This window comes from Emydura macquarii, unplaced genomic scaffold (genome assembly GCF_026122565.2).
Source record: "Emydura macquarii macquarii isolate MOO-44397 ecotype Brisbane River unplaced genomic scaffold, CSIRO-AGI_Emac_v2 contig_374, whole genome shotgun sequence".
NCBI lineage: Eukaryota > Metazoa > Chordata > Testudines > Chelidae > Emydura > Emydura macquarii.
In genome coordinates, this window is record NW_027130511.1 from 9,244,687 (window position 1) to 9,533,044 (window position 288,358).

Below are 288,358 nucleotides of genomic sequence, written 5' to 3' on the forward strand. Positions count from 1 at the left end.
TCTTTTTGGAGAATAATTTCTCTTTGTCAAACGACAAAGTTGAATCTCAACTTTTGTTTGCAGGTCCCTTGGAATCCCTGACGATTACAGCCAGGTTGTGCATTGCGTGACTATGACTGTTGCTGTTGTTCGGGCTGCCATATCAGTGACATTGAGGGATGCCTGCAGAGATGTTTAGGTGATTAGTTGGCCCTCGTTCACCAGGGATTTTAGTTGTTCCCGTTTATCCTTTGATAAGTAATGTGTCAGTTTGTTGAGCTTACCATAGTTGTCATGATCATATTTGGCCAGTAGGGTGTGGTAGTTAGCCACTCTGAATTGCAAGGTTGCTGACGAGTATATATTGCAACCAAATAGATTAGTCTCCTGCTATCTTTGTCCTGTGGTGTAGTCTTTTGTTGTTTCTGTTTATTTTTCTGCTGTACCGCATCAACCACTACAGGAGACGCATCTTTTGATTCATGATGATCTAGGCATTTTAGATTTTTAGCAAAGGAAACTTTTTTTTTAAACTAGATCTATGCCTTATCTTAAACTAATTTATCTATGAATAAATCTATGGCTAAAACTCTCTCTAAATCTAACTATTTGTGTTTTTGTTCCCTGTCGGAGAGTGCTACGGAGCTCCGTCTCAGGCTGGGGATGGTTGAGGACCTGAGGCGCCAAGGCATCATGAGACACCTGCTGTGCACGCACTGGCCAGACTGGCACTGCTGCAAAAATCTCCAATCAACAGTGCCTGGATGCACTGACACCTGAAGTGGAGCACCCACAGAGACAGCACTTGAAGAAGAAGAGTTAGATATGGATGCATGCATCCGCTGACATTTGGAGAGTGCTGGGAAACTAGAATTACCTGGGCTATCTGGGAGCAACAGAGATCGTCAACAATGCTGCCTCTTGTTTGATCTTCCTCAGAAACCGAGGTAACAGTGGAATGAGTGGGAAGGTGTTTGATAGCTATCCCAACCATGAAACTATAAATGCATCCATCCTGGGCCATGACCTTGAGCCTTCCTGGAGCAGTAGATTACATCACAAGAAATGAGCAGATGGGGACCATGACTGCTGAAATATGTTCTGTATCACCGAATCATGCAGTTCCCATAAATGGTCCTTAGGGAAGTGCCTGCTGAGTTTGTCTGCTAACATGTTGTGGATCCATGGGAGGTATATAGGCAAGTTGGGGATCCGATGGTGAATACACTGGTTCCCTCATGTCTGTTGATGTAATACACTGCTGCCATGTTGCTCAACTTTACTTGAACAAGCATGCATAACGCACGCATGCAACAAATGAATGATAGGAATCGTTTGCAGGACTCATGCACTGCCTGTAGTTCTAGTGTGTAACTGGGATTCTTGGAAGGTCCATTTACATTGTGCCAAGTGTTTGTCCAGATGGGCTCCGCCACCTTAGTAAAGAAGTGTCTTTGATTAGTCTTTTTGTGGGTGTGGGGAGGGACAAAAGGGACCCACCCACATTGTCTCCCTGTTCTCCCATCAAGAGAAAGAAGCCAGAGCTCTGTGAGAGAGTGAGACTAGTTTGTCCAGACTGTGCTTTCTTGTCATGTAGACTGTCCATAGCCAAGTCTGCAGCTGTCGAAGGCAAAGCCTTGTGAAGAAAGCCACATAAGTACATGAAGCTATATCACCTAAATGAATGAGACGCCCAAAAGTCCTTGCCAGTTTGTCTTTTCTGATTTAGACTAAGGAACTGTCCCATAATCTAAGAATCTGAGGCTATAGCTAGTGCAATATGATATGCTACAGGAGGCAATAAGAGCTTCCAACTGATTTCTTAAAGAGGGACAGGGGATGTCTGGGCATGGCCAAGAAAATGGAATGCTGCCATTAGCAAACCCACTGAAAAGGAAGTAGCATGCCTTGCAGATCTGGTGAGATAAGATCATATTTCTTATTTTTGCTTCTAGGGAGCCAAGATGTGTCACATTGTCTGTGTTTGCATTATGTTAATTCTGGTTACAGTATGCCAAATTGTTCTGTTCTCCACATTAAAGATCTAATTAAAAATATAAAAGGTTCCTCAATCAAAAAATAATGACATAAAAATCCAAATTCAGCTTGAAAGGAAATGAGACAATCACTGTCCATGTTATTCAAATAACCCTGAAACTTACTTTCCCATATATATGGGTAAATATTGCAGAAATTGTCATGAGCATTGGTTTAAATACAAAGCATAAACTTGCTTTGATGGCATTCATGACTGTTCTTAGTCACTTCAAAGACATTCATGATATTGAAGATTTGTTCACAAGATTATTTTCAGAAGGAAAAAATACTGCGAACACACATGCAAATGTCTATTTGCATAAATATTCACTTGTAAGTGTTCAGCAGCTAATTTGACAGCTTTGTGTTTAGGAGGCATCCCATCATGGACCAAAACCATTACCAATACCATTTGCCTTTACTGACCAATCACATAGTGTGAACAATGAATTACAAACAGTGAATATTTGAAACAATAGTGAATATTTTGTGAAAAGAGTATCAGTAAAATATATCTACATAAACCATTCTAATAATTTTCAGTATTTAACAAATTCCTAAAAATCCAAGTCCATTCATGGATTCTTTTCAAACTGTAAAAGAAGCTCAATTCTTCAGAAAAATCCTTCACTGCAAGTAGTTCATGTAGTTTTACTTTCAGCCTTTAAATAGTTTACCTTTGATTTTAAGAATGAGTAATTCTAGTCATTTGAGGGGAATAAAGATGTTAGTTATTTTGTTTTATTTGTGATGATCATCACCTTTAGGCAGAGCTAATTTGTCACATTTAAACTAATGTACAGTAAATGGCATGGGATGTGTCGCTGGAAAGTTCAGGTGGGAGAAAGATGGCCCACAGAGGGTGGTTCTCTTATGAGATAACCTATACCGTTATGCCACACTAGATAACCTTCTTTAGGGCTTGTCTACACTAGAAAGTTTTGCTTCTTTAACAATAACTGATATGCTTGAAGCAGCAAATACCTGTGTAAACACAGCTATACTGGTATCATTTTTCATCTCACCATCATCAGTGGTCATCTTTGTGGCATCTCCCCAGGCACACAGGTCAGGATACAGCTTTTGTAATGTGTTATACTCATGCCACTATGCCTAATGCCTACTCAGTAGTGGTTTCAGCTTATTTTCTGTATTTGTAGTTCCTCACCCTACTAATGTTGGGGTGCCTTTCTCTGATAGGTTATTAGTCCTTTTACCTCATGTTCATTAAAAATATGTCCATGAGTTACCATGGCATTCTTATGGCTGGACATCTGCTGATGTCCCTAGCTAAAATATCCCAAGCTGGTATGAACTAGCCTCTGGTGGTTTGCCTGTCAGCAGTTTAGTCATTACAACATTCTGTCTTGTGAGATCTTATGATCTAGGGTTACTCATGGTTAGCTACTTATGCTTGAAGCTTTTGGAGCCTTATGCCTTAATTAGTTTAGTTAAGCTTTTGTCTTATAGGCTTTGAGGCTCAATGTGTTTTTGCCTTAATTTTATGCCTCACCTAGCAAATACCTATAGGCAACACTTTATACCAATATCACTGCATCCACATTGGAGCATACAGTGGTATAACTATAATCAGTAAAATAAAGTCACCCCCTAATCGACTTAGTTATTCTGGTATAGCTTTTCTAATGTAGAACAGCCCTTACAAGATAGGGGCAGTACGTACAGCAGTATGGTGTTTCCTCTCCAGGAATTGTCTCCTACTATGGTTCTGTGGCGGAGCTCGATAAGGCAGCAGGGACACAAAGCAAAGCCCTTTAGCTTTTGGGCCTCCATGAGGCTCCTCACTGCAGACCTTTCATTGGGGAAGTGGACAGATGCATTATCTGGGTCAAACTCAAAGCAATCTGTAATAGTAGGTACATGTTCTGCTGCACAGAGAACATTTGAGAGGCATGTGGCCTTCTCAGGAGAGGCATGGCACAGTTTGCAATGGAGAGACCAATCTCTTCCATGCTGTCAATCTAGGTTGGGATCCAGTAAAACACATATCACTGAAGGGAAGATACAGGCCACATTGTGCTCCTACTTACACTATGGTTACTTATTGTAACTCTGTTGACTTCTGAGGAGTTACTCCTGATTTATGTTGGTGGGAGAGTAGATTCATATTCATTCTCCCTGTACCATAGGGACCTCTGAAAACTTTAGCTTGCATGTGAAAAATTAGCTCTATCCAACTGGTGTAGATTTAAAGGGTTAGGTGATCATCCAAAGTGAAAGATAATGAGGCTTTATTTACCAATGTTGCCTAACTGAGCCAAAGGCATTTTAGTTTCAATGTCATGTCTTGCATTTTTTAAAGGGCAGCAAATTGCTAACCACATTTTCAAGGACCCTAGAAAACTGAAACCCTCACCTACTAAAATATACATCTTAACTCACTGAACATGTAATTCTATTTCTATCTCATAGCACATAACAAAGGAACAAATGGTGTTGGGCAGGGATGCCCTGTAAGAAATTCAAGATGCACAATTGAAAAACTGTCAAAATTATTAATGGGTGATGCTGTAGCTCTAAGGCTAAAAATAAATGCTAATAAATATGGAAAAAAGCATCTGCATGCCAAACAACTCTTATGCGATCTGAAATGGCTCAAATTTCTAAAAAGTCTATTCCATGTTAAGTGCCATTTAGAAAGCATTTCAATTCAACTGCAGTGACAGATACATTTTGTAGAAATTCAGTAAAGTTAATTTTATGTTCAGAATTAACATTTTTACCAAAGAAGCTATTCATTTTATAAAGTATTTAAACAAGACTGTCAGCATATGCCAAGCCAACAATAATTCAGCTACCTGTAAAACGGGAAGCAACTGCTAACAAACTTTCCAGACTCAGTCACAGGAGACTGATGTAGACTTATTTCTTTCTGAGCTGCAATAGCCATCTACCCTATCTCAGTAGTGTTAATTACTTGACCTACAAAAACACGCCACAGTCCAGACCATTGAGTAATACTTAGCAGCTTCAGTCATTCAGCTCAAGATTCTGCTGCTCCTCAAAGTTTTAACTCTTTTTGGTTCACCTACAGATACTTAATAGGGAAAAAACATCCACATTTTATTTGGGGAAGCCACATATTGAGAACTGCTTTAAATGACCAGCTAGTATAACGTTGCCCAGAATTTCAATGGGGTGCATGCCAAAGTTTCATGACTTGATTGGCAATGAGCACAAAGACTCCCCTTGGGTGGACAGCTGGGTTTGAAGCCAGGAACTTCAGCGCTAAAAGTAGAACCTTTTCCAGGAGTTGCAGAAGATGAACAAATCCAGAGGGAAGGGATGGTCTTGTTGTTAAGTCTCTACCCTGTGGCTTAAGCACGCTGAGTTCAATTTCTGACTCTACCTCAGACTTCCTCTGTGGCCTTAGAAGAATCATTCAAGGCAGGATTTTCAGAAGCACCTAAGTAGAAAGAAGCAAACGTTGGCATTTCTACAGCAAATTTCACCATTTGTTTTCATCACAAATGAAGACAAAAAGTTGAAATTCCAAAATTTTGGTGGGACAGGAATTCTGAAAGATTTTGAGTCAGAGATGCCAAAAATGTTCCATTTCAACATTTGGAATCTAAATAAAAAATTTCAGCATTCCTAAAATCAATTCATTTTGTTTCAGTTTATTTCAGAAGTGACCTGAAGTGCTTTGTTTTGAGTCAGTTAAATGTTAAATTGCATTTTCCCCATAAAGGCACATTGCCTCATCAGAGCTGTAGTTCGGGAGCGTGATGTCTCCATTCTCCCCTGTTTGGTCAGACTCCCTGGCCAGACTACATCTCCCATAGAGCACCATGGAACTCAGTCAGAGGAAAATTTACACTGCAGTTTGGGAAGATATAGGCCTCCAAAGAAGCGCAGTCTGTAGGAGAGAATGAGGGCCAAAAAAACCTACTCTCATAAGCCAATGCACAGAGAGGGGGAATTTAAAAAAAATATATTTTCCATCAGGAAAACTGAAATTGGATATTTAATTTCAGGTTGGTTTGACCAAATTAGGAATATTTCTTTTTTTTAAAAGAAAACTGACCTAAAATGTTTAATTTCAAATAAGTTCAGTAGACCATCACACTGCATTACCTTATGCAAATTGTTATGGGGCCTCCATTCTCTCCTACAAGCTGGGCAGGAACTATATGTATTCATACATCAGCTAATACAAGCAGATTTTGCTTGAGCCCTCTAGGCAGTACTGGAATATCAATAATAAATTAGCTGGTGTTTATTTAAGGTCATTATTGCACCTTCTCTTTCATTAGCTTAAAATGGGAGTGTTGTGTCTCTTAGAACAAGATTCCAATTTGTGTGGGGAAGCTATGGTCAGGCAGGTGTGTGGGCATTCAGAGTGATCCCCATTATTGTCAATATTTGTCAGCAAATACTACAAAACAGAGGAAGTCTGTAGATATAGGGAAAACTGTGGCAATATCAGATACCTTCTGTGTAGTAACTGTTGGGCAGGTACAGTGGTTGCCATTAAAAGGTTAGTACTTGCCAACACACAGATAGCTGAATATTCATTCTGGCAATTGTTTTCTAACTTTTGTAGCTCAGCTTTGTTCTGTTGCAGTTTCTTTGTCATGGAAACCCTGAATAATGCCTCAGATTGGAGAAAGATTGAATTCTGACAACTGAAAACATATAACAGTTCATCATTGACTTAGTTAAGCAAACCAGTCTGCTTGAATTTTTTCCCTCCTACAGTGGTGAGCATATTTGTGGATGCATGATTTCATTTTCTAAGAAAAAGGTGTTAGAATAATATTATTGCAACTGAAAAACATCAAGGGCATATTTATTTAGCTAGTTGAAATTTTGTTTATCAAAAGTGAGTATCATATGCTCACCCCTTAGAGCCAATTGTATGATTTGCTACCTATGTGGAACCCAGACTACCTCTTCTAAGAAAGAAACATGATCCTCTTTAGTGCTCAAAGCATAGAACCAAAGCATAACCACTGTGAAGGTGACTCCAATAATTCAAACAAATTAATATAAGCTAGTACAACCTGCATGCTGGCAGGTTTCCATCTCCATAATGAAGTTCACTAGTCAAGGACTTGTGAGCGTCTCATTTTGAACTATACATATGGGTTGGCTTCATTCCACTGTTAAGAAAGAAAGAACCGCTCAGTGAAGGACAATTCAAAAATACTTTTCACTGCAGATGGATGAGGCTTCTTGGTTTTTTCTCTTCAACACATGAGATAAAAGTGCAGAATGATTTTTTTAAAAACCTTTATATTACAAGAAGCCAAAGTACTTTTGTGGGATTTATGAGGATGGTGCAAGAATGTGCTTCAACAAACTATGGGAAACCTTGCCTTAGGGTGTCACTTGTAGACTTATACATAATGCAATACTGAATGAAAAAATTCTGAGAACATGATCCCCTATACCTCTGGGAAAGTTTGGATCTGAACTTTATGTTTGGTATTGCAGTAGTGTGTAGAGGACCCAATCATAGGCAAGGCCGCTTTCTGATAGGCATCTCTCTCACACTCTCTTCCCTCCTCCCCCCCAGAGAACTTTACAGCTTACTCTAAATTCTGTAACAGGCTGAACCAAACCTTAGGACCTGAACCACCACTCCCAGTTTGGAGGAGTCTGTACTGAACTTCACAGTTCATTGATTTCTAATATCAATAGCCATTAAGTATAAAGGTTGCCATTAAGAAGTCATTATTACTGTTTGCCTATGTTGTTATCTGGGATACTGGAGTTGTAGGCTGGTGGCACGGTACAGCCGGGGCGTCGCGATCCTTCTTCGGGCCTAGGCTCCAAGAAAGGCCACAGAGCCTTAGTCTAGGGCAGCGGTTCTCAACCGGTGGTACGCGTATCACCGGTGGTACGCGGAAGACGGCTGGGTGGTACACGATCCAAACCTTGCCGCCGAATCCGCCACCGAAATCCCCCCCGCTGCCACCACCGCGAAACCTTTTTGCCGCCGATTCCCCCCCCCCGCTGCCGCGAAACCTTTTTGCCGCCGATTTCCCCCCCCCCCCCCCGCTGCCGCGAAACCTTTTTGCCGCCGATTCCCCCCCCCCCCCGCTGCCGCGAAACCTTTTTGCCGCCGATTTCCCCCCCCCCCCGCTGCCGCGAAACCTTTTTGCCGCCGATTTCCCCCCCCCCCCCCCCCGCTGCCGCGAAACCTTTTTGCCGCCGAAATCCCCCCCCCTGCCGCCGCCGCGAAACCTTTTTGCCGCCGAAATCCCCCCTTCCGGCCGCAAGTCCCACCCACCCCCGTGAAACCCTGCCGCCGTTCCCCCATTGCCGCCGAAATTGTTCACCCCCCCCTTTTATTCCCAGTACTAGTCGGGTCAGGTACAGTTAGGTCAAGTGGTACCTGACCTGACTGGTACTCGGGAAAAAAAGGTTGAGAACCGCTAGTCTAGGGGAATAAGCGGTGCCGATTACAAGTCTTTAGCCCCGGCCCCCAGCGGGGCAGGCTTCTTTCACAGTCTGTAGCCCTCTGGCCCTCATGTAGGGCAGGGCTGATAAGGAATCTATAGCCCCGGCCTTCCAATAGGTGGGGCTGTTCAGCAGTCTATAGCCCCCAGCCTTCCAACAGGCAGGGCAAGCAAACAGTCTGGTGCCCCCGGCCCTCAGGCAGATGGTTTACAGCCCCCGACCCTCAAGCCGGGCACAGCTGGTGAGGTAGTCAATAGCCCCCAGCCCTCAAGCGGGCGGGGCAGGCAAGATAGTCTAAAGGCCTCAGCCTTTCAGGCAGGCGGGGCTGATAAAGCTCAGTACCCTCTGGCGGCACTCAGAGGAAGCCAAGCACTCCTGGGGGTGTTAGGGAAGAGGGGAGGGGGAATGCAGGCCCACCCAACTCCACTGCATCCCAGCCCAGGGCCCTATCAATGGCAAAGTAGTTTGCCACTGAGTCAGCAGGGATCCAGCCGCAACACGCTGACTGGTTTCGCCACAGACTCAGCCACTCTCTAGTTGACTGTCCCTGGGCTACTTCCTCCCACCCAGTCCCTGGGTACCTGCATCCAGTCATCTCCCTCTGGGTTGCTGGGGTAGATGGCAAACGGGAGTCCCACCAGTCCCTCACCGTTGACTGGCGGCAGGTCTGGAAACTTCTCAGGGTCATCAGCAGAAGGCTGCTCCTCCAGGTCACAGGCTCCCAGGGAATCTTCTGGTATACCATGCTCAGGCAGCTCCAGGTGGTCCCCAACATTAGGCTGCTCCTCCAGGTCAGGGCCTGCCTCAGGGGGTTTTTCCCACCCAGCAGTCTCAGGTGGCTTTTCCCAGTCACTCGGGCCCAGCAGCCCTCCCCAGTCACTCGGGCCCGGCAGCCCTCCCCAGTCACTCGGGCCCGGCAGTCTGGGCAGGCTTGGGAGGCTCCGGTCGGTGGGGTGGTTGCTTCGAATAGCCCCAGGGCCTGGGTCAGGCCTAGACCGCAGCCTCTGGGAAGACATGTCTGTCTCCAGTAGCAACTTCCCCCTGACTGAGCTGCTAGGCCAGCCTTTTATACTGTCCTGGCTCCACCCCTTTTCTCCCAGGTTGTTTGGCCTGTAGGGCCTTGTTCTGTCCAGCAGGGGCATCATGACCCTTCCTCGGGCTCAGGCTCCAAGGAAGATCACAGCGCCTTGCAATATGAGTTTTCTCTCATACTCAGAGCAGGAAATAACTGCAATTTCTAAAATACCATGGTGTCGTAATTGCTGGTAAATGCTGAGTCTCTTATACAAAATTCTGTAGCTGATGTCTAAGACTTGAACCCCATCCTTACTATGAAGCAGATATTACTGTAGCTCCATAGGTTAAGGTGTCAGTTTATGAGAATTAAGGGCCAATCATCTTCTCCCAAAAGATAAAAAACAAAACAAAACAAAAGCCATAGCCAACCACCTCTGAATTTCTAAAATAATTATACTATTGGCTAACTAACTAGCTGTGGAGGATTTAAAAACTGTTACAGTTAAAAGGGAGTAAATATGAAGCTCATCCAAGTACATAATATATGATTTTAAATGTACTTAACACACTACAAAAATCTGAAAAGGGCAGAAATGTTTCTTAATCAAAATTGAGCTATTGCTTTTGAATTATGAAAATACCTGCTGAGTAGAGCTATGTCAATGAATTAAAGTATTTTACTCTAGAACAGGAATTCTCTTAACTCCAGTCACAATGTCAGCCTTCTTTCCCCTCCCAAGCAAGCCCCAGACATATTCCTGAAGCATTTTAGCAGATAGGAACTCTCCCTAGCACTCTAGAATTGGCAACAAGCATCATCCAGCTTCTGTACCAGACCATGCACTGTGGCCACCAGAAGCCAGTTCTGTGAGCCAGGAATATAGACAGCCCAGACACTGTCCAGCTCAACTGGTGAGGGGTGACCCAAGAGTGTGGGTTGCAGCTACTTGTTCAGGGTTGCAAAATCCTTAGGTCTAAGACCCAAAGGAAACCAAGGTGAGGGTTTGGGGGGGAGGAACAGCTCCTTCCCTTCGCCTTCCTCTTGCTGACACCACACCAATCTAAGAAACACTCCTCATTTACCCTCCCCCCCATGCATACAGGACTCAGGTCAGAGGCAAGAGAAGCTGCACGTCAAGGGGCTGTGCAGTCTGCTTGTGGGATAGGCCATCTTGTGAGTCATAGACTAAATAAAGCTGAGAATTAGTGGTTAGTGACAACTAACATACTAACACACCTGTCCCTGCTGTTGCCTTTCCTCCGCTTATTTCTCTGTTTATTCATCTGTTGTGCGTGGTGTAAATCCTCAACTCTGAGCACTCTACAGCATGGAAAATGTGTGATTTATTTGTACAGTACGTAGCACAATAAGCCCTAGTCTTCATTTGGAATCATTACCTGCTAACGCAATGAAAATAGTAAGTCTAGCATATACACTTCAGTGAGCAGCATACACTATTTGGGGCCTCACATTGCATCTTGTCAAAGATTCAGCAAAGGGCTTCTCACTGCATGTCCTTTCTATGTATCCTATTGTCCTATGATAAGTAGAGAGACAGAGCTGATGGTATATAGTGCTTCAGTGGTCAGTGTCCTGAACTGTGGGACTGAAACCTGGCCTCTCACTGTCAGAAGTGAAAAGAAGTTGCTCACCATCCACCCGAAGCACATCCAAGTGACTGAAAACATCAAACATTATGAATTCAAGTTGGGTTAGAGATCCATTTTCTAACTAATCAGGGCCTTCTCTCCCAAAATATCACCCAACTTTATCTAAGGCGGTATGCTCATCTGCTCTGAATGCTTACCAATTTACCTGTGAGAATCATCCTCGAGTTTTCCATCCTGCCTTCACTGGAGCAAAGACCGTCCCCGGAAGACCTAAAACCTGATGGCTGGTTGGCATCAGATACTTTTCCCTCACAGGCAACCTAATCTGTAACATGCCAGACTTGGTTCAGGACCGAATTTCAAGGTGGTGCATAACACATTCAGTGACCTCTCTGCTATCCAGATAGCAGTGAATACTAATATAACTTAACCTCTTGTCTCATGGAATCCCACCCTCAGTGGATGAATTTGAGGAGAAGATGAAGCACTTACTATTATTCCTGCCCCTTCCACCACCACTTCTGGGCTAATATTTGGCCCCAGAGTTTAGTATTTCAAAGAGTACAGCAAATGTAGAAGGCATGTTGTAGGAACAGACTGTATTGTTCTCAGCATAACTTGTTAAAACTCAGTAGCAATTTAGCTAGCATAGAACAAAGGAAAAAGCAAGAAAGAATATTCCCATCAGGAAGTGCCAGTTGCGGTATGTAATTAAGAGGAAAGCCATTGATGGGTGCCCATTGTATCGGAGGAAAGAAAGGACATTGTTTTAATGGTTTATATAAATAAGTAAAGACAAATTTGTAATTGCCTTAACACAACTGCAGAACAGTAGAAAAACGGTACCACTAGGAAAACATAGGAGCTAGCTCAGAGATTTAAAATGCATTTGAATTTTCTGTTTCTCTTTCAACCAGATTTTGCTTGGTATTTTGGGGAGAACTGGAAGTGGGGGGGAAATTAAGATTTTCACAAAACTAGCTCAGTAATAATAAAATAATACTTTGCACTTCTGTATTACCTTTCATCGAAGAATCTAGCCTGTAGCCTGCTATAATTCCTGCCAGCTGGTAAAAGCCCCTAAAAGACAACCCACCAACTGAGGATAGGCAGAGCACAAAGAACTCAAGCTACTTCCTCCATCCATTACTTCCTCCACACCTTCACATCTCCCTCCAACTCTTGTAAGAAGTGAGCTACACCAGCTCTAGCCCTACTGGGAAGTCTTCCCCTTCTCCGCCCAAAGTCAACTCACATACAAAGGATATAGTAGATCAGAGAATCTGGCCCAGGGCTATGCTCTGTTTCAGATAAGCATCCAGAAATCCAGCTGCTCTGCCAAATATCTTGAGTTTAAACTCTGAGTTGCAAATCTCACATAAAACAGGTTCTCCTGAAATTTCCCGATTACTTTCCCAAATACTTCCCGATTCTGGTCCATTTGGAATTTCTGCAGGAACAACCTCTTTTGTGGTATTTGGAAACTTCTTCCATTTCCTTAAAACATCCTGATATTTTTAGGTATACAGAGGGCAAGACTGTTTTGAAAATTTGGCACTTTTGCAATTCATTTCTACCACCCTTATCACAGAGTAGTATCTTGTTCTTCAATGAAAGTAGAGGCAGCTTGGCACTTCTCTTACCCTCTGTTGAGCCAGGGATCAATTCATGTGCCAACAGCTGGGCAGCCAGTGACCATGCCAGTGAAGACCAAAAAATCAGTATCTTTAATACAGAGCTATTGTTTATTGAAAAGCCGATATCACAGACAAAAAGAAAGTACAATACAATGCCTCTCCTTAGTAAGCCTCAATTTCCCAAGCATAAACCCTCAGTAACTATGCTGGCCCCACACAGTATCCTGACTGATAAGCAAAGCATGATAACTATCACTCCTAAGTGACGACTGTTTCTTCATCTTTCAGGTTCCTTTAGGTCCTTGGTCTATTTTCTGAGTCCCTTGTAGTGGGGTCTTGGCTCCCCAATGTCCTCTGATCTATGATCCCTCAGAGCAGAGTCTTGGTTACCCTGAGGCCCTTTTGTCTTAATCCTTCTTCTGTCTGACAGTATCACTGGCCTTCTTGGATATATGAGATATAGATAGAAAAGCTAGATACCATGTGATCTTCCCAATACTTATACCCTTTTCCCAAAGAAGTCATATGTCCCCAAAATATGCAAAATATGCTTTGCCAACGGGATCGATTGAGTGGGCAGTGGAGATCCGCTCAATCGATCCCAGAAGGGTTCTCCATTTGATGCAATAACTCCATCCCCTGGAAAAGAGTAACACTGCATCAACCGGAGGGCATTTCCCGTTGGCGAAGTGCAGTGAAGACGCCATGGTAAGGGAGCGTAAGTAAGTCGATGGGAGATACACATTCTACAGTACGTAGCTTCTGTCTTTCCCATCAACCTAGCATGGCAGTGTAGACCAGGCCTAGGTTATATGGGACTCTCAGAATATCCAAATAAAGGGCAGCATACCCTCCAGAAGACTGCAAACACTCCCGCTGATTATAGCCAGAATCTGATGCTCCAGAGAATTTGGATTGCCCTTGGGCCTATCATCAGTCCAAGGTCTTCTCTTGCCTCCGTGGTCACATAATTGAATACAAAAAATATTTAGGAATTTATAAACCTGGCACAGTGAAAAGTTCCAGAGGGGTAGCCTCTACAATACCCACCTGGGGAGGTGAAGAAACAAATTGACAAAGCCAGACGGGTACCCAGAAGTCACCTACTACAAGACAGACCCAACAAAGAAAACAACGGAACACCACTGGCCATCACCTACAGCCCCCAGCTAAAATCTCTCCAACACATCATTAAGGATCTACAACCTATCCTAGCAGATGATCCCTCACTCGCTCAAGCTGTGGGAGGTAGGCCTATCCTTGCTTACAGACAGCCCCCCAACCTGAAGCAAATACTCACCAGCAACTGTACACCATACAACAAGAACACTAACCCAGGAACCTATCCCTGCAACAAACCCCGTTGCCAACTCTGCCTGCACATCGACTCTAGTGACACCATCACAGGTCCTAACCACATCAGCCACACCATCAGGAGCTCATTCAGCTGCACATTTACTAATGTAATATATGCCATCATGTGCCAGCAATGCCTCTCTGCCATGTACATTGGCCAAACCGGACTGCCACTATGCAAAAGAATAAATGGACACAAATCAGACATAAAAAATGGTAACCTGCATAAACCAGTAGGAGAGCACTTCAATCTCCCAGGACACTCTGTAGCTGACTTGAAAGTTGCCATTCTTCAACAAAAAAACTTCAAAAACAGACTTCAGCAAGAAACTGCAGAGCTGGAACTCATATGCAAACTTGACACAATCAGCCTGGGTCTGAATAGGGACTTGGAATGTTTCTCTCATTACAAGAAGTGATTGTCACTGTTCACACGTTCTCACCTTCTAATCAACGGTTGTAAATAGGCCTCATCTACCCTAACTGAACTGACTTTGTTAGCACTTGCCCTTCCCATTGTTGTTTCTTACCCTTGGATGTATATATATCTCCTATCTGTGATTTCCATTTCATGCATCTGACGAAGTGGGTTGCAGCCCATAAAAACTTATGCCCACAGAAATTTGTTAGTCTTTAAGGTGCTACAAGACTCTCGTTGTTTAAACCTGGCACAAATCTTCAGAAAGTGAAATACACTATTTTGTAAGCTTTTAATTTTAGGACTCTTTGCTCCTTCACAGAAAGAGAATCTCCATCAGAATGAAATTAGGTAGGATACAGTAATCTCATTCTCAATTCTCTTCTGTCGCCTTGCGTCAGCAGACTGGAATTGCTCTGTTCATCGCCAGCCTCAGAGCAGCTTGAATTGTCAGCAAAGGCTTAGCCAGTTCTCAGCAACTTCAGGTTTGCTATTCATCTCCAGCCTCACAGGCAAAGGGAAGTAATTTCATGAGAATTACTAAATACGCCTGGAGGGGGATTAGTCACGAAAATTCAAATCCTGAGGGACAAGATTCCTGCAGCTACACTACTTTAATTTTAGAACCACTTGGAAATGTTCAAATGCTTTTCAGACTACCATATAGGCACAGACTGCTTTCAAAAGCATGGCAGGCAATATTTCCATCACTGACTATGGCAGATCTATTAAAATGCCACTTTCCATTTTGATCAGCCATCACACCTGTTATTACTTGCCCAATTCTGCAATTCTTACTCAGAGTGAAGAGCAAATAATCATGAGTGGGGTTTCAGGATCAGGACCCTCTATTAGATTTCTGCAGTACTCAGTGTAGCACCTATACAGACAATCCCCACAGGTATATTAGTATTTGTCCTATATTTCTAATTAGGTGGACCCTTTTCTTTCATTAATGGAATTCTTTAGCAGCGGTTGTTGCTGGGTCCTGTAAGAGGTAATGCTCAAAGAACCTTCTTCCCACCCTTGTACAAGCAGCAGCCAATTATAGTCCCTGTGCTGGCCTGAGCACTAGACACCAAGGTGGGTGAAAAAGAGGCAGTGCCATGGTTTCCACATTCCCTCTCTGAACCCATCAGCAGAGCCAATGGGTCTCAGAGGGGAATGCATGCTGCACCTTCTCACTGCATACGAGGGAGCTCCTGAAAGAGTCATGTCCATCTTGGGTCCAGATCATATCCCCAATAGCCACATACAGAAGGGACTGCTTGTAGATTTCCCAGGTCTCTCTCACAGTGAGGGGATATGCCACCTCCACGGCACTACTGTCCTTTCCTCTGTAGAGAGTGGGCCTGGGGCAGGACCAGAGCTGGAGAAAGCAGCTCCCAGCTCAACTGTAACTCCACTCCAAAAGACACACAGCCCCAAGCAGCACTATTTTTTTGCAGAGAGCAATTTCCATGCTGGGTTCTCTCCCTAACATAGGAATGCCTAGAAGCACAGCTTCAAAAGTGTCTCATTGTCAGAATGCTGAAAGATGGTCAGGTGCTCCCACACCAGGTGTGGATGACCACTGCCTCCTGTGGGATCCCATAGGATCCAAGCGGATGTCAGGGAAGATGCAGGGTTTGAATGCAGAACCCTTTGTTAATTCAATGATGGGGGCGAACCCTGGCCACCCCCAAAAGGACAACCGTGGGAAGACTGAGTTGAACCTTGCAGAATCTTCCTTTTCTCACAGAAAAGGCATTTATTTGCAGAAGATAGCTTTCTAGTGGCAAGTAAACCCACCTCACTGCCCAATACCTCAGAGACGGGCTAAAAAGCTAATTCATTACACATTAGAACACTTGTCTGCAGCTGTCAGTTTAGAAGCAGCACTCACCCTTGAAAACATTTATTCAGCAGAAAACACTAGGATATGCTCCTTCCTAATTCGATTGTGTGTGCTCCACTACTGCACCACATACTCTTTTCAATAGGGTGAGCCTTGTGCAATGCAGTCCGTAACAGATTTTCTCAGATACAGATGACACTTAGCTTTTCAATATGACAAAAATTCACTTTGAGGGAAAACTAAAGAGCAGGAAGGAAGGTTTTTCTCATGCTTCCCTTTCCAATTGTTTAGAATTTACATTCATAGAGTGCACAGACAAGACAAAAGAACGCATTTCAGTTCTGTGAGTATTTAAAGTTTTAGAGACCAGGCGGGTGAGGTAATACCTTTTACTAAACCAACTTCTGTTGGTGAGAGAGAAACTTTTGAGCTTACAGAAAGATCTTCTTAAATGTTCGTTTGAGACATCCTATTTCAGATGCCCTTAAGATAGTTTGTCAGAATATTAGTGTAAGCATATAAACCCCAAACAGCACTGGCTCCAGTATTGAACCTTGCTTGGACATTGGATCACTGCCACGTACCTTGAAGGCCAAGAAGAGGTAGTTCTCATTGCCATGTGCTTGAAGGAGATTGATTGCAGAGAGATAAAAGAAACTCAGTTCAAGAGACAGCAGTAAAGGAAGCTACACTGGCAGTCTGTGTCAATGATACTTTGTTGCAAAAAAAAAAAAAAAATTCCCAGTACTGTTAAGTATTTTCTGCACTGTGGTCAGAAGGATTAAGCAGTTAAGTTAGCAGAACAGAACACTGCTTTGAGTTCTTCACTATGTTCCACTTCTAATGTCTCATCTGAGATCATTTTCTCTGCAATGAAAGCTGTGAGAAAATGAAGCCAGAATGGCATGCATTAAAAAACCAGAGATGCCTTTTTGACATCTCTCCAGAGATACGCACTTTTTACAGGAAACAAGTACTTGTTATGAATCTTGTGACAAATTGGGGGTTCTGTCTGTGTCACTCCTGACTTGGGGATGATATTATGAAATTGTATTATGAAATTATTGTCATTGAAAGTCTACCCGTATTTGGATTCCTCATGAGTAAGCAGGGCTGTGTCATGTCTCTGCCAGGCCAAACACAGTGGTGAGTGGTCAGCATCCTCTATTCAAAGTAAAATACCCTGGAACTATGGGTTTGCTCTATCTGGGACAAGACACTTGCCCCTCTTGTCTGAAGCAGGGGGGAGGGGTGCTGGCTGGAAATAATGGAAAGTAACCAGGAGGAGAACAAAAGAAGCAGGTGACCCCAGCAGGAGTCTATAAAGGGACTCACAAGGGGAAATTGGGAGCAAGTGCCATCTTGCACCAGAGTAAAGTGACAGAGGCTGCTGCAGGGGCAGGGTAGACAATGAGGTGAAACACCTTGCCTGCCAGAACATAGAGGATCTCCCAAGGGAAAGGTGAGCTAGTGGGGGACTCTGTGTTTAGGATGTTTGATTGGTTTGTGTGATCTGTACTCTGTGGTGCTTTATATGCATAACCCTTCTGCCTGGCAGAGCGGCAGCAGCAAAGGGCTGGATTCTATATCTAGGGGTTCCTATCAATGATACAACACCAAACCGGCTCGAGCCCCCACCCAGTCACCTGGGAAATCACACACTATCCCCTTGGGTACCCCCAAAAGGCAATACTTCCCCTCTCACAAGCAGAGAGTCTGAGTGTAGAAAGAAAACCTTTTAATAAAAGGAAGGAAGTGTAACCGTTCCAAAGTTCCAAAACCAGTGCAAACAGAATTCATGAACTCAATGAGCTGAACCCACCCCACAGTACGGGGACACATCCTTCACCTCTCCCTTTTTGCTTTCCCCTGTACTGACCATCATAGTTGCAGTGTTCACCTCTCGGTTGGGGGCTCAGCCAGTCCTCTTCTGCAGGCTCCTGCCAGGCATGGGCTTGATCAGGCCCTCTCCGCTGCTGCCTCCTGCTACCTCTGGACCTTGCCAAGTCCCTGCTACTGCCTCCCGCCATCCGCAGGTGCCAACCGCTCCTGGCTCCTCTCTGCTGGTTGTCAGTCAAGGTTTCCCAGCTCCTCTAGTGATTTCAGCTTTCAATGAATTTCAGCTCATGGGAAAACCTTCCGCTGACACAGGAGCAACGTCCCTGCTTTTTAACAAGACAAAAGACTCCAAGAGGAATAATTAATTCTACCTTTTAACAGTGGGAGGAGATAGTCAATCCATGCCTGAGGGTGGCAATCTCAACTGGAAAAACAAGGAGAGTCCTGTAGCACTTTAAAGACTAACCAGTTTAATTTCTGCAGGCATAAGCTTTCGTGTGCTGTAACTCACTTCGTCAGATGAAAGAAATAGAAATCAAATGGCAGGTATATATATACATCCAAGTTTAAGGAACAGCAATGGGGAAGTAGTTGAGGCCTATTCACAACCATTGTTTAGGAGGTGAGAATGTGTGAACAGAGAAAATTATTTCTTGTAATGAGAGAGCCATTCCAAGTCCCTGTTTAAACCCAGTTTGATTGGGTCAAGTTTGCAGATCAGTTCAAGCTCTGCAGTTTCTCTTTGAAGTCTGTTTTTGAAGTTTTTTGGTAAAAGTATGGCAACTTTCAAGTCATTTACAGAGTGTCCTGGGAGATTGAAGTGCTCTCCGACCAGTTTATGGATGTTTCTATTTTTTATGTCTGATTTGTGTCCATTTATTCTTTTGCGTAGTGACAGTCCAGTTTGGCCAATGTACATGGCAGAGGGACATTGCTGGCACATGATGGCATATATTACATTAGTAGATGTGCAGCTGAATGAGCTCCTGATCGTGTGGCTGATGTGGTTAGGGCCTGTGATAGTGTCACTAGAATCGATGTGGGGGCAGAGCTGGCAATGGGGTTTGTTGCAGGGGTATGTACCTGAGTTAGTGTTCTTGTTGTATGGTGTACAGTTGCTGGTGAGTATTTGCTTCAGGTTGGGGGGCTGTCTGTAAGCAAGGATAGGTCTGCCTCCCACAGCTTGAGCGAGTGAGGGATCATCTGCTAGGATAGGTTGTAGATCCTTAATGATGTGTTGGAGAGATTTTAGCTGGGGGCTGTAGGTGATGGTCAGTGGTGTTCTGTTGTTTTCTTTGTTGGGTCTGTCCTGTAATAGGTGACTTCTGGGTACCCGTCTGGCTCTGTCAATTTGTTTCTTCACCTCTCCAGGTGGGTATTGTAGTTTTAAGAATGTTTTATGGAGATCCTGTAGGTGTATGTCTCTGTCTGAGGGATCAGAGCAAATCCGGTTGTATCTTAAGGCTTGGTTGTAGACAATGGATCGTGTAGTGTGTCCAGGATGGAAGCTGGAGGCATGAAGATATGTATTGCGGTCAGTAGGTTTTTGGTATAGGGTGGTATTAATGTGACCATTCTTAATTTGTATTGTAGTGTCCAGGAAGTGGATTTCTTGTGTAGACTGGTCCAGGCTGAGGTCGATGGTGTGGTGGAAATTATTGAAATCACAGTGGAATTCTTTGAGGGACTCTTTCCCATGGGTCCAGATGATGAAAGTGTCATCAATGTAGCGTAGGTAAAGGAGAGGTGTTTGGGGACAAGTGTTGAGGAAGCGTTGTTCTAGGTCAGCCATAAAAATGTTAGCATACTGTGGGGCCATGTGGGTGCCCATAGCAGTGCCACTGACTTGAAGGTATAGATTGGTTCCAAATCTGAAGTAGTTGTAGGTCAACACAAAGTCACATAGTTCAACTACCAGGTGTGACATATCATCATCAGGGAAGATGTTCCTGATGGCTTGTAGTCCATCTTTGTGTGGAATGTTGGTGTAGAGAGCTTCTACATCCATAGTAGCTAGGATGGTGTTTTCTCAATTGGAGACTTCTCACCCCCTCCCTGCTGCTTTTACAATGCTGAAACATCTCTCCACCATCCTTGTTGGGCTCTGTTTAGATGAGAGTGAATTTCTTATCAGAACAGGCTACACAGAGATCTGCTGCCATTTGTTCATATAATCAAAGGACAACATTTCATTACCCCTGCAATTAACACAAAAGTGATTTGTAACACAATACCAGACATATTGACCATTTCCCATCATGCTCAGCACCTAGTGTGCTTAGGCAATATGCTGAGTACTTAATTGTACTCATGCAAATACAAAGCTCATGTAAATAAAGTGCCCCCCTTTCAGCTGCTGACCAGGGGAAGTGCCACTGAGACACTCAGACCTTGCTTACATATGATTAAATATAAAGAGCATAAAACGGATAGACTGAACAAAGTGTGTGTGTGTGTGCATATTGACTGCTTCACAAATTGTGTGCCCCTGTGGGAGTTAAACTGTAAACCAAAAGCTTCACTCCTGTTGGGCAGAGTTCTGGGAGAGGGGTGTCTTTAAGTACTGGGAAGTCAGAGGGGTCAGTGCTGTGCACAGAGGGGCTAGGTGGCTGTACAGTGGGATGGGGGGTGCCAGATAGGTCTTCACCCTGAGAGTGTGCCTAGGGACCCCGAGATTGGGGCAGTGGCTGGACTCTGTTCAGGCTCTAGAAGTTTAATACAGCCCAGGGGATTGAGAGCACCCAAAGCTTGGATTCTCCCACACAGCAGTCCTCGTGGGTAGCCAGAAAGGGGCATTCACTAGGATCTGTGACAAACCTTATAGCCACTGTAAATCACAACTACTCTGATAATATAGCTGGACAGTTAATCAATTGGCTGTTAAATCTGACTTTTAAAGAAAGCTATTCAAGTTTGGAACAGTTCTCTACTTTATATACATGTTTTACAAGTTTGAGCCACCGTACATATACACACGTTTTTGTCAAGCCATTGTCATTTTTACATTTGTTTGATGTAACGTGAATTTCCTTTGGTATTTTAAAGCTCTATTGTACCTAAATAAATTTGAGGTGAAGTTTAAAAACAAAAAAGGCAAATACGTTGTGCTGTTCGCAAAATTCCATGGGTCTTCCCCTTCTCCCTCAGCTGTAGAGCAATTCGTGAGGCGTTTAATTGTTCGTTTTCTGTGGCCTTTAATAAAGTTTTGCTTTACTGTGTGCCAAATAGACTGTCTGCAATAATAATTTCCAGTTACACTTCCATCTGAAACATCATATGAGTTATTTACCAGTTGCTTTACTAACAGCTAATTTGCTGGACTGTAATTCTTGTTCAACAGCAATTAACTTTTCTTTAAACAGATGGCTGATAATATATCATGACACCTTGAAGCTTTCTATTATGCCTGTTCTGCCTAAATGAAAGCCTCAGAAATATCATCTCATACCAGTAATATCTTCCAGGTGGTGTATTGCTTCAGTCGTATTGTCCCAGGTATTATAAACTTCTCTCCTTTGCAGACTTTGACTTTTTCTGTGAAATTAATATATAATAGTGGTTTATGAGTGGGGACAATGAGATTGTGAAATAAGACTCTTCTGCATTAACATATTAATTGCTGCTTATGTGAAAAAAAATCAAGGTGATTGCTTAATTTTTGTTCTTGTGCTTGTAAATATGCCGTGCCAAGTTAAATACTTTACTCAGTGTGTGTTTCTAAAGCATCCTTGATGGAATGCCCACAGGGTTCTGAATAAAGTTTATATTAAAATAGAAATAATTAAACAGTTAAATGAAACCAATGGGTTTTCTTTCTAAAATCTGGAGAGCTGTTTTAAAACATTTACACTCAAAAGACCCTATAAAGCTACAGATAAGAGAACACCGGTAAGTTATATCTACAGTACCTGGAAGTGCATTATGCATTTTACTGTATAGATACACATAACATAATCCTTATATAAAATATGAGAAGTGCATTGTTACACTAGCTAGGAGCCTTCGTCACGGACCAGAACTCCATTGTGCTGGTACTGTACAAACACAGGAAAAGGAGGTCCCTACCCCAAAGAGCTTACAATCTAACTAGTTAGAGTAAGAGCACTGGAAGGAAAAGTAAATCCTAAACATTAAAGGGGATGGAAGTGACCAGTTATGGTCATTTATGCAAGTGCTCTATTCTTATCTCCAGGCTTCATAAAGTCAGCAGGAGAGAACATCTAGTGTCACTGCAGCAGATTGCCACGGGCCCCCTGCCTCTCCGGGTCCCCTGGGTGGTCTCACCTCTCCCCAATAACAGGACTCGCAGGCTTCACCCAGTGCAATCACCTGTGCTCGTTTATTTACAATGTATTAGTACAGACTCCACTCCCGAACCAGGCCCACTTGGCCCCGAGGCTTTGGGCTGCTCACTCTCTCTTGGTCAAGTGGCAAACTAAAGTGCAGGGATTCTACCCTTCTCCCTGGCCTCGCCTCCTCCTGGTTTCTCCCTGGCTGGGTTACATGCACCCTGCAGCTAGGGGGACAGCTGCTCCCGCTTGCCTCATAAGGCACATTCCTGTGTGCTTCTTAAGGTGAGTGAGAGTAGCAAGGCATTGCTCTGTTACAGTGCACCCCATACAACATGATTTTCTCTTTACCCACAGATTATCAGGATTCCAAGCAAGTGCACCACCCCTCTCAACCCAACACCAGGTTGTGGGGCTGCTGTACAGCTCCCCCATCGCTGCTGTTTCACTCTATGGGATGGAATACCATCCCCTGCTCCTACTCACTGATCATTCAGAGTACTGGGGCCACCGGATCCATGGGCCACCCCCCAGAACATCCCAACCCATCTGAAGGTAGGCAGGTTACTTCCTTGTCATCAAGTATAGCCACTACCTCAGTTTACCCTTCTTGCTTTACCTTCATTTTCCTCTCAGCTGCTAAAATACAAACACCTCACTCCCCACCCACCCAATGTAAATAAGACTAAACAAAACAGAAGGCTTCAAACAATACTGAACGTCACCCTGTCTGGAGCTTCAGCTTCTCCCTAGGGCCTGTGTGACCTCCACAAGGGTAAACTCCTCTTAAAGTCTGGGGTATTCCCTACCACAAATAGGTGCCATAATAGCAGAGACCATGCCCTCCTATCACTTACACATACCTTCCTCCGTAGTCTTTCCACAGGTCCCTGGGCTGCTTTCTGCAGCTTCTGTTCAGTCCCTGGTCTCGTGCTCCATGTCTCTGCTCCCTTGGAGGGCAGAGAATGTATTTATATATGGCTTTACTCTCATACTACAGTTCCCATCAGTTCTTCTGGGAACTAAAATCCTCCCAGAATGCTTGGTCCTAGGCCAGCAGACTAAAAAGAGTGCTGGGTCTGAGTCCTATCTTTAAAGGGACAGCATACCCTTTTAATAATCATTGAGGGTACCTTGCATAGGCCAGAGCAGAAAATATCTCTTATGGGGATGTTAACTGTGCCATGAAGGGGCCTCAGTCAGCTATGGACACCACTATACCCTGCCATGAAGAGGCAGAGACTTTTCTGCATTAACATATTAACTGTTGCTTATGTGAAAGAAAATCAAGGTGATTGCATAATTTTTGTTCTTGTGCTTGTAAATATGCCGTGCCAAGTTAAATACTTTACTCACTGTGCATTTCTAAAGCATCCAAGGCTCCCCTACTTCCAGGCTATGTAACAGGGATTCTTTTCTTCTGTCAACCTCATGAGTGTAGCAGGAGATAAACTCTTCCTAAGGTATGCAAGGGGGAACCCCTGGAACTGCCAAACTGCAAGAGAGAAGGCCCCTTTCCGCCCATTTTAAGAGGTGTGTGGCTGAAAAGATGTCTGCTCTGCCAGACTCCTTAGCTACTTTTCCTTGTCAAATCAGCTGATGTTTTTATGCCCTGATCCTTCAAACACTTATGCATGCACTTAACATTAATCACACCAGTAGTGCCATTGACAAAGTTGTGACATGAAATTATAGACACTGGCAGTAGATGAAAATATTTTGGAGAATGTTGTTGTTGTTAAGGAGTCATGTTTATAATCTGTATCCTTTTGTCTAGTTACCCTGCATGCAAAGCTGATCTTTTTTCTTTGTGAATTGCCTGAAGGTCAGACAACTTGACTCACAAATTATTAAAATATTTTAAAAACTATATGGATGGCTTTTCCCCCACTCCATTTCTTCTTACTATAGTGCTAAAAGGTCCAAAATATCTCTCTAAAAGATTCATATGTATCAGAAATAGTTTACAAAGACTCACAGCATATATTTAGCTACAAGTACTGCATTAAAGATTTCTTTAAAATTCTGACAAGTTACAGGGCACTGTAACTTGATATAAAATATGCATGAAACTGATATAAAATAGGCCTGAAGCTCCTGACAGGGAAAGGCAGAGCAGGTACAATGGAAGTTATTAGATATGTGGAACTGACACAGGAAATATTCACAACAAACTATAAAATTATATAAAACAAGCTATAAAAACATTTTTCTTTTGATGTCACAAAATTGATTCAGTGTAGATGAAGAAGACCTGTGAAACTGTATGGCGGTATGTTTGCTCAAAAAAAATAAAAAAATATAAGTGAACTTTTAAAATTTCACATCTGCTCATGAAAAATTCGGAGGCTCCAAAATTGGCTGTGAACATTTTTCAATATTTTCTCCTGAAATTTCATAAAAGGACATTGACTGCTTTCATCTTGCCCTACACATGTCATCTTTGTATGAGGAGGAGCTCAAAGCAATTTCTGTAACTCGGAAAATGATTCAATGGGAGCACCATAGCCCTTTCTGTAATTAGTCATCTATGCAGTCTTCTTACCCTATAGTTTGCTGTGTCAGGCCCATTTATTCTAAAACTGGAAATGTCAGTGGGCTGCACACTAAGAAAAAAAATCTCACTCCAGCTCTTGTTTATGTATATTATTGTTATGGTAGTTTTATTCTGTTCTGTTACCACACAAATAATTAGTTAAGTTGAAGTTTAAGGTTTCAGGCCATTATGAGTTAACTGAGTGACTACTATCTTTCAAGGACATTAGCATTAAAAAGAAAAAAAGTTGGATATCCAGGAAATGCAGAGTTGATGTCGCCATCCTGCTGCTAATATTATATTGTACTTCTGGGTCCCCAGTTCAGGATGGAATACCGCATGAGTCTCAAAATAGCAGGGAAGGGGTCAGATCCTCAACAAAGTCAGTGCAATGGGGCAATGATAGTCAGATAGAGGACAAAAATATTGAGAGAACTGAAGGACAGAGCTAAGCCAAAGATGGCACAATGTCTGGCATTTGTTCAGCGAGCAGTAAACCAGATGAAAGGTGGTCCAATACTTACTACCCTGGATAAAGAATGGGAATTGGAGACCAAGATATCCTGGCAACAGTCAGCCAGAGAGCAAGTGAGGATCCCCCCACCTTTCAGTTACTTCCATCACATTGTTCTGACAGGTCCACACTTCAGAAATATCACCTTAGAAGTCTGCTTCTCCATGCCTCACACCTCAAGGGTGCACAATGCTCTTTGTGAAAGACTGCACCACTCCTCAGAAAGCAATCTCACCACCACACATTGGCTACGTTTACACTGACAGCAGCAAAATCGCCGCCGCCAGATTGATCTTTCAGGATCAATTGAGCAGTCAGTGAGACCTGCTCAATCGATCAGGAAGTCAACTGAGTAAGTCCACCCCCTCAAGTAGCGTAGTGCTGAGTCAACGGGAACACTGTTCCCATCAGCTCAGTGCAGTGTAGACAGTGCGCAGAAGGGAAGCTGAGCAGTCGACGTCAGTTACGCAAACTACTCTGTGTACTTTGCATAACTCCCGTCGACTGCCGCTGAATCGCGCGATCAGTGTGAACCAGCCCATTGTCTACTTCTACAACCTTTTGCCTGCATATTGTGGTAGCATTAATACCCAAGTTATGTCACTATTACTTATGGCTGAATTGCTTGTGAGGAGGAGGAAAGTCCATGTCTTTAAACTTGCTTGTGTGTCTTATTTTCACAGCTCCATCTTTCAAGAACGAAGATGGAAAGGCACCTAACTCAAGGCTCCTTTTCTGCTTCTAGAACTCAGGTGTCTAAGAAGGAAAAGAATACTATACTGCTGGTACAGGAACCTGTAAATACACTCACTATCACTAGAGCTATGTGAATAATGGATTTTTGGGTTCACTGGCAATTACAAAAATTTTCATTTGGGTCAAACCAAAAAATTATCAAAATTTTCCATGAATTAAAAAGTAAAATAAATAAATAGGTTTGGGTCAAACAAAATGTTTTGTTTCAACTTTGAGTGGGCTTTTTTTTTAGTGTTTTGAAATTTTTTAAAAATAAAATGGAATGAAATTGAAATGAAAAGTAATTTTGAACAAAAAAATTGAAAGTGTTCATTTAAAAAATGACAAAACAAAATGTTTCTGCTTTTTCAGAATTATTTTCCCCCAATATGAACAATTTGATGAAACAGACACACATTTGCAAAATGTTTTGGTGTTGCTGAATCTGCATCTTTTGGCCAAAAATAGTTTTGTCTGAAATAATTCATCCAGTTCTAGCTATTATCAACAGCCTTGCATCCCAAACAGCAATCCTCAACAAACCACTGAATAAAAGGGTTCCCAGTTCAGCAAAGCATTTAAGCATATGCTTAAGTCCCATTCAAAGTTAAGCACATGCTTAAGTGCTTTGCTGAATAAAGGCCTTTATAAATGCTCCCAGATTCACTCTACCTGTTTCCCAAGCAGAATATCCACCTGTTCCCTAATGGGGATGAGGATGTAGCAGAAGCCAAATCTCCTCTTCAGGCACTCCCAGGACACAATGCTGCTGCACATGCCGCATCTGACATCAAACAAAAAAGCATAAAACAATAGATCTTGGGTAGGTGAGCCCAATAAACTAAGCTTCATTTGTCTCCTGCAGTACTGTGTGTGTGCACATGCTTATATGCACTGCAAAGTGGCAAAAGAAAATCAGAGTATTTTTTAAATCTGATGAACAGTTCAGTTTTAGTGAGTCATAATTTAGGTACCCCTTGTCAATATGTGCTCACAGCTTACTACTAAATGTAGAACTTGCAAAAGATCAATTTAAAGAAAAAAATGCATGGATAGAATGAAGTTATATTCTAATTATTGATCTGAATTAAGGGGACACTGTCAACTTGAATCTACTAATCCCCTGCCAGTTTTACACTTACATTTTCCTATTAAAAATCCTCCCTTGTTGCTGAAGGAAAGAACCACAAAACTTCACAGGAAACTATCTGATTATATAGCTACAGAGCAATTGACTGTATACAGGGTGTTGTCAAAGTAAACAATATGAAAAAAAAACCCAAAAGACCAGGGTATATAGGCTTTTCCTTGAAGATCTCCAATTAAAGTAAAGTAATGATCAGGCTAAGGTCTGCTTAGCCTATGAGATTACAAGCCAAAGGGCTATGGCTATATATATAGAACATATAAGAGTTCTGCTCTTTCTTCTAAGTTTTCCATGTGGTCCCCACAGGATGAAGACAGGAGTCCTGATACTTGCTACAGGCAAAAGATGTGTACTTTATTTCAGATGTTGCTAGCTTCTTAGAGTGACTATACAGCTTTATGTTAGATTTTGTAACATCCGTCTCTGTGGGAAACACTACACTGTAATGCAGACTTTCCTTGACCCCCTGCAGAATTTCACAAGTCCTTCGCTGCAGGGAATTACACATTTCAACTGTCACCTTCATAAATATCTCATTCCCTTACGTTTTAAAACAGCCACATAATATCAAGACATCACAAAGTGTTTCTTTCAACAAACCATTTTCTCATTCTTGCCATTGAAAATCTTGTTTTTTTAAATGTCACATTTCATGGAAAAACCAATAACAGAAAGACCATTAGATTTATTGAAGGGTTATGAGACTCACGGTGTTCTCCTACTCCCCTGAAGAGAGACAATCCCAGCCTGATTACATGAAGCAGGAGGCATTCTCGCAGTAGGAGCACTTTCACAGATCTTTGAAATGGTGTATTTTAATACACTGATATAGAGAACTTAGCACTGAGGTATATACATCTACTGTAAATTGCATCCATAAAATGTGCTTACGTGGATTCAAACAGACAGGGCCCCTCGCTTGGGAGTGGAGGCAGTTTGTCCTGGACCCCATTGAGAGGGCCCCCAAACTGAGTGGTGTTGCAACCTGGCATGCCAGGTCACAACACCCAGAGGGGAAAGATAGGCCTAGCCCTACAGGACAGGAGCCAAGCCACTCCTGTGGGGTAAATTCAGTGCAGGCTGGCTCTCCAGCCCACCCCACCTTCTAGCCACCCCTCAATGGTAATTTTTGGAAGGGTGGGAGCCTTCAGTTTCCAATTTTGCCTCAGTTCCTAAAAATCCTCTATGTGGTCCTGCAAACAAGTAATTGCCTGTGCAAAAGAGCAGCTATATGTATAAAACTTATATGCTGTGCCCAAGCAAATACATTTGGAGGTAAAATTCAAATGCCTATTACTGAAAATTTGCTGCATAGAGGATTCAATTTTGCAAGGTGCTGAGCAAACTGTCCCAGTCCAGCAAAACAGTTAAGTATATTCTTAACTTTATGTATATGAGTAATCTCACTGGGACTCAAATTGACTTCAACTGGAGCTGCAGATGCTCAGCACTTCTAAAAACCAGGCCCCATCTGTCTTAAACAGGCTATCCAAAAACAGAGATCACAAAAATCAATGGCTGTTTTTGAAACTTTAGGCCTTAGCCATTCTGTATGTCAATTTATCCCTATTTTAGAAATTTTCTATTTCTGTTGCTCTCCCACCCCCTGCCAACAGTTGCTCTGTCCAAAGTATCACAGGTCTCTCAGCCTGCTAGAGACACAGTCCTGGGCATGAGCTCCCAGAAGCCTCTGACTCCACTCTGCACTTCAGCTCCTCTTTTCTGAGCCTTCCAGACCCAGACTGGTTGCTCTATGCAACTCCTCCCTCACTGGCTGCACCTCATGCTGCCACTCTGGACCCCGCAGAGGATTCACCTGCACTGCTCCCTGCTGAGGTCCCGTATGGGGCAGACAACCCATCACAGTACCAAAGAAAAAATCCAAACGGCCACCTTCCATCGTGGCCTACAATATCAGCAACCTCCATAAATGTCATTGTATTTGCAGAATGTTTAATCTTAAAATTAATTTAAATGAAATGTGTCATGTTGCCAACACCGAAGGCTAAAGTCATTTGTAAAATAGAGACAGTGAAGGAAGCTGCAATGCAGGATCCATTAAACTGACTGGCATTTGAGCCTTAACTCTTTTTGGCAGAAACTACCTCTAAGAATGCAAACTCAGTCTAGTGCCCATGCTGTTCACTCCTAGACTTTTCTACAGAGACTTCCAAGAGAAAGCCGATTGAGACAACTGTATTTTTGATAGGGGCAACTGCTCACTAGGAATTGGTTGGAGACTTGTCAATTCAGTTTGCTATGCTACCAAACAGTAATCAGTTGGTCCAGATTTGGGTTTCCCCACATAATTGTGCTAGATTCAAATCAGTGACCTAGAAGTGAACTGTATATGTTTTCCCTAAATTTCAGTTCTACAATTTATCCAGTCATTCCTTCACCAGGTAACGTGCCACTCTAGGAATGCTCCCTATCATTAAAATGCCTCACTATGGATGACTTTTTAACAAGCTTTCTTATTTCATTCCATGTTATGAAGTCCTACACAGCAGGTTTTTCAACATTTCACCTTCTGTAAATTAAACTGCGAGGATACAAAAATGTCCATGTTACAAGCGATCCTCTGAATCAAGTCACACTATCTGCCTATGCAGAGATGATGAACTATACTGGTTTTAATCAAATGATGATCCTAGACAGACAAAATTATGGCATGTAACACTTTGTCTAACGGACCGTATTAAAAAGTGGGAGGTGTGGGTGTGTGCACCTCCACGTCCAACTGTCCCCAGAGTTGGAACTTGGAAGCCTTTATATGAAATCAGAAGAGATAGTCAGAAATGTCATTTAATATATGGTTGGTTGACAAACATGTCAGTGGAGTTTTATAAGCTTGTTCATCTCAAATGAAAATGCACTGCTAGATGACAGAGAATTATCTTGACAGACTTGTCTAGATTTTCAAGAGGTCACATTTTTCTGCTATATTTCCTTCTTTGGCTTTTCCCAGTTCTTTTTTCTTGAGAACTTCACCTATTTTTAAAAAATCACAATTATTCTGCAGCAGAATGTTGGCAGAGACTTATACTACAGAGAAGCTGTGAAGTCCTGGAGGTGATGTGTATTACAATGCATTGTCACCAGCACATATTGAGTCCTGCAGTGTGTCTCCACAATTGTGGTCATTCATCTTGAACCCATCAAACCCAAAGGAGTTCTTTTTAATTACAATTATAATTTTCCTCATAACAGCAATTATTTTTGTCCATTGGTTTCCTGCATGGTGTGAAAGAACAGTTTATTACCCATCTTGATTCTTAGCACATTTAGTTAATTATTTTGATATACATCAGTCATGTGTAAAAATCAGATACTTTAAGGAAGGGCATAGCTCCATATCATACTAATATAGTCACCATAATTATATCAATCCCAATGCAAAAAACATCATATATTGTACCTTTCATTGCAGAAAATCAGATATGGCTCCAGTACATGAACGGACCAGAGTTTGGAATATGGAAGGCGTATACTGGATTATATGGTCATATACTTCTTTTTCTTAAATAATATTCCCTTTTGCCCTCATTCAGAATGGTGTTAATCAATAGGCTAATAAAAAACAAAGGATGGTGGGAACATATAAATTAAAGGACAGTTTCTTACTATTCATTTAGGGTCTGTTCCAAAACCCAGAATAGTCAATGAGAAGATTCTCATTATACAAGGCTTAGCACAATAGATCCCTGATTGAGCCCTTTGAGTGCTGCCGCAATACCAATAAGCCAACATCATAATTTTCATGAAGTAGAAGGCTAATTTTCAGACTTTGAACCAGTGAAATATTCTGACTGATGTCATTTATAGCATGAAAAGTTAAGAAAAGCTCATGTGTATCACATATAATTGTAAAGCATTAACAAATGGTCATAGACCATATCCCAAAAACGAGATTACACCGGTAAGCAATGGAGGCTGCATTGTGTCTTTCTGTAGGATTAAGGCATTTCAGGGGCTGTCTATAAAATTAGTCTAAAAAGATTATGCCGGGAAAGTTACTATGTATGACGCTTTCAAATTAACTGTAAAGCCAGCACTTTCATTATTTCTTTTTTTTTTAAAAGCAAGCAAAAGAAACACTGCAAAAGTGAAAATCACAATTAAAGATTAAAATTTCTCTTTCAAATCATTAGCTGCCCCAAAGATGTCAGATGATGCCATTTGTTTTGGGCTGCCAATCAGTGGGAGTCTGCAGGCACACACAAAATTCCAGTTAGCAGATAGCAGCATCAGATCACTTTTAGTTATACATTAAAGTTGGATTAAGGTTGATTTATTCTCTAATCATATGAAAAACATCTATGTAGAATCATAGCAAGGTAATCAATATTTCAACCCCAGATGCCTTTATCCATGTTATGCCTCAGGCTGAAGTGTAATTCTTATAATTCTCCTATTCTGATTATGAAGAGAGAATGAAACTAACTTAACTCAACATTTATGGGTAAGAAATCTTTTTTTTTCCCCTGAATTCATCTAGTGAATTTGTGTGTGTATGCCTAGTCTTAAATGCTTTTAATCCTTTTATACCAACATCTGTTTACTTATTGCTCACTTCATTTTGAATACAATAGTGGCATAAATGATGGGAGTTTTGTCACAGTATATCTGAAGCATCAGGCAACCTTACTCAGTAAATGTACTTAATCAGAGATTTAGTGAGTAATATTTCCTGACTGCTTGTGATACTTCTTGGAATATTATATTGTAATTTGGAAAGCCACTATCCAACACACTACTCTGTATTTCAGGTATTCCATATTAAGTTTATTTTATTATGCTGTGTAGTGTAATTGTAAAAGTACCTCAGCGTTATAGACAGCATAATTGCATCATACTTATAGGCTGGCTTCCTGATTTTGGGGTTGATCCCACTTCCACTAAAATCAATGGCAAAACTCACACTGGGTTTTATGGGAGAAGGGGCCTCTTCAATATCTGTATATTCAAAAAAGACTTAAGGCTCAATCCTCAGGTGCGGCTGAGCACCCCATTGAAGCCAATGGGCTTCCACATGGGTGTGGGGGCTTCAGTAATACAGATCTGATTGCTGTATTCAGGGCTTAAATACAGACCAAGGCCCACTTCAGCAAAACATTTTGTCATGTGCTTAGCTTTAAGCACATGATGACCCACTAGATGCTTAGTGCTTTAGTGAAGGGGGATGGAATTACTCAGGTACTTAAATGTTTTGCTGAATTGGGGCCTTAAAATAGTGATCTACTGGCAGAAAGATCCATATCCTATAAAAAATTGCTTGAGCCATCCAGTTCCCCCTCTTGTGAATGTTGGGAATATATAGTATCCTAAAATAAAAGGAAATTATGATTTTTTTCTCTCATTTTTCTGATGTCTTCTTTCACCAGAGAGTATCTGATACCATCTACAGCAACCTCTTTGTTGTTTCTCCATACTGAAAATTCTTACACATCATCAATCCTTTCAGGGACACAGCTGGTTAAGAATCAGCTCTGGGCTGGAGAACAGACCCAGTGGGCAAACTGAGCATTTGGTCCCACAAGCCTGTATCACACTGCATGTAAAAATCAGTCAGAGCATGAAGGGAAGGAGATGCTCCTGATCCATGACTGAAGAACTGAGGCTGACACAGGGGCTGGGTTTGACATGGCAGTGGCTGACTGAAGTCTTGTTTTGTGCTGGGAGCGGATGGCAGCAGAGAAGGGGACAGCTGAAAGCTCCTGGAGAAAGGTCCTTCAGAAAGCAGCCCAGATCCAGCAGGGAAGTGAAGGCACCTTTGCCTGGGATTGAGACACAGAGAGATACTGGCACTGTTTGTTGCTGATCAAGGCGACTTGCTGATAAAGTTGAGTGTTTGTTACCTACAATGGTGTGGAGTGATTCCTGGGGGAATTCTTTCCTCAAAGGTGTTTGGAGAGGCCTCCACTCCAAAGTGAGGGGTAGGAGTTCAGAACCCACTACTAATAAACACACTCCACCACAAATAACCAGGTGATGAGAACTGGCAAGAGGCAAAAGTAATTTTTAATAACTTATTGTGGTTCACTGGGATATAGATGATACGAAGTACATAACTTGGATGGTCAAAAAATAGTCAGACAAATCACTGAACAGAACCAATTTTTTAATAAATTTTAGGTAATCATTGATCATGTGCCAGCCACAGACTCTGGTGTCTTTGGGCTCTGCCTGGGACAATCAGAATGATGACTTAACAACTATCCATTCTCCACTAATTTGCTTTTTATTTAAAAATAAAGCTTAAGTGGATAAATGTGCAAGTCACAAAAACAGTAAATATCAGAAGTTATTTGTATGTCCTTGTCTCCTGCTAGGCTCAACCCTCACAATAGTCTCACTCTTGTCTTCTGCTCCCACCTATCTGCTTGTGATTGCATCTCTGGGAACGCAGCCAACCAGGAAAGCTTAACAAAGGAGAAATTCTCTTCACTGATAAAAGACTCAGTCTAACTCCCAATTAAGCCCATAAAAAGGCACTCATTGACATCGGTAAGAGTTGGGTTGAGCCCAGAGCTGGTAAACATCCATGCTGGCTCCTCAGCCACATAGCTTTGCCCCTAGCCACTAACCCCTACATTCGCTCATATTTGTCCAGGTTCACTCAAAAGTTGAGTGCTTTTCATTAATCTTTCAACAAACATGATGCATATTTCAAAGCTTGTAGCAAACATGAACCCACATGAGATTCCAGCAGCAAATATTTCAAACAGTGCTAAAACTGTGGGAAAATGCCTAAGAAAATCCTCTTTGCAGGAGAAAAAACAAAAATAAAAACCCCTTCACACAAACAATACAATCAATTCAATGAAACAGCCAAACATTCTCAACACAATTCACTGAAAAGGAAAACTAAAATATCTTGAACGTTGCCCTGAAGCATTATTCAGTTGCACAGAGACAATGATATGCTGTTCTATTTAAACTGGCCATTTGGTCTGGTAACAAACTGGTGCAGATTTAAACTGCTGTATACAGGTAAAGCATTTCTCTCAAAGAGGAAAATACAATGACATCTTTGCACATATTTCTTATTTTGGGCAGTAACTATTGGCCAGTAACAATTGGCTATACCTCATGAAAAATGATCCAATTGTACTTTACATGTGTCATAAAGCCTTATCAGATTTTTGTGTTTTGCTTTAGTTTGGATAGTAGTAGTTTAGTTTAAATAGTAGTGTTATGAAATGTGAACTCCTTTTGCAATTACTATAACCAGCATTGCTGGTTTAAGTTTTTGATTCATCTCCCCAGTGTAAAATTAAAAATCCATCCATTTTTAGAGCCAGGGAGGTATGCTACTGTCACAAATACTTCACTCATGTACCATGTTGACACTTTTTATACACAGCAGGTTCTATAATGAAGTGCCAAAATAGTGATGACATACTTTGGATTAAAGTGTGGATGTTGGTAGCGAGGACTGGTGCTTTAGAGACCTGTAACATATCAAAAGATACTGCAGAACTTCAGAAAACTTTATGGCACAGACAAAAGTCACATTTAATTTTAAATCGAACCAAAACTAGTTTCATCATTAAAACTAGAACCAAAAATGTCTAACATCTTTATAAACAAAACAAACTGAAGTACTCACCGATATAATCAAGTAAAACCAAAATGTGGGAGGATCATAATATGTAACCATTGATCAGCTTGCAAACAGTTATCTGAATCCCTTACTCCCACTGGTGAGCAGTTACTCACATCATTCCCGCTGAAGTCAGTGGAAATATGGGATTCAGGGGCCAAATTCAGATCTAATGTAAGATAGCTTGACTTCACTGATATCAATGGATTTGCACCCACTTACAGCAAGTCTGTGTTTGGGCTATGGTATCACTGGTTCAGTTTTGTAAGGCTTTGCAGTAAGAACAGTGAAAGAAAATTAAACAATTCTAAAATATCAATATAGAAAACACAAAACCTAGTAAATTTGGGCACCTGATAAGGATGCCCCTGGAACTATACCGGGTGCGTCCCACTGGGAGGAGGCCCCAAGTCCGACCCAGGACATGCTGGAGGGATTATATCTCCCAGCTGGCCTGGGAATGCCTCAGAATCCCCCTGGAGGAGCTGGAACCTGTTGTGGAAGAAAGGGAGGTCTGGTCCTCCCTACTCTCCATGCTACCACTGCAACCCTCACCAGGAAAAGCAGCATAAAGAAAGAAGAAGAGGAGTTGTTTTACCACCAGTTTTCTGACCAACTTTTATATTCTGCATTCCACTTGCCTAAATTCTCTCTCTAGATCCAATTGGATAAGGTACCCTTGTTCACTCCTTGACCTAAGCTGTTCATAATTTTGTTGTGTGTTTTTTACATGGCTGCCAAGTTCCTCATCAGAGGTAGATGTGTTTCAATGGTGGACAAATGATTCCTTTGTGTCTTTTGTACAGTGTTTTGGTATCCCTCCAGATGAAAGGTGCTATATAAATCGAAGGAATTATTGTAACTAAGATGCTCCAATTTGAGATCTGTCAACAAAGACTTCCTAAAGATTGAAACCTGTAGCTGGTAAGTAGCACAAATTTTTGCACAACTCAGGGAGATGAAGAACAATTATTTCTGAGAGAAAAGAAATTATCTAAGCAGGATGATGACTAGAAAGCATTTTGTGCCACTTTACACTTTGGGATGAGTACCAGTAAAGTCTATTTTAGGTTGATTTGTTCACAAGTGCACTCTGTTCTTTTAGCAGGTTACATGTTAATTGACATAGAAGTGCTAGCTCCATAGCTTTCTGGTGCCATTATTATTAACATTACCCATCATTTCCACTTCTTAGACATTATCACAATAATCTAACAAAAAACATTCATTAATGGCCTAATTTTCAGAGGTGCTTCCATACAAAAGGAAGGAGTCCGTGTGCTCAGTATCTCTGAAAATCAAGCCCTTAATATTTTTCTTTTATATGACAAAATTTAAGGAGCTAAAATATATAAAAAGATAAATCAAGGTAACACCATTGTCCCTAGTTACAGAAAATGTCTGATACCCCATAGACAAAGCCTCCTAAAGGAGAAGTTAATATCTGAAGCAGAAAAAATTAAAGGAGTGTGAGTGGGAGATGGGCTCACTACCTCCAGTTTGTGTCTTTGAAAATTTCTCCCAAGTGAGGTCACATAGTTCTTAGAGACCAATAAACCAAACAATTTTAACTGTTAATAAGTTTGGAAAAGTTCTCCCAATTTAAAAAAATATTTTTAAAAATCCATGTTTCTAAGCGTCTGATTTAAACCTGTTAAAATCAATGGGAGTCTTTGCCTAGAAGGATGCCCTGAACGTGTGAGCCTAAAAAGAACTTTAATTTATCTATTTAGTCATTCTAAAGATGCTTCATCTGATGTACTGGTCTGATGCACCTACTTGGACAGAGTGGTGGGCTGACCTGAACTTAGCATTTGAATTTAACATTGTTATTAATGATTTGGGAAATGTGTTAAACAGCACATTAATTTAATCCACAGAGTAAACCAAATTGGAATGCATTACAAACTCTAGTGAAGATAAAGAAATAGTACAAAGTGACTGAGAACGATTAGAAAAATACTTCTATGGACAAAAAGTAACAATGAAAATCCGTTTACAAAAAAGTAAGTTGAGACATCTTTTGAAAGGAATCTAATATCCAGCAGAAGCAGATACTTAGATAACTAGGTTCTGTTCTTAATTCAGCTATAAACTTCCTGAATAACCTTGGACAAATCACTTAGGCCAGTTTTTTTAATTTGGTTTAGCTATTAGGCCTGGTCTACATGGCCACATTGGGTCAATGAGAGATACTCAAGCTACATACTGTAGAATGCGTATCTCCCATTGACTTACTTACGCTCCCTTACTGTAGCATCTTCACTGTGCTGCACCGACAGGAAATGCCCCCTGGTGGACGCGGTAATTACAGGGGATTCCTCTTTTCCAGGGGGTGGTGTTACTGCGTCAAACAGAAAGCACTTCCGGGATTGATTGAGCAGGTCTCCACTGGCTGCTCAATCGATCCCGCTGCGTCGATCTGTGGAGCCCAACACAGCAGAATCAGTATAGACATACCCAAAGTTTAATGAGTAGCCTGATTTTTCAGAGGTGCTGAGCAACCACAGCTCCTACTGAAGTCAATATCTCAACATCCCTGAAAATCAGGCCCTGTATTTAAGTGCCTAAAATAAAGATTTAGATACCTAACATTAAGCATGCAAATTTGAAATGAACCCTTAATATGTTTCTCATTATAGAAGTGGGAGACAAAAACTTAGATATTTTACAGGTGTGTTGTGAAACTAATTTCATCAATGTTTATAACTGAAAAATAAAGTGCCCATATACTACTGTGGCTTGCAATAGAAGCACTATATTACAACATTCATATAATAGTAATAATGAAAAGATCTTTGGGTGTGTAACAGGGCACACTACTCCTCACTGGACTGGCATCTCCTGCTGGTCGTCTGGAGATTAGCTCAAAGCTGACACCCACATCCGCAAGCTGCACACTGTCACTTTTTCTCCACAGTTCGCCTGTAGCCTTTCTCGCAGCTGTCAGGAACCGCAGTGTCTTCTTTCTGGCTCAGCCCTCTGGCCATATCACTATCCATGTTCCCCGTGCTGGGGGAGGTTTGGCTCCTCAGTAGTCCTGCTCTTCCACAGTGGCAACTGCAATACCTGGTCCTGCCACTTCCCCAGTGGTGAGTGTGTGGGGGAGAGACCTGGGCCTGCCCACTACTCCAGTTCCTGGCCCAGGGACCCTGTGGATCCTCACCTCTGGCTGTGCCTCAAATTCCTCTCCCTGCGGCTGTCTCCCTGGGCCATTTACCCCCAGCCATAGCACCTTCTTTGCCCATCCTCAAGGTCAGCTACTATCCACTCTTAGCAGCCATCCAGGAGCTCCTCTGGCTCCCCCACTCCCTGCCAGCAGTAGCTCTCTCTCAGGTGCTGTAGGCCTTTCAGCCTGTGAGAGACACAACTTTCCCTCCTTGAGCCGCAGGCAGTGACTGTCCTGTTCTACCTTACCCTGCAGCTGCTTTTATATGGGCCTGCTGGGCCCTGATTGGCTGCTCCTCCCAACCCCCTCCTATTGTCTGCTTCCTATTCAGCCTCCCTAGGCTGCTTTTAACCCCCTCAGTGCCAGTGCAAGGCAGATACCCCATCACAAGGTGATAGGGAACTGCAAATTAGATATGAGCTTGCAATGAGTGAAACAAAGAAAGCCAATGCCATATTGGGCACCATGTCTCAAACCAGGGAGAAGATAATTCCTTTCAATAGAGCACTAATAAGGACACATCTGGAATGGGAATCTAAATTGCACATATATAATATATAGTATTGAAGAATGGATTAATTAACAGGCTATACTTCCAAGAGATGGAGGAAAGAAACAAAGAGAGGTGAAATGTGCTGAAATGAACAAGATACACCTATTCTTATTTAGAAAATAAATGAGAGAAAGAGACCCACAAATGCCGAGATGGACAGCCACACATCTCAGAGTTTTCCAAATGTAATTTATTAGCCCACCTTGCAAATTACCATCACAATAGTCAATCATATTGACATTTACAAAATTGACACGTCTGAGACTTCACAAAATCTCCAGCATTAATACATGCCTATTCTCTGGCCAGTATCAGCTTCATTCACAGCCACTGACACCACTATTCCTCCTCCCTAGGCAGAGTATTCCTGATATGATTATTCCTGTAAGCAGATTATCTACATTGCTTAACAGCTGTGTCCCTTCAATTCTCCAGTCTGGGATGCCTTTTACACTGCTTTGCTGTGAGAACAGCTACCCCTGGCCTGCTCACACACAGCCTCCAGCATGTAAATTATGCCCAGCTGAATGTATGAGTAATTCTAGCCAGCCACTGCTGAATTATGTTCCAGATTGACACCAGCAACTTCCCAGTCCCAGACTTGTCCCCGGAACTGTAATGAAGCATAAAAGTCTGAACTGGTTATGAATAAATAAAAGGTAAAACACAAACTAATACCTAACTTAAACTAAATGAACTTAAATCAAAATGATTTCACCATATATTCACAGCAGTCTGGCTGGATTCCTTCAGGACCACTCCCCCAGTTCACTGAAGCATCCATCTTTCAAACATTGTTGATGTTGCGAGTAAAGATGAGGGGAGGGAGGTGATTTGGGGCCTCTGTTCCTCATTTTTATATATCTTTCCTTCCTCTGAGAATCATCTCCAGCTGTGTTTAAGACAACAGCCAGCCTTTTTACATGGGAATCCCCAACTCTTCTATTGCCAAGGTGTAAACTTCTCTCTCACACCCAACTACCTGCCAAAGAATGGCCGTTTACCCAGGTGATCATTCATTTGATTTTGACTACATCTGGCTGAGGTATCTGGAACTGGTTTGGGCTGCTTCTCCAGATTTGGAATATGCCTTAGTAACCTCATATAGTAGAATCTTGTAACTTTACATACAATGTTGCCACACATATTTTACCTGGACAATAACAATCAACGAACTATGAGTTTTCAAATGATACCTCACAAGGCATAGTTTGTACGAAATTCATCATCGTCTTGAAAAAGTGGTGAACACAGGAGTACAGGCTGTCACATAAATACAGTGAGAAAACTTCACTATAAATAGAAGTCCAGCTAGGAAAATAATTCCCTCCAGGAGTAGTGACAGACTGTCTCTACACCTTTGTAGCTGCAAGGATTTTGGCAGCTGTGTGTGCTGGAATAGAAGGCATCATACTGTAGGAAGGTTATATTTTCATTCCCAGGAGCTATTTTTGCCTAATTTATGGCTCCTTTATCCTGCTGGAGCAGTACAGAGAATCAGGTCCATAATGTTCCAAATTCACTCCAGACTTTCACACCGGTGTTTATTTGAAAAAACATTTCATACTCCTGCCATTGTTCTCTTGCCACTTTATCTTGTTGCAGATACAACTGAAGTCTAGCTAATTAGCCTTCTGCATATGACTGCATCCTAATGAAGGCCAGAGATAGAAACATTAGTAGCAATGATCAATAAAAATAATTGGAGAAAAGTAACAAATGTATTAATGATACACTTAAATATTGTTTTGTTGGGTAACAAATGACTTGGGAAAATAGTAGTTATTGAATGGAATGAATTTGTAACCACTGCTGAGATTCATCAGAAACCTCCACAACCTTTTATCTCTAATGGTATCCAAAACAGAAGGAGGAAATATGTGGGACATGTGTTAAGAATGAAGGTAGATTGCCTCCCATGGCAGGCATGCCATTTGGCAGCTGGAGAAACATGTAAAAGGGCCAACTGAAAGAATTTCTCCATAAAACAGGACTTAGAGTGGGGAAACTTATGGGATTTAACAACACAGAGGACTTGCAGAGAGTGGCCCAGGAGACCAGGGATGACAGAGCCCCGTTTGTGACGTAAGCAATGTCTGGCAATGCAGGAAAGATTCAGGTTTAGTTTAGTGTCTGGAAGTGGGTTTTTAAAAGATGAAACATACAGCAAAAGTGGTGGCCTTTGGCTTATTGACAGATCTGCAAGCTTCAGTACTTCTGATTTCAGTATAAGCGAAGCACCATTTTTGCCCACAACACATAGCTTCTGAAAGTCTTTATAATGAGGGTAAGTGCAAGGTGTACATCATGGAGGATATGTATAAAAGGAATTTTGCCAGCTGGTGCAATAACACAGTGTCATAAATTCCTCACGCATATTCCGTTCTGCTGCAAAATGTTGGTGATGTAAACATCTGCCCTTTCCTTTCCTAGTATATTAGTAATGAGGGCACATGTTAGATGTTAGCAACATGAATTCAATTAGATCAAAGGCATCTTCGGAATGCCGAATAGACAGTGAAGGAGGAATCTGGAAGAAGGCTATAAAAATTGTTCTTTCTACCATGCTCTTTATATTTATAGGGAATCAGATACTTGACTCCTGACTCTTTGTAATGGAAATTGTTATAGCTGGATATAGGAGGCATGTTGGAAGGACAATGCATACATGGTGCTCTGAGTGCTCATAACTGTGAAATGACCCATTGGTGGGTGTGCCGCAAAGTGTTAGTGGCAGATAGGATTTATGTAGCAACACACCATAGTGAAAAGCAAGCTGTGTCCACACTGGTGTGTAGCTACACATAAGTGAAAGACTTTGGCAGTGGGGAAAGGCTTCTGCCGGAGGGGAGCTGTCGGAGCCTTTCTTCACTGTCTCCTGCCTGCCAGAGCCTTTCCCACTGCTGAAGTCTTTCCCTGCGGCAGGAAAAGGCTCTAGCTATGGGAGGCAGTGGGACATTACACTGCTGGGATGCACTGCTTGGGCAAGTAGAGAGCTGTGTAGGGTCTGTACTCGGGTACGTATTGACCAGTTTTAGGGGTGTCTTTACTCACCTAAACAGGGTCTCGCTAGCTAAACTGCCATTTACACCTATGCCCGGGGGTCCACCTGTGTATGTACACTACACATTGTTGAAAGACGTGTGCAGTATAGATGTATCTTAAGAGATGATCTGAGGCAGCTCCAAATTATATCAAAGGTCAAACCAGCCCCTAGAAGCACAACAAATCCCCCACCTTGTCTTCCTCGCAGAACTGTGACAGAGCTGAGAATCGAGGCCCGGATCTTCAGAGAGCACATGAAAGAGTCCACATATCACAAATCAAAGTGATTTTTTTTCTTTATCATCATCCCCATGGAATTCACACAAATAATCAGTAGGAAGAAAGATCATTTGATTATATTCTGATTTGAAAAGTCCATTTTGGGGGCATATTGACAATGCAGAAGAAACCAGTGCTGCTGTATGGGCAATCTGAACATTTTCATGCCATAGGGGATGCAAAATGACATGAACATTTGCATGCCATAGGGGATGCAAAATATCCACCAAATGTGCTTTTGTGTGGGAGCCTATACATGTGGGCATGATTTCTATTTCCAAAGTAAGTAATGTAATAACTGGTTAAAAATGTAACAGCGTTGTAGTGTATAGAGCAACACAGATGTACACTAGCTGGGGATCTGGCACCCTTTTATCCTGTTTTCCTTGAATGTCAGGGAATGGAAGGCAGGATGTATTTGTCTTCCTGGTTCCAACTTTTCTTTGTTTTACTGCTAGTGCACATCCAGAGTTCCTCCAACAATTGTTTTATTTGTTTTCTGTCTGTGTTTACCCCCTCAGCAACACTTGCACTCTGAGCCTCTGCCTGTTTTAACACCTTTTTATTATTTTGTTTGGTAAATTTGTCAATTTGTTCTTGTACCTTCCTGACTACTTTTTCAAACACTTCCCTTTCAGGCTGCAATTGCTTGAAGTCTCTATTCTGCTTTGTAGCAGCATCTTTCAGCTTCTTCAATTGATTCTTCATAGCCTAACTGTTCATGTGCTCATCTCTCGCATGAGCATATTCCAGATAGCGCTGCTGGAATACCTAAAGCTCCCTTTCTCTTACAGTTCTGCTTTCAGAGCACTCCAGTTCTGACAGGCCACATACTCTCCTTTAGTCATTAGATAATATGTTCAGTTTCCTCTGGGTCAGTATCATGATCTCTTTCACCATTTCCAGACCAGCCTGGCGTTCCTGTACCTTGGCTTTACATTTGCCTCATTCATAGCAGATGGTGTCACGCGGGCTGGCTTGAGTGGGGGGGCATTTAGTATATTGTGTGACATCAGTATGGCAGAATCATGATAATGCGTGTGAGATATGTCATGTCAGGTACTGTTAGGAGGGATATATTGTGCTGAGTAAGATAATAATACTCATGTTCATGTATTATATGTGAAATGGAAGTTATGAATGTATTTGATATTTCTGTATGTCAATTTGGGCTGGCTGGGACACACCCCAGACAGAGGCAGCAAGACAATAGCCTACTTAATGGTCCATTAAGACACTCGCAGATGGGAGGGGCCCAGGAAGGAACCAAGGCACACCTGAAGAGTTACCAGGATTGGCCCATGTGACTCTGGACTCCATTTTAGTTCTTGTGACTTTCCACAGGCTGCATGGCCAGGGACAGAGGGTATATAAGATCAAACCACGGTATCCATTTTGTCTATGTTCCTGTCCAGCTGCAGACACACACTTACCTCTGTCAACTTTGGCAACTAAACCGAAGGACTTAGACCCATCCAGGTACTGGATGTGTACCAGAGGGAACTATACAAGCCTGCAACTCCACATTTCTTCCAGAAACCTGATGTATATGGACTTTTAATCATTTGTATGTATGTGATTGCTCTAATCTTTTAACATTTATCTCCTGATTTATTTCTTCCTTTTTACAATCAATCTTTAGTTTTAGTTACTAAAGGATTGGCTGGCAGTGTGACATTTTTGGTAAGATCCAAGCTTATATTGAACTGGTACTGTGGCTGACCCCTTGGGGTCAGAGGGAACCTTTTTAGTAAAGAGCATAGAGTTTAAGTAAATGGTCTCTTTACCGGACCTAGTGCTGATTTGGGAGCCTGGAGCTGAAATGCAGTAAAGGGGGCTGTGGGCATTTGTGGACTGGCTTCTTGATAACCAGTGTGGGGGGAATCAGAAGCAGTTCGTGGCTGGTTGGGAAGCCGGGCTTCAGTGTCACCCACCAGTGCTGGGAGAATCTGCTCTGCTTTTGCAGCCTGCCCTGATCTTGGCATTCTCAGGTGGCTACTCTGGGCACGGATGGGTCCCAGATGGCTTCCCTTTTCCTGACTTGGGTTAGAATCTGTCATCTGGGATAAACATTGTGTCACAGAGTAATTTTACTGGTTAAATTTGACATTCCTTTCCAAATTCTGGGCAAATACTCAGTGTGGGTACAACTTCCCTCACCTTCTCCAAGAGTCTTGAGACCTATAGATTCTCATACAAAGTGGTTGGCCATGGGATATGCAGATTGTTCCTCTGCTAGAAAGGATGAATGTCCTCCTAGATGAAGAGAGGGACCACAATATTTCAGCACATACTTTCTACCCAGCGTTGGAACTTACTGCCCTGTCTTGTACAGCCCGCAGTAGTGAGACTTTTTGTTGTCTCTCAGGTTTGCTGCTTATGTCATATTGATTAAGGGTTGTGGCTTGTTCTTGATGCCAGATGCTTACTGTGCTCATGACATTCCAAAAGTACAGGGAATGTTGAAGAGGTCACTGAGAATCAGAGCTTGTTCTCTTAAAGATCATATTTGTAGCCTTGAAAAGACACAATTTAGGGCTCTCTGAGATATCCTCTCTACGGTCACAGTAACAGAGGTGCACATAGTAGCTAGCTCGGGTAGCCAAAGGTGAAAGGTGTTTAAGCTCTGATGTGGTGGTGGTGTTGTCTTGCACGTGAGAATATGTAGACTTGATAGTGTTCATTTTGGGGTCTGTGAGGTGGGCACACCCTCATTCTAGTAGAGAGGAGACTAAAGAGCTGTTCTGGGCTCATTCAGGACTAGCCAGGAGCACCTGCAAGGATTGCTCTGCCTAGAGCAGAGGGGAGCTTAAAAGGGGAAAACCTGCCATGGGAAGGACTGGTGAACAGGAAGAAGACGGCTGTAACTCAGAGACTGCTGACCACAGCAACAGATCGGCCAAGAGGGAGACAGTCCCAGGTGTCACAGCCCCTGAAACTGCAAGGACCAGCTATAAAGCAGAGAATCCCAAGATGCAGGGCTGGAGGCACCCCTAATAAAACACACTGTACCAGCTGATAAGCAAAGCCCCAAAAGACTAGCTAAGAAGCAGACTACCTTTGCCTTTCTTTTCTTTTACTCTGATTCCTCTCTCTCAAGGGAAAGACAGAGACAAGGACATTTATTTTGTTTGGAGACCCCTCGTGTGCCACGAACAAGGGAAGGACATTATAAACAAGTTGAATCAGGGTCTGGTGGGTACTCAGGGGAGCCCCAACCCCCCACAGGGTCACATTGTTCACAGAATTCCTTAACAGGCATTGCATAGTCATCTAAAGTTCAGGCAGCCAGGGCACAGAGTAGCTCTATCCATCCCCATTTCCCCCAGCCACGACCCATAGATTGGCCACAAGGAGGTGGGGTGATACATCAGACACAATGCTGGCTCCGTAACATTGGAGTATTCCTTAGCCTAAGGTGGTTTTCCTGTGGCTTAGCAGGACAGTTTAAGGGTTACATAGCAGCTCAAAACAATTGCAGCACAGGTGAGAGCAGGGGCCAGATTTTTAAAGATATTTATGCACCTAAATATGCAGACAGGTGCTTAGTGGGATTTGTCACAGTTTTCAGATAGTCCCCTATGGCACAGTGATGGATTTTTATGTCCCCAAAACTCAGAACACGCACCACTTTTGGTACAGAGAGCATTTGGTGACCTACAAGCTCATAAATTCTGCTGTTTCAAAGAATAAGATCTGCTGTTGTAATGCAGTATTTTAAGCTTGTTTCCCATATTATTTTAGCATCCTCACTGCTAATATTGTAAACCACAGGAAAACAATGATTTCTAGAAGGAGCTATCAGGGAATTTGTATGTAGCTATCAGGGAATTTGCTTGTATAATACCCAGCAATTTACTAGAACGTTTATATAAAATATTACAAATGGAATAAGTAAAACATTAGCCTTGAATTCAGTGTTAAAATTCTTATTATGTTTATGTCTAATTCCATCTGGTAAACCTTGTTATGCATACCAGTGAGCTCAAACAAACTCATCATGTAAAACTCTGCTCAGAAAATGTCACTGTGTGGGTACTAGTCATTTCAAGCCAGAATTCATCCCCAAGGATCCTAGTCAAGAACTTAAAGAGAACCTTAAATATCGTGATTCTGAGTTGGTGAAAACAAATTTTTAACATTTGAGCCTTATAAGCCATTGGAATGAAAACTCATGTTCATCATTAGGTTAGTACACTGTGATCTCAGTTTAAAATAAGCTTTTTCCCAAGGCCAAATTAATGACTGCGCCAGAGATAAAAAGATAAGAAAGGTGATGAAGAAGAGTGGGCTGAGTACACATGGGTTGAATTCCAACACAGCACTTAGTGTGAATGTTTACTTTTGTGAAAATTTTAGTTGATGAAAATAGATGTAGACAGCTGGAACGAACAAAAAAGAGTTTCATTTACAAGTCCAAAACAAAGCTCAGGAGATAGAAAGAAACATGTGAAGTGCCACGGGGTTTTAAAGTACAGCTTTAAAGTTTACTTTAACTTTAAAGTAAAGTTTTTGAAGTACAGCCTTGGGTTTTTAAAGTACAACTTTTACATCCTTTGAAAACTATCAAAATAATTACAGGTCCTCTCTCACCAACATCTAGGAAGGGACAAGCTGCAAATGGAGCAATATGTGCCTGCAGACTATACCGTAGCAGGACAATCAATCCCTCTACTTATATGTTCCTTCTCACCACTGTGATACCTGTTTCAGATTCACTAATTAATTTTATCCTCACAATACTCTTGTGAGACAGGGAAGTACTATCCCCATTTTACACCTGGGGAACTGAGGCACAGCATAGATTAAGTGACTTGCTAAAGAGGTCTTGCACTGAGAGTCTGTGCCTGAGTCAGGAATTAAACCCACATCTTCTGAGTACCAGCCAAATGCCATATTTGTTAAACGATTCTTTCCACCCAAGGGAAGGCTGCTATTAGCTAATGACCTACATCTACCCTCTGATGACCATGATCCTTAGGAAGGGCTACAAATCCGATTGTCCAACACTCTTAGAGACTTCTTGACCAGCTCTCTCCTTCCTACTTGACTTCAGTTTTTTTTTTAACAGCTAAGCAATTGTTTTCTTTTCTCAGTTGAATTGAAAACAACAGTTGACATTTAACATGAAGACCTTTGTTGCATTATTTGTGTGCTGTGTGATGAATAAAGTTAATAACCATTTGACTAAGCCTTGACAAAGACTTAGCCCATGAATTATAGCATAATTATTAGCAAACCAGCCAAAGACTTTCTCACTCCTAATAATAGGCTCACTATTTGGGGATGTATTACCAAGTTAAAAATTAGTAATACAAGGATCTGTGTTTTGCCAATCATTTTAAATAACAAAAATTAGAAGCAGAAAAGATCCACCATACCGGGTCATGTAAGTCATACCCCATTAGTGCGCAATTGTTTCCTACAGCATGGTCTCAAACTTTGCAGTTTACTTTTACTTTTAAATGACTACTGGCATAATTTACGTCACTCGGGGATATGAATAAGCCACAGCCACCTGAGCAATCTAAGTTACACTGACATAAGCGCTTGTGTGCACAGTGCTATGTTAGCAGGAGAGCTTCTCCCATCAACATAGCTTTTGCCATTCACAGAGGAGGTTTTATTATGCTGACAGGAGAGTTCACTGCTGCGCCACTGTAGCACAGTATGTGTAGACATGGCCTAAAAGACACTATCGTTAGGATTTTTTTCTGATAGCCTGTCTACATTTTCTTCTGCTCATTTTCAACGGTTATACGTACCAACAAGATTTGAAATAATTTTTTTCCATTCTTCGTGTTTACCTGCTTCAAATCCTAGTATGCAGTGTAGTTGTAGCCACCTCACCCACCTTGTCTCTCAAATCCTAGTAGATGGTTATCACATCTTTCTTAGTGATCTCATACCCAAGATTCATACAACTGATTACATTTTTTTCTTATAAATCAATCCCTCCACACCTTTAATCACTTTATATGATGCTGGTCTCTGAATTTTCTCCACTTTGTCTGTGTAGCACTTATAAGGGAACGTCAGGTTTAGATTTACCTGTGTCCCTGTCTCTTTAAAGATTCAGGTCTCCTGAGGAGGTTAAAGAGGATAGCTCTGGTTGCAGCACCAGAATTGTGTGTGTGCTGAAAGGACAGAGCAGCAATGGGGCATGTGCAAGCTGTGGTGTTTGTTTTTTATTCTTAGTTTAATAAAACTCCATTTTTAAAACTGTCCCTGGCCTGGGAGTGTAACATTTGGCGAGAACAGACATGATCTGCCCTCTTTGAGAGACAGAACTACCTAGAAGTTGCTGTAGACAGTTCCAGGAAAAGCTGCCAGGGAAGATTTAATTATTTGCAAGTAGTATGGCAGAGAGAAAGTTAGAGAACCTGCACATGGAGATAGGAGGACTTTTGTACTAGCTAATGGATGAGTATTTAAAAGAAGTCTGTGACTTTCTGGGCATTTCTGAGTCAAGTCACAGTAAAACTGTAGCAAAAAGCCATTTTGCTTTAATCAGATATATAAGAAGCCATTTATATGAGCAGGAAGAGTTGAAGGATCAGGGATTGTCTACATTGCTGGCAGTGCTGGTGCTAGCCCACTGGAGACCCTAAGGAGGAATATCCCCCCCCCCCCCACACACACACACACACACAACACATACTAATAATTAATAGGTGGCCCCCTTGACTTGCTCGGGGCCCTAAGCAATAGCTTAGTCTTCTTATGCCTAGTACTGGCTCTGTTTGCTGGCATTAAAAAATAAGATTTTACATATCATTGCTACAGCAAAAAAGGAGCAAACTGAAACAAATGAAATAGAGAAAATTCAAAGACAGTATGCTGAAAAATTAAAATTGCTTGTAATACAGTTTCAGGAAAGCATGAAAGAAATTAAAAGCCAAACCACTGTGGAACAATTGTGCCTCACCCCCACCCCCCTCGAAAACAGAACTAATTTTAAAGAAAGACTTTAAAGTAAAAGGACAGATTGGGATCTCCCACCAAAAGGACAAGTTAAACAAAAGGGGGTACACTGAGGCAGAGATAATGGAAGCTGTAATCAGGGCAGTTTGCTCAGAGGTGAGCCTCAGGAGCTACTTGAAAGGAAAAACTAATCTAAGCCTGCCAAAACTGATTTGCAACTTAAGGTCCCTATTATCAGGGGAAAAGGTGCAACTTGATTTTTTACCTGCAGCTCTCAAGACCAGTACAAGAGCCCGAAGAGATACCTCAGGATATCCAACTTCGAGCATTTGATTTGAGACAGTTAGTATTGTATGCTCAACACAGAGCTGACTCTGGCCTAAGATATGACCCTATCTTTGTATAAAATGTGTTCCTCCATTCAGTCCTGACAGCACTGCAGAATGACAATATTCAGAATGTGATGGAACCAGTGATTTCCCTACACACCCTCTGAACCCCCCATCACCCACCAGTGGTCAAACCAACCAAGACGAAGAACATACCAAGAACCAAGAATATAGCAACATATTATCTGAAGGTTCAAGTGGTGTTTCTCCATCCAAACAGCCCAAAGCACAAATACAGTTGCCTATTGAAGAAACGGTGTCTCCACAACCTAAAGGCAGTTCCTGATGTTTATCGGTCAAATTTTTCCTATTTATTGAAGTTACAAAAGATGGCTACTGGCGCACCACTTCCAAAAAAGCATTCAAAGAAGGAAAGCTTCCCACAACTACAACTGGTAAAACTGGAGGAGCTTGGTTTGCCAGATCAATCAGCAAAGCCGGTGCTGACAAACTACGTGAAAAGGCTGCAAAACACCAAGCCTCTGGAATGCATCAACAAGCAGAAAGTCTTATAAGCCAGTCACTGCCAAAGCCAATTTTAGAAGTACTTTATGAGGCTGTTAAGAATGCTGGAAACACAACAGATGTTATGCAAACAAACATGGCTGTTGTATCATATTTTCTATTTAAGCAAGAGATACCACACACTACAAACTGGCCGCCAATGTTAAGTGCATTGACACTTGTTAACACTGAAGTTGGGCACTGGTTCCAAACAAGACCAGCAAATGCTCGCTCTCTTTCTGCAAGAAATTCAACTAACTGGTTAGAAACATGCAATGCAACAGTGAAAGACTCAGAAGTTGAAATAGTGAAGAACTCTCACATATTCAAAAATTTGCATATATGGCTGATGAATGCACCAATGCTAATGGGTGTCAAGTATTAAGTCATTGCGTACATTATCTTGAGGTCAGTGGTAATCCAAAAGATGCATTTCTAGATGTTGAGGTTATAGAAGAAACATCAGCTGCAACGGTGACAACTCACATTTTAGAAGAGTTAAATGTTTGTAAATTGGACCCTAAACAGATGGTTGCTTGTGCATTTGATGGAGCTGCAAACGTCTCTGGAAGACATGGTGGAGTACAAGCTTTGCTCAGAGAAAAGTGTAACCCTAATCTCTCCTATACACAGCAAAGGCCATCTTAACTTTAGTATCCAGAAACATAATGGAGCAAATAATTAGGCAATCAATTTACAAACACCTAAAAGATAATAAGGTGATAAGTAACAGTCAGCATGGATTTTGTCAAGAACAAATCATGTCAAACCAACGTAATAGCTTTCTTTGATAGGGTAACATCTTTGTAGATGGGGGGAAGTCGCAGATGTGGTATATCTTGACTTTAGTAATGCTTTTTATACTGTCTTGCATGATTTCTCATAAACAAAGTAGGGAAATACAACCTTGATGGAATTACTACAGGGTGGGTGCATAAATAGTTGGAAAACTGCTCCCGGAGAGTAGTTATCAGTAGTTCACAGTCAAGCTGGAAGGGCATATCAAGTAGGGTCCCACAGGGATTGGTCCTGGGTCCAGTTCTGTTCAATATCTTCAGCAAAGATTTAGATAATGGCATAGAGAATACACTTATAAAGTTTGCAGATAATACCAAGCTGGGAGAGGTTGAAAGTGCTTTCGAGGATAGGATTAAAATTCAAAATGATTTGGACAAACTGGAGAAATGGTCTGAAGTAAATAGGATTCAATACGGACAAATGCAAAGTATTTGATTTAGGAATGAACAATCAATTGCAAACATACAAAATGGGCAATGACTGCGTAGGAAGGAGTACTGCGGAAAGGGATCTGGGGGTCATAGTGGATCACAAGCTAAATATGAGACAACAGTGTAACACTGTTTCTAAAAAAAGCAAATATCATTCTGGGATGTATTAGCAGGAATGTTGTAAATAAGAGATGAGAAGTAATTCTTCTGCTCTTGTCTGAGCTGATTAGGTCTCAACTGGAGTATTGTGTCCATTTCTGGGTGCCACATTTCAGGAAAGGTGCAGACAAATTGGAGAAAGTCCAGAGTAGAGAAACAAAAATGATTAAAGGTCTAAAACACATGACCTATGAGGAAAGATTGAAAGGATTGAATTTGTTTAGTCTGGAGAAGAGAAGACTGATATAGGATGTGATAATAGTTTTCAAGTACATAAAAGATTGTTACAAGGAGGAGAGAGAAAAATTGTTCTCCTAAACCTCTGAGGATAGGACAAGAAGCAATGGGCTTAAATTGCAGCAAGGGAGGTTTTGGTTGGACTTTAGGAAAAATTCCTAACTATCAGGGTAATTAATCACTGGAATAAATTACCTAGGGAGTTTAAGGAATCTCCATCATTGGAGGTTTTTAAAAGTAGTGTAAGGGTTCTCTGCTGCAGCCCTTCGCTTTGGCCACCCTCTTGGTCATGACTGACTCCCAGACCCTCTGGTTTAGCAACCACCAGTGCAGTTTATTTATAGTGTGCAGTCCCACTGCCTTCTCACAACACATAGTTTGGGCTAGCATCCTCAGGGACTTCTCAACTTCTGCAGTCAGAGCCTCTGTTCCCCTTTCACTCCCTGGCTTCTCCCTCAGCTTCTCCCCCTTTAATTCCTTCACCTGGGCCTGTATATAGCCCCTGGCTAATTAGGTGGATAGCTGCTTCCCCATCACAAATCAGGTATAAGTGTCCCTAGGCAGCTCCAATTTACCTCACTTAATTGGGACTGGCATAACAGAGGGCTGGCTAAGGGATTGCGGCCCAGCACTCTGTCACAAGCAGGTTAGACAAACACCTGCCAGGGATGGTCTAGATCAGTGGTTCTTAACCTTGTTGGAGGTACTGAACCCCGCAAGTTTCATACATGCATTCACCGAACCCTTCATAGTTGGAAAAATAAAATGGTTTTTTTTTTTCAAATTCAAAACATAGATATATATATTTTATTAGTGCACAAAATGAACCATACATCAGTTGCACATAAAATCACAGTGTTCAAAGAACAAAACCAACAAAACATGAATGTCACACAAAAACAAAAACATAACTCAATGAATATTTACTGCAAATCAATGTGACTTTTGCTGTTGCCTTTCAGAGACAAGTTCAGAAATGCGCGGCTTCACCTTGGCAAGTGCCACTCTCATATCATTTTCGCAACAAAGTCTGTTCCTTTTCTTCGTTTTTATGTCTACCATCCTCGAAAAGGATTGCTCGCAAAGATATGTTGTAACAAACGGTATGAGTATCTCAAGGGCTTTCTTAGCAATAAGAGGGTACGGTACGATTTGGTGACACCAAAACGTTGAGAGAGTTGTTGTTCTGAAGAGCTGCTGTTGAACCTGGCTCTGCTGAAGTTCAGTGATTTCATCGAGGTATTCATCATTGACATCTGCTGTCGCAACACTAAACGTGAACGGCTGTCTCACCCATGCTGGATATGACTCTCTGGTGGGGAAGTATCCGTCGAGAGACTTTGCGAGCTCATCTAAGTGCATGGCAATTGCTTGCTTCAGTTCCCCGGGTACAGAAATGTCTCCGATTCCAGACACATCTTCGATCTTACTTACACAGTCGTCCAGCAGGGGAAAGTTTGCGAAGTTATAATTCTCTGTTTGTCGTTTCCATAACGGTAGCTTTTTTGAAAAGCCTTCAGGTTTTCTTCCGCTTCGATGATGTTGACTCCACCTCCCTGCATCTGTTGATTGAGATGATTGAGAGCATCGAAGATATCAGCCATGTACGCCAAAATGAGAATGAACTCAGAATTTTCGAAGCAATCTGCATGACAATGTTGGTGCTCTCGCAAAAACAGGGCTAATTCCACACGCATGGCAAAAACAAGATTCAGCACCTTTCCCTGGGATAACCACCGAATGTTAGAATGGTACAGAAGTACCTCGAATTCAGAGCCCATTTCATTACACAGCTCTTTGAAGATGCGGTGCTTCAGAGCACTATTTCGCACATAGTTCACACATTCCACTACAATTTTTAATACTTCTGCCAGTTTTGGAGGCAAGGTTTTTGTTGCCAACGCATGCCTGTGCAAAACACAGTGCGTAACAATTATGTGTGGAGCATCGACTTTCACCAGCACACCAAAACCAGAGTTTCGTCCCAGCATGGCTGGAGCTCCGTCCGAACAAATTGCAGAAACCATATCCCACGAAAGATCATTGTCTCTGAAGAAGTCATCCACAAGTTTCTTCACGTCGGCTGCCTTAGTTGTTGTTGTAAGAGGCTTACAAAATAAAAAATCTTCCTTTATCATGTCATCTTTCACATAGCGCACAAATACAACAAGCTGGCTTAGACTGGAAACATCGGTGGTCTCGTCGAGTTGGAGGCTGAATTTTGCTGGGCTTGATATCAGATCTGCAACTACTTGAGCCAAGATGTCATTGCTCATGTCATCTATTCTGCTGCTGATGGTGTCATTTGAAAGAGGAATTTGGGACAACTTATTTTCAGCAGCTTTTCCCAGCATGATATTCGCCATCTTCAACGCAGCTAGTTTTACGAGTATTTCACCAATGGTGTGTGGTTTTCCCTGCTTTGCGATCAGGTACGCAACTTCGTATGATGTTGTTAAGATCGGTTTGTCGATGGGTACAAAGCCGAGAACAGGCAGAGTAACCCTTTCATCGAATCTTCACCTTGAATTCAGCAAGCGTTGTGTTCTTGTATTTCCCATCTCCATGCAGCTTTAGGAAGTGTTCCCTTAGTTTTGCCGGTGCTAGACTAGAATTGCTCAACTTGGCATTGCAAATCATGCATTGAGGACGCTGACTCCCATCACATTCCGTTATACACGTGAATCCATATTGTACGTATTCGTTCGACCACTTTCTTTTTTTGCTCGAAATAGTACGAAGGGATTGGAATATTAAAAAGGAAATCACAAATGACATACAATCACAACAGTCACAAGTCGACTACTGAGCAACCAAGTTCTCTGCAGCACAGATATCAAGGCCAAGCCATGATGGCCGTGCGGAGCGTGACGTCACGAATCATACGAGTGGGGTGAATGGCAGGGCTGCCAGGTTGTGCCATATATGGCATTTTTTGCCATAAATTACGCAACAAATTTTAGAATTTGCCATAAATATTCGTCCATATCCTTCAGTTTCTTATGGTGAAACATTGAAAATGCCATACAAGTATTGTGTGAATGCCAAAAGTATATTAATGCACCTGGCAACCCTGGTGAATGGAATGGACACACACACACCTCCGCCGAACCCCTGAGACTGACTCACCGAACCCCTGGGGTTCGATCGAACACAGGTTAAGAACCACTGGTCTAGATAATATTTAGTCCTGCCTTGAGTGCAGCGGACTGGACTAGAAGACTTCTCAAGGTCCCTTCCAGTCCTACAAGTCTATGATTTTATGATTTACTCAACTAGCACTAGTATGAGCTGCAGAACCTTCAAAAGACATTTTAAAAGCCATAAATTTAATGTCTTCATTATACTATTTTTTTTAACAAGAGTTCAAAAAAGACTGAACATCTTGGAAAAAACAGAAGCAGCTCTGGGACTGACGTTCGAATTAGTCCAGCCTATGAATATCCACTGGCTTTTTCGTGAGCGATTCGTGGCTGATGTCTTAAAATTACTGCAACTGTTATTACTAGCTTTGGAAAGTATATATCAAGATGGGATGGATCTAAATAGTGAGGCTGGTGGACTACTTTTGCTACTATGTTGAGAGAAGAAAATCAGCACTCTCTCTCTTGTAAATCTACTGTTAAAACCACTTGGGTCATTAAACAATGCCATCCCATCCAGGCATCTGCTACAATAGTAGTAGATCTTCGTCCAGCAATAGAAGCTATACTTGGATCAATCAGAGATATCCATTGAAACGTATTGAAAGAAGGACTTCAGTCCAGAAACTGAGTATTGAAGGCAGTAATATTGAATCCTTAAGTGAAGAGGACAAAAAGTGTTTGTTAAGCCAGTTGAAAAAAATTACACAGACTTGATTCTTACAAATCTACAACAGCAACTTCTGGATTCTACTCAACCTCTACGTAGCTTTTACAGATGCCTGTCTCATAAAACACCAACAGTTGAGTGGAGTGAGACACTACCAGAAATGGGCTGTCATGTGATTAGGATAAAATAGAGAATTTGAACACAGAGTGGAATGCCATACGACAAATGAATGAAGATAGGACTTCAATTTCTTTTTTCTCCTCACTAGTGACTCGACCTGATCTTTGTGCTATGTTTCCTGTGTTGAAAGTAGTAGGAATTAACCTCCAGTCACAACAGCTACAGTTGAGCGTTCTTTTTCATCATTGAATAAAATTTTGTGTTCTGAAAGAAGTTGCCTTCTGCCTGATTATGTGAATGAACTAATAAGCATATCAAATGAAGGATTGGAAGTACTGGACACAGAAGAAGCCACCAAAGATGTACACACTTCATCTGAGAAGTTCATTAACAGAGTTGTGCAAAATTACAACAAGAAACCGATGTAGTGCTTCAAAGAAAGCTTGAGTAGCCAACTTTTCCCATAGCCCTAACCCCACTGTAAATCTGAATGCCCTGCCTAATTTCAATTCCTGGGGAAAATACTGGATGCAACCTTATTTAAAAGCTGATCAGATTGCAGATGATACTTTGTTTGAGAACCTGCACACTTCTGTAAGTGATGAGGTACAGCAATAGCAGAAGTTGAGGAATGGAGCACATGCTAAGGCAGTAGTTTATAGCTCTGTGCAATTGTCCTATACAGAGCACAGTCAGAGAGGGAAGCAGCACCTTCTCCCAAGGGAAAAGAAGTCACAAAGTGATATATTTTCCATGTTGTAAGCAATGTTGTTGTAGCGTGTCAGTCCCAGGATATTAGAGAGACAAGATGAGTGAGGTAATATCTTTTATTGGACCAACTTCTGTTGGTGAAAGAGACAAGCTTTTGAGATACACAGAGCTCTTCTGCAGGTCTCGGAAACTTCCAATCTGTGACTCTCTGAGTAAGTTTCCTAGACTTGAAAAAGAGCTCTGTGTAATCTCAAAAGCTCGTCTCTCTCACCAACAGATGTTGATCCGATAAAAGATTTTACCTCACCCACGTTGTCTCTCAAAAAAGTGACTCATTGATGAGCAAGATGAGGGGAGTAAAGTAAAGGCCAGTGCTGATGAACTTAAAAGTATGAGAACTGAAATTAACATAATAAAACAAACTGGCCAACTGCATAACAAAAGCACTGATAATGGACTAGCAGACATGCAAGGAAGCAACCCCGGAGAAAGCGTGTGCTGGCTGCAGGCAATTTGGCACAGCCAGGTGGTATTTGTGACTACTGCTTCCTATGTGACTGTAAAGAACTCTATCAGTCAGGATGGCATGCAGGAATATCACAAGAGAGTAAAGACAAAGCTGACACTGTCTCTGATTTTCTAGGAGTGGCCTACATTTGCCATCTAACATAACACCCAAGCAGCAATCCAGGGTAGCTAATTTAGTTGGAAAGAGATGGATGGCATGACATTTCTGCAATTAAATAAAAATTCAAGGCTTGCAGGACACTGGCAGACATGGGCTCGAGTCAGTGGATGGAAGATAATCTCCCAGGGACATGCCTTAGAAAGCTCAAATTACTTGGTTTTAAAATTTTGGTTTCCCCAAAAGGATTCATCATGATCAAGAGGAAGAGTTTGAAAACAACTTATTCAGAAAGATACAGCACAACTACAAAACTGAAACATCTTGCACAACCCCATCTTGTCCCACAACCCAACATCTTGCTGGTTATGTTGAGAACTTTCCTAAAAGAACAAAAGTCAGACTGGAAAGACTCTCCTAATAAGGTAATCTATGCCTATAATTGCACATGAAAGGAGGCGGTAGGGTTCACAGCCTTCTATTTATTATATGAAAGATCATCACATTTGCCCATTGACATAATTTGGTCTATCTATAATGTCTGAATTTGCATCTGGGGACCATAATGATTACATTGAGAAATGGAAACATCAGTTGAAAGAATATATGAGCTGGCATCAAAATGTTCTAAAAAATCTGCTGCTTGTGGAAAGAATCACTATGACCAGAAAGTACATGGTGCTGCCCTCTTACCAGATGATGGAGTACTTGTCTGGAACCTTTCAGAGAATTGGGGTTAGAATTAATATACTACTGGGAACATAAAATTAATGTTGTACTTGAAAGGAAAGGGATAATCCAGTCTATAAAGTAAAAGCAGAAGATGGAAAGGATGTATTAAGAGTGCTTTGACACATTGTCACTGCTTCCCAGTAACTTCTTACCCTTGGATACAAAACTACCCTCTAAACCACCACAGCAGAAGATCCAGAAAACAAGGTGAACTAGCTCAATAAGAGACCAAAATGAGGACAAGAATTCAGACTCCAGTGATTCTGACAGTGAGAGTGAAGATGACCTACATTATGTGATGGTACCAAGTACAGTCCATGTCTCAGAGACTCGGAATCCAGAGGCAGAAACATTTTATCCACATCTGGGAAATGAGGATGTGGTCAATCTTGTAAACTTGGTGACTGCTGATCAGACTGATGTGACGTTCACACCATCCACTGAAAGACATGAATGCCAAAATGAGACCATGGAACCTGAAACCAGTAGTGCACAAGAGGGCAGATCACCAGACCAATCCACAGGCATGTGAGGTCATCCAACTACAGAGAGAATACACCATGGGGTTTTCCTTATGTTTGTCACATGCCATACCAAATACCTACTCCTGTACCTTATCCTGATTTCTATCCAAGACTGATATAATGGTTGCAAATGATGTGATATTGACTTATGGATGTTGTTCTACTGAAATGTTTTATAGTTCTGGATAGTTTGCTATTATGTTAAATTAGTAGATGCTTTTCTTAATAGCTTGCCATATGCCCATTGACTTGGAATTACATAGTTATGTCATTGGTCATATAGGAATTGTTATTTCATAAGGTAGAAATATATTTGGAATTTAAGCTACGCAGAACTGGCTATTCTGTTGAGTAGAAGAACTAAAATTGCTGGAGGAGCTTTATGCTTAATGTGAAAAAAACGGGGGAGAGATGCAGAAGTTTCCACCATCAATACCAGAACTTGTGAAAGAGAAGAAACCTAAAGAATCAGTTGAAAATGACAGTTATCAGCTTGTGTAACTCATGGAATACTGCTAAAAAGTCAAACTATGACACTGACAGACCAGCCAATCTGGGAATGACCCAGACATTCTACTTGTATGTGAATTTCAAAGAGATGTCCTAGACTAGCGATTCTCGACTCATTTATTTGTATAATAGAAATCAAGGGTAGATGCTAAGCGTATTTGTCTGTGTCTACCTATATCTTGTTAGAAGTTTAAAAATAGAACCAGGTTAGTTTGTAGATGCTAATTCCCTTTCATGTCTTAATTACTTTATATCATGCAGGTAGATGGTTCAGTTAATGATAATATTATTAGTTTCTTGGAGCATCTTACATCTTTGATCTTATCTACATTGTCTTCATCTTAACTAGCTATGTTATAATGAAGTCCAGCTAATTGCCTTATGTGAATGAATGCAACTAGTTTACCTGAGTATGCATAGGACATAGAAGATTAGCTTCAAAGCAACAGTCCACAGACAACCTGCACTGCCTATTCTTCCTGGGAGGAGGTCCTGCTGTGAGAAGAGATTTGTCAGCTTGCTAGAGAGCTATTAAGAAAAGCCCCAGGTCTGATCCTGCCTTTATGATTCTATGATTCTCAGGTCTGCTTAAATTTTAACAGGGAAGGTCTGAACCAGAAGACTGAGGTCTCCAGGTTTACCCTGGATTACCCTGACATTCTCATGAACTTGAACAGACACTACATCTGGACTGCCTATTGGATTATAACCTTTTAAATTGATTCCAGAAAGACTTTTACAAATCAGCAGCCTTACCATCTCTGCTATGAAACTGACCTAAGGACTTTACACATGTATGTATATTGATCTTTTAACCATTTGCAACCCTTTTCTTTCTTTTTCCTTTTATTATTAAACCTTCAGTTTTAGTTACTAAAGGATTGGCATCAGCATGATTTCTGGGTAAGATATAAGACTCATTTGACCTGGGGATAAGTGTCTGGTCCTTTGGACCTGGTGAACCTCACATATGATGAGTCAGTTTTTCAGTAACATCTCACTATATTAGACTTGGCTGTCTAGATGGGTGCTAAAGTCTGGATTGCCTAAAGGGGACTGTTTGGCTTCTTGTTAATCAGTGTGTGTGACACACTTTGCCCCATGTACACCATTATGGTGTAATTGTGTATCATTCATGTTCACCCTTATAGTGCAACTGTATATTGCTTAATGCAAAGTATGTCATGTAAAGTTTTTGGAATGCTCATGACACACTGAACATTATTGTCATGGTGGTATGTTTCCTGCAATGTCATGTATGTATAGATACGAAACTCTGCTATGTAATATTCCCAAATGCATGTCTCACATGGCTTGAATAGATCCAGGCAAACACAAAACAGAATGAGGACTCATGCCTTGCAAAGGCATGCATACAGGAACAATGGACTGGCCTGAGCGCCTGATAAGGCGACGCTCATTTGACTCAAGTGGAGGAAAACATGCCCATTGCCAGACATGGCCGATCACTTAACCCCAAAGGGTGATGAGGAAACATATTAAAGGCAGAGGCATCTTTGTCTCTGGAGCTCTCCGATGGAATCCATCTAAGAAGCCATAACAAGCGACTGACAGACTGCACGCAGGGGGGCAGGGGAGGGAGGAGATGGAGGGGGCCTGGCTGAAAGATTGCAGCCAGCCTGTGTGGTAAGATAACATCAGAGACTGTAAAGCTACTGAAATATTAAGTTTAGTTTAGAATGTGATTTTCTTTTAATTAATTGTGATCAAACCTTGATTCATACCTTTCTGGCTTATACTCATTTAAAATCTTGCTGTAATCAATAAACTTATGTTTGTTTTATCTAAAGCAGTGCATGTGGATTGAGTGTATGTAGAGACTTCACTTAGAGTGACAGAGCTGGTGCATATCCATTTCTTTGATAAATTGATGGAATGTAATGAGCTTGCAGCATGCAGTGTACAGAACTGAACACTGTAAGACAGCAGCTCCCGGGGTTGCATCTGGGACTGGGGGTGTTTGCTGGGGGTCAATCCCATGAGTGGAAGGCCAGAGGCGTTTCTTCACTATTCCCTTCTCTGTATTCTGCAACAGCAGCTGTAAACCAGATAAGCACTGGCTATTGCATGCTGGGACCAAGGATTATGTCCTTTTTGTTACAATAGCTTCCCCATAAGAGGCATGATAGTTTCCTTGAGTGTATGATAGTGTTTAACAGCTTAGAGATCTCTACTTTCAGGAAGGGCTTGATAAGAGAGAACAGTATATATGGAAAAGGGAATAAAACCTGAATGCACATGGGCTTGGCTCTCTCTCTCTCTTTTTATGCTTGAACATGGAACACCTCTGCTCTGTACCTTTTTTGTTTTTAATTTCCTGAATGCACTGCCTATTTACTCAGCCTGTGCACTGATTTCCAGGATCTAGCCATATATCCATCATCTTCAGAGATTTAATGAGCTGTTTCCAACTTCCAGATCATTTAAAAATTTGTTAAATGAAACTGGGCCTATTACTGTTCCCTCTGGCATCCTCTGCGCACACTACACTAGTTGAATGTATTGCCGTTTATCATTACTCTTTGTTTCCTTCTCCCAGATAGGGTGCAATGCAATTGACAATGCTTATATCCAAGCCAATTTGAATTAAATTGTCTAGTAGGATTTTGAGAAGACCAGTATAAATCACTGTCAATGCATAGCCTCTAGTTTGCTTTTAAGAAGTTACCAATCGATTAAATATTCCATTCTCATTATTACTAGTTCTGTTTACATATCGGAGATGAAATAGTTATTTACCTCACAGAGCTGTGTTGTAGTTGGATTAATTAATGTTTGTAAAATATTTTGAGATCCTGTTAGACAGAGCAAAGTATAATTATTATTGGCTAATATGATTTTAAAACCTTTAACACATATATTGAAAAGTATTACATACTGCCTTTGTAATCTAAAATATTGTACTACTAATCTATAAAGAAGTTCCTCAGAAGCTATCACGGTTGTGCCCAACACATTCAGTTGACTTTTTAGACAGATCTATTGCATTCGATTTAAAAGTGCATAGTGACTCAGGTGCATTATTGCGTTTTTCAATTTCAATAAGTTGCCACCATGGCTCAGCTCCAGCTAGAGATTTATATCTCAAGTCAAAAGTTTGAATCCAAGTGACCTAATACAACTTTGTTTCTTACCTTTTCAAATTAAAGCACACAGTACATGTAGTAAAAGCCAAGGGCAATTTTCCCCCTTGAGACGACAGAGAAGGAAACACATGTAATAGATTCTAGTCATATTGTTTAATTAATCATTGGAAGGTGATCAGATACCGTAGTATCAACCACAGTAGAAAACCTCTGTAGAGAAGAACAGGAAATCCTGGCATTTATAAGAACTGAGATGTCTCTATTTACTTCATTTTTAATATAGCTACTTATTTTGACTTCTTCATCAAATTGTATTCAGTCTTTCATTTATCCAATCATAATCAACTTTGATAGAATTACATTTATTGAAAGTCGGTTGCTTTGCTGCCACACCATGGCAAACATCTGTTTCGTCAAAATATATATATTTGTATGTTATACCAGTGATATTTCCTGGGAACAATTTTCAAGGCAACCCAGCAACTTTGTCAGACAATGTAAGTAATTAAGAACTTTATCAAGGCTAATTGTATGGCATTACTCCTAATTGTGTTATGGCTGATACTGTGCTGACAGCCACCAAAGGGTAGTAATGGAGTGTCCCACGGAAGCAAATTCTTGTCCCTACTCTGGTGGTATAGAGCAAATGCAAAGCTGTCTTGACCCCAGGCAGCATAGAGCCAGCCTGGCAGCTCTGCACCAACTTTCTTCCTAGCCTCCACACAGAGAGCATGGTTGGAATGTTCATGGCATATAAACAGAGAAGTTAGAACATTTTATGTTTCTATCCTTCTGGACGTTGCAACAGAACAAACACTACCTTATTTCTTAAAATCCAGAACCTGAACACACAAGAACCAAAATCAGAGAAAGAAAAAGCAGGCAGCTTCTTAATGCAGAGAGATGCAACTCACCCCAACTTGCTCTAGGCTGGCTCTTTGTAGACTGACTGTAGAAAGACCCAGATCGCAAGCTTTCCTACAGAATTCCATAGCTTGGAAGCAGGACCAGGGAAGCCCCTGATAGCTTGTAATTTTAATGCAGTTTTCAATACACCCCAGTTTGGACTGCCCTTAAGCTGTTTGAATTTCTACCAGGAACCAGATTAGTCTTTAGCTAGACTCAGGAACAAGAGTTGCCAATGTGGCATAGAGACACCTTTCTATCACTCACCTAACATTAAGTCCTGCATAAAATGCAGCTTGGCCATACCAAAGCACGTGGACTCCTGTGCTCTTTTTTATATGAGTTTCCAGATATCCATTTAGAGTTACCCACAAATGGCACATAATATTACTTTCACATATTGACTGTTTACAACAGTGCATCCATTGTAACCATTACAATAAACTATGTCTTCAAATCAAGAAGGGATACCTGTCTGGAAGATGTGTTGTAGTGAAACACTGCCAATGATCAAGTCCTGGGCTATCTTGCCTAATGGTTGGAGCAAGAATCTGGCCTACCAGGTCGAGCTGAACTCAGAAGGGGCAAGACCTGAAGCAAGAGTTGGAACCAGAAGTCAATGCCAAAGCTTAATCCAAAGTGTAAGTCAGAGAAGCTGTCAGGAAGCATAGCCAAGAATCAGAGCTAGGGGTCAGAAACCAAAGGATTACTGGATTCACAGTCAGGAGGTGTAGCTGAGGGTCAGGGCTGGGAGTCTGAAGCCAGCACAGTGCTGGAGACTGAGGCAGGAACAGGAACAGGTACAGACTGGAACAGAAGCTGGATCAGGAGCAGGGCTAGAGACAGGAGAGGCAGAGACAGGACTAAGTACAGCTGCAGGCAGGAAGCACATTGAGCACATTGTTAGCTAGCTGCTCACAGCAATAATTGTAGTGTGCCCCGGAAGAGTGGAAAATGATAAAGTCTGTGGAGTTGGTGAGCCAAGGATGAGGTGAAGGCCAAGTAGTCGCATACAGGGAGTCTTAGTCTAGGCACAGAGATCACAGGCCCTTATATAAGTCAATATGGAAGTATGTAGGGCTGGACACCAAAAGCTCCTAGATACCAGGTCGTGAGTTTTGAAGCAGCTAAAGTGCCCCACAAGAGGAGCATTGTGATAGTTTTAGGACTTAAAGCCTCAGCGGGCCTTCAGACATGTAGAACTGTCTTTTGGGGTACAGAATCCTGTCTTGGACCATGAATGTAGAGATAGTTGGGTTCTAGTTGGCATTGTCTAAAGTTAGGTGGGTTTGAACAGCAAAGAGATCATTGGATAGCAGAGTATGGAGGGAAGGGATCAGGTCACGGACTGCAGTGCCAAAAATAAAGTTCAAGAGTTTGAGGCGGGTGGACGGGGCCTCATTGAGAGGTTTGCAGTACTCATCGTTTCTAGACAGGGCATCAATCTTCCTTGTCAGGACATTTCCTGACCCATGAGCCCATTGGGCCTTCACCTGGCAGGCCAGAGCAAGGTGTCCAGGACTCCCACAATATAGGCATAGCTCTGAGACTAGGTATTGGTGCTTCTTTGCTTCAGAGAGATGTGGGTAGAACTGGTTAACTTACAAGGGTTTCTGTGAAACTGTGAAAAGCACAGCTGAAGATGCATGGCTTGAAACTAAAGCATGATTTGGAGGGCAGGACCCATGTCTATGGCGCAACTCTGTCAGGCAGTCATCTATCCTAACATATCATTTAATTATATTGTCTGAATTGGGTGGAGGTTCTACATGGGCCAGCTCATCCTTAATATCTTCATTCAACCTCAGTCAAAAATGGTGATGTTGTGCAACCTCATGCCACTCAGTATCCAAGGCCCATCGGCAAACTTCATCAGCATATTTGGCAACATCAGAGCCTCTGCTGGAGCGCCTGAAGTGCTGCCTTGGTGGCTCATGTGTAGTTGAAATCACCAAAGATGGCTGATGTGGCTCAAACAAACTACTCCAGTTGGCCTAGGAGGGGGGTGGATTGTTTCAAGAGGGGAGAAGCCCAAGCCAAGGCCTCAACAGTTAACAAACTAACGATAAGCCTTTCTCAGGCTTGGTCATAGAGAATAAGTGAGGACGTAACTGGAGTAGAAGCCAGCACTGTTTCAGGAATCTTCAGAATCAGCCACAATCACCGTCAAATTTATCCAGAAGCGGGATCTTCAGGGCAGCCAGTGGAACCCACCTGTGCTTACTGGGTCACATTCTGTGCCCATAGGGTGGACACCTGATCCTGCAAGTTCTGTATGACATCCACCAGCTCCATCAAGGAGAAAGTGGCCTTCATGGAATCCATGCCAGCAAGGTGGATTTGTATTTCTATTTGTGGGCTGCTCAAACGGTCATCAACCAAGTTGTGGGCAGTCTGGTCTAATGGTTGGAGCAAGAGTCCGGCCTACCAATTAGAGCTGAACTCAGAAAGGGCAGGTCCTGAAGCAGAGCCAAGGTTTGGAAGTGAGAGACAAAAGCCAAAGCCTAAGCCGAAGGGTAAATTGGAGTTGCAGTCAGGAGACAGAGCCAAGAGGCAGAGCCGGGAGTCAGAAGTCAAAATGTTAACTGGTGTCACAGTCATCGAGGTGTAGATGAAGGTCAGAGCCAGGAGTCAGAAGCCAGCTCAGAGTAGGGGGCTGGGGCAGGAACATGTACAGACTGGAACAGGAGCACAAACCGACTTGGACAGGAGAAGATAGAGACAGCAGAGGAAAGGAGAAGACCAAATGCAGCCGCAGGCAAAGAGCATGTTGAGCAGCCAGAGCTCTGCTGTTGCTGCTGGGCTTATTATAAACCAGGCTGCTGGCTCTGCATCTAATCAGGCAGTGCAGCTTGGCCTATTAATTGCCTAGCCATGAAGTAAGCAAGGAAGCAGACTAGTTGCTAGTCCTAGTTGGCCTGACCCCTGACAGACATGAGGTTTTGGGCTCAATACATGGGGTAACGGGGGAAAAATTCTGTGGCCCGTGTGATACAGGAGTTCAGACAAGATGATCCCTTCTGGCCTTGAAATCTATGGATCTATGTTATATAGCAGATTCAACATGGTCTCCTAAGAAGGGGAAGAAGCAGCTTAAATTGAGAAAGTCAGAGATAGGCTGACAATTTTGGCAATCAATTTCAGTTACACTGATGGCTACCAAAGTGAAATAGTCTGTAATTAAGAAAGCCACAGAATGGACAAATATTAATTTAATATATCAAGTAAAATTGTAATTTTATTTTTATTGTGTAATATAAAACATTTTCCTGAAGAGCTAATGTTTAATTGAGACTAATATTCAGTTATTCTACATGTAATCTAAAATATATTCACCAACTTCTCTACTACTTATTTTGTGTTGTTAATGACTGTACATGTTTTTAGCTTCTGTCAAGTGATAATTATGTATCTGAGTTCAGTAGCTTACACAGCAGCTGATTCTGTGCAAAGCCAGAGAAAGCCAGAAAGGATTTAAACCCAAAGTGGAATAATGTTAATGTAAAGCTGGTCCCTTCCATCTGCCTTTCAAAATCTGGTGACAAATATTCATTGTTAGTGTCACTTTATAGCTCATAACTATCCAGCATAGGGCAAATATAACCGCCCCAAAAACATGATTTTGAAAACAGCAAACAACCATGAACCTATGAGGACACCTAGTGAGCAATTACATATAGAAACCAAATAGCAATAGTTGGGTTGTCGTACTTCTTGTATGCATGTTAAGAATATAAAAGTTTTAACCTTAAATATTTTATTGCAGCCAGTGGTGATTATTTATTTATTTATAACGTTATAGTGGCCCCTAAAAACCTAAGTTCCATAGTGTTAAGCACTGAACAAACATATAACAAAAAGACAATCCGTGCCCTGGGAGTTTACAATTTAAGTAAAATTTAGCTTTATCTTTGGTACTTATGTGACCTCCAAAAACGTAATATCTGAGCATCTCACAATCTTTAATGGGTTTACCCTGACAACTCACCAGAAGTGCTTTCTCCCTATTTTACAGAGATGATAATAAGAGACACTAAGGCCCAGAATTTTAAAGGTATTTAGGTATTGTTGTGCTCAGCATTGCAGTGCCTCATAGGAACTAGGGGTGCTGGGGGTGCTGCACACCCTGGCTTGAAGTGGTTTCCATTATATACAGGGGTTATAGTTTGGTTTAAAGGCTCTCAGCACCCTACTATACAAATTGTTCCAGCATCCCTGCAACACCTAATTGATTTAGAAGCCTGTCTCATTTTCAAATGGGATTTAGGCACTTAGGAGTCTAAACCCATTAGCCAGCAATGGGATTTAGGCTCCTAAATGCCTAAATGCCTTTTGAAAATCTGGACCTAACTTCTTTGCCCATAGTCAGACAGGAAGTCTGTGACACTGCAGGGGATTGAATCTGGGCTTCAGGATGCAGAGTTGTAAAAGGAGATGGCCAGAACTCAAGACAAGTGAGTCTCAGTTTAGAGTGTCAATGTACTAAACACAAACCAGAGTTCCATTTTACACCAGATCCCAAATTTTGGGACAAGGGGGGGGGAGGTGTCTGGATAATTGGTTTTGATTTGGGCCATTCTGTTTCAAACAGAGATGTCCAAAAACAGAAGTGATTTGGATAGGGATTGGGTGAACTAGTTTTGCCTACTTTTGTACCCACTCAAGAATGGCTGCTCTTAGTTAAAATTTTGGGTTGAGCACTGTGACTTACTACATGTACTTACTAACGGTATTTTTGAAAGTGCCCCTCAGGCTTTCTCAAAGTGTTTCTGTTGTGCCTGGCAGACAGTTCAATGATGTCTTTGTGCTGCTGCTTTGGAACCCCTAGAGGAATGCATTTATGTGTAGTACTTAAGGGCACTTTGGAGAAGGTTTCCTCTTCTGACTGTTCACTGTTCTGCTACAGCGTCCAGGAAAAAGTTCTGCTGCTTCTGGTTCTTTAGAGGGCTAGATCCAAAAAGGTGACTTAGATTCAGTGTTGCAATGTTTAAAGGCACCCTGGTCAGGCCCCCAGGCTCCCCCAATCAATGTATGGGAAGAGATAAGCTCCTAGGAATAAGATTCACAGAAGCCAGCAATACAGAGCAGGAAGATGCCTAATTTAGCTAGTTGGAAATGCCAAGGAGAGTCACGTGGCCTAATCCCCCAAGACGGGTGGTATTTAAGCACCTAACTCTGGACTAGAGGAAGGAGCCTATCTCTGCTTGACATTTACAGCATTGCATTGGAGCAAGGAATCATCTCTCAGGTGAGTGCCCTAACCACCAGTTATAGTCATTTTCACACTCTCTCTGGCCCATCATGGATTCTACATCTAGAAGCCCATTCTGTTAAATTAATAGCTGTGAAAGGTTTACAATATACATTTGTTCATCTTTGTTTTCTCATTTTTCTGGACACTGCTACACTGCTACACAGGAACTGGAAGTTTGAAAGTTTTACTCGAATGTGATTGGGTTCCTTGCTCTACATACAAGAGACTGCGAGAAAGTCGTGGAGATATATTCCACTTAAATTTGTGGGTTTTGAAAAATAGTTCTAGGTTTGGCCCAGCTCTAGCTGTGATATGTGAAAGCCCTGTACAAGAAGAGCAGCTGTGATCAATTTTGCTACATTTAATATTCCCCTAATGAGTGATCAAGTATATGGATGTGTTTCAGCAGCAAAACATGCCAGAACGACACTGTCAACATGCTGGAAATTCAAGGAAGATGAAGGAAAAGTAGATTTCAAAGAAAAAATATGGCACTAGATTTAGTTGCAGCATCTGAGACAATTTAAGAATACATTGCACTAAGCTTTGAAATTATAACTGTATGGTGCATAAATAATGTTTTCATTTAATTGTGTCTATGGTTGTACTTTCCTAATGCTCTTTGTGTTTTCTACCCAGATAGTGACTATATCAATGAAATGAGAGGGCATTTGAGACTCCTTTGAATTAGTAATGCCCCAAAGACTGTTTATGGCAGCAGTAATTAAGTGATAGGAACTCCAATTTCCATTTAATTAGAGCGCTAGTTAATTTCCCCAAATCCTCACTAATATTTAGAAAGTTGCCAGATAATGCAATAAGCATAATGACAAAAAGAGAGATTAGCATCAGAAACTTTTTTTCCTGCTACCTCTGATAACATAAGCACTATGATGCTGAAATACCTGGAAATACTGTGAAAAGAACAGCACAAACAGAACAGATGTAATTATGCTTCAGCCAACTCTTTAGCATTGACGTATAAAGGTCTACGTTTCTGCCCTTTTCCCTGAGTCTTTCTGATATATTTGTACCTTAGGGTAACTAATCAGCAGTTCTATTAAGTGGTACATCTGTTACTGCACTAAAATCACCCCCCTAAGACAGTGAAACCTTCAGAGATCAGAAGCTGAGTTAATTTTCATGTGATATAAAAAGATAATTTAGGTTTTTATTGGGGAAATATCTTTCCAAAATATCTATTCCCAAAGCCATTCACAGAAGAAGCACTGACATATAACTATGTGAATAATAAAAGCAGGGCATAAACATGTGTACTGCGATTTTGAAAACATACACTGATTTTTTTACAACAGACAAACTGAATGTTAAATAGCCCTATACATGCTTTTACTCAAACAATTATTCTGTGAATGCACTATACACCATTTTAGAGAACGAGACAGAAACACAGGCACTTGATTTAGGTCAGTGGTTCTCAACCAGGAGTACACATACTTGTAGGTACACAGAGGTCTTTCAGGGGGTACATCAACTCATCTAGATATTTACCTATTTGCACAGGATACATAAAAACCAATAGTAAAGTCAGTACAATTTATATTCCAATTGATTTATTTTATAATTATATAGTAAAAAAGAGAAAGTAAGTGATTTTTCATTAATAGTGTAGTGTGACACTTTTGTATGTTTATGTCTGATTTTGTAAGCAAGTAGCTTTTAAGTGAGGTGAAACTTGGGGATACGCAAGACAAATCAGAGTCCTGAAAGGAGTACAGTAGTCTGGAAAGGTTGAGAGACACTGATTTAGGTAACTGTGAGAAAATATGTGAGTGACCATCACCATACAATTTGTTTTTTGATATTTGTTATTTTGCAATTCGGTCTCTTAAGTTACTTGTGGCTGATTCTCTTCCAGGCCTGATAAAATAAGCCTCAAAAGGCTAGGGGTTTTCTTTGTTTTTTGATTACCTGCAAACATTCACAATTGTTTGAGGAATTGATTGGGGGGGGGGGGGGGGGGAATCTAAACATCTGCAGAAGCACTTTTGGTAGGAATTTTCTGCTTCTAGAATTTGTAAAGCATTTTCTATTGAAGAACATTTTTAAGAATGAACTAGTACAAAGCAGGATGGACAAATCACCACAGAACAAACAAGACAGTTGTATTTGTGAAGACATTCTCAAGGAGGCGTTAATGTTATTTGCCCATCTCTGCCAGCCATTGGCAAACAGCGCAATCAAGATTATCTACAATGGAGTTAAATAAGAAATTCACAGGAACAAGATCATGTAGTCTTTCAGTAATATCACTATATGCAGCATCCAGAAAGCATTTTGTGTCATCATAATCTCAGAGGAGTTTCTCTCTGTCAACAATAACTATTCATTCAGCAGTGGAATATATGTGTACTCCAGCCTAATTTCTCAGACAAAAACAATTGTTAACATATAGCTAAGGTGGTTCCAGTGTTTTTAATGTAAGCCTTAAGTAAATGACATAACAAGAGTTTTACAATAAGAAGAAATCTAAAGCAGAAAAAAGAAAATGATCAGTTAATGTAATTTATATATTTCATCACCTTTAGATTTGTATGTTTACTTTGCAACAGTGTCATGTAAAAATTAATCTTACATGTTTCCCAAACTTAACTCTGATCCATGACACATACAACTCTTTCAACATATCGATCATTAACTCAACATATGCAAAAACAATTAATGTCAATTACCATCTCCACAGAGTAAATCGGGTTTATTACTTCCTACGTAAATACTAATAGCTGTCATGCTGCCTGGCATGGGACATAGCTAAGAGCACCAATCTCAGGTCAGACTGCCAAGAAACAGGTCATGTACCTCAAACTAGTGGTATATTCTATCATAGGATTTTACCAAATCAGTAACAATTGTGTGCTTACAAAAAACATACTAGTTATTATGAAGCCATAGACAGTCCCCTTCAGGCCCTCTATCCCCTCATGTACCTCCCAGAGAAACCAGACTTCTGTGATAAATGATTATTAAAACTAAGAAACACATATTTGGTTCTTCTAGTTCCAAAGAACCAGACACACACCCCAGGTCAAAATATACTTCAGATCTTACCCAAAAATCATGCTGGTAACTAATCCTTTAGTAACTAAAAACTACAGGTTTATTAGTATATAAAAAAGGAAAAGAGTTAAGAGGCTAAAATGAATCAGATACACTACAGCTGATTTCAGAGTTTGTATATCAGATTAATAGCAGTGATGTTAAATCTGCCAGTTTGTAATAAATCTCTCCGGATCATCCCAAATATTGGAGCCTTCAGTCCATTGTTCAAAGCTCTTCTTTGTTAGAAATCATAGTCTGGAGATGTGGAGCAGGAAAGAAATGATGTCAGTCTCCACTTTTATACCCTCAACCCCATGTGCATGGAAAGTTACTGTCTCAAACATGGAGTCGGGGATCATATGTTTTATATGCCCTGCTGACTCACTGGGCCTCCATTGTCCAAATGCTCTCCGAGGCATCCTCGGAAGGAGCCACTGAAAGAGTTGATTCTCCTTAATGGCCAATAACCCATGGCTGGCTAGCCTTAATGTAAATCTGTATTGTGGGAGTAACCCAGGAACTCAACACATTTGAGATACTAACACATAGAAAATATTCAAAACTTCAGATAAAATGATGATGCTTGGATTTAAATAGGATAATAATACTTAGCAGCTCATAACATTTACATTGATACTTTACAAGGCATGCCTTGCATAAGATTTATCACAAGTGTGCAACAGTGATGATACACCAGTGATTTTACCTTAGTGTACACATGGTCATCTTTCTTTCTATACAGCATCACAATAGCATTTAAAATACATGTTTTTAAAGATAGGAAACGGAGCCAATAGCTTTTTAAAATTATAGTTCAGTTTGCTATATACTATTCAAGAAATGATTTCCCATTAAACATATTCTTTAAAAAGTGCACACATTAAAAATTATGGAGATCACAAGCTAAGTTACAGAAACAATTCTGACACAAACCTTAATATTTGGTTCATACACACAGATGATTAAAGAAAAATAATTCTTATTGATCAGCACCCAAACATTGTTAACTCTGACCCTGGAACAAGACATTCACAGTACCTACAGAGTCTAAAGCAAACTTGATGAAGATTTTCATTGCCATCCAGGGGATACAGCCACATATTTTCATTCAAATTAATGTCTCTATCACCATATTAAAAATGAAGGATAGTCTGAATAGATACACTATTACCCAGATGTTTCTCAGCATAAGAAACAAACAACCTAGATGACTTTTAAAAATCTTAGTTCTTTTTAAATAATGTACCAGAATCCTTCTAGCATCCAAAGTATATAACACCAATTCCCCTTTATTAGCATGTGACTTTGGGAAAAATGGTAAATTAAGAGTTTATTTGATGTGAAATTCAGATACTATCTTTGGTAGAAACCTGGAGTCAGGTCTAAGAACCACATAGTCTTTATGAAATACAGTAAAGGGCAGATCCACCGTCAGAGCATGCACATTTCTCACACTTCTGGCTGATGGTTATAGCAATAATAAATTCCATCTTTATAGATAAATAAAATAAGGAACACTCTACCAAGGGTTCAAATGGTGGTTTCATAATGATGGACAAGACCAAATTGAGATCCCATGGTGGGACTAGATCCCGCAAGAGGGGATACAAATTGGACAACTGCTTCATAAACTTTTAACCGTAACATGCACAACAGTGATCTACTATCAAAGCAAGCATAGTAAGCAGAAATAGTTGCCAAAAGAACTCTTAAAAAAGCATTAGATAAGCTGTCAGACTTCAAATACATTAAATGTTCTAAAATAGTGGGAATAGAAGCTGAAACTGGGGAATCAGATTTTCCTGTTATCTAAGAGATCTGGAAAAAATTGGATCAAGAGAAATACTCAGTACTGCACCTCTGGTCTTCAAAGTTGAAACTGAAACTGACCTGGGCTTCAGAAATGGAACCACAGAGGCCATGTCAGAATCAGACAGCTCCAGTAAGTCTGACGCACGGGATCTGTTACCGCTAACAATGGCCCTCTCTTCCCTAGCCTTTCTGGAAAACAATGTACTTGGAGCTGATGATGTGTCAGTCATTCTTTTCCAATCAGTGGGGGCTTCAGAGCCTTGACATCTTTGACAGAAGGATCCAGAGCCAGAATAGATGATGATCCCAATGACTTAGAACCTTTACACAGCTTAATGTTGCTGGAGGAAACTATTAGAGCTGAAACAGGCCTCTTGGACTTCAGATCCAATGACCTTCTTGAACCAGACAGTTTAGCAAGAGCTTCCTTAAGAAGAAGCAACTGCAGTCTGTTCTGCCTCTCCTTGCGATTGCTGGGCATGAAAGTCTGGCAAACAGAACACCCACAAGGAGAGTGGTCTTCATCCAGGCACTTAAGGTACCTCATCTAATGCAAGGAAGACAGCTAGACATGAAACGCATCTCTTAAAACCGGACTTCTTTTTCCTTGGTTCCACCAGCACACAGAACCAACTCCACAAGCTAGACTACACTATCTATACTTAACTCTACTGTATATTAAACAGTAAACTAAAATAACAGCTATAAACAACAGACTATTGAGACAGGATCAATGGAGAAAATCTGAGATCCGAATGGACCACACCAGTTCACTTCCAGCTGGTGCAGAGTCTGGAAGGAACTGAAGCAGTACAAGGTGCAATGTCCCCTTACATAGCCTCATGTTGAAAATGTTGGATGACACTGAAAGGAAAGGTTGGAGGGGTACATGTGTACTCTAACAAACATTATTTGGAGAAGGTTCTACCGTTAGGTGCCACCAGGTGGCAAAAAAACCATAAATGGGAATATACAGAGCCACTTAAAGAAGAACTATAAGCATCACCACAATAATTATGCATGTAAATCTCCAAGATTAATCTTATTCCCCAGAAATGTCAAACACATTTGTAAACTGGTATGGCATATCCTTCTTATGGTTGCACTCTGGATCTCTGCAAACCAAGCACTGTCAGAGCCTTCTCTTTGGCAACTGCCCAGTGACCCACCTTCCCACTGAAAGTGGAGAACGACATATTTTATATTGTGTACATTACTTACTATAACTATGCAAAGGACAAGTAAATGTCTATTAAGGAAGATGCATTTAAGAACTCTGTAAATTTTCAAACAAAGGGAATGACCTATCCCACAAACCTGAAAATCAAGTCCTTCAAATAAATAATTAAAAAGTTATTACTATGCCAAGAAGAAATCAGGCTAAGATGCAAAAATGTGTCCTGTTTCACCTGCCATTGATGTTCAAAATTTCTATTTTCTTAGATGTTTGTAACCAGAATTTTTTAATCGGTTAATATCAATGTGTTATGCAATTTCCTAAAGGTATTTGGTAATCTGATCCTTTATTTCCAATACTTCCTATAATGAAAAACAGAGAAGGGATTTAACAAATCAAAAGGGAAATTATCAGTAATATGTTTGATATCCAGTTTCTTAATATATAAAAAATAGGTTACAGACTAAACTTAGAGCTCATATCTCCAACTTAGCTGCCAGCTGAAAACACCTTTTGTACCTACAGGTTAATTTAGTCTAGATAAGTGACTCCTTTTTTCAGCTAGCACATATATCTAATAATCCTTAATACCAACCGTAAAGGTTAATGTATAAAGCAGAAATTCTTACCTTCTTTATTGCCAGAAGCCGAATGCATTATCTCTACAATAAATATTGTGCTAGCTTCTGACACAAGAAATAGAGCATGCAAACACTGACCTTCACCTGACAATTATGTACAGCATGCAACAGCATTAAGCTACTTTGCAATCTGCATTTATGGCCTTACACTTGCCATTAGACTTTTATTAATTCTAATAAAAATATTCATTAGCAGATTAAATAATCTTGTATTCAAGAAACAACAAAACTACAGACAGCTAAAAATATGTTGTTACATGGATGGCCAGTGAACTTTATCAAATTTGGTTTCTGTCTGTGATTGAAATAAAAGAGATAACATTCAGTTAACACCAAAGATAAATGTGCTAGATCCTAAGGCTTCTTTATTCACTGATGTTTAACAAATCAAAACAAATATTTTCATCATAGTGAGAAATCAGATATACTTATTACAACTATGGTAATTTGTTTAGATCTCCCTATAGATATTACTTCCTGTGTAGGGTGACCAGATATCCTGATTTTATAGGGACAGTCCTGATATTCAGGGCTTTTTCTTATATGAACGCCTATTATCCCCCACCCATTCTGATTTTTCACACTTGTTATATGGTCACCATATTTCTGTGAGGCATGATTCTACATTGATTTGTTTATTCTAGGCAGTATGTCTGTTTCTCCTAGATAATATCATGAAAATATCAACACACTTTTCTGGTACTAATATGTAAATAAGATTTTTTCCCTAAGCCTATCATAGTCAAATTCATTTAATCTTTTTGTATTTTCATCACCCTGTGTACCCTATAATTGTCATTGGAGGCTATCTGTAAATAATAACACTACTACTTTGCATCTCTATGGATGCCTTTCATCTTAGCAAAGTGCTTTCAATTGAGACTATTATTACATTTTACAGAGTGGGAAACTGAGGTGCTAGGAGGTACAGTGACTTGCCCAAAGTCACATAATAAACTTGATTTCTTCCTGATACAGACTCCTCTGTTCTAATAGCTATTCTATGCCAAGTGTGTCCAAATCCACAAAAAAACTATATTGGGAATGGAAATAATAGAATCAATGATACTTTTACACACGTTAAGTATTGTGATATATCAAGGGCAGAGGGTGGCAGGAGAATACACGAAGGGAGGTATATCAGCCCCAGGATGATCAGGGCTTTATTCCCTTGCAGCCTAACTGGAGTAACGAGGGAGCAATTAGGAGCCAGCTGAGGCCAATTGGGGATCAGCCAGGTGCTCCATAAAAGGACTCCACCCCAAACCCACAGGGCACAAGTTGGAGGAAGCAGAGGTGCTGCGCTGCAGATCGGAGAAGTGAAGTGGGGGAGAGCAGAGAACCCCAAAAGGAGGTACTGAGCCCAGGAATGGGCGGCAAGGACGTAGGGCCAGAGAGGCCAGAAAGACTGAGGGGGGGAAAGTAGCCCAGGGGAAGAGACTGCAGCTTCAAAGTACAGAGCCAGCAGTCTATCGCTGCTGATCATAGGGCTCCTGGGCTGGGGCCCGGAGGAGTGACTGGGCCTGGGTCCCTATCTCCCTCCCCCAGGGAAGACAGGGTGACGGGCACCTTCCTGGCCCCCCAACGGGAGCGAAGCATGAGATCCACTAGGGGGAAGCCGGCCATTGGCCACAGTATAGATTATAGCACACTATAAACACATTGTTAACTTTTAAGAAGAAAAGGAATGTATGATATTTAGAATATATAGTAGAGGAGGAAGTTGAACTGGCCAAGACACCAAGAATACTAATGATTTGTCAGCAATGCAGCTGAAGAATTAAAAGTTTAAAAATAAAAATTTCAAAAATGCTTAAGTCTGGATAGCAAACAATTCCATGGGTTTGAAAATATTTGCCCTTCCAGAAAAATGAAAACAGAAGGAAAACAAAAAAAATCCTGTGAAATGAAAATCTGGAAGAAAATAAATCAGTTGAAATATTTCTTATTGATCCAATCAAAATATTTCATTCTAATTGTAACGCTTTTAATGTTTAATTTTTTTAATAATATAAAAAAGTATTTCTAAACAAAAAAATTCAAAATGAAAAATTGAAATGTTCTGTTCTGAAAACGTCAGCGTTATCAAAACATTTTAGGTCATTTTTTTTAAAAAATGAAAGTTTCTCAAAAATCGACACTTCCACAAAATGTTTCACTTCTGATAAATTGGCATTTTCCATTCCAGTGGAAAAACATTCTGTCCAAAAATTCCCAACCAGATCTAGTCTCATTGACTTTCAAAGTTATTTAAGTGTCTAAAGCTTCAGACAGGCGTGTAGGGGTGCAGGGCCATCCCTCCTTGTCAGTCTGTGAAGGAGGTCACGCCCCTGCCGTTACAGAAAAAAGGGGGGAATCCAACCTGTAATATGGTTTTAGTGAAGGACCCTACTATATCTAATCACTGGGCACTTGAAAAGAGAACACATTATACCCTTTATTAGTTAAGATAAATTACAATTTACTATGGGCAACACAAAATAATGGGGTTACTTGGGTTTAAGATTAAATAGGAGCCTGAACTTCCGAGTCCGTACCAACAACACAACCCAACACAACACAATCCAAAGTTAATATGTTACAGTTGTTTCTTCTCTCTTTAGAGTGTTGACCATGACTAGAACATCTTCAGACTGGATCCACAAGATCCCACATTCAGGAACTACAAGGTAAGTTGATCTCAGTTAAAGTGTGGGCGACTGCTCTCTTCTATCTTCTGGAAGGTGATGTTCTCCGCTACTCTTCAGACGGTCCATTGAATGCACAGCTGCCTCCCAGATGGATAGCCCCAATCTGTCCCACTCTCGGGCTTCTATATCTCCTGTTGATAGACAGAGTTTAGTCCTGATTTCCACCGAAACCAAAAAGGGCAGGAATCAGTCCATAAAGAAGGATGTATAATATGGAGTCCTTACTGTTGTTATGCCAAACCAAGATGGCAATCCCAACACTTAACATAACTAATCAACTGAAACCATTATTGAACATTAAATTGAATGGAGATGGAGGGGTGTTATAGCTATATACATTGAAGTCCCTTCTAACACTGTGCTGTTGCACCTGTGCAGACAGGCTCAAAGCAGGGAATTAGCTCTATCTGGTGCCCAGGCCCTCAGACAGGGTGGGGCCACCAAGCAGTCTGTGACCCTGGGCCCTCCGGCAGGGCTCACAGGTAGGGATAAGCACCAAACACAGTCTAGGGCTCACAGGCAGGGGTGAGCACCAAACACAGTCTAGGGGGCCCAAGTAAAGGGTTGAGGGCCAAGCAGTCTTGTGCTCAGGTCTTTGGTGGGGGTACCTGAGGCCTTTAAAATGTTCTTATCTCCAGTTCAGTGGTTTACTTGTTTAGTCAGTACATTTTGTTTGAAGAAATAAACTATTTGGGAGGAATCCTGGCAACTTAGTCTGTAGAATAGAAGGTGGTAAAGATTCACCATCCACATTTGACTGCACAGCCCATTCCCACTTGGCAAAACAGTCTTGTCAATAACTGAACTAATAAATTGCCTGGGAATGATTAGGATATCAATACTATTGGCAGGGAAGTGATATTGGCTTCCCTGTTTGTTTTAACCCAGTAATCCATCTATTATTTTCCAGAAAGTAGAGGAAGAATTAACAAAGATCTAGTGAACTGTGAAGCCTCATACGAGGTTGAGTGGGCTCGTTTACAAGTGAACCTTGTTCTCAATGACTGACAGAAAGCATTGCAGATGTGCCTTGGAAAGCCACTTTTATCCAACTTTTTAGCACTTACGTGGCCCTCATCTTCATAATATTCCACCACCTTCCAAATCATTTCAAAATAGAAATAGCAATAATAATATAGTATTCTACACAAAGCCACTACAATGGCAAATCAGATACCATGGTGATGGGCATGGTATAAAAAGCAAAAGGAAAGACAGAGGGGGAAATTCCATGTTGTGTCTCTTAGCGTATGTCTTCACTGCAGAGTTAGCATGGACTCTTATTCAAATGTTAACTCTAACACCTGTGATAGGGTGTGCACCCCACATCAGCCCTAATAGGGTTAACGAGGGCTTCAGAGGCCAATTAGATCACCTGGCATCACCTGAGAGAAGGAGGGCCAGAGTTAGAGAGTGAAGCCCAGCTGGGTCAGCACTGTAAAGCCCAGGAGCTGAAAGTAAAAGGGAGCTGAAGGGGAAAGAGTCTGCAATTGCTCCCTGGGAGGAAGGAAGCCTCCAGGAATGAGGAAGTGTAGAGGGAGAGTAAACCCTGGGAACCTGCCCTCAGTCTGCATGTGTTCAAAGCGGAGAACACTAGCCAAGCAATATATGCAGACAAAGGGATGTGTGGGGCACATGCAAAAGTGCATATCTCTGTGCTGCAGTGTGTTTTTTCTCACACTGACACTGGTGTTAAAGCATTACCCAAGGCAGCTTAGGTTTTAAGTCCCCTTGCATGACCTATTACTGTATTAAGTCCAGAACACTTTCAAAGTCTTTTGGTACTGCTAGTCCACTCTCTGTTTATCATATTGCATATCAATTGCAAACAGGGAAGGCGAGGTTGCAAAGGTATAGCTCATGTAAGCAAGCTTCTGCATCCTAATTTAGCATCTTGTTTATGTTCTCTGAAGTTTACTCCACTCCTGGGTGCTGATGCAGAAGAACATATTATAAAGGAGAAATTCCAGATGATTCATGAGGTACCTGGGCAAGACAAACTTTCTATGACTTACCTTGTAACTCATTACACAATGCCAGTCATTAAATTGGTTCCCCCCCCCCATCCTCCCATATGTTGTACAATGCACAGCATGCCCCAATAACATGAACAGCACTGGGCACACTGGCATCCATGTAGGCCCCAGTACTGTGATGTAGGCCTGAACCAGAGCAGGCCCAGACCATGTCACCTGTAAGGCAAAGTTAGTCTGTCACCTGTAAGGCAAAGTTTAATCATTGAACCCCAATTCCTGAGTTCCCTAGAAATGTCTCCCTGCAATGTCCTGTCCCTCTCACTGGACACTCACAGAAATTATTAAGTTTGCTACCTCCAAAGAGACAGAGCACACACCAGCCTGAGACGTTAGCTGAAGACTCACACTTCACTTTAATATGCAGCATTAAGATTGTTTTGTAATAAAACAAGAATGAGTTGATTAACAAAGAACAGAGATTTAACTGATATTACGCAAGAGAAAAAGAGATAGGTATTGTTAAAAACAAAACGAAACACTTTCTAGTGACTAAAATGTAATCTTAGCAAGTTTCAATCTTCGCGTAAGTAATTTTCTAATTTACATCAAGTTGCCAGCATCTCTAGCCATCCAGACTAGGGGATCCAACTTTCACAGGCTTGGAGGGTGCTGTACCCTATGTCCCCTCAGTGATGGATAACTAAATGTTTTTTTTTGCTCCCTGTTCCGACAGGTAAATGATCCCCCAGAGTCAATAATGAATCGATTGGAAATAAATGAGTTTAATTATAAACACAGGAGTAATATAGGTTTAACGAGTTATAAAAGGACATAAAAACAATTAAGCACAAAACATAAACTGATATAAGAAAGTATTAAACAGGACTAGTTATAAAAGGACATAAAAACAATTAAGCACAAAACATAAACTGATATAAGAAAGTATTAAACAGGACTAGTTATAAAAGGACATAAAAACAATTAAGCACAAAACAAACTGATATAAGAAAGTATTAAACAGGCAACTAACTATAAAGACCTAAACTAATATTAAGCAGACAGTGGTTCCCTGACCAGGAATCAAACCCTGGTCTCCCACATGGCAGACAGGACACGTACCACTATGCTACATAGACAACTAGTTGCTGGTAAGAAACAGAAAGGGGTTACACTTGGTTGTAGGAAACAGAAAGGGGTTACACAAACTGTTAACTGAAAAGCACCGAGGCAGAAGCAGTTAACTACACGAGGGAATGCTTTCACATAGAGATTTCACAGACAATGAGTTAATCACAGGGCACAGAAAGGGCGGGGGGGGTCACACGGGCAGTTAACTGCAAGGGGCAAACGGGGTTTAAAACAGAGACTAAAAGAGAGAGCGGGTTAGCAATGGGGGGGGGGCGGCTGCTTTTAGAGCAGGTTTAGAGGGTTAGCAATGGGGGGGGGGCGGCTTCTGCTTTCAGAGCAGGTTTAAAACAGAAACTAAAAGAGAGAGAGGGTTAGCAATGGGGGGGGGCGGCTTCTGCTTTCAGAGCAGGTTTAAAACAGAAACTAAAAGAGAGAGAGGGTTAGGATCTCTCCAGTCCCAGCAGGAAGAGTTGCAACATGACACCCTGAAGCAAAAACAGCAACACAGAGCAGGCTTACACATTCAGGCTCAGAGTCCAGAGTGGGAGAGGGAAAAAACAGGGCAGCTGGTGGGTCTAGCAGACGGTGAGTTCTCTCTCTGGAGCCTGGGGCGTGCCCCAGCTTTATACTAATCGCTTCAGGTGGCCAAGGTTACTCCTGATTGGAGGGGAGACATTTGAATCAGGGCAAACCTTTGGCTGGGAGGTGAGCCGACCGTTAGGGTGGCTGTGCTTTCAGTCAGGTAGACAGCTGCTCCCAGTCACCTGGTCAGTTTCAGGAGGAGGGAGGAAATTGCCTAATAAGGTCAGTTTCAGCAGGAGTGAGCTAATGGCCTAATAAGGTCAGGTCGAGGTTTTACTGATGCACCAGGTGGGTAGGTGGGGGCGAGAGGTAGACATATCAGGTACTGCGTTGCAACACTCCCCTTATATTAGCCAAAGTCCACTGTCTCTGCCTCAAGAGCCAGGATGGCTTCCTGGGGTGCAGATTCTGTCCCCTCACATGATTGTTAAAGGTCTTCTCCCCAGCTCATTTAGCTTGATGGCTTTATTTACGTCAATGTACTTTCATTGCCCTCTATCAGTAATCAAGCCAGTCAGACAGGTAAATATACATTCCTTTGTCTAGGACAGGCTGGATTGAAGCTCTACCTCCCAAGCACATTTGAAGAATGTATTTCCAGCACACATCTGTAAGTCTTTGTATACAGCCCATATATACATCACACTTATTTTTTGAGGCCAGTGTGTCACCAGTTTACATATGATACCTTATATGATACCTTTGAGATACATATTATGATAGTGATGTGTTGAGACAATGAGTGTGTCAGGTAGCGTGATCAGACCGCAAATGTGAAAAATCGTGTCACTTTCTTTTTTGGAGGGAAGGAAGGAAATTGCTGTCTCTATAGCTGTTACCACTTAAGAAAGAGATCTTGGAGTCATTGTGGATAGTTCCCTGAAAATATCCACTCAATGCGCAGCAGCAGTCAAAAAAGTTAATCAAATGTTGGGAATCACTATGAAAGGGACAGATAAAACAGAAAATATCATATTGCCTCTTTATAAATCCATGGTACACCCATATCTTGAATAGTGCATGCAGATCTGGTCGCCCCATTCCAAAAAAAAAAATATATATATATATATACTGGAATTGGGAAAGGTACAAAAAAGGGCAACTAAAATGATTAGTGGTATGGAAAAGCTTCCATATAAGGAGAGATTAAGAAGACTGGGACTTTTCAGCTTGGAAAAGAGATGACTAAGGAGGGATATGATATAGATCTATAAAATCAAGACTGGTGTGGAGAAAGTAAATAAGAAGTGTTATTTACCCCTTCTCATAAAACAAAAACTAGGGTCACCAAATGAAATTAATAGGCAGCAGGTTTAAAACAAACAAAAGGAAGTATTTCTTCACACAATGCACAGTGAACTTGTGGAACCCTGGCCAGAGCATGTTGTGAAGGCCAAGACTAAAACAGCGTTCAAAAAAGAACTAGATAAGTTCATGGAGGGTAGGTCCATCAATGTCTATTAGCCAGGATAGGCAGGGATTACTGTTTGCCAGAGGCTGGGAATGGCTGACGGGATTGATCACTTGATGATTACCTGTTCTATTCATTCCTTCTGAAGCACTTGGCATTGGCCACTGTCAGAAGACAGGATATTGAGCTAGATGGACTATTGGTCTGACCTAGTATGGGCATTCTTATGTTCTTATATAAGACAAAGCCCCTAACATCAGGTGGTCCCAATAATATTGAGACTTCTGGTCTCCCTAGTGTCATGCTTTTCTTGAGTTACAGTGTGGTAGGTCCTCAGTTAGTTGGCATTGAGGGTCTCCCAGGGTTACTTCCTGCCACACAACTAAATCTCAGAAAACTTCAACCAGAAGATCGCAAATTAACCTAAACATCTACTTTTTGGTATATGTGATTTTTTTTTTTAAAAGGGACACCATCAACTTGAAATCTAAGCAGTTAAAATATACTGTATCATCTATTATGTATCAATACTTTATCAGGGGTATGAGAGGTTCTTCATGGAGGATCAGTGATTGGACATGAGGGGGCTGCATGGAGTGGCTCTTTCTTCTGTAGCCACCTGGCTCTGGTGAGAGTTAGGGAATGACTGTGCATAGCACAACCGTGTCCCAGCAAACACCCCTTCTTTCCCTTATCTCACCAGTTGGTGGTGCGAGGGTGGCTAGCTGGAGACAGCATACCCACCTCTGCACCACCAGTTTTCTGCAGACTAACAGGTCCCCTACACAAGGTGTTATGTTTATGACAAATGCATAGGGAAGTTAGATAAAAGCCCTTAGTAATCTTGCTGAAAGGTTGCAACAAAACACTACTTTATTTCTTAGAATTCAGAATGATTACACACAAGAACCCAAAAACAGAGAAAAAGAAAATAGGCTGTTCCCCAAGGCAGTGAGGCACAATTCACCCCACCATGCTTTAAGTTAGCTCTTTCCAGAATGACTCTTATCACATGCTTTTCAACACAGACTCTTAGCCTGCAAGCATGGCCAGGAACTTCCCCTCCCACCTTTAAAATGACAACTTGCAATTCCAGCACAATCCTCAATACACCTCACTATGAAAATACTGCACTTGCCATATCCAGCCATTTTAAAGCCACTGAGCTTGTGACTGCAATACATGCATACTCAGCATCCATGGATGACTGCGTCAGAGATTGTAACACTCAGCATGCACAGGGCCACAATCAGTCATGTCAGCATGGGTGGAGGATAGATAACGTTCACATTTTAACTGACAGTTCAATCTGCCTATTCCAGTTTCAAAAGTGTGGGTGGGTATTTGTGTTAATCTGCAGTTTGTGGATCTGATCCAAAGATCAGTGAAGTCAACAAGGGTCTTTCCATTGACTTTAATAGATTTTGGATCAGGTTCTTATGGGTGGTTTGTGTGTGTCGGTTTACAAAAAAGCACAATTAAAAGTGTCTTTCAGCAGGGCCATTAGGTCCGTGAACTTGTCTTGCTACCTGTAGTATTTATAATATCTGCTTTCCCTTTGTTTATTAGGACTGACAGCAACTGTCATGGAAAGTCTCAAACTCTGCTTCCATTCTAGGATTTTCATTTTTACTTAAAAGAGAAACCACTAGCCAGCTTTGATTCTGTAAAGTAAAATAAAGAGGAACCAGCTGCAGTTGGCAGAGTATTACTGCCAATCGTAATATTCATCCCCTTTTAATGATCTCTTTTGTCAGGGGGTGACAGGGAAGGGAAGAAGGACAATCCAGACAGGCAGAATGGCTGCCTCACCGACCAGGAGCCGCCCGTCTTCTTTTTACTGCTTTTCATTTTTTTTCTTTTTTGTTTAGGTTTTCTTTGAGTGCAATGAGCCATTTCTTTTTTTGTGCAAATAAAATATAGCCACTGAGGCAATCAATCAAAAACAACAGGCTGGAAAATATAATTACTGGAGCTGGTTAGAAGATTCTGTAATGTTTTTCTTCCCTTTCTGAATCCCTCTCTTTGGACAGACCAATAAATACAAGCTAGGGAGAGAAATCATAGCAAGAAATGAGTAGTTATGCCAGACCTACTGTGCCTTCATTTCTGTTTTTTGTTTTCTGTTTCAAATAATGTTATACAGCATATCAGATACAGAAAGACAATCATATACTCAATGGACTTGGCAACATTATTCGGTAATATTCTATAGCTACAGTACCAACAATTGATAATTATTACTCCAGTATCTCTGATTATACAGATCATAAGGTTGTACTAGTAGAGATTCCACATTGTCACTATAGTTAGTTACGCTATAATTCACTCTTTGTACAGATGTCACAGAATGTAACTTTCATAGTGTTAAGTTTAATACTGTCCTTTACTCACACTGTATTCTTCAATGCACATTTTCAAAGCTTACTTATTACTGTACATTTTCTTGATACTCCATGGAGAGACTTTTTAGCTATTGAAAGGTAAGCATGAAGACAGTAAAAAATAAAATATACTGTATATAAGAGTGAATTTATCATATTTTGGAACCTTACATTGGGAATAAGTAAAATGAATAAAGTTTCCTTTTTGCTGTTTTAGAACACCATCTTGGAGCAAACAAACACACCACAGTGGAAATTGCTTACTGAAAAAGGCTGTATAATAATACGTGGCATGCGTGACAGTGGATCTACAGGGATGTCACATACTGCTTTCTGATTCCTAGGCAAGACACTTAGAATGTGTTGTGTTCCAAATCAGTAGTAGCATGATACAGGTGTAGGTGATTTACCACAGTCTTCTAGCATATGTGCGAAATATCTCTAGCTCTTTTGAGGTGCATGACACATGAAACAAAATGTTGCAAGCAGTTGGGAATGGATAGAGCACAAGAACTGGGTATAGTGAATTACTAAGTATCTAACTAGTGTTTGGAAGCATCCACAGAATATGAAGTAGAAAACATGCAAGTCCCAATCCTGCATACCCTGTACATGCAAATTTCTCATTAAAATTAAGTGCATTTCAATTAAAGAAATGTGGGATCAGCCCCATAAAGGGCACTATACATTGAAAGCCTTCCTATTTAATACTATTGGGCTTTATTTGTGATATTTCATTTTGCTAAATACTATCATCCTGCAATCATTTGACAAGTGTGAGCTTTTATGCCAAGGAAATGTTCTTGAGATAATATTCCCTGTTATACTTTCAGGTAGATTTACCACGGAGCCTCACAAAAAAAGCCTATGTGCAGCAGACAGAGGCAGTTAACTAGACATATCACATGCATACACCTAAAGAGCACAGGCCAGAACACTGACTCATCCACTCTGAAAACACAGACCTTTACCACTTGACCTGTAGGAAGACTGTAGCTGTAATAAATCCCCTTGCCTCTCTGTGAGACAGCCATTAGAGGGCAACATTTTTCCTTCACTCATACACACAAAGCCAGTAGTACATTACAGCCTGTGTATGTTTTTAGGCCCAAACAAGATAGGCTGAAATAAACAAAAAGCTCAAATCTAGCAGATTAGCTGTATGTCTAACTATTGGTTAAGCACTGACTGTGTTGCTCTGGTGATCCTGTAAAACTCTTCCACTGCCAGATACATATTTTAATAAGGGATTTTTCCCCGGACAGCTTTACCCCACAGGTGTTTGTTTCATGACAAGTCAGTGTGTTTTTAGTTCACTTTCATGTGCTTTTTACTTTTATCGGTTTGGCAATCTTGCAGAGCTGACAACTCAGAACAGCTCTATGTGCCAGCTACCAATTTACGTTGTTAGTTTTGTTAGTTGTTAGGTTTCTTGTTACAGATGTGTGGGTGGGACAAGTCCTGGTTTTTATTCCTCATGTTTCCTATCTTATAGCTTTGCTTTTCATTATTAAAAAAATTCCACATCACCTGAGAGCAACAAATGACCCCATTGAGAGAGCAGTGACTTCTTCTTTTGCTTTTGTTAAGTTTTGTTTGTTGATGTTGGTGGTTTTTGGCTTGTTTCTTTAACTTCCATTTCCCTTTGACAGCTTTATTTCTGTCAGCTATGGACTACTAACTTATCACTCTGTTCAAGCTAAATTGCCATGAACCTGAACTATTTTCATCAAGAGGGATATTTGAAAGGATTTCTGAATGAAATGTTATCCACTTTATTTCACAAAGAAGGGGTTTGGCACTTGGGTAGCAATAGCAATTGTCACTGGGCAGGAAAAACAGCTAATGTTGGTCATTTGTGTACTGTGAAAAAACTAAGAGTAGAACTTGTGAGTCTGGCTGCTATTTGTCATTGGATATAAGTGGTATTCCCTCTGAAACTGGATTTTTTTTTTCCAATGAAAACAAATTTCTTGTTGTGGGTTTTTTTTAATAGCTCTACAGAATAAATTAGAAGTTGGAGTTGGGAAAATCAGTTTATGGAGTTATTAAAATTATGTTCATAAAATGTGACCCTCACTTAACTGATAATGTTGGGAAATGGGATGTTGTTGAAGCTGAAATGTTCTGTGGGAAAAGATCAAATTTGGTGGCTTTTTCCATCAGGAAAATCTAAACAATTCAGGAATTTCTAAATGTTTCATTTCAATCAAAAATGCTGAAACAAAATTCCTTGACATGTCAGAATCAAATTTTTTTCAACTTTTTTGTTCTATAAGAAGTTTACATATTTCAACTTCTTATCTGAATTTGGGATGAAAACAAATTTCAAAATTCCGGAATTTCTCACTCAGTGGAAATTCCATTTTTATCAGCTCTAATTAAAAGCACTTCTGTGGCACTTTGCAGCCAAAGTTTTTAAAATACTTTAAAAATATGAAGACTCACAACTCCCCTCGAGAGTTGGTAAAATATTATCATCCCCAAATTACCGACGGTAAAACTGAGGCAGAACAATTTTAAGTGACTGGACCAAGGTCACACAATAAATATTGGGCAAAGAACCCATATCTATCTCCAAATTCTGTAATTTAACCACAAACTCATCCTGGTTTCATTAGCTGATATCAGCTAACAGATGGCTGGGTAGTCTACTGAACTATAATTAAGGTGTGACTCATACTACAACCATTACTGTTAATACAGCCTTGGTTGTTTATAACAGTCACTATTCTTTCTTTGGTTAACAGTGTTGTACAAAACAATAAATATTGCATCTTACCCTTCAGGATGTTATGAAATACTTGCAAACATCCTTGAGCACTTGTTCACAGCCAGAATGTCAGGCACCCACTAGTTGAACCAAAAGATTAAATTATTTTTAAAATAATTGAGGAGATACAGACTGTGACACTCTGTACCTCAAAATAGTATCCTGGAAACCCCATATTCACCACTGTGACATGATTATGATATGTTTTGTACAATGCATACCTTGTGAGGTATTATTTAAGAAGTCTTGATTTGTTGAATATTACTATCCTGTTGAATTGTATGTACTATCATTGTATGTGAAGTTATGAAGTATTGCTATATGGTTGTTACTGAAATATGTAGTAAGTGGAAAACACCCACAACTAGCCTTTCAGTTGCAACAAAGGAGTAAATAACATTGACAAGGCATATTTACATAAAGAACCAGCCAGACATGTGTAGATGGTCCATCAAGAAGAATCCACATTCCCAGAGATTCCTCAGAGAAGGCATGTACACAATGGGGGTTACTTAACCCTGACATCACAGCAAGGCTCTTTCCAGCAACCTGGAGAAAAAGTACAAATGAGGGCCGATGACATCATCACTTGGCCTCTCTCCTATCCAATCTCATCAATCGCTTGGAAAACAAAGACTTTGAACTAGGGAGATTGGTCCCAGGCTGAGAAGCGAATTCAGCCTGTCTTTTAAGAACTGTAAACTGGAACGTCCAGTGGGGTGAGAAAAGCTATTTGATTCAAATCTTGCGTAGTCTGTTAAAGTTAGAATTTAGACTGAGATTCTATTGTATTTCTTATGTAACCGACTTTGACCTCTGTTCCTAACACTTATAATCACTTAAAATCTCTCTTTCTGTAGTTAAACTTATTTTAATGTTTTATTCTTACCAGTGCATTTGTCTAAAGTGCTTGCGGAATCTGCTCAGATTATAAAGGCTGGTGCATGTCCACTTTCCTTTGATGAAGTGGCAAACTATTTAATGAGCTTGTTCAAGAGAAGGTCTTGAGTAGTGTAAAATGATAAATCATTGGGGTACAAGGCTTGGGGGCTGGAGTCTCCCTGTGTATACTTCATGAGTGGCTTAGAGAGCATTCATGCAACTCAGTTGGGTGTGTGTCTCCACGTGTTGATGGCTGAGTGATCACAGCACCTGGAGGGGTTGGCTCTTTGTCACTAGCATAGCATTGTGATAGACAGCCCAGGCTGAAGAGTTTAAGCGAGTACAGTGGTCCCAGTTCCAGATTGTACCCTGAGGGGTATGTCACACAGATATCCAAATATGTTCATGGGAATTTCCCAAGCACCCATATAGCCACTGACGACATTTCCCTTGTTATGTTGTAATGTAGCTATAAAATATGAATACACAAATGCACATGACAAAAGTGTGTCCAGCATTGATGCGAACTAAGGCATAGCCCATCAGTCACAGGCTAGGGAAGACATTAATACCCAGAATGACCATGGAGTTTGCTTACACTTCTGTAGAATAGAGCAGTAGTTCCTTAATGCTACCTACTGTCATTACGTTTATAATTCTGTAAATAGGCACCCAGGGCTTCAGATCTATTTAGGCTCCTAACTTCCATTGATTTCAAAACCATTGAGGATTGAGGCTTAGCTGCTTCAGCAATAGGCATTCTATAAATCAATACAATAAATTAATGGTGCACCCACCGTACCCTCTACCCCACCTGAGAGCCTTAACCTTACTTTAATCTTCTACTTTACTATGATCTATTGTAGAGCAGAAGACTGATATTTCTATCAAATTAGAATAGCTTCTTCCAAACATTCTATTCTTCCTGAATCAGATCAATGAGATCCTTTTATCACTCAAATTCAGAATAGTGAGGCAGGTATTGATACAGGATTGTAATGACAATGACAATTTGTATTGTTTGGCCAAAATTTAAGAAACAAGTGCAAGTTTCTTCTTTACTCTGCTGCTGACATTCCTTCTTCCCAATACTTCCTAACTTCATTTTCAATCACTCATTAATTCAGAGCAACTGGCTTTCTGCTGATACATCTATTTGTCAGTGTTTTAAAGCAAAACAGGGTTGGGGAGAGACGCTTCAGTCCTTTAAAGACATAGACCTATATTTAGGTGACAAAGATCCTTTTCAGTAATGCCTCCAATCTCCTCTACCCAGTTTGATATAACTTCTTTAATACTTATGAATCTGCATAAGTGAACATGGAATTATTCTATTTGAAACTCTGTTTTTTATAAGGCCTATAAATCCAAAGGCCTGTAAAACCAAAGAAAGCTGAAAACGTTTTTTTCCTGGTATTACAAGGATAATTTTTCTGAAGCAATAGCGTGCAGTACCTCACTCATATCATTTCCTTGAAAAAGCACATTAGATAGGAAAATTGTGTTTGAGTTATTTCCTATGAATAAAAGATTAATCAACTATAAAATGAAATAAAATGACAGCATTATAACCACAAAATGACTAGTACAGTATCTTGGAAAAAAGATAAGGGCAATCCCTCAATGAATAAAGTGCAACAGACAAAAGAGAATGTGATATAGAACCGGAAGGATCTGCTACTACTTATGTTTCTTCACTTTTCTTAAGTTACGTGAGGCAGAATGTTTACAGTGACAGTTTTCCTTCTATCTGAATAAAGGTAAAGCTTCTTAGTAAATCTGACTTTCTAGCTACAGTTTATCAAATAGATTTTTCACTTGGATAAAAAAAAAGGGATGAAGAAGCAGGAAAATAAAATCACAATGAGACTCTCATATTTTAAAGTCAGAAGGGACCATTATGATCATTTCGTGATGATCATTATCTTCTCTTATGCTAAATAAATCTGAAAAGCAAAATAATTTTGATACTTCCAATAAGCAAATTTCTGGGCCTATAATTTATCAACAGGGACAGAAAATACCCTCACATCTTTACCTCAGATGTGAGTTTTGCATCTAAATGTTGAGATAACAGAAAATGGATGACTCGTTTACAGGAGAATGAAAGAAGGTTCCAATTTTTTCTAATTCAGTAAACATCTTGAAGGCGCACAGACACTCATGCAGTTGCTTTTGAGTGGTTTAGTCTAGTCTGCAGAAATCCCTTCATGCAATTGCAAGAAATCAAATCTTGAAGTCCTAACTCATTCAGAATTCTCAGTGAAATCACTGGGATGTATCATGAATGAGAAATTTCTTACCTGATATTTTCTTTCGGTTAGCAGCTGCTCTCCAAATTTAGTATTCATGGGCTAATGCCCACCACCTTTGGAATTCAGTTCTTCCACAGCTGTAGAAACACTCCAGCAACCAATTATTAGCATTAAGACAACCTGATTATTAACTTAACTTAAATTAATTAAGGTATTAAATTACTTTAAGACAATATATGTCTGTCTCTATTTAGAGCAAATTTTCAATTTATAGTCTGGTCATTTACTGGACTACTGGGGGACTGAATTTGCAGAGAAGTTGCTGGCAAACAAAAATTATCAGGTAAGAAATTTCTTATTCTGTTGCACAGCTCCTCTCCTCATTCATTACTCATGGGAAGTAGCCAGCAGTGAATCCAAGAAGTACGGAGGGAAAGGATAAACAGGATTTAATTATGATAGTAGAGTAATAGGCATAAATGGAAGTTCCCCACAGATAAAGCAATGGCTTTATAAACTAAGAGGTTATGTGGGAACCAGTGCTTTAGCATCTTCCTACCAAAAAGATGCCTTTGCAGCGGAATAGAAAATTACTTGCAGATTTTCCTCAGATGACGCTCATACAATTTTCCACCAGTGTTTCTAAAGACTTGAATAGTTTACCAGATGCCTACCATGCCAACTGATGCAGGATTTATATGGCTTGCCTTAAGCACTTGGCATCATGGATAAAATGAGATGAACAGGGTACAAATGGCATATATACTCCAAATGTATGAGATACATCTTTAGAGGTCTAGGAATACCCATTTACACCACAACCTTCCAAAGGCTAAAACAAAATAATGGCAGAACTATTTCCCATGAATTGTGGAAAGAGCTCATCTTGAACAGAAAGGTTTCTGAAGCTATAAGAATAATCTTTCCTTATGACAAGGCAGTGTGTTTTTTGTAAGGTTATGGGAACTCATTCCAAAATTGCCTTTTCAGAGGTAATAGTGACTAGAAAGGCCAGCCACAGCTTGTCCAATTTGTCACTGTGATTGAACTTGGCACCAGCTACTGAAATGAAGAATCCCAGGTGCCTGTCTACAAAATGCCTATGGCTGGTATCTATGTTTCAAAGGTGTAGGACTCTAACAAGTGCTCCTGGAGGAACTCTAGTGTAGCTAAGATCACAAGAACTTTGGGATTATTATTATATTTGTATCACAGTAGCATTTAGAAGTCAGGGCTCCATTGCGCTAAGCACTGCACAAAGAGGCATTCCCTGCCTCAAAGAGCTTTTTGTTTCCCCTTATACCTGAAATGCAAATTTGATCAGGTCAGTTAATAAAATGTCCTGGTTGAGTTCTATCTGAATAGCAAACTGTATCAGAGAATCCATTCCGAGATATTTCTCTTCCGATGCCCAGGCTTTTAATTGAAGGTGTACCCAGTCTGACTGAAGAAGTCCCTGCTTCAGGAGCTCTGGTGTCTTCTGCGAGTACACTGTGGGGTCCCTTGCCTGTCTAGCAAGTCCAAAGTGCTTTCTGAGACAGTGGAGGAGTAGGAGAAGCATAACCCTCCCTTTTCCTCTTTTCTGTATCCTTTGTGTGAGCTCTCTTGAAAGGTAGCAGATCCTTCTCTAACCAGGATGTTATTTACATTGCCAGAGAGGAATGTTGACCTCTGGTTACTCCCTAGTTTTGGAAGGGATTAAATAATCATGCCTCAATCATCAGCCAGCCTAACAGGAAGTAGGAGACTTCCTTTGTGAGTACTAGAATTGCCCACTATGTGGTTTCTTGCACCTTCTACTGATGCAGCTGGTAGCGAGAATGGTCACAGACAGTATACTCAATTACATGGACCACCATCCTGGAAAGATCCTGTAAGGGTTGTGGTTTGGGTTTGTTGTTGGTGGTGGTTGCATGCGATGCATGTGTGGTACTTCTTCCCTTGGCTGTTTACAGATGGAAAGTAGTGCACTATTCATCCTGGCATGGGGACCACACAAAACAGGAGGGGTGCTGATACCCATACCTCCATAGTGGAAGTAGCTTGCTAGGTGTCCCAGAGAACCTGAAAGGCTGCCTGCCTGTTCCTCCAGGCTGGCAAGCATCCAAGTAAGTGCTGTAAGAGGAATCTGGTACCACTTGGGGCTTTATTGAGTAAAGCAGGATTGTTTTGAACACGGAAACAGATTTCTCAGTCACCCACGCTGTCACCATGAAGGTGCAGCTTCAGGAGAGTGCAATCCTCCTTTGCCTCTGTTCTGCTCAAAGGCTGCCTGAACTTCTCCTAAGGCTTTAAGGTGGAATGTGGTGGGGGGAGGGAAGTGGGGGAAGAGAAACCCCTTCCCTGGCAGAGCAAGGTTTTATGGTGATGTTCAGAAGGCACAATTCCCATCCTGCGGCTGTCTGAAATCTGAGCCTCTTTCCCTGGCAGAATGAGGGATCTTGGGCCACAGTTTCCATCAGGCTGCAGCTGGAGGCAGGGCTGCACAGGAGGTATAGGCCTCTCTGCATGTCTAGACATGCTCAGGGTGGGGAAGGGGCAATGAGCATGTGTAGCTGGTCCTGCTCGCTCCTGCCTCTGACTCAAGTCCACAAACACACAGAGACCTTTTTGCGGGTGCAGTTTATTTACAATACTTTCCACCACCCTTTACTCTACAAAGCCTCGCTACTATAGTTCTAGGGAGACCTCAGCTCCCGAGACAAGCAGTAAGAGACAGCAAGAGATATCTCTCTCTCTCTGCTTCCCACATCCTTTCTGTGTCTTTTGTACCATCTGCCTAATGGCCTAATTAGCTTCTTATTTCTCTTCAGTACATCAGTTAAGCACAGCTCTTCTTAATGAGGTCTGCTCTGGTGTAATTAGAACTGCAATGACCAGAGTTCTGGCTCAGTCTGGAAGCTGGTTTGGATGACCAGGTCTGTGGTAGCCACCAAAGGGGCAGATCTCCTCACAGAGCCCCTGTTACATAACCTCCAGTGTGGTGTGTAGGTGGTGGAGTCCCCTTGGTGCACCAGCAGTTAGTCCTGGCAGAAACCATCAGAATTGGAGACCTCCTGGACTACAACTGGGAGGACAGGACTGGATAGATCCCCTAGTGCTTGGCCTGTGTATGGGGCTCTCCACCCTTCAAACCCCCCAGCGCGTACTCCAGTAGGTGAGGGCAGCCTTACTGCCCACCTCTCGAGTCTTTCCTTGAGCGGATAATGTGGAAGGGTGCAACTTACCCGCCCCTCACCCCTGACCCTCCAGACGTTTTCATCAGGCCTCTACCCCAAGAGCCCTCTCTCCCCCCAGCCTCCTTGTCTGCACACCCCGAGCCAGCTGCGTGACTTGTAGCAGGTTCATTTCAAAACTGTGCCTAGACTTCAGCTGTACACACCTGTGTGCCAGACATTCTATTTCCTCACCCCTGTGTCCTGCCCTGACACCAAGTAGCAGGACCTTTTACCACCTATGAAGGGTAAGGAACCCTGATGGGCCAGCCTGTGTTCCACCTTGGTCCCACAGCCCACCGGGGATATCAGCTGGTGGCTCCTTCATAGGGCCATGAACACAGATGTGTTCTTGGCGCAGTTCACGCCCCCTTCCCTGATATCTGCCCCTTCTGCATCACAAGGGAGACCATGGCACATGTCTGCCTAGATCACGCCAGGTTGCAGCCCCTTTTTCAGCTGCACCTTCTTCTTAGGTTCTGGCTGCACTTTTTCCTACACCCCTAATATATCCCCTATCCATGGCCCCATGAAGACACGAGACCTCTGTATCCACCTCCTCCCGGCGCTGGTCAAGGTGGTCTCTACAAAACTGGGAGGAGGATACTGGATGGGGAGGATGCTCTGTGACTGTGGGGCCTATTTCCATTCCTCCCTTCAATCATGTAACCGGACAGCAGCAGATACAGGTGGCTGAAACCACAACCCTGCTAGCTACCTGATCCAGGGGAGGAAGATTATAAGCCAAAACTACATGAAAACAAATAAAAATTTAAGTTTTAAAACTAAATGGTGGGGAGAAACTGAACCGCCAACTTGTTCCACTGCTGGGGGCAGAAAATCTGGTGACCTAAGCTGAAGGGTGGAGCTCTAGTCCTGGCGTGTCCAGCAACAACAGACCACCCCCAAGTTCCACAGGTGAGAGGCATTAGACCATGTGTAATGAATGAGAGAAGCTGTGCAACAGAAATCCTTACTCAGCTGTTACCCACACAACATGCACACATTGGTTTTAGTCTGCACGAGTAAGGTCTGAGTAAGATCCGAGTAAGAATTTTAGGATTTGTCCCCACCTATTGAACCTCCCACACATCTCTAACAGGTCTGGTTGTATGTAGGAAACTTATTTTTCACCAAGTCAAACGACATACAAGGCTAGACTGCGGTGTTTAGCCACAACCCAGTGCAGAACTGCACCATCCAAGAGATCACTGTGATGGATTGTGCTTCAGAAGGTGCAATGCCTCCTGTGTGCTGGAGAGATTCAGGGGCAACACCCATATTGAACCTTCTCTTTTGATGCAAAAAATGGGTTTTTTACTAGTCCTTGCATGAGGAAGCAATCACAATGGGTCAGAAGGCTCCTATCCACCACCACCACCATACAGCTGTACAACAGTTAGGTAAATCTGATCACACCTTTATGGGATTCCATATGATCAGCACAGGGCCAAGAGCTTGAATAACAAGGAATGGTCAGACTTGCAGTATTCAGCAGAGTAAATGCAGTGTGGTTGCTGCTGAACACCACCAATGGAGGATAGAGCCATTATAAACCTGTCTAGACTAGGAAAATGGGTCATATTTTAAAATGTTAGCTAATACATTTAACTACCATGTTTTTAAATACTGTGGACAACTCTATCTACATTAAAGTTTAAAAACTTCGTAGTTAAAATGTCCTAACTCAGATGTTTTAAAATACAACCTATTTTCTTTGTCAAAACATACCCAGTGTGTGCTGTTGGGCCAATCAAAAAAAAAAAAAAAAAAAAAGTAAAATACCCAATGTAAAAAAAACCAGTTAAAAAAATTAGTAAGAAATACTGAATAAAAATGACACTTTAAATAATCACAGTTGTGCTGTGTGGAATCCAAATCATACCAGGTTGGGTGAAGTTCAGAATGGCATGAACTATTCATAGTCCCTTCACCCAATAGGGCACAAATGCTACTACACAGCCCTAGCCTACCAAATATAACCTTAATTTATAAGTGGCAGCAATGGCTATTAGAGGTATCACAGACTTCATCTCTTTTGATTTATTCAAAAGATTTTAAATTAGTTTTGTCATAAATATTTCCACTATTTTTAAACATTTTCTATACAATTTTCTTTTGAACATAAACAAAATCAAAATGAGAGCTGAAGAATAAGAAATCTGAGAGCTACCAGAAACGTGACACTTTGCTTAAAACGAGGCAGTGAGGTTTGATTTACGTACTCAAGGTTTAATGGTCTATTATGCAGAAAAGATCACTAGCTATTTCCTGTTTAATTTTAAAGGCAATTGATGTATTTCCTGAATTGTCAGTGATATGGCAATGATGCCAAATACAGAAAATAGAAATAGGTAATGCAAGCCCATTCCCCTAGTACTGTGTGATAGATTAAATGTCTTAAAATGAATCATTACTCAGCCAATTATAGAAGTGAAAATATTTTAGTATTCAGATTTTGAAAAATCTACAATATCGAGCATAAAGGATAGAACAACCTGAAAAGCAGGAAATATAGCCAACATTATTTAAAATAGCCTGAACCTGCCAATATTAAGCAAAGGGAGATTTGACTAATTAATCATAATTAATGTTTGGTTTAAGAGTTTTTAAATGTAAATCAAAGAGCTTATAAAATATCCATGGCGATATTCATTCCAAGTTAGTAGCAAGACTAAATTTAAAAAAAAAAATCTACTGTGGATAGTGCAAGGAAAGCATCCAATGAAAAGTTTGGTTTATGTTCATTTTGATTTATGTTCATTTTGATTTAGCTCTGATGTTGCAATATCCACAAGGAGATTGTTGCAAACTCATGACCCATCATTGAGCCATTCATTGAGGCAAAGAGAAAAAGGAAAAGAATAAGAAGAGACAAGGCCATGGTACCACATATGATTTAACATCCAACCAGCCAAAAAAATGCTGTTATGTTAACATGAAACATGGAAAAATACCTTTGAATATAAATTTGTATGCCCCATTACCATTGTTAAATTGAGAGTGTGCATATATATGGTTAATTAGGTGCATAATAACCTTATTTGCATATGCAATCATCATAATTGTGTACACACCAATAGGGGCATAAGTGTACTCACACTTTTTGTAAACTCAAGGGGGAGGGAGGGACATTGCCTTTCACAAATTTGGGTCTCTATTATCACAAACCCATCACTCAATATTAAACTTTTCATAGGGGAGCTAAGTAGGAGTGGGGAGACTGTAGAGAAGAGAAAACAAACAAGGAAATAGGACAAAAACAAAAAGTGACTAGAACTGAGTATGCCCATCCTGGGCTGACCAAACAACCTGTAATAAAAGAGCCATTGTCAGTGAGTCTGAAAGTGAAACTTCTGAAGGGTAAAACTGGCCATAGAAACTATGTTACTATGACGTTTTAACACATTTTTGGGCCGTATTCTGGCTCTGGAATTTCCTAAGAGCCACAAAAGAATTTGGCTTTTTGTGATGTCAGTCTCAGGGTTCTCTTTATTGACATTACAAACTGTGGAAAAACTGTTTCCTGTCAGAAACCTAAGAATTGTACAGGCTATTGTAGAAATACTATAAATCTCTCATTTATTAATGGAGAGTTGGAGGCAGGAATTGCTCTTTGAACTTCCCCTTTTCTAATAAGCTAGGCTGACAGTTAGCCATTTTTACTTCCCTGGTCATGTATTCTCTCTTTGATTTAAGAAAAAGCTTCCCATCAAATAAGTGTCCAGTAAGTAAAGTAGTGCAGTGGAAGCCAATTTAAACTATCTATACAGGGTGATGCAATGATGACATCAAGTATTATGCTTCTAATATTCTAATGTCTCTGTACTGCGAAGTTCCACAGTACCAAAGACAGACAGACACTGTTTTGGTTCAGCTAAGACATAGTGGGTGAAATCTTGGCCCCACTGAAGTCCATGGGAGTTTTACCATTTACTTCAATAGAGCTGGGATTTCACCCACTATACACAACTGTTGTCCTTCATGTGAATGCTCTATTTACTGAAGTTTACTGGAATTCATATCTAATATTTTATAGGTTCTAAATTTAATTTCTAAATTTAATTCATACATACAAATCCTTTCCCCCCACACCCCATTGGAATAAGCAACAGTTTCACTGCTTGCTTTGTCAAAGTCATAAAGCTTAAAGCCAAAAAGAACCACAAGATCATCGAGTCTGACCTCCTGTATACCATAGGCCATTAGCACCACCCAGCACCCATACACTAAACCTAACAACCAAAATATTCCAGCCCACAGAAAACTAATCAATTAGATGCCACAGGCAGAGAATTGGACAGATGGACGTACTTCAATGCCTGAAGCCTCTGCAATGGCAGGGAATCGATTAAGTCAGATATACCCAGACAATCCCAGCAAGTGATTGCACCCATGTGCTGCAGAGGAAGGCAATAAACACCCAAGGTCACTGCAATCTGGCCTGGGGGGGGGAAATTCCTTCTTGACCCCACATATGGTGATCAGTTAGACCCTAAACATGTGAGCACGAACCAGCTAGCCAAGCACAAGAGAGAGAGAAAACTCAGTGCCACCTCAGAGCACTGGCCCACCCAATCCGGTATCCCATCTCCAGTCATGGCCATCTTTGACACTTCAGAGGAAGGAGACCAAAAAAAACCAATCCAGAATACACTGGGCCAGAATCCCTTCCTGACACCTACAGATAACTGGCTGAAGCCTTGAAGTGTGAGCTTTTATGAACATGAGACATAAACGGGATCTTAGAGTTGCCAAGCCCTGCCTCCCACCATCACAAGGCACTCCATCATACAATCACACACAAAAAATTGTCCATCTCTCTCTCAAAATTAATTAAATGATTTGTCCCCACAACTCCTATTGGGAGTTAGTTCCAGAACCTCACTCTTCTGACAGTTAGAGACCTTCTAGTTTCCAACCTGAATTTGTTCATAGCCAGTTTATACCCATTTGTTATTGTGGATTTTAAAGTCGTCACGCATGAAGGGCACTGATTTAAAAAAATCATTATTACACAGTATATGGATTAAAATATATATAGCTGATATATGTATTACCTAATAGATAAGGGCCGCTGCCAAAATTTTGCTCCTTCTAAATTTAGAAGGCTAAGATGCCTAAAAAGAGACTACCTCCTGCAGCCCATAGTAACATTTTACTTTAGTAATTATTTATAAATATTGTTTTAAAAATACAACTGTGTGATATCAGTCATGAATATTCAAAGAAATGGAATACAATATATTTCTTGGGAGCTCCTATTTCTATATTTTATAGACCTCAGTTATGATCTACCCAGTCACTCGTATTCTATCAGATTTTGCAAGAGTTGATCCACAGTAGGAGTGGGGCACAAGAGTGGGATTTAATTTAAAGTATTTTGTTGAATATGGATGGATTTAAACACATGTTTAAGTGCTTTAGTGTGGCCTTAGTTGTGGTCTTTTGCACTTCTCCATCCCAATGAGAGATTATTTTACAAAAATATTTTTCAAAATCAGAATATCATGAAGGGAGAATTTTAACACTGCAACAGATGGTCACAACTGCAGAAAGTTAGAGACGAGAGCTATACCAGTTAGCCATTGTGTCATAGTAGCTAAACACAGATTGCTTGGTCAAGGGAAAAAACCCCAAATAAAACATCTTTATGCAGAAATAAGTGGTGAATAGCATTGTATGAAATATTTTTAAAAGGAAATGCTTCAGGCAAAGTACTTATGACATTTTTACTCTGGTCTCAGCAATGAAAAATCTACTGAAAGCCATCAGGAAATGAAAATGGAACTGTATGATCCTTTAAATAATTGATTCAAGTTATATCAATTATCTTTTTTCTTATTATGAATGTAAATTATTTCCTTGTCATCTAGTGATTTATTTTATATAGAGAAGATTATGTAATTACAGTCATGAACCAGCATTTTATTATCAGCTTCACAGCAGAGACTTCTTTCTTAATTCATATTTCAGGAGGAAAATGGATAGCACTTTAAGACTAAGAGGGAAATTTTCAAAGGCACAAATGGCAGGTAATGCCTAACTCCCACAGACTTTCAATGGGAATTAAGAGGCTAACTGCCTTTTGTGTCATTGAAAATCTGCCCCATCTTGTGAAATTGCAGCTAGTTTTCTGAACAAGTGTTAAGTTTCTATTCTATTCTACACAGGTTTTTATTCCACCCTACTCTCAGTAATATTCAAACATCTAGTTGTAGAGATCATAGTGGTACATTACAACTAGATATGGACCTATAAGGGTCCATGGTCATGTCTCCCTATAAGTCTCAGAGGGAGGCCCACACCCCCTCACTACCTCACATCTATAAAGGCAACGCTTTATGGGGAATTAGCAGTCTCCAGGGCTCTGGCCCTCTGGACTGGGTAGATCAATAATCAGTCTCAGGGCACTGACCCTCTGGGTAGGCAGAGCAATAAGCGATCTATAGGGGGATCAGGCCCTCAGGTAGGGCTGAGCAGTGAGCTGTCTCTCACCTGGCCTCCTGGTTCAAGAAGACAGCAGCCAAACACATGCCTCCTGACCTAAGGTGGGGAGGCTTCCCTCCAGGAGTGGGCAGCCGCAGGAGATACGTGGACCTGGACCCAACCACCTCCACCAGGTCGAAGTCCAGGGCACTAACAGTGGCAGACAGTTCCACCACTGGGTCAGCAGGGATCCTACTGAAATTCGCAACACAACTGGTCTAATTTCTGATGTCACTGGACCACTTCCTACTACCCATTTGCAGTGTACCTCTGTCTCATGGGGTTTCTCCATCTCCCTGGAGTACACAGCCAGTGGCAGTCCCCACAACCTCTCCATATCCTTGTTGATCAGCAGACCCAGCAACTCTTCTGAGTTCTCGGCAATACAGAGCTCAGTCTTGGGTGCAGAGCTCAGCAGCAGGTGAAAGGCATCTGTCTCCTTCTCTGGCTCTCACACAACCGAGCTGCAGGGCCCGCCTTTTAAACTTCCTGTCCTGCCCTTCTGCTTCTGGAGGGGTGGGTGTGGCTTGCCTGATTCCATCCACCAGAGGGTGGAGAGTGATTCCTCCCTGTCAGTCTCAGAGAGAGGCCACATCCCCTCGTTACAGAACCAAATTTATCAGTTTCAATTTATGAGGTTGGGGATGTTAAAAAAATGTTTTTATTTCTGTTCAGGTGGAGTTTCAAGTTTCAAATTTGAATGAACATGAACAATTAAAGCAAAATTCAGCTGAACTAACTTCTAAATCTCATTCTTAAAGTTCAATACCCAAGATTGTGATCTATTATTTAATTCACTTTGAAGAAATGTACAAAATATATACTGTGTGTAATGTATTTAAGTGTAATTTGTTTCATGACAATTTTTTACTTTATGTACTTAAATCCTTTTCCTTAATTTGCTGTCAACACGGGAGTATGGGTAAATGGACAAATTATCTGTGTTTCAGCCTTCAATTTGCGTTAGGACACATTACCTCAGCTAATGCTCCCCCCTCCATTCGGAAGGGGGGATGTTTGATTTGATTGGCAGGGGATAGACAACCCTTGGTCTGGGAAGAGGAGGAACGGAGGGGTTGGCTTGGCTGCTCTGGAATTTTGCCTCATACCCTCCCTACCCATAATGCACATGGAAACTGCTGGTATGGAGATTGGGAGGCAGGCAGGAAAAGAGAGATTTTCTGCTTCCTCCTGCCGCCCATCAGCTGGACTGTTGGAGGAAGAGAGTGCTGAAGTCATCACAGACTCAGTTACACCCCATGTGTATCCTTATTCCCTCTTACTTGGAGAGGGAGAGAAGAATCGGGTGGGCTGAACCCTAAAGGTTAGAATATAAAGGGGTGAAACCCTAAATATTGGCTATTTTGTCATTTAATGTCACATTGGACCCAAGTAAATACCTACCTCCCCCTCCTCCATTATAGTTAATAAAGATAAGGCCTTCCGCACTGATAGGTATTCCTGTGTCTGTGTCTCATTCTCCTACTGCCATTGGGTGCCAATGAATAAAGAAAATCTAATGTTCATTTTGGGAAATTACTTCTTTAATGTTAACATTCTGTTCTTAAATACCTCTGTTCAATTTTGCACTGAATCAAGCAATTAAATTATGTGAGAAGATAATATGTGCAGAAGTTCATCTAAATTGAAGATGGATTATTACAGTATTAACAATTTTTCTCGTATACAAAACTAATCTTTTGTACCAAGCCTAGTGCTAAGATAATACATTCTTCTAAATAGTATTTGAGCTATTAAACAAATATCTTTCATTTTAAATAAGTCAAATCTCTGTAAATAGACCTAACTTGTTACCATACTTTGCAGGAACTGGAATCTTTTCAAATACCATCGACCATTTCTTGAATGCTGATTGCTTGCTTGTAATCAGCAATGGCTTCTTCACTGAAACCCATTTTACCTCGAACATCAGCTCTAAGTTTATACATCAAAGCATCATTAGGTTGAATTGACAATGCTGTAAAAAAATAAAAAATAAATGTTAAGGCATTTTTAAAAGTCAAAATATTGTTATGATTATTATGAAAAAAAACAACACATGCTAAAAGCCATCTGAAAGTTGAGACAAAGTACATTTCAAAACCCATGTGCTTGCAATAGGAAAAACATATGTCCAATTCATATTAATTTGATAGGGGAAGCTAAGTAATTTTGTAAAGATATTTATACTTTTAGTATCTCCTTTCAACTCTCCTTTTTTTTCTCATGAAGTCAGATGCCATCATGGCACATTTATAAATCTGATTCCAGCAATTGCTAAAGCATCAGAAGCCACACTCTTCCTCCCAAATCAGGTTCAACACTGAAACAAATATCAAGAAGTAGGAAACCATTTCAATCTATTTCTTGGTCCCAAGAGTGCACATTGTCTCAGAATCAGATTTTCATTTGTTCAGAGGTATTTAAATAAGTAATTGTTGGTAAGTGTTTAAACTCTTGTTTAAAGAGTCTAGTTCCCAGCAAATTCCCTGCTTTACAGTAATCAATTCCCTTGACAAGATTTCACAATTATTTTCTTCTGACATCATGAAAATCTACCTTTAATGGAAAAAATTCACAGTGAAAATATGGAATTTTATACATCTTTACTCAAATCATGCTTTCATATAATTTAGACAAATTTATATCATAAGAGCATACTGGTTAACTTCTCGGTAAGACTTGATTATATTTATTATTGGTGGAAAAATTGTTGCATTTGCAATCAAATATTAATTGCTTCAAAACATAGACAAAATCATAACAATAGAACTCTAGTTTGTGTAAAGCAAAGACTAAAGGACTTTGCTATCAAAATCCAATTAAATAACTTTATCTTAAGAACGTTCAGACAACCTGTCCATGGCTTTGGTAGCTGAGATGGAAAAACAGCAATTGAATCCAGGATGGTTGAAGATGGGTGTTAAGAGCAGTGATTGTAGTGGTACCTGGAAATGGATTGGAGGGGTGGGACAGAAACTTATCTCAGCTGACTTGAAACCGAATAAAAGGCTTGTGTTTGATTGGGGTGGAGGGGCAAAGATACAGACCGGTTCTTATTTTCTATGGAGCAGTACACTCATTCCTTGTACTGAACAATGTTTTGTAAATTATGTGAGAAGGTCATCATCATTTAAAAGTTCTCAGCTATGTTGAAGTGTTCATTACCTACGTAGTCACTACTGCTTTAGCCAATTACAGATAAAGATATTTTTTAAATTAATGTTATAATGTATATATAGAGCTAAGTTTCAAATATCCCACATTTGTGTGTGCAAACAGCTAAGTGCATCCCTGTTTGCGAGTGCTATTATATCTATTAGCACACAAAGATGCCCTCAGGGTTTGTGAGTGTAGTGTGAATGCACATCTTTTTGTTACAACTTCCTTTGAAAACCTGGCTCAAAGTTCAGCTGAAATTGTACATATTACATATGCAATCAGCAATCTTTGAATCAGTCATTAGAAATAAACAGATTATGATTTTTTTGGTTTGGTAGCAGGACTGAATCCCTTTCCCCATCTGGCATTTTCATTACAACTCCCTTTTCAATCTCATTGCCACACCTTTAGAAGTTAAGAACTTAAATAAATATATTAAATACATAAATGGAAATAGTTGCTAACACTTTCTGAACAGTGAAACAGAGCCAAAATAATTTGTTCTTATTATAATCAAAACTATGTCACCAAGTGTAATCTTGCCAGGTACTGAACAAAGAGTACCTGTTGAAATATCCTTCTCAGCTAGCTCATACTGCTTTAATGTTCTATAGAGGTTTGCCCTGTTAAAGTACACTGCTGCAGAGAATGGGCAGAGGCAAATTGCCTTCTCAAAATCTTCTTCTGCTTCTTTGATATTTTGTAATAATGTATTTGTAATAGCTCGATTCATGACTGCAGATTCATTCCTTGGATCAAGCTGTAATGCCTTGGAATAGTAGGAATTGGCCTGTGAAATACATGAAATGAAGATATTATGCACCATGTAAACTTCTGAAATGCTATATATATTTTTATATTGTATTAATAATCAAGGTAGCAGAAAACCACAGAATTTACACAAGAATAACAAGGCTTTTGTAAGGATCTCTGAGAAGAAGAACTCATCCACTCTTTCCCGACAGAATGATTTACTATTATTTATTATTGGTACCATGGTAGCACCCAGAGGCTCCAGTCAGGATTGGATTCTCACTATGCCAGAGGCTGTGCAGAGAGTATGAAATGGTCCTTGCCTCCAAAGAACTAAGTAGGAAAATGCAAGAGGAACTTCAGTGTTTGATTACCTCAGGCCCTCCCAAGGGGTATTTCTGCAGAAGGGAATGATTCAGGACTCTGAGCTTATTAAAACAGGAAGAAAACCTGGCTTAGTAGTTAAAGCATAGGCCTGTGAGACAGAAGATTTGGGTTCTACACCTCACTCTGTCACTGAATTACTGTGTAAACTAGGACCATTACTTGACTTCTCTTTGCCTTAGGCTATGTCTACACTACAGCTTAAGTTGGCATAATTTATGTTACTATGCGGTGTGAATAAACCATCCCCCTGAGCAACATAAGTTACACTGACATAAGCGCTTGGTGCCAAGTGCTATGTCAGCGGGAAGGCTTCTCCTACGACATAATTACCACCTCTCATAGAGGTGGTTTTCTTATGCCAACGTGAAGGAGCTCTCTCATTGGCATAGAACGTCTTCACCAAAAACGCTGCAGTGGCGCAGCTGTATCAGTACAGCTGCAGCACTGTACATATAGACATGGCCTTAGGACGGGATCTCCATCCTGAGAGGTTTTTAAGGCCCAGCTTGACAAAGCCCTGGCTGGGATGATTTAGTTGGGGGTGGTCCTGCTTTGAGCAGGGGGGGTTGGACTAGATGACCTCCTGTGGTCCCTTCCAATTCTTCTATGATTCTTCTGAAATTTTTGCACTGAAGCACCTGGCTGATTTAGGAGCCTAAGTGTCATTGAAAGTCAATGAGATTTAGGTTCCTAAATTACTTAGGAATTTTTGAAGATTTTGCCCCCATCTGTAAAATCTCCTGTTGTTAGTCTTTATTCATAAATATTTGTAAAGCTCTTTGAGATTGTCAGATAAAAGGAACATTATTAGAACAAATAGTATTATGTATTAGTCATTACTATTAATTCATACAGCTAAATAATTAAATTAAATATACATAATTAAATTAAATGTAAAAATTTCCAAATAAAATCTTACATTTATAAACAAATTTGTATCAATGACATTATTCATGAGTCAAGGAAAAGTGTTCTGAGAATGGTATGAAGATAGAACACAAGACCTACCTGTGAAAACTGCCTGTGATGAAAATAGATATTTGCTGCATTGAAATAGGCTAAAGCATAGTCTGGGTTGATGGAAATTGCTTGCTGATAATCTTTCATAGCACAGTTTAAGTAACCCATAAACTGGTTAATGACACCCCGGTTTGTAAGCAGCTGAGCGTTGGTAGTGAGCTGAAATGTAATAATATATGCACTCTTATTTGAACAAAGTCCACATTTCTATATTAATAATAGAACTCTTTCTTTAAAGAAAACATGTATAAAAATAGAAAGCTCCTCCTAATATAAACCTACAATTATTCATACACAGTTCTTTGAATTTATGTGCATTATTCAGTGGCCTAATAATAGAAAGTATATATTAATAAATCAACTGAAAACCAACATTTACCTTTAGTGCAGCATTTGTATCTTGAAATGCAGCAAAAGTATCACCCATCTGAAGACAGACCACAGCTCGTCCATCATAGGCAACATGGCATCTTGGATCAATGTCAATGGCAACTGTAAATTGATTCCAAGCTTTCTGAAACTTTCCAAGGGCCTAAAATGAGTTTTAACATATACATATTATTAAGCATACAACATATCACATACCTACCTATGGCCATATTTTCAAAAATTATAGGTATGTGGGAAAAGTGCACAGGCTCCCATGTTGGCACATTCAGTTATCTAATTCTGTGCACAAATTGGGAAAAGATGCATGCAAATAGCTAGTTAGATATCCACACACCCAGCTGCATGGGCAGTTATTTGATTTACATGCTACTGTTGCAGGAACTGCACATGCAATTGCTTTTGTACCTGGGCTTCTGGCCCCAAGTTTTAAATATTTGGCCCTGTATGATAATATAATGAAGTGAAGACTCATCTCTATGCACCTGCCTTCCCACAACAACATCAGAATGGCTTGGTGTGACCCTCTCTCCCTAGAGATATTAAAATAACAACAATAATAATCCTTGGGTTACACACTATCCAAAACTAAATAAGTAAGACCTAGTGAGAGCCACTCACTAAAAACAAGAGAATAAAGTTAGAAACACCAGCACAATTGTTCAAAACAGTATATGTAGAAAGCAAGAAAGCAGAGAAATTCTGTTAGACAGTCCCAGTGGCAACAATGAACAATGAACTTGTGAATAAGAGCCTATAACCTTAATATTGGGACAGCTATGTTTTATTGTCATGTAGCCAAATTTGAGGTCTTAACTTCCCATGCACAAGTGGAACCTGTCCAACCTGGCACAAGTCCAACCTGGAAGCAGGCCCAGCCCTACTAGTTGTGGAGGAGGAAGAGGTGAGAAATAAAGAGGGGGATGGAGACATGCCTGTGGCAGGATACGCGCCTGAGTGAGGGGGAATAGAAAGATGTGAGGAAAGTAACTGGCTAGATCCCACTTGTTCAAGTTGTGATAAGTGATTCACAGGTACTAACATGCTATCTTGGAAGACTTGGTTTTGAATTTTGACCAAGTACCAATTAGTTTGGTAATCTTATCTGATTCCCCAAGAAACAGTCACAATTTGGATTCATTCAACAGAACCAGCACCGTGTTGTTGAAAAAGTCTTCTTTGTATGACTGAATGGAAGGAGGGCTGCTTGTGAAGATTAATGATAACACTCAGCACTTAGATAGTACTTTACAGAGTACAGTGCAAACATTAATTAATTAGAATTAAAACATATTGGCAGAGGTGTGAAAGGAAATTTACACACAGCCTACCCAAGTAAGCCTGACTCAGGCAGATAAAATTATTCCCTCATTTACACAGGCACAAAATTAACTCACAACTTTTTGGAAAAGAGAGAATTTTCAGACAAGGGGTGTAACAACAAAGCACAATAACAACGTTGTAAAATCATGGGAATTAGAGTGGAGAAAAACACCCTATATGTAATTTCATAGATGACCTTGCTAATGCAAGATTGTCCTTTTTGGTGTATAGCTAAGTGGTTTTCAAATTTCATTATATATAAGCCCTTTTTGAAGGATCTTAATACATGTTAATAGTTTGTTTTAGATTGACTTAACATACAAGATTTTCTTTTTACATAGATCCATCAAAGATATCTAAGCCACTTTTTATTTAGCAGCTCGGTGCTTAGTGTTAGTTGATTACAATACCATAAAAAGGATCTGGGCATGATTACCAATACCATTCTATTTCTCTCTGGGCTGACTAAGGAGATCAAGTCTCTTGGTACTCAACAGTAGATCCATCAATCAAGTAAGATGTAGCACAGACAAACTTTAAAGGGAATTACAGCCTATCCCCTTAGTTGAAAACAATAGTTAAAGTGAATAGGGGGAAAATAGGATAGTAACACCATAAGGGTTCCATTAAGAATACAAGTTATTTTATCTGTCTGAACAGTGTTTAACTAGTTGACAGTATTACTATGAATGGAGTCTGGATTAGACAATTTTATATATGAAAATGAATGCCCTTCTCTTTGACGCAGGATATTACAGACTATGATCTTTGATGTATTACCTGCAAATTGTATCCTAAGCAAATTCTGGCTTTCAGACATTTTGGGTTAAGATGTAGTGCTTTCAGGAAGTCTTTCTGTGCTTGGATATTGCCAGCTTCATCACCATATTCCATGTATGAATTTCCTCGTGCAACATAGGCATCCAGAGAAAAGGGATCAAGTTTAAGCACCTGGGTAAATGAATTCACAGCTTCTTCAAACTGCTCAAGTCTAAAAATAAATATGCACTTGAAGGTCAGTGTTTTATTTATTTTTTTTAAATCATTGATTTTAATTGCTAATGAAAAGTGCCAAATTTACAGCTCTAGAGACTCAGGTTTTCATTTCATCCACTAAACAGATAGCAATGGCAGTACATGCTTCCCCATACTGTGCTGAGAAAGTACTTTAACCCTGGTTTTCAGATACAATGTTTAAAAAAAAATATGAGCATGATTAATTTTCCATGCTTCCACGGGTCCTTTTCTTGATCATTACAGCTGGCAAGGCTGTGAACTTGTAAACACCTAGGGTGAAATTCTGTCCCGAGTGAAGTCAATGGCAAAATTCCCATTGACTTCCATGGAGCCAGTATTCGACCCCAATATTTGTAAACTCCTTGGGGTAAGTACTGTGTCTTTTTATATGACTATACAGCTCTGGGCACAAAGCTCTCAACAAATAAAAAGAGAGGAAGGATAATATTGCAGTTCAGGCACTGTACTGGGACTCAAGAGAACTGGGCACAGTTCCTGACTGTGCCACACACTTTTTGTTCAGGTGCCTGTCTTGGGAAGAGATCCATCAAAATGCTTATTATGCACATATACATCCAAAGTGCAGAATTTGATCTTTAGAATTCAAGAGTAAAGCTCTTCAAGTATGCTTTCCTATTTAGTTAAAAACAGTAATGTATATGATTGAAACATTCAATTTATTTTGCTTATTATAAAGTGCCCAGGGCCACATTTGTAGACCGTTAAAGATTTTTCCTTTTCTATGATTTGCCAAAGTAGCTTTAAAACCTCATGTTTAATAAGCCTATTGCCTTGCCAATCTGGCAACAAGTCACATGTGCTATCTAAGGAACATTGTCTCCTAGCAACCACAATACAGTCTACTTCAAAATCATGATTCTCAGAGTTCCAAGACCAAAAAAAAAAAAAATAAAGGGTAAAAATGCTAACAAAACAGGAAAACTTTTCACTGTATGATTTCAAAAGATGTTTCAATGATTATACTATCCTCACCCTTAACTCTTGTCCACTCTAAGGCCATGTCTACACTACAAAGCTTAAAGCAGCACAGCTGTACTGATGCAGCTGGGCCATCATAAGATCATTTGTGTAGGTGCTTTTTTGCTGATGGGAGAGCGCTCTCCCGTCAGCCTAATAAAACCAGCTCCACAAGTGGCGGTAGCTATGTCAGGGGGAACAGCTCTTCCACTGACATAGTGTTGTCCCCACCAGTGCTTTTGTCGGTGTAATTTATCTCGCTCGGGGGGGGGTGTTTTTTCACACCCCTGGGCGACATAAGTTATACCGACAAAAGTGGCAGTGTAGAGAAGTCCTAAGAAATATTTCCTAAAATTAATTCAGCAGTGTTGCCATTAGAGTTTCAGCTCCACCGATGGCAGCACTGGTATAGACAAAGTTCTGGTGTCAGCTAACATTTCAAAGCCTCATGTTGCATAGACCTGCGCTGGGCAGGGTGTGACTACACAATGCTCAAAATAGTGGTGGCTAAATTACGCCTCCCATTGCTGCTAATCCAGAGCTGAAACAGTGTAAGAAACCATGGAAAATTTGGGGCCAAAAAAAGTGAAGTGTAGACACCCCTTAAGGCAATACTAATTTATTAATATTAGTAACTTTAAAGCAATTTTGGGGGTTATTGTTCAAAACCAGCACACGATGTCTTATGTGCTTCTTATTAGTACAGATGATGTGACGGGTTTGGAGCTGCCCTGTGATAAATACTGTATGTTGGCCTGGTGATTGGGGTGTTTTTTAGGCAGAGTTTAAGAACAGAAGGGATCACCACATCATCTAGTCCAGTGGTTCTCAAACTTCACTGCACTACGACCCCCTTCTAACAACAAAAATTACTACATGACTCCAGGAAGGGGGACCGAAGCCTGAGCCCAAGTCCCGCTACCCTGGTGGGGGAGCCAAAATCGAAGCCCAAGGGCTTCTGCCCTGGTGGGGGGAAGGGGAGAAGGCTGTAACCTGAGCCTTGATGCCCACGACTGAAACCCTCAGACTTTAGCTTCGGCTCTGGGCAGTGTGGCTCGGGCTTTGGCTTCAGCCCCAGGAAGTCTAACACCAGCCCTGGCAACCCCTCTTTAATAAAACAGGGTCACAGCCCACTTTAGGGTCCCGACTCACAGTTTGAGAGAGAACCGCTGATCTAGTCTGACCTTCTGTATAACACAGGCTACTGACACCACCCAGCACTTGCACACTAAATCCAGCAATCAAAATTAGACTAAGTATTACAGTCTACAGGAGTCTAAACTGTTGTGTGCCGCCAGAGGCAGAGAATACTGCACCAACATCCAAGGTCTCAGCAATGGCAGAGAAATGATTAAGTGAGATACATCCAGATAATCCTGGCAAGTGACCTGCACTCACATGCTGCAGAGGAAAATGAAAACCCCCCAAGGTCACTGACCTGGGGCAAAATTCGTTCCCAACTCCATATATGGTGATCAATCAGACCTGGAGCAAGAACCAGCCAACCAAGCACCTGAGAGAGAGAATGCTTGGTGCCACCTCAGAGCCTTAACCCACCCAGTCCAATGTCCCATCTTCAGCGGTGGCCATCACTGCTGCTTCAATGGAAGGAGATAAAAGAAAAAAGGAATATATTGGGTTGGGGAGCAGGAGAGAGAGTCCCTTCCTGATCCCACAGGTGGTTGGCTGAAACCATGAAGCATGAGCTTTTGGGAATATAAGATATAGACCAGAAGCGAGCCACAGGGCTGCTGAGCCTTGCCCCGTATCATTACAAGCAACTTTGTCATATAATCGTTCATGCTCTCTCTCTCTCTCTTCAGCCTAATTAAGTTGTTTTCTCCCACAACTCTTACTGGGAGGTTGTTTAAGAACCTCACCCCACTGATAGTTAGAAATTTTTTAATTTCCAGCCTGAATTTGTTCATGACCAATTTATACCCATCTGTTCTTGTGCCAACATTGTCCTTTATCATAAATAGCTCTTCTCTCCCCCTGGTATTTAAGCTCCCTGCCCCGATGTATTTATAGAGATAAATCATATCCCCACTCAGCCTTCTTTTTGCTAGACTAAAAATGCAAGCTCTTCTAATCTCCTCTCATAAGATGGATCCTCCATTCCAGTAGCTCTTCTCTGCACCTGTTCCATTCTGAATTCATCTTTCTTGAACATGGGTTTTCTGTATGACTATATTGTTTTAACACAATGGGAGTCTGTCTGGAAAAACATTCAGGAAAGAAAAGAAGGGCTCAAGATGCCACCTCTTGGCAAACACTTCTGAGTTGTTAAGGGGCAATGACAAAACTATTAGTGCTTTGATGATTCTGCTTCTGTCTTCAGCCAACCTACAAAGCTGGTTTTGATCATGACAGGAAAAGGCCCACAAAAACAAGGAAGAACAAAAGAACAATAGCAGGATTAAAAAGAGTCATTCTCTCAAGAAAGAGGCACTAGTTATTCAAGGAAGAGGATTCAGGGGAACCAGATAGATACACAAGATCCCGCCGAAAAAGATAGGCCTGCCTAGGTTACCATCAAGGATGGTAAGTCTTTAAGTAAAAGAGACGTGTGTAGAGTGTTTGTTGTTTTAAAAAAAATTCTCTAAAAGCTTTGCTGCCATTGGACAAAAACCAATACTTTGTGTGATATAGCGAGGGCAGAGGGCAGTAGGAGTGTCCTGGACGGGAGATATGTGAGTCCCAGAATGCTCAGGGCTCTGTTATCTGCTGACTAACTCAGAGCCATTAGGGGGCAATTAGGAGCAACTGAGGCCAACTAAGGACCAGCCAGGTGCTTCATAAAAGCCCTCTGCTCCAAACAATCAGTGCACAAGCTGGAGGAAGTAGGAGTGCCATGCCGCGCCGCGCCGCCAGGAGGAAGGTACCGGATCAAGAAGCCAGAAGGACTGAAGGAGGGGGAAATTAGCCCAGGAGAAGAGTGTGCAGTTTGGAAAGCAGTACCAGCAGCACATAGCTGCTTCTCATAGGGCCCCTGGGCTGGGACCTGGAGGAGTGGGTGGGCCTGGGTCCCTACTCCCTCCCCTGGGAAGACGGGGTGACGGGCAACTTCCTAGCCCACTACAAGCAGGAAAGCACGAGACCCACTAGAGGGAAGCCGGCCATCTGCCACATTTGGTTTTAAAAAGGTTTTTTGGTCACAGATTCCTGAAGGGAAGAAGTGCATGAGTGTGAATTGAGTTGGACCTGCTGAGTAAGTGCAGTAGATACACAAGGTATTGTAGTCTGGGGCAGGGATTAAGAATTGGAGAATTGCTGAAGTCCACCCCAAGACAGGTAAAGGCAGGAAGCGTGATACCTGAGGAGGTGCACTGACAGAGGCAAGAAAGGAGACAGAGGTGCAGCTATCCCTTTAACAGTCACAAATGAATACAAAATATATTTACTCTATCTGCAAATGGATGTTTGGCAAAAATGTGTACCCATATGGTGACATAAATTAATGCATTTTAACAGTATCAGGTCTACAAACAATCTGTGCATGGAACTCTAAATAGCTCTTTTATGTATGGAGGTCAAGATCGTGCCAGAGTGTGTAGTCATTTTACCAAGGAGACACTGAACGATATGTTAGATGTCCATGTTCTACCTGAAGCACAGACTGAATTCTTTACATCACACAGACAGCTCTAACAGATATGGCTAAAATGCAACTACAAGGATTCAGGACAGGGATTTTGTTATAAATCTAAATAATTTTTAAAAGTAAAAAACTCTTTGAAAACCATAGTGCCAGTCTCTGAGATGGCCCTTTTAGCACTCACGTAGCTCCAGGGAGGAAGACTCCCTGATTCTGGAGCTATAGGACCAGTCCCAAGACACAACTTAGAACAGCTTCTAACTTGCACTAGCTGACAATGGCCCCTCAGTAGCTCTTTTAGAAGCTGAGGATCGCTTAGGCATAGGGACACCCCAGGCCCATCCCCAGCCCCTGAGCACACAGAAAACACAGTGCCATTGTGTGAGCTGTATGCCATCTCAGGACTCCCCTCACACAAGGAGAATCAGGGAGCCAGTTATATCACTAGAGCAGCACAAATCAGCCATAGCTGGGCAAGAATCTTGATGATAGATCTTTAAAATGCCCACCTGAAGACTGCCTAAGCAGCATTTAGATACTACAGTGATGAATGCTAGAGAAAACCCTAGAATACAATAGATAAGAGTAAACTAATACACAGCTCATCAACCAACATCCCACTACAACCTACCCTCCCCTTTCCACATTAAAAAGTAGAGACTTCCCATTCCTGCTGATTATTGCTATGATCAAATAGAATAACCTAAGAGTGTACATTCTAGTGCTTCTACATTATGTACTTTTAGAATGATGAATAGGTTTAATTCAGGCTTTCAGAATATATCTCTGCTAGCTGAGGCTAAACATTAAAAAATTTCAAGTTAAAAAGTCAGTGGTGTTTCCATTTTAAGCCTGCGTTCCCCTCCTTTTTACAGAAATTGTGTAACTACTAGAATTATGGAGACACCAACATGGCTCTATAATTACTTGATAGTCCACCCAGGATGGATATTACTGACTCTGTTCTTCCTCCTCCCCACCACCTTTCTTTCTATTTTACCCCTCTAGGTTCTCTTCTTAGATTTACTTTTTCTATCATACCCCTTTTTTTCCTCTGCTGCTATGAACCTCTTATTTCTAGATAATGGATGATCCCATCTGGGACTGGGAATCAATAGCAAATCTGACAAACACCTATTCTTCTTTCTTTTTTCTTTCCTTTCTTCCTTTTCTCTTATCCAGTCCTCAGTGGGACTGATATCAAAATGTACATTGGAACATCATCCAGCTCCCCCTCTATTTCTCTTCTCCTACTCTATGCCATACCAAACCACATATCATACCTGTGGTAGCAGATTCCAATAGCTTGATAGATCTTGCTATCACTTCGATTACTCAATGTCGCCTCTTTAAAGTCCTGAAAAAATAGATTCTCAATTATATATGTCTGTATTGTTTTGCTTCACTTCAATCATGTGGCCTTAGCAAATCAAATGTATATCAACAAGGAGATGAAATCTAAACAAGTATATTTTCAATAGAGTTGGAGAATTAATGCACTAACTGTTTTCCATTCCATATTTAATGCTCAAGGTCTTGGGGAACATACCCAGATGTCAAATATATTGCCCTTCTAGAAAGGTTATTTCCTGTGGAGCTGAATGCAATATTACTTCCAGTATTTTTTATAGAAACACCTACATAATTGAAATTAAATATACATATTAAATGGGTATATTATTTTCTGATATATAATCTCATTTAAAAATTTTCAGTAATAAAAATTTAACCTTTTTTCATTCCCTTCTGCTACTGTATTTGTAAACAAGTAAACTGCAGTAGTTTAAAAATAAATGATAGGATTGAACTGAGTGAGTCTTTTGGTTTGAGTAAGCTGTTCATAATCTACCAGTTAAAGATGTGTCGATATTCTATTATACATCACTAATTTAGGGATTTCTAACTTTTCTTTTAACTAAAATTTGGAATATCTCATCTAAGTATGTATGATTTTAATATGAGAGATGAAAAAAAAACCTGTTTGGATGTTTCTGATATCGGAAAAATACCTTTTAACTTTATAATAAGGAAGTAGTTTAAGTCCCTGCAAGGGAAAGTAGGCTTTTATACAGTGTACAGAACCTCCCGTCAACCTATAGAGGACAGGAACAGTTTGGGTTTACAACAACACTTGAACTGATGCACCCAATGGAAAAATAGTTGAGGGTATTTTCTAGCTCCTCAAATACAAAAAATGAATATCTCACCATCTATAGAGATTTAGTGTTCAAGAGACTATTACATTGGCCTGACATTGTAATGAGACGTACACATATGTACAGAAATGTCCTATTATGTTAGTACAAATCTCTCTCTTGTAGTAACAATTTCACTTTACTTGTGTAACTAAAATATTGCAAAATAAAGGCCTAGTCCAAACAGGGCTGAACACTGGGGCCCAATCCACCAAAGCACTTAAACATGTGTTTAGCTGTAAACAAAGAAATAGTTTTAATGAAGCCAATGGTACAGCTCACATTGTTAATTTTAAGCATCTGCTTAACTGCATTGCTGGATCACCACACTTACCTTCACAGATCCAGTAACCACTCCAAATACACCGCCGCATCTGTTATCTACAGCCAGGCACTCATATACCACAGACTGTGCTCAAAGCAGAAAATCTGGGATACCCACCCACACGTCACCAGCGAAATAGATTGCATCATGGAACGGGCCACTCAAATACCCCAAGAGAACCTGCTTCAATACAGGGGGGAAAAATCTCCAACTGCATATCCCTCGTTGTCACTTAGCACCACACACTGGAACCCATACAGGGTATCATCAAACAACTACAGCCCATACTCTATTATGACCATATCCTGAAAGAAATCTTTGGGCCGCCTTCTGACTTTCAAACCACTCCCTAATCTTGCCAAACTCATCAAAAGAAGCAAGCTCCCCACAGACCAGGACACACCGACCTAAAATGGCACCAGGCCCTGCCACAACGCATGCAAAACCTGCAGACATATCTCCACTGCTGTGATCAACACTCCCCACAACATACCTTTCAAGATGCATAGGTCCTACACATACCTATCAAAACATATTATCTGTGGGCAAACACTTTTCACAAAATGATCACTCTATATCTGTCCTATCAGTCCTCATCCTCAAAGGAAACCTTCACAACAGTTTCAAAAGATAAGCCTGGAAGTTTAAATTCATCACTTTGCTAGACACTAAAAATCATGGTCTTAATAAAGACACTGGATTTATGCCTTATGACAACAATCTGTAACTCACTAACTTCCTCTCCCCTTTTTCTGTCTAATGACTGCCGAGATATTAATGGGCCACTTCACTTTGATTGGTCTCTTACAATATGTATTAACTACTTATGCTACACAATCTGTTCCACATTGTATTTAGTTATGAAACTCTGAATACTTTTCCCAGACCTGAAAGAAGAGCTCTGTGTAGCTCAAAAGCTTTTCTCTTTCACCAACAGAAATTGCTCCAACAAAAAATATTACCTCACTCACCTTGTCTCTTTTTCTGGATCATTGCAGAAAACACCTTCCAGGATTGAGTCCTAAATGACTACCGTCTGACACAACAGACATAGTACATATGGGTGCTCTGAATGTTCCCTTCAAAAGCACACTAACAAAACTGATTTGAACACAAGCCTCTCTAAATTATATGTAGGAAGAACATGATCTTGTGAAAATATTTAGCTATATGGGCAGTATTAGGATTTTGAGTCTCTGTTGTTTAATCCTCGTTTTGTAAATCAGTCTTCTCTAAAATTCATTCAAGAGTTAACATTTTTTTCCTGATCATGTTGGTTCTACCCCCCAATACCATCTGTCCCTGTTCTCCTTTCAGGAGCCCCTATACATTAAAATATATACCATCTGAGTCTCTCAACTGAGCTTCTCTGATGAATTATATTTTGTAGCATAAGACAGAGACCAGTACAGTAATTGTTCTATTTCAGCTATTTCTATGCAAGGTCTACCAAGTGTGAAGGGCTTTTTCTGTGCATTTCTAAGGGACATTTCTGGATCATCACAAAGGTATCCATCTTCATTCTTGCATCTACCTAGGATATCTATCTTTGAAACATATAAACTACCCAATTTTGTAGAATGTCCATACTGAAATAATTACTGTCAAATAAACAAAAAATTCAAAGTCTAAAGTTTACCCATCCAAAATAAAAACACAAACAATACTGAGAAAAGTATTTCTTCTAAGTCATAACAAATGCAGGATTTTGATAAATTAAATTTTAAGAATGAAAAATGTGTTTCTGAGATTATTTAATATATTTAGACCTCAGTCCTGCTATTGTTTTTTAGGCAGAACTTCCAGTGAATAAAAAGGGAGTCTGAATTATGGATCAATGACAAGATTGCAATCTTTTTTCTCAGAATCTGAAGGAAAAAAAAACTCAGGGCCTGAGTTTTCTGTCATTTTAACCTTAAGTGGTCATTTCACCTTGTGCAAAGAGAATGTACGACAAAACCAATCAGAATTCTCCAATCACTTACACCTATGGCGTGGGCTTACACTGACCTTGCATAAACAGAAAATGATTATTCAAGGTGCAAGGCAGTGGAGGCAGGACTTCACTTTTTACTTTAATATACAATTTGCATATTTGGTCCTGATTCTTGTTTATATTGAGGCCATTTTACACGACTCTGGCAATACAAAATTGCTGTAACATGAGTGTGACTGTCATTTATGCCCATTCTAAGACCTCTTTATACTAGCAGATTGGTGTAAAGAGGTCATAGTGTAAATGAGAAATAGGTCTTTAGTACTTTAGAGTTTATCTACGTTAGAAACGCTACAATGACATAGCTGCAGCACTGCAGCTGAGCCAGTGTAGCGCAGACAATTACTACAGCAACAGAAAGAGTCCTTCCATCACTGTAGTAAATCCACCTTTCAAAGATGTGGCAGCTAGGTTGATGGAGGAATTGTTCTGTCAATCAAGTGATGCCTACAACCTGGTGTTTAGGTCAGCTTAATTTTATTGCACAGGATGTGAAATTTTTCACAACCCTGAGCAATGTAGTTAAGCTGACCTAACTTTGTAGTATAGAGCTGCCCTTGGAAATATTACTAAATGTGTATGTTATTCTTCATATCATCCATATGTGTCATAAAATAAACATGAAATGTGGGAATTTCGTATGTGCAAGGAGAATCTTATACCTCTAATGCATTAGAGTAGTCATCCAGTTCCACATAGACTAGTGCACGGTTAATTAATACTGTCAAGACAACTTCCTTACTCGACTCAAGAAGAAGAAGAATTCCATAGTCTTTCAAAGCCTAAAAAAAAAGGTTTAAAATATTAATATTAAAATATTAAATTTCACTGAGAAGCATATAATGACACTTAAGTTTACAGTTAAAGCGGCAAACACTTATGCTTTATTTGAAGTACCTGAGTAGTCTTATTGATTTCAGTGTGACTATTCAGATGCTAAAAGTTAAGCACATGCTTAAACGTTTGCAGAACTAGGGTCTAAATGATAAAGCAGAACACAACACAGGAGTTCTTTCCTTCCTGCAGTGTTGCCTGTTCCCCTTTGTACTTCACTTTGTACTTACATATACCCCTGTCTGCAGAACATAGTAGCAAAGAGACTAATTAAGTGTGCATTGAGGCTACAGAAGTTTTGTGTTTAAGAAATAAAACTGCTATTCCTTCTATATCTAATTTTCTCTTTCCCATATTCTTGTTGAAACTTTATTTCCATTTTTAACTTCATGTTAGACTCATCATGCATTTTTAATAAAAAGTTAAGAAACTTCTGAATATTTTAATGTCTCCAAACCTAATTTAAGACTACTTGAAAGTCTTATTAGTCTAGTTTTAACAACTAAATCTCAGTAGGGAGCGCAATGGTGGAATGGAAATTCAGGTATCAATTCACAAATTTATCAAAGTTGGACAGTATCTCACCAAACATAAATTTGAAAATAAAATATATGCCTTAAGTCAAGTGATAACTAATGTGGGATAATTAGGAGTAATGGGGTAACAGTTTAGTCCTTCATATCATGAAAAGCTTCCTGACAACATTATGCTGTACAATAGTCTCCCAGGGGAAGTCCTACTGCTAGTGATATTTAAACACTGGAATGCTAGTGAAAATGCTAGTGAAAAGCAACCATTGGAAAACGTACTGCAGAAAACAATCTAGCATTGGATTGATCTCTAAAAGGTCTTTTTCCATCCCAACTCCTGTGAGTCTACATGAGTTGATGGTTCAGCCCCACTCTTCCCACTGTTCCTGCCACTTGAAGTGCCTGATGCCTATTAGGATGGGCTTAAAGGACTGGAATGGTGATTCAGCAAAAAAAATACTGTAGTTCCTTGGAGATGTGGAATGGGGACTGAGGTGTCTCTGGGTAGCAAAGAGAACTGGGGGATAAAGCAAGCATGAAGACCTATAGGGTGGAACAGGTATTGGAGAAACCTTAAGAGGCAGAATAAGTATTGCAGGGAATTCAGGGTAGTAAGGTTTTGGGGCTTTTGGAAGCTATACAGGGTAAAACTGAAGCAAAAAGATCTGCAGGGAGGAAGTAAGCAAACAAAGGGTTCTGTGGGGCTGTTGATGCCCAACGCCAACCTCCATGGTGAAGGCCCAACCCCACCTCTGGAGATATCATCTGCCTTTTTCCCAAATGCAGTGGGCTTTGTGGGGCTTCTGCCCCAATCCAGCTCCTCTGAGCAGGGGATATAGACAGGGCTACAGGGGACCCGGAAACACATCAACCCCACACAGTAAAGTAGGGCTCAAATTTTTACAGTACCCATTACTGCCTTAATCTTGCCCTGTCCTGTTTCTATGCTCCCCTTCTTTCCTTCCCCTTTCTGAACACCCCTGCAAGATTTTAGCATTAAAACCACTACATACTTCTAACATTAGAAGGGCTACAAATGAAGATTCAGATGCTTAGTTACCAAAAGCACTACCACCATCTGATACTAATGCTCAGTTGTGTTTTTTGTGTCTATCACTAGTAGCACAACTAGCAATTCCTTCTGGTATCCCAGGAGCAAAATATATACATTAGCATTGGAGAAATGCATAATTCAACACAACACTACATCCTGAAATAAGCACTGCAAATGTTGGTGATATAAGGCCAGATTTTCAGCCTGGCTTTCACTGAGTATATTTATTGTCATGTATACATCCAAGTACCTGATTATACCCACAAAACAGGTATTTAGATCTTTAACTCACAGCAGATGCAGTTTCAAATGACTGTAAATGCAAAAAGGAAAGCCAGCTTTTGAAAGCCAGCTATTTCCTAAATGGCAGAACAGAGGAGAAAATTATTGCAAGAATCAGAGCTTGCTACTAATATTCAGAAACAGTTTATTAACATTTATGAACAACTGTATAATCACGTGCTCTTGAATAAAAGGATATAATACCTTTCTAAAGTCCTTTATTTGGTGATAACAGATTGCTCTGTTGTAATATGCCAAAATGCAGATTTTGTCCAAGTCAATAGTTTTGGTTAAGTCTTCAATGGCATTTTTGTATGTCTGCACATAAAAAACATTACATATAAAACCACTGTATAATTCACAGCATCATATGTTCTGTCCTGAAGAACACAGTAGTATAAAATTTGACTGCACAGTTTTACATTTCTTGTCTCTTCATCAGTACTGGAAGGCATTCTCTCATATCAGTTTGTCAATATTCATCATGGGCCAATTATTGCAGTCTTCCCTTTGGTAGCATTTCTACAGATTTCTATGCGATTTTGACTGGGCAAGGACTGCATAACTGAGCTTTATTATTTTATGTTTTTGCCATTCACATGGATGTATTACTTAATCTATCATTAATGTTATCTAGCTATATTGTTCTCTACCCTTTCTTTGACCCTTTCATGATATATCATTTTGTATCATCTTCTAACCTGGATGGTAGTTTATTATGGAGCTGTAGTTGCTCCTGTGGCCAAATTCACTTATGGAAGCTTCCTCCAAGGGTCCTGGAGAGGTAAAATAGAGATAAATCCAGCTACCTTAGCCAACCCACCCCATTCCACCTCTTCCAGATCCATAGAGGCCTCCACAAAGTGGCTTCCAAGGTGCTGGGGAAAGTGGAAGTATGCTACATTCCCCACTTCCCAAGTAGCATTGGGCCCCAAGCTTTTAGCTCTTCCTACAGGTGAATAACAAAAATATTTCATGCACTTCATCCAAAAGATAAAATACATCCCTACCTTATTGTGATATTTTAAAGTTCCTCTGTAGAGATAAGCTCTCACACTATCAGGATGAATTTTGATAGCCTCATTACAATTCATAATTGCCTTGGAGTATCTTCCTTTGATACCGTAGTAAGCAGCACGACTTAAATATGCCTTTATAGATGAAGACAGAAACGTGCTGTAGTATAAATGCTAAAAAAATTTTTGATGATATCTTGGACAACCACTGAATAAAGGTAAGGAATGACTTCTTTCATAAAGGACTTAAAACTTCTAAGTATAGTTGTCATAAAACCAAACAAATTAAATCAACACTGGGTGCCTTCATTATATTTATGGAAAACAACATGAATATTGAAACCAAGAATGAACTTATATTCCATTAGACCTACCAAAAATCAAATGCAGGAAAATATCTTTGGAATTAAAAAAAAATAAAATAAAATAAAAACAAAAAAACCTCTCAAAAAACCAAAAAAACCCAAAAGAAAGAACAGAAAGAAAACAGACTTTAACAAAACAATACCAATGATTAAGGTTAAGATTCTGTCACAGGTATTTTTAGTGAAAATCAGGGACAGATCGTGGGCAATAAACAAAAATTCACAGAAGCCGCGACCAGTCCCTGACTTTTACTAAAAATACCCTGGGGAGGGGGGAAATCAGAGCTGGCCGGGCTTGCAGGTGTTCCAGCACCAGCAGACTTGCTGCTAATCAGCTGTTCGGTGGCATCAGCCTGGGAGGGGTGCCCAACTGATCAGCTGTTTGGCAGCAGCCCTGGGGCTGACAGCTGCTTCAGCCCTGCCCCAAAAGTCTCGGAGGTCCCAGAAAGTCACGGAATCCATGATCGCTGTGACTTCCATGACTAAATTGCATCCTTACAAATTATGTTCAAGTCATCCCTTAAAGTGAAACTACTAAGCTGTTTCAGAACAAAAGATGTCCATTTAGAAATTGTTACTTTGACTCTGGCAGACCAGGCTCATGCCAAGGTCCCCATGTCTCAACTGAACACTGACAGACACCTAGCTGGAATCTGTCTGGCTCACTTGTGGGTTAATATTGACGCAATATGTATTAGAATTAAGAGTTTTTAGTGTTTGGACTCTGTTGAATGCTTGTGAGTTGCTGCATTCATTAATCTTACTTATAATATCTTCATTCCATACTGTAATGTACTATTTGAGTGGGTGTAGTGTGAGCCTCTGTGACAATATGAATCACCGTACAGGAGAGGGACATTAATTAGTGTGAAGAGCTGCTCTTTTACAGAAATCATTACGCCCCTCCAAAAAAGAGCCCCATCAATACCAGATAGGCTATGGTTGGATCTTACAATTGGACACTCCCTACATCTGGATTGAGTAATCGTCAACAAAAGGACTAAAGACTTATTGCTTTTCCATTCTCCTCCCTGTGAAGATGAGTCATGCAAGTCAACTCCTCCCACCAGCTGAGTTTTGCAGCTGAGAGGAGATGGCAGGACAGGCATAAAAACCCCAAACAAAAGGAACAAAGCATCTCCATGTTCCTGGGACTCTGGGAGGCAACGAGTTTTCTAGGCATAAGCAAGAGATCCACAGCTGCTTAGTATGGGTTAATCCTAAAGGACAAAAAGAGCTTGCTGATTATAGGAGCCTCTATTACCTTTTAAAACCTAAGACTTTAAATCATTTGTGTGTCTATATTCGCTTGCACTCTAGTTTCCTTTTCCCATTTAATAAATCTACATATAGTTTATTATAGGATTGGCTACAAACATCCTTGGTGCGAGATCTAATGCACAAATGATCTGGGGTAAGCGACTGGTCCTTTGGGACTAGGAGTAACCTGAATATTGCTGTTAATTTTAGTTTTAAGGGCCATCTGTCACAGAGATATGCTCAACTGAGTGACAAGACAGACTGGAGGATCCAAAGGGACTGTCTGTGACTTCATTTAAAGCTGTTAATGTGCCTGAGGAGTTTGCACTTGGAGCAGTTGGTTGGTGAAGTCCAAGTTTAGTACTCATGACCTATTTGGGGTTTGTGTCCTAATTCTTTAACAGTCTGCCCTGAGGTTGGTACTCACATTCTTGCACCAGTATTGGCAGAATTCCAGTTATAGCCTGATGGAAAATGTGCTCTGGATTTTTTAATATCCATCACCCTATTGAAGCAAAACAATAACTGTTTTGTGCAACACCACAAAAAATATTGTGTGAACTCCCTCTGTTGCTTTGCTTCAAATAGTTAACTAACAAACATTATACCTAGAGCACTACATATTCTTATGGAAATCATGATACTGGTCATAGACAGAGAGTTAAACAAAATCTCCAAATCTTAATGATTTCTCCATTAGAAGCACAGTAGAAAAAGAAGTATTAACACATGGAGGACATAACTTTCAGGAAAATACATGAAACAGATCAATGCTGTGTCATTCACATACACCAATATACGAAGAACTTCAGAATTCTTTAAAATCTCTCTCAAAACCTACACAAAATACAAATCATCAGAACTGTAAATTCAGTATTACCTGAAAATGTTTTGGATTAACGGCAAGTGCTCGATTGAAATCTTGGATGCACTTAGCTTGTTTGAGTTGCATTCTGCACAGCCCTCGCTGATAAAAAGCATCAGAATAATCTGGGTATGCCTTGACAGCAAAGCTAAAAGCTTCACAAGCCTAAAAGATGATGCAATGATTTGAATTAAAGTAATCCACTTGCACAATTGGAATCAGAGGCAGAATATCAACTTTTAAAACTCAAGTAATATATTTTTTCTTTTGTTTTTACTATTTTACTCCTACTTAATTTTTTTTTAAAATTTAATACATCTGAGACAAACACAGTAAATCCAACTCTGCCCTTATTTAATAGTTAACTTACTGCATTTTATTCAGTGGGACTACACTGGTATAACTAAGGGCAGAATTTGGTCCTGTGACCATATATAACTGACATGCTAAAATTATTTGCTACATTAGAGAACACCTAAAATGTGATTTCTTTAAGGTCCTTCTGCAGATTTTTTTTTCTTCACACTGGAGTACAAAAATACTGATTTTTCTGGGATCTGCTAATGTGGGGGCAACCACATATTCTAAAGGGAAAGTAACCCACTCCTAGTGGTCATGGTATGCCACATCAGGTATCTCAGCCACCTTTTCACTACCATTTATAACTGTCTCTGAAAAGGAATCTAACAGGGTTCCAAGAATAATGCTGTGATAGTACTATGTTTGTTAAGTCTTCAGGCTCTTCTCCTTACAACTAAACTTCAAGTCAGCTAGGGAATTCAAAGAGGCTGTGACCTGAAGATGTAGCAATATCCTTAGTGAACAGAACCATTTTGGGGGTTAATCACAAGCAGAAGACAAGGTCCATTCAGCCCAAATATTACTCCCTTTCCCATCCAAAACAGAACAGTTAGTATGCGGGAAGCTCCTACTCCAGATGGCATTTCAAATTTTAATCATATATTATAATAGGGTTCCTATCTAAGGATATCACAGTCTAAGATCCAGTCCTGTAAACACGTATACATTTGTTTAACTTTACTCATACAAGAGGAAGGATGGTCTAATGGATAGGGCACCAAACTGGGACTCAGGAGCTCTGTGTACATTCCTGGCTTTTCCAGTCTCTCTGTGACTCTGGTAAGTATATTTAGGCCTGGATGCAGCAAAGCAGGTAGGTATGAACTGTACTGTAAACACGTGCATAGGCCCATCTCTACTCAGCAAAACACTTAAGCACTTGCTTATGTCCCATTGATGTCAATAGGACTGACGCATATGCTGAAGTGTTACTGAATAGGAATGAACTTAACAAGCACTTAAGTGCTTTCCTGAGTCAGGGCTTTATTTTTTCAGTGCTTCAGTTCCCTATATGTAAAAATGAACATGATAATAATACTCCCTTGCACCCACCCTTGTCGCTCATGTCTACATAACACTGTAAGCTTTTCAGAGTAGTGACTATCTCTTATAGTGTTTTGGATCCCAATCTTGCTTGGGACAGGGAGGGGCTACTGAAATACAAATAAATGATGATAACTAATCCTATTGACATCAAATACATTACACATGCTTAAGTGTTTGCAGGATCAGGCCTAAAAATATGACATAGGAAAGAAGAACGGTGATAAGAGATGCAACAAAAACCAAAAAGGCGCGTTTAAAAAGATTTTCTAATGCCAATTTTTAATGCTTCAAAATGAGGGGAAGGCTAGGGCTTATAAGCTTTTGGAAGTTGGCATTATTATTATACAAAATGGATCCTATTCATATAGGGCCTGATCCAAAGCCCACTGAAGGAGTCCAATTGATTTCAATAGGCTTCAGATCAGACTGTTAATGTACAAGCCTGTGACTGTAGCTAAAATATAAAAAGAACAAAATAAACCCTTTAATATTAAAATGCAACTAGAAAAATTTATTAAATTACATAACAAAAATACCTAAAAAAATTATACCATTTGTAAAATAAATGCTGAATACTGAAATAGTAAAGGATTGGTTGGTTGGGGGATTTTTTAATCTCTGCAAAAATACAACAAACAATTAACTAAAATGCTATCCCAGCATGGTGTATGTTGCTTATAACAACAATAGTGAGAATGTTAATGTACAGATAAGATATTCACATTGATTTCACCTCCATTAGAAACACAGCAAAAATATGCATAACTTATTAAATATGGTAATATTAGTATGGAAATTTTTTTTCCACACATTTGCAAGAAAGTCTGATAAAAACTAGAGTCAAATATGTAAAAAGTAGAGGAAAGTGACCTTTAAAAATATTTAATTTTTTTTAGTAAATCTTGTTTCCAGCTCTTAAAGCCACAATGCTAACATGTTCTAAATAATAAATACATACCCGTAATAAACTGATTTGCTCCATATAGCACAGACCCATGAAATAATAAATTTCTGCAGCCTCAAATGTATTAGGCAAGATTTTTGCTGAAGAAGTCAGTATCTTCAAGGCTTGTTGAAAACTTTCCATAGCATCCTATAATAACAAAGGATATTATTCTACTATTTATAAAACACTGTTAGTAAAAACAAGTTTGTGAGTTTTAAAGGCATCATGCACAAAAAATTTTTAATTTGACCTGTGCCCTTTTCACTTCTTTATTATATGTCTGTGTTATATGTATTTTTTGGTCTTTAAAGGGCTATTTTTAGCCTTATAAATTTAAGAAATATCAAGTCTGGTCTTCCTTGGTTTGCTGGAAGTATTGTGTGCTCTTACACTCTAATTGAAGGTGTGGGCATAATTAAGTACAACCTTTCTTCAAATTGTTCATTAGTTTAAATAAGTGTTAACAAAAACAAAAAGTATCATTTTCCTCCGGGAGTTCATTCGAGAGTGTAGTGAGAGCCTGGTTTCACCTACATAGCTGTTATTGGGAGACTTAGTGTACTGGATGAGGTACATGACATGTTGTGATAGGCATGTGCAGGACCCATGGACCTTAAAGGCTGTTGTTGGGGGTATTATTGATCATTGCAGCAGTGAAGATATGTCTTCAGGTTTTGCATTTGTTGTTGTGGCAGGGTTTAATATCACCTTGTGTTAATGTGTCCTGGTCTGTGGGGAGCTTGCTTCTAATGATGATCTTGGAGAGGTTGGGAGTTGTTTGAAGACTAGAAGAGGGGGTACAGGAAATATTTCTTTTGGGATGGGTCCCAACAAGTATGGGTTATAGTTGTTTGATGATACCTTGTATGGGTTCCAGTGTGGAGTGGGAGATGACAACTAGGGGTGTGGGGGTTTTATATCTGAAATGAAGTAGGTTCTCTTGGGATATTTGGGTGGCCTGTTCCATGATGCAATCTACTTCTCTGGTGGAGTGTCCTTATTTGGTGAAGGCAGTTTTGTGTGTGCTAAGGTGTATTTCCTGAACTTTCTCCTCGGAGCATGTTCTATGATATCTGAGTGGTAGGACAGATATGCATAAAGACCAATAATTATTTTAAAATCCTCTCTCTCTAAATGCTTTATTCCTACTGTTAAAATAAACAATACTTTGGTTTTAAGAAGGTTGTTTGGTACTCTATACCACTGGTCAAATACTCCCAAAGGTGCCAGAACTCAGGCAGACTTGCTCAGCAAGCATGGTGGATCCAAATGGTACTGTAGCCCAGGGCCCATACTAAGAGTGGGAGAATTGCAGAATTCCAGTCTGGGAGGGGTAAAGCCACAAGCCCTGACATCTGAGGGGGTGCTCTTAAAGACACCAGAAAGGGGATAGGGGTACAAATAGCCCTGCAACCATGACAGCATGTTTTCAGGATGTATAGCTAGTGCCTAAAGTACTCTTATGCTGAAAGTTATTAATGAATGCTATCAAGGGGTCTCTGACCCAAAAACAATCACAGTCCTGGCTAAAGCCAATGGATGAGCTAATCACCTTTCTCTCAGGTGCAGTATAAGGAAAAATTAAGCCCCTTTATGTAGTGAGACAGATGGAAAAATGGAGGCTTCTGCCTAAGGCACTAGGCTGAATGATGATATGGTCCGAGGGCTTTTGCCTAGTGGAAACACAGGAGCTAGGAGTTTTGTTTTTGCAAGCTATGCACGTGTGTGTAATAGAGGAGAAAGCCAGAAAAGCAGTTGTAGGCATGACCCTGAGTGTAAGCAGAGATGAAGCTTCTTGGACACAGAACTTGCTAGAGAGGCAATTTCTGAGCAAGGAAACTGCCAGGTGCAGTTTGTTTCTGCTATGTTCGAGGAAACAGGACTTTGTATGCATTCTTTGTAAATAAACGGGATTACACCAAAAGAAATACCTGACTTGCATTATCAATTTCTCCTCCTAATGAAAACAACCCTGCAAGGCCACGATTATTGGCTAACTGCTTGGGCCAAAGGCGTAACAGTACAATATTTCCACTAGTAACATATAATGGGAAACAAGTATTCTCAAAATTGACTGATTAGTTACTATTGCTCTTAAAATTCATATGCATTCATTCTACAAATATGAAGCAATCAAACTTTTGTATTGTCTCTAGCTTCATTAGATATTACAGTATTTGCACACTGCTTTCTTATTATGTTTTGAAAAAAGCAACATTATGAAATTTAACTGAATTCCAGTCTACATAATTATTTCTTTTACCTAACGTTTTACATGGTTTTAAACCAAACACTGTGCACTCCTTGCTGAAACATTAGTGCAGGAGCATTAAGCTGAAAAGAGTCTTACTTTTCCCTTGTGTAATTTAAACACTGAAGTTCTGAGAATGTTTGATAAAATGAGATACTCTGTAAAGCATCATGACTACAGAAACCAAGACATTGTATTGCTTAGCATTTTACTGTAAGTAGTTTAGAAAGCATTTTCTAACCTTTGTTTTCTTGGCTTTCATTTGTATTTTTCCTAGCAGAACAAACATGGAAGGCACAGGCTGACTTGCAATAATCTCAAGTAGGCACTCTATAGCTTTATTGTGATCTTGGCAAAATGACCGAACGAGAGCTTGCTGAACAGGAGAGGTTTTAAAGGATACTGAAAATATGAAAAACAAACAAACAATGATCATAATATTCTATTATTCTACACTGCATGTTCTAAATATAAGGTAGTTTCAAAGGATAAACAAACTTTACGTTATTCAAATATCCATGAGACTCAACGGTTGTTTGTTTTAACTGCTATAGCAAAACACAAATAATTTTTTTTAAATTGAGTTTTAATTCTTTCACATCAGAGACTGGAGTAGAAAACATCAGCTATCAGTAGCAAAGATGGGGTCAAACCATGGGCATCTAACAAACCTCCCCTCTCCAAAGAAAGAAAGAAAAAACAAAAAGAAAAAGAAAACCCCAAACAACTAAACAGGCATTGCTCAGAAGTCAACAGGGCAATAGAATCAACCCCACTGAACGTATGGGGCACTAGTTCTGCTACTCTGAGACCACTATTACAAAACACGAGGGTTACTATAGCCATTGTAGTATTTTATGTTACAATTGTGTTGTGAAGTTTAATGTTTCTAAAACCATTTGATATCTTAGGGAAAAAGGTCCTACGTAAATACAAAGTATAATGATAAATTCTACATAATGTTCTATTACCAATATTTATCATTCAAAATGTAAACTTAAACAGCACAAGTAAAGAAAGGTAAGTGAAAGAATTGCAAGCAACATAAGGAACTGTCAGAGTTTCTTATAATAAATTACAGTAGTTAAATTATTCCTTACATTAGGGCTCAGATACTATGGTTAATAAGAACCCAGACAGATAGACTGATTTTACCTTCACCCATTTCTGCTACTTGATGAATACAGAAGCTCGCAAGTTTATATTCCTTCATCTCAAGTAAATATTGTCCCCTGTAACAAAACAAATTTCTGTTGTATGTAATTTGCTCACTGTAAAACCATTTTTTTTAGTCTGAGATTTCTTATTTAAGCAGTACTTTAAAAGTGCAAATATTGCAGAAGTAAGTAAAAGTCTAAAGTTTCTAATAAGAATCACGTCTTCAAAAGAATACCAACCAGGTTTTATATCTTGTTCCTTTTGCACATACCATTTTTAAAACACTATCACTAAGAAATTTAAAAAATGTATAGCTATTCAAACAACAAGGCTCACAAAAACATTTTCTGTGTGCTCCACAGTTAACAGCACACATAGAGTGGTGTGATGTGGTATACCTGCTCCACACTGGACAAGAACAGGTTAACCCCCTACTGTGGGCTAAGCAAGCCATGCCCCCTTGCCCCTGCTGGGCATGCTCCAACTGGAAGTATAAAAAGGAGCAACCAGCTCAGTCTGTCCTGACCAGGGAGAAGAGAGAATATGAGATGCAGGCTCCTGCCTGGGAGCTGTGAGAGCCTCAGACCGCAGAGATCAGGCACACTGAGACCCAGGGGAATACCCAGCTGCCTGCAAAAGCCCATGAGGGAAAGAAGTAGTCAGGAAATTCTCTGGCCAACTACCTCAGAGATCCAGACGACTTGCGGACCCACAGAGCAGGAAGATATGGGAGGAAGTAGCCCAGGGGAACCAGATATTGATCCAGTTGTGGAACCGGGATCAGAATCAGTGTGTTTCAGACAGCTCCTCGCTGACTCAGTGGTGGATACACTCGTTACTGATAGGGCCCTAGGCTGGGACCTGGTGGAGCAGAGAAAGCCTGGTTCCCCTCACCCCAGCCATCAACCCACCCCTGGGTGGTGGTCCACCCCTCTTTGGCCACTAGGTCACGTTTTCTTGGGCACAAGAACTGACCCCTTGGCTTTAGCCACTATGCCCCACGGCACAGAGGAGAAGTGCAGGCCCATTGGCGCAAGCCTTTAGGCCCCATTGCCCAGCATAGAAGGATGGTCCCATTGACTCTGGACATTAGGCCACACTGCCCAGCAAAGAAGGGGGGTCCCATTGATTCTGGCCGCTCTGCCCAGAGCAGAGGTTCAGATCCACTGTCTCTGGCAACTAGGCCACACTGCCCAGAGCAGAGAGGCAGTCCCATTGACTCTGGCCATTAGACCATATTGCCCTGTGCTAGAGGTCATTTCTACTGACTCTGGCTGCTGGGCCATGCTGCCCTACATAGAAAGGCAGTGCTGAAGGGCAGTCCTATTGACTCTGGCCGTTAGACCATTCTGTCCTGAAGCTAAGGACAGCCCACCCCCCTGGACTTTGGCCATTGGGCCATACTCCTCTGACCCACAGGGCCTCCCCACAGACATAGACAACTAGACCATGATGCCCTGAATCCAGGGACAGCCTCTCGGACTCTTACCATTAGGCAATACCATCCTGAGAAGAGTAGTTATCTGGACTTGGCCATGGGGCTATAATACCCCCTCTCAATGGGTGACAGGGTTTACCTGCCTCGTGACAACTGGTGGAGAATGCAGGCAATGACCTGCTAAAGGACCCAAGCGAGGCAAGACCCACAGCAGGACACCCCTTCTTTTTCATTTGTTGTTGATCAAGCCTGATCGGGAAGGAGACAAAGTTTTAAAGTGGCTGCTGGAGAGCCAGCAGCAGTAAGTGACACAACAGCAGCAACACCAGACCCAGCTACAACAACAGGTCCCTGCACAGCAGCAGATGATGTGAGAGCTGGCCATCCAACATCAGATGCAACAGAAATGTTTGGTCCAGCAAATGATGACACTACTATGGCCAGTGGACCACCCTCCCCTACCCCAGCAGGGTTGGATGCCAGGAACATGTTGGCTGGCCTCCCCGTGTGGTTAACGAAGATAGGGTCCAGTGACAATCCCGAGGTGTTACTTATGATCTTTGAGTGAATCGCCATCATCACCCAGTGGTCACTGGAGCATTGGACTACTGTCTTGGCTCCATATGTGATGGGGCCGCCCATCCTGTCTACCAGAATCTAGATTCCCAGGAGGTATTGGACTATGGGAAAGTGAAGGCAGTCATCTTAGATCAGACCAGCATCAGCCCAGAGATGTACTGCTGACACTTCCGCCAGGAACAATACCCACCCAGGGCCAGGCCAAGGCCGGTAGCCCAGCATCGCCTGGACTACTGTTGGTGATCGCTGGAACCAGAGAAGCAGACCAGAATCCAAAGGGCTGAGATGGTGGCCCTAGAAAAGTTTACCCAGATCCTCACTGGTGGGAGGGAAGGAATGGGTGCAGTGGCACCAGTTGGTAACCCTTATCGGGGCCATCGCCCTGATGGAAGATTACTTGGTTGCCAAAGGATCAGAGACACAACCCCATAAACTGGAAAGCCCAGGCAGCCAGGACATGCAGACAAGTTGAGGCCCCCACCAAACAGAGGCAGAAAGCTTGCGATGCCTGCCCAGAGCATCTGCCATCATCCTGAACCTCGATTGGAGATGACCGGCCAGCTGTTCCCTAATCTGGAGGGAAGAAGACTTGCTGGGAGGACCCATAACAACAAAAGCAGACCCGCCAGCTGGAGGGAACCAAGACCGCTGTTATGAGTGAAGGCAAGAAAGACACTTCTGACGGGACTGCCCGTTCATGGATTGTAGCTTAAGGGTGGCGGGTCCCCAGGCCAGGAAGAGGGGACTGGAGAAACTCTGGGTCCCCATAAGGGTGAACGGAACCTCAGTGACAGCCTTGGTCAACTCAGGAGGGAGGTTATGGCCCTTGGTAGATAAGGTACAAGCTTTATGAGATTGCCCCACTCCATTGACAAAGAAGCAGGTGTGACAGCTCCTCAGAGTCAGACTGGCCAGATATTACTGCAGCTTTGCTCCAAACTTTGCAACATTAGCAACCCCCTGTCAGACCTGACAAAGAACTCACAGCCCTGAAGGGTTCAATAGTCAGAAGAGTGCGAGGAGGCATTTCAGGCCCTGAAGGATCAGCTAGCACAAGAACCAGTCTTAGCACATCTATACTTTTAAAAGACATTCATGCTCCAACTGAAAGCATGGTATAAAAGGGAGTAGCCTAGTTCAATCTGCCCTGACAAGGCAGGAGAGAGGATGTGTGTTGCAGGCTCCCTCCTGGAAGCTAGGCACACTAAGACCCAGACAAATATCGGGCTGCCCACAGAAGCCCATGAGGGAAAGGAGTCATCGGGAACTTTGCTGCCCAACTACCCTGGAGACCCAGAGAACCTGCAGACCAAAGAGAAGGAAGATAGGGTAAGAAGTAGCCCAAGGGAACCAGACATTGTTTTGGACTGTCAATGTGTTTTGGACTGATCCCCACTGACCCAGTAGGGAATAAACTCACCACTAATAGGGACCTGGACTGGGATCCAGTGGAGTAGGGTGGACCCGGTTCCCCTCACTACCCCTTTGGCCACCAAGCTATGCTGTCCTGTGCAAAGGACAAGCCCAATGACTCTAGCCATTAGGCCACACTGCCCAGCACAGAACGGCAGTCCCATTGACTCTGGCCATTAGGCCATACTGCCCTGAGCTAGAGGTTGGTCCTACTGACTCTGGCTGTTAGGCCACACTGCCCTGTACAGAGGGGCAGCCCTCTTGATTCTGGACACAAGACCACATCACCCTGCGCTGAAAGGCGGTCCATTTGACTTCTGTTGTTAGGCCATACATACTTAAGCTAAGGACAGCCCCTCCCAGACTCTGGCCATTGGGCTGTGCTGCCCTGAATCCAGGGACAGACCCTCGGACTCTGAACATAAGGTCATACCACCCTGAGGAGAAGAGCAGTTATTTGGATGTGGCTGCGGGGCTGTAACCATCTCCCACAAAAGGGATGATGGGGTATACCTGCCCCATGATGAGTGGCTGTAGGTAAATTCAATCTGATTCTGAAGGCTAAGCCATATTTCTTGCCCTCATATGCATCACTACTAGTAGTAAAAGTCCTTGCAAGCCAAATCAGGCCTTCAGAGACACCTGCACAACCCCACTCTTGTCATTAAATGTAACACAGGTGGGACTGACTGGAACTTAGTAAACAACTCTGTTGATGATGCACAAGAAGGAATAACTTTTCACCCATTCCCTCTTAGCTTTGTTGTGGCTCTGTAGCATAAAAGTAAAAAGAAGTAAAAACTTATTTTTCCTAAAGTAAGCAGAGATGACTTGAATGCACACACGGAATATCGATTAAAACAACATTTTTATATATTCACTATTTAGAATAGAGTCTCACTTAAGTCTTTAATGTGAGGTTTAACTGATGCACAGAGCATTGAGTAGGCCCTCTCAAATGAGATGAGATGACAATGAGATCTTCTCACTTCTTTAACATTTCCTACAGTTTATTTGGTCCCTTCAGATGAAAACTGGCTTTGTCTAGAAACATCATTTCTGTTTGACTTGGTGATGGCTGGTACCTTTCACTAATTTGGGAGGAGTGGGGTGAAGGAATTAGTTCATGATTAAAAATGTATTTTCTGAATGTATTAGGAGCCATATGGACTCATAAGTCAATATGTCAGTTTTCACAGAGTTTTGGAAATCCACACCAGCCAAAGGAGAGTTTCTCAAACCGCACAGGCCTTAGCGACAGGCAATTTAGGTATACCAAATGGTGCAGTGGTTCTAAGCAAGCTTTAAGAAGCTTGTATAAAAACCACCAACTATGAAGAGTTCCAATATACTCAGGACATTCCTGAACAGTCTGGGAAGCTCACATTTGGCTTCTGAGACCAAATAAAGACTAGAAAAGGAAAAAGAGCAAATGGTGATAGAATTCTGAGACTCTCAGTGTACATAAAAATGGATGGAATGGGAAAGAATAGGAGAGGGAAGATCTTTAGCAAAACTATTTTCTATGAAGAGAGACACATTTACAGAGAAAATGAAAGAAGGTATACAGAAAGGAGCTTTTAGGCTCAGCTGGAGAAAACAGCTAAATATCAGGTTTGAAATATTTACTTTCTCTGAACTCATAGGTTCAAACAGGGACTCAGCCCTTCACCCTCATTTTACTGTACCGATTCTTCAGATAGGTCCATGAAATACTTATCCACTCTGAATGGACATTTAAAATTATTAATTTAAAAGAGTATAGATGTCCCCCTGTTGTCACTCTTCATATTCACACCCTCCATTTCCCACTCCTTAGATGTACTTTGTCATGCAGCATCCTGTATATCATTCTAGATCCTTCTCTCTATCCCAATGAGGTTCAACTACGTGGATATAATTTGTAAAGGATGAAAAGTGCTATTCAAATATTATTACCATCTGATTATTACCATTACCTGTACTTTTCCACTTTGAAACACTATAAACATCAACTATATTAGGACATCTACTAAACAAGCCCATTGTAATGAAAATAACAGATGTAAAGTGGAATACCTGTAAGTTACAAATGATGATTTTCCTACCTTATTATGAATAAATAGGAGTAATTTGGATAAAGATGAATTGCTCGATTTATATCTCTTAAAGCATGCTGTAAATTGTGCACCTGTTATTTACAAAAAAACTAGTCAATTACTCGTACCTACATTAATCACTTTTTCTACCCCTTTAATGTATTCTTCTGCACAAGAGATTTCTTTGTAATAACATATGTAAATTAATGGATATACTGTTTTTCTCTAAGTTTTAAATAAGAGTAAAATACAGAGAGTGATATACACGTCATGAATAAATACATTTTAAAACAAATATTTGCTAATTAGCTTTTCACTTATCAATCAACATCTGAGTTCAGGATTCTCTTACATCTAATGGAGACACTACAATAAATGCCTAAAATTGCACAGAGATCCTTAATCCAGATATAAGTTACACGTAGCAAATAAACTTCCTAAACTCCTCCTATAATATTTTACAAAAGCATATCTATTCATCTTATCCCATACAACTATTATTTTATCCATTCCACTTTTTGAGGAGTGAGTGATGGTAAGGTAAGGCCCTAAAAAGATCATAGAGCTCTAAATATTCAATTCATAGAGGAAGGCTTTACAACTACAGTTACTACAAATGGGATTATCCATTATTGCCTTTGACCCCTAACGCTGCAAAGATTTACACGTGCTTAATTTTATGTATTGCAAGTAGTCCCATGGAAATCAATATGAGTACTTACTATCCAAGGGCCAAAATATCTATTACAATGGTTTTCATAGCAACTATAAAATGTAAAAGTAGTGTTATAATGATATAAAAAATCAAAGAGAATAAAATACCTTATGATATGCTTGAGCTCTACATATATAAGCACTAATGTTTATGGGATCAACTTCAATGGCATTAGAGAACTGTCGAATAGCTCCATAGTAGTTATCCAGATGTAACAGTAATATCAAGCCAATATTTATGTAAGCCAAGGCAATACCGCTAAAAAAAAAAGAATAAGGATTATCTTATTTCTCACTATGCTATACATATGAAATACTTTGTTGTCTACATCAATGTTCAATACAACATGTTTCATCTAATTATTATAGTATTATAAAAACACATCTGTAAGCAGTCAAAAGGTAGGCTTTGTATCACACATATTTGCATGGATAACACACACCAAATGCATTCCTGATTACCTTTTTAATTCCCTTGAAGACTGGTAGCTGGATATATTCATGATGAGTGACCTCTCCAAAAAATGGCCTGCACCTTTTTTGATGGATGTTTATTAGAAGGCTCTGATGCGCAAGTCCAGTTTCATCAGCAATCCTCTGACTTCCTCCTGGATCCCTATGTGTCTGGTTTCAAGGCTGAATTTAGTATAGAAGCTTCATTTGTTTCCTTTATTAATTATCTTTTTGCTACCAGGTCTCCATTCTATCAGCTGCCTTTGATGCTATAGACCATGTGGTGCTAGTGACCCACCTAGGGTATTGTGAAGAGTTTGACTCATCACTGGCACCTCCTTGTGGCTGTGCATGCCATAGGAGCTCACTCTCCACTGGGTGTCTCCTGCAGATGGCTGCTCCACCTCTGGGGTGACTGGCCTCTTTCCTGTGACTTGGCCCCCCAACCAGGTCACTTTAAAGTCTCTTTCTTCTTCCAGGGTAGTCCATGAACAAAAAGCAAGGAGAATTAATAAGAAATAGAGGGGAATGATTCCCTCTCAGGGTGCATCAGAAGCTGGCCTTCCCTTCCCTCTGGGAGAGGCCTGCAGGCAAGTGATCATCTGGGAAGCTTCTGCCTTCAGTCAGCCCTTTCTTCAGGAGCTGAGGAAGGCTGAAGGTCTACACTCTTCCCTGGTCTGCTAACAAGTGAGCTGCTCTGATCCTCTTTTAAAAGCTCCTCTTCTAGCCTATGTATGCCTTGCAAGTGTGATAGGACTGAGCTGCCTGAGTCCAGAGCAGCTCCTTAGCCCCTTGTTGTCCGGTATGGGGTTTGTAGAGCTTATCACATACCGTCCCCCTCAAGCTGATACTAGGGGAATCAGGGCCAGCAGATTGTCTCTTCCCTACTCCCCGCCCCCCAGAAAAAAAATCAGCATTTTGGTGAGCTCTTCCTGCTCTATGCTGAATTTGGGAAGTGTATGGCTGGAGGGACAGATACGGTTGCATAAGCTGATGGTTTGTGTTGGTGTTTAGCAACCTTAAGGGGCATGATCGGTAATGACGTGGAATGGATTTCCATGGAGGTAATATCAGAGAAAGTCCATGGCTTATTTCATGGTCAGTCCCTCCTTTTCTATCACAGAAAATGCCCACTCCCAAGGGAACAGCTCACAGCTCAGACAGAGTACAGGATGTTCCTCTCCATTTGCTTCTTGGGACAACATTGTGCCTAGTACCACTTCTGAGGTATCAGTTTGCAAAATGAATTCTTTTGAAGAAGTTAGCACTGAGCAAGACAGGCTCTTTGAACAGGTGGTTTTTCAACTTCTGAAAGGCTTTTTCACAGGCCTAAGACCAGTGAACCTTCTTGGAGCTACTGTCTTTAATTAGGTCTGTGAGATGGGTTGCTATCATCAAAAATCTGGCATGAATCGTCGGTAGTAACCTGACAATACCAAAAACCTTTGGACTTGTTTCTTCATGGCTGGGATAGGGTATGCTTTGAGGCCTAGACTTCATCACAAGGGATTGGACCTAGCCCTTTCCCAAAGTATATCCCAGGTAGGTTGTCTATTCTTTCCCAATCTTACCCTTGGCGGGGTTTGCAGCTAGCCCAGCCTCCCATAGGAACCAAAGTACGACGGCGACTTGAGCTAGATGTTCTTCCCAATCTCAGATGTAGATGTCCACATCATCTAAATAGGCTGCTGCATATGAACCAGGTGGTTGAAGAACTTGATCCAAGAGCAACTGCAACATCTCTGGGGCACCATGGAGGCTAAAAGGTATAGTCCTTAAATCAGAGACCAAATGACGTGGCGAAGATGTTTTTCTCCCATGATTCTGGTTGAGTGGGATCTGCCAGTATCCCTTGGTTACATCTAACGAGGTGATATATCAGGCCTCACCCAACCAATCTACTAGTTCATCAACTCAGAGCATGGGGTAGGCATCAAATTTGAAGATAGCACTAACCTTTCTAATGTCTGTGTAAATCCAGATAATGTCGCCCAGCTTTAGGACCAATACAGTTGCTGAGGGATTCTTCAGTGATCCCTGGTTCTGACACTGCACGGACCTCTTGCCTGACGGCCTCATGTATTTTGGGGGGCAGTGGCGATGAGTTCTCTCAGACAAGTTGCCCGGGCTCTGTTTGGATGTGGCGTTGCATGAAATGAGTCTGCCCCAGCTGGAAGATAAACACTGTCAAGAAGGCTTTTACTAGGCTTCTCACCTATACTCTCTGTTCCGGGTGGAGATGTTCCCCAATCTGTATAGGGTCTGAGACCAGTGAGGTGAACCATTTGGGGCCCCAGTTCAGGCTCAGAGGGATAAGGAATAATAAATAAGCTCTCCTGCTCCTTCCATAGCTTCAGGAGACCTGGGTTAGGTTCTTCTTGTCAGGCTGCCTGATTTAGTAGTCAGCTGGCCCAACTTGGTAAACTATTTCATATGGCCCTTGCCATTTAGTAAGTAACTTGAACTTTGCACTTGGGAGCAGAAGTACCCAGTCACCCAGCTTAAATATGCACCCCTTTGTTAAAGGCTCACTCCTGGCTCCTCTGAGCACTGAAGGAGGTTTTCTTTGGCAAAGGTCTGTAGCGTTTCGAACCTCTCCCAGAGCTTCAAGTATTTACTGTGTGACAGTCTCCATCCTAGGAACTGACTCCTCCCACATCTCATGGACCAGATCAAGAATTCCCAGGGGTTGTCTCCCATATTAGAGTTCAAATGGGGAAAAACCAGTAGATGATTGTAGAACTTCTCAAACAGCAAACAACCGGGGAGAGATCAGCTGATCCCAGTCTTGTGGATCCTCAGCAATACATTTCTTTAACATCCTTTTCAGAATCTATTTGAATTGTTCAACCAGCATTTGCGGATGATAGACAGATGTACATAGTCTATTTTTAGGAGATCACACACCTCCTTCAGCAGCTGAGATGTAAAGTTGGTGCCTTGATCAGTGAGAATCTTCTTAGGTACCCCTTCTTTGGCAAAGACTTTTAGCAGATCTGTTGCAATAGTCTTTGCACTGGAGGTGTGCATTGGAATTGCCTCAGGATAGTGAGTGGCATAATCAACTATGACTAATACATGTTTATACCCAGCTCACTTTTTTCAAAGCATCCGATGAACTCAATCCCAATCCTGTTGAACAGGATGCCTGCTATGTGGTGTCAGGACGTGTTCTCAAACTCTGGTCCTGAATCCAGATCCACTGGAGAAGCAGTCTTGGCTATTGTGCTATCCCAACTCATCCGATTATCAGGGAATCCACAGAGTTGGCTGGGCCAGCTATCAGGAGTCTGTAATCTGCTTCCAGATTGGCCACATAATCATGACTCCGGTTGGTTAGTGATCACACATAAACTTCTGTGTTCCTTTCTGGCCTTGTCTGAGCAACAAGCCATTGCCCACTAGTTGCTATTTGGGCCCTGCCTTGCTGCCTCATCTGACCCTGCCTTGCATTGCCTAACCTGAGTGATCCCTATGCATGCCACCAGAAGACCTTGCAATGGAATCATAATGCTATGGTAGGTCTCCTGAAGCTGTACAGCAAGATGATAAAATCCTAGATTTTCTGAAATCTTTCTAATGATGGGTAGATCCTTGCTACCAAGATGTCTATTTCCACTCTCAGATGCGTTATTCTGGTGGATGGGACCAGGGACCTTTTTTTGGCATTGATGATGAAGCCATGCTCCAGGAGGAGATTCAATGTCCAAGACGTGGCATAGTGCGTTGCTAATCATGATGGGGTTCTGATTAGAATGTTGTCCTGGAAAGGGTACAGGTAGGTTCCCTATGACCTGAGTCCGGCCATTATCACCACAAACTCCTTTTGTAAAAAAGCCAAGGAAGCCCAGGACAGGCTGAATGGAAGTGTTCAGTACTTACCACATTTCTTACCATAAGCAAGTGATGACATGATCTGATAGAGATATGTATCCATTAGATCTACTGAAGTCAAGAAGTCCCACTGGGACAGGGATGACACCGTAGAAACCAGTATCTCCATCTGAAACTTCATTTTCTTCATCCATTTGTTAAGCCTTTTGAGGTCAATGATACACTCAGATACTACTCCCCTACCCAACCCTTCTGTGCATTTGTGCACCCTGAAAGATGTAGTAGAACCCAAAAAACCTTTCTTCGAAGGGAACACTCTCTATTGCTCCCATATGAAGAAGATGGGATACTTCTCCAGGAACAGATAATTTTTATGGGGTTGCTAAAACTGGATGACTGCATGAAGAATGGATGGGATTGAGCCCTCACACTCTGCCCCACTTGTCTGTGGTCAATGAAAACAATTCCTCTAGTAAATAGGAAATTCTACCCTTCAGCTTCAGTTCTGGGCAGAGGCCTATGCAATCTTTGTCATAAAGTGGATTTTCAGGGAGTTGAGTTCCCTCTAGACTTTCCTCGCAGTCATCAATTTCACTGTTTTCCCTTGGAGAATCTATTGTCCCTTCATTGGTACCTCTGTCTGAAAGCAAATCTGTACTTTCTCTTGGGAGCACTTAGTGGGGCAGGAAGAAACTGTTCGTATTTTGCTGCATTGGCAGCCATTCCTTATCCAGCTTGTAAACTTGGTTGAGCACAGGACCTGCCTAGAGTGAGCATCCACGTTCCAAAAACAGAACCTTAGGTTGTGTCTGGCTACTGAGCTGGAAGCCATGCTTGGACTGAGAACTTCATTGCATCCATTGTGGTGTCAGCCAGAAGCACTATTGCTAGGGAGACTTTCTTTAAAATGGAACCAAAGTCAGGGTGATCTCTGTCCTTATGGACTTTGAGATCTTCCAGCGAGGAGAGATGCTCTTACAAAGCATACAGCTACAAGGGACGCTTGAAGGGTGGCGGAAGAGGTTTCAAAGTCCTTTCTGAGTGTGGTCTCCATCTTTCTAACCATGGGGTCCTTGCGGAAGATCTCCCCCTCTGAGGGAACAACAACATCCCTGGCGAAGGATTCTACAGTGGCATCCACCTTCGGTAACCCAGCAATAGAGCTCTTTGGTTCTTGAATGTTATATAGCCTGAGATTGCTCTTGTAAATGTCTTATCAGGCTTGTTCCATTCATGCCGAATTACCTCCTCGAAGGAGAAGTGAAGGAGTATCTCAGTCTCAGGGGAGGATTTTGAGGGGAGAAATTTACTTTAGCTTACCCACAGGAGCCTGCTCAAGTTGCATTTGAATCCCGGAAACAATCTTGTTGAACATAGCTTGAAATTTCTCAGGCGGAAAAAAAAGTTTTTCCTGCATTTTTCCCTCATTCTGTTTCAGAGCCAGACAGCTTACTTTCCTTGGTAGAGGATGAGGAGGAAGAAGAGACAGAGGACTCAGGTCTTCTGATTTTTTTTGTGCATTTTCTTTCCTTTTTTGCCTTTTTATTTTTGTAGCCTTTTTTGTGTGCTCTGGGAACGTAGAAGCTCTGCTGCAGCTTTGATGAGGCCTTTTGTAGCTTGCATTCCTTAGAATCTGGAGCCCTTTCAATAGGTCAGTCTCAGACTCTGTCTAGACTAAAAAAATAAGTCGATATATGTTATGTCAACTTACAGCCACCACTATAATTACAGTGGTGGCTGATGTCCACACGGCTCTCCTTGGGTCAGTGGAGTGCGTCCTTACCAGAGGTGCTTCCACCAACATAAGGGGCAGTGTGGGGAGCTGAGAGTCCCGTCCCTGAGCTCCCTGCCAGGAGCCCACAGGCTCCCAAGCTCCCTGTGGGCTGCCCCCCCATGCATGAGTTCCAGCTGGCAGCTGGGAGAAGCCGCCCAGGACTTCTCCCTTCCCCTTTCCCTGCTGGGAGCTGGGGGAAGCCATGTCAATTACACAGCTCAGCCATGTAATTGACATGGCTGCCTGGGTGGGGAGCAGATGGAGAAACTCCCTGAATTCTGGTCCAGGCTTATAGCCGGGCTCCAGCCACCCAAGTCCCATCTCACAGCTTGCAGCCACCTGTACCTTGCACCAGCCAGGGCTTCTCACCCTGCTCCCAGCTGTAAGCGGGAACCAGCCGCCCCGGGCTTTCTTGTCAATGACAGCCCCTCCACCAATGTAAGGGGATGCAGTGTCTACGACACTGCGTCGCCCTAGCTATGCCAACAAAAACCCTACATCTCTCATCGAGGTAGTTTTATTTTGTGAAAAAAACAGGGCACTTTTGTGTGTACAGCAGCATTGTTTTGTCAACAAAACTCTCTAGTGTAGACCAAGCCTCAGAATCCTCCTTAAGGGTCCAACCCCCCATCTCTGGGAGAGGAGAACTCCTCAGTCAGAGTCTTCCTGTCATCTTGGGAGGGAGGGAGGGGGGCTGATTAGAAGCACTGTTTCTTTCCTCAGGGTGCTTGGGACCCACTTTAAGACTTGGGAGGGATATTGGGACCCACAAGCCTCCCCTCTTTGTTCTGCAGCAGTTACATAAGAACATAAGAAAGGCCACACTGCGTTCATCTAGCCCAGTATCCTGTATTCCAACCGTGGCCAATGCCAGGTGCTTCAGAGGCAATGAATAGAACAGGTTATCATCAAGTGATCCTTCCCATCAGCCATTCCCAGCCTCTGGCAAACAGCAATCCTGGATAAAAGCCATTGATGGACCTATCCTCAGTTATTTGAGTTTGAACCCTGTTATTTGAGTTTCTTGGGACTTACACCCTTTCTAGAGTGGTCTGGGACCTCCTCACTTTTAAAGCCTCTCTCTGTTCTGCATTGGGGTTCCTGGTCCATTTTTCTTCCATTGGAATCATGGCTGCCTCGATGGGTAGGAGACCCTACCTGCCTGTCTAACTCATAGCCCTGAATCCTAACAGAATTAGGAGCAGAAGGCTAGATGCAGACTGGGCACAACTACTCTTGAGCCTGGGAAGGCTGTGTCACAAACAGAGCACCGTTTGGATTTAACCCTGTTCTTTTGTGGCTGCTCTGCCATGCCTGCAAGCGACAGAGGAACCAGCAGTGAGCCACTGCAGCTGAGACTCCTAGAGGGTTAAACCACCGAAGTGGTAAATTGACCCAAGGAGGAGGAGGCATGTTGGAGAGGGAGAATGCTGCTCTTGTCACTGCCCAAAAGCTGGGCAGAAAGAGCTCAAATTGTAAAGTAAGGGCAGGAGCAACAGAGACCGCCAATGTCTGTTGGCATCTAGGCAGAGAATCTGACAACAAACAGGAGCAGATGGATGGAGAGAAAACACTGACCCGTCTCTGCAAAGCTGCAAAGAGGTGAGCAGCTCAGATGTCCAGAATTGTGGGAGATGGTGAACTGCAGAAAATACTTATAATTTCCCAAAAATAAGAGAGAGGATAATATTGTGCTTAAGGCATTGCACTGGCATGCAGGAGATCCTATTTCATTTCCAGCTGTGCCACTGTCTTCTCATATGATCTCTGGCAAGTCAATGAGGTGGAATTTTATTTTCAAAATGTGCCCTTAAGGCACTTAGACACTTGAAAATCCCACTCAATCTCTCCATTGCTCAGTTCCCTCCCCCACCAACGTGGGAAAAGTAATACTTTCCTGTTTCATCAAACGATAAATTTATATTTGTAAGACATTATACTACATTGATGGGGGGTCAAAGCAGTGGTTAGATAGACAGACAGGCATAGATAGATGGAAATGAGCATAACTTTTCCCACTTAGCTAATTAAAAATGGTATACAATCTATATTAAAAGTCCAATCACCTGTCCAGAGCTAGTACATTTTCAAAATCACAGATTGCTAGTGACCAGTTACATTGTTCTGTGTATAAGATCCCACGGTGAATGAAAGAACTGAGATTTTCAAAAGAGTCATTGAGGAGCACTGGAGAAAAAAGAATATTTGAATTGTAACTTTTTGATATCCACATTTAAATGTTAGTTGTATTTATTATATAGCTTATCTGTTTATTATTTTTATTCTAGCTCTCTAAGAGTTATATTATATCATAAATGAAGTATAAACTAACTGGTGGGACCACTATGCAAAGAGACTGATTTATGTAATATGAAAAAATGGTATGTATAACAAGGAGCAAGTGCATACAAGTATATAATTATAATCCTTACTTCTACTCACAAATGATTAAAATAAATCAAAGGAGAATTGGGAAACAGTGGGAAATAATTGAAAATGGCTAATAGCCAACATCCAATACTAACATTAAATTAATACAAATCAAAATGAGAAAGCCATCACAAAGTGCTGAGTGACTATAGCATTTTTCCTGAGAGCCTGAACCATCATACTGATCAGACCAATGGTCCATCTAGTCCAGTTATCTTGTCTTCTGACAGGGGCTAGTGCCAGATGCTTCAGGGGCAACGAAAAGAACAAGGCAATTTTGAGTGATCCATCCCGTCATCCTGGCCCAACTTCTGGCAGTTGGAGGTTTAGGGATACCCAGAGCATTGGGTTGCATAACTGACCTACCCTAGTGGAACTTTTCTAATTCTTTTTTGAACCCAGCTATACTTTTGGCCTTCACAACATTCTTTTTCTTTCTTTCTTTCTTTTTCTTTCTATTCTATTTTCTTTCTCCATACCATTCAAGATTTTATAAATCTCTGTAATATCACCCCTTTAGTCATCTAAGATGAACAGTCCCAGTCTTTTTAATCTCTCCTCCTATGGAAGCAGTTCCATACCCCTAATCATTTTTGTTGCCCTTCTCTGTACTTTTTCCAATTCTAACGTATCTTTTTTGAGATGGGATGACCAGAACTACACACAGTATTCAAGATGTGGGCTTACTAAGGATTTACATAGTGGCATTATGATATTTTCTGTCTTATTATCTACCCCTTCCCTAATGGTTCCTAGTATTTTTTTAGCTTTTTTGACTGCCACTGCACATTGAGCAGATATTTTCAGAGACTATATCCACAACTCGGAGAGCTCTATGTGTGGTAACAGCTAAATTTAGACATTTTTTCCCCATCATTTCATCTGCCATTTGCTTGCCCAGTCACCCAATTTTGTGAGATGCCTTTGTAACTCTTTGTAATCAGCTTTTGACTTAATTATCTTGATTAATTTTGTATCGTCTGCAAATTTTGCCAGTTCACTGTTCACCTCCTGTGATGCTGAGCCAGCAAGGCTGTGTGACCTGAAAACAACCCATAAGGACATATTAGAAGAGTATTGAAATGATAAAGAGGGCCATTCCTTACAGATAGTTAGCAAAGCTGTGTTAAATAGATTAGGGTTCTTGATGTGTAGGCATGTATTGTTAGAGAATCAGAAATAGATACCAGTTAGATTTGTCTATGTACCTATATCATGTTAGAAGCTTAACACTGTGATCTAATTAGCTTGTAGATGCTAAACTTCTGTTCCTATCTATAATATTTCATTACTACATCCTACTGATTGAGAGATGAAAAAGGGATATTAACATTTAGATGGAGCTTGTGGTATAGTAATATCAGTTTTTATTTCTCTTTGAAGTTTGTAGTAAACTACCTGTGAACTCTTTGAATGGTTAATTGCCTTATGCTAATGAATGAAACTAGTTATCAGTGTATGCCTGGAAAATCGAGATTTACTTCAAAGAACAATATACATTACCTGTTCTTCAGTCAGGGAGAGCCTGCTCTGACCACAACTGAACTTTGGCTATAAATGAAATTGGGCCTGATCTCATTCTATCTCAGATCTGCTTAAACTTTGTGAGGGAAAGTCTTAAATCACAAGACAGAGGTCTCCAGATCTACTCTGGATTACCTCTGCAAATTCTCATGGAAGAATTTGAATAAACTCTCACATGGACTGTCTATTGGACTATAACCTATTGAACTGATTCTAGGAGGACTTTTATAAATCAACAGCCTCACCATCTCTGCTATGAAACTGACCTAAGAATTTTATTCATATCTGTCTGTATAATGATCTTTTAATCACAGTAATTATTTTTCTTTTTAATAAATCTTAGACTTAGTTAATAAGAATCGGCTGTAAGCGTGTATTTGGGTAAGATCTGAAATATTCATTGAGCTGGTGGGTCCAATCTCTTGGGATTGGTAGAACTTTATATATGGTGAACAAGGTTTTAAGTAGTCCTCACTATGTAACACCTCGCTGTCTCGGTGGGAGCCAAAGGCAGAATTGCTTAAAGGGAACTGTAATTTGAGCTTCTTGGTAACCAGTAAGATATTACAAAAGCTGTTTTGTTACTAGCCTGGTGAATTTAAGTATAGAATAAACCACCAGTTTTGTGGATCAACAGCACTATTATTTGCATTTTGCCCTGATTCAGCATTCTCAATGTAGCCCCTCCAGCAACCAGTCACACCCCCTTTTCCAGCTCATTTATGAATATACTGAACAGCACTGGTACCAATACAGATCCTTGAGGGTCAGCTATTTACTTCTCTCCCTTTCAATATTGACACTAGGAAATAACTGTGATACCTCATAGACTGTGGTGTGGTAACTGATGGAGAATGTTTGTTTTGTAAAAAGTCAACAAGCATACACATTCATCAACATAAAATTTAAAAACCACAACAATACCGGAAACACTGAAGTCCTGCAGAGCTCTCTTTGGATCAATCTTTCGCAGTATGCAACCTCTGCAATAGAATGCTAACCAATTAGAAGGGTCTAGATGAACTGCAGCAGAAAAGTCTTCCATTGCATTTTTATACTGCTGTCGTTTAGCATTTGTTCTTCCTCGATATAGCCTAGTACAGAAAAAATAATGTCTCTTTATGTACAATATTCCTAACAAAAATTATACTTACAGAATGAAGCCATTTACAAATGAATACTTGGATCAGCTTAGCATTAATAGTACTTAATTTGTTTTTGTTGCATAGTCAATTATTTGAAGGAAAAGTTCAAGGATAGAATAAGTGTTAATGGCAGTTTTAGTTTATTTCTTTTGTTAGAAGTATTTTCTTTCTTTATTGTTTAAATCAGCAGTGATTAATCAGCTCCAAATGGTTCAAATCCTACAAACTGATCCATATAGGCAGACAACTGCACCAGCATAAAGCCTCACTGAATTTTATGGGGCTCTGCATAATGGACCCCTGCACCTGCATGGAGCCTCAAGGACTTGGATGGGGCTCTGTGTGAGTGCAGCTGTCCACCTGTGTAGAGAAATTTGCAGGATCAGAGTCATACAGACTTACTCAGTCCACAGTGATTTAAAAGAAAATAAATGGAGCTCTGCTTACTACCATTAAAACTGCCTAGAAATATGTTCTTCCAGTAACACAGTTTGCAGAATTGGGACCCATCTATGCCTCTTAATTTCACAGTATTACTATTTTCAATTCATTAGCAACATAGTTAAGTAAATTGCAGTCTCAGATGAAACAGAACTGACTGGAAAGTCATGGTGTTAAGATTTTTTCTAGGAAGTTTTCCATTGCTATGTCATCCTTTGGGCCTTATGTCACATTCCATAAAATATAATGGAAGTAATTTACTTTTATTCAGAAAGGTAATTTAAAGTATTATTAACCCTGACTTATTAAAAAAGACATACAAATTAAGACTGTGATCCTTCAAAGATTTAAACGTGTTTAACTTCACGTGCACACTGTGAGTTGTTCCACTGAGGTCAATGGAAACATAGCTAAATTCTCACCTGCCTCTGAACTTCAGTGAGGGGGAAGATTTCAGGGATCTTGCAGCTCTTGATCCTGCAGTCATATTCCAGTGTAAGTGTTGCTGAGGAGCAACTGTAACTTACATCACTGGCATAAGGTCTCTCAGTGACCATACGCCAGACAAGTATTTGGGCGTATTGGGAAACCTCTGTTCAATCGGGTCCCCTATGCTGAGGGATGGGTAGTGGCTGGTGAAGAAGGCAGCTATGCCCCTTCCACCACTGGAGAGCTCCTCTCTGAAAGTGGAATCCTCTGCTAGCCATTTCTTGCCAGTTTATGTTCAATTTGGAAAGTCCACTCCAGAGTGTGATTGGTATGTAAGAAAGAGAGCAAACTCTGTACTGGCAAAAATATATGGCTTATTGCTTAATCCACAGACTCAAGCCATCACTACAACTTAGAAACAAAGGGGGAAAAAACTTAATTCAGATTCATAAAAAGAAATACTAAAGAACTAAGATCTTAACTCAGCAAAGCATTAATGCTGGAATTTTCAAGGTAACCTAAGGGACTTAGATACCCAACTCACTAGGCTTAACTTTATCCACGTTTAAATCAATTCCTATTCAGCACTTTAGCATGTAGCTAAATCCAGCTGACTCTGTAGTTACAGTCACTTCAATGGGATTTAAGCAGATGCTTATGTGCTTTGCTGAATCAGGATCCAAAGTCCATCCAGTCAATGGAGGGATTCCCTAAGGAATATCTTGGCCTAGAAAACTTACTTTTCAACATCTATGAGAAATCTCTTTGGAAACTAAATTGTTTTTATTATTTAATGCACATTTATCATTCCTATACTATTATTTTTATCACTGTAGAGCCTAGGAGCCCCAGTCATGGACCAATATCCCACTGTGCAAGGCACTGTAAAAACATGAAACCAAAAGACAGTCCCTGCCCCAAAGAGTTTAGAATCTAAGTCTAAGACAAGAGACAACAGATGAACACAGATAGATGGGGAAAGTACAAGGAAACAATAAGACAATATGGTCAGCATGGTAGTCTGTGGTCTCAGTACACCCTAATCGTAGTCAATGTTTTCATAGGCCTCATGGCAAAGGAGAGTTTTAAGCAGTGTTTTGAGGGATAATGAGTTATTTTAGTGGATGTTTACAACAAGCTTCTCTCAGGCATGAGAGACAGCATGGGAGAAAGCACAAATGTGCTTGTTTGAAAATTTAACAACTGGGCAATAGAGGCTGACTTCATGGGTTGATCGGAGGTGGGAGTAGACCTTTAGATACTGAATGAGAGATGACAGGTAGGGTAGGGATAGCTCACTAAGAGTCTTGACAATGAAGACAGGTTAGTTATGTTTGATACAATAGAGAAGAGGGAGCTGGTGAAGGAATTCAAAGAGGGGATGACATAGATAAAGTGACAGATTTGGAAAATGATATAGCAGCAGTATTCTGAAAGGATGTCAGTGGGGAAGATTGCATTTGTGATGGCCAGAAAGGATATTGCAGGAACTGAGTGTGACATTACTCAGGGTACAGTCTGGACTGATGGACAACTGTGTCCCCTCAATTCTCCAGCCTGGGGTGCTTTTTACACCGCTACACTGTGAAAGCAGCCACTCCTGCCCACACACAGCCTCCAGCATGTGAAATCACTTCCAGCTATACTATATGAGTGCTCTAGCTGGCCACTCCTGAATTATATTACAGAGCGAAACCAGCAAAATTCCCAGTCCCAGACTTGTCCCCAGAAATGTGTGTCCTGTACTGCCCAGTACCCTCCTGGACAATGCAAGCTCATAGAAAGCCTGTGATTTTATTAACCGAAAATGATATGCACAAATCTTGTTATCTCAAATGGAAGCTCCCAAACACTTCAATCCAAACACACTATCTTAGATAAAACAATAAAACAAGTTTATTAATTACAGAAAGATTTTAAGTGATTACAAATAATGAGGCATAAAAGTCTGAATTGGTTACAAAGAAATAAAAGTTAAAATGCAACTAATAGTTAACAAGCTAAAGTGAATTCAGAGCAAAGGATCTCTCTCACTACATGTTCTAGCAGTCTTACTGGCTGAATCTTTCAGCCGGGATCACTCCCCAGTCCAATGACGCTTCTTTTGTCTTTAAAGTATTGTCGATGCCATGAGTAGAGATGAAGGGACAGATGATTTGTGTCCTCTGTGCTCACTTCTTATGGTTATTTTCCTCTTTGAAAATCATCTCCAGCTGAGGCTCAGAAGTCCAAAAAAGTCTGTGGAACGTGAACTTCAGGCAGTTTCTTTGTTGACATGTAACTTTTTTGCTCATATCCTTTTTCTTGCCAAAGAATGGCCACTTAACCAGGTGATAGTCCATTTGATTTTGTGGACACCTGGCTGAGGCATCAGTTTGCCTTTTGTCTCTTAAGAAATGGTTTGTGCCTTCTTTTTTAAACTTGGAGCATGTCTCAGTAAAGTCACACAAGAATCTTATAACTTTACATACAATATTGCCACATATTTTACAAAGACAATGACTAGCAAATTATGAGTTTTCAAATGATACCTCACAAGGCATACTCTGTACAAAATTTATCATAGTCTTGTAAAAAGGGTGTACATAAAGTGTACAGACTGTCACACTGAGACAAAACGATGAGAACCTGGACAAGTTTTAGCTGTGTGGATGGACAAGAAGATCCATAACTTAGAGAAGTTATGCAGAAAAGAAAAAGTGAGTAACCTTTTTCTCTAACAGTTGTTGTTCTTTAAGATGGGTTGCATATGTCTATTATACTATTGGTGTGTGTATGTCCCATGCACCAGTGCCAGAGAGTTTTCTCTAGCAGTATCCATACGGTCAGCCCAATGAACAGCCGAGCTGCTTGTGCTCCAAAGTGAGGATAAAAAGGGCAGAGCTCTCCTGCCCTGCTCCTCCTTCAGATCCATCATACTAGAAGCTGATGATAGACTCTGATGCATTGGGGAAGGAAGGTGAGTCATGTAATGAGAATATTCAACACATCTTTAAGAGAAGGTGAGTAACCATTCTTTGTTCTTCCAGTGCTTGTCCATTACTTGCAAGTGACTCCCAAGCTGTTATCCCAGGTGGCGGGGCTCAGAGTCTCATCACTGATGGGACTCCAGGATTGCTTTCCCTACACTTGCATCTTTCCTTGATGCATTGGACAGTGAATAATGTCTGGTCAATGTATTAATGGAACACCATGTCGCTGCCCTGCAGATGTCCATAATTGGGGCATGTGCCACAAACACTGCCAAGGTCAAATGTTTTCTGGTCAACTGTGCTATGAATTTGTCAGTACGTGTGACCCCTTTGATAGTATAACACACTGAAATATGGCTGGTGATCTATTTTGAGACTCTCTGAATTGTGACTGACTGATCTTCGTTTCTTAGGCAAAACATATGCAAGAGCTGGGAAGAAGCTCATAAGGACTTTGTCGCACTGAGGAAAAAAGCCAGAGCTCAATAAATATCTAGGCAGTGGAGCCTTCACTTGAACTTGTGCATATGTGGCTTTGGAAGAAAACTGACATGTTGATTCCGATGGAAATCAGATACCAATTTCGAGAGAAATGTAGGGTGCAGTCTAAGCTGAACCTTGTCCGTGTAGAAAACTGTGTATGGCGGGTCAGTGACCAATGCACTCAGTTCTCCCACTTTCCTAGCAGAGGTAATGACCACTAAGAAAGCTACCCTTCACTGCCAGATGTAGAAGTGAACATGATATTAAAGGCTTGAAAAGAGAATCCATCAGAGCAGACAACGCTAGAAGGAGTTGGCTCTCTGACAGATGGAAAAAATCTATTTAGACCTATCTTTCAAGAATCTGATCATGATATGGTAAATAAAAAGTCTTACCATCTGTGCAAGGGTGGAATGCTGAGATGGTTGCCAGATACACCCTAATGGAGCTGATGGTTAGATCTGACTCCTTAAGGTGCAAGAGACAGTCCAGTATCATATCTTGGTTTGAGCAGGGGATGCATTATGGAGGCGAGATGGAGAAAGGCTTTAAGAACATTCTGGACTACCACTGAGTCATGTGTCTCTTCTGCATTCAACTACTGAAGTGCAGCACTTGTAGACTTGGGTACAGCACCTGGCAATGGTTCTGTGTTGTGAGGTCTCTGATTATCAGTTGCGGCAAGGGTTCCTGAGTGGACAGTTTGTGGAGGTCTGAACAGCAAGTTTGTCTTGACCAAGCTGGAGCTATAAGGATCATTTTGTTATGATCTTGCCTGAGCTTGAGAATTAACCTGGGAATCAGAAGTGCTGATAGGTATGCATACAGCAGACCCCTGTCTCATGGAAACAAAAGCATCTGACATTGATCTGGGGCTGTGACCTGCCTTGGAATAGAACCAGGGGACACTTTCTGTTCTGCTAAGTCACAAACAGATCCACCAACAGAAAAACCCCTGTGTGGAACGCCCAACCTACAATGGTCGTGTTGAGAGACCTTTTGTGGTAAACTGAAGGATCTGCTCAGATGATCCACCAGGCCATTTTGAACTCCCAGCAAGCAAGATGCCCTGATAGTGACTGAGCTCCAAATGCACGTGTTCCACAACTTTACCGTTTCATGATTGTTATGTCCCCACCCCCCTTCGCTTGTTCACATAAAACACTGCTGTGGTATTGTTGGTGAGTACTTGGACAGTTTTGCTCTGAGCGTGAGGCAGGAAGTACTGATATTCATGGAATTTTGCATGCAACTTGAGTACATTTATGTGTAACCTGGCCTTGTGTCCTTAGGCCTGACAGATGCCCAGATCTGCTCCAAGCCTATGGCTGAAGCATCTGTTACCAAAGTCACAGAAGGGACAGGAGGAGAGAAGGGGACTTCCCTGCACATGTTGTGTCTTGGCTCATCCACTAAGTCAGAGATGACAATACCCTGTCAGGAATGCATACCAGCTTATCTAGATGGTGGATCTAAGGATGATAAACCAACCTGAGCCATACCTGCAATGCTCTGAGGGGCAGACTGGCATGAGGGGTCACATATGTACATGGAGCAATATGACCTAAGAGCCTGAGGAAATTCCTTACAGTGGTCACAGGACGGTCCTTGAGGGATGCACAGAGGTCCCATATAGTCTGAAATCTGGAAATAGGCAGAAACGCCTCAGCAGAGGTCAAATCCAATGAAGTCTACCTTTGCAAAGACAATAATATCAGCTTTTCTTTGTTTAATTTCAGACCAAGGATGCTGAACAGACAGAGTTTGATGGATCACAACCTGCACCTGGCAGCTGAAGTGTCCAAGTTGTCTAGGTAAGGATAACAGGGATGTCTCTTCTATGAGTAGTCTGCCACTACTGCCATGTGGTTGGTAAAGACTCTTGTTGCTAATGATAGGTCAAAGAGTAGGACAGTGAACTGGTAACAGCCATCTCCTATGGCAACCTCAGAAACTTCCTGTGGTCAGGATGGATCTCCACAAGGAAGCAGGCATCCTGTAAGCTGACGGAAGCATATCAGTCGCCCAGATCTATGGAAGGGATAATCACAGCCTGGGATGCCATATAGGACCTTATCTTCCTGATGTATTTGTTGGGGTTTCAAAGGTCTAGGATGGGTCTGAGATCTCTCTGGATTTGCGGTATTAGAAAACAACAGGAATAAAAATCCTGCCCTGATATAGAAGGGGCAACTCTTCTGTAACTCCCAAACAATGTAGGGTCAGTGCTTCTTGTCTTAGCATAGATTCATGAGAGGATTCCTGAAGAGGAACGAGGTAACTGGGAGAGAGGGGGCAGACAGAAAAAAAATGAAAGGTATATCATGATTCCACCATGCTTAGCACCTGTTTATCTGAGGTGATAGACTACCATGCATGTAGGAAACAGGTTAACCTGTCCTGGAAAGGTGGGGAAGGGCCAGTGAGATCCATATATGCTGTCCATAACACAAGAGTCAAATTGTCTGCTGTAAGGCTTGGAGATGCAGAGATGAAGAGATTGAAGAAGTAGAAGGCATCGGTCATCTCCTCTGGGACCTTTGCCTTCCCTTACATTGGTCAGCCTGACAGAAGGAGTAATACTGAAGTTACAGCCTGACACAGAAGGAGTAAATACTCAAAAAACATTGAGGATGATATTTTGTCCCCTGCATTAATGGAATATAGAGGATCAAGGATTTCAAAACCACTTGTGAGTTCTTTAGTGTGTGCAACACTTCATTTATATTAGATGAGAACAATGCACATTCCTTGAAGAGGAGTTCTCCATTATCTGTGGCACCTGTACAGGAATCCCAAGGACTGCAACCAGGAAGAACATAACCCTGGCTGTGGAATCCGCCACATCCAAAGAAGCCTGAAGAGCTGACTGAGAGACAAGGAGGTCATCAGCAATGAGAAATTGTTCTTTGGAATGATCCAGCAGGTTGCTCACAAACAGCCACTAGTAATGAGCCACATGTAGGATGTAAATAAAAAACTGTTCAAACCCCTGGGCTGGAATATGTTATTTACATTCCATTCATTTGGCCATGGGTGGAATGGAGGAAAGGGTTTTCCAGAGTGGTTTAGCCAGCTTCATAATGGCCTCGTTGAGAGGCAGGACTACCTTTAAGCCCACAGTGGGATGGAAAATGTCAATCAGCTTGTGGGTATTCTCTTCCACTAGTTTTACTTGAATCTCCAGAAAAACTGCCATTCTTCTGAGGAGCACCTGATAAGTCTTAAAGTCATCTGGTACCAAAGATAATGTCTGTGTACCAGAGTCTTGTCAGGTAATGAGAATGCCTGAAGGACAGGCAAAGGAGGTTGTCCCCAAGGCTGCTCCTGTGGTATCAGGGCAGTCTGTGGTGCTGAAGCAGGTTCAGGCAAGTCTTGAGCTTGAGAGTCCAAAGGCTGATCAATATTGACCATCACAGGTCTCTCACTACTGGCAGGAGAATGATATCTCCTGGTGGACCTACTCATATGTGGTACTGGCAAAATAGATATGGATGCTGGAGGGATCCCCCAGGGCATCCAATAGGGTCACTAAGGGGGATGGTATGGTCCCAACCATACTTGGCCCTTGGTATCCGATGAAGAATCAGAGTGTTCCAACAGCCAGGGTGGTGTGGTACCAGATGGGGCCCTCAGTGACAGAGATCTGTATCTGTATCAGGGACGTGGTACCAGGGGAACATGGATGGCTTCCTAGCTTCCAGTAACATGTGGCACGGAGGATCCAGTATCAGTCCAGAATAGATGGAGGGAGGCAGTCTGAAGCCTGAAGCTGGTAGCCCCAAATTAGAGCACACCAATATCGATGGTCTTGGCAGCTGTGCCAATGCTGGACAATGGACTTTGTCCTGAAGCAATGGTGACAGTGGTAACGACAAAGTCCCTGGCTGTGGCCTAAGCCTCTAGTGTAATCAGTACAGATATGGGCTGTTGTCCCACAGTGAGCAGAAATGTCTGGTCCACTGCAGCTGGAGAGGTAGCTGGTCTCGATGGTGCCTGGGAAGGCACCAGCATCAATGGTTCAGATCTTCTTATATGAGCCAGTACCAGGAAGCAGCAAGCCAAAGGGCAGACTCCACCACTAGTACCAGAACAATCATCTTCTTGTGTTTCTGAGGCCATAACTGCTCTGAAGTCTTGGGCTTCAAAGAAGACAACTCTGGAGACAAGAATCTCCTAGAGCGCCAGTCTGTTGGCATAGCTGTTGGAGCACTTTGGAAAGGAGTCATCAAAGAACCACCTTTGGACAACTGAAGATGTTGCAACACCGGTCTAAAGGCAGCCTCCATGAGGATGTAATGAAGATGCTCCTTTTTCTGCTTCTCTGTCCTGGTCTTGAAACCACAACAAATAAAGCACTTATCTCTAACATGACCCTTGCCTAAGCACTTGAGACAATGCAAATGAGGGTCCCTGACAGGCATAGACTTTCTGAAGCCTGAGCAAGGTTAAAAATCTGGGGACCTTGGCACAGGCTCCCCTGGTTACAAACAGGGACTGGACACCCTGCTGATGAGAAAAAACAATCAAGAACTAAAATTTTTTAAATGAAATAAAGATTTTTAAAAGCATCAAGTAACTAAAAGGAGTACCACAGATATTACAGAGTAGACTAAAAGTTTTTGTTAATAGAGAACATAAATGCTCTGACCACTGACCACGAATGGTAAGAAGGAACTACAGGAGCAGCGGATTGGCTCCACACTTTATATCCTCACTTCATAGCATAAGGAGCTCAGCTGTGAGAGGAGCTGCCCCTAGGCATATCACTACGAAAAACTCTCCAGCACTGGTGTGTGGGACATGCACACACCTACAATGTAATCAACATATCTGCAAGTTTTTGAAGACGAATATGAAAGAATTAGACTTAGCCTGGATGTGAGGACCTTGAGAGAGGCTGGACTCAAAGATGACACCCAAATTACAGGCTTGAATGACAGGCAGAATGGTGGTGTTGTCCACTGTGATCAAGAAAAGAGGTAATGGGAGCAGCTTGTGGGGGAAGATTAAGAGCTCCATTTTAGCCATGTTGAGCATGAGCAGGTGGCTAGATATCCTCAGGGAGATGTCAGTGAGACAGGCTGAGATTTTAGTTTGGATAGACAGAGACAGGTCTGGAGTAGAGAGGGAGATCTGTGAGTCACCTGCATAGAGATAGTAGTTTAATTTGTGTTTGCAGATGAGATGTTACTATATTATTTTTAAATTCTATTATAATAAATAATAATTGAAGACTATATTTTACCTTGCTTGAGCATTGCTGGGGTCTTCCTTAATCACAGCTGTAAAATCCTGAAGAGCAACAGTCCAAATTGATTTCTCAAAGAAATGCATTCCATGTTTCATAAGTGCATCTGTTCTTTTTGGGTTATATTGAAAACACTATATTGAAAAAGTTAAGCAGCACATAGTATTTTCATAATTATTATACTTTTTATCAATTAAAAATCTGAAGTGAAAAGGCATCAAAGAATATATTCTGTTTTATAAAAAAGTATAAACTATCTTCTACTCTTTTTAAAAATTTCCTTGTTCTTTAATTTCCTTTGCCAGTCTTTTCCCTTCAGCTGTAAAAGTGGAACACATAACCAATTAAGCAACTTTATAAACTGACTCTTAAATTTAGGTTTGCGTCACTCTCCAGGATGAATTACAGAAATTATGGATTAACTCCATCTCACTGATTTATTTATTTAAAAGTTTCTGAAAGCTATAGCCAGATAAATCCACATATTTGTAATTCAGCAACGTTACTATATTATTGTTGCACTACAAAAAGGAAAACCTACTTTGGCATAATCATCCATTGCCAATAATAATTCATCTTCCTCTTCCAACAACTCAGCTCTCCTGAAATAAATATCATCTGTAGGGTTGCATTTCACTGCTGAAGTGAGGTTTATAATTGCCAATGCATTATTGCCTTGATTTCTGTAAATTTCAGCTTTTGACAGATATGCCTCTAAAACCAATAAAATATAAAAGACAATATTTAGCAGCACAAAATATTGAAAGTTCATCTGCCAATGGCAGAAAAATAATACAAGCATGAAAGTAAAGCATGACCAATTATTTTTCACTCTGGGTGATACACCACAAAGGTTCTGTATCTTCAGCTCAGTGCTCAGCCCTCTAACCCCCACAGCTGATTGATAGCTTTTGTAAGATTTCTCTATTATTGAGAGTTTTTGCAAACTCAGATTAACGTAAAGCACTTCACAGTGGTCCAAATGTTCAAAGCCATTTTAGACTGAGTAAAATAACCAAACAGGCCTATTTTGCAAGTTTCTTGACAACATTGTAATCTGTAGATTGAGCAAAGAGATCAAATAAAAAACCCTGGGCATGCACAAAAAACTTCCAGCAACTTCAAAACTACAACACCAATTTATTTCAAAGGTAGTATGTTATTTGGCTCTCCTTGGGATGTATTGCTCAAAACAAAGCAAGTTTGAGCAAAATAATATCAGCCACAAGTTAGTTATGTTTGTGTAAAATTCCTGATTAAAACTTATGGCAGAGTGTTTACACACATATGCACACCTCAAAACATTGAACAGATTTTACTGGAACTTTCCAAAAACAATTTGCTTCAGGCACAGATCAAGCATGGAAAACTGCAATCCAAAATAAATGTCTGCTTAGAGCAGCTAAAAACAGGAGTTAATAATGAAAATTACATTTTGACCTTAATTGCAATGTTAGCTATTGATCCCACTACCATGCTTGTAATGAAAAAAGAACCATAAAGGGAAAATGTGAACAACAAATAGAATCTGGTTTTATTTAAAAATAATTTTAAAGGTTTTTAAAGTATACATTAGAAGATGGTTGCAAAGACAGGACTCAAAAGCTGGGAAATGCCAGTTTACTGTTGCCTCTACATCCTTTATTTTGACTCTTCATGCTTTCAACCTGTGTATTAAGTGAAGCAGGAGAGCTTTGGGAGGGAAAAAAGGTACATGATCCCATAATTAAAGTTTGTATTATCATGCATACGTACCGGGGATAAAATTAAGAGTGCATGGACAACTGTAAATTTGTTATTTCCTAACTTTCAAGTGCAACCTAAGCAAAGTTCTTTTCATTCAAGTTTTATTGTATGCAATCCCCTAGGTCTCTGTTTGTTTTAATGAAAGACAAAAAATTACAACCATCTCATCATCAGTATGTTTGAACCCTATATCATCCGTACCAGACAGCACAGACTTTTACCATTTGCACTACAAGAATCGCATTAGCCAGTGACAGAAGAAGGCTGCTATTACAGTTGGGGGGGAGGGAATAGGCCATGTGACAATTGTTTATGTATTCAAATAAAACATTTAGTTATTGTTTTACAAATACTAATTTTGGCCCCAATCTTTCAAAGACTTATATCTGCACAAAATTTTACAAACTACAAGTAATCCTATTGAAGTAATGGGACTACTCACAATGCATAAAGTTAAGCATGTCTATACGACTTTGTGGTACTGAGGCCTCATACAACTAAAGAAACAGCATATGTGAGAAAAAATTGTTTTTTTTTAAAAATCAGTCTTATTTCAATATATACTTGCCTGCATTATTTTTGTTCCATTTAATTATAAAATTCAGGTCATCCAAGGCAGCTTGATTTTTTTCTTGAAAAAGGTAAATCAAATGCCTGTGCCAATAAGCATTAAGTAGCAGTGGTTCTAAACTTATAGCCTACAAAAGAAAATGAGAAACAAATAATAATAATAATTTATTATTTAGTTTGTGGTAAGAGTTTCTTAAATGTGCTAGGAGGACTCTGAATACAAAAGATGTCAAAATACCCTGCCCTGAAGAATATAGAGTTCTATGCATTTGAAATACAGATATTAGGCAAATAAACCATGAGTTCCCAATATTGCAAACACTTATGTGTGTGCATGTGAGTAGCCCTACTGAAGTCACTCATGTTTCAAACTAAGTACGTGTTTAAGTGTATGCACAATTGTCCTGAATTTCAGAAATATTCAGTGTGAAATATAGATTAGTCTAGAAATCATCATGGTTTAACACAAAAAGGTATCTTGTACATTTCTGACCTGTCTGACAGTGATAAATAATTGGCATTTCACAGTTTATATGAAAATGTCAGAGTTAGCCATATGTGAACTGTGTTTTTGTTATTGCTATGAAAAACATTATTGATTCTTTAACAGAAAGCACTTGACTATGATCTTACCACATTAATGAGATCTCACCAAGCAAAAAATGTCTTATGCATTTTATTCATGGTGCTCATAATACTCATCTAACGTAAGCACAGAGAAAATTTACATGAGTATACCTATCTGCCACTGGTCTGCTAGTCTGGATTTGTTAATCTTCCAGACACACTGAAAGGCTCACCTGTTTTCTAAAGCTTGAAGGATGATAAAGGTAGGGAAATAAAAGGATAAACTGAGTGTCCTGTGAATGCGATAGGTTTTCTGGTCAGGTAACTTTAGACAGTTTAGATGATATCTAGAGATTATAGGTGATACTGTGTATTGTAATGTACTGTAAAGACTCAGCATGTAGCAGGTACCTATACTATTTTATAAATCAAAATAAATTAAACAAATACAGACTTTGCACTTATGTATCACTTTACATGGAAAATCTGTGGGAAAAGATCTAGTTTTTTAATTATAAAACATCAGCAGTTAAATTTAAAGTTAAAATGTTTTATAAATGTTTACTGGATTCTGGAGACAATAAATAAATGGAGTCCAGAACAGGCACATTTTTGGTGGAAGCATCAAAACCAGGAGAAGAGATTTGTACCCACATGCTTTGGGTCTATGCATAATGAGAACAGGTGATATGAAAGATAGGCAATATTGATGTGGACTTTATAGTTATTGCACCTATCTAAAATAAACACTTTTACTGATCTGAAGACTATTTCATCAAGAAATGTCCTGGTGACAGGCACATTACAAATACCTAAAATAGAATAGTAAATTGAAGGAGCAAGCAGATACAATTTGGATTAATAATGAAGAATAAGATCTCTCAACAAAAACAGACCGGAGGGTAAATCTTTCTCAACTGTACATCTTGACAGCAGGACAGCACAGATGATTAAAGTATATGTATAAACAATGTATAGACTGTATTGAGAGGGCTAGGATTAATTATCATCATCATCATCATCAGGATTTAACATTATATTACAATAGTGCCTGGATCTCAACATGTACAAAGTAAAAGACAAGTATGCAAATATGAAGAACAAAGCTATTGACTGTAAGTGAATATTTTTGCTTTAAATACACCTTCTACCTTCAAGTCATGTACTTTAGATTTTATCTTTTTATTTTTGCTGTTTATAATTTATTTTAATCCTCTTTTTATTATGTTTGGTTTAGATCTGTGTGGAGGTGAAGATTTTCTCTATTAAGGGGTACCCTCTAAATTACTTGTAGACTTAAGAGAGTTCAGAAAACAAACATACCAAATACTAGTGTAAATTTATAAATATGAATTATTGTAATAACATTTATTTTAATAATGCATAATAAATATACTACACTTCAAAATATAAAGGTTTGATCTTCACCTGTGCCCAGAGTAGTGCTTGGAGCAGCTGGGAACAAAAAACACTGCCAACTTTCTACATTCTCCCTCCCCTGCCAGTGACCAATTCAGAACTTCTCTAGCTTGATACAGCTATTACAGACTCTAAAGAAACTTTATGGTGCTAGAGCACAACCAATTATGGCCAGGCATTTCCATACCCCCAATATGCACCTGGGACCATCCCATTCTGTGAGAAAGTCAAGAGAAGGTGGCATAGAGCTGGTTTTCTACCAGCCCTGGGAGAACTCAAGTGTCCAGCAAGGTAACAAAAAATCTAGTCCTTTGCAACAGACCAACTTTGTATTAAACTTACTTTTTCCAAATCATCCATGGCTGACTTTAACTTGCCTAATTTCCTGTTTATTGCTCCACGTCTACAATAGTGAAATGGTGATGAATTTCCTTCCTTTTCAATTAACAGTGTTAGTCTATTGATTTCAGTTTTCAAATCTTCAATATCAGCAGTATCTTCTACCCAAACAGGATTCGCTGAGTCAATTAGTTCTATTTCTAGATCTGGTTTTCTTTGTTCTGCAGAGTCCACCTTCTTAGTGTCTGGTAGTACTTTAGCATCCTTTTCCTCAGTAGAAGCCCTACTAGGAGGGAAAGCCTCATCAAACCAGCTATTCCAGATTCCTCTGACCCACTCACGAACATCAAGGTTTTTTGGAATTCCATTTTTACTTTCTGCAAATTTCTTAAAATCTAACAAACAAGGGAGACTGGGACTTCGATAATGTCGGACTGCCGGAGATACTCTGATACTGAATTTATTCTCTATATGCAGTCTTCCAAGGGATACAGAGCTGAATCAGGGGGAAAAATGCTGAAGTTAACTACAGATTCTTAGATATATTGATAATACAGAGAATTTGGCAATCAATAACTATTCAATTAACCACTTAACTAATTTAATTAATAACTGTAATATTTTTGACCTAAGAGCCATTTATCACAATAAAATTACAAATTAGTCACAAATGAGCACAGGTATGCTAAATGATATACACACCAAAATAATTCAGTACCTGCTCCTCAGTTCCAAGTACATCTCCTCAGAAAGTTCTCAGTAGAGATATATATATGAGGACAAAGACCTGACAAAGGGACCAAATTCAAGAGCTGCATAATAACCTACAAGATTAGATTAAATAGATGGATGACAGATGCTAATGGGATTCTGAAGAGGCCAGTGAATGTACATCTAAGTGCATCATTCAGATTGTAATGCATGGACCATGCTATTTTCCTAGGGACAAAGCCAAAATCAAGCCTAGAATAATAATTTCTTTGTAGTCAGTAGATAGCCTCTGAGTTGGGAGCCTCAACAACATTCAACATCAAAATCTGCTCTGACTGTGTCAGATTTAATACTTATTTCAAGCCACTCAACACCAATGAAATATAGAAATCTTTATCTGTAGCTGTAACATTATCTCTGTCACCAAAATACAGAGTGCTAAAATGGAACATAGGGATAACATTCTACATTTATCCAGACTCTCATTTTAAAAGTCCAAATTAAAAAAAACTAAATTTATACAAAACTACTTAAATGTAGTAGGGTAAAGGACATGCAGCACACCATATAGAAGTGGAAAGTCCTTATTCTCAGCAAAAGTGCTATGAAAACTTCCATCGCAACAAAAAGCAGAGAGGACCTCTGTTTATAAGGTTACCTTGAAAACATATCGCCACGTCAATGTACCATCACAGTAAATCACACTGTACTCAATTTTGCTAATTTAGAAAAATCAAAGAGTTAAACTTGAGGAAAAAAGAAACACTAAAACTTGTAACAGCCTATGAAAGATCGCTAAAGAGAAAAATTATTAGCTGGGAGAAGAGACTGAACTGAAGAGCCAGCATTGAGCACCCATTGATATACAATGTGTGCACACTTTTCATCAATCAGTGCAAAAGCAGGTAGTGTATATTTTTTCAGTAGCTCCCAAGCCCACACACACACAACTTAATCCAAAAGTTAAGATATATGAGCAGATTTAAGAACTAATTTGTTGTCCATTTCATATTCTAATACAGAACTGTTAAGTAAAAGTATTAACATTCTTTTACTGCATCTGTGGCTTTTTAAATCCCTGATTACCTCCTAAAGTCATGTCTCTTCTATATCCTATATAAGATAAATAAAAATAAGCAATGAGAATTAATATATTTAGAGTGATACATGAAATCTGCAGGGTAAAAAGAGAACCCCTTCCCTTGGATGTAAACTGTGCAACTCACAGAACACAAGAGGTTAATCCAGCCAACGATTTCAATCTCCTCTAAACTCAGGATTTCTTTCTATTCTTTCAAAAGAAACAAATCTCAGTTTAGACTGTGCTGTTATAACAACTAGATTAAGCTTTTGGCCACACTACTTTTCAAATTTCAGTGGCTACTGTTGTTCTATAAATAAGTTAATTATTTAATAAAAGTATACGATTCCCTTTTTAAGCACAACTGTACATAATTCCTAAGTTTCAGAGTAACACTTCACATTCAAAAAAGATTAAATACAAAGATAAAAAATATGACCATAAATTTAAATACATTCTTTACAAAAGCAGTATGCATTAATTAAAGAAAACCTTTTAAGAATCTTCGAGGGTTGTCTTAGTTCCTTAGCCACAGCTTCTAGTTTTCCAGGATCTATCATTTTCTTTGATTTCTTTGTTTTCTTTCTTTTTGGGAAAATAATGTACTTAATCCCAGCTTTTCGAGCTTTCTCAGCAAGAACAATGTCATCATCACTATCCTCTTGTCTGGTCAAAAAAGGTGTTTTTTCCATTGGTATGTCTACCAGTGTTGGTAGAGGCTCATCACAGCTTTTAGTCAATAGATGCTTAGTAGGGGAGCTTTTCTCAATCTCTGTCCCAACCTCTGGTTCACATATCTGTTGCTTCATAACCTTCAACTCTTTCACGCTGGTTTTGAAATTAGCAGAAAACTTTACCACTGTTTTGTCTTTGAAAGCAGACATATCTGGTGCAGAGACTGATCTTTTAATAAAACTTATCTGGTTAGAAAAAAGAAAGCTGGATTTATTTGATGTTCATTTGAAAACAAGATTTATGTATTACATTTACACAAATTTAGTGGACTGGATTTTAGTATTTAATTTTAAAATAATGTAAAAGATACATACATTCATAGAGGCTATACTATTCAAAAACATTTAAAAATAGTATTTAACTTAAAGAAACAACTATATTATATCTATATTTGTCAACAAGTTTTTCAAAGTATATAAGACTATGCAGTAATACAACATTATTTGAAGCTGACAGACGAGGTTAAGCTTAACAGCAAAGTACTACAAAGAACCAGAGAGGAAGATGGAGCACTCATATCTTTTATTCAAGTTTCATTTTATTCAAACCTAGAGATTTATACCAATGGAGCTTCCATTCATAGACACGTACATTGATACAGGCATGGAATCAGAAGGAAGGACTACTGACAGACTGTTTATCCTAGACATGTGGAAAGAGAGGGGAGAGTGATGTGGTTTAATTAGGCTGCAAATTTATTACTTATCTGAGAACTACTTTCGATAATTTGTACAATGTAGATCATGATTCCTTCCTTAATGATTTCTGCCAGGTGAAGCTCTATCAGCAACCCTATCCCTCCACAGCTAATCTCAGTCCATTGCTGTGACCCCCACTGCCATCCCTTGTATGAGGATTAATGGGCTAAGAAAAGTGGGTTGTCTCTTAACTACCAGAAACTGGGAGTCCCAACCCCATTCCCCAGCTACTTTAGGGGATATGTTTGTAAAAGATATGGCAACTTTCTGCACTAGCCTCGAAAACTTTACTGAATCAAGTGTAAGTATCTTTGGAGCCCACTGTATTAATTCAAAGTTTATGTATTACTGTGGGTCTGAATTACCAAAAGACTATACTGAACAGTGCAGCAGACAAAAATAGTCTATTGGGACAATATGTATGAAGTGGATTTTCTGATAAGTATATAGTGGGAGATGAATGCAAATTCCCCACCTCCACTTAAGCAAAAACCCAGCCTTTGGAAGCTACATCCTGAGGAATGGATTTTTGTCTAATCACCTATTACATGAGGCCAAGATCAAAAGCCCAAGCTATATCAAGGAAAGACTGAACTATTCGTAGTTGTTTTCATTCTGAGCCAAGGCTGCTATAAACTTGTAACCACAGAAAAACAACTTTGTGAGTTTTGAAGGACTGGCTCCTACCAGAGCCCTTGTTGTAGTTGGGGGTGATCTCTGGTAAGCGTATTAGCACATAGGTTCTTTTAATATGTTTTCTCTGTAATGCTTTACCTTTAAGATTAAATATGTTTGCTTGGAAAGGGCTGTATGGTAATTTATAACTGGCTGGCAATTACAGCTGTTCATAACTTCTGGAAAGAAATCTAAGCACAGACACTGGTGTGTTAAAGGCAATCTGGCTTGCTGGGGAGATCATAGTGTAAGCAGGGAATTGTGCAGCCTGGAAAAACCCCTGGCAGGAGGGAAAGAGAGATGAATCTCTACCCAAGACAGGTAATGGTTGAGGAGCCAAGAGACCTCCAGGGACCAAGGTGGGGAAATACAGGTTCAGTCGCCCTGAACTGTGACAGCCTTCCCCTAAATCCAGTTCTGATTTATCAGGAAACTAGATGCTCTTTGAGATGAGTACCTGCACTGGACACCTTATACCTGCTGAGTTGTAACAACTTGAACCATACCTCCTGGCCTACCCTACTAGGTCTTTGAGTTGCTATGAAGAAGATGAAAAAAACCACCCCACTCTGGCAACTCTGAGAAATCCCTTTCCTGTCCTCAAAAAGGTGAAGAGTACAATGCCCACAGATGACCAAAAACCCAGTCCTTTGCTAATCCTAGGGATAGGAGAATGGGGAGCTGCTAACTGGTCATGAGAGATGGCTCAAACTGGAAGAACAAGGTTTATATACCCTCCCCTAGATGTACAAAGGACAATCGTTTACCTTAACCTGGCCTGCCCACCATCTCAGGTGATGCCTTCTTCCCCCACCCAAATTCTGGGGAGAAGGGACCCTTAAAGGAACTAATATCCTTTCTTCCCCACCAGTCCAGACAAAGGCTCCCCACCTTGAGGTTTCAGGGATTCCTATTTGTGCTATGGGGAATCAGACTCAAAGTTTGAGGGGAACTGTACAATGTGATACTTTGTGTGCCCAGAAACACCATCACCTGATTAAACCAAGGGATATAGAATGGCTGTTACACGCTGGTGTTTAAACTGAATAATTATAAATCAACTATAATTTGCAATAATAAAAGTATTGCTTTGCCATAAGATTTTACATTGCTAATTCCAATTCGATGGTCTATTTTAAAAATGTACACAGCCCTGCCATGCAGACTGCTCTGGGGCCAGGTACCCTAGATTTCCAGAGTCAGCAGCTCAAGGGCAGCCCTGCTATGTCCAAGCTTCACAGGCTTCAAGGCTTCCTGCTGTGTAACTGGGAGCCTGGAAGTCCTGGAAACCAAGTGGGGCTCTCAGAACTTCCAGGTATCCCAGCTCCACAGCAGGGAGCCTGGAAGCCCTGACTCTAACTGGGGCTCAGTTCCTAGTTCTATGGCTGAAAGCCCTGAGAACCCCAATGTTATGGGCAGGTCATGGGCAGCCAGACCCAGTAGTCAGAGCTAGACTCCATAGTCACAAGACAGGAGTGAAGAGTCAGCTGAGTCAGGGTACCAGGAGGTAAGAAGCTGGAGACAAACTGGAGATCAGAACCACAAGTCAGGAACCGGAGTCAGAGTGGGTCAGGATACCAGAGTGTCGGAGGCAGTAGCCAAACCAGAAGTCAATAACCACAAGTCAGATGACAGGAATCAAGCCAGGTCAGGATGGCAGAAAATCAAGCTGGGGTAGGGGGAAGCACAAGGCACACAGTCCAAAGCAGGGTGAAAGCCCAATTATTCAGACAGCTTCCTGTCCCTGCTGCTGACTTAAATAGGATCAGCAGGCCAATCAGCTCCCTTGGGACTCTGCAAGCTGGACCTCAGGGGTGGAGCCTCACACTGGGCTGGACTTTGTGGGTCCCAGGTAAGCAATTGTCAGTAGGCTGAGGCTGGTAGGTGGAGAGTGGAGGTCATGATATCACCCTTCCTAGGGGTGCCCTCCAGGTGACATGGATCCAGGTTTCTCAAGGTGGCTCCTATGGTATGCCTGAACTAGGGTGTGAGTGTGAATGTTTTCAGCTGTCTCTGAAGTGCATTCTTCTGAGCCATAATCTTCTCAGTCAATTAGGTACCATAATTTGCCCCACTTGATCTTACAGTTGAGGACTTCATGAACAATGTATTCCTCCTGACTTTCCCGTACTTTCACTAGTGGGGGCAGTGATCGGGCTTTATGTAGAAAAGTGTTCTCAGTGTATGGTTTTAGCTGTGAGACATAGAATATGGGTGGACTCTAAGGTATCGAGGGAGCTGGAGCTCAAAGGTGATCTCATTGATGTGTTACCAAATCCGGTATGGGCCAAGGAACCAGTAGTCCAGTTTCTGAGAGTCTCTTTCCATGCGGAAGTATTCTGTAGAAAGCCAAACCTTTTGTTCTACAGAGCACATTGGCTCCTGTTGTCTACATTTGTCCACATGCTTTTGATAGTCCTCCTTCGCCTTTTCAAGGTGTCACTTCACTTCATCTTGGATGTGATGGATGTGTTGTACTAGCTCTGATGCAGAGTTGGGGGAAGATATGGGTAGCTATGATGACATAAGGGGTAGTACCCATAGATGATAAAGAACGGACTGTGCCTGTAGATGTGCGGACTGCATTACTGTACAAATACTCAGCATAGGGAAACAGTGAAGACTAGTTATCCTGGTAATGGTTAATATGGCATCATAAGTATTGTTCAAGGATCTGGCTGATTCTTTCTGTTTGGCCGTTGGACTGAGGATGGTAGGCAGAGGACAGGTGCAGGAGTCCTATTTAATGAAGCACCTCATGCCAGAAGCAGAGAGTAAACTGTGGCACCCAGTTGGAATTGACGTGATACAGGAGACCACAGAGGTACACTGCATTGTTTATGCAGAGTGAGGCAGTTTCCCCCATGGAGGTAAATGCGTGCAAAGAATGAAGTCTTAGAGAAGCAATTTACCATTGTTGGGATGATTGTGAAACCACTGGATTCTGGTAGTTCTACCACAAAGTCCAAGGAAATGGGCTCCCAGGGCCAAGGTATGGTGTCCAAAGATTAGAGGAAACAAGAAAGGGAAGAAAGAGGATCCAGGAAACTACACACCAGTCAGCCTCACCTCAATCCCTGGAAAAATCATGGAGCAAGTCCTCAAGGAATCCATTTTAAGGCACTTGGAAGAGAGGAAGGTGATCAGGAACAATCAACATGGATTCACCAAAGGCAAGTCATGCCTGACCAACCTGATTGCCTTCTATGAAGAGATGACTGGCTCTGTGGATGTGGGGAAAGCGATGGACACGATATACCTTGACTTTAGCAAAGCTTTTGATAGAGTCTCCCACAGTATTCTTATCAGCAAGTTAAAGAAGTATGGGTTGGATGAATGGACTATAAAATGGATAGAGAGCTGGCTAGATCATCGGGCTTAACTACCTGAAATGGGGTTCAAGGGAGGATGGAGCTAGGCTGTTCTCAATGGTAGTAGATGACAGAACAAGGAGCAATGGTCTCAAGTTGCAGTGGGGAAGGTCTAAGTTGGATATTAGGAAAACGTTTTTCAGTAGGAGGGTGGGTAAAGCACTGGAATGGGTTACCTAGGGAGGTGGTGGAATCTCCATCTCTAGACTTTTTTAAGCTTCAACATGACAAAGCCCTAGCTGGGATGATTTAGCTGAGGTTAGTCCTGCTTTGAGCAGGGGGTTGGATTAGAAGACTTCCTGAGGTCCCTTCCAACTCTAATCTTCTATGATTCTAGTTAAAGGCTGCTATCAAATCCCCCCTCATTTTTCTCTTTTGCAGACTAAACAAGTCTAATTCCCTCAGCCTCTCCTCGTAAGTCTTGTGCTCCAGCCCCCTAATTGTTTTTGTTGCCCTCCGCTGGACTCTCTCCAACTTCTCCACATCCTTTTTGCAGTGGGGGGCCCAAAACTGGACACAATACTCCAAATGCAGCTTCACCAGTGCCGAATAGAGGGGAATAATCATTTCCCTCGATCTGCTGGCAATGCTCTTACTAATGCAGCCCAATATGCTATTAGCCTTCTTGGCAACCAGGGCACACTGATGACTCATATCCAGCTTCTTATCCACTGTAACCCCCAGGTCCTTTTCTGCAGAACTGCTGCCTAGCCTGTCGGTCCACAGTCTGTAGCTGTGCATGGGATTCTTCCGTCCTAAGTGCAGGACTCTGCACTTGTCCTTGTTGAACCTCATCAGATTTCTTTTGGCCCAATCCTCCAATTTGTCTAGGTCACTCTGGTTTCGGGCATGGGATATCGGTGTGGGCACACAGCTAGCAGGAAGCTACAAAAGTCTCTATCATGGGGTGCATTCAGGGCCACCAGAAGAAACAGGACATTAATTGTCGGGTTTTATATCGCCCTAAGTGTCCTGCCAGGGTGGAGTAATGGCACAGTTAACAAACCACCATTCTCACAGATTCTGGAGGAATATAGATGCAGTCACTTTTGAATGTGATCGCCTCCTGGGTGTTGTGTGGTTCTCAGTTGATAATGGCTAACTCTTTGGGTGAAATTCCAGAGACAGGCAAAGTGGATGAGCGCGAGCAGGTTCTGGCAGCAACTCGCACTGAGTTGCCGCCATCAGTATAAACATACCCTATGTTGTTGTAGTCTCTTTAGGACTCTGCGGATGTGAGTGATGTGTTGGTCCAGATCACCTGAGGAAAGCAATATATTATCTAAATATACTACCACAAACTGATCCAGGAGGTCTTGTAGCACATTGTTAATGAAGTGCTGAATCATTGCTGGGGCACTAATCAGTCCAAATGGCATAGCTAAATATTCAAAGTGGCTATAGCAGGTCCGAAAGGCAGTATTCCATTTTCCCCTTCTCAAATACAGATGAGACTGTAAGCTCCCTGGAGATCCAGTTCAATGAATTTGTGGGCAGCCCCACCATGTTCCAACAAACTCAGGGATCATAGCAATGGGTAATAGTTCCAAATTATCATCTGATTTAGGGCTCAGTAATCAACACAGACGTGGAGTCTGCCATCCTTCTTTTCTATTAAAAGGACTGGGGCACTGGCTGGTGAAGTCTTAGAGAATGAAACCCCGAACCAGGTTCTCTTGGAGATATTCTCACAAGACAGCCAATTCAAGCTCTGACATTGCGTATATCCACCCAAATGGTATCTTCACTCCCGGCTGAAGCTCTATTGGGCAGTCATAGTCCTGACGTGGGGGGAGGCTTTCTGCATTCTGTTTCTCAAAGACATCAGTATAGCTGTGGTCCTTGAGAGGGAAATTCCATCATTCCTCAAGTAGGTGTTTCAGTGCAGGTGACTATACCTACTTGAGCCTACGTGCAACATTCACTGGCCCCTGGCCATGCTGCCTGCCAAATTCTGACAGGAAAGTGACCTTCTGCTCTCACCTGTGAATGAGGGGATCATGAAGGGTCAGCCAGGAGATGCTAAGGATCAGGGGAGGGAAAAGGGAATGGATCATGACAAATTGTACTATTTCTCAGGGAATTGGATCATGCTGTGTCCTTCAATAATGGCTACCAGAGGGTTAGCATCCTTCAAACTGGACCTGAATACAGCAGGCAGCCATCAAGAGTTTCAATCATGTCAGGCATGGCCTTGTGCAGCAGGGAAATCTGAAGAGCCCAAGCTATAGCTGCATCCATAAAATTGTCCATTCTTCCCAAATCGATGAGGGTCTGTTGGAGCTGCATCTGCTGTGGTCCCCCAGGATGTGCAACTGGATAGACGCCTGCTTTGAGAAGGGGATTGGACTAGATGACCTCCAAAGGTCCCTTCCAACCCTAATCATCTATGATTCTATGAAATGAGAAGCCCCTGGATAGGGCTCAGGGTGTGTCTCAGTAAGGACACAGGTACAGGGAAGTTCTCTTCTCTAAAAGCCCAGGCCAGTTCCCCCCACTGTGCCTGGACCAGCTTATTTCCCCAAGCTCCTCGGCATTTATACTGGGTAGGCCAAGATGTCATGGCCAGGTTCACCACTGTAGAAGCACAGATGGCATTGATGGCACTGTTCCTTTTCTTTAGCTGTGAGTTGCTTTGGCTTGGCAGGTGATACAGAAGGTGAGGTCACAGTACACTGGTAGAAGGCTTGCAAGGAAGCCTCTTTATTCCTCCCTTTGTTCTTGCAGCCAATTATCTATGCGGATGGTAAGGTCCACAAGGCATCTGGGCCTGTAAGCATCTCTATATGGGCAGTTCATCTTTGATTTCTTCCCACAAGCTCCAATGGAACTAGTACAGCTGCGCTGCTTCATTCCACTCTGTATCCACTGGGAGGTGGCAGAAGTGCACCACTTGGGAAGCCACTGTGCCTTGCCCTTGCTGGATTCCCCTCAGGATGACTTAAGTTGTTTGAGCTCGGAGTGGGTCATCGAAGATGGTTGATATCAAATAGAAAAAGGCACCCAAGTGTGATAGCACCAGGTTATGGGGCTTTCAGCAACAGAGAGAACCAGTCTACTGCATGCCTGTCAGTTGGCGGATTACCAAGGCCACTTTGGCCTGATCAAAGGCACAGTTTTGGGGATGCATCAGAAACAGAAGGCATCATTGGTTCATGAAACCCCAGAACCAGCTGGGGGTTCCTTTCAAACTGCTCAGGCAAGGGTATCACAGGCCCCTGTTCAAGCTAGGTGCTGCAAGCTGTGTTAGCTGCATGGTATTTTCGATGCTGAGTTGCCTCGCTTGCTCCTGCAGTTTCTGGTTGTCTGAGGTCAGCTACGCAACTTAGGCCTGCAGCACTTAATTATCTGCCTGGAAGAAGAGAGCCCATTTGCGTGACTCCAGTGCTTCTGGTGGCTGTGCTGGTGGTGCTGGTTTCATCCTTCTCACTCCGGGCTAGAACCCATAGACTTATTGTGGTCCAAACAACCTGTCACATCTGGGTCACAGGCAGCTAGACCTAGCAGTCGAAGCCAGAGTTGACAGTCACAAGACAGGAGTCAAAAGTTGGCTGGGTCAGAATACTGGGAGATCAGAAGCAGGAGACAAACTGGAGATCAGAACCACAAGTCAGGCCAGGTCAGGGTACCAGAGGGTCAGAGGCAGAAGCCAAACCAGAAGTCAGGAACCACAAATCAGATGCCAGAAGTCAAGCCAGTTCAGGATGCCAGGAAATCAAGCAACGGGAGCAGAAGCAGGAAGCACAAGGCAAAAAGTCTAGAGAAAGATGGACCAGGTCATCAGCCACTCTGTGACTCGACAATCAGACCTCCGAGTCTCACACTGGGGATGAACTTTGTGGGTTCACGAAAGTGATTGTCAGCAGACTGCCAGGTGAGGGTTGAAACTGGCTGCTACCATGAACCCTGCAGGCCTCAGTTTGTGAACCATGGGTCATGACACTCAAGAAGTTTTAGATTTTCAAAATTTGGTTTAATTCTCAGTCAGAACAAAATCAAATCTTCAAAATCTCTTGCAAACCAGAAACCCTGAAAAATATTTCAGAACCAGCAACATATTGTGTTTCTGAAATGTAATATATTCCCAGAACCAGGAGTAGTGCAGCAGTGAAACTGACGAGAATGTCAATTTCAGTCAACAGTTGCTGGGGCTCCCTGGCCCACAGTGGAGTACCCCAGATCACAGACTCTCAGGCCAGCTTGGGAGTTGACTTCCTAAGGGAAATGGGCAGCCCTACCTCTTGCCGGTTGCTTTCACATTCTCCTCCCCACCGTACACACCCTCCTCCCCCTTCCTGGCATCATATTACATTCCCTGCAATCTAGTGACAATCCCTCTCCTGTTGAGTGCTGGCAGGAGAGGAGCATCTAAAATAGAGTCCACAAACTGATCTGCTTTAATAAAATATTACCCTTATAATGCTACCAAAGTAAAAGTCTTGCATAGGTCATATGATTGGTAAGCAAAATATGCATGATTTATTGCTCTTTTGCAATTTGAGAGTTTGTTAGGAATGTTATTTATTTCTATAGTACCTTAAATGTGCATGATACTTTTCAGATAGAAAAACTCCCCACAATGCTGCTATCTCAACATATTTAGAATCTAAGAAGCAAACCTTTACTCATAGATCTTGTCCCATTTACATGGGATTTAATTAGGTGAGTAAGGACTACTCACATGAATAAAGACCCTAATCAGTTCCCTCTGAAGTAAACAGGAGACTCTCAAGACAGGCCTCCAGTTTTGAGATTGAAAGATTCCATGCAATAAATCCAAATGAAAGAGAACTTTGATTTAATCTCTCTTTTTTTTAAAAAAAATTATGCAGAAAGGAAAACATTAGAAAAATAGTTTTCTTTAAGTGTTTCTTATAAAGGATTATTATGCTGGAAGTGTTCTTTTTTAGAACACAGATTGAAATGATCAAGCACCAAAAGGATAAGACTGGTCTATAAAAGCTAAAGAAAAAAAATAAATAGAAGTGACTAAATTACAGTACCTTTAATTTTTCAGTGGCAGAAAAATCTGGGCAGGAATGGCATCTTCTTAGTGTGCTTTTTGCCTACAAATAAAACAAAATGAAAATAGTCTATCATAGTCCATGCCTAGTAAAGGTGGAGCCTTCATTTACTCCATTCTTAATTACACAATTTTCAATAAGAATGATAGTTCTTCCAGACAAATTATCTTTTTAGAGCTTGTTTAAGGCTATGAATTTATGCAAAAACTATGTTAAAACAACACTAAGATTACAAAATTAAAATTAAAACAAAAGCAGGAAAAGTTAAGTGGCCATGTTACATATATTACATACATATTCGTATTATCAAGTCTTGGTTTTCTTGTTAGATATGGAACTTAATATAGGTTTAGTTATGTTATTAAGTGGATACCATAAAATAGCACAAACAAAAATGTTGGTTAATTTGGCAGCTAAGGTTGCATGAGGATGTACTGCACCCTCTCAAATCTTGAAAGCATTAAAATAAGAAGTTAAAGGTAAAGTCTCTAACATTCCTTCACACCACGTACAATGTTGTTAGTGACACACCTCAATATTCCATAGGGCGTTCACTTCATCTCCAACGGGTATAAAAAAGCAACTCCATCCAATTCATAATCTAATGCAAAAACTTAATAGTGACCTCATATTGATTTATATTAACAGATCCGCACATCTGACCGTCACATAGTCCATTCATTTGGAAAGTTATTCTGCCTTAATGCTGCTGAGATTGCCATTACAGTTTTGCATGTGGGCATGAGTTGGATGAAGCTGAAATACATACTGCTTTATAGTAGGTATGTTACAATGAGCTAATGCAATTGTCCAAGCAGCAAGCTTGTATGCCTGCTGGGCTCCAGGTCAAGTCAAAATGTGGGCTTCTCATCAGTTCAGATGGCATTAAGGGCTAATCTTCACTTGAAAATTAAGTTAAGTTAAAATATGACTTTGAAGAGTTGTATTAGTTAACGAGATGTTAAATGTTGCTTTTCAATAGACAGTAAAGACCACAGACAAGACAAGCTGATACAATATTAAACATGCCAAGGTTAAATAAATGTGTCCAATAGTTTACCCACAATCAGCTGACACAATGATAAACACAGAGATCCCTGACTGCAAAGCCATGCTTAACAGCATGTTATTAACATGACTCAAAGTTGTATTCTAACATGACCTACTTTTCTAGTGAAGACAAACCCTGGATATGTTTCCTTTCAGTTAAACTTCTTTCCAAAACAACTGTTAATTGCATTACAGACCCCTACAATAACACATGATTTTTACAGTAGTGTGATGAGTTGTACCAGGCCCTTTGAGGCTCCCTGTTGGAGGCCATGTGGTGCTACCACACCCCACACCAGGAAAGGAGCAATGGAGGTGGGTCCTCCAAGCCTGCCTAGAAAGGTTGCAGAAGCAGCCAATCAGAATATAGCAAGCTCAGATAAAAGAAGTTGCAGGGCCTGAGCAGGACAGTTCCTGACTAGAAGGGGTAATACAAGGAGACTCTCCAGGCAAAGAGGCTTGGGGAGACCCTGCTCAAACAGGGAACAGATGGAGGGAACCTAAGGACTGTAACGCTAAGGTAACAGGTGAAGGTGATGGTACCAAGTTGCGAGCAGCCCAGAGAATGCAGCAGCAGCAACTATTAAAGGAAGCACTATGTCGCTGCTATTTATAGGGTCCCTGAGTTGGGACCCCAAGTAGTGGGTGGGCCTGGGTCCCCTCACTAGCCACTGAGGAAGTGTCCTAAGCCTCAAGTAGGGGAAAAGGCTTGTTCAGAAGCCCAAGCAGAGGGCTGGAATTTAAAGTGCTCAGGGGCAGGACTGAAAACACTGGTAAGGGCTGATAAGGTAACTGTCTGATGAACTTTTGGTTAACCACCCCAGGAAAGGGACTGAACTTAAGGAGTGACCTGGCTGGAGAGTGGGAACCTGGGGCAGTGAGAAACATGGAGAACAAACAGTCTCCAGGGGAAAAGCCCAGGGGAGGGAGGCTAAAGCTAGCCCAGAAGGGGCTGAGAACTGAGCCCAGAGACAGTTGGTGCAGACACCAACAAAGGCACAGTGATAGTCCTTGTTGAACCTTGGTGACTCCGGAAGGTGTTCATCCATCTACCTATTAACTGGGTGACTTAGCCAGCACACTGAGCCACTTGAAGACCTGCCTAGCAAGGTTGGCAGCCAACAGGGGGCACCAGGAGTGGGGAGAAAGAGTGCAGGATCACATCCACCAGACAGGAGGCACTTATGAGAGGTGAGTGTCCCCCATCACAAGTAGACATAAAGTGCAAAGAGAGAAGGATCTTTAGAACTTGTGATGAATGTCTCCATATATGTAGTTTCCCAAATCTCAAGGGACAATTCAACTTATGGTTGATCTCTGTGAACTACTGTACTGAAATATCCAACATTCTGAATCAAGGACATTCTAAACTTTAAAGAATGAGATATAACATTTTCTCTCTAATCACAAAAGAAGCAAATATAAATACTGTATTTCAATTGGTCAATAAAAAATACTTTTAACACAAGAACACCAAAAACAGTTAATTGACACATAAATATCTTTGAGTATAATAAATTTATCCAAAGATTAAGAATGTTTTTGGTAAGCCCAAACTCTTGCAAAGGAAGCAACTGGAAACAATTTAATTTGAAAGCTACCTTATTGAAATACATACATACCACCATATAACTGTAGAAGTCAAGATCATCCTCAGACTCTGAGTCTTCTTCATCTTGGAGGTCAGCAAAAAAGTCTTCAATTACAACACCCTCAATAACATTGCTCTGTAATATTAACATATTTAATTTTACATTACTATTACTATATTTTCTATAGCTGACTAAAATTGTAATATGCCAATTACTAAAGCACATACTACAGCTAATCTACAGTTTTTATAGAATTGCTATTTAGTTTACATTTATGATGTGCAGACACTATGGTCAGATTCTCTGTTATGGTCAAGATCTGCTTGGTGTGACAGAGGGTGAGACTATCATTGAGCTGGTTAGTGCTCCCTGATTCACTAAATTGCTCCTCCCTGGCCTAAGTAATTTATGAAACTGGGGGGAGGGCAAAGGGGAGGGCATAGGAGTTAATAATGCCAGGTCTATTCCTGCTGTAGACTCCCCTGTGCATAAGAAAGAATATCCCTCTTTTTACTGCATCTCTTGAGTATTGTATATGGATTGCTGGCTTCTCCATAGCCACTGGTCCTGGCAAAGGTACAGAGTAATGACTCTGAGTGCCAGCACTATGAACTGGACATGCCTGTTTGCTTGCATGGCCAGATCGCTGCCAAATATGTTTGCACTACAAATATTTTATTGCACAAGAAGTTTAAAATCACACTGACATTTCTAAAATTGTTTTCTCTGTCTAAAATGCTGGGGGACAGAGAGGAGGGGTTATATCACATTTTAATAGGAACCAGTGATAGGGTACCATACAGGAGACTTCATGTAAAGTAGCTTTATGAGTTTTTCTAAAAGAAAGAACACATGTTCAAAAACAGCAAACTAGAATATAGAAGCATTAAGTGGGAATGGTAGTATTTATTATAATGTAATTAAAATAAACACTATACATTATAATATCAAAGTGGCCACTACAACATGTAGCATAATTACTACAGAAATATTATTCCAGAAATTGAATTTAAAACTATAACAAATTACACAATACATACCTATACAAATCATTCAGTGATTTATATTATTGACTATAGATATTAATACAGAAACTCTAATAAAATAGCAGTATATATGATATCTATAATAGCTACTAAATGTGATTTTAAGTAAGAGTAGTGTGTATCTTCAAAAGATAGCAATATGCAGAATACATTTAAAATATTTACCTCATATGTAGGAAATAAGGTTTCTTTCATAAAAGACAGTGGAGCAGAAAATTTTGGTGGAGCTGGAGCCCAAAACATTTTTAGAGTTCCTGGATAAACAGAAACCTTCAAAACCAACAAAATACAGTCATCTACTAAAACCATCCCAATTATTAAATGTCTTTATATTACTATAATCCGAATACAACTCTTCTGTGATAAAATGCCAATGTTCACTTAATATGCTTTTGAGGAAAGCTGCTACCAGAATAATGGAATTTCTAGAGATGAGACACACTTCCAAGCCAAAATAAATTATCCAGTGTAGCTCTCTAAATGTTTAATTCATTGATAATTGGCATTTCTCAATCTAACGCTGGCATTGGCTATCTTGCACAAAAGTGAGGCCATTTTTGGCACTATCAGCATCAAGGAACTGCAAGTTTCTAACCTGTTTTACTAATCATTTAACATTTAAAAGAAAACTTAATACTCAAACGTTTTCAATTGTAAAAATTAAAAGTTTTCCGTCTTATTGCTAAATTAATACTAAAGCAGATAAGAAACCGACTAGCAGATTCTTATGGCTCACACACTGCCAATTTTACAAATGACATCACTTTTCAGAAAATGGTAGCTTCCACCATTTGGCTCAGACGTGATCATTTTAACTAAAAACTTAGCTTTATAAAACTTTAAAGCAAATATTTTGGTTTATCTATTGCCACAAAGATTGCTTACCATCTTAAATTTTTGTTGTTCAATACAACCAAAAACAGTGCAGTTTTCCTTTAGATAATAATTTAAAACAGATATTAAAAAATATGTTTTTATACAGTGCACAAATAGCTTGCGGAATTCTTTGCCACATGATATAATTGAGGCCAAGAGCTTAGGAGGATTCAAAAAAAGGTTTAGAAAAACGTATGGACAAAAATAATAGCCTGAGTTATAATAGGATATTCTATTTTTAAAACTAAGTTTTGGAAGGGATATAAGTCCTCACACTTCAGAGCACAACCTCTAATTATTGGTGGATAAGAGGAAGCCTCTTCTTGGGGCAGGTTATCCCAAAACCAGCTACTGCAGGGATTCTTGACCCTTCCTGTGAAGCAACTGGTACTAGCCACTGACTGCAACAGAATACTGGGACCATTAGTCTGATCAAGTAGGGCAATTCCTATGTTCCCGTTTAATAATATTTCACATACAGAACTGTAGATGAAAGAGAGCACATAAAAGACTACACTCTCTTCTGTTTTTGAGACTGTGTGTTAAAAATGTGTATGGACAAACATTTGGGGAAAATTTGCTGATTGTAACCTTTAATTCCTGAATGGTACACGTTAACAAAATGCTTTAGGAATTTGTTTTCAGGTTGTGTGTAATTATTTGTAAAATTGCACAAATAGTGCACATTTTTATCAAAATTAGTTCTTACTTTTTCTCCTAACAGTTCCAGTCGTGGCTTTTCAACATAATATTCAGCTTTTTTTTGCCATTCGGTTAGATTTTCTGATGTATATGAAGGCAATACATTAATTCCATCTTTCTGATTATCCTGGTATAGTTCTGAAACAGGAACTCCTTTATAACAAATTCTGAAGTGGAATAAAACATGAATAAAGATACTCAAATGTCTTATTAGAAATATTTTAAAAATAATGTTACTTAAATCAAATTTTAAATTAATTTTCCTTGTGATTAAATCAAAGGTAAAAAAATTTTAAAAAATATTTAAAATGACTAAAGTTATTTCTTTAGAAGGGGAGAAGTCAGGAATAAAATGGTTACCTACCTTTTGGTAACTGATGTTTTTCAAGTTGTGTTGAACATGTCCACTCCATGGTAGGTGCATGCACACCTCATGCACAATTGTTGGAGAACTTTTTTCCTCAGCAGTACCTGTTGGGGCAGCTTGATCTCCCTCTGTTGCCACACATCACTGTGTGCTGGTATAAGAGGATGGAGCTGCCCCTAACCTCCCTCAGTTCCTTCATGCCAGATGATTCTGATAGAGAAGGGAAGGATAGAGAAGGGAATGGACATCTGCAACACATCTCAAAGAACAACAGTTACAGAAAGGTAGGTAACAGTTTTTTCTTCTTTGAGTGCTTGTACATGTCCATTCCACTGTAGGTGACTTACAAGCAGACAAACATGGAGGTGAGCTCAGAGTCAACCTGAATAGTGATCAAAGTGTCCCAAATTGGCATTGTTCCTGGACTGATGGGTAATGGCATAACGAGACGCAAATGTGTGGACTGATGACCAAGTCCACACATTTCTGCTTTACCAATATCTATGATCAGCACTTGTGCCAAGCAAGCCACCAAAGTTGCCTGTGCTCTAGTAGAATGCACCAATACTCTAACTGTCAGGGCTATATTAGCCAACTGATAGCACAGACGAATGCACAAAGAGAACCAGGATGAATTTCTCTGAGTGAAAACTCGTTAGCCCTTAGCCCTATCCACAACCACAGTGAACAGCAGAGAGGAGGCTCTAACGAACTTAGTATTTTCCAAATAAAAAGCTCACATCCAACTAATATAATCTCTCCTCAATCCCACATCCAACAAATATAGTCTCTCCTCATCTCTATACGCATGGTGTATCAGCAAGACTGTGGGCAAAAAGATTGCCTGGTTAACATGAAAATTAAAGACTACCCTGGTGACAAATTTTGGGTGATGGCAGAGAGAAACTTTATCGTTATGGAAAACTGTATAGGGAAGCTCTGACACTAGAATTCTCAATTTACCCACCCTTCTGGATGAGATAATGGCAAGAAAAATGCTACATTCATAGAGAGGTGAAATAGAGAGCAAGTTTCAAGAGGTTCAAATAACAGTTCCATTAACTTTGCTAGGACCAAGTTCAGATCCCAAGGAGGTATAAGCTCTTGTGCATGTGGGTACAGTCTAATCAAACCCTTTAGGAATCTGGTAACAATGGAATTGGAGAAAAGGGATCTACTATCCACTAAGCTGTGGAAGGCTGAGATAGCTGCCAGAGGTAGTCTTACAGAACTAATCTCCAAGCTCTGATGTTTTAGACATAGAAGACAGTCCAGTACACGGTTCAGGGGTAAAGTGACCAGACATCCTGATATTATCGGGACCATCATGACATTAGGGGCTTTGTCTTATATAGACAACTATACCCCTCCTTGGGAAAAAAAAGTGTCCCGATTTTTCACACTTGCTATCTGGTCACTGCATTCAGGGGTGCATGTTCCGGGGATATGCCTTTCTACCAGGACCAAAAGGAGAAGTGCTTCCATTTACTCATGGACATGCCCCCAGTTGAGGGTTTTCTGCGATCCAGAAGCACTTCATGGACATCCTTAGAACAGGATCTTTCCAAAGGCTCCTTAATGGTTTTGTTAATTGGCAAAGCCAACACTGACAGAGGCTGCCAATATCAGAATGTCTTCCAATTTGTGGGAGTTTTAACACATCTCTGCCTAAACGTCAAGAACAGAGGCCATTCTTCTGAATCGATCTTGATGAGCCCGGTGGTCCTCTGGCACTGCTGAACCACTTGCCACCCCAACAGTCTTGTCTGATGATGAGTAAAAGGAGAGCACAGCATGGCTTCTCCATGTCTTGTGGTGTGGAAGCCACTCGAGTGACTTCTCCGTGCTCTGTACTAGAGAATGATACTCTCGGTGCCAATGACCCCAGAGCAGTCTCAATGACAAAGAAGGAGATGGCTGCGGAGAGGTCCTAGCAGAAGCAAGGACGTCCCAGTGACCAGAAAAGCTACTGATATGGGCCTTGAACCCCACCTTGACTGGGCCATTACCCCAGAGGAGGAGGAGACTAGTGCTGTGTTTGTTGCATGACCCAAGGTCCTCACGCCTCCAGGGGAGGGTATGCTCTCTCTCTTGGATAGGACACAGATTAATGCACCTGTGACTTCAAAGACGAAGTATCTGAAACGTCTTACATTGCGGATGCAGAACCAGCTAGGACTGTGGATAGGTAGTCCAAGATTGGGGATAGTGGTGGTGATATTGAGGATATCATTGGAGGCTTGCCCTTTGACTGCACCAGCCTTTGCAAAAACTTGGGAGGCAACAGTACCATGAGTTCCTGACACAGAGAAGAAGGTGACGCAGGCATCAGTATTGATTGTAAACCTTCTTGCACCACCAGGGATACCAGTATCAAGAGGCTAAGTAGGTCCCTTGTGGCTGCTAATGCCTCTGGGATGGTTGGGAGCAGCAATGACTGATGAGCTCTGCTGCAGAGATCTTTCAGGGGATTCCCTCAATGGATCTGGTACAGCTCTGGAGGTGGCAATCCTTTCTTCTTAGCAGAAGAGTGCTACAGTGAGAGAGAGACTGCTGTATGTCTCTTAAAGTTTCTGCCTCCAGGCTTTGGCACCAACATCCCCAAGTGAGATACCAAACCTGAGGAAGGTCTAAGCCTTTTCTTCTGTACCAGTGAATGGGACTGAGGAGCTGCAGACACCTCCCAGGTGCTCCATACTGAGGCTAATGTACTTAAGGTGCTCTCTGCGTGAGATGAGTCTGATGGGGGACGAAGTGCTGCCTCCATGAGCAACATTTGAGCCTTGCCACTTTATCTTTCTTTGAGTGGGGCTTAAGTCCCTTGCAAATGTGACATTTGTCACTTACATGGGATTCTCTCAAACATTTCAAATAGGCTGGGTGTGGGTTAATGACTGGCACATGTTTAGCTCACATGTGGCAGGACTTAAAACCTGGTAAGTGTAGCATCATTTCAGCACTGATTCCAGTACCAAAAGATGAAAACTAGTCCAAAAGCACCTAAGACTAAAATCTATCACTAAAACTAACAAACTTAACTAACTAACTACTTCCTAATAATAACAGGGTGTATATGTACAAAAGACTAAGGGAAGTTTATGAGAACAAGTCTCAAATTACCCCAACAACCATCACTGGCAATAAGAAAGAACTGAGGGAGTAGGGCAGTTCCACCTTCTTATACAGCATGCAGTGGTGTGTAGGACACAGGGCGCTTGAGCCACCCCAGTTGCGGGAAAATTCTCTGACGACTGTGCAAAAGGCACATGCACACACCCACAGTTGAATGGACATGTGCAAGCACTCAAAGAACAAATGGTTTACTACCAATACTAGGGACATGGATCCTAATCTTGCAATCCCTCCAAACGCACAACTCCAACTGATTTCAGGAAAGCTTGTATGATCAAACCCATGATGTGCATTATATGAAGTCACAAGAGAGCCTCTCCAGTGTTTTCCCCATGCATGTTGGATCTACAGCCCTGACCCTGCAAACACTTATGAATATGCTTAACTTTAAGCATGTAAATATCGCCATTTATTTTAACAGGATTATTTTTGCTTAAATTTAAGCACATTTGCAGCATTGAGGCCTGACTAGTATATGCATAACTTTAAACATGAGAGTAGTTCCACTGAAGTCAATGGAGTTACTCACATGATTTATGTTAGGTAAAGACTTAAGTTCAAAGTGTAGTGAAGTCAATGAGAGGGTTTCCATTGACTTCAATCGGTTCTGGAATATACCCTAAATGATTATGTCAATTGGATTCTGATTTGGGGTTTTTTTTTTAGTATTTTATAAAATCACCTACTGCAAATATCATACAAATGGAATATCTCACTTTAGAAAGTGACACTCTCAAGTATTTAAGATCAGAAGTAAAAATTCATGTCTTGATATAATTTGCATCTTTTATTATGTTTCAGATTAAAACATGCTAACCACTTCTATATAAATCTTTCAGGTTGGATAACCATTTTTGCCTTTCTCTACCTCTATTCACTTTGTGCCTGGTACCTCACCAATAACAGATTTGGAGTGGGGATGGAGGGTTACCCAAAAAACACTAATAATTTCATTCTTCCTGGTTTGATTAATATTTATCACCTAAGTAGCTATTTTTAAAAGGCATTTAGCTTGATAAATGATAGAGAATTCATACTGATAGAGAATGTCTGTGTCATATGTTTAAAATATATTAACTTAATGGAAAGTAAGGATTATATTTACATGTATACTTTTGTTTCAATTTATATTTTTGTCCGGATTTCATAACACTGATTACTCAAACTTTTGGTTATAATTGATCTTTATGAAAATAATATAATTACAAAAATATATAACTAAATGGAAATGATTAAACATAATGTGACACACACACACACACACACACACACAAGAGAGAGAATTTATTGCTAAATATCTTTGTGTACACAAATATAAAAATATATATTATGTTTGACTCCTGATCATTCTAACCTCATTAGTACATGCTCACAGTGACATCTGCTGGCTTTATACAGTTTTGTTTTTTGAAATGACTAAACCAGTGGTTTTCTATCTTTTTTCATTTGCAGACCCCCAAAAAATGTTGAATGGAGGTGCAGACCCCTTTGGAAATCTTAGACGTAGTCTGCAGACTCCCAGAGATCTGTGGACCACAGATTGAAAACCACTGGACTAAACTAATAATGACATCTCTCTTTGTAGAGACAAGGTGAGTGAGGTAATATTTGTATTAACCACTTATGCTAAACAATCTGTTCCATCTTGTATTTAGCTGTGACACTCTGACCTTCTTCCCAGACCTGAAGAAGAGCTCTGTGCAGCTTTAAAGCTTGTCTCTGACCAACAGAAGTTGGTCCAGTAAAAATATATCACCTGATCCACTTTGTCACTCTAATACCATGGGGCCAACATGACTAAAACACCACATTTCTCATTGTATTCATACAATTAAGTTTCTATTATTTCATCTCCTACTTCTTTGTAATCTAACTGACACGCACGTGATACAGCTGGTCTGATTCTCATTTACACTATATGTAATGTACTCCCATTTTAAGACCTCTTTACACTATTAGAGCATTGTAAAGGGTCCTTAGAATACCTGAGTATCAATTTAAAATAAAGTGCCTTCTAAATTTGAAGTGTGATGATTTTTTAAAGGAGTTCTAAAAAAGTAACTTTGCAACAAAATAATCTGTAGTCCTTATTTAGGGCCTCAAAGAGAAAGGTCTTGGACCAAGAAGTAATGTGATCTTGAACAGTCTCTGGAGTAGATCTTGGGTTTCTCTTTCTTCAAATAGAAGTCTCAATCAAAGATCTGTAACTTAACTTGATAGGGAAAACTTTTGGCAAGTATTTGGCTTTTCATCTGTTCAAGTTTTCTCTTTATTTTTAAGACTTTGCAGGTTCTGACTCCTATTGAGAGTTTGTGTAGAATGAATATAAATTAAAATGATAAAAGATAAAACATCCTGGAGAAAAATATACTTTTAACACCTGAATTAAAAAGTAATTGAAATGAGCAACAAAAACAATTATCCACTATGTATACTGCACTTTCTATCAAAGTAGTTTTCAGATTAAGAAGTCTATGTCAAACAATAAAAAGTTGATATAACCTGAAATGTCTTACAGACTGTTGACCTTCTGGAGACAAAAACAAACCAAGGGAAAGTGCTAAGAAGTAGTATTACTGATCTAACAGTATTCAGTTTCTATCTGCTGGCTAAAAAAATAAAATCAGTACTCCCAGAGAAGTACAGGAATTCCTGCTGAAAGGCGTTTTATAAAATATAATACTATACTAATAATACTATGACTTTTTTTCCAATTCTTGTAAGATATTTTTGCTAGGAATGGGGTGACAAAATGCCTCTTTTGATGTTTAAATTGAACATATCTGTGCATAAGATAAACAGAAGAATGAAATAAGCATTACTATATCTTGGGCAAACTTGAATCTATAGCTTTCTTGATCAGTCTCACTATAAAATTCTACAATAGAGCACTATAGATTTCCTTGGCCTTTGTTACAAGCAAACAAGCATCCATCTAAGGACTTAAAACTGGCACCAACACATGAAGATAAAAAAACTATTGTTATTGTAACTGCAGACATCAATATAATTTTAATTTGACTATCCATTGCACAAAAAACAGGTTTGCTCTAGTTTGATTCTTTATATTTGTAGAATTTGTCAAACACAGGGGCTAGTTATGCCTCAGTAGTTCAGTGTGTGCAATTATATTCTGAAAGAAGCCTTATCAAGTGTAGAACAAATTGTACCTATGCCCTTGGAGGTTCATGTTGCACACAGATTTTAAAATTTAACAGCAGACAACTTCAAAGTAGTAGGTGATGTCACAAGATGGCAGCGCTCCAGAGGATACAGTTTTCTATACTTCCACAGATTAAGGCCCCAATTCAGCATGGGCAAGCATATGCTTAAATACTTTTAAGCATGTAAATAGTTCCATCAAAGTCAATGATATATAGATAAAACACAAACATACAACATAATGGTAATTTCTGTGCCTAGTAAATAAAAAAGTGAAAAACTGAGGCCATAATACTAATTGAGTAGCATGAACTCTAGAAAACTAGTCAACTATTGAAAACATTAAAATCAGCAAAAGTTGCTCTAGATTTCTGTATTCAAGATACAAAAGCATCATATACTGATTAATGTTTTTATTTAGCATTTATTTAGCAACTCACGAGTCAAACTGTTGGGATCTTTTCTGAAGTCCCTTAAAAAGAAAATGAGGGGGAGGAAGAGGAATTATAGATAAGGGTTTAGGAGACTCTGGCATCTGTTTTTGAAGCCGCATGCCGTGTACACTGGGATAGTGAATCTTATGAAACCAGGCACTGATGTGAAAGCCTTTCTAAGTTAAGCATTTTCAACTCCTTTGCTTTCTGTAGAGAGGTATCCACCTGTTACCCAAAGAAGTTTTCTATGGACTAGAATAGGTTTTTGAGATTTTTCTGAACCTCCTAGTGGAACACAGAAGTTTGACGCCAAGTGCCCCTACCCTGAATTAATGATTTTCTGTACTATATCACCCCCATCCAGGAGTGCCATCAGGTGCCATCCATCAGGCCAGGTCCACACCTCCATGAACTAACTTTTTGAGCTCCCGGTGCATGTTCTGAGGAACCTTAACCTGCTCTTTAGCCAGGAAAGCAAGACAGACCACAACAGGAAAGACTGCAGCTCTGGAGTGGTAAACCCCTTACTCCAAATGAATCAGATGACACAAGCTCAAGGTTCTGAGGTGTAGTGCCATGTGTTTGGCTGACCTTTCCTTTGGCCACAACCATTTCAACCACTATCTTTTCATGCAGGAGGTAGGAGCCATAACTGGCAGCATCCTCAGGGAAGATCACCATGGAGAAAGTACAAGATGGCAGCCATAAATTCTTTACCAGCTGGTCCAATATACTTTGCAAAGTCACAACAATCCTATTGCATGGCTCAGTTATCACTTAGCTATAGCCCTTGTAGTTTTCTGGCCCAGTACTAACTTAGAGTCAGCCAAAATTGTCAGCTTTTTAAAAAACTGGGGGAAAGTCAGATCCTCTCTTGCAAAGTTGCTATCCTGCTGCTTCTTTGCAACAGAACTGTATTTGGCAATAGAATAGAACATCAGCCCATTTGAGTTCAAGTAGCAACCATCACCTCCTTGGTCACCACTCTGCTCCAATTTGGGTACTGATTATGATGAAGTGATCGAAGATCTAGGAGTAATGAGGTCTTCAGTACACAAGACACCAGCAGCAGAGGTGACAAGGCCAATGCTCCATGCATCAATTAAGCCAATAACTGGAGAAGGCCTTCTGACTGTGGTCTAAAAGGGACTGACTGAATGGTTCCAGAAGGTTTTTTCCTCCTTCACCATTTACTTCACAATGTTTTACCCAATGGCAGAGTCCCAGGTAGTAGACAACTTGATAAATCCTAGCTGTCACCACACAAAAACAGAGTCAGATATTTCACACTATTAGGAATTTATCATCTACTTTATGGAAATGATCCATTAGATTTGGAATGAACACATGAATTGGGACAGATCAACATCTGGGGAGACAGGCAAAATCCTCCCTGACTATTTTGCTAATTTTTCTCACTGAGCTTCTGAGACAACTTCACCCCCTGTGAATAACCAAATCGAATGGAGCAATATTAGTCTATTGGGACGAAAAGAAGCCTGAACAGATCAAAATGCAAAAACAGCACCTAACATAGTAGCCTGACAAAAATACTCAGAGATACTAAGTCATCTTGATAGCTCAAGTGAAATCTTTACACAAGAGTTTTCAAAGACTCAGATTTTAAGGCTGTAAGAGACCATTATGATCATCAAGTCTGACATCTGGCATAATACAGCCCATAAAATTTCACTAAGTGATCCTTGCATCATGTCTGTAATTTCTGGTTGAGTTCTAGCCAATATTTTAGAGTTATTCAGTCTTGATTTAAACACTTCAAGTGACAGAGAATCCCACATTCCTTTGTTTGCTAAATTAAAAGGCTCTCTACTGTCAGAAACCATCTCCCCATGCAGGTGCTTATAGACTTTGATCAATCCACCTCTTAACTCTCTCTTGGATAAACCGAATAGACTGAGCTTCTTTAGTTTCTCACTATAAAGCAGGAGGTTTTCCAGATCTGGAATCATTCTTATAGCTCTTTTCTGAACCAATTTGTCAACATCCTTTTTAGAAAGTATGGACATCAGAACAGATTGCAGTATTGCAATAATAGTCTCACTAATTCCATACACAGTGGTAATATCACCTCCCTACATCTTTGCAATATTGCCTCGCATGTACAGTCGAGGACGTACATAAACATCCAAGGATAATGTTTGCAGTCTTTACTAGAGTATTCCCCTGGAGGTCATGTCCAGCTGATTATCTACCATGACTATTAAGTCCCTTTCAGAGTCATTGCTTTCCAAAAATATACTCCCCCATCCTGCAAGTGTGACCTATATTCTTTATTCCTAGATGTATAACCTTACATGTGCATGTATTTTTAAAAAATCATGTTGTTCAAGTGAGCCCATCTTATCAAGCAACCCAGATTGCTGTGTAGAACTGACCGGTCATCATTATTTACCATTCTAACAATTCATTCTAACAATATAATTCTTATTTATGTTTAACTTTTTTTTCAGTTAAGAAAAAGGAACTGCAAAAACCTGTATGAAAATCAGAAAGAGAGTTAGGAACTAATCTGAATGACACCTGACAGACATAAATCAGTGAAGTGACAACACTATAAAAATGAGTAGGCAGACTCCAAAGCAGAGTACCGTTAATGTTTCATTACTGTTAGTTCTAAAACAAATGATCTGTTGACTGATCATCCTATTGTTTGGTACGGTGTACTATCGTTACAATATTTTGAAAAAATCCAAGTTATGTAATAGTTATTTAATTATAAACAAATTACTCACAAATTAAAGGCTAAAGATTCTGCAACACTTTCTCCTATGAGTAGCTCTTACTCATGCAAGTAGTCCTATTCACAACGGGACTGCTCATGTGTGCAAACTTAAGTGTGCACATTAGCATTTGCAAGATTAAAACCAAATTTGTGAAATATTCACTGAAAAACAGACTAAACAATTATTTGTTTTAATAAGTCAAATGCAAAACAATATGTTTAACGTTCTGAGCAATATGAATTCTAAGTATTTACAGTTTAAAGATTAATATAAGCAAGAATATTAAAATATGTCCACAATGCCAGCCTAAATCAGAATCTATTAAGGCATTTTGTTTCCAGAACATTTCATTAATAACAAAATATTAAAATAATGAAGCCTTCAGATAAGTTATTCCTTAACTAATATTCATTTTAATTAATTAAATTAACTAAATAATAATTACAATGCTAAAACTGAAAATAGATTATATGTTCATACCTATTTTTTTCAGTTTGTTCTTCAAAGAAAATATTTTCTGAGCAGAGAGATAATTCCTCCTGGTGGTCCAGATCCTTTGCTGTAAATAAAAGATAGTGCCCTTTTCTGTCGGAAGTATGACATACTCTTGAAGCCAGCTGTAGATCAGCAGGCAATGCAAAACTAGGAGATGCAGTACACAGGTGATGAATAACTGGATAATGTCGACCTCTAGGAGACAACAACAACAAAAATCAACTAACCGCATTTTCGTTGTCTTCTTACATCTAGATTTCACAAACACTGATTAATCTATTACTGAATTAGAATCACATATACTGTATTTAAAGTTTTAATACAAATAATTAGTAGAAATTATTGTACAATTAAAGAAAAAAAGAAAAGAAAAGAAAAGAAAAGAAAAGAAAAGAAAAGAAAAGAAAAGAAAAGGGGATGCTAAAATCCCTGACAATAGCTTTGAAGTAGAAATTAATTACACAGGCCAAAGTCTTACTCTCCTGAGATTCAAGCAAAACTTTCATGAGCTTCATTGAGAGTTCCACTTGTATAAGGACTCTAGGATCAGACCCATAAGTTATATACATATGTAAATATTATATTGAAACATTACACAAACTCATCAGTGAGACTATGGTTATGTCTACACTGCAGCGGGATTGTGCTCCCCAGAGTGGGTAGACAGACACATGCTTGTTCTGATCAAGATAGAGTGCTAAAAATAGCAGTGTAGCTGGGAGTAACAGAGCAGTGGCTGGCTAGCCACCTGAGTATGTAACCAAGGAGTCTAGGTGGGTTTGTCCTCAGGCAACTAGCATGAGCTGCTATTCATGCTACTCCTATATACACTGCTATTTTTAGTGTACTATCTCAAGAAGAGTGAACACATATCTGCCTACCCAAGCTGGGAAGCACATGCCCAGCTGCAGTGTAGATGTAGCCTAAATCTCCTGACAGAGTTCCTTGAAAATACTGTTTATAATATTTTGGAGTTAATTGTGTTAATGAGGTGCTATCTTCACTTACAGATTTTCCTAACTTCTTTCAGTTTATAATTCCAAAACAATCTGGCCCATAAACTTCACATTTGTTTTCATTTGTTGGCTTTGTAAGACCTGATGCCTTCAACTAACTTTGGAAAGTTAAAATTATTTAATTCCACCATGTAAGATCCTGCTCCAAAACCCCTTGAAGTCAATGGGATCTGTCCACTAACATAACCGGCTATGTATCAGGAACTAAAAGCCATTTCCATCCATTTTATGGGTTCCACCAAGTTAATAAATAACCAGGTTGCAGACAACTATGATGCAAGGGGGCTGGCAGTTGGGGGAATGATGGTGATGAGGAAAGTAAAGAGGGACAAACTGATGTTGCAAAAACCCCCATATAGCCACATTTCATGCATCCCATGTGTTGGATTTGTGCAGGTTACGAATTCTACCAAAGGTCCTTTATCTGTTCTGTTTTGTTCTGACATGTTTTATTTTTGTTTTAGGATCTGAGTAAATCAACAAGCAAACAAAATTATTAAACTGGAATTAAGTTTGTAAATACCTATAAATTACTTAAGGGAAACATCCATATGATCGTGCTAGAAATTCAAAATTAAAGTTACACTGAGTAACTTTCTTGAGATACAATATCTCGCAGGGCTACCCCTGGGGTTGTGAAGCTTACATATTACCCCCTTGTTCAGGGCTGTGCCTGACTCCACAAACTAGAATGTAATGTTTTTATTTTATGAAGGTGAAAAACAGCAATAACTACAATGAAATCAGGAAAAAATACAAAGGTTAGTATAACACAAAGCCATATTTGTCATGTTATAAAATAGTATTTTATATTTGTTTACTTTATGTTATAAAAATATTACAAAAAGAATGAAAGTAAAGAGGAAAAATAAAGAAGCATAGGAAATGAAGGCAAGATGATATGCACAACATATAATGCCAGTCAGAAGAAAATAATACAACTCAAGAACCAGAAAAATTTTATCATACAGTCCAGCAATGATATCAATGGATTTTAAAGAAAATTGCAACACCCATTTAGTTTGTCTATATCTGAAAAACCTTAAACTACAGTTTAATTTTTATTTGGGAATATACTTCAATATGATTTAATTAACTGTTATATGAAAGAGAAACCACTTCTGGGGGGAAAACAAACTACTGATGTCTGTTCTATGCACAAAGTTTAGATTTAACTAAAGAGGGGTTTTTTAATGATTTAATTAAATGAATGCAAACTCTGTGTGGACACTCTTTTGTCATTTTAAACCTAGTTCACATTTAGCATGGGTCAGTAAATTTACAGGCACAAGTTAAACAAATATAAACAGTTTTCAACCAAAGCCCACAAAGGTATTTGGACCAGATTAACTAAAATAATTTAAAAACTGATTTTTGTTATAAACCAGTGCAACTTTTGTGTGTAGACAAGGCCTTAGCTCCTTCAACAATGCAAAAGTTTCACCAGATCCTACAACCCAAGCAAAAGCTTGGTGAACTTAGTGGGACCTTTTCCTGCATAAAGAGTACAGGATCAAGCCTTTGGGATAAAATGTAAAAGGATAAAAAAAAGAAAGGAGTATCCATGAAAGAAGGGGATTCACAGGCATGGCATACATGAGATGAATGGGCTAGTTTGGATTAAAGGATACCCCCTGGAATCACATGCAGTGGAAGGGATATTTTCAGGACAAGATTTCATAAATTTTGCAGCATAGTAGGATTGGAAACATAGTCAATTTAGATTCAGTAGAATGAAATCACAGACCAATATTTTAATGAACAGCTCACTCATTGGTTTATTTTAGAGACAAGAAGATAGATTTTAAAAGGGGGAAATATTGTATATATTGCATATATTCCATAATGTATGCAATAGCCAGTTCATTTAAACCCATGCACTAAAAACTACATTTTCCACACAATACAATTCACTTGCAAATTTAAAAAATAACTGAGAGAGATAAGACTTTAATGGGCAAACAGTTTCTTAAATTTTCTTTAAAATTTCAGTGATTTCTATAAAGAAAAGTGAAATAACCGAAAACATGTTCAGGAACATTTATCAGACATTCTCGTTTACTTATTTAAAATAAATAAAAACAGTCTGAGTATAAATTTAATTGGGTCACTTTCTTATTCTTCTAATACAGTAGTTTATCATTTCACTGGATGGACAAACTGGAAGTATAAGCAATAAAAACTAAAATATTTGGGGCATGTTGCAGGTAAAGGTGTGTTTTTACAGCACACACTCTCCCTTAAGCAGACTATTTATCATTCTTTGAAAAAGAGGACATGAAAAAACAATACTATGTGTGTGGCCTACATTACCTTCTCCTAATGCAGTAAATAAAGGTTTTTTTAAGAAAATCATGCAGTTTCTGCACCATTGATAATCTGACAATAACTATTTATTGAAGGTAAAATGCCCATTGTCTGCAGTCACTATTTGTTTTAATATATAATCTAGCTAACCAAATGATCTTTAAGCAATGTAGATAAGCAATGGCATGCAGAGGGTCACTTAAATGCCAATTTGACTGTTTCATAAACTCAGGCATTCTTTTCCCATGAGTCTAGTCTCAGCTACTTAAATGAAAGTAATATCCATTTACAAACTTTAGACCTGCCATAAAAAGGCTCTCTTCAGTGTCCAGCAAAGCTTTCAGGGCCCTAAGCCCAACAAAAGCTAATAATTAAAGCTTTTTTTTTTTTTCACCTCAATAAAGAGTGAAGTGGAGGCATAACTTAGGGTACATGAAAACAAACCTGGCCATAAAGATCTAATTGACAGGGAAGACTGGAAAACCAGAGAATCTCACTTATCATGAAGTGAATGGGATCAGACAAATTAGTATATAAACTGTACTTCTTTCTATACCTGCACACATACTACAGAATGATATATGCCACCTATCACAAAAATGAGGGTAAACAGGAGCTGCCTTAAATTACAGCTCTTCAACTAAAAACTGCTGAATATAGCTGTGCGAATATCTGATTTTTTGGTTCGGTAACTGAACCAAAAAAAAAAAAATTTGTTTTGAGTCAACTCGAAACAAAAAATTTTTAGTGAGCCAAAGAAATCTAAAAAATTTAGTTTTGTGCGTTGAGTTAAATGTTTCATTCAACACAAAACAAACCATTCATTTTGCAGGAGAACTTTTTTTGCCTTTTAAAAATAATTAAAATGCAAGTAAAATCTGAAATGAAGTCATTTCCAATCCAAATATCAAGATGTTTTGTTTTAACATTTTTGAAACAAAACATTTAGACTTTTTCTGAATTTTTGTTTATTATGGCATATTTGACATGAATTCAAGAAAGATTCAGTCAACCTGAACCTGCATTTTTTAGCTAAAAAAAATGTCATCCAAAAAATTGCACCCACCTCTTCTGTTGAATCTGAATTAATAAGCCCTGACCATAATACAAATAAAAGTCAGTCAATTCTTAGTACATAAATAAAGAAGATGGCTTAAATCTGGAATTGTTTACATTACATTTGTGGTATTTTCCATTGTTTGTTTTAAAATATTTTGATTAGATTATGTTTGGCTTTGTATGGACCAAATTCTACTCCAACAGAAGTGCTTCCAACTCCTGCTGAGTAAATGCCAGGGCTGAGTTTGGCACTATATGTTTAAAAAGTTGTAATTTAAAACTATTTTAATGAGATAAATAGCAAATTCAAATTATAGTTTGTTCTGAGATAAAAAGTTTGGATCTGAACTTCCCCAAAGTTCTAGGTGTTCAGATCCAGGGTTTTGAAGATGGCCTTAAGCTCACCTCAAACATGTCCTGTACTAATTTTTTCAACAATGTTTAAAATAACTGCAAAAATATATTGCATAACATTCATGTTCTAAAAGTTACTTGATCTCTGGAGTCCATGCGGACAGCAAAGACAGTGATTGCTGTAGCTGGAGATCTTCTTCTGATAACTTTTGCTGAACTTCAAATGGTTTAGCCTTTATGATTGCTTCTCCTTTCACTTGTAGTATGTCTGAGGATACAGCCTAAAAAGCAATAAAACTGAAGGGTAAAAACAATGTTATGAGAAACTAAATAAAATGGATTTTTTTCCATTAATGCTGAAGTACTCTGAACTCTGGCAATTCTGCACTTCAGAACAAACCATGGAAGACAGTTAAAGGTTGCTATAAATTAGAGTAGCTATAGTGGCTGCTGTAACTTACTCCATGTGTTACATCAGCTCTAGGGGAAATCCAGACTCTGGGAGGCACAAATTTGCCATGTTCCTCCCCAGGCAGCACTTTTTGAGGGTATGTCTACACTGAGATCGGATGCGTGCTTCCCAACATGGGTAGACAAATATGCTAGCTCTGCTTGAGCTAGCGCACTAAAAATAGCAGGGTGTAGGAGTGCGTGGCTCTCCCCCTATCCATCTCAAAGGTTGGCCATGCCCCCTCACTGTCACATATCTGCAAAGGCAATCTGAGTGGGGAAGTTAGCAGTCTATAGGCCCTGGCCCTCAGGCAGGGCAGAGCAAGCAGTCTAGGGTTTTAGGCTCTCAGGCAGGGCAGAGCACCAAAGAGTCTAGAGGCTCTGGCTCTCGAGTAAGGCAGAGCAGTAAATAGTTTAGGAGGGGTTGTCTGCAGGTCCCAGCTCCTGCAGCAAGCGGGAGTTATCTATCTACCCCGGTGGCTCCAGCCCAACTGAACTGCAGGGCTTGACTTTTATACTTCCTGTCCCACCTTTCTGCTTCCTGCAGGGTGAGTGTGGCCTGCCTGACTCCGCCCACTACAGGGTAGAGAGTGGTCCCTCCTGTCCATCCCAGAGGAAGGCCACGCCCCCTTGCAACAGAGGAGATTGCATAGAATACACATCCAAGGGATCCAGGCAGGTTTGTACTCAGGAGGCTGGCCCAAGCTGCCTCAGCTATGCTGGCAACAACCCTGTTGCCAACTCTGCCCGCACATTGACCCTAGTGACACCATCATTCACCTGCACATCTACTAATGTAATATATGCCATCATGTGCCAGCAATGCCCCTCTGCCATGTACATTGGCCAAACCGGACTGTCACTACGCAAAAGAATAAATGGACACAAATCAGATATAAAAAATGATAACATCCATAAATCAGTAGGAGAGCACTTCAATCTCCTAGGACACTCTGTAGCTGACTTGAAAGTTGCCATTCTTCAACAAAAAAACTTCAAAAACAGACTTCAGTGAGCAACTGCAGAGCTGGAACTCACATGCAAACTTGACACAATCAGACTGGGTCTGAATAGGGACTTGGAATGGGTAATAGGGACTTAATTACAAGAAGTAATTGTCACTGTTCACACATTCTCACCTTCTAATCAACGTTTTGAACAGGCCTTATCTACCCTAACTGAACTGACTTTGTTAGCACTTGCCCTCCCCATTGTTATGTTTCTTACCCTTGGATGTATATATATACACCTCTTATCTGTGATTTCCATTTCATGCATCTGACGAAGTGGGTTGCAGCCCACGAAAGCTTATGCCCGCAGAAATCTGTTAGTCTTTAAGGTGCTACAGGACTCTCGTTGTTTTTGCTGGCTATTTTCAGCATGCTAGCTCAAGCAAAGGTAGCACATGTCTGTCTACCCACACAGGAAGCATGCTCCAAGTTGCAATGTAGACATAACCAGAGAGGCACAACACAATCCACCTCTAAGACTTTAATTAATCAGACATACAAATGTTACCTCTAAAGATGATGTTACAGTTGTCCGTGATTCTTGTTTTCTCTCTACATCCTCTGAAATTTTAGGCACTGAAAAAGCTAGTACATTTGAGAGTGGAACATCTGAAGAAGAGAATTTTAATTTATATTCCTCCATTTCTGGAGAAGTAGGCATATCCTGTGAAAGTGGATGTAAAGATCCTGGTTCCTGAAAAGTGCTTGTTCCACTAAGTGATTCTTTTGTCTAGGAGGGGAAAAACAGTTAAAATTTTATTTTTTGTAGACATGACATATTAATACTTCTAATATGACTTCTCTGAAATATAGAATGTAAACACAAAATCATCAAAAGATCACTAAAATCCTAAAATTAATATTCAGATCAGTTCAAGGTATTTTACCTGGGAACATACCTATAAAATCATGATGATTTTTTATGTACACAAAAATGGAATTGCCAGGTTTAGGTTAAAAGTTCAGGACTTCTCAGGAGTCTTATTTTAGAAAGCTAGATCCTTCAAAACAATTCTTTTAAGAAACCAAATTCTTGTGATGTTTTCCCTCATTGCCCCTCACTATACGCTGACAGCAGAAAAGTTGCTAAATTCCTTACTAAAGCATTGATTAAAGGTACTACAGACAATCAGGATTCTACTAAAGTTCATTTAAATGCTTGCCCATGAAACCGAGGAGATTAAAGAAGTAGTAGAGTCAAGGAACTCATGAATGAAAGGAAAGAGGTAGCTAATATAACAGAAGAGAGGAACATCATCAATAGGGAGGCAAGGAAGAAAGAGACTCAATAAACTTACTAAGGCCCCAAAATCTCATCTCTTACTTGCGTCCTTAGGATTTTCACAGTTCATCTCTGGCTTAACCCATACAGCCAGTCATCCCCTGGACCTGATCTTTGGCCTAGATGTCAAGATAAAGGACATAACAAACCAGCCACTGTCTTGCACATACCATCACCTCATCAAAGTAGAGTTGGAGACCTTCCAGTGCCTAGGCAACCAAACAGACCAATTATCTTGATTCATACATGAAGACTCATGGACACCAACAAATTACAAAGCCTACTAAATGGTGACAGCACTCCAGTCATAGGATGAGGAGCTGAGGACCTGATGAATCACTACCATTCTATAGCCTCAACTGACATTTTTGCCCCCAAACGGCACTTTTTTCACCATCCCCACACAGATCTCCTTCGTTTTCTGACACCCTGCAGCAGATAAAGAGAGAAAGGCAGAAACTCAAGTGCTGAGGGTGGAAGAGAAAGGCTGATTCAGACAAGATGAAACACAATAATTCCTCAAAGGCTTTGCTGTGGCTGTATAACAGGCCAAAATAACTTTTCTTTAAGCCCTCCATCCAATATACCCACCATTCAATAGCCCACCTGCATTCCCAGAGTTGAAAACATTCACTGGACACTCTAAAAGAGTCTCAACCCAAGACTTGTGAATCTGACCCATGCCCTTCCTGTCTGGTGAAAGAGAATCATGAACAACCATTGCCACTCCTGACCAAAACAGATAACGCATCATTCAAAGAAGAACATAAGAATGGCCATACTGGGTCCAACAAATGGTCCATCTAGCCCAGTATCCAGTCTTCTCATAGTTGCCTGTTCACTTTCTCCACCCCATTCATGAATTTAGAAACTTCTATCATATATCCCTTTCGTCATCTCTTTTCTAAGCAGAACAGTCCCAGTCTTTTTAATCTCTCTTCATATGGAAGCTAATAATTTCTGTTGCTCTTCTTTGTACCTTTTCTAATTCTAATATATCTTTTTTGAGATGGGGAGACCAGAACTGCATGTAGTATTCAAGATGTGGGCATACCATGGATTTATATCCATGACATTATGACTGTGACATATTGATATTTTCTATTTTATTATCTATCCCTTTCCTAATGGTTCCTAACATTCTGGTCTGGTCTACACTGGCAATGGAGGTCAACATAACACCGCTTACATTGACCCCCTAAAGTATGCATCTCCACTGGCACGTAAGTTCTGTCTATTTAAAGCATGACAAAAGTTGACCTAATAAAACCACCTCTGCAAGTGGCGTAGCGCTGAATTCTAATTTGCATCAGTGTAGGCAGAGTGCAATGTAAATCGACGCCATTGGCCTCCGTGAGGTATCCCATAATGCCCCATTGTGACCTCTCTGGACATTCACGCTGTGCTGTAATGTGGTCACGTAAACAGGAGATAGCTCCTCCCCTCAAGCCCTGGGAAATTTTGAATGTCCATTTCCGGTTTAGACAGCGTGGAGAGAGCTTTGTAGCTGAACTCGTCAAGGCGACTGCATGGCCCAAACACGCTCCAGCTTGGAGTCAACCAGAGGTCTTGGATCTCATCAGACTATGGGGTGAAGAGTCTGTTCTGGCTCAACTCCAAGCCAGTAAAAGAAATTTATATATATATAAGAAGATATCTCACGGCATGCTGGAGAAGGGGCACAATAGGGACGCGCAGATGTGACGTTAAGATCAAAGAGCTGAGGCAAGCTTATCAGAAAACTAGAGAAGCTAACAGCCATTCTGGCTCCTCAACCAAATGATGCCGCTCTTACGAGGAGCTGCATGCAACTCTTGGCAGTGACCCCACCACTGTGCCACCACACAGCATCAATACCGCTGAAGAATCCCAGTCCAGGATAAATGAGGAGGACTCTGTGGACGAGGAGGATGAGGAGAGCAGGGTGTAGGAGAGCAGGGTATCCATTCTCCCTGAGAGCCAGGACCTGTTTGTTACCCCAGAGCAGTCCAGCCACATGCAAGACAGCGGGACTGATCGAGATGCAGGGGAAGGCACATCTGGTGAGTTTGTGTGGCAAATCTTTATTTTGTGGTTAAGTCCCCAGTCCAGCTTCTTAAAAGGAGTTTGTGTTTTTGAGGGGAGGGTCTTACTGAGAGGTGGCAAATGTCAGTGGAACTCCTGGAACAGACTATTTATGTGCAGAGGTATGCTCCGAGAATCTTCTGTGGATATCACAAGGAAACTTTCATGTAGATAATCTGTTAACCTTTGCAGAAGGTTTCTGGGAAGGGTAGCCTTATTTCTTACGCCACGGTAGGATACTTTTCCCCACCACTCTGCCATTAAATGAGCAGGAATCATCACAGAACACAGCATAGCAGCATTAAGGGCCAGGCCTGTACCCCAATGCTTGCAGCAAATCTTCCCTTCTGCCTACGTTACCCTCAGGAGACTGATATCACATATGGTCACCTAGGGAAGATGGCACAAGTTTAAAGTACCCGAACAATACAGTCACTCTGTTTTATTCCTCTGCCATGGACGGGGTCCCTGGGCACCTCCCCAAGACTATTCCTAGTCCTAGTACTGTTACAATCAGCATTATTGGTCGGGACACTGGTTGCCCTATGTTTTCTGCCGCTTCAATTCACCCGCAGTGTCCTCTAATCTGTTCTGCCCACCTCCTCCCAAACCGGTCTTTGGCATGTTACAGGGGAGCCCGGTGATCCCTCTCCTTGCTCAAGTGTGAACTGTGGATGTTAGTGCTAATGAAGTCTCTCTATAACAGATGCAAGGGCCCCTTACTTACCATGTCTGTAATGCCAGTCTGACTCTTCTGGATGGGGGATGGGAAATAAAAGCACAGCACAGACATACATTACTGGAGTTCATTGCAAAATCAGTTTTTCAATGCTTCCTGAAGCCGAAGCACTCTGTGGTTGGCTCTGAGCGTAGCGCTGGAATCTGGCTGCTCAAAATTTACAGCCAGCCTATCAGCCTCCAAGGCCCAACCCTGGGGGAACTTTTCCCCCTTCGTTTCACACAAATTATGGAGCACGCACAACGCAGATATAACTGATGGGACTCTTTTCACTGATGTCAAGCCTAGTAAGACATCTCCATCTGGCTTTTAAATGGTCAAATGCACATTCCACCACCATTCTGCACTTGCTGAGCCTGTTATTGAAATGCTCCTTCTCGCTGTCCAGGTGCCTGGTGTAGGGCTTCATTAGCAATGGGTAGGCAGGATCCCCCAGGATCACTATTGGCATTTCCACATCCCCAATGTTTATTTTTTGGTCAGGGAAAAAAGTGCCCGCCTGCATCTTATTGAACAGACCCAAGTTCCTAAAGATGCGCGCATCATGCACCTTTCCAGACCACCCTACATTGACGTCAGTGATCCACAAGGGCCTGTGACACCACTGAGAAGTATCCCTTCTGGTTTATGTACTCTGTGGCAAGGTGGTCAGGTGCTAGGATAGGGATATGCATGCCATCTATTGCCCCCCAAGGTTTGGAAACCCCATTGCGGCAAACCCGTCCACTATGTCCTGCACATTTCCCAAAGTCACCACCCTTCTTAGCAGAAGCCTATTGATGGCCCTGCACACTTGCATCACAGCAGTTCCAATGGTGGATTTACTGACTCCAAATTGATTCCCAACTGACCGGTAGCAGTCTGGAGTTGCCAGCTTCCACAGTGTGATGGCCACTTGCTCTCCACTGTCAGAGCTGCTCTCAAATGAGTATTCATGCGCTTCAGGGCTGGGGACAGCTCCATGCAAAGTTCAAAGAAAATAGCCTTTCGCATATGAAAGTTCTGCAGCCGCTGCTTATCATCCCACACCTTCATAACAATGCAATCCAACCAATCTGTGCTTGTTTCTCAGGACCAGAACCAGCACTCCACGGACTGAAGATGATGCATGACAGCCTGCAGCAAACAGGAAGTGTTCCGCTTTATGGCTTGTAACAGGGCAGCCTCAGTAACATCGCTATTTTCCATGCTGTGGCTCCTTTCTCGCCTTTGAAAATACTGCAGGATAAGCCGTGAGGTCTTTGTGATGCTCACAATGATAGTGCAGAGCTAAGCGGGCTCCATGTCTCTCCAGCCTCAGTGTGCACACGGCATAGAAAAACGGCAGGAAAAAGCGTTTGCAGTTTGTTTGGGACAGAAAAGGAGGGGGAGGGAGCATGTTGCATCATGGGAGGATGACAAGCTTCCCAAAAGCCTCTGCGTCTAGTTGCTCTGCGTGATAGCTACCCACAGTGCACTGCTTTGAATGTCAACCCAAGCATGGCGAGTGGGGACACAAGAGCACGGTGCAAAGAGCATGGTGTGATCACACTCTTGTGACTTCTAAAATTCGGTGAGTGAAAGTCGATTTAAAGAAAATCGACTTCAGTCTGCAATGTAGATATACCCTAAGTTAGCTTTTTTGACTGACATTGCACATTGAGCAAATGTTTTCAGAAAACTAGCCACAATGACTTCAAGGTCTTTTTCTTGAGTGGTAACAGGTAATTTAGATCCCATCATTTTGTATATATAGTTGGGATTACGTTTTTCAATGTGCATTACATAGCATTTATCAATATTGAATTTCATTTGCCATTTTGTTGCCCAATCACCCACTTTTGTGAGATCCCTTTGTAAATCTTTGCAATTCGCTTTGGAATTTTCCCTTCTTTCAAACATCAAATAGTTTGACCAACACTAAAGAAACCCACCCTGGATACTTCAGTCCTAGCCAACTACCACCCATTGTCAAACTTCCATTCCTGTGCAAGTTCATAGAGAAGCTAGCAAAAGGCCAATTACAAACTCATCTAATTAAAGCTAGCTATTCTAGACCTAGCACAATCTGGATTCAGGCCAGGGCATGGAACTGAAATCACTTTAGTGGTACTGGTGGATGATCTGCTGTCCATGGATAGAGGGCAGCCATCCATTTTCATCTTCCTAGACTTCTTTGCAGCATAGAACACTGCTGACCATGAAATACTGATGAATCACTTGAGAGAGGTGGCAAGGGTCCAGAGTAATGAACTAAAATGATTTAAATCCTTCTTAGTGGGATGCACCCAACAAATAATGATGGGAAACTGCATCTCCACCATTGCACCTTTTACCTGTAGAGTTCCACATGGATAGATTCTCCCCTCCAGTCCTTTTAATTATCCACACGCAGTCACTAGGAGGACTGGTCAAACAATATGGACTCAAATGCCAGCAATATGCAGATTACATACATCTCTATCTTCACCATATATGACCACCCCATTACCACCAAATGGCACAGTGCTTGAACCAGATCAGTTCACAGATGAAGAACAGCTGGCTGAAGCCAAGCCCAAGAAAGACAGAGGTGATGTAGGAGGGCAGATTAAAGTATTTTGAACAGTTTTCAGCCATGGTGCTGTCTCCTTTGGTGGAAGGCTCACATTCACAATTGATCAATTCCATAGGCTGGAAGTACTCCTGGATTTTTCACTGACACTGAGCTTTCACATAGCAGTATCTGCAAGTAACACATTCTACCATCTCCAGTTGGCTAGGTAAGTCTCTACCATCCTGGCAGATGAACTAAATTATTCATGCCTTGGTCACCTCTCAGGTGGACTACAACAATGAGATATACTTGGGCATGAAACCTTCAGTTCTTAGGAAAATCCTACTAGTACAAAATACTGCTGTAGGTCTCCTTCGTAACAGGCTAGTCTGAGCACATCAAATCTGTCCAACACTTGTTCCCCATATAATTTCAAATCAAGTTCAAGGTCTCAGTCCTGATCTTCAAAGTGCTTCATGGCCAGGAACTATGGTATATAAAAGACTACCTAAAGCACCAGGACAAAGATCGTTGTCGACAGCTACACTCCTCTAGCATAGTGAAACTCTCAACAACAAGAGCAAAAGCTCATCTGTGCAGAAGATAAAACTTTCTTCGGTAAGGAAGTGGATGGGGACTCCAAGACTGTGAAATGAACTTCCCGAGGATTAAGACCACCACAAACTTTACTGCTTTCCATTCCAAGTACAAGGCTCATTTCTTTGACTGTATGATGGGGTGTTCACCTCTACATCACTCCTGAAGGTGATAAAGTGGCTCAGAAGCAGCTAAGTAACTTTGTAGGCTGTACCTGGGGGAGAGTAAGACTTGATTATAAACGTTAATTGAAGATGAAGCCCAACTGGGTAGGAACAGGCTGGGCTTGTATAAAGCCAGGAAGCTGAGAGCATAAGGGGCTACAGAGAGAGAATCTGCAGTTACTCTCAGTGCACAGAGAGGTGAAAAGGAGGAAACTCATTGGGAAGCAGAATCTCTGGGATCCCAGCCCAGACAGAAGGATTATCCCAAAAGGGTTATGAGGAAGAAAGTCTGTGGAAGGCAGAATTGGAAGCAGCCCAGGGAAAGAGGAGCAAGGGTTGAGACTGTGCAAACCTTGGTTGCTGATTATAGGGTCTCTGGGCTGGAACCCAGAGTAGAATCAGGTGCAGATTTCCCTACCAGCCACTGGGAAATGGTGCAGGACTGGTGAAGACAGAAACCAGACAATGGGTCCAGAGAGACGTCAATACCCTGGAAGGGGAAAACTATATAGTGGCCTGGCCAGATGGCTCAGTCACAGAGAAAAGCATCCGAGTCCTGGAAAGCAAGAAGTGCCATGGGGTGAGCAAGCTATGGACAGGAGTGCTAGACCGGACAAGAGCTAATCCCCAGACCCAGCCAAGAAGAGATGCCATAGCAGTGGTGTAACGTTGTTAAACCCTACCTTCTCTCACATAGACAAACAGCAACAGGTTACAAAAAACAAAAAACAAAAAAACCACCACACCTTACGAAAACAAGACACTCCACTCTTACAGTCACCATGTCTCTTTAGCCAACACTAGACACAAAAACTCTCTCTAGCTTTTTCCAGGGTCCCATTGTGCCTACAGGCTCTACTTGGCTTTTTTTTTTTTTTTTACTTCTTTTCCTCTGCCTTTCTCTCTGTTCTTGTCTGTGACCCTCAGTCTAAGGCTATGTCTATACTACAGATTGTATCTTGCTGTTTTGGCTACCACTATGGCTGATACACAGGGGATTGAACCAGGGACCTCCAGATCTAAAAGCAGGAGGTGCTACAGCTTAAGCTCAAAAGCAAAAAGCCCATAGCTGGGGTTCTAATATCTCATATTCTCTACATATTGGACACTGAAGAGGACATGTAATGCACACGTATTACTGGATTATATTAGCAGTCCTAAGTGAAGATGACAGCTGCAATGTTTCCAAAGACTGGTCTGGCCAAAAAAAAAAAAATTATCCCAGAATCAGAAGCTGGAAACTCTTCTTTGCAGCACTTCCCCACCTTCCCTCAAATGTGCCCATGAGAGATGCCGAACCAATGCATTTATATTTATTAAGTGAACAATGTATAATTTATATATTTTTAACTATTCATTTCCTTGCTTTTAAAGGGGCACCAACACCTTAAAGCTCACAGATTTTGTCTAAAAACATTTTACCTGTATGTATCTGCCCAAGAGCTCCCACCAGAGAGAGTAATTGTTTCTGTTTTATCATTCAGGGTGTCAACATGTTCAACTCTATTGGCAGAATGATCAGGGTATTGTTATGTTATGCAATGTATTAACGGGTGCCATCAACAGATTATAGCAGCTCTATGTATCTCCATTTTTCTTCTTTCAGTGTTCTGATCACTCCCAGAATCAACAGGGTTCTGGCCACAGATGCCTGGAACTTGCCCTGAAATTTTGGAAATGATCAGATGTGAAATTCAATAGTTATTGCGTCCCAGACAGAGACAGACAGATAGATGGAGAAATGTCGCCAAATTGAATGTAAGACATTCACATGCGCATGCAAAAATGGACACCAGTTATATGGGCCTTTGGGCCCAAGCCCCACCAATATTCTGGGGCTTGAGTGGAGCTGGCACCACTTAGAGGGATAAGGCCCATACCCAAGCTCGAGTTGTGCCAGAACACCCTGGAACAGCGTTCCGAGACTCTTCTGGGGAGCCAGAACATATTCTGGTATTTTTGACCCAACTCACCGCTCCAGAAGGAGAGATGGTGGCTCGTTTACAGTAGAGATCCCAATCCTGGGGATGCCCCTGGCTCCCCCTGGGTTCTGCCCAGGTTACTGAGCTGCCATCTCTCCTTCTGGAGCAGGGATGCAGGTCCAAAAGTTATTTTCCAATTTTGTCTACCTGGGAGGCTTCCCCACCCTCCCCCAGACTCCCAAATACAGGGGACTCTGCCCCTTACACCCCTTTGCCCTCTGACCCCTACCAAAAAATTTAAAACCACGGGCCTATACTGGCAAATATTCTTTTTTGCCTTCAGAATACAGATAACAATGTTAAGGCCAAAGTAACTTTTTAAACCAAAGTTACAGACAGGGCCAAAATAAGGCTTTATTATAGTAGCTGTTTGTATGGAAATTCTACTGCCTCTCCATAATAGTGTTAAACTTCACCTGTTTCAGTTGCTGAAAATCTGTTGATAATTCTTCATCTTGAGATTTATTTTGTGCTGAGACTGGAAAATTTCTAACAATCACTTCCTTTCTGCTAACTGATTCTCCCACAATTCTGCATGTTTAGGCTAAAATATTCTTTCTGCTGCTTATGGAGATGGATAGTTATTTTGGTACCATATGGCATGGCCACATCCACTCTGTCTCCGCTTACTGCCAGATGAGTTTTTCCCAAGTTATAAAACTTTCATAACAGCAGTATTAACAAATATTTCAGCTATAACTAAATAATTATGTACATTAGAACAAGGAAGACTGTCATATGGTAATGGTTCCACCTAATATCTAACCCTTTGTTCATGAGCTATCCAGGGTGGGCAGAATTGTTACTAGCAGAAAGGAAATTATCAGTAAGAAATTTTCCATTCTGCAACCAAGTGTCTTCTGCAATTCTTGACAATTGGGAAGTAGCAAGCAGTGAACAGATGTAGGGAGGATTGAAACAAAAGTTCAGTAAGAAAATAGTAATCCCCTTTTTATGAGGTTGCACAAAAGTCGATTATTTCTAGGCTACCACATGCAGCATCTTCCTACCATAGGAGGCCTCTGCAGAAGATGAAGGTCCACCTTGATGTGCATAATGAAGGTGTTAGCTGTAGACCATGCGGCTGCTTTGCAAATTTCTAAAGTGCACACACCTGCTTGTTCCGCCCATGATGGTGCTAAGGATCCCGTGGAGAGCCTTGATCCCTCCTGACACAGGAATCTCTAATTTGAAGGATTACGCATTACAGTAGGACCTCAAAGATACGAACACCAGAGTTACGAGCTGACCGGTCAACCTAATACCCTGTGAAACTGGAAGTAAGCAATCAGGCAGCAGCAGAGGGGAGGCAGGAAATGAAAGCAAATACTGTGCCTGTATTTCAAGGTCAGCATGCAGAGCAGAAATAGTCTGGGGTCTGCACAGTTCCTGTAAGCCAAGGGCACTGTTTCACCCCCTCCCACCCCACACCATTAGGAGAGGGAAGCTGTTTTCACCACCACGCCTGTCACCCTCACCCCCGGTCTGGAGCCCAGGAAAGAAAGCTCCCTGCTGATGTTGCTGCAATTTACTGAAGCTTGCAGCCAAAGCCTGGCCTGGAGCTGGAGTGGGAGTCAGCTACGCTCTGGAGGAGTTTTAAAAGGTCACAGCCCTGTGCACCGATGCTGCCCAAGCTTTGCCCGTGGCTGCACTCCTGGATCCTGCCAGCACCTCTGGGAGCGTAAGGAGCAGGAGAGGGAGGGGTGCTGGTAGCCAGCTGGGACCAACCCCTTTCCCCATGCTGCCTCTGGAGCGTGGGAAGAAGTGCACTGAGTAGGGTGAGCCCTGAGGAGAGGTGGCTGAGGGCTGGAGCTTGTAGTGCCAAGGGTGCAGGGCAGTCTTGGGGCCCCCCCCCCCCGCCTCAGTTCAGCCCAAAGACAAGAAACAGGAATAAGGCAGGGAACTACTTGCAAACTAGGCAGTGCTGCCAGGTGCCACCTTTGCAGAGATCTCTCCCAGTCTCAGCTGGAAGACACTGACTGCAGGGTACTGTACCATAATGTTTTGTTCAGAGTAACGACTGTTCAGAGTTACAAACAACCTCCATTCCCGAGGTATTCATATCTCTAAGGTTCTACTGTACATACTCTAATCCACCTCGTGATGGAAGACTTGGAATTTTGCATGAAAGGACACGAATAGGGAACTTGATCTTCTCATGGATTCTGTATGCTTGAGATGTATTTTTCAACACTCTTCTGACATCTAAGGTGTGCCATGCCTTTTCAATTGTATCTTGTGGTTTTGGACAGAATAAATGAAGCACAATCTCTTTGGAAGTGTGGAAGGAGGAATTTACCTTAGGAAGAAAGGATTCTCATATCCTGAGTACCATCTTGTCTTCGTGGAACAGGTAATAAGGCTCCTGTATAGATAAGGCTGCCAGCTCTTACACAGGCCTTGTGACCATGACAGCTTCTAAGGAACAAGTTTTAATGGATAAAAAAAGAAACTAACACTAAGGTCAGAGACTGGAAGGGATGGCTTGGCAGGGCCCTCAAAACTAACAGAAGGTCCCATTTTGGGAAGAGTGGCTTGACTAATTGGACTGCTCGAAGGAATCTGGCTATCTGTGGATTGTCCGCCAGGGAGCCCAAGAATCCTGCAAATAGCATGTTACTAAGAGCAGAAACCTGATGTGCAATGGTACTGGGTTGAAGGCCTCTGTCTATGCCTTCTTGTAGAAAGTCCAGGACAGTAGTTGGAATTCCTGGATTTCTGGGATTTGTATTGTGCTCTTGGCACCAGTTGCTGACTCTGGACCAAATAGAAGAATACACTTTTAGTGTTGATACCCTCCTAGATGAAAGTAATGTCTTAATGACTATGGAGGACAGATCAAGACCTTTTAGTACTTCCCTTTCAATAGCCAGGCTGTTAGGTGAAGCCGTTTCAGGTTCAGATGAAGAAGTGGACCTTGCAAGAGGATGTCCAGTCTCCACAAAACCTGGAGTAGGAGCTTCATGTCAACACTATCAGGTCTGAGAACCAAGGTCTCCTCAGCCAATGAGGAATTATCAGTATTACCATCAACTATGCTCATTTTATTTTCTGGACCACCTTCCTCAGCAAAGGACAACGTAAAACGCATAAAATAGGCCGTGTCCAACTGTGTGATAAGGCACTGTCCCCATGGCTGTGTGAGTCTACCCCCCTTGTGAAGTATTTTGGCCTCTTTTTGTGAACAGGTCAGTTGAAGGGAGGCCAAACACCTGAACAATGAGATTGATAACCTCATGATGCAGGCACCACTCAGAGTTGTTGACCTTGCACCTGCTGAGCCATTCTGCTTTTTGGTTCAGGTCGCCTATGATGTGGGTCGCTCTGAGGAAAAGGAGGAACTGTTCTGCCCATCTCAATATTTCTATTGCTTCTGCGTGTAGTGCCAGATTCTTTGTTCCCCTTTGGCTGTTTAAATATGCAACTGTAGTTGTATTGTCTGATTAAGCCTTAAGCTGATTGGGTCTCCAAGTAAGCTCCCCAGCCCTCCAGGCTAGCAATGTTGTGAGGATTAAAGGATTTGGAAGGCAGATGGACATACCCTTACAGACATTGTCATGGGCTGACCACCACTGTAAGGAGTTGAACACCTGTGTTGGAACCTGCACTTGATCTTTCATGTCTTGTGCAGCGTGGTCCCAGACTTTTAGTACAAAGGCTTCTGATGCACAACTGTGCCCATGAAGCAATCCCTATCCATGACACCAGAAGTCCTAGCAGTTGGAGGTATAGTGCTATGGTGGCACTTCTGCAGCTTTGGAGCAAGAAAATAAATTCCTGGATGGAACCAGAGAATTTTTCTTGGCACTGATGATGAAGCCATACGCCTGAAGGAGATTCAACATCTGAATAGGACCCTGTGCACTGCTGACTGAGATGGAGCTCTGATTAGATCTCATCCAGGAAGGGGTACAGGTGAGATCCTTGCACCCTGAGTCTGGCCACCAACATCTTTGTTAAAACCCTGGGGGCCAAGGACAGGCCAATAGGAGCATTCAGTACTGATGTTTCCTGACATAGGCAACATAGGCATGGTGTGATGGGGATAGGGAGATATTCATCCATTAGATCTAATAAAGCCAAGAAGTCTCTCCCCCACTTCCACCCCCTGGGTATATGGAGAGATGTCCCATAGATGCCAGGATCTCCATCCAAAACTTTCATTTTCTTCATTCACTAGTTGAGCCTTTTGAGGTCGAGAATATCTCTGATACCCCCGTGCATTTCTGTAGAGCGAAGAAGATGGAGTAGAACCCAGAGAACTTTTCTTCTGAGGGAACACTGTATTACTCCGATATCCAAAAGATGAGATATTTAATTCTAGATCAGATTGTATTTTATAGGGTCGTTGCAGCTCGATGAAGAACACATGGGGTAGAGCCCGCAGCTCAGGGAGCCTACCTGGCTCACTATTTCCGTGGCCCAATTTTCTGTGGTCAATGAAAAATTCCTCTACGAAATGGGAAAACCTGACCCCTAACTTCTGCTCTGATTTTTGTCATAAAGTGGATTTTTCTGGAGGGCTGAGATCCCTCTGGACTTTCCTCTAAGACCTCAATTCCACTATTTTCCATTGGGGAATCAGTTGTCCCCTCACTGGTACTTCTGTGAGCACAAGGAGAGAAAGGAGTGCCTCCCACTGAAGGCTGGTCTAAAGTCTCTCCTAAGAGCCCTTAGTGGGGAAGTGAGAGACTATTTGGATATTGTTATGTTGTCAACCACCAGCTTTTCTCCAAAATGGAAGCAGCCTGTAAAGTTGGCTAAGCATAGGACCTGTTTAGAGTGAGCGTCCACCTTCAAGGGATAGAGCCACAGGTGTGCCTGGCTACTGAGCTGGAAGCCCTGGCTTAAGCTGAGAACCTCATGGCATCCATTGATGCGTCAGCTGCCAACACTGTGGCTAGGGCGACTTTCTTTAAAGTGGAGCCAAAGTCAGGGTGATCTCTCAGCCAGGAATGAGATGCTCCTGCAAAGCACATAGTTGCCAGGGACACTCAGAGGAGGCTTCAAAGTCCTTTTTGAGAGTGGCCTCCATCTTCCTACCTGTGGGGTCCATAGGTTAGAACTCCCCCTCTGAGAGAATACCCACATCCCTGGTGAGGGATGCTACAACGGCATTCACCTTCCATGCGCCACAACAGAGTCCTTTGGTCCTTGAATATTATACAGCCTGAGGTCGCTCTTGTTAATGTGCTTGCCCTTATCAGGCTCTTTCCATTAATTCCTAATCAATTCCTCAAAGGCAGGGTGAAGGGGTATTGCCACCTCAGGGGAAGTTTTTGAGATGAGAAATTTACTCTGAGGCTTACTCACTAGAGCCTGCTCAAGTTTCAGCTTCCTCAGTGAAGGAGGAATAGGAATCAGAGAAGTAATATCTGGATTTTTTTAGCTTTTTCTTTCCCTTTTTACACTTTTTAGATTTTTGTTAACCTTTTCTGTGTCCTTTGGGAGCACAGAAACTCTGTTGCAGTTTTGGGTGAGAGCTTTTGTGGCTTGCCTTCCTTGGAATCTGGAGTCCTCTCAAGAAGTCTGTCTCAGAATCCGCCTACTGGGTCCCATTTCCTCAGGGAGAGGAGTTGGGGAAACTCATTGTTAAAGCCCTCCTGGTTGTCTTGGAAAGGAGAGGGCTGAATAGAAGCACTGCTCCTTTTCCCAAGATGCTCAGAACTCACTTTAAGACTAGGGGAGGGGGAGACAGGACTTATGGCCCCACAAGCCTCCCTTTTTTCTTCTGCAGTGGTCCCCTGGGACTTATCCCTGAGTCAAGTAGTCTGGGTCCTGCTCGCTTTTGGAACCTCCCCCTGCTCTGCACTGGGGTTCCAGGTCCATTTTTCCCCAACCGGAGTTGTGGCTGCCTTGGTGACTGGGTGATGTCCACCCACCTGTCTGACTTGTAGCTAAGGGACCTAACAGAGAGTGGGTACAGGGTGGACACAACTTACTGTCTGTTGAGGCTGGGAAGGCTGCCTCTCATAGAGAGCACCACTTGACTTTCACCTGGTGCTTTCTTGGCTGCTCTGCCACGCCTGTAAGGGGCAGAGGAGCCAGCAGGGAAGACACTGCAGCAGAAACTCAGAAAGGGTTACCAACCCAAGGGGTTAACCAACTCAAGGAGGAGGAGGAATGTGGAGGAGGTACTACGCTGCTCCTCACTGCCTAAAAAAACTCAGCAGAAAAGTTAAAATAGAAGGAGTAAGGACATGAACAAAAGAAACTGTTACTGTCTGCTGCTGCAGAAGCAGAGAATCTGGCAGCAAGCAGAAGTACAGTAAGCTTGGCCAGACCATGCAGTGCCAAAACACTGATCTGCCTCCATGAGTTGCAGAGAGATAAGCAACCCAGACATCAAGAATTGCAGGAGACATTGGGCTGCAGGAATTTGTATTCTACAGGACAAATTTCTCTACATAATGTTTACTGATGTGCAATTTTTCCTTCACTGCCTATACTTATTTTATACAGCATCTATAGTATTTGATCAGTTAAGACCCAAACCAATCAATTCCTCTATGGCTAAATGGACTTACAAAGAAAGGCGGAATAGTAACCAAAAGGAACTACAATGAATTACACTAAATATTAATACTAATGGGGATTTCTGCTAAAAAATTGATGACACAATCTGGTCCATGGTTCCTACAAAGTGTGCTCTGAAAACTTGAAAAGAAACACAAGATATACAACAAGGACATACACTATTCAAATACATTATACATGTCTCTCAACTGCTCAGTTTACAACTGTGAGCAACACTAAGAACTTGTCTAAGCTTAAATATGTAACCCTATATAGCTAAAATGTATGTTACAGAAAAATAAAATATACACACAAATATATAAGAACTTTTATTTACTCAAGGGGCCCAATTCTCCTGCCACTCAATATAAACACTTAACTTAAATAATTGATTAATCATGTTTATTATTCATAGTGCTTAGGGGTCAACCAAGAACAGGGCCCCCTTGTGCTAGACACTGTCCCAGCCCCAAAAAGTACTTGCTATTGATTTCAGTGGGATTTTGCATATGTCCAGTAGTGGGAGAATCAGATTCAAGGGGAGACAGAGAGAAAGAAAGTAAGAAAAAGAATTGTATATTTGATATTATGGAGTATTATAAATGTTTTAAACAACTATTTAGTTTCCCTTCACTTTTATCAATTTGAAACATGAATTGGCAATCTGAGCAACGCAAACACAAGCACAATAACTTAACATGTTTTAACATTCCTAGATAACACTGACCTTTACCAGGCATGGTTGCTGAAAATTTGTCACTATTTCTTCCTTAGCTTGAGTTTCAGTCTTCTTTTCCTGAGGTTCAGCTGATGTCTGCTTTGCAAACAAGAAAGAAAATTAAGAAGTATAACTTTATATTTTTATCATACAGAACAAAATACCAACAAAGTGATATATTCTCATAAGTATGAGTTTTGTTTTTCACTGCAAATATTGATAAATTAAGTTGAAACTAGAAAATACATTTATGGACAAATGACTTTAGGCCCTTTTCCTACAAATACTTATGCACATGCTTAATTTTACTACCATCAGTAGTCCCTCAATGGACTTACTTATGGTGGTAATGTTAAGCACATGCAAAAACGTTTGCAGGATCGAAGACCTAAAGGGGAAAATGTGGAGTAATTTTTTGACTAATCACCTCACATGCATGATCCTGCAGGCAGAGCCAGCAAAAGAGTTGCTACAGGGCTTAGAAGGGTGCTCAGCTCCTTGAAGAACTACTCATCCTCTTGTGAAGTTGGGGTGTGAGGCCACGCCATGTTTGTCCTCAATATGTGCCCTTTTGGTTCTGGTGCACCAAACTGGAGGCACCAACTCACCATGCTAAGTAAAGTGTGCATTTCTTTACTCGATATGGTTGCTTCCTATGAATCTGCTGCGTATGCGTAGACAACTCAGCAAGTGTTCATTTACCCTTTGTGAAACATCAGAGCTTTTGGGATCAAGTCCTAAAGCCAGCACTAGCTAGTGTAAGTTTTATAGCTAAAGCTGTATTTTATTTCAGAACATGTTTCTTTTTTTAAAAAATCACAAATTAGCAATATTTATAAGCAAAACAATTCATAGCCACAAATAAATGCAAGAGCTCGTTAAAGCCTTCAATAGAACACCACATTTAGAATATTGTGTCCAGTTTTGGGCCCCCCACTACAAAAAGGATGTGGACAAGTTGGAGAGAGTACAGCGGAGGGCAACAAAAATGATTAGGGGGCTGGAGCACAGGACTTATGAGGAGAGGCTAAGGAAACTGGGCTTGTTTAGTTTGCAAAAGAGAAGAATGAGGGGGATTTGATAGCAGCCTTTAACTACCTGAAAGGGGGTTCCAGGGAGGATGGGGCTAAGCTGTTCTCGGTGGTGGCAGATGACAGAACAAGGAGCAACGTTATCATTTATGCTTGAAAATATGCTTTCAAGCATATTATCATTTATTAACCACCATCAGCATGCTTAGTAGTATACAAAAATTTACCAAGACATAATCATTGCCCCAAGAGCTCACACAATCTAACGCAGAGAAACAAAGATGTAGTTATGCACCCTCTCATTCAACCAGATTGATCAACTCATCTTCTAAACGACAATGGAATTTATACTTGCATATTTCCACTGTATACATAACTTTGACAGAGCAAAAAAGTAAAGTAAGAATTATACATGAGCAAACTATATCTTCAGCCCCATTAAGATAACAATACATGTTTACTGAGTGCCTTCCAGAGAGCACCTCTCATCTTCTCCGAATAGGAAGAATTGTGGACACAGCACAGCACTGTTTTGGTTTTTTTAAACAGGGCAAGGTCAAAGAAGTGCACTTTGCATTTGCAATGGAAGGTAGTGAGGTCTGTGGCCTTTCTTAGCTGTTATGGGAATCTGTTCTACAGTGTTCAGCTGGCTATTGAAAAAGCTCTGTTTCCTGCACAGATGAACTTTAACCTTGTGATGATGGAAAGATCCATTGTACCCAAGAAGCAATTGTGTCAAACACAGTCCTCTTTCGGCAATCATTGAGATATCCTGGACCCAGACCACTGACTGCCTTGCAGATGAGGCCCAAACCCTTGAATTTTACATGTTATGTTATGAGAAACCAATTCAGTGAGCTTAGGACAGATCTGATATACTTACAATAATCTATATTGCTGAAGAGATGTACTGTAAGTATTGAAGTTAATGAAAATAAGACATTTCTACATTATTAATTATACTGGAATTTACCTCACATTCAAGTATTTTCAAAAGGTATTTTTGACTTCACTTTTGACAGATATACATTTCTAGAAAATGCAGTTTTCACTTTGATGATAAAGTCTTCATCTCCAGTGTGACATAACAAAGGAGGTGACAAATGATACAAAGAAGTCAAAGGTCTGGATCTGACAACATGCCAAAATTTTAAAGCATTTTTGCTAACACTAAAAATATAATTTATACAGCACCATAAGTGAACATGGTGCTGTATAGGTACCAGTTATGACAAAGGTCCCACTCCTCAGCAGATTACATTCTAAGTTATTATAATTATTTATTAATTATTTATTGTATTATGGCAGCACTTCAGGGCCCCAGTCAGGTTGTGCTAAACACAGAGGTAAAAGATGGCCCTTGCCCTGAAAAACCAGCAGTCTAAGACAAGATGTAATAAGTGGCTGTAACAATCAGAAAGAGCTGGAGAAGGAGTCATAGAGTTTAAGGCCAGAGGGGACTACTACATCATCTACTCTGACCTCCTGTATATCACAGGCCACCAACAGCACGCAGCACCTGCGCACTAAGGATGAGGGAAACAGTAATAAGAACACGTGTTTATATAGAGTATCTCTTTGCACAACTAGATTATTTTGAGTTTATTAGGTTTTTTATAAGATAAAAGCAAATATGTTAAACATCAGAGGTACCTACCTCTAGCCCATATACCTCGCTACTATCACCAGACAGTTTCCTATAGCATCATGACAGAAGTGTGTGTTGAAGAGAAATTTGGAAGAAAGTGTAGTGGCTTATCTGACTATTTCAGGGATAATGTACCATGCATAAGATAATGTAGCTGTATGGAAGAATGTGTGATGGTGCTTTTGAAGCAAGTAAATAATTGGGCAATATTGGATAGAAAATGGCATTGTTAATAGAGCAGTGGAGATGGGGTGTTGACACAACAAAGCACAAGAACAGATAAGAAGGATGGGTCTAAGTTCTGAAGGGTCTTCACAAGTCTGGAACAGACAGCTTCTGAAGGGGAATGCAGTGGAAGGACTCAAAGAGCAGGGTGATACATTCAGACATAAGGGCTAGGAAGATGACCTTAGCAGCAGTATTTCAAATATACCTTAGGGAAGTAAGGGTAAGTGTCAGGAAGAACAGAGAAAAGAAGGTTGCAATTGTCAAGATGGGTGAGAATAAGAGCCTGAATAACAGTGAAAAGGCTGGATCTTAGAGATGTTGTAGAGGAAGGACTAGCAACATTTGGACAGAGTCTGAAATGGATGGTCCCTCACCAAAGGCTCTTAAGCAAAGTAAGCAGTCATGGGATAAGATGGAGGATCTTCTCCTGGATCAGTAACTGGTTAAAAGACAGGAAACAAAGGGTAGGAATAAATGGTCAGTTTTCAGACTGAAGAGAGATAAATAGTGGTGTCCCCCAAGGCTCTGTACTGGGGCCAGTACTGTTCAACATATTCATAAATGATGTGGAAAAAGGGGTAAACAGTGAGATGGCAAAATTTGCAGGTGATACAAAACTACTCAAGATAGTTAAATCCAAAGCAGACTGCGAAGACTTACAAAGGGATCTCACAAAACTGGGTGACTGGGCAACAAAATGGCAAATAAAATTCAATGTTGCTAAATGCAAAGTAATGCGCATTAGAAAACATAATCCCAACTATATATAAAAAATTATGAGCTCTAAATTAGCTATTACCACTCAAGAAAGAGATATTGGAGTAATTGTGGATAGATAGAACTAATTGTGGATAGCTCTCTGAAAATATCCACTCAATGTGCAGCAGCAGTCAAAAAAGCTAATAGGATGTTGGGAATCATTAGGAAAAGGATAAAAAATAAGACAGAAAATATCATATTGCCTCTTTATAAATCCATTGTATGCCCACATCTTGAAAACTGCATGCAATTCTAGTCACCCCATCTCAAAAAAGATATAATGGAATTGGAAAAGGTACAGAAAAGGGCAACAAAAATTAGTAGGGGTATGGAACAGCTTCCATATGAGGAGAGATTTAAAGACTGGCACTTTTCAGCTTGGAAAAGAGACGACTAAAGGGCGATCTGATAGAGGCCTATAAAATCATTGCTGGTGTAGAGAAAGTAAATAAGGAAGTGTTATTTACTCCTTCCTATACACAAGAACTAGAGGTCACCAAATGAAATTAATAGGCAGCAGGCTTAAAACAAACAAAAGGAAGTATTTTTTCACACATCACGAAGTCAACCTGTGAAACTCCTTGCCAGAGGATGTTGTGAAGGTGAAGACTATAACAGGGTTCAAAAGAGAACTAGATAAGTTAATGGAGGATACATCCAACAATGGCTATTATGCAGATGGGCAGGGATTGCTGTTTGCCAGAAGCTGGGAATGGCTGCCAGGATGGATCACTTGATAATTGCATGTTCTGTTCATTCCCTCTGAAGCACCTGGTATTGACCACTGTCAGAAGACAGGATACTGGGCTAGATGGACCATTGGTCTGACCCAGTATGGCCATTCTTATTTCTTATGCTCATATCGGTGTTCCAAAATAATGCTACCGTTACTTTAGCAATTTAAAAAAAAGCAGAAGCAGTAGAAGAATGAAGAAAAAGATGGACGTGAGTTCCAAGACAACCAACAGCCTTGGTAATCACACTTGTAATGAAAAAAACATGTTTCTTTTACAGAAGAACAGTAAGGAGCCTAGATAGGAACCGCATCCACAAGCCAACTGTAACCAGAAAATAAAGAAGATGAGAAGAGTCTAACCTTCCTGTTTAAAGGTCTGATCCAAATCCTATTCAAATCAATTAAAAGATTCTCATTATCTTCAATAATAGTTGCATTGGAACAGTGAAAAAGATAAAGTCTAAAATATGTGCATATAGACTCTGTCTGTATGAAACTGTTCTCACTTTACCAGAAAGCAATACATGATCAGAGGTTAACTGATGGAAAATGTATGCTCAGTCATTTTCAGCATTGCCACTTAAGCTTTATACCTTCCACAAGAATTCCTTCTCGATCAATGGTGCACCATAAGTAGATATATCCAAGAAGCATAAACCTGTTATGTCTGAACCATAATTTAAACCTCAACTAGACAATAAAGAATTTAAATAGCAAACATTAAAAAGACATAAATGTCATGAATGGATATAAATGTCAAAGGAAGACAGAGTTGGTCAGCGTGACTAGCCCTTATCAACCCACTTCTAAGTAAGCACATTAAGTGATTCGCCAAACTGTTCTCAGCATAATTGAGATGATCTCAACAGGCCTTCATTCTGACATGGGTTCACAGTACCCAAAGACAGACACACACACAATTTTAAAAGATAAAAGTACATTTGGTGTTGGTTTGATACTGTTCGTTATACAGTTCTTGTTCATTAACAATATTTGCTTGCTCAAGATTTTGTGGTTATTGTACCAAGATTTTTATTTTACTAACAAAATAGTTTTTCTTCCATCCATATAACCCAAAAGTTTATTTGGACTGCAAAAGAACTATTGTACTGAAAAAATAAAGATGATCAGCTGCAGACTGTTTCATGCTGATCAAAAGAAATGTGTATCTGTAAAGAATATAAACTCCCTCTCATAGATAATAAAACCAACAAGTAATTTAGTAACTCAGTATATTTAGAGTTAGCAAACACTGCCAATCAGATTAAAATTATCATGAAAATTCTACTTCTCAATAAAACATGGTGGGAACTATTATTCATAACTAATTCCCCTTGAGGAATCCAAAGCAAACATGCTTGAGTGGTTATGTCCCGCTGCTGGGCTGGTATACTTTCCCCTGGATAACAACAGTCTTTTTAAGGCTGTTGGGTAAATTGTGGTCAACCTTGTAACAATATAACAAACTATCAACATTAAGTAGCCAATGCCAATCAAGAACAAGACAAGAAGGAAAAAATATGTAAAAAAAAGAAAATCCCATTTAGTTATTACAGCTTGTTTTTATTTCAATAAATGTATTTCCTGGATATTTCCACTTCACCTAAAAGAACAAATTTCATACCTTGTTAGTAAAGGCAAGGACTGAAACTCAGCAATATATATTAAATAAGCCATGCATGACAGATTAAAAACAATTGCTAAACTCTTCATCCTATTTAAAAAGTCACTGCAGTTGAGAAAACACCTGCTGCAACTGCCTTTGACTTTACATAATTTAATCAACAATTGTTAGAGCAGCATTCACCCTTGTTAGGGTTCAGATCTTATAGATGATGAAAATGCTAAAGAACAAGCAGACCTGCAAAGCCTCTCCATTTTACTTTTTTTTTTAAATCTGGACCTGAACAATGAAAAGTTTTAGGTGAAAGTAATTCAAGATCACTGTTCAGAGTTTAAAAAGTGCTCTGTGCCCAGCAAACTCCAGCTGAAAACAATGGAGAATCTCTCCTTCCCACCTCAAACTGGGGACTGAGCTTTTTTTAAAACCTAGCCATTTATTTAGGTGCTTAAATGGGAACTGTAGGTTTCCAGGCCCTTTTAAAAATCTGGCATAAGACATGTGTAGTTCTTATTACTAGTTAACAAAAAGTAATGTAGCATAAAATAGATTAGCAACTACTACTATTTTTAATGCAAATTGAACAGGAAGTCACAATGGGATGTGTTCACATATGCTACTTTTTAAAATAGAAGTTAACTTACGCGATTATTTTTCTCTTTCTAACTTTTGCATTTAATCAAACTACATGAGGTTAATTATCTCAAGTGACTGTAATGATCATATAACTGCACTGACAGCACTAGGGAATGATGTTCTCTGCCTAGCCATAAAATGCATACACTCACACAGCTCCACCAATTTGCCTCACCTTATTCTAAAACAACCACCTCTGCATGAAAGTATAGTTCAGTCTCCATGCCCATTTATTCCTAAGGTTCTCTAATGATATTGCCAACATGGGTGCCAATTGCAATAGTGGTTATGGTGATATATGGGGCTGGACTACATGACCTTTGGAGGTTCCTTCCAGCCCTGCATTCTATAATTCTCTGTGAACACTTGACCACTTCGAATGAGAATAAGGTCTTTTTTCATCAATTTATTTCACACAGGGCAAAGAGCCATCCAACAGTAATATCTACTGTCTTGGTTAGGAACTGTATCAGTAACTTCCAAGTGAAAGGCTCTGTATCCAATTAAAAGTGTTCTGTAGCATTTTTTTTATGCTTGATGCCTTATTGTAGTCTTTTACTGTAAACATTGCCACATTAGATTAGAGGAATCTCTAACACCAGATTAATAAATCTGTCCAACAGTAACATATTAACCATCTTACTGTGATTTCACAATGCTAAATGATAAATAAGGATGTCAGTTTTGAGTTATGTTACCTTCTAAATACATTTAACACTTCTGTTGATCTGCAAATATCAAATATATCCCTTTAAAAGGGAAATAGAAAAACCATCTAGATTATAAGCAGAATAATATGACCAGTGTACAAAAAGAGGCCTTTTTAAATGAGGTTATATTGTAACTTGTTTTAATATTGGCTTGATTTTACTTTAAAAGGACACTTCAAATTGACAGTAAGAAACAATGAAGGAAGTTCTACAACACATGGGTGTTTTTATCCATTTGTTTTGTCTGGCCTCTGTGTTATAACACATTGTAGGATCTGAAAAACAAATATACAACTTTTCTAAAAGTAATATTTACCCAACAGAAAATATTGCTCTTGTTCTGGTTCACCTACTTCCATTTTTATGCTGTAGTTCTGGCCAAGAACACTCTCCAGGAGTTCTTTGATCATCTTGTCTGAGGGAGACTGAAAAGTAGACTGCAGGGAAGCAATTATTTCATCAATAGACCTTGCAACCACTCTCACAGGCAACTTTGGTGTAGAAGTAAGCTCTTCTGGTTTGCTCTGCTGGAAGTTCTTCTCGTATATTTTTGAAGTGTCTGGTCTAGTTATGTCTCTAGCCTCTTCCAACTGCTCTGAAGCAGACCTCACACTTGGATGGCTGCAGGACACACTGCTTCTTTTACTCAGTGCTCTTCCTAGCTCAACAACTGAACCTTGTTGACTTGCTTTTGAAAGTTCTCTGCATACTTTATCTTTTTTCTTAATTACCTTTTTCTTTTTAGAAGCCTTTTCACTTGAATCGGAATCTGTAGAACTAGATTCATCACTTTCTTTACTGTCATTACTAGCTTCTTTAGTTCTATTTGTTTTTATAGTCTGAATGTTTATCTTTAGAGAGTGGGCTCTACCCTGCACTTTTCTAGTATCTTTGACTTTCTGTAACAGAATGGAAGGTTTATAAGTTACTGGTCTTGGATGAAGAATAAGTTTGCAATATTTAGGCTTCCGAGGTGGTGCTGGTTGTTTTAACATGGTGATTTTTTTATTAGTACCCGCTAAAGATGCTATTACTGGCATCTTTACACTTGTACTTTCATGACTACAGCTACTATTTTCCACATCTATTTTTTCAGAGTAACTTCTCCGATTTTTGTCAGCACTGTCCTCTTTTACCGGAGTTTTATTTCTTTGAGTCATCATTCTGAGATCATGAGTATGGTTTTTCATGTCTCTTAATTCAGGAGAGATCCTTACTTTTCTGTGAACTTCAGAACTGTCAATGAATTCATTAGGGATATTTTTATTTATATTAATGATAGGCTTATGTGGACTTTCTGACCTCTGGAGATGATACTGCTCTAACTGATGTGACTGATCTGGTGTTAAATTTTCCAATAAGGGCTGAATGCTCACATTTGTATTAGCAGTAGCTGCTGCTTGTTTGAATTTAAGAAAATCCCGCTGAGATTCCTTGCATATACTCTCACGCTCCTTAATCAGATTGAGTTCTTCTAGATAACTTAGTCCAAAGTGTTCATGTTTTCTAGCCATTTCCTCTTAATGGATGTGGCCTGTAACGTAAGACAGAAATGTGTTTATATATATGTTATATACAAACATAGACCCCAAGCCTGCAAAAGACTTGTGCACATGCTTAACTTTATGCACTGAGTAGTTCCATTGATTTCAACAGGACTACTCACAGTACGTACAGTTAAGCACATCTGATAGCCACTGGCACTTTATCTGCATTGCTACCACTGGTAGCAATTGCTGGAAGTTTTGGGGAGGAAAAAAAAACCTAACATAGGCACGGCCTAAAAATGAGAGTGTTAAATGCAAAAGACAACAGGTGGAGCTGCCACCTGCAGTAACAAATGACCTTCCCCACCCCCATGGCCTGCATAAATATACCACTCTCCTCAATCACAGAAAAAGAGGTGCCCCCCAAAGACACTTCCCTTTAAAAGAGTATCTGGGAAAGATATTCACACCCCAAAGAACAAAAGACCAGCTGCCCCCCAAAAGAGATACAGCCTGACCTCCCCAACATGAAATATACCACCCAAATGGGAGCCTAAGCACCCACCCAGCCCCCAAAGATACCCCGCACCCTCCCCAAGACACCCCCCAAAAGATACCACCCACACCCCAAATAAGATACCCTCTGGCCTCCCCCCCAACAAATAATGCCCCCTCCCCGCCCCCAGGCTAAAGGCCAGTCCTGCCCCGCCCTCGTGGCGCTGAAGGGTCAGTGAGGCCCTTGACGGAGCTCTCTCACCTGACCCCGCCGGGCACGGCCTGCTTCTCCCGGGCTGGAGGGCAAGGAGAGGCACAGGCACAGCCCTTCCCCGGGGAGGCGGCTCTGTCCGGACACAGAGCCAGGGGAGACGCGCTCGGGAACCTAGCAACAGACCAGCTGGGCTCGGTGCTTGCGGCCCGGCCGGGGAAGAGGGGCCCGCGGGGCTCCTGCTTCTCGAGCGCGCCCCCTGCAGCCGGGGAGGGTCCATCGCCGCGCGCCCCCGCGGGCATTGAAAGGTGGAGAGGGGGGGGGATGCTCCTGCCAGCCCTGCGCCGATTGACCTCCCGCGGCAGCCTGCAGCGCAGGATTTCCTGGGCGGTAGCCGAAGGGCAGGCGCTGCCGGTGCTGGGCTCAGCGCGGCTGCAAAACGCGAGGCAGTTGGCGCCGATGAGATCCAGGCTCCAGCGAGTAGCGCGGGACTTGGGGCCATCGGTGCCGGACTGACTACGGAGCGGGTCCAGCTCCCGCAGTTGGTGCAGCTGCAGCCGCTGAGGCCAGCCGCCAACGTGGCCCCTGTTCTGCTAATCTCGGGATCACCCGGCGAAGGGGCAGGCAGAGCGGTCTGGGCACCGGGCTGCGTGAGGGGTGTCTCCTCCCCAGCCCCGTGTGGACACGGAATGGGAAGCCCATCGCTGAGATACAGCTATAGGAACTGTCCCCTAAGGTTACCCGCTGGCTGAGGGGCAGCGATCAGGGTCGGGTATCTCCCAGCCACAAGAGCTAAAGGAACACTCCACCTGAATCCTGAGTTTTTGAACCACGTGGCTTGTCAGGTTATTTGCGTCCCTTCAGCTTCCTTTCTTCTCGGTATAAAGAAAACTCCATTGAGTGTTGGATGATGCTGTGCACTGGCTCCATGACATTTCTACTCTGAGAATGACTGTCGAAATGGCATTCGTGGGGTTTCATAGTTATTACCTCTCAGCCACCTCCAGATAAAGTCCAAATATGTCTTTCTAACTGCCTGGAGCTGAAGGTCAAACTTGGCTCTTTCTGACTCGTTCAGCAGCAACAATAAAGGTTCGATCATTGGAATTTAGCAAAAAAGATTGCTGAGGACGTGTGGGGCAGAATAGAATCCAGCCAGGGCTCCCCGAACTGTGTCCGCTTTGCACTGCTAACAGTAGTCAAAAATAGAGAAAATAGTGGTGAATGGAATCTTCCTTGCGCTTGTAGATAATAACCTACTTTCCTATCCCTGAAGGAAAAAAAAATAGACGTACCCACTGTACCTGACATAGCTAAGGTGTGAGAGTTCCACCTTAACACTAATCCTTTTGTAGATTTCGTATTTGGGAGAATGGGGATCCTTTTGTTAAAATAATCATTCCCAATGCAATAGAAAAACATTTTAGATACTTATCCAAACTGCCTCGGTATCTCTGAGATGGTCTTTGCCACCAAGGTTTGTATGTCATTCAAAATGAAAGAAGACCAATATTTCTCCCAAGAGAGCCCAAAAGGCAGAACAGTGAAACAGATTAATAAATTTGAGTACTTATGCCCTTCGATAGTTTCTTTTCATAGTCCACATAAAACACATAAATTGCCTTGTTTATTCTCAGGGAGATGATTTCTCCAGAGATGAAAAATGATTCTCTCCTCTCTCTAAGAGGGTTTGTCATCATCCATAGCTTTAATGTGGCAGGGGAAAGAAACCAACCGGAAGTGCAGAAGAAACAGTCTCAGCAAGTGTTGTTTCTTTCAGGCTAGAAGAATCATAGATGAAAAGTTTCTGGTTCACAACACCGGAAAGACAGGAATCAGGTGACAGATACAGAACAGAATCCCTGCCCTTTCAGATTCTGAGCTTATTCCTTCTATTTTCACTTAATGTGCAAACTGTGTGGGACGGTCTCAACCTAGAATCCGGTCTTCTGCCATTAAGTGGTTTTGCTATCCACCACAGAGCTTCCTCCCATTAATATTTATGTACAAAACAAACCAGGTTGCTGGGTAACTCAGTGGTGAAGGTCAGTGTGTGTTACATGTCCCCCTCTGTGCTGGATCAACAGAGGATTTGAGTCTGTTACAGCCACAGCTACAGAGCTCTTTAGCTCAAGCTATCGAGATTTACACTTCCAACACAATTCAGTCTCTAGTGTTGGCCAAGATGGTGACCATCACAAATGCATTAGAAAAATGTACAACGGAAAGCCCCACATCATTTACCATAATCTAAATTCAGGTGAAGGGTTTGGTTCTTTCCACTCCTTTGAGAGGCAACAATTCCACTGCACTCTAAGAAGATTCTAATTACCAGACCGCTACCTTACTGTGTTCCTCCAAGCACCAGAACTCTGAGGTGCTGCTTAGTCAATGGCTTGTACACCCTGCATCTGCTTTTCCATAGTCTTTTATGAATTTCTCTCCTTTAAACATTCACTATACCAGATAATACCCATGAGGGGGAGGGAGGGAGTCTACAGTCAAATTATCCCTGTCCTCATGGCGCTCTGCATCAACATAAAGCAGGCAAGTGTCCCACTTTTGTGACATAGAGCCACAGTTGCAGCTTGCCAGGAGCCTTGTGGCTGCAGCAAATTTGCATACTGTTTGCATAATCTAGTCATGTCTATGGCTTGTCACTATAAATGGATGTTTTATTTCACCAGTTGTGATCCCAAAACAGCTGTCTGATATAATGAATTTTGGTTACACCAAATTTGGTGCACCAAATTAAAACTAATGACCCAAGAGGTGGAAAGGCAATGAATAGCACAGAACCAATATTATGCTGATTTTATATGGTAATTATCTTTTCTGATTATTTTGTTTCTGACTGTGTATCCTTGAAATGCATTTTCCACCTATTTATATTGCTATAACTCAAGGGAGTAACAAATTTATTTCTTGCAAACGGTGCATTAGATTAAGCTAGAGGGTATATTTTTACATTTTTAGGTAACATAGGATGTGTTAAAGCACTGAAAACATGAGCCTGTCACATTACATCCATGGTTATCTGGAAGGATTCCTTCTACTATCAAGTTAAGTGATTAACGCTCTAGGATTTTCTTGCTTTGGGGAACATGACTTCAGCATGGAATAGTCTTCCAGTGTAGGGTGCCCTCTGCAGCTCAGTATTTTGCTATGTAATTTGTTTCCCTTTATCCCCAATACACTACAGTCATTAATAAATAGCTATATGTGATATGTTGCAGTGACGTGGTTAATCATTCAAGCCATCATACTACTATTCTTCACAATAGGAATACAAGCAAAAGTTGATTGCTTTCTTCATTGAGGTAAGAATCATTAGCTGATCCATACAGTTGGGTTCTAGGAAGCAGCTCAGTCCCAAACTAACCTATTGGTAAATAAGGAATCAGCATCTCACTTTATCTTTGACAGTTCTCTGCAGGAGTCACTGTGGGAGATGGAAGAAAAGGCACTGAACATAAAGAGGTATTTGCATCAGGAAGCTTTAGGAAGATGGCACTGAATAGAAAAAGGTATTTGCATCAGGAAGCTTCAGGAAGGAGGAGAAAACCTTAGAGATTGCTTCTTCCAGGTTGGGGTTGTGATACAATGGTGGAGCATTGCAAGAAAATTAGCATTCTATGCTGCCCATCCTGTATCTGTTCTGTTCTTAGGACTGATTCAAATAAAAGCAGGATCCCCTTCAAAGATATTCATTTGGGCTGCAAAAAAGGCCCAAGATTTACTTTGCATATGTTTTCCCCTTATTCCACCACCTAGCCTCTGTGCCATACAAGCTAGCCTGGGATAGCACCCAAAGCAGAGAGGATGGAAAGACAGAAACTAGCATTACAAAACATTTGTGGAGCTAATATTAAGTTAAATACCAAATATCATTTAGTTTCCTTTGAGAGTAGGGCTGTCCAAAAAAGCTACTCCAAAAGGCAATGCTGCCAATTTATCATGGAGTGATTTATTTGAATTCTAGAGACTACACTGTCTGCATTTCATGGACTAACTCCAGAAGAGAAGGGACTGTTTGGGATGTCATCAATATGATATGATCCACATATTGGGATGTTACTTTCCACACTTCTGTTTCAGTTATAGTAGGATTATCACTTAGCCTAGGCAGATAGTGCCATTTCAAAGGTGAAAAGCAAAAGGGACAAGGCATAAACCTGCCTTGATACTCTTCTAAGATCTGTTTATAATACCAGTGATTTTAATATATCAAAAGGTTCTAAAAAAGTCAATCCAACATCTAAACCTAGATCTCAGTCTAAATTTAAGATCTGTATATAGGCCTACTGACCCCGGATGAAAGCATCCAAAGGAGACTGGGTCTGGGGAGGAACACTTATATATGACATAGAAAAAAGTGAAAAAAAAAACTATGATTAATATAAAATGTTAAAGAGATATAAATTTGTAGGGAATGAAAAAACATAGACCAAGATGTAAAAGAACAAGTAGTGTTATAACAGTGGGAGTTCTGCATGTGGAATGACAAGGATAGAATCTGGCCTACTGTGAGCAGTTTAGCAAAAATATGAACAATTGGCTCTCAGATGTCACTTCTGATTTCATCAGCTCCAGGTGTTTCGTCTTGCTTTCATTTCTGAGAGCACCTTGCCTTTTTTCATCTGCTTAAGGGCTGCCATTCTACCTTTGCTGTTTGCCAATCTGAGATTTTCTTGCAGTGCAATCCAAACAAGATGATCACTGAAAGAACTGTACCAGAAAAAAAATATGTTCATGAACATAAAACAGTAAATAAGAATCAGCCTTGGAATAATGGAAATGATTGGCAGGGGACTCAGAGTGTCAAGAGCATCTTTTGAAATGTAGAAAAAATGAGACAAATAAGATTCTGCAGCTTCTGACCTTCAGCTGAAGATAAGGCATTTTAACTAAGGAGCAGAGATATGAAAATTAACCAGATACACTCAGCAGCAGATACAGATGGTGCTGAGAAGCTTGATGTAAGATATTTTAGGAATCACTAAGAGAAATTGCAAAACAAATGACTGGATTAAGAGCAAGGCAAAAGTCAGAGGCTTGATATGGAAAAAAAATCAGAAAAGCTAATAATAGTATTGAGCAGGACAACATTTATCTTATGGATAAGACAGCAACTGGTGACTGCACTGATTCATTGATTCATTTTAAGAGGAATAATGACAAAAGGCTATCAAAAGTTCAGGTTTGTTGAAATAAAAGCATATATAACAGTAACATGGATGAGTCTCACTGAAACAGGGAGAAATAAAATAATGATGCAAATAGCTTTCTCCATGCCTTGGATGAATATACCTGCCGAGGATATTGCAGTAAATTGTCTTCATGGTACTTATTCTAAGGACAATTGCATCAAAAAAATGTGTGTAGTTTTTTGTGGGAAAGGTATGACATCCATGTATTCTGGTAAGAAACTGATCTGTTTTTCCTAGGCCTGTGATGAGTTGATGCAGGAAAGAGTATACAGTAACCGCTGTTTCAATTTTCATTCCAAAAACAATGTCAAAGCACCAATTTGGACCCAAACATATAATCCAAGCAGAACTTCCAATGTAGTCAGAGAGTTTTGCCTGCATGAGGACTATAGGACTGAGCCCTTACTATATCAAACAAGACTAACTGCTCTCATTAGGTATACTATAAAAGTTACAACTGAATGTACTTAATGATATTCTGTGACACTCTGCGTACTTGTATCACTTGCTATCCAGAAAAACTACAAGATTCTGATGTGATTTATTAAGTACTGTAAGACCATTCTTCATTTTGGGCAATAAGATAAATAGTTAAGCTGTAATAGGCACTAAGACACTTGATCCCACTCCCAACAAAATCAATGGCAACACTCATATTGATATACATGGGAGCAGCAGGACAATTAGACAGGACTTGGTAAGAGTCTAATGTCCCTTCTGCAGAAAACTCACAGCAGAGGATTCTGGGGAGGAGGAGAAATAGATGGTTTCTACCACCTAACTCACTGTTTGCTCTCAAGATCCATATAACTCTCAGAAGCCCAGGGTCATCTACACTGGAAGCCCTGGTTCTTGGGCACTGGCTGCCAGAAAGTACAGCTTCTGGAACCCCTTCTTTCCCCGGACCTCCCAGCAGGGCTTGGGGGATGAAGCACATCTCCACAGTCCTCCCCCCTCTACCTCCACTCTACTCATAGATCTGCAACCCCATGAAGGGCCTTTGTGGAGTCCAGGACAGAGAAAACAGTGCTATGGAAGCGGCTGACACCTCTCCACCTCACCCCTGCATGGAGGTGTCCCCTATACACATGGACACTGGGAGGGGGACAATCCCTCTCCCCAAGTGCTAGTGTGTGGATTATGAACCTCTCTTAGCCATCACAGCCATGCCTGAAGCCTAGGAGTTCTTTTTAGTGTAAGCCATTTAGTTGAACAATTTAACCCTCATCTCTGTAGCCTGCTTAGTGCAAGGATTTAATCAGTAGATGAATCTTGATACACATAGATGGATCTAGATCTGGAAAATCTTGTACAGTTTAGTCCCTGGGTATACACTATTATTTTTCTTAATTACGTTTCACCATACCTCTAAGCTTTCTAACTTCATATAAATTGTACCATCTATGTTAGCAGGCTATTGAGTTTTAAGGGTTGATTTTATTACTGGCTGCTCTCCACTTTCTTTGAGTTATGTTGGCAACTTCTCCAGACTTCTGTCCCAGTCCATTTCATCTGCTCTCTAAGGGTCACATTTTGACCGGGGATATATATGGATATGTATGTAGTTCTCATTGCCTTCATAGCTGGAAAAGATCAATCTTTTGGGGCATGCAAGCCCCATATACCCATATGAGGCCAGACTATGCAATGAAAAAATCAACCCCATGCACAGGGGGAGCTGAATCTGCTGTGGCTCCAGCAGTAGAGAGGTTGGAGAGTCCAGACCAAATCTGCTAAAAAGAATGGTGGGGATTCTGCTTGTGAGCCAGCAGATGCTGAGGTTTGATATGGGAGAGACTCACTTATAGTGGTCCTGCCAAAGGTGGTGAGGAAGGAGCCTCTTGCCCCAATCCTATAGATGGTAAAGGATTCTACCTGCAATCCTGCAAATAGTGTGGGGGGAGATAGTCCCTAATGGCTGCTGTTGGGAAGGGCTCTATTTGAGAAGTTTGGGTTCCCTCCTGTTCACACCATCACTGTTGTAGCGGCTTTCTCTCATTCACCATTTAAAGAGGAAGAAATCTGAAGCTCAGTGGATTCTGGAATCTCTCTCTAAAGAGAGCTTCCATTTGGAGCTGTCAGTCAGGGGAAGGATCTTATGCTGCTTTATCTCTCATGCTTTTCTGGTGTGATTTCCTGCAGCCTGAGCATAGTAGGAAGCTCCATCCCTCTCAAGGGAGTGCTTCGGGGCAGCGTTGTAAGGCCAAAATCTGCTTCACGCAGCCAGCTACAAAGGGGAACTAAACTTTAGACTAGGGAATGGCTAGCAGGGCTGTGGACCTCAGGAAATTCACAGAACTTCAGTGGTCCTTGCAGTCACTGGGGCAACAATGAGCTGGATAGAACCCTAAGCAAACCCAAAACAGCCTCTGCACCTATTGTGCCGTGGAAACTCATTGGGACACCTGTTCTAAGGAGATATCACTGACGTTCACTTCTCCTCAGTAAAGGCCTTGATACTGTGGGTTCCACTGGGCATGCTCAAAGGAACTGCCAGACATTCTGTGGAAGAGGCATGTGTGCGTGCGTGTGTGTTCCTCTGATGGATGAAATGTCACACCTGCTTCTGCATATGTTTCATTCTGCCCCACAACTTACAGAGCATGAGCATTGCTAACTCAGTTCTAGGAGATTCTTCTTTATCTCATTTGTGGTAGGGTCCTCAATTTTTTGTAGCAGAAAGTCTTGTGTGAGGTTCTGGTAGCATTATGCTGAGCAGAACTTTAAATAAACCACCCCTATGTTTTTATATTTGGCTCTTTCATTACTGTGAATTCAAAACTGAGATCACTCCAGGCAGGGCCATAACTAGGGTGGAGCAAGCGGGGCAGCTACCTAGGGCACAAAGCCACAGAGGCGGAAAAATTATTAAAAAAATAAACGATAGGGGGCACAAATATGCTTGCTTGCCCTTGGTGCTAAAATGCCTAGTTATGTCTCTGACTCCAGGACAGCCATTTATGACAGCTATTGGTCTCTATCACACATCCCTCTAATGCTGATGGAGAGATAGAGGCACACAGCTGAATCAAAGCTCTCTCCCTAGCTGATTTAAGGAATAGCCAATGACAAAAGGGCCAAATATAATGTGAAAACATAGTACTGTGGGATGGGAAACTTGTCAGGAGAGGAGAAGAAGCTCCACAATCCCCATCACTCAAAACCTGAGCTACTAAACCCACCTTTCCATCAAGGAGAGCTATTTCAACCTAGAGTTAGTATCATTTGCCTAAACACTCCACTCCATAGTCAGTTCTGCAGCATGTGGCCAGATTGGTATGCAATTGTTTGATTCATTATGGCCTTTAAAGTTAAGCCAACCTTTCTCCTGGATAGGTCAACCTGCTCCAATTCTAGGATTTGAAATTTTGTTCTGAAAACCACATATAACATCTATGTAATAGGTCTTTGTTTCTTATACAGGTCTAAATGATTCAATGATTTTTTGCTTCCTTACTTCTATGTTACAAAAACCCACATGAACCCTGAAAGATCATGTTTGTTGTTTATATGAGATTCCACAAAGAGGAAACCATAAGTATTGTGTGTGTTTTATCTAAATTCACTCATTAGCTACTGCTAACTCTTGTATGTTATTATGTCTCCAGAGAAAAGGTGAGTGAGTTGGACCAACTTCTGTTGGTGAAAGAGATAAGCTTGTCTCCTTCACCAATAGAAGCTTGTCCAATAAAAAATATTACCTCACCCACCTTGTCTCTCTAATATCCTGGGACCAACATGGCTACTATAATACTGAAAACAATTAAGTACAGAAGACACCCAATATACAAGATAAACATTTATTTTTATGGTTCCATAACTCCTAATATAAGTATTGCACCCAAAATTCAAAATAAATGTTTATTTTTTTACACTGCTGAAAAAAAGCCAATGTATTATAACACCTCTGTTTCCATCCTTAAAGGATCCATCCCAGACTACATTTAAATGTGGACATCCTGACAATTTGAACTATCCAGACTGCACGTATATATATAGCAGCATTCACAAAATTTAACTTAAGGTATGTATTACATAGCTTAATTGGGCTGTAAGCTATTTAACAAAAAGTATGTTGCTTTAAACAAATAAATCTCCTTATTATCCAATAGTCTCTGTGTCCAATGGTAATGATTGGACAGCGACTCTTTATTTGTAGTTTTAAATTTAAAGGTTTGTTTGTTTTTTTTCCCCTTTTTTGACTGGTTTTGATACACAGATATTTTCTGATCTGTTTTAGAGCAGGAATGTCGACGATGTAACTAAATGTATTCTGATCCATAATTTACACCGGAATCAAATCTAGAAAAAGAGTGGATGCTAATACATTCTATGATCAATACAAATCATAGGACCCCCCCCCCCCAAAAAAAAAAAAAAAAAATCCTGGCAATACAGCGTTGCTCTAATAATGTGCAAAGCGGTATCTCCGATGACGGTGATAAAAGAACTTTGTGACATAACTGAATTATCATAATCAAGCAATTACGGAATCCGGAGGTGTTAGGGCCCGATCCTGAGCACCTTCACAGCGATGTTGTTGCGGATGCTCAACGCTTCTCAGGAGCTGCTCAGCACCATCAGGATCGGGACCAGAAGTGACTGTTTTCTAAACAAATGACTTCTTTTATATCGTTTTTTCCCTGCAATACTTCATGAATCTGATAGACCGGATTCTGTGCTCACTGACTGCAATGGCAGCAGAATCGAGCCCTGCGTAGGCGAATAACTTCTCCATGAACCTTCAACTTGCAAAGTTATCTGCTTCATTCAAAACAAAGATCTCGTGAACTCCTACTATTGCTTGGTGGAAATAATTCTTGGGCACCAGAGCTACAAATTCTTTGTGTCATCTACCAGGAAAACATAATCTCCATTGTGGGGTGTCAGAGTGAGAGGGAGAGAGGGAATACAATAAAACAGGTTTGAGATGTTGGAGACTACCCTATTATCGGACAATCTGCAAGTCACCCAACTGGCAAGACAAAAATGAGGGTAGGAGAGGAGGGGGAAATCGAAACACGCGAATTCCCAGGTGACATTTATGTTGATTTCATTCATCAGACTTCATGGCAATTTTCCAGAATTCTCATCTGGGTAATAGTTAATTATCCAATATAAATGACACGTGATTGCCAAAATATTGCTAGTTTTGCAGAATTTCACATATAATTTGTCCCCTTTATTTGACTTGTATATAATTCCTCTTTAATGGGGTGACTCTAGATTGTATGTGTTGTCACTGTCTTCATTTATAGGAACTCATTCCATCTGGATTTGTTGTAATATGGAAATAATAATCCCGTGGGTTGTCAACCGTTCTGCTTAAATACTGTATCTTGCCATCACGCTCCTTTATTTGCATGAGATTGAAATTAAAGGTTAAAAAATCGATTAATTTGAATATCTCAATAGAGATTCATTTTTCAAATGCATGATTGCATTTGAAACGCTCTTTTGCCTGCAGACATCAGAGGAGATAAAGGATTCAATTAAGAACGAAAAAGGGTGCTGTTACGTGTGAGTGGGATCACAGAACCATTTTAGTGTCCATAAACGTCACTTGTACACAAGGGATTCATAAGAAATGTAAAATCTATTTCACTGTATGTTCACTCTAAGGGGAAGAAAATTCTTTTTACAGATTAAGCAGGATAAACAAACAAGCAGAAGTTAAGGGAAGCGACACTCCATTTCGAGGCAGATCATTAGTTAAGGGAAAACTACTTAACTGACAAAATCCGAGGCAAGAAAAGTTCACATGGAAAAGACTAAAAGAAACTGACCCCATAAAGTGTTCTTACCTGTCTAGGCAGGTAAACTGATCCCAAAGGAGAGGAAAGTAAATGCAACCTTATCGCATCTCACCTGTTCGTGAACTCCTCCTGCTGAGCGACTCGGAGTTCAACCCTTAAATCAGAGACAGATTCGAAAATCGGTATGCTCGGAGTCTGAATGTAAAAGACACACTTTTAAAACAAAGAGATTTCAGATGCTGGGCTGGCCTGGGAGGTGTTAAAATGCACGAGACTGTATTTTGCCTAAAAATTGTTATGGTTAACCCTTTCCTCACTGTTTACATATCAATTAATGCTGCAAACTGCCATCGCGGTTTTATTACGTCTAGGGGGTAAACGAGCCTTCCATAAAATTGCATTTTGTCTCGGCACTTACCGGATTCTTCGCGGAATTCAAATGGTCTTTAAATTAATCGAAGTACATTCTGGGAGCGAGACGGGAGGATTCAGGCTTTCACAATGTGTTTGTCTCTGCCGAGTATTTAAAAGAAACACGTGCTACATCCTGCGATCTGGCAATTTAAGGATTTTCGTTGGATTCTTGTTTTATTGCTATTCGTGTGCTTTTTTGTATTAAATGGAAGTAATTGGATTTTACTGTTTCTGCTTGTTCTCTACTGTAGAAAGAGAAGTAAGCTTCTTTTTCCAACAGATAGACACCATCACCTAGTTTAGACCGAACAACTTTAAAGCCCTCCCCCCTATAATACTCTAAAATATGGAAATCCTGTCTAGTGATGACCGATTCCATAGTGCAGATCTGCAGTTAAATTTATATACGGGGAAATGAAACGAAGTCTATACATTAACGTAGATTAAAAATATCCTTAGTGGCATGAAAAATGACAGATGATTGAAACAGCTTTCCGACGGTTTCACATGTTAGCGATCTGCCCTTAAACAGAACTGTTTAATGTCGATCAGAAGATCCCATTTGACTAAAATCCGGTAGCCTCTTCAAATTAAACCTAAAGAGTTACCAGCAGGTCCTGTCCATTTCAAATGCAAACTCTCTCCTAAATTAAGCGGCAAAGTTCTTTTGTTCTAGGAAAAATAATTAAACAGTTTTTTCCTCTTTCTTAAAAAATTCATTCCTAATAATGTAGACTTTTCTTTTTTGTTACTGTGTTTATGAAGAAATGAAACTGTGCAGAGACTGAAATATCCAGTTGAATCACCTTTTCTAATTGGCAAGTTAGTAAGAATGGGAAACGCTAATTTCCCAACTTTATTCTTCAATAAATGAATAATAAATAAATGGGCAAATAGTCCAAAAATACCCGATTTTGTTTTGTTCGTTGTCATTATTTCCCTACCTGAGGCCTCCCTGGAATACCCTGATTCAGAAATATCGCACAAACTGGCTTCAAAAATTGTGTTTTCTTTACAATAAGTAGGATACGTCATGAGAGAACCAGTGTTGTATTGACTCGCTTATAATAACAGCTTCCATTTACTTCATTATTTTTTCTCATTTTAATATGTTACTTCTTCCTAATCTGCAACACCCTCTGATTTCTGATGCAGAGAGAAATCACTGCAAGGGATGGAGACTCTGACTCCGTTTAGACAATTGGAAGCACAACCCCTCCCCGTTCTGTATTACTCTGCAAAACAAATTATCTTTGAAGAAAATGATTCCACTGATTAGTTATAAATCGGCACAATCAGCACGATTGCAATAAGAGGAAAGGAACCCTATCACTTGAACCAGGGGTATATTATTATAGCCTAGCAAACACACTTCGGCAACTAGACTAATCCCAAGAGGTTTTATCTGGAGTCACCCACTCACATCTTAAGAGGCGTCTCCTTTTCTTCCTGCTTAGAGTAACTTTTAACGTATGGCAAAATGACTCCTATATCATCAGACATGTAATTACATAGAGTTTCATCAGTTAGCTGGGTAGAGCGATCGATTGAAATGTACTCCTTTTAAATTCCCACAATAGATAACCGCCCTGATCCTCAAGGTTAGATCCACCGCTAAACTCAGAAAGTAGATTGGAAGCCAGTCTCTCAAACAGGAGGCTGCAGTGCAGTAAAGAGGAGTGGGGATTGCGGGAATCTCCAGTAGCGGCTGATTCTTTGCCCCAGGCAGCCTGATTTGTATAAGTAAGTGAAAAGTGTTGTAAGAAGATTATAAACTGCAGTTACACATACGGTATTATACACAGTAGCAGTGTTTAAAACAGGTATGTGAGTTTGACACACCAACTGGACAACAGGAGGCGCTGTGACTTTGTACAATCAAACAACTCTCCTGAACACCTATAGTTCCAGTGAAACAAAATTTTCTTACAATTACCTTTCAGCCCAGGAAACCTAATATATAAAAAGGGGCTGATTCTTCAAATAGTTGGGTGTCTTGATATCATTGCTTATGATTTTTGATGGACAGAGTGCAATTTTAAACAGGTTTACTTTTGAGCCAACTGATATTTATTTGTTACTCTTTGCCTTGTGAAGTTTCTGTATAATTTTGCAAGTGTATTTAACAAACATGTGGCTTGTGCAGTCATCTTCTTTTCGTAGATTTTAACTGATCTCATTTGGGAGCTAACATATTAGGCAGATGTTCACTAGAATTAAATTGCTATGGAAAACAGGATACTTTTGCTTATCTCACACAAACGAAGTATAATTTGTAGTACAGTCACTTGAAAAAGAAGGGACTTTTTGCTACTGGAAACCCCACCACAGGTTCCCAGTGCATTTGTGTACTTGTATGTTATCCAAACAAAACAAAAAATACTGAAATAAAAAAATGACTCCAAAAAGTACTAATTCATATGATTAGATAGATAGATAGATAGATTATTTAACGATATTGTCTCTTAATATGTTCCATGTGGATTTTGTTTCATCCTAAATCTTGTATTTACAGTGTGACCATTTTAAAAAGCTGATTGTAATCCAATGCTTTTGTCTTTTCTATTTCTTTAACTGCACGTTTTCATCCCTTATTCTCGCCTGCTGATTTCAGAGTGTTTGTTTCAAGGATTTAACTTAATTCTGTTGCCAGATTTAAAGGGGGAAAAAGGAAGAAAAAGAACAAAGAAAGGGATAACAAAGAACGCGTTTACTAGACAAGTTAAAACATATTTCTCAAAGCTGAGACATTATATATTAGACTACATATATATCTGAATGCTAATTTATTCTCTGGTATATTAATGAGAAACTTCTTTAATTGTTTTTGTAACGCAGGCGAATTTAGCACAGTATTAGGTAAAAAATTCAAGGAGAGTTAAATGTGGAAGCAAATAAAAACTATATGTCCTGCCTGATAAACAGCTGGTACAGAAATTCAGATCACTTATGATTAGCATATAATCGATTTTCAAGCGCCCAGGAAATGTAAAGTGGTTTACTCCCGGGCCCCCTGTCTTCTCCCGAAAGCTTTTTACTACGAAGTAATACAAGTCCTGCCATCGGGGCAAACATAAAGGATGTTGCTAAGAAACCCAAAGAGAAGAGTCTGTGATCTTGACGTCAGATCAAAGAATCACAAAAGATAGAAATTGAATATGATATCTTAGTTCACCCAGTTCACGCCCCCCCCCCCTCAGCAAGGGCTGGATGGAGCGTTCAAGTGCTTTGTCCAGTGTCTTTTTGTTTGCTGTTATTGCCCTTTTTTCACTTTTCAGCCAATTCAGACCATTTTCAGCCACCCCCATTTCTTGTGAGAAATCAGAATAATGCACAATTCAAGTTACTAATCAGGCATCCGCTACTTGTTATTTTCACTGTTACTGGGTGACTATTTCCAAGCAAGCTTCTGGGCTGAATGCTTTCTACAACAAAGATGTAAAATGGTTTCAGTGACTCACCTGATGTTTGTCAAATATAGGTTAATGTCAGTGGATCCGCATTCAAGCCGACGTTCGTGTTTATTGGGTTGCTTAGCGTCATACCTCACCGCTGTGACTCACATGGCATGGTTTCTAAACGTATGACATAGCAAAAAAGAAGGAGAAGAATAAAATATACAGCTACATAGAAACCTTGTAGGAAGGACTGGATTTAGCCCATGAACATGTCAACAGAATTTTGGAAACATATGGCAGAGAATTTTTATTGCAATTGGAAGCACCAAAGTTATTTTCCTTGGCGAGTCTGGAGGGAGTGTGTGGAAAGTATTGTATGATCATAAGTCTAGTTCTCATTTCTTGGGTGTATGTTGGCTGCAGTGCTCAGTACTTTGAAATATATGCCGGTCTCCAAGTTAAAGGAGCATCTACTGTACTTTAGTAAACACAGCCCCCTAATCTCAGGATTTGGAGGCTGGATGGCCTTTTGTATTCTATTCAAACAGCGGGGGCTGTCCTTCCTTATCTATTTCATGTAATTTCCAACGATCCCTGATAGCATTTCTACTGGCCATTTGAAAGGAGGGTATTTTCCTTTCCTACTCTTCCTGCCTCCCTCCCCCCATCCCTCCTCCCAGCTCTGTCTCTCCTTCTTTCCCCGTAGCTTAAACCAATTACACTGCTTTGCAAATAAAGTAACGCCCCGGGGGAGTTGCAAGCGAAGGGAACTGCCTTGTTTGCAGGTGCATCTCCGGCTTTGTAGGTGCGAACGTCTTTGTGCGGCGGACAAATGGGGAGAGGAGGAGGAGGAGGTGGGCACTTCTGCGACGTAAGATCCACATCAGCTCAACTCCACTCACATCCCAGCCGGCACTTCCTCACTTTCTCAAGTGTCTCGCCCCACACCACTCCCTGCCTCCTTTTTGGCTTATTGTAGACCAGAACTCAACCCCCGCGGCCCCCAAAGAGTTGGCTTCCTGCTCGAGTGGGGCTGTCACGATCCCTTTCCTGCTGCCTGGCGCTTGCAGAAAAGGCTGGATGGTTACACCGGGCGGGTTGGCTCCATGATGTTAGGCACTGTGAAAATGGAAGGGCATGAAACTAGCGACTGGAGCAGCTACTACACCGACACTCAGGAGGTGAGTGAAGCAAAAGAGCTCGCTCGTTTGCTGCCCCTGAACCTCTGTAGCTGGCAGGGGGAGGAGGAGGGAGGGCTGAGGGGCTCTGGGCGGAGGGGAACAATATGGGGAAGCGGTCTGCACTCTAGATCCTGCCAGTGCAAACGTGCCTTTTCCAAACCTGAAGCCAGCCAAGCAATAAAGAAACCGCCACGATTTCCAGTAGCCCCGTGGCGTTTTCCGTGATAATGGGGTTGCTGCGTGCGCCTGGATTGTGTGGGAGTGAGGGGGGGGGGGGGAGTTCTCGGTCTCGTTTAAGAGGCGTCATTTGTACTTTTGCACGCACAAAAGCGCCCCGTAAACTCTTGGCTCGCTGCATAAGACTGTGCCTGAACTCTTAGCGCCCTCAGCCCCGGACTCTCCAGGTGGTGCAGTGTGAGAGAGGGCCACGAGCTGCAATAACCCTGGAAAAATACTAGCGCCTTCCGTGGACGGCCTGGTATTTTAAGGCCTTCTTTGCCCACGGTTTTTAACGGCCTCACCTGTTAATGCTGGTGGTTTACAGGGCAAAAATAATCATTCGTTTGTACTTTGCAAGATTATTTCTGAAACGCGAGAGCGCTTCTGCCTGGGAACGGAGGGTGGCGCTGCTGAGAGCCGGATCGGGCTGGCACCGGGGAGCCTGTCTCTCTCCATTCCCCTTGCATGGCCATGTTATTCTTATTTTACAATATGCTCAGAAGGAACAGAAAGAAAAGATCAAACATAAACAAATGAACAATGACAGAGGGCAAATAAAACACCATTATGGCGTGAATTACCTCCCCTTGGAATAGGAATGAAAACACAGCAGCGATTTGCGGATAGATGTTTGCATATTTGTGGATGTGGCCGGCCCGTATAGCTTTAAAATGGGAATATTTGCGAGAAACAACACACTTAGCATTAGAAAAGTAACAGAAAGAAGAATATATAAAGTCATGCACAGATTAATACATAAAAAGGAGACACTTCACAGTAGAACTGTAAATGTGGAGGGCTAAAATGCGGGATATATATACACTGAATATTTGCGCACACATATGTGTGTGTATATGTGTTCTCATGCACTGGTTTCTAATGTTGAAGAGGAAAATAATGGTCATATTAAATATTTAGCTTTTCTGTATTTAATATTCACTACCATAAAGTTATGGGGCCTTCCAGTTTACTATTTTAGCGGCAATAGCTTCGCCTTATTTGCTACTATACTAAATTCATCGTACACATTTTTTATAAAGGAAGCTTATTCGTGTTTTTAAACTGTTCTATGAAATAAGTATTATTTCAGTATAAATTGAAATCAGGCTTGTAAGAGAGAAACAGCACGAAAGTTTATGATAACTAGCTGCAAATAACAGAGTACATCAACAATAATTAAACAGCTTTTACTTAACAGATTTGCATTTGTTCACTTTAAATTGTAAATGAATGAAAAAGGCCTTGACCCCATTTCTATTAAATCAGATGCAGTACAGGTATATATACCTATAATAATTTTGCTGACAGATTTTATTACAGTTCTGAAATGTGTCAGAGTCGTAATTATATCGCACATTAAAAGATTATAGAAAATCATAAGTAAGGAAACAATATAGAATTTCGAGTATTTATACTTTGGGAAGTGGTTTTTAATGTAAGTTAAATAATATGACATATTAGATATAAACCAAATAACGGTACATGAGTTGCCTTTCAGAAATGTATAAATAAAACAATATGGTCTGATCACGAACTGCTGAATTTCATGTAATAATATATTATTAAAGCTTATTTACCAAAAAATATTCAAATACATGGCAGTCAGATGTCTGATGATTCTTTGTGGCAAAACCTAGGCAGTTTAATTCAGCCTTGTCTAAAATTTAATCGGACAATCTACAAGTTTGTTCCAGTAATTTTCGTTAGTTGTATTAGGTTTTATCCGCTAATCAAAACACTAATAATACGGGGAAATTTTCAGAGCAAAATCTAGCCTGTTTTAGCCGGTTGCTTTCCCATTTTTATAGGTATGGTGTGTGACTTTCATGAAAAGGTGTGGTTGTACTTTTAGCGTAACTTTGTAATATAACTGTAAACTGTATCAGCCGTTGGGGATACAAATACAAATACTTTTTTCCAAATAAGCACTGAGTGAAAATATTTAGCCTTCCCACTCCACTAAAAAGCCTTCTTCATGAAACCGCTGAAAATCAAAATAGCATATTTTCAGGGTTATAGTAAGGACGTGATACAATATTAAAGGCAAAAAGCTATTCACGTTGGCTGGACGTTTGCAAGACAGGTCAGCTAATACACATGTTATTATGTTTTTATGTAAATAGGGCAGGGGTATAGGAGCAAATCGGTTTAAATAAAGCCAATCTTGGCTTGCCCCGGACGGTCAGAGATCGCCTCCAGAACCACCGGAGTTTAATTTGCCATCGAGGGTGGTGAATGCCTTTTAGCTCCGGAGTATCTGTCCCAGTGGGAAAAAAATCCCCCTGTGCTCTCCTGGGGTTCGGCGGGTTATTGCTGCGTGTGTAAGGCAGGGAGACGTTTCTCCGGCCCCTGGTGTAATAAAACTCGGAGGGGAGATTCGCTTCTTTACTGGGGGTTCGAGTCCTGCCTTCCCTTCTGCTCACCTCCTCTCTAATCTCGTCTCCCCGCTGCAGGCCTACTCTTCGGTTCCCGTCAGCAACATGAACTCGGGCCTGGGCTCCATGAACACCATGAACACCTACATGACCATGAACCCCATGACCACCAGCGGCAACATGACCTCCGGTTCCTTCAACATGTCCTACGCCAACCCAGGGCTCGGGGCAGGCCTGAGCCCGGGCGCCATGGCCGGCATGCCCGCGGGCTCCACCGGGGCCATGAACAGCATGGCGGCGGGGGTGACGGCCATGGGGACGGCGCTGAGCCCCACTAGCATGAACGCCATGTCGGCTCAGCAAGCCTCCATGAACGGGCTGAGCCCTTACGCCAGCATGAACCCCTGCATGAGCCCCATGGCCTACGCGCAGTCCAACCTCAGCCGGAGCCGGGACACCAAGACCTTCAAGCGAAGCTACCCCCACGCCAAGCCGCCCTACTCCTACATTTCCCTCATCACCATGGCCATCCAGCAGGCGCCCAGCAAGATGCTGACGCTGAGCGAAATCTACCAGTGGATCATGGACCTCTTCCCCTACTACCGGCAGAACCAGCAGCGCTGGCAGAACTCCATCCGGCACTCGCTCTCCTTCAACGACTGCTTCGTCAAGGTGGCGCGCTCGCCCGACAAGCCCGGGAAAGGCTCCTACTGGACCCTGCACCCGGACTCGGGCAACATGTTCGAGAACGGCTGCTACCTCCGCCGGCAGAAGCGGTTCAAATGCGAGAAGCAGGCGAACAGCGGCAAGGCCGCCCCGGAGGGCAGGAAAGACCACTCCGGCGCCTCCAACTCCAGCTCCAACTCCCCTTTGCACCGAGGCCACCATAAATCCGCCCAGCTGGACACCGCGACCTCCATTTCCAATCCCAACCCTTCCACCAGCCCCCCGACTATGGACCACAACGGAGCCAGTCCGGAGCTTAAGACCTCGGCTTCTGCTGCGGCCGCCTCCACCATTAGCTCGGTCCCGGCCTTGGCGCCTATCCCCCACCCGCCGCACTCCCTCGCCCACGAGTCCCAGCTCCACCTGAAAGGAGATCCCCACTATTCCTTCAACCACCCCTTTTCTATCAACAACCTCATGTCCTCCTCGGAACAGCAGCACAAGCTGGACTTTAAAGCCTACGAGCAGGCGCTGCAATATTCCTCTTACGGGGCGGGCATCCCAGGCGGCCTGCCACTGAACAGCGCCTCCATGGGCGGTAGGAGTAGTATCGAGCCCTCGGCCCTGGAGCCTTCCTACTATCAAGGTGTGTATTCCAGACCCGTGCTAAACACTTCTTAGCTCGGCTCCGTCGCAACCCCGGCTGGCGCTTCGGAGTCTCTCCCTCTAGCTCCGTAACACACGGTCACGTTTCCGCACGCTCCGTGCCAAGGACTGTTACTTTATTATTGTATTCCAGCGCGTTGTTGTGTGTTGTTATAAAACAGGACCTCCTGCAAAGTTGAGCGAACCCCCTCCTCCCCCCATTGTACATACTGCCCGCCCCCAGCTCCCTCCCCCCCTCCAAAGATGGCTGTAGTCCTTGCAGGGCGTTATTCAAAAGAGAAAGGGAAGGAGAAAAGGCTGTTGAAGCTTGTAAACTATTTGTTTGTGCTTTCCATCCCTTCCCCCCACCCCCTTCTGTGCTCTATAATCTCATGCAAGTTTACAGGTATGTGGCAATACTTTAACAAAACGGAGATGAAGAAGCAAGCAAGTAGACATTTAAGGTTGTGTTGTTGTTTATTTTAATTAAGAAGGTTTGAAGGACGATACTGCTGTGAAGTAGCAAAACACTAATCTCTAAGCAACACGAAAACGATTCACTTTCTCAGATCATCCTTTTGATACTTGCAGAATAAGCTTCGGTCAGTAGAACACGCATGCACAGATGCTGTGGGCCGGATCCTGCACGCCCATTGATGGCAATGGGAGTTTTGGAGCGCAGAATTTGGCCCAGATATTTCCAAGCGTTACCTGTTTTGGGATTTAATATACAGTTACAGAGGTCACAGTCAGTTGGATTTTTTTTTCCCCTCCAAACTGTTACTGAAGATTCTCACTCATCAGGAGCTCTCTTCAACATGTGGATGACATGATGATTATTTAATTTGAGTCTCTTCATTGTGTACAAACTAAACCTATATATGTATAACGATGTTATTTTTTCCAGAAAATATTGAATATAAACCCAACACAAGGAAAGAGGAGAGAGCTCTCTCTCCTTCTTATATCTGTTTCAGAATTACACACCCAGAATTTGTTGTGGCCGTTTAATTATTGCCATTGTTAGCTTGTTTCATCCAGTGTTAATGCACTTTCCACAGTTTTACACGGTGTTAGCTAGACAGACGGGTCTTATTATTATTCCTGTTCGCTTTCTCAATGTTCTTAATTTATTGCATGGTTTATATTTTCTTTCTTTACAGCTGAAATTGCTTTAAATAACAGTAAAAAAAATTACACATGAATTTTTTTTAAATAAATTGTTAATTTTATAAATGTGATTGTATTTGACAAATATTTTGATTTGAAATGATAACTGAGAATTTAAGCCGTGAAGTATGTTTTTTTGATCATTTGCAGTTAAGGACTTTAAATAAATCAAATGATAACAATGAACGATTTCTGCTATTTTCTTTCAATTGCATACGAATGAAGGATAGACTAGACATATAAAATATAAAAATAAAGGGTGGGTATGAAGGAATAATAATTTTAAAGGAAAGACTGTATATTAAATAAATAAATTCTATCGTGAACTATAATGGGGATGCTGGCGTTAATAAGGACAGCGGTATCTGCTTTATGATAGATAGATAGATAATGTATGTACCACAGTCTCTATACAAGTAAACATATTCATGCATAAACATCTACATCAAATTTAAAATTCATACACTGTGAAATACTGCAGTTAGATGAAAGTGAAATATCCTTTTTTTAAAAATAGTTTTAAGAATATAGAGTTTAGAAATTATTTTAACCACGGTAGTGTCGATTTTGTCGATTTAGGGCGGGAAACAAACTGAAAGTGTATCTCAGCGTGTGTACTAGGACAGTGTGTTTGCTAGGAAAGTAAAACTAACATTTTACACAATATTTAGATCGTAAAAACCCACAACAGATATGCTTTTATTTTAAATACGATTAGATGGCTCAGACTGTATATTTAATCTGTATTTATTGCAAATTATGTAGATGTCTCCCAATCCAGCTGTGGATAACTAATTTAACAAAATGTGCTTCTCCTTCTTATCGCTGTTCCTAACTATGAATTGGTCGTAGTTGATATTGTTGTGTGTGCCAGCGCGTGTTCCTCTCTGTATTGAAATGCAGCAGAACTATGTGCAGTATAGACTGCTAAACACATCCGTGGTTTTGTATAAACACATTTTGTACCAATTCTTCTAAAGACACAGTTTCCAGGAATTAAGCTGTTGGTCATTGTTACACGTGAAGAAAATCTCCTAAATGCAACTTCACACCAAAATGCTGCTCTAAATCACAAAAAATCATTAATCTCCTTAGATACTAGGCTCAGTTTCCAGTCCACCTACTTCTTTGTAGACTTGGCTCAGATTGACATCAATAATAACAACAACAGCTCTGGCAAACGCTGATCCCCAGCAAGCAGTACTTGTTTGTGAACTGCATCATCGCCAGGGGTATGAACTTGAACAGATTTTACTTTGATCAGCCCACTTCATACAAGAACACGAGATAAAAGAACTGTGTAATTCTCTTAATTATCACATAATTGCCCCCTGACTGGTCGGGGGAAGTGGAGACAAACGAAATTTTGGGGGGGAGGAGGGGACGATACAGAAATCCCATAGCAAAACCAGTTCTGCAAACCCTGCTGCCCAGCGAGGGAGCAAAGGAAAATATGTAAGAGGCAAGCTGCACTGGGCTTTTAAAAATAGTTTGATCATTTACTGAAGCCCATACTCTGACAGAGGCGTAAGAACATAGACGCGCACACGCTGAAATACATTCCGACGTTTTGCTACATATTTATATTTGATCAAATACAGATTTACAGAATGATCTTTCCGAATGGTATATCATGTGTTGTAGCATACTCTGAAATGCAAGTCTATGCCTACGAGACAACATTAGATGTTTAGCCGTGTATTTTGATGACGTGACCCTGCAGCCCCTTCGCATAAAACGCCTGGAGCTGCAGGTCGCTCAGCACCATTGAAAGTCAGGCCAGATGAGCCCTAGTCCACCGCCCTCACTCAGTCAACCGGAGCTTTGCCCCAGTAATTACTACACAGTCAAACCCATTCTAAGTAGGACTTCCCTAGTCGTCCACAGAATAGTGCTATAGATAATAGTCTACTTCAAAGTGAAACATTGATTTAATGCTTGGGGGCTTTGCACAGAAAATATAAATAGATCTACAGCGTTAAAACATCAGGATTCAGACGTCAATTGTAGAATATAGACAGGATGTAATTGACTTGGAAGAAATATTATGGGTGTGTAGAATAAAACATATTATCCAGATTATTCTGGTTCAAAATGATCTATCCGGAGTTAGATAGCTAGAATTCAGTCTATACTATAAATATGTATTTCCAGGATTTACATTAAATCAATAAATATTGTAAATGTTTTAATCTCTTTCCGTTTTCTGTGATAGAGCAACAGTGACGATGGGGAAACTATTTACATGAAGTAAAGGGGAAATGATTCATTGCCAGCATGTAAAAGTGTAATTTTTTTAAATATAGAGAATGGAGCATTTGTGCTTACTTCAAATAGAGTCACCAGAAGGAAGGAAATTCACTATTTTCTGCTCCACTATCAAGGTCTGTTGTTCCTGCTTCTTCTGCTCTTTACGCTCCTGCTCGAGAAGCCTTCAGTAGCAGTAAAAAAATAAACGGAAGCCGGGATTGCATGGGCAGGAGTGCGATGCACTAAATTTATAGCATACATAGAAGGGAACAGCATCTCTTATTTTCAGTCAGTTTAATCATTCTGTCAGGATCAAATTGACTATATAGGGCATGATAGCTCTATACTTCGATGCCTACTATCTTAGCCCTGTTACCTTACAGGACAGACGCCAAGGAAATGGGTGAATTCAGGATTAGTCGCGCTGTGACTTCCGGCCATTATTCCAGTTTATCTGGGAATTTCTGCCTTTTAAAAATGCAATTATCTTTAATCAGCCCCATGCTAGAAAGCTAAAACTGTTGGCATCCATCAGGTTCTTTTAACTTAATTAAATGCAAGTAGGGAGCAATTCAATGTATTAGGAGAGGGGACCTCTTAAGCGGTCTAAATGGATTTTAGATGGTTTGAAAGATCCAAATGTGAAGATCGATCACGCTTTCTTTGAATGGGAATTTTTGAGTTCGCAGGGAATACAGGCTCGGATTCGTGTCCTGTGGCACAACGTTAAGTAGTGTCAGTACTTTTTCATTTCATCATTTGAAAACACTAGGTAAATCGTACCTTTGGCAAATTATATAAGAGATTGGAAGAGCCACACATGCCCAGATTCTCATAGGTCTAAAAGGACATACTTTTTTCCCCCTATATAAAACAATTTGGGCCCAATCCTGCTCCCACGGAGGTCGACTGGAGCTGCACTACTAACTACGGAGAGATCAGGATCAAGCCATAATAAGTTTGCATCACTTTTTAAAACGGATAAATGCTTATTTTAATTTGAAGGAGAATGAAATCGCGAAAACTCAACGAATCGGCAGGAAAAAAAAACACATCTACATAAGGAAAGAAATATAACAATATCCCTTCGGTTTTGTTTGATCTATAAGGTCAATATTGGTATGTGTAACAGCAAAACCATTGTAGGGAGGATAGCTATTGAAATAAATTAGGTTTAAAAAACACACACACAAAAACCCCCGCTCTATGGAATCAGGAGAGAAATGAAATTTTCTGCTATTTTGTCTTAAATTTTGCTGTATTAATAAACTATAAATATGTTCAAATCCTAGAAAACCTATATTTAAAAGACACAGCTCACTTTAACATATGCCCAAAGCTTATTTTAAAATGACTGAAGGTTGAGGAGGTTGAATTTGGGGGGGGGGGGGGTCAATGATCAGTCAGTACAAACCCATGCATCCTGAACTAAGTGAACTATCTCTGCTGTAACTATAACTAGCCTATAAAATAACCAGTTGATTAGGTGTGATTTTTGCAGCAATATTATATATAAAACACATTATTGCAATAGTAGTGTACATAGTAACGGATCCTTTTGTTATGAAACAATAGTGGTTCCAGATTTTTTTTAAAAAAATATTCAGTTTCAAAAATAGCTTTAAAAAAAAAAAAGACAAGAGAGAAAGGCACTTGTTAAAACACACTTGTTAGTGCAAGTTCGGTTGTTAATTTTGACAATGTAGAGCCAAAATTGCCCTCTCATAAACTGAGAGTGGAATGTTCTCTGGGGATATAGATTATATATGTATTCATTGCATGTATTAACATATACATTTAATATGTATTTGTTTCCACTGGAAAAATACATGCAATGGAAAACATATACAAATAAACAAACTAGCATTACATTACAATAGTTTATAGATACTGCTTAGTGGTTAGGGCTTTATTTTCCATTCCTAAGGCAAAACTCCCGTTAAAGTTACTGGGAGTTTTGTGGTATAGAATGTTTGAAGCCGATCAATAACTTAAAAAAATCAGTTAGCTTTCTGATTAAATTTAGGTGTGATGCTGTAAAACACAAGTAATTTCTCCTTAATCAAAGTACAGGCGTCTCAATTTCCCAGCAAATGCAGCGTAATAACTAATAACTCTAGTGTGAACATTGCCTATAATTTCCAAGGTCTAAAGGTCAACTTTCAGGAGGCGAAAGATTGAAAAACGAGTTAAAAACGAAGGGTGATAAGGGGGAAAAACCCTGCTTTTGTTCTGTCTGGTTATTTCCCACTAATTATTTTACCCATTGTGACAGAGTAACAGTTAAAGACAGATTAGTCCAAATAACCCCACATTTCATTCCCAATATAGTGCAACTTTCTGGCCCAATACATTCCATGCTGTTTGTGTTTCTCCTCTTCGCCTCAAATAGAAACTCATTGAGATTTCACATCTTTGAACTTTGGACAGATCCAACTACCAGCCCTCACTTTGTTTTCAGTCATTAGGATTTAAAACACATGCAGTCTCCTGACAAAATCCTTTTGGGTTTGAGGTTAAAAAAAAAATTTTTTTTTTTGCAACCTTCAATCCCCTTACACTATTCTCTTGCAAACTATGAAATTAAACTTAAACAACGTAAACAAAGAATGTATTAGGGCGCGACTGGGTCATTTTCATTCGTCAAATGGGCTTTGCGAAGTTGAACCATTTCAGAGAAAGCGCCTTGTCCTTTTTGATCATTGTACAATTATTATTATTTTTTAAATTTTCAATCTTCTCCGTGCTCAAAAAGAGCTTCTGGAAGATTGAGAATTGGTTTTAAAAGTGTTCCCTCCCCCCAACCACACATCCCCACAGCGGGCGGGATGCGTTTTAAATAGTTAATAGCCCCAAATCTCAGCCTTGTACTATGTACTCTCCGCTGGAGCCCTGACAGCGTGATGCGGTGGGGGAATCGCCAGCAAGCTGGACGTGCAAGAACATCAGGATTTGGCAAAGAGCTGCCTCGCAACAATGCACCGCAGCTATCTTGCGCTACGGCGGCTCTAATCCGAATAGAAAGCATTGCAGCTAGCGCGGACTCCGCTACCAAGTACACAGGCAACTAGACTGAACAGCGGGAAACGAGCTCTGCCTGATTCAGCCACAAACTCCCACAGAAGTCGAGGCTTGGCGTTGAAGTAATGTGCCTTACAATCCGGTTGAACACTTGGTTAATTAAAAGCGATTTCCCCCCCCCCCCCATTTTTAATGCCATTAGCTCTAGATTTTGATGTTCTGACACTGCGAATCGTTTGCGGTGAAAGAGCTGAACTATCTGGTTTGTAAACCAGGTGCCAATAATTCCCAGAGACCTCCTGAGAACGTTTTCAGGTGACTTTAATTGAACTCATTTCTGCTTGCGGATTCTGTCCTGGATCAGCTACTTCATGCCGATAAAATAAAGCAGAATTAGTCGTTATTTGAAATGAAATCACCTTCATAAGCTGAAGGAAGGGGCATATACGTCAGCGAGGCTCCCCTTTCTCGTCAAGGCATTATAAATGAACATTTAAAACTGTCCCTGCCGTGAGTGTTTACTTGGGTGCCTCGTGACCCCGGAGGTCTGTCTCCGTTTATGCTGATTCAGGAGGCTTTCTAAAGTCCCCCTGTCGCTGAATCAGAGCGGCGGATCGCACATATTCTGTGCTTGTAAGTCGGAGTATTCATGCGAGCCGCAAAGCCCGACTGCCAAGACAACGCTGATACAAAAGTGCAGTTGGGAGCCTGACTAACCCTGGGGCAGATCCTGCCCCCCCATTGAAGTCAACTGCCAAACTCCCTTTCGGCTTCAACTGAAGCAGGATCTGGCCCGGGCACTGCAGCTCTATAGCCATTGTAAACATTGCCTTTGTGTGTTAGATTTTCAAATACTCCCCAGTTAATCAGCTACATCTGAACCGAACTGTGCAGTAGCTGAAATCCATCTTTCCCCCTATTCTCTCCGTGCTCAAAGCCAGCCATGCGTTTGTAGCTGACATACATTTCCTCCTGGTTCTGACTGGCGAAAAATGTCAACATATTGGTAACTAAAGGGTGAGGGAGGGGGTTCCCTCATTATGAAAACTTGGATTTCTCCATAGTTACTCTCAGTCATGACTCCCTTAACAGAAGAAAATCCTGGGGGCGGGGAATCTTTACATTGCTGGAAGAGCGTGGGGATGGGAATAAGAGAATGTGTGAACTTAATTCAAATGTATGCAAGAAGTTTGCGAGTGACGAGGTTATCTGATGTGACTTAGCTACTTCCCTTTTGTTCCTTCCCCCTTGGCCGGCTGCTTTAGCTGAGGAGATCATGCGGAGCCTGTAGTTTCGGACCCCTGGCATATACAACGCCAAAGGAACGCAATACACCGGCTGGCTCTGCGCTCAGTTTCACGTAGACACTCAAATCCCGCTCAAGAAACTTAGGCTCGCCCTGGCCTTCAAACACACCCCGCACAAGCCAATCCCCCAACACAACAGGCGCTGACGCCAAACCGCTCAACAATCCCGACTAAGGCCGGGGGCAAATCTGTGCGTTGCAGTCTCGGAGGTGAGTTATTAACACCTACTCCAGCCCTGCCTTGAAGCACTACGGTCTGGTCCTCGTGTTTGAGAAACACTTTGGCCCAAAACCAGGGGTGACGACGTAGGATGGTTGATTAAAAAGCAACATGCAAGGCTGGACCAGAGCAACTCTCCCCGCACATACCAGCGCGGGCCAGAGAAAAAAAAAGGCTTTAGCTGGTGTAAGCCAGGCTATTCCCCCTGCCCAATTGTTCCCTTTGAGCCCCTATTAATGCGGGACATATGTTCTCCACAGGCAGTAGGCAGCAGTAAGACATTGCCAGCTAACTTGTTGCTCAACTTACGAGGCGGTTCTCATCTTCTCATCAAAAGCCGCCGGTCTTTCTTCAGCCTTATGGACAAAAATTTGAAAAACAATGCTCGACCCCCTTCACTTCAAAAGCCGCTATCAGGGAGGCTACCCAGAGAATTTTCTCCCGGCCTTTCATTCCCAGTTTGAAAAAGCCACTACAGGGCCAAGGCGCTCCTAATACTCTTTGATGGGGATTGAATTCATTATCTCCAATAACACAATTGTGCTTGGCCAACGAAAAGAGCAAAGCAATACTCAGCTAGAATTAGGGAGCGGGGCTGAGAAGAAAGAGAGAGGGGATGTGTGTGTGTGGGGGGGGGACATTTCAAAGGCAAAAGGGAGGCAAATGAGAAAACACCTATATCGAAAATCGGCTTGGAGGTGGGGGTCCCCGGCAGTTTAAATTACAGAAGTGCATTAAGTGGTGCATTGGGCGGATCACGGCGCGTTGGTGGTCTGACGGCGCATTCCTGCCTTTGCCGGCCAAGCCGAGACTAAACAGGTTGGGGTCCCTGACATTTCTCTCGCAGCGCTAGCTAGGTAGCGATGGGAGGCGCAGTTCGGATCCGGCTGTGCACCCTCCTCATCTAAACCTTAAAGCAGCTCCTGTGTAAACGGAGTGACTTTCAGGCACTCGATTCTACGCTCCAGGATGGCTTGAGGAGGAAAGGGTCCTATCCGGCTGAACCCGACATTGGGGGCTGCTTCTGATTTAGGTGCAGCAGGAACGAACCCGCGGCTCCCTACACTGGATGGCCCCCGGGCGCCCTGTCTTCTCACGTCAACTTTACAGAAGAGCGGTAGTACAAACACAGGGGACTCTGTAAAAATCGCTGCTCCACTGAGCAGAGCAGTGCGCCCAGGAGGGATCAGGGCGGTGGGAATGTCCCTAAGCACCGAGCCTGACATCAAACATTATAGACCGTTAAATGCGGCACAGTTTGAGGCAAATGATTGTAAACAAACCCAATCAAACGTTAACACGTCCAGGGAAAACAGGAACCGCCCTTGTTCTGATCGGATTCAGCTACCACTCCACTTGGCCATGGCAAGACTAAAGTGAGAGATTAAAATATTTCCCTGGTTTGTTTACAGCGTGGTTGTTTTCTATCGGATGTGTTACAAACAGGTTTCCTTTCAAAGCCAAGCAGTCTAGAAATGAATGTTTAAATAAATAAATTGTGTGTGTGTGTGTGTGTAAATTCTATTCACACCTCCAAGCCCTCCCCCAATCGATACATAAATATGTTTAATTAAGATTATGACTTTATATAAAGTAAATATGTAATTAAAATCTTTGAGGAATAGGGGAGACAGGCACATAGGATAGTAGTAGGTTAAGGAAGGGTTCAGAGTTCAAGACTCACACTCAGGGCTATATGGTGTCATTGATTTATAAGCAGAACTCCTGATTGGAATCCATGGCGAGTTCTGCATCCTCACCCCCTTAAATATCGATGGTACAAGAAAACCCTCTGGTTAGCTCTAGGACTTGCTTCACTGCACAGGAGTCCCTTCTATTCTGTAGCACCCCTTCTGGTTGTCTCTGGAGCAAGGTTCATGTGAAGGCACATCACTCATCAACATGGCAATGTCAAAGCCATGAATGGAAGGAGGAAAGGAATGAGGACTAGACCTCAAAAGGTGTTGAGTGCTTTCCTCAAGGAACTGAGCACCCATGAGAAGTAATCCAGCTTCCATGGAAATTAAGCCCATTGACTGCAATGGGAGCTGGGGGTGATGAACACTTTGGAGGACAGGACCCTAAGAGCCAGGTCTCACAATCTTTAGGAGACTGTTATTATACATTTTAAAAACAAAGGGAGGAGATGGTGGTGAAGGATGTGGGAGTGAGTAGAAAGGAAAGATAAAAAATTATTCATTTTTTTAAAATATGGGGGAGTTATCTTTTAAATCTTTCATGGAAGGTTATAAAACATGTATTAGTTAAACAGGAGACTGTCTCTTTAGGCTAATTTGTCCTTCAGATGAGACATAAAAACCAAAATCCTGACCACTTGTAGTCAGTTAAGGATCCCATGACACATTTCACAAGAGCAGGGGTCCCTGGCCAAATTCCAGTTTAGGTAACCAAGACCTTCTGAAATCCTCCTGCCGTACCAGTTGAATATAATATAATCATTCTTCAGTTCCTACTTTAAACTAGAGCCAGATTCTGAATTCCTTCTAGGAAAATCATACTCTCCCATATACTTCAGTTGGAGTTTTGCCTGAGTAAAGACTGGTTTATGTTACATAGTGGAAGAGGGGTCAGGGTCAGGGGAGAGATAGCTTCTTCCAAACCTGTGGGGATTGCCCCATGTGCAATAAAGCTGAGCCTGTCATCTTTCCTTTCATGAGATAGGCTGACCTGGCCAGGATTATCACTGTGCTCTCAGGTATACTGTGGAGGGATGTTCTGGCCCAAGTGTGAGTGTGGAACCACATCTGCATTGACTTCAGAGGAGGTGTGGGTTGTTCAGTGAGTTCAGTATCTTTCCTATAGTTTGTAAAATGCTTTAGGTTGCTTAGATATAAAAGAACACGAGATAAATACATACCTAATCTTGCCCCCATTGCGGGCAGTGGCAAAACTCCCCTTGTCTTCTATGGGAGCAGACTCCACATTTTTAACACTGAGATAGGTATAAGTAGGCCAACATTAATATATTTTATCTGGTTAAATACGGATTTTAGCTGTGCATATGATTTACCTCATTATGTATAAAGACTCCTCCAAAATATATTAAATGACCACATGTTCATGTGCAAGAACTGTCTTTTACAAGGCTAGTTACCCTGAATGTCAATATTTCACTACACATTTTCTAAACAGGCATATATACAATAGACTTTAATTGCTAGAAGGGAGCCCTTTGGTCTATGAGAAATAATTTGTCTTGTCCCACAGCACAAACAGAGGATTATGACTTTCAGGTGAGGCATAAGAAACAGGAACAAGTTAACTCCTAAGCAACATATATTCTGTTTTCATGAAACAGTTTATACTAATAAAAAGCAGGAGGGGACCCTATTCCCACTTCCCTAGTATCTGAAAATAAAATTAAGACACCAATGGCCCTGTTTTTTTAAGCTGGCCCTGTTTTTTCCATATTATTACAAGTTATACAGAATATTAGACAGTGTTAAGTGAAAATAAATAAGACAGCTTTACAGAAAGAGGGAAATCCATTAAATTAAACACAATTGCTATTTAAAATAATCATGAATCAGCAAAGAATGAGTGAATTTGTGAGGGTTTGACTGCTAGAAACTTATTTTCAATGATTTCAATAAAAGCTGACAATTTAAAAATATTCTTTCCATTTTTATTGATAGCTGAATTTGCCAATTGCCAACACATACCAAATTTTATTAAACCACCAGGTTTAAAACAGGAAGCTCCTTCCTTCTCCAGAAGCTTGCAAAATAACGCCTACCAATCAATGGGATATTGTTAATGGCTCAATCCTGCAAAAAACATCTGAGTAGTCCTTCATTTCAGTGGCACGACCCGTGTGAACAAGGGTTTTTGGGATGATGCCCTTATTCTTTAGGTTTCACATACTGTTGATTTTTAAATATGGAAATTGACATTGATAATCACATTTGGTAGTTTGCCTGCAAGCTAGTGTCCAAAATATTTTCATCTAAGGGTATAACCATCAAATGTAGTGTGTATGAAAACATTTTAAGCATTTTCCCTTTTTCAAAAACAACCTGCCCAACCAACCTATATTTAAATTACCATTAAGATGGTTTGTGACAAACTGACTAAAGCCAGAAGATTCTAAATTAAGGTTCACATTATCCTTTCAGTTCAGATCCATTAAGAAAAATGAACAAGACTGTAAGGTGTCATTTCCTTTTGAGGAACCCAATGGGAAATACCATCTGGCACTGTACTTACAGAATAGATTCCCCCCTTTCACCATTACACTCCTCAGATTTTCCCCTTAACGTGGAATTTTTTTGGTTGGGGGGTCTTTTGTTGCCAAGGTAATGTTAAAGATGGACATTGGTTCTTCTGGCATTTAAAAAGTAACCAAAGTCCAGTTTCTGATAAATGGGAGGGGGGAGAGAGAGAAAAATAAAGAAATAAATTATATGTGTATTTACACTTCATAATTTTGGGAGGGGCTCATATATCACTGTGATGGGCACCACTTCTGGACCTAGATAGGTAGGGAACAGATGAATAAGCAATACACAGAGTAAAATCTCAATGAATGAAAACACAGCATCTTACTGCCTCTACTTCCTGGTTCAAAAGTTTTAAAATACTTTTTCCTACCCCCTAGAGCAGTAAGGGGAGAAAATCAATTACTGGGAGCGATATACTGGTCTCACCTCTATAGGGCTAAAGTAGCCAAAGAAGTGCCTTAGAGTACTGAGAAAGAGCAGGAGGGGGATTGTGATGCAAATAGTTTCCACTCTCCTACTGCCAGCAGAGTAAATCAGACAGTTTTTTTTTTTCTTTTGCTGCTTTTAGGAAGTTAGGGCAATCCCAAAGCATGGTGAATTCCCTTCTCAACTTGTCCCATTGCCTAGGTGGAATCAGAGCAGCCCCAAAACTGCAAAGACTGCACAGAACCCTTAGTGGTCAGTTACATTGCTCATGCATAAGGCAGGCTCTTAGGGTAAGAATTGTGGGTATCATACTGCTACCACTGAAATCAAAGGGAATTTTGCAAGAGATTTCAATGGAAATAGGATGGGCTTGATCAGGTGCTCTGTGCCTTCAAGTCCTATTGTAGACTGTTAACTCTTTAAGGCAGGGTCGATCTCTTTACTATATGTTTATACAGTATGTAGCTCAATGGCCCCAATACAAGTACTACTGTAATATAAATGATAAAATAAAATAAATAAATAATGCTGCTAAGTAGCTCTAGGAGTTGATCAACACCTTGCAGGATGGAGCCTTATATTTGTGGCTGTAAGAATCACATATCAAAAATTGGCAACAGCTGCTTGGGCTCTTGTAATATCTTTAAAACTTCTGCTATGTACTGCATATATTACTGAAGTTTCATCTTGATATGAAAATAATAAAAATCCAGTTTTGCACATAACATACAGGATTTAAAAAAAGAAAAAGAAAAATAGAAGACTCTCTCTTTCACAAGAGATCGTAAAATAGGGATTATTTGCTCAAGAGCCCGGAACTCCTTGGCAAATACATATTTATCTGATAAACCAGAGCATTTACAGTTTGGTCTATTGAGTGTAAATATGTATGTAGGCAGTTTTTACAATATCTCTTATGTCCTGGATAGCCTGGCACACTTAAATATATATTAATATACTTTTCTAAAGGATAAATTTGTATTCCTTTTTCTGGAAATGCTTATCTAGAACAAAAGCTCTGGGATAGCTCGATAAAGAAAATAATCTTTGTGGGAAGTAGTTATTAGATATAAACTAAGTTGCTTTGCAATCTATTTTAATTTTGAAAAAGAGGAGAGTCATTCTACTTAATCAGGCAAATAACATACAACAAAACACTTTTTAACCAAATAGATGATACCTATTTCTGAATAAATATATCTTACCTTTAGTTGCTGTGGAAATTGTTATGTCATAAACTATGGATGTTAGCCCTATGCAATGAATAAGCAGTAGGAATAGATTAATTTCTCATAAAATACAACAATACTGTTTTCATGCAAATATGTTTAGCAATAAATAAAAATGGAAGGTGAAAAACATCCAGAAAATATAGACTATGTAATTAGAATTTTTAAAAATATATTTTCCCAATATATTCAGTGTTGAATTACACCAGATTTCCTATCAAAGTGTGTAAATATATATGCACCATAATATACAGATCTACATTAACATACATATAGTCATCTACAAGATCCTGTGGTTTATTGACTGTGAGGACTATGCATACATATAACACACCTGAGACAATATCAGCATAACAAGAAACTTTGAAAATTGAAGACCAATAATGAAAAAAATGTTTTTTAAAATGCTACCCTCATTTTAATTGTAACATTATTTTTAAGATTATTAAATGCTGGTGCTTCAAAATTATTCCATGAGAATTTAAATCATATTTCAAGCATAATTTTTCTTAAGGTCTCAAATAAACATTCAATATTATGTTATGTCCCTGTCAAAATATGAATTTGAGGCTTGGAAAGAAAAGGGTCTGGGGGGATAGCACTTAGTATGGGCCTGGCTCCTGGGTGGTGCTGAGTGTCATCAAATCCTACTGATCTCAATAGGAGCTGGAGTTGCTCAACATCTCGCAGGATGGGTCTTTTAGAAAAGGCCAGAAAGAGAAAAAGAGAGAGATGAGTTAGCTTAGCAGCAGCAGGTGTGGGCTCAAGAGTGGATGGCTGGATGGACAGATTGAGGGTTTAATAGACAGATACACATGTGAATTAATGGCTAGAGAGGGCTAGATGGAGTGTGCTGGGGAAGACAAGGCGTGAAAAGATTTGGCGTAGTTATAGCAACCAGCTCAGCCCTGTCCGCTCCCCCCCACTCTAAACCCCTTTCAGCTCGGGCTGCTGGAACACGTTTTTAATTAAAGCGTATAAAAAGTTGTTTTGTAAGGACTTCTCCTCATCCGACTGGTTTCAAAATGGTTAATCAGGCTTCATCTCCCTTTGATGCTCAGAGAAGCATGGGCTGCAGAGGACTCACTGAAACTGCTGCTGGGAGAGATATCTCTCAATCACACTGACTGGGAGGGTGAAACTATCACATTGACTTGAGCAAGGACCGGATGATTTGGCCCTTAGTTATTTATTAACACTGCACGAGCTCAGTGCTGCCTGTGGGTGTGCTGAACTGAAATACAGCAAGGGCATTAAGTAGTCTGTGCCTTTAGCACTATAGGGACCCCCTCCCCCCAATCCAGTGGGGGGGGGCTGCAAACTACAGCAGAAGGGATTATCTGCCCTGGAAAAGTGCGGTTAGGGAGTGGTCCATAGGTTTTAGGAGACTGGTGCCCTATAGATAGAGTCAAGGATGCAAAACAACAGGGGCAGGGAAGAGGTTTCTCTAAGCTTGTCACACATTGAAACTTAACTGTGCTGAAGTCGCCTTCTGTGGCACTCACCTTCCCAACCACCTTTCCTCTTCCATTTCCTTAGTGCAACTGTTTCCATAGAAAACATGGGGCTCTAGTCCAGATCCCTCCTGTCTTCCCCACTCAGTTTCTGGATGTTGAGTCAGGTTTGGCTCATCTCTGTTGCTGGAGGCAGCTACCTGCTCAGTTCCAGCGAAAGGGTGTGGGGAGTTCCCCACGGGGTGTGTAGAAGCCACAGAACTGCCCACTGAGGTATGTATTTACTCCTATTAAAGGGCTCCTGTAAAAATAAATAAATAAAACAATATACTGTAAATTCACACAGTTATCATCTCTGCTAAGAACACCCTACATGCTTAAAACTGAAAACATCTTTAATACCCCTTATGCTTCTCTGTGGTGACTTTTTGCATTTCCTTTAACCGAGACAATGAAAAGCATTGAAGTCAGTTTCACATTTGTTTGCAGTCAGTTTCACTTTAGGTCCTTAATGCCCTAGTGTCTGAGTTTGCAAACTCTGCAAGAAAGCATTCTGTTGCGTTTTTGTTTTTTTTTAACTACCATCATTATAGGTTTTTTTTATCATGAAAAGTAGTTCTATTGATCTTCAATTTTGTCAAAAATATTTTTACACAACCTAACTTTTAGGCCCAAATTCAAACTAATAGTGACTGTAACAACCATGAAACCAACTGAAACCTCCTTTTGTGTGTCCCTGAAAACTGCCAATCAAATCTGTAGAGGGATTGGATGTGAAACCTGATCAGGCTTCTTGTTCAGTTGAAAGTCCTAAATGTTTCATGCTTGACATTGCGTTCTTGATATTTCTGCTTTAGACTTTCTTCCTGCTTCCTCCTTCCAAACTCCTTGTTACTAACCATTCCAAGAAGCTCATACAGATATAAACAGTATAATAACTATGCTGTATGCAGTTGTATTTCCTTGAATAATTTTATTACTTGTATTTTATTTTCATTCAAAGGCACAAGTGTTTGGTATAATTGTTTATAAAAACAAAAGCAGCCAGTTACATGTAAAAAAACTGATACATATTACAATTATCACAGAATTTCAGCATTGCCACCCATCTTTGGCAATATTTCACAAGATTTTGCTTTTATTTTAAGCATTCTGATGAATTTCTGATTTCTACCTTCAATTTTGCCCTTACCAAAAATGACTGCTACCTCCCATTACTCTCAATAGGACTAACACCTCAGGTTGCTCTCAGCAAGACGGCCACTACACCACTTTAATCTTTTTGCAGATGAAGTTGAGGCTGTCCCGAGAAAAGATGGCCACCGCCTCCTATTGTTATCAATGGGGTTGAGCCCAGGCTGCTCTCACAGAATACGGTGGCCCTTACCTGTGCAGGTCATGGAAAGGCCAAGAGAACATGGAGGTGCCAGGAGTGAGTTTACCAGGCCAGTAGGGAGGGGGAACGTGTTAGGAAACTGAACAATAAACGGTGAGGAGTCAGGGGAAAGTGGGGAGCAAGAACCAAACTGAAAGGGCAAAATGTGGGGAGCAGGAGGCAGACTGAGGGTACACAGGACAATGTGCCAGTGGAGACAGAGAATAAAATGGGTAGCAAACTGGGAGGGAGAAAGGAAGGAAATACAGTGAATGTAGGGAGAGGGTGAGGGACAGGAGAGTGGGAGGAGCATGCAGACAGAATGTGAAGGGGGCTGCTGCCTGGCCTTTCCAGGAAGGGAAGGAGATGGCAAAGCAATAGAATGGCAGTTCACCACACTCCCAAGAATAGCAGCGATTTAGTGGAATTCCCTGTGCATAGGGAACAGAGAAGCCTGTTTTTTGTGTGTGCACATAAGGTTACATTTTGACTCTGAGATAACTGCACACAAATTGGGGGTTGGCTGCTTCCCTTAAAGATAAAAAAATCAGAAGTCAGGCTAAAACAACGTGATGTATTAAATATCTCCTGATTCAGAGAGGTCTGATTCACAGTTTTTGAGCACTTGTTGGCAAAACTGTACTTTTAAAACATCACCTTTACCATAGGTCAGGCATGATTATTGTTTTTTATTGTTTATTTGCAATAGTGTCCACTATACGCTACGCACTTTCCAACCATTTAAAACAGACTATCCCTGCTGTAAGGACTTCATAATCTAAGGAATAGTTTAATCAATTCAGAGTTAATAGGTTATTTCCAAATATTATATACTCATGTTCTTTTATAGAAGCCCATTTTAAAGCAAGTAGGAGCACGCAAAGTTTACTACTGCAAAAGTTACAAAGCTATTGGTAATAGAGACTCAGGTTAGATAAGGGGCTGGATGGGTGGAGCAAGTGAACAATGCTCTTAGAATTGCTTTTCTTTCACTGATCTTGGTTCATATTAAGGTTACATTCCAAGGGGAGTGTCCTTTTCTTTTTCTTTTTTCTCCAGGAAGAGGATATAAATAACATCATTTTTAGTTTTCAGAAACAGTACACATATTAATACAAATGAAGTGTTCCACAGGGGAAGAAACCAAACTAGTCTTCCGCCTCATTAAGGGTCGATCCGTGACAGTTTTGAGCACCCTCAGTTCCCAATGCAATCCAAGCAGGTTGAATAAACGCAGTACCTGGCAGGAATAGGCCTGATCCTGTGGCCTTTTTTGGTGTAAATAAGTCCCACTGAAGACAATGGACTTATTGTCCTGATCCTGAAAGATGTGTACAACCTGTCCTATAAAGTTCTGCGTGTTCTCAAAGTCCAAAGAACAGATAATTAAAACATTACAGGTTCAGCCCCTTATACTTCCCTCTGTGCAATGGAATTACACTGACTCCACTATGTTCAGGGTTGTCTGTGACTGTATGATTGGACTTGCCCCTTAAGAACTATAATACACATGTCTATGTGACATAGGCAAACACATACAAATGTTTCCACCCAAATACCCCCCATAATGAGTCCAGTTTGTTGCACAGATACATGTTAAACAAACATTTTACATTTTTTGTGAAAAATATTTCCCCCTTCTTCTCCCACAAAATTGAACATCTGGGGGAGGAAAAAAAAATCACAATATGGGTTGTTATTATTATTGACCCAGAATACCAAAGAGGCTCCAAGCTACAGGGACATCTTATTTTATGGATCCTGAAACCTTGGAGCCTTTGCAATCTGACACATCAGTAAGTTTGAGAGAAACAAGGTGGGTGAGGTAATATCTTTTATTGGACCAGCTGCTATTGATGAGAAAGAAAAGCTTTAGAGCTTACACAAGAGCTTTTCTTCAGGTCTGGGGAACTTAGTCCAAGTCCACACTACCATGTACGGCGGCAAAACCTATGTCACTCAGGGGTGTGAAAAAAACAACCCGTGCCATAAGTTTTGCCAGCATAAGTGGCAGTGTGCACAGCGCTATGTCAGTGGGAGAGTTTCTCCCACAGATGTAGCTACTGCCACTTGACGAGGTGGTTTTATTATGTCTGCCCCATAGGCATAGAGTGGCTACACAAGTGATCTTACAACGGCGCAGCTGCATCAGTACAGCTGTGCCGCTGTAAGCTCGCTAGCGTAGACATGGCCTTACTCAGGGCTTGTCCTCACATACAGCACTACAGCAGCACAGCTGCAGCTGCGCCATTGTAGCACTTTAGTGAAGACGCTACTATGCCAATAGGAGAGCTTCTCTCATTGGCATAGTTAAACCTCCCTGTGAGGCAGTAACTATGTCGGTGAGAGAAGCTCTCCCATGAACATAGCGCTGTCTATACGGAGGGTTAGGTTGGTATAAATACGTCATTCAGGGGTGTGGATTTTTCACACCCTTGAGTAATGTAGTTATATCGAAACAGGTCTGTCGTATGGACCTGGCCTCACCGTGTCACAGCTAAATACCAGATGGAACAAATTGTTCAGAATAAGTAGTTAACACATATTTCAAGAGACCATTCAAGGTGAAGTGGCTTGTTAATACTCCTCCAATCATAAGGAGAAAAGCAAGGGCGGTGGAACAGCTGGGGAAGAGGGGTAGTGGATTATAGATTGTTTTAATAAGCCATAAATCCAATGTCACTATTCAATCACTTTTGAAAGTGTTGTTCTCTGGGAGCTTAACTTTGCTAGACGTTAAAAATCATGGACTGAAAAAAGACACTCGATTTATGGCTTATTACAACAAGCCAGACTATAACCCACTAAGAACCACTCCAGCTGCTTCCCTTGCCCACTACCTTTCTTCCCAATGACTGGAGGGACGTTAACAGGCCACTTCAGCTTGAATGGTTCCTTGAAATATGTGTGAACTACTTATGCTGAACAATCTGTTCCATCTTGTATCCACACTCTGGCCTTGTCTACACTAGCGCTTATGTCGGCAAAACTTTTGTCACTCAGGGGGTGTGAAAAAAACACCCCCCTGAGCAACATAAGTTTTGCTGGCATAAGCACTTGTGTGGACAGCGTTATGTTGGCAGGAGACGCTCTCCCACCAACATAGCTACCGCTGCATGTTTAAGTGGTTTTAGTATGTCGGCAGGAGAGCTCTCTCCCATCAACATAATGCAGCTACACGAGCACTTATGCCAGCAAAACTGAGGGAACTAGGCTTGTTTAGTCTGCAGAAGAGAAAAATGAGGGGAGATTTGATAGCAGCCTTTAACTACCTGAAAGGGGGTTCCAGAGAGGATGGAACTAGGCTGTTCTCAGTGGTAGTAGATGACAGAACTAGGGGCAATGGTCTCAAGTTGCAGTGGGAGAGGTGTAGGTTGGATATTAGGAAAAACTTTTTCGCTAGGAGGGTGGTGAAGCACTGGAATGGGTTACCTAGGGAGGTGGTGAAATCTCTGCCCTTAGAGGTTTTTAAGGTGCAACTTGACAAAGCCCTGGCTGGGATGATTATTTGGGGTTGGTCCTGCTTTGAGCAGGGGTTTGGACTAGGTGACCTCCTGAGGTTCCTTCCAATTCTAATCTTCTATGATTCTAGGAAAACTTATGTCGTTGGGGTGATATGTTTTTTTTCCACACCCCTAAGTGACAAATGTTTTGCTGGCATAAGTGCTAGTGTAGACAATACCTCTGAGTACCTTTCCCAGCCCTGAAGAAGAGCTCTATGTAAGCTCAAAAACTTGTCTCTCACCAACAGAAGTTGGTCCAATAAAAGATATCATCTCATCCACCTTGTCTCTGTACTGGTGTGCATTGCCATGCATTGTAATTCTGAATGACATGACAATTTATGCAACGGGGTGGGGGAGAATTAATTGTGATGCATTTCAGTTCTGAATGACATGACTGCCTATGAAATGGGGGGCAGAGGGTGAGTGGCAAGAACTGTGAATCTACAGTATGACGATGTAGAGAAATGTATTGAGATAGTGTTTGCAAACAACTCCACAGTTGTCCTTTATCATGCATTTATTATCTGAAATACACATTACATGAGCTGATTCAGTGATGGCAATACAATTTCTTTATAAAATAAAAACCTTATGCTATTGCTGGGCAGACCAGCTGCCATTAGCACACCAAACCACCAGTAATAAATCATCACCTAAACCTTTAACAAAAACAAAGTGCATAGGAACAGTGCAAACAGTGAAATCAGTTTGAAACAATAACACTCCTACTGATACATGTTTCCTGGTCCCCGGTACTCCTTTCCCTTCCTTCCACATAAAGCATGCACTTGGCGCCACTGCATGGGGGTGGAGCTGTTCACAATGGCTGGGATCTGCATGGGAGTGGAAGCCTGCAGTGGGGAGGGAGTCTGCATGAGTGTGGGAGGACTATGGGATAGATTTTTCCTGCCCAGCTGCTATGTCCCAGTTGCATGGGCCACCCAACCATGAATTGTCCAGAGTGCTCTTGGTCTGCAGCACGTGGTACCATGGATGGGACTCAGGATGTGGTATGGATGCAGCAGGAGGCTATACTCTGCTGATCATAAGTATAAGCAGCCTTTCAAACAGGTCTTTCTGCTGGGCTCTATCTCCTTCCCTCAACCAACATTCTTGCTCCAGAAACTGCAACGCAAGCCTCTCCTTGCCTGCTGAAACTCTGTCCTCTCACTCTGCAGCCTGTCTGTGCCTTTCCACTTCCTTTCCATTTGCCTTAAATCCTTCTCACTCTGCTTGTTGGTCCTGTCCAGAATGGCCACCATAAGTTCATCATGGATATGCTTCCGCTTGGACCAGTCTGTGGCAGTTCTGAATCCCAGAGACCTGCTGGAGTGGGCCCGCACTCCTGAGGTGGAAGGACTTGCAGAGGCTGGAAGACCATCAGAGCTCAATGGGCCTAAAAGCAGACATCAAACAGTGCATTACTGTTTCAGTGCTTTACAACAGGTTCAATAGGCTCCCACAGCAAAAGTGCAAAATCTCAAGACCAACACAGTTCAAAATCTCAAGGCCAAAAATGACACTTTGTAAAACTGAGCTTCAATATATTCTGAAAGGAATGACTCAGCTCCCAGAAGCTCCTTGGACAAAACTCAGTTAACCACAGTTAAAAGATTGCATGGACAATGGTAAGTTACAATTTACAATTTTGTTTTAATTGTGTAGCTCCTTGGCCCTTGTGGCTCCTTGAGCCACAACTTACTACATACGCTTTCTGTATACTTTCAGGCTTTTCACATTCTTGAGGACACAGCCATCCTAGAGGTTCCAGAATGGCAAAGGGAGTTTTTGTATGAAGTTGCCGGTGGCAAGCCAGGGGGCATCGGAAAGCTCCTTCAAGTAGGGACCCAGGATGTGCTGTAGTTGCTCTGGCAGCAAAGTCTCCTTGGGGACCAGTTTAAGTACAAGACACACTTCAGCAGTCTCATGCACTGCTTGATGACTCCCCTCCAGTCCTATGCTGGATTCAGGGGTCAGAACATCACCATCCCGGTTGACCAGACAGTTGTGAAGCACTATTGGCTCAGTGCTTGGTACGGTACCCAGGCAAACTCCTTGTAAAATTAGCAGGATGGTGGCAAATGCCCAGAGGTGTGGTTCTCATCCCTGGCTGTCTGGTAGTTGGTGTTGAACCACTAAATCCTCTCCTTTCATTGGTCGCCAGTCTGATGAATCCCCAGTTCTATCAGCTTCTTTGCTATTAGCTGGTCCATGTCATCATTCCTGGAACTCTTGTGAAAGTTGAACTGCTTGCTTGCCTGGCACCAAAGATTAATCGCAATCTGGTTGTGCTCCCGGGACCAGCAAGCAGTGTGCTCGGGAAAGGACTTCTTCATGTTGGTGACCATTACAAGTGCAGGGGAAGCAGCTCAGCTGTCAGAACAAAATGGAAGGGTTAAATGCCAAGCAGCTGTATTTGAACAAGGAAGGTTTCTCCTAGTTCCTGGGAGTTAACTGGCCAGTCTTGGGATAGAAAGGACAAAGGACACTGGCCCATGGGATTGTTGCAATAGTGTTGGTGGACTCTCAGGACCCAAGTCCTGGGCCTGAGATGCATTCACACTGCAAAACAATGGAGTTTGAGCTCTAGTCCCCACAGAACTCAAGCTAAATCCTCCACCTCTATGGGGTCCTGGGCCTGCATCAGACAGAATTGTGTACAGACAGAAGGGGGTTTGAGTCTGAGCCCAGGCTTACATGCAGTGTAAATATACCCTCTGCCTCTGAGCTCTCCCCAGTCCAGCCCATTCAACACAATGCCATTACATTCCTTTACTGCCACTCAAATCATGTCCCTTCCCCACCTTTAGGAGTCCCTCTACTGGCTTCCCCATTGTCCTTCAACCTCAATTTCATGCTTCTTGACTGCACCTTCAGTGCTCTGTGCAGTCCTGTCCTGGTCTGCATCTTGGCTCTCATCTCTTCCTACACCCCCATGTTGCATTATGACCTGCCAACTCTGCCCGCCTCTCTGAAGCTTTCATCCTTACACTTTTCTCATCCTGTTCTCTATGCCAAGAATAGCTTCCCCTTCCCCCTAGAATGCCAAGCAACATCACTATCCGCCTTCAGATCTCTCCCGAAAATCAGTTCTTCTAGCTTGCCTTCCATAAGCAAGTGCCCACCCACTGATTTTACAATACGTCACCCAGCAATCCTTTGCATTAGCTCAGATTACAGTATAATTAAGATCACCATAATACAAAACCAAGCTAACAAGATTAACTGCTCAATCACTTAGCTTTTATGTTGCATCTTTTCTGTCCATCTCTCTGACTTGGGCTATTTAAACTTTAGGATCTTTGCAATCCTTACATGTTTGCGAAGCCCTATGGCACAGCAATGCTATAGAAACAAAAAAAAAAAATCATCAGTATTAACAAACAAACAAACAAATAAAACAAAGTTCATTGCATTGTGGTTCGTTTTCCCTCTTATTTTGCCAATCCATCTTCCTCTTTCATTAGGTATCTCCATTTCCATTTTATTTTCCTCATTTTCTATCTAATGTTTTCACTTCTCTCCTTGTCTCTCCCTTTCCCTGGTTCTGTTTGTCTTTTCCCATTCCCAGCTCTCTGGTATGACCTGGTGTCTCCCTTTACATACTGCCCCTTTCATCTGTTTTCTCTTAATTATATCCCGTTTTGTTTGCCTCTTTTTGCACCTCCTCCCCATCTCTTATATTTCCCCTCTTATTCCTTTGTGCTTTTTCCTATCCCACCTTCCTTCCTATTCTGTTCATTGTCTGGTAACTGTACTTCTCTCTTCTTTTCTGAAAAGTCCTCATTTTTTTTCTCCTTTCCTTCACCCATTGCCAAGAACGTCTACCTCCAATTTAGGTTTACTCCATCAATTAGATAAAGCAATCTGGATCACTTGGCATGTGAATGTGCAGTTTAAACACACAGATGCAAGTGCAGGTATCTAGGAACAAAGATTGTATGTCACATTTACAAGATGGGAGACTGTATCCTGGAATGCAGTGGCACTGAAAAGGAGCTAGGGGTCATGGTGGATAACCAGCAAAACATGAGCGTCAAGTGTGATGCTGTGGCTAAGAGATCTAATGCAATCCTTGGATATATAAGCAGGGGAAAATCAAGTAGTAGAAGGGAGCTGGCATTATCTCTGTATACAGCATTAGTGAGACCATTACTGGAAAACTGTGTCCAATAATAGTGTCCACAATTCCAAAAGAATGTTGAAAAATTGCAATGGGTTCAGAATGAGTCAACGTCTGGCCTGTGTTATGCAGGATATCATATTAGATTATTATAATGGTTCCTTTGGCCTTAACATCTATTAATCTATTCCTTTTCCCAGAATTTCTTTGAATTCAATTTGCTCCCCAATGCTGCGAACAGGTTGGGGATGATGTTGATATCACCACACCAGGGGAAGTGACCTTTAACTAACACACGTATTTATTTCCAGTCAGTCTTTGAACCCTCACATATATACAAACATACAGCACCACATTTATCTCTGGCATCTTCCCAGCATGCATTGTCCCTTCTCTCTATGGACCCTCCCTCCCCACACAAATGCACAAGCACACCTCCTGTTTTGGCTCTCTGATTCCCTCCCTCTTCTCTTGCTTCTTTCCTGGGTTCCCTCTACATTTTCTCTCAGTCTCCCTTGTCTTAGAATCATAGAAATGTAGGTCCAACTATACCGCGACCATCCCTCACAGGTGTTTGTCTAATTGGTTCTTTAAAACTTTTCAATTCCACAACGTTCCTTGGAAGCCCATTCAAATGTCTAACTATCTTTATAATTAGAAAGGTTTTCCTAATATCAAATTCAATTCTCCTTTGCTGCAGATTAAGCCCTTTACTTCTTGTCCTACCTTCAGTGGACATGGAGAACAATTGATCATTGTTCTCTTTATAACAGCCCTTAACGTATTTCCCACTCAGTCTTTTGGGCATGTTTAGTCTGGAGGAGCTGCCCACTGCCAAACTGGCAGCAGAAACACAAAAGGAAGAAGTAGCCCCTGAGCTTGGTGAGTTTCTGGTGCCATATTTGTTGTTATTAATAGAGGGATAAGCAGGGATTTTCAGTTTATTACCCAATGCAAAATGTATTGCAAACTGCAGGCAGTAGAGTGTAGCTGCTAAAAGTGGATTGAAAGCCAGCTGCCTGGCATCAACCCCTTCCCACCATCACATTGAATTCAAAATAGAAACTGAGAAGTGCAAACAAGTGAAACAAGCATTCACAATTAATTTTTTACTAGAAACTCACACATTCTTGCAGAGATGTGCCTACATGTTTACAGTAAGATCCTTTTGTTGTCTTCCCTTTTAGTATCAACGGCCATACAAATCAGGCATGCCACAACATAAAGACCCACCTGTAAACAAAAAACTGTCCCTAAGTTGGGTGGATGGTTAAATGTAATCCCTGGGTGATGAAATCAACGTCTGGAGTGTGGCTGGGAGGTTGTTTCCAGTCCAGAAATGTGCTGGGGGAAGGAGGATGGTTGGCTAGTTTTTGTAGAGTCCTTATTATCACGGGTATTTGAATGTAGTTCCTGGGTAGATGCATTCAGAACAGCCTACCCTGGGAGCCATAAGGCGCCATAGGGAGGCAGTCAGCCATGTGGACGTTAAACAGCATCCCATTGATTCCACCATGAATTCTGAGTCAGTCCCAAGTGTTTGCAATATCTGCAAACTTTTCCTGTAGTGGGAACTCCAGAGAGATAGTTAAATTTTGGGGAAGGGCATATTTCCAAGGCCATCCTCCGTAGGTCATCAGCCCACTCCACTTGTAGATGTGCTGCTCTGTTACTGTAAGTTTGAAAACCTTTATGGCATACACAAGTTGACTTGTAATTTTCCAGTCCTTGCCTCTATCCTCTAGTCCTCTGTTAAAATCACTTTTTTTATACCTACCTCTGGGCTTTTGTCATTTCCTTTTTTAAGCCTAGTTTAAAGCCCTCCTCATTAAGCTGGTGAGTGTGTGAAGATACTCCTCTCCTTCTTGGTCAGGTAGACCCCATCTCTCCCCTGCAGTCCTCCTTCCCGAAACAGCACCCCATGGTTCAGGAAGCAAAAGCCCTCCCTCCTTTCCCGTTCTGCTCTCTTCCATCAGTCTTGTTTTCCCTCCTCTTTATTTCCCCTCCCATCATCCATTTTCTCTCCCTTTTCTCTATGCTCCCCCACCTGGGTTTACAGGAGGGTGAGAGGATTCTGCTGGCACAGGGTGATAGTGAGAGTGGCAATAAAACACATCTCTCCCTGCCCCACTCAGCACACAGGCTTCATTTCTGCACCCAGGGAACAGTGCAATCGGCTCCCTGATAATTCTAGACGAGTTGCTAGAAGCAGAACAATGGTGGAGGGGAAGAGGAGGTTCTTCAAAAACACTTGGTGGCCTTAGATACAGCCATAGCACCATCTGTGCATTAAGACTTTTGCAGGTGGATGTATATTTGAGCAGGAGGTGGAGTCAGTAGCTGGGGGTATGGAAAGGAGCAGAGGGACTTGATGGCTGGGCTCAGTCCTGTCCAGTTTTGAAACATCAGCATTTTGCATCCACTGTGTCCATTCCTCTCTGATAAGGAGCTAGCCATTGTTATTTAGACTTTCAGCACCTTCCAGTCAGAATAGTGCAACTCACTCTATCTGATGACAACTGTGAAGGTCACAGAGAAGTTCCAATTTGTACAATGCAGCAGCCTACCTTTAAGACCAACTAGAGGACATTGCACTGGTATTTCTCACTCTCCATTGCCTCTCCACTTAATTCTAGGCCCACATTAAAGTCCTTGTCCTGATCTTTGGAGTTCCTAGTGGGCTGGGCCTAGCTACTTAAGAGACTGCCTTTTCATCTATAACTGCCTGAGACAGCTGCGAGGATGCTATGATTATTGAAAGCCTAGATAAAAATGTAAATGGCCATGAAAAGATTAGATACACGCAATAGGGGACAAAATAGCAGGTCAACATGATAACATACATGATCATTTTTGAAGGAAACTAACGAGTGAACTCTTAAATGAGAAATATCTTCACTGATAACATTAGCAGTACTTTTCAGTATCTCAACAACTGGACATTATACCATTACAAACATTAGACCATTTATGAAAAAGATGCAGTCAAATATGACAGGCAATTATAGACCCACTAGATGAATATTAGCTGCATGTGAATATTGGAAACTATTCTGTGAGATTCATGAAAACATATCGATAAAAGGCATAATTTGATTAGACAATGCCAACATAGATTTACATGAGGGAAGGCTGACTTTAGTAACTTGCTGGAGTTCTTAGAAGATAAAACTGTCATGGGTAGACAAGCAAAATGAAGAGAAAGCAACACATACATTTTTGAAAAACATTTGATACAGATTTTCAGTGTTTGTGATCAAAGAACAGTGTAACTGTGAAGCTTTCTGGACTTTTTCCAGAGAACTTTATGGTGACTGTCTCCGGTGGTTAATAAATGTTTGATAATGTGGAACAATATATGTATTATTCACACTAGCAAGGAGGTGTAAAAACCTGGAGTATAATCAAAGGTCAAATTGTGGCAGGACACTGTGCACAGACTTGTTGGGCTGAGTCATCTATTCTGGCCCAGTCATTCATTATAAGTCTATAATGAAATCAAATAAAAACAAGACCATTTTCTTGCTGTGTGTGTGAAACTCACCAAGTTTTGATGCATATATGTTAATCCAGTTGTATGGCTTGAGAAACATTAGAAGTAGAGGGTGTGTTAATTGTTTAGCAAATAAACACAGTATAGACTATAATAGTTAATCAACAATGACAAAAGTAAGATTTAGAGAGAGCTTTATTAATACAATACTTCTTTACTAACTGACACTAATGTTGGAGAGAGGTAATTGTGAATGACTGAAGTTTACAAACTAGTAATGACCAGATTGTACCACCCTTCCTCATGCTGAGTCTCAGTGGAGCTATTTATGGACTATGGTATTACTCAACATCAATAAAGGTGGTAAAATCTGGTTCTAATGACCCAATTCTTGGCCAGCTGCAGTGAGTGGAAAGACTCCCATTGACTTCAATAGGTTTTAGTTAAGGCCCTATGTGAATAAACGCAATAAATAAGCAAGCAAATATATCACCAAATACACTTTCAGGATATATTTTGCCAATTTGGGATAATAATGCTTACTTCTTTTTGTAAAGCACTTTTAGATCTACTGAACAAAAGTGCTATATAAGAACTAGATATTATTTTTAATTATAATTCAATGTTAATTATTTATGATAATACATCATAAGGAACTAGCAAGTGTTTTACAGGAAGGAAGCCTTAATAATACAGTGACTTACTGCAACCCCAGCTAGTCAATCTTTGAGAAGCTGTGGAGAGATTGACAGCTTTTTATGCCACTTATGAAGTGCCTGAACCAGCTAAATGTGAATTAGCAAAGTACTATTTTATTATAAATAGAATATTATAATTATATTATATTATATATAAATGGGACTGGGTTTGCCTGCTTCATCAAATAAGAAGTAAATCAAGAAAATGAACACAGATGACCAACATTTTCAACCTGGGTGCCTGAAATTAGACTCCTACATCCACATATAAGTAGCTAAGTAAAAGAGATCTGATATTCAAAGAGTGGAGCACCTGCACCTCCCTTTGATTTCAGTGGGTTTTTGGGTGCCTGGCAGTTCTGAAAAGCAGCAGGGCCACTTTTATTTAAGTCCCCAAACAACTGCTTTTCATCCCATTTTAAAGTTTACACAGACCTAGTTTCCATACTCGGGCACAAGTTGTGGGATCAGCTGTGCAGTTGTTCTCCAGATGAAGTATAATTTATGACTTATACTTGCTATATCTGGTGCATTTCCTCAGTGATAATAGGGTAACCTTGCTATATGGATTAGTACTTTGCATGTCCAAAAGAGAGTCCAGTTTGTGGAGATTCAAGTTTTAAACTGAGAAATTCCTAGCATTCTCTTCCCACTGAACTGAACTGACTGGGTGTTCCACATGTTGAGTGCTCATAGGACTGGATCCAAAGTACACAATGTGGTTCTTGTTTTCCCCTGAGTGTTTGGACTACTGGTGAGGCTAGTGTCCACAGTGTTGGTAGCCTTTCCAAAGGAGCAGGTATGGCCTGGCATGGAGCACAGATGATGCACCCTCTTCACTCATGGCATAACTTCCACACTCCCTGAAGCTCCCAGAGTCATTGTGCCTGCTTTACACACCATGCTGCCAGCAGCTCTAGTTGGGGTAGTCCCTCTCTGCAGCACCCCAACATTACACTGTGCTTTAATTTGTTTTTTCCTGTGTGCATGTAGTTGGGATATTGGCTCTAGACTTCGCACCATAAACCTTCATGAGTCATGAAGTGCCATTGTTAGTGAGATTTTTTATATGCTAACATTTTCAGCTGCCGCACTTTACAATCATCTTTGCACAGAAAGTTGTCTGTTGGTATTGGAACTGTTCTCACTTTGTTTGATTTTACATTTGAATCTTTGTTCTATAGATATAATAATTACAACAGAATGAATGAATTTAGATAACCAGATGCTTTTGCATAACCCAGGACTACAAAAAAGGGTAGAGCTCGGTCAATTAATTGAAAGAATGAAGATTTCAATCTGGTTTAAATGATCCAAAAAATGACTTTGGTGAAAGAACTGCTTAAGTTTTTCTCAACAAAGTCTTGTGACAATCATGATACTTATAACTGCCAACTGGGGAAACCCGATGCTCCAAATAATCTACCCCAAGTCTTGCCAAGGCCCTCTAAAGCAAAATGGATGAACTGGAGATAGAGCAACTATTATAAACCATAGGACTCTGGGTAGATCAGACATAGCAGAAAGTCCAGACTCTAAAAGGACTCATCACAACACCAGTGTCTTGCTCAAACTAATTTGGATTGCAACTGCTTTGACTTCAGAGGCTCCTTACCAAGAAAGCCTCTAATAGTATACACTATTCGATTGAGTAAACTGAAAAGTGATGGAAAAAAGGAAGAAAAATGATCCCAAATTAACAAAAAAAAGGAGGATTTATGAAAGTCAAATGTCATTTCTGAAAAGAGTCAGCAGAAGTGTTAATCTGACCTCCACAAGGCCAATACTTTATGTGTCAGATAACAACTGCTCATTGATTTTGGCACTACTATAGGAGAAATATTTTTACAAGAATGAACAAATAATTTTTCCAGTTTATTAAGTACCGACATGTTTTCTATCAATGCCAGGCATAAACATATTCCTCTTTCATGCCTTTATTTTCAAACACACTGGAATCATAGCATAAAATCCTCCACCCTCTACATTTCATATTACAACAAACTGATACAGCAATGCAGTAGCTGACCTTGCTCCAAATCTATGTCTGTTCTTGATCTTCAGTAGCATAGTGCAACTGCTATTCTTTAGTGACCTTCACTGATAGCATTCCTGTTCTTTATCAACTTTAATATGTTAAAATCTGAGGGTGAATTAAAATTTGCTCCAGAATATGAAGTGGATGAAACAAGAGTAATGATACTATTGGACATGTTAAAATATCAAGCACGGTGGTACTAGGAAATCTGTGTTGATGCAGCTTTCCCACCATTAGTTGCTCTCTTTCTGGACCAGTATATTCTGATAGAAGTACACTCTGATACACCGTTGCTTTGTTGGTTAATAAAGTGTAAGGTATGTTCACCAAGTAAACTTAATGGCTACACTGAGAAATCAGTTATTTTATTTTCTGAAAGGAAGGGGATGCTAACCTGTTCATATCTGAAATCCTGCTTTGACATCAGTATGTGGCCTCATATTACATAGATTGTTTTTTATAAATAGCATACAGTGAACACGCCCCTTGGACCATATAAAGAACTTGTTAAACAATAAAGCTACATCTGTGAAAGTCAAATAACGAAAAACAAAACTCTAGTCTCCAGACTGCAAGTTAGAGCAGATCCCCAGGCAGTGATTATTTATTTATTTATTTTTATCATTCATCTTAATTTATGGAATTCTCTTTGAAAAGGTTTGCTTCAGAAACTTGGTCAGCTAATATCTGTTCAGTGACAAAGGCACCATATTAGAGTTTCTACCTTTCTGAACTTTTTGGGATAACAATAATTATTTCTTCAATTTTATCTGGGAATATAATGTGCAAATGTACAGTCTGGATAAGTATCAGTTGTATAAAGTTCATGTAACTAACATCATGGATCTCCTCTCTTTGGACACTGCATATCACATGCTCTCAGAAGTTGGTTGTGGCCGGTTCCATCAGACATATTGCTATTTTATCCCATTAGAATGAAAACACCTGCATTACTGTATGTACAAAAACAATTTGAATGCATATGAACTTTTCTGAATGTAATGCAGTTAGAACCTCTGGGTCAAATTTAACCCTGGAGTAAGCATAATAAACTCTCCCTGAAAACAATGGGAGCTGTGTTTGTTCCTCCAGAGCTCAATCTGACCATCCCCATATGGGTTCTGATTCAGAAGAGCACTGAAGTACATGCTTAACTTCAGTGCTCTGTTGAATTGGGGTCCTGGTAGAGTTTAAACAAAACAAAAATGTACTTCCATGAACAATCACACAGAGGGAAAAAAAAACCACACAAGCCAATCACCCAAACAAATAGAAGAGCCTTTCTACTTAATATTTAAGAGCAAAAATTAAGTTTTACTTCCAACTAGAGCCACATGAAACACGGTGGTTTCAATTTGCAGTGGTTTTCATCTCTTGAGTTTCATTATGAATTTCACATGGAAACTAACCAGAAAATTCAATGCAAAGTTTCATTTTTTTAACTTCAAATTATATTTAAAAAACCCCCCAACCCTGCCTTTCACTTGGGGGAAACAGAAAAGATTTTCCTTTTTCTGAAGTTATTCCATTTTCTCAATAGAATACGCAGCCAAACTGTTTGCTTATGGCCTGATCCTGCAAAGACCTAGCACTGTGGAGAATGTTTACTGACTTAAGCATTACTTTCAAGAGGAAGGGTCTGTAGGACCAGGCCCCTAAAATATTTTATTTGTTCTATAAAGAAGAAATCTGGGTCACCAACATGAAGCTTCAGATTCCAAAAGACATTTTTGAAACTGCATGTCTGCCTTTGCAGTTAATTTTGACTCTCATTAGTTTAATGACAATCTTTTATGTTACTTTTTAAAAAAAACCTTTACAAAGGCTATTTTAATAGAGGCATTACAAAATCCAAAAAACAAAGAGATGGGTAATTTGAGATGCAACTTTGGAATGTATACTGCTAGTTCAAATGTGCAAGCTTGAACTTAACAAATGTTTAAAATATTTGAGTTTTTTAAACAGTGCCAAAATAAACCACATCTTTTCTAAAGACTACATATTTAGCTAGGCACTGGCAATGCAAATCTTTCAACCATTCCAAGTATTTGTTTAAAAGCCTCACAGAACACGTGCGCTCCCAACAAAACTGAAGAATGAAATATTTAGACCACTGACGCCCAGCAGCTGACTTGCAATCAAGCTAAAACAAGACAAACACTTTGTTTTTTGGTTTTGCTAATACATTTTTTATTTACCAGTGCAGTAGAAGAAAAAGTAATATTTTGCACAGATCATACATTAATGGGTGCAATGATAAAAGCCAGATGTAGTTCATGTAATGCTGCAACTCTTGTCGAGTATAGTACCAGAGAAACTGCCATTCATTTGTTGCAACAGTCTTCTCTTCCTCACAGTAAATTGTTTATTTTGGTACATGGGGTACAGCACACAAAAAACAGCTTTCATATGGCATTATTTTAAACAAAGAAAACAAAGGCATAAAGAAAGTGACATTTAGATAGCAACATCATTTTTGTGTGTGAATTAAAGCAATTACAATTCTAGGTCACCTAATAAGATTATTTATGAAGCCATTTTAATTTGGAAACGAAGGTGAGTGAAAATCTTATAAAAGATCCTATAATTGGAAAAAATTGAATATATCTGACACAACATATTGGCATTATTAAATTGTTTCAATATGATGGATTATTTGTAAAAGCAGGCTTAAAATTCTCATACATTAATAATTAACTAATGAGTCTGCCTATCAGCTGAATATATTTAAAGAGGACTATAACTGATTTCATCTATAGGGTTCCACTAACAAGACTGAGTAGGTTATGAACTTTTCAACTATCAGCAGCTTTCCTGACGCCAATGTACAAAACTACGCTATCAGATTTTGGCTGTGGGCTGAATGAAAAACAGTACTAAATGACTAAAGGTCCACAGTTCTTTTCTGTTAAAGTTGACTTGTCACAATATTGTTAATTAGTGAGGGCTTAGGGAAGGCTTACTATGAATATAATTACAGCGCTGAAAAGCATTAATAACATTCTTATCCTGAGACAATGTGACACTATTTACATATTTTACCAAGGCATGCATCATGAATGGCTGCCAGTGCTGTCAATTGCTGCACAATCACACAGAGAAATGCACACAATCTCATGAGGGAAATGAAATTTACATATATCTCCCTGCTACATTGAAGGAATGGTGACTCTGCTTACACCGGTAATTATTGTTGTCATAGTCTTTGCCTTTGGAAAACAAGCCCTTACTCTATACTGGTTGCAAAGGAACCACCACTACAGGGGATGTAATCTGACACAGCCTCATCCTTTCCCCATAAATCAGGAGACTAATAAACAACGACTATTTGGCTGTTACACAGTATTTTACACCTTCAAAATGCTGTACGGACATTAAATAATCAATTCTCACAACAACCCTGCGAGGAAAAGCAAAAGCAAAATACTATTATCCCCATTTTACGGATGGGGAAATTTAGAGAGACATGGTGAAATCTGCCCCTCACAGAAGGTAATAGCAAAACTCACATTGATTTTAATGGATCCAGGAGTTCACGCACAGAGATTAAAGGCCTGATCCCACACCACTGAAGTTAGTGGGGGTTTTGCCGTTCATTTCAATGGGATTAGGAGCAGAAATCAATTTATTTCAATGGCAGTTTACCCAGGCACTTTTAAAAATTCCACTAGGTGCCTATCTGCATCTTTAGGTGCCTAGATACCTTTAAAAATCTGGCCCTAATGATTTGCCCAAGGGCACACACCAAGCCAGTAGCAGAGTAGGATCAGAACCCAAGAGTTCCTGACTCCTAGCTTTACATTTAGATGAGCCTTCCCAAGCCTTTTCCCAAAGACGACAAATATTTGTGGCTGTATTTTAAAAAGTGATGGATAATTTAACAATGAATAAAAGCCATTTGAAGTTGCACACAAGGGTGCTAAAAACCCTTGCTAAAAGGTAATCCAATCTCATGCTTCATGTTGTAAGTGATCACACAGAGTCAGGAAGGAATTGTCCTTCATGTACAAGATGGCACATCTGTATTATGGAGGATTATCATCTTGCACTGAAGAATCAGCTACAACCAGAAAGAGTATATGTGACTTAATGACTGTTGGTCTGATCTTGTATGATCAATCCTATTTTCCTGAACAAAGCAGGCAACAACAAAAGGGGAGGATGGAAAGACATAAGATGACAGCAAACAGCATGATTATGTAAAGTCTGCATGTAAAGGGCTACATGCCCTTTAAGTAGGGAGTCTGTTTTTCATTTCTGGGGATTTATTTTTAGCAATTTTTATGAGTTTTATGTTGCTGTCCAAAAATCAGGGTAGATTATGGGGGGACTTTCTCTTTGTATACACTGCAGTGAGTGATGAATATTATATCTATATAGAATTCTATATATTACTCATTACGGTAGCATATACTGTAATAAGCAATCTCTTTATAATGTTCCCTAGTGAGCTTTAACATAGTACTGTTTCAAACAGCATTACATTATAGCACACTAGGGAACCTTTTGTGCATACCAGCAGGGTCTACATGGACCAATTAATACGTAATACATTAGTGCGTTTTAGAAATCACACCCGCATAGTCCACATTACTGCTCTAGGTACTCAAGTTCTTAGATACAAGTAATCATTTCTGGTGTTCATTGGATAAACACCAATTTCTATGTTGTTGTTTGTTTGTTTTTTTTTTGTATTGAGAGCGCTGTATCAGTTAAAACTGAAAATCAGAAGCTCTGCCCATAAGAGAGCATGAAGAGGAAAATTCTAAATACACCTAACGGTGAAATCTAGGGCACTCAAGCATAAATGACAACTTCTTCCTTCCTTGCTTGGCCATTTCCCTCAAGCAGAATTGGCAGGAGGGTGTCCACACCACAGCATGTGGCACACTGCTCAGTACACGATTGGGGGTCCAGTAAGGATAACAGAAAAAGGGCAATAGTTGCTTCCAATCTAATGAGAACAGCATCCCCAAGACAGTAATTACAGGCTCACTTTGAGCATACGAGAAGCTGGGGCCTGGATGCAGCAGTCATAGGTTCCTCTAGAGTTATACCAGTTCTTAGGTCTGGAAGCATTAAAGGCTCATCTGCGGTTTAACGGCTATGGAGGTCCAGAAGCAATAATCACGGTCTGTCTTGGTGGTTAGGAATCACTCGGGCATAACACCGGGGGCATAACAAGTACTATGGACTGCAGGTAAATCTGCCTTGAGGGAGACCTACTGCAAGTGGCATAGTTGGAGGACTGAAGCCAAGAGGAGTCTAGGTCTGCAGACAAAGAATGCAGAGTACTGCAGTCTCTGACTGGAAAAACGGACCCGGACTCTCCCCACTCTAAATTAAATGACATATTGCAGGTTTCTTTCCTTCATTCTTCTATCCTCTTCTTTCATGGTATCTATAAAAACAAGCATTAAAGAGAGAAGACAGCATAAACACACAAAAGCCAGACTAGGTGGAATATTAACCCCTCAGCGATTTTCTTTCATAGGAGAGGGAAGAAGAGTGACATACAACTATCAGAATAATCTTCTCTACAGTTTCAACGCTGATCAGTGTAACTACATTTTTACAAAGTACTTCATGAATCTACTCTTTTAGCAAGCTCTAACTATACAGACGTGTTTATAGGGAACTGAAATTGATCTGCAGTAGGATTCTGTGCTAGCTATAGAAATTCTTTTAAAAGCCACGAGTATAGCTTCCCCTTGATGCTCAGACATAATTCTGAATAACAACTACAATACGGGGGGATTATGAGTGTACATCAGCAAGAGAACATCTCCATCATATTAACATAGATACTTCTGGCATCTGAACCTCTATTATCAATTAAGATATACATTCAACATTAAAATATTCAGTTGTTTGTAGATTGATAAACAGCACAGTAGATTTACATTTTGAGACTGCAGGATTAGCCCCTGAAGCAGGCAGTATGTAAGAACATGACCAAATTATGCCTTGCAGCACACTACAGTCCGACAGCATTAACTGAGAGAAGAGACTATTGTTAAAACAGCATATAAACCATTTCCACAATGCTCACTGACCACACCACAATACATCTGCTTAAAGCAAATACATGTTTGCAGTGATACATTTTGACAAATAACACAACTCAGCAGCAAAGTGGTTAAACATTTATGATTTGATTTTATCTCAGCTTGGAATGTCATTGGAGTGTCCCACTTCTAACAACTGTTTGCTAAGTTAAGGCTTTAGTGTTTACACAGTGCTGAATGAAGCAGCCTGGTCACCAGATGTGAATACTTCCCTAGGCTGGAGCTTTCAATCAGATCACAGTTCTAATGGTCCCTGCTCCAACCTTCTTCCTCAGGACGTCCACCAGCCTTTCCAACCTGAGATGGGGGGCAAGGGGGAGGGAGGGAAAAAAATAAAAAGGAAGCAAACATTAGGAATGCTCTGGCTGAAAGAGACAGTGTTTGCACTGAACCAAGCTGTCCTGGTGGTGGTCATGCTGAGAAACAAAGCATTACTGTAAAAGACAGACATGAGGGCAGAATGCAGACAACTTGAGAAACTTTTAACCTACAGCCCAACTCAGTCAGTCAGAGGTGTATATCAACTTATCATCCCCCTGTGTAGTACATACCGTATCTGAGATCCACATGACACACTAGTTTACACAGGACTGTATGAATAAATCTTGCAGCGGATATGCCATGATACACAAGGAGCACATTCAATTCCTGGAGGGGAAACTCCCTCCCCCCCCCCCCCCCCCATAATGTGCCTGTTGCCTTCACTTAGCAAAATACTCAATTGCCTTATTTTCTCTTAAAGAAAACCAGCACCTGTTACTGTCTACACTACAAGTGCTACAGTGGCAAGTCTGCAGCACTGCAGCTATGCTGTTGTAGCAAAGATGCTTCTTACCTTGATGGAAAGCGTTCTTCTGTCAATGTAGTTAATCCACCTCTTCGAGAGGCAGTAGCTAGGTCGGCGGAAGAATTCTTAGCTGCACCTACACTTGGGGGTTAGGTTGACCTAACTAAGGTGCTCAGGGTGCCAAATCTTTCACAATCCTGGCACCATAGCTATGTCAATTGAATTTTTAAGGGTAGACCAGGCCTTAGCTCAGTTGTGCAATGTGTCTTGCACATACTGTATGTTTACCTGTAAAAATCCCATATGTGTTTATGTCAAAATCTCCTTTTAAAGTACATGATAAGTCAAGTTTCTGAGTTGAGAATGTATAAGATGTTGTTTCTACATTGGCTCCTATGTTCTGAATTGATAAAACAAACAAGAACATACAATAATGTAGGGTCAAATCCTGCAAATCGCTCCATGTCCTCAATTCCCATAGACTTCAATGCAGTGGGAGTGAGAGTGTTTGGTACCCTCACAAGATCAGGCTCTTCATGGTATAACGCCAAGCCCAACTTCTAAATTTGTCCAGGAGTTTGCACTCACACACATTTTTCTTAAGCACGCCAGTGAAAGTGTTTCTAGCTATTTCCTCAGTTTATCTATTTTTAATATAATCCTTCTATGAAGGTTCTCCCACAAATAAACACATCGCATAAAGCTGGACATTGAGGGAAGGGGAATATTTTCAGTGCCGTGCCCAGAGCGTCATTTAGTCAACTCCTATGCCAGTTAACAAGAGTTGTGACTTTTGATTCCAATTAGTTGCATGCAATACTGAAAGTTCACCAGCTTTTCTGGTCTGAGATTGTGTGTGTGTGTGTATTGCACAACACTGATAACGTAAATACATATATGCACATATATACTGCACAACACTGGAACATAAATACAAAATAAAAATAATTCAACTCCTGCAAAATGCATTTGATCTAAAAGATGCATTAGTGACTTCAGTGCAAAACAATTAGTTCATGCTTGTTGGAATTACTGCCACAAGTTATAACATCCAATAATGACTAAAGTGCACAATAGGTATTGAAAGACTCACGTTTTCCAGTAACCTCTGAGCACCATGAAACTACACCTTTTATTGTGCTATTCAGATGGCTTAATTCCTGAAACTAGATTAGGAACTCACTACCCAAAAGCAATTGAGGGTAAGATTATCAACAGGCACCAGGAAATGACACATGGAAAATGTAGATGGTATTAGTTGCATTTTCCATGGTGAAGGTACTGGAGATGTGGTTTTTATGTCTCTGTAGTTTCACTTTTAAGTACTAGCATAGGTAGTAGGATTACAGGTTAACTATTCCTCCTCTTCCCTTTTCCCCTTGTCCATATATCTTTGTCTTTTATTTTCTATAATTTTCATTATTTTCCATAACACATGCATCTACAGGAGTTCATCATACTTTTGAGGGTCAGTGTTGGGCAGGAAACAACTTACCCACCATGATCCATACAACTGTCAAAAGTCAGTTCTTATGCAGTTTGCCCTAACCAGAAATACTTTTCCAGGCTGGCTAAGTGAGTGGCTTTTATGTCCAAGAGCTAAGGATTTTACCTCATCGCTACATCATAGGCCATATTTTTCTTCCTTCTTACTTAGAAGTTCATATATTTTATTATTTCCTATTTCAGGGACAATAAAAATAATTTGGAATAGAGTTGGCTGAAAATTTTCTGACAATGTTTTTCTGTTGGAAAATGCTGATTGGACAAAATCAAAACATTTCATGGGAGTGTATCTATTTTGTTGAAATTTTTTATGGGAAATTATTAAAACATTTCATAAGGATGAAATATTCCATTCAGACTTCATTTTGATAATAAATATGTTAATGAAATCCTTCAACTTTTATAATAGTCAAAATAATAAAATTATAAAAGTCAAAATGATAAAGTTGAAACAAAATGTTTTAAATGAAATATTTTAATAAGGTCAAAATGAAATATTTTGTTTTGCAAAAAAATCCAAGATTTCTACTTTTTGTCTCGATTCAGAATGAAACAAAATTTCATTTTGAAAGTTTTGTAATTTCCCATGGGATGGGAATTCCATTTTTCCACCAGCTGTAATTTGAACAATTGAAGTCAGTGGAGCGATACCAATTTGCGCCAGCTGGGGATTGGACCCATTGTATCTTTTCTGCTTTCCATGCAGGAGACATGCCCTTTTTCATTGAATAGATATCAGTTCCCTATCCTGCACCAACCAGGAATCACCTAATGTCTCTGCAAAAGACCTGGGACAGATCCAAGAAGAGTAGCTTTCCTCTGATAGCTTGTTTAGGCTAAGAATTAAGATGCCATTTGTAGTCTTCATGGATGGGGGGGCCATAAGCAGGGTTGGTTCTAGAGGTGGGCAACCAGGGTGATTGCCCTGGGTGTCAACTTCCAGAGATGCTGAAGTGCTGTGCTCACTCTCCCTCCCCTTGGTCCCAAATTAGCTGGCTGTATTTTCTCCCACCTTCAGGTTCTCTGGGGGGAGGGTGGTCCAAAAACATTTTCTGCCCTGGTTGGCAAAATGGCTAGGGCTGCTGCTAGCTGTAGGCCTGTTCAGGCCTAAAAAGTTCAGAGTCATAGGAATATGGAGAGAGAAGGAGCCAGCTCTGATTTAGATCTCATCATTCACCTCCCTTTACTTTCAGCAGCTGCTAGGACCTTTGGCTTGCACAGATATCTTATTTATGTTTAGTAGCACCACTGCGACCTTCTCAGCTTCTTTAAGCATTTATGAAAATCTCTCTCATAATAGTACTTATCCCTAGAATGTTTCAGGAAAATACAACCCCTGCTATGGAACAAGAGGGATGAAGAAACTAATCTGACACACTGAAAGTCTGAGATTTGAGGGTTCATTATTTTTGGGAAAACAAACATCTGATAGCTTGGCTTATTTAAATCACTGTTGTATTAAAAATAATGCTGTGCAGCTGCACATGTGGGGGAAAAACTACAGTGGTTTCAGTTATTTAAGTACTTTTAAGATCATAGGGTATATGGAATAGAAGTCAATGTTTACACTTTCTCCTGCAAGCATGCTTAGATATGTAGATATGATCACAATTTTGTGATCAACCAATGGTGATGGACACCAAAGTAGACAAGTTAGCAAAGATTTACCCATATTTGAAAAGAAATCCCAGTAGGATGAAAGTTGCTGTCTTCTGTTTAACCTTGCAACTGTCAGGCCTCATTGAAAATAATGAGGCTTAACAATCATAGCTTCTGCTCTTCAGATGAATGATGACTGCAAACATCAAAATAATGCAAGGCATATGTGCCTTTTACTTCAGTCTTGTATGGATTTGCACATTTATTTATTCCTTATTAGGAAAAAACGATTTTTAACAGCAGGAAACTAAGAAACTGCATCTCTAATGCAGATCTAAACAATTCTGTGAAAGAAAAAAAGAACAGCTAATTATGAATTAAATCATGGAGGGTCAGCAACTTGTACCACTATCCCATTTAAACCCATAAAAGAGTGCTTAAATCAATGGTTAATAACCCGGAACAAGTCTCAAAATTCGCTTTTGGGAACTGTAATTCTTTGTCTCTGTTGTCTATCACAGAGACCAATTCTGCCATCTTTACTTATGCAGAGTAGCACCTTTCTCTGTGAGTAGTCAGATAAAGATAATGAGACCACTTGTGTAGTAAGGTATTACCTAAAGCGAGTAAAGGTGACAAAATTGGGCCCTGAATGATTAGCCTCTTTGTTAGCTCATGTGGGCTGCTGCAGATTCCCTACCTCCCCTTTCAAGGTTGTGCAGTCTAATCCACGGTGGAACTTGTTGCTCCAAATGCCATTCTTATGACAGAGATAGTAGCCTAAATTCCATAGTGGGTTAGCTCAATGGGAGGTATAGGGAACTAGTTGGTACATCGGAACTCTTAATTTCGGTAAAGTTTTTATAAAAAAGGATGGAAGACAATAACCTATAGGAAGAAATATTTATTACCCATTAATTGTATCATCACTATATAACATACTATTATAACATTAAGAACATAAGAATGGCCATACTGGGTCAGACCAGTGGTCCATCTAGCCCAGTATACTGTCATCCAACAGTGGCCAGTGCCAGACGCTTCAAAAGGAACGAACAGAACAGAGCAGAGTTTTAGGGACACCCTGAGCATGGGGTTGAGTCCCTGACCATCCTAACTAATAGCCTTTGATGGAGCTATCCTCCATAAAATTATCTAATTCTTTTTTGAACCCAGTTATACCTTTGGCCTTCACAAGGTCCCCTGGAAACGAGTTCCACAGGTTGACTATGCATTATTTGAAGAAGTACTTCCTTATGTTTGTTTTAAACATGCTGCATATTCATTTCATTGGGTAACCCCTAATTCATGTGTTTTGTGAAGGTATAAATAACACTTCTTTATTCACTTTGTCCACATCATTCATGATTGTATAGCCCTCTATCATAACCCCCCAGTTGTCTCTTTGCTAATCTCCCCTCACATGGAAGCTGTTCCATACCCATATTCATTTTTGCTGCCCTTCTCTGTACTTTTTTTAATTCTAATACATCTTTTTTGAGATGGGTGACCAGAACTGCAAGCAATAGTCAAGGTGTGGGTGTACCATGAATTTATATAGTGACATTATGATATTTTCTCTCATTATCTATCCCTTTCCTACTGGTTTCTAACATTCTATTAGCTTTTTTGACTGACACTGCACCTTGAGCAGATGTTTTGACTCCCAATCTCTTTCTTGACTTGTAACAGCTAATTTAGACCCCATCATTTTGCATATATGTATTCATTTTTATTCATTTTGTATGTATGTTCATATATTTTACTTAAGTCGCAGACACATTTATTACATTTGATCATGATCTTGCAATATAGGGTGAATTAACTGAATTAATCTTTTCACGTGTGAGTCTTATACTGTGAGCACATACCTTGCAAAGGAGGTACTTTTCTGAAGGTAACTAAAATGTATAAGACAACACTCATCCCAAAGTATAAATATGGATAATGACTGAATTTACTTCACTTCATGAAGCGATCCAAAGAGTACACTCGGGAAGAAGAGTTTTCTTGACATTTTAGTGAAAATAGAACATGAATGACTAACTGGTGGGAAAAAAAGGTCCTGATGTTGAGCTGAGGTTAGTCCTGCTTTGAGCAGGGGGTTGGACTAGATGACCTCCTGAGGTCCCTTCCAACTCTATGATTCTATGTTCAAAGGTATTTAGGGACCTGAAGATAAAACATAGGCTCATAGTGGAGTTTTCAAAATTGCCATGCTTGTCGGGGCACCTAACTCACATTGATTTCAATAGGAGTTTGACGCCTAATCTGCTTAGGTATTTTTGGAAATTCCACTGGGCACCTAACTACATCTTTATGATCCTAAATACCTTTGATAATTAGGCCCTAAGAGATTAGTTCACTTTACAAATATCACTTTACTGGCGTGCAGTTTCTTTTTGCTATTTTGTATCTATGTATTCAGAAACCTGTGTTAAAAGAAGAAAACACTGGGCCAAATTATGTCCTCAGATGGATATGTACTGCTCCATCTTTAGTCATATTGAGTTGCACATATCCAAAAACAATAAATTCCATGCTTAAAGGATGGATAAAATTTGCCATATTTGAAGAGCGTAAAAAGAGGGAATGAGAAACCTTCTTTATCGATATTAATGATTTCTATTCTGCCTATCTAAGTGCTTCTCCGAACAACCCTGCACAATAAGAAAAATCCTAAAGTTTAAAGGTGAAGGCATCTGCAAAGTTGGTACATGAGTATTCCTTACTCTAGCACTAGATGTATTGCCTTCAAGACTCTTGGGTTGTGACGGACTGATAATGCTCTTTTTTTATATGAAGTTGAGTTAATTCTAGGCCAAAAGCAAGGGAATGTGTGGCTGAATGTAGCAGCAAACAGCTTGATTTGTGGGTCTGTTCCTGTGATGTCATGAGGTGGAATAAATACTTTATGAAATATTTACAATCCTTGAGAAGACGGTCCCCATCTACAGAAGCAGACTGCCTAAGCAGTCAGGTATTTCTTTTCCAAGACATAGTCTAGTTGCTTGCTCATGCAGTTATTTTAGGTTTCTGCTCTCTTGCCCCTTAGGTACATTGCTATTCTGTTTTGAATATTGGATGTGGTTAGATAGCTCTAAGTGCTTGACTGCTTTGAGTTTTAGTAGCTTTATGGATTTTCTTTCATTGGTGTTTCCCTTTGGATTGCTATACATTGAAGGTGGGCTCCAGATCTCCAGAGGCTTATGTCTACTCTGACTATGGATAATTCTGGATTATATAGACATTTCCTTATTAAAATACATTTAAAAATTCTTGATGCCAGAAATCTCTGCCAGGGTTGATTATACTGCTGGGACATAACTACATAGTTTGGAAGAGGAATTAATGTCAGCCAGAGGGCTCAATTCACTTTGCCACTGCTTTCTCACTTCACCTTTTCACTACAGGGAGGTGAAATGCATTGTTGCCCTCCCCTCAGGAGTTCAAATAAGAGAATACAGTTCTAAACTGGGGTTTGGATTTACTATAAGATCTACTGACGAAGGCCAAGAGAGGTGCTGAATCCAGTGCATCCCCCACCTGTGCCCCTTCTCTGGCCAGAGCTGCTCATTTTACATTAGACAGTGACATTTAGCTGCAAACCTTGAGTAAGGGCTTGTGTAGATCTGCACTGCTCCAAGGGGATCACTGGAGAGATTACAGCTCAAGTCTACCTAAAATTTACCTCTAACAGTGAATAGTATCCTTCAATTAGCCTTCTGTCCTAATCTGCACAGCAATACATAGACTAGGCCAAAACAATAGCTTCTACCTGCAGATGGATGATAAAAGCGATAAAAACAAAACCCTTGTGGATTTTGAAATACTATATAAAGGCTTATAAACCTACACTCTAACCTTTGGTTATCTGTCCTACAGATTAGATTAGGCTCAGGCTATGAAGATGGCCTTACTTGGGTGCTTGCTGGCTTCTCGTGGAATGTATTTTGCTGACATTAACGCCTCTCCCAAACTCAACATTTCTGACAAATTCCATGACAAGTAAGATGAAGTACATCAAAAGAGCTGGAAATGTCCATGTTTAACAGATCAAGTGGCAGACCTGCTACAATCCTTTAATAGATTATTTATTGGATAAAGCCTTGATATGGTTTAGTGTATCATGCTGCTTTCCTCATACTTAAATATTTTTCTACATCTTTTAAAAATCAAGACTGCTTGTCTTTCTGAATGACACAAGTTATGAACTGGATGCAGGAATTACTGGGTGAAATTCTATGGCCCGTGTGATGCTGGAGGTCAGACTGGATGATCATAATGATCCCTTTTGGCCTTAAAACATAAGAATCTTAGAGACTGAGTACAGCCAGTCAGCTTTAAACCATAGTACACCGCCATGATGAATTAGCCTACCCTAGGAACTGCCACAAACTACTGACTGGCCAACACTATTTGTCATGTCACTCCAACAAGTATGTTCCAATGAGCTCCCAGGTTTACATTTGGCAGCGGAAATTATTCTCTCACCGTTATGCACTGACCTAAAAAGAAGCATTTTTAATTAAACACCTTCAGCATCTTCTCTACCAGAAAGAATCATGTTGTATTGGATTAAATTAGAGGTAAACAGAGCCAGTTGGGCTCCTTTCAAAATAAACCTGGTTTCCCATGGGCCCTGGCTAAAGTATTAAGTATTGGTGTGTAGCCCACAACAGCTGATCTTGCTAAATAGTTTTCCCTGTCTCTAAGATTATGAGCCTGACATCACCATTGCCATGTACCTTGCACCATCACTTATATCAATAAGTGTGTGTCTAAAACACTACCGTTCTCTTTTGAGAGTGTTTTACTCCCAAAAGTATCTTTCTTTAAATCTTTCTTGCTATGGGTACAGCTGCTCCCCTATTTTAGAAAGCTTATAAGAAGTACATTTATTGATTGCACACAAGACATTAGCTTATTACAAATGAAACAAAAAAATCCCCGAAACCACCAATTTACCACCTCCTCTGGGTTTCAGTACACTCAGTCTATATGTGTTTATCTTTTAGACTGCATACTCTTTGGAGCAAGGACTGTCTTTACTGGATGTTCTGTACCCTTCTGTGCAAGTTGTTGACACTGAAGAAACAATAATTAATGATAATTAGAATAAACGATATAGTCACATATTTACTGCCAGAAGAGACCACTAGATCATCTAGTCTGACCTCCTGCATAATACAGGCAACAGAATTTCAACAAGCTATCCCTCTATGGAGCCCAATAACTTGTATGGTGGCTTCATCAATGGCCTACTGCTCCCACGTGTACATTAGAAACCACTTTATAAATTCTTTCTTTAAGTGGGTCTTACTTTATACTGGTTTCTCCATGACAGTTTGTCACTGACAGTTGTTGCTTCATGTCATTTTGTTCTGTAGTTTGTTCCCTTCTTTGTAGAGTTCAGCTAAAAAATCTTGGCATCAGAACATGGGTCTTGGAATAACCACATTTTCAGAGCATTTGTGCTTACATGAACAGGGGGTTTATTTGATTTACATACCAAATATTTACTGGAACAATTCTCTCCATCACATGCATAAGAAAAACTAGCAGTTTTGCTTTTCAGGTCAGATAGTTGACCATAGAAAGCCTTTGTGCCAAAGTATTTATTGGTTTGAAGGGAGGAGAAAACACTATACTTCCTATCATCCACGGAAGAACACTAGTCTTTCATTTTGGTAGTGCTGTTTGATGTTATTAAAAAGTCATGAACTCCTGAAAGGCTCAGGCTCTCTCCTAACAGCTCCCCACGCTTCTCTCAAGAGCAATCTTTCCAGAGAAAAGCTGCATGTGTATATAGCCGGGATATTCACATGCAGCATGTGATTTTAAGGGCAGATTCTCAGCTGGCATAATCAGCACAGCTCCATTGACTCCAACAGAACTACGACAATTTACATCAGCTAAGGAGCTGTTTCAATAATGCTTCTGATACGGTCACTTATTTTCTGCAGTGTCCTGTAATATGCCATCTATTTAGTAAGACAGCCAACATTCTTCCTAACACTGTATTAACTGCTGCTAAAGCAGGCACTGACAGGCATCTTAAGATGCACATTCAGACAGAAGGCAAGTTACAGGCTTACTGGTAAGATGAAACAATGGTTTGGGATACCAGAAGCCCTGTGGGATCCTGAAGGTGATTGTAAAGCCCCAGATGAGGGGTTTTTGTTTGAATGGCCATTTTAAAGAATTATTCTTTGGGCCCTGTAGTATTTCCATTGGCATACTGATGGTGGTGGGGCGGAGGCAAGGGTGCACAGGCCCCTGGGTGCTGGCCTGGGAGAGGGGGCACTGACCGGGCCCTCCACGACACATGGGGGGCACAGGAGGCTCTGAGAGGGAGAGGCGGGCACCATGTGGTGGGTAAGGTGGAGCCCGGCTCTACCACCATCATGAGCACCAGAAAGTCCCCGGGGTGCAGGAGGAGGAACGTGGCATGTCCCCCCGCCCTCCTTGTAGGTACAGACCCCCCATCCCTGGGGCAGCTGGGGGGTGGCGCCATCTGGTGGGAGCCAGAGACCTCTCCTGCCCTGTGTGTGGGGGGGGCATGTAAGGCCGGGGGCGAGAGGGAGGAGAGGTGTGCAAATGTAAGCATTGACCCCGGGGCGCCAGAGACCCATGGTATGCCACTGAGTATTAAAACACATTACTGAACAGATAGGACTCATTTGCAATGGAGCCAAAGGTAAGCCTCAGCTTAGCCTGCTAAGCAATGCCCAGAATCTAGTTCTCTTTCTTTTTAACATCAAAACTGACTAACACAACCTGCTGTGCCTCTT

At 40.8% G+C, this 288,358-nt stretch overlaps 3 protein-coding genes and 1 long non-coding RNA gene across 6 annotated transcripts in view; 2 read left to right on the forward strand and 2 right to left on the reverse strand.

The window, feature by feature from the left end:
• The first annotated feature begins 75,756 nt into the window (after positions 1–75,756).
• LOC137142632 (uncharacterized) lies at positions 75,757–84,176 on the forward strand. Its single transcript, XR_010916972.1, has 3 exons — positions 75,757–75,821; positions 77,071–77,136; positions 84,012–84,176. It is a non-coding gene; the product is annotated as an uncharacterized lncRNA (long non-coding RNA).
• Positions 84,177–101,614: 17,438 nt separating this feature from the next.
• Positions 101,615–221,265, reverse strand: TTC6 (tetratricopeptide repeat domain 6). Its single transcript, XM_067532243.1, has 32 exons — positions 221,242–221,265; positions 219,351–220,531; positions 211,638–211,724; positions 195,560–195,781; positions 193,730–193,872; positions 188,841–189,050; positions 178,529–178,688; positions 177,109–177,213; positions 175,928–176,032; positions 173,235–173,297; positions 163,207–163,672; positions 160,964–161,394; positions 158,634–158,763; positions 156,861–157,033; positions 156,317–156,453; positions 146,523–146,692; positions 143,711–143,831; positions 135,692–135,842; positions 134,879–134,961; positions 129,346–129,435; positions 128,445–128,592; positions 125,965–126,099; positions 123,615–123,764; positions 121,104–121,244; positions 120,298–120,411; positions 118,056–118,175; positions 114,161–114,234; positions 108,065–108,275; positions 105,954–106,106; positions 105,563–105,733; positions 103,979–104,204; positions 101,615–102,230 (listed from the first exon to the last, which is right to left on the reverse strand). Exons 2-32 carry the CDS (start codon positions 220,509–220,511, stop codon positions 102,094–102,096), a joined length of 5,988 nt encoding a protein of 1,995 aa, XP_067388344.1. The 5' UTR covers positions 220,512–220,531; positions 221,242–221,265; the 3' UTR covers positions 101,615–102,093.
• Positions 221,266–236,783: 15,518 nt separating this feature from the next.
• FOXA1 (forkhead box A1) lies at positions 236,784–242,378 on the forward strand. The gene is made up of 2 exons (XM_067533865.1): positions 236,784–237,149; positions 239,822–242,378. The coding sequence occupies exons 1-2, from the start codon at positions 237,075–237,077 to the stop codon at positions 241,088–241,090; spliced, it is 1,344 nt and encodes a 447-aa protein (XP_067389966.1). The 5' UTR covers positions 236,784–237,074; the 3' UTR covers positions 241,091–242,378.
• A 31,399-nt stretch (positions 242,379–273,777) lies between these two features.
• The window catches only part of MIPOL1 (mirror-image polydactyly 1), a 272,270-nt gene continuing 257,689 nt past the window's right edge, over positions 273,778–288,358 (reverse strand). For all 3 annotated transcript variants that reach the window (XM_067533876.1, XM_067533883.1, XM_067533891.1), the window contains exon 13: positions 273,778–277,969. In XM_067533876.1, the coding sequence (XP_067389977.1) occupies positions 277,903–277,969 (67 nt within the window). In that variant the 3' untranslated portion in view covers positions 273,778–277,902. The remainder of the gene's footprint in view (positions 277,970–288,358) is intronic.

Coding starts and splice junctions, on each gene's coding strand:
- TTC6 (XM_067532243.1), bottom strand. CDS start 220,511: ATGGCTAGAAAACATGAACACTTTGGACTAAGTTATCTAGAAGAACTC. Junction 193,873..195,559: donor CTGTAACATCATCTTTAGAG/GTAACATTTGTA, acceptor ATTGCTTTTTAG/GCTGTATCCTCAGACATACT. Junction 123,765..125,964: donor AGCAAATCAGTTTATTACGG/GTATGTATTTAT, acceptor ATCATCTTTTAG/GCTTGTGAAGCTTTTAGCTT.
- FOXA1 (XM_067533865.1), top strand. CDS start 237,075: ATGATGTTAGGCACTGTGAAAATGGAAGGGCATGAAACTAGCGACTGG. Junction 237,150..239,821: donor ACTACACCGACACTCAGGAG/GTGAGTGAAGCA, acceptor TCCCCGCTGCAG/GCCTACTCTTCGGTTCCCGT.